At 36.8% G+C, this 288,358-nt stretch overlaps 1 protein-coding gene and 1 pseudogene across 4 annotated transcripts; one reads left to right on the forward strand and one right to left on the reverse strand.

Annotated features, from left to right (window-relative positions):
- Positions 1-60,050: 60,050 nt before the first annotated feature.
- Positions 60,051-184,969, forward strand: IL1RAP (interleukin 1 receptor accessory protein). Of its 4 annotated transcripts, XM_067738409.1 has the most exons (12): positions 60,051-60,257; positions 61,003-61,140; positions 104,401-104,465; positions 137,387-137,672; positions 141,469-141,655; positions 152,869-153,034; positions 155,395-155,466; positions 157,443-157,569; positions 159,962-160,110; positions 172,227-172,370; positions 173,691-173,834; positions 183,664-184,969. In XM_067738409.1, exons 3-12 carry the CDS (start codon positions 104,402-104,404, stop codon positions 184,380-184,382), a joined length of 2,058 nt encoding a protein of 685 aa, XP_067594510.1. In that variant the 5' UTR covers positions 60,051-60,257; positions 61,003-61,140; position 104,401; the 3' UTR covers positions 184,383-184,969. The 4 variants fall into 4 exon arrangements, with proteins under 4 accessions (XP_067594510.1, XP_067594509.1, XP_067594511.1 ...); XM_067738408.1 differs by lacking the exon at positions 61,003-61,140 and having other exon boundaries at positions 60,052-60,257; XM_067738410.1 differs by lacking the exons at positions 61,003-61,140; positions 183,664-184,969 and adding an exon at positions 176,363-179,648 and having other exon boundaries at positions 60,059-60,257.
- Positions 184,970-283,440: 98,471 nt separating this feature from the next.
- On the reverse strand, positions 283,441-285,321 carry LOC137224475 (probable E3 ubiquitin-protein ligase HECTD2 pseudogene; annotated as a pseudogene).
- Positions 285,322-288,358: the final 3,037 nt, after the last annotated feature.

A 288,358-nucleotide genomic window follows, 5' to 3' on the forward strand; every position in this document is an offset into this window, starting at 1 on the left:
AAATAAACTTGCTACAAATCTATCTTCTCATTTCCCCCATCTCCCCTTACCCTTATTCCCACAGATCTTCCCTGGATCAGTGCATTGTAACTCTTTCCTTTTGGTTGTTCAGTCCAAAGAGGCTGGTAAATATTTTTGAGTTCTCTCTTTCATATACAATCTCCAATCAATCAGCAAATATTGCAGTCTCTACTCTCAAGGTACATACAGAACGCAACACTTTTCATTACCTCCACCAGCAACTTTTTTTTTTTTTTTTTCGGTACGCGGGCCTCTCACTGTTGTAGCCTCTCCCTTTGCGGAGCACAGGCTCCGGATGCGCAGGCCCAGCGGCCACGTGGGATCTTCCTGGACCGGGGCACGAACCCGCGTCCCCTGCATCAGCAGGCAGACTCTCAACCATTGAGCCACCAGGGAAGCCCCCACCAGCAACTTTTCATCTGAATTAATTGCCAATCCTCATCATTTGTTGCCTAAATTATTTCAATAGCTTCCCGTCAGTCCTTCTGTTTTTACACTTGCCTGCCCACAGTCAACTCTCAATATAGCAACCACATGATGTTCTTAACTATAAGTTAGATCCTATCACTCCTATTCACAAAACTCTCAAGTGGCTTCTAATTTCCCTCAGAGTGAAGAAAGGAAGTCCTTACAATGGGTTACAAAGCCTCACAAGGTCTGTTCTCTCTTCCCTTTCTGGCCTCATGTTCTACTGGTCTCCTTTGACTCACTCTGTTCCCAGCACTCTGAAGTCCTTGCTTTTCCTTGAACTTCCCAGGCATTCTCCTACCTCTGGGCCTTTGCATTCACTCTTCCCTCAGCCTGCAAGGCACCTCCCTCATTTATCCATGTGACTTACTCCTTCACCTCCTTAAGCTCTTTGCTCAAATGCCACATTCTCAGTGATGCTTTTTCTGATCTCTATATTTGGCATTACAACCTCCTTCCCGGCCAATACTCCCTATTCTCTTTGTGTGATTTATGTTTTCAAAAAAATTTTGTGAAATGCCTATTTGTCATACTACATTTATGACATTTATTTATTATTTTCTCCCTTTTCTGGAATAAAAACGTTATGAGGAAAGGAAGTTTTGTCTATTTGGTTCACTGTGTATCTCCAGTACCTAAAACAGTGCCTTTCACATACTAAGTACTCAATAAAGATTTGTTGACTAGAAGAATTAATTGATGAATTGAGGTATGAGTGAATGAGCTAGCTTAGAGTCTAGCTAAAGAACATCTCAGACAGCTGGCGGACTCTATAGAGAACAAGTTCCTTGTGGGAGCAGGGGTCCAGGCATTCTTCTACAGTGAAGGTATCTTCCAGATTGTATGAGAGGGAAAAAATAAGCACAAATTTAAGGTCACTTTTGCTCGGATTTTACTGACCACGCTACTCTTACATGAGTATAAGAAGGTGTCAACCAGGAAAAACAATGCAGCGGGAGGAAGAGAATCAGAATTGATAAAAAGGCACAGTAGTCAGATGAATCTAAGATCACCTTGGAGAGATAGAGTCTCTACAGCTTTTTGAATGGAAAAACTTGACATTGGTTTGTTCTACACTCATTACTAGATTGTACCAACAACTAAGAGACCATGTCTGAAATGGACCATTAAGTGTAGTCCTTTCCAGATTTAACACAAGTTATATCACTCTGAAGAGTGCTTTGACATAACTTAGAGTTAAACATTTGCTGTAAATGCCACTGTTTATGGTAATAATTGACAAACCTTGCTTAGGTTAGATGTGAGTAAGAGTAAGAGTTGTTTTGTTAACTGGTAACATTACTGAATTCCTGAAAATTGCAAATTCTGTTTGTGTTTTAAAAAACCATTGGATTAACATTGCAGTTGCTAAATAGCTGAGTTTATTGCTCTGAATATAATGTGACAGATATTAAACTCTACCTCTTGGTGCCTTTCACAAATTTCAGTGGAATTTTTTTTGTCAAATATTAAAAATTTAGGATTCTAACTTCCAATTTTGATTTTATAAAACATTCCTCAAACCTTTGTGAATGTGAGGGATAAATATTCTTAACTTTTTTTTCTATCTCACATTCCTTCCCTCCCTACTTTCATTTTGGAGTGCCTGATTTTCTTCCTTTCACATAAAAATAGAGTCAATGTTTCTTTCAAAAGAATAATCAAAAAAGACTTTTGAACTTTCTGTTGTCTTAAACCCAGAACAGGTAGTGGGAGAATTCAGAGTTTACCAATTTTGCTAACTGTGTTGTCATGACAGTAAAAGGCAAATGTGTCTTGCTTGGACCAACTATCTATATGGAAATTGATTCAATTTGGTTTGTAGAAAGAATACATGCTGCAGGAGGTTTAGTTTATTTCCATACTTCGTAGTGACAAAATAGCCATGGCTTTCTGTTCCAGAGGGATTGTACTAATTGTAGCTACTAATTATCAAGTGTCTGTCACTGTGCTAAGCAATTTATAAACATTGATTCACTTAAGACTAGCCATGTTTTATTTTCATGTAAAGTCATTCCATTTACAGTTGGAAAAACTAAAGCTATGGAACTTCCTTTACTTGCCAAAGTTCACACAGCTAGGAAGTAACAGAGGTGGAATTTAAATAGATGACTGTGACTGCCCTATGTATATACAAATGCTCTTCTTCTCCCTTTAACTTCCACTTATTGCCCTGTAGACATGAGTACAGAGTCACCATTCTGTTATTATAAGAATAGCAGTGATGGTCACTCAATGAGCTTTGCTTCCACAGGACTTTCTTGGTACCCAATGTGAGCCAGATACTGGGATAAATAGGTGGAATCTCAAGGATGTTCCTCATGTCTATTAAAGACTGACTGGAATAGGTTTTCTCTGATAACTGTGTAAAGAAAATTCAATTGGAATTTACAGAGAGAGCAATTATTTTTGCATTGGAAAGAGCTGAAAACAATGATGACTATCCAAAATCTACTCTGCCTTCCTTATAATACTGATTTTACTGAACCATTTTTTCTTCTCTCAACCCCATGGATGGCTCAAACATTTGTGTTGTCCATTCATTCACCTTGTTAATAATTAGTGTAGGCATGGTATGTGACCCAGTTATAGACAATGAGATATGAGAGGAAATATGCTGTAAGAGACATGGATTATAGGAAACGTTCCTCCACACTAATGAAATATTAACCAGAGAATGATTAAAAAAACCTTTCTGATTTTGGATCTTTTGTGTTTAAAATATTATGTCTATTTCATAGCAGGTTTCATGGGAGAAGATACTGAAGATAGATCCAAGGTGCATTGTAAAAGATGCATAGAGGTAAACTGAAGTGCGAGGGCATCTCAGGTAGAAATAACAGAGTTAGCTAAGGTACAGAGAGTCAAAATTGTGTAAGCTACAGTTGGGAATGGCAACCAGGGACTCCAATGGAGCTAGGACCCGGAATGTAGGCCCAGATCATGGAGATTTTCAATATCAGAATAAAGAGACCAGAAAAGTCTTTCCCTTCAGGAAATAAAAATGGTTAGAAGATTTTGGGGTAAGATGACACAATAATCAGTATCTAATCTAAAGATGACTCTGGCTGGAGAAAACGGCAGGTGGAGTATTTGCAGTGATTAACATCTAAATTTGTAAAAATGACTACATGTACTTCAGCATATTATTAATAATTAATCATGTGTTTACTTAGTTTTTATTGAGATGTTAGACATACTAATAATTAACCAGATTTCTAACAGAATGATGAAAATAATTGACTATAAATGTACCAAAATGTCAAAGAAGCAAAATATTTATTTTCCTTTCACATAAATTTGCCAGAAATTCTCTTCAATGAGGAATGTGAAAGAAAATAAAAGATTGACTACTGCATGCCCTGGGGAAAAATTTATGCTCCATGGAGTCTGCATTCCACTGTGGCTGAGGAAAGGAGCACTTTGTATTTGTAATTTAGACTATAATTTGGGTTGTGATAGGGTGACACTAAGTGGCTGAAAAGGGAAAGGCTTAGTCAATAGAAATCAAAATAAGAACAAAAAATTGCACTTGTGGTGACATTTATGACTCCCAGGTGACAGCATTAGGAAATTATACTCATAGTAGTTCGGAATCATTAAAAAAAATCAACATTAGCAATTTCTCTCCTTCTGAGTAGCTCAACTCTCATCCATTCTTATAAATGGATGATAAAAGCCAATGGAAATTGAATCATATAAGATCAATCAGTAAAGAAGAGTTTTCCCTTTTAAATTAAAAAGTATATACATTTTTCTATTGTATTTCCTGACTCAAATGTATATTTATTAGATAACATTTTTTCCTTTTGTGGTGTTATTAATACCAATAGTAAAATAATAATAATTTTACTTTACAGCTTATAAAACTTAGTGTTTTTTCAACTCAATATCTCTGAGTAAATTTATTCAAATAAATAAATATATACATAATATTTAGCTGAGATATTGCTTTTGGACCCCTTCAAAAATTTCTACCTGAAGGTGGAAGAAAACATGACATTCTGGCAAAATTTATAATCAATTTGTGTTGTTATTTCCCTTAATGCTTTGAGAACTCTCTTTTTAAAAGCAACTATATTTTTCTTCACTGAAAATCAAAAGAACTTCCTAGTCCAATATTCAATCGTTCATTATTTATTTATTCATTTCTTTTTTCATTCAATAAATATTAGATTGAACCATATAAAATTATTATTTTTTATTGGTTAAAAATAGCTAGGACTTCCCTGGTGGTCCAGTGGTTAAGATCCCACACTTCCACTGAAGGGGACACAGGTTGCATCCCTGGCTGAGGAAGTTCTGCATGCTGCACAGTGTGGCCAAAAAAAAAAAAAAAGGCTAAATATTGGCAATTACATATTATTCAACCTGCTATTTATTAAGTTCTTTTGATGATGGTGGTAGATATATGGTATCTCTAATCATGGATCTCTGACCTCTGATATGCGACCCATCAGTCTAGTAGGAACAACCTCCACTGGGACAGCCCATTTTATCTTTTAGATAATTCTCATAAAATGTAGAAATTTTCTTCCTTCAGTTGAGCTAAAATCTTGCTTTCTGCACCTTCTAATATTGGTTCTAGTTCTGGCTTTTGAAACCACAGAAAAGAAATCTACTCCATTTAATACATGATTAGTCTCTGAATATCAGAAAATCAACTGCACTTATTTCTGCTTCTGTTTTGTGGTTTTACCTCTCTTGATTAAACATTTTAGTTGCCTCATCTGAAACGTGGTAATCCCAAATGGGTATTTGAAAATGTTGGCCACTGCATCTTCCCGATATTTTACCTCTCTGAGCTTCTGTTACATCTCTTTTCTGGCTTTCTTCCTGCCTCTCAGATTTTCCTTCATTTTCTCTGGATTATTTTTCTTTTACTCACTCCTTCAATATTATTGTTCCCATGCTTAGCCCTTTACCTTGTTCAGTAAAGGGACCCCAGATGACTTCATCCTGTCCCTTGGCTTCAACTGTCATCCACTTGCTAAATGTTTCCAGCTCTAGCTGAAAACTCTCTTAACCACAGACCTGTATATTCAACTGCCCCATAGATATCTCTACTTGGAAGTTTCATCTGTACTAAACATATCCACTACTCATGTATCCACAATACATCATCTTATATTCATCAGTTAATCTGTATTCTCTGTGTGTTATTTTTCCATTCACCCTGTCACTCAAGGCAGAAGCATAGATGTTGTCTGATACCATCAATCTTATCCCCTGCTCACCCCTCACTCCACATATATAAAAAGTAATTAATCAGTAATAAGCACAAATTCTATTTCCTTAATTGCTCTCACAACCATCTCTTCCTATTTTCACTGGTTCAGGAATGAATCTCTGTAATATGTTTGGTTTTGTATTGTTGTGCTGTCTTTAATATTTTTATCTCTGTCTTACCTCTCTCACCCTCTCCCAATATAATTTCTCAGGTAGACTGATTTTTCAAAGCTGTAAAGTTGATCAAGTAATTCTGTTTCTTAAAAAAATATACACTGGTTTCTAACAGCTTTTAGGATAAAATTCAAACTCCCTAATTTAGTACAAAAAAGGAGAGAAATAAGGGAAGGAGATGAAGCATTTCAATGTCTTAATGGATCAGTTTAATTATTCTTCAATGAAGATGAGAAGAGAATGTGTTAGGAAAAGAGGAAGACAGGGAGAGAGGAAAAGAGGGAAAAAGAGAAGGAAAGAAGAAGGAGGAAGAGGGAGGGAGAGGGATGGGGGAGGGAGAAGGGGAGAGAAGAAAAGATGGGCCAAAGTTAGGAAGATAACCAAGTGAACTTATTTCCTGAGCTGCCTGAAAGTGGGAGGTAAAAGAGAGAGTTCAATACAACTAGGTTTATACAGAAGTGGCAGCCTGAGTCAACTCACCTGTCTAAATACTTAGAAAAAAATTATAGTAACAGGGGTAAATGGATATTTTTACCCTTAACCTGTCCAGTGATCTCCTTCCCATAGAACCATTATTGCCTTGAAATCTGACCAATCTGAATAAATTTCCATTTTGCCTGGGTAAGGGTAAAGGGACAAAGTATTTGCTAGATGGAGGGAGTATGCTTTTTCCTCCTATTAATTCTTTCACTTTCCAATTCATCATAATCTTATAAAATTAAGCAAGTGATATATTACACACCCTCTATTTAATGAATCCACTAACTATATGTTTTATATTTTCCTATCTTATCTAAAAGATTATGAGAAATTTGTGTCAAAATTCACTAAGACTGTAGTATTGCCAGATCTAACAGTCATACAAAGTTGTCTGAAAAATTAAATGAGATAATTTGGAAAGAACTTGTTCTTTAATGAACAATTTACCTCATTTCACTTTTTAGTTTTTGTTTTATTTTACAGAATTGTTGCAGTATAATAAATGTGACATAAACTACAAATTATTTAAAGTCTATACTTCAGTGAATTTGACATATGTATACACCCATGAACCTGTTACCGTAATCAAGATGTTGAACAATTCCACCAACCCCAAAATTTCCTCAAGCCTCTTTGTGTTCTATCCCTTCCTCCAACCAGTCCCCAAGCAATCACTATCTGATTTCTGATTCTACAGATTACTAGCAGGCTTTAGAATTTTATATAAATAGAATCATACAGTATGAGCTCTTCTATGTCTGGCTTCTTCCACTCAAATTCAACCGTGTTGCTGCACGTTCATTTATTTGTATTGCTGCATAATATCCCATTTGTCACAATTTATTTAATTAACCTATTGATGAATATTTGATTGTTTGCAGGTTTTATCAATTACAAATAAAGCTTCTATGAGCATTCATGTACAAGTTTTTATTGGGGCACAGGTTTTCCTTCCTCTTGGAAGTGTCTAGGAATGGAATGGCTACGTCACCTGGAAGATGTATGTTTAACTATTTAGGAAAATTTCAAACTGTTTTCCAATGCAGTTGTAACATGTTACTTTCCCATCAGCAGTGTATGATAGTTACAGTTGCTCCACATTTTTTGTCAACATCTGGTACAGTCATTTTAAGGTATGTAGTGATATATCATGGTGTTTTTTAGTTGAATCCTCTGATGACCAAAGATGTTTAAGCATATTTTCATATATTATTGGACATTTGTACACCTTTTATGAAATGTGTGTTCAAATCTTGCCAATGTTTTTAACTGAGTTGTATTGTGATTGAGTTGTAAGAGTTTTTTTTTTTAATGGTTCAAGTTTTTTTCTTTTTTTAAAAAAATATTTTTAAATTTTATTTAGTTTTTTTATACAGCAGGCTCTTATTAGTTATCTATTTTATACATATTAGTGTATATACATCAATCCCAATCTCTCAGTTCATCCCACCACCATCCCCCGCCCCCATTTTCCCCCCTTGGTGTTCATACGTTTAAGAGTTTTTAATATATTCTGGATACAAGTCCCTTTGTCTCATATATGTGTTGCAAATATTTCCTCTCAATCAGTCATTTGTATATTTATTTCATTACAAGTAAAAGTTTTTATTTTGATGAAGTCCAACATATAAATTTAAAAAATTTTATATCTCACATTATGCAAGATAAATAATGTGGAGATCTACCATAAAGTGTCTACAGCTAACAATGCTGTATGATATCCTTAAAATTTGCTAAGAGGGTAGATCTTATGTTAAGTGTTCTTACCACACTTAAGTAATAATAATAATAATAATAATAATAATAATGGAGGTGGAGGGAAACCTTACGAGGCAATGGATGTGTCTATGGCTTTGATGGTGGTAGTGGTTTCATGGGTGTATATGTATCCTCAAACTCATTGAGTTGTATCCATTAAATATGTACAGCTTTTTACATGTCAATCTTGCCTCAATAAAGTGGTTTAAAAAACAAACATAATTTACTCTATAACAGAATAAAGGAGAAAAACCGTATGAGCATTTCAGTAGTTAGATGTAGAAAAAGCTTTGACAAAATTTAACATTGATCTTCAACAAAAGTACTAACGGTACAACTAAAAGTACAACTCAATGGGGAAAGGAAAATCTTTTCAACAAATTGTGCTGAAAAACCAAATATCTCCATAGAAGAAAACAAACATCAATTTCTACTTTGCCACGTACCCAGAAATTATTCAAAGTGGATTATGGACCTAAATAAAAGAACCCAAAGTACAAATTACCTAGAATAAAAAATAAGAATATGGGCTTCCCTGGTGGCGCAGTGGTTGAGAGTCCACCTGCCGATGCAGGGGACACAGGTTCGTGCCCCGGTCTGGGAAGATCCCACATGCCGTGGAGCGGCTGGGCCCGTGAGCCATGGCCGCTGAGCCTGCGCGTCCAGAGCCTGTGCTACGCAATGGGAGAGGCCACAGCAGTGAGAGGCCCACGTACCGCAAAAAAATTAATTAATTAATTAATTAAAAATTAAAATATAAGAATATGTCTTTGTGAAATTGAGGCAAAGATTTATTACAAACACATAAAACATCTGTGTGTGCCATCTGTCGGGGCTCATGTATTTTGTCTGTGGGGTGTGTTGCAGCACCAGCTAAAAGGGAGAAGCCAAAAGCAGATTGTTGGGAGCATGTGTCAGCTAGCTGTGTGGGTCTGCAGATGGGCTGTTCCTCAGGGTTGGTGGTCTGGGCTCTTGGTAGAGTCCACGAGCAGTCGATAGGATCTGTGGCCAGTTGTTGAGATCAGCATGCTATTTGCTGTGAGTCCCTGCCCCTTTTTTTTCTGCTCTTACCTATCCCCAGACTACAGCCATGCCAGTGCTCTCAGCATTCGGGTGGGGTGAGCCAGACGTGGGCCTCCTGGGCAGTGTCCTGCAAAGCTGGGGAAGCATAGTGTAACAGCTTCTTTAAAGTACTATCTGATCATTTAAACAACTATATCATCTTGGTTTGGCATCTTCTGACTGTCTTTACTCTTAGAATGGATTACCTTTCCTAATTCCTTGTATGTCAATTAATTTTGGACCATGTCAGTGAAATTGTGAATTCTTTTTTTGTTTATACTGTGTATATATTATTCTGCTATAATTCTATGGAAAACATTCTTATTTTTCTTTCAGCAGTCAATCAGTTTGGTTCTATTTAGAGTGTAAGTTCCAGCTCACTTTCTGAGGATGGTGTCTCAAGTCTCAGTTTCGTTTCTTAAAACTTCACGCCATTGTTTGAGTCAGTCCTGTCCATGCAGTTAGGCTAAGACTTGTGTGAGATTCATTCCCAGAATTAAGGCTTCTTTCCCTAGCTCTTTTCCATCTTCCCACACCTCCCAGTCCACTTATGATCCTTTCCTTTTTTCCTATGGCCAGAAAAAATGTTGAGTTGTTGGTATTTCAGTTGCCTACACTGCATCACTCTGCAGCTGAGGTTCACTTTCAAATATTGCCAAAGGGGGGAAAAATCCTGAAAATCCACTCCCATACTTTTCCATATTTTGACTCCTCTTCATAGCTACTTACATTTGTTAACTCTCCTTAGAAAACAAAATGTAGTTGTCTTTTTTGTATTTTGTAGAGTTTGTAGCTCTTGTCAGCAGGAGGGTTGGGTTATTGGGGCTTCACACAACCAAACAAGAACTGGAACTCACACTGTTTCCTTTGTAAAGTGTTCTCTTCCATTATTTTGTCATATATTCCAGAGGGAATTATACTTTAGATTATAGGGGAGGAGAAGGGGTTTGACAAAAGGAGCCGTATTCAATTACTTATCCTACACCTTCAGTGTATGATGTAGCTCATGCTATAGAGGAAAGAAAACCTGTGTTTTTTTCCTATTTGAAATTAATTGGCTGTTCCTGCTTGAGAAAGTAGCTTTGCTTCTTAGAGCCTCAATTTACTTAGGAATATATTACCAGACCTTGGTGTAGAAATTCTTTAAAAACTCCATATTTCTACAGAAAATAGGAGTTGTTATAACCAAAATTCTGACACAGCTATTTTAGTAGATAACTTTGTTTATTATTTTTGGTTATTAAGAAGCATTTTAGCATTAATGCACCTATTTTGTCGAAGTAAAAGCGATATCTAAGAAGCCTGCAGAAATTGGGTTTTGATCTGTGACTTAATCTACATTGTTGCTGCCCTTGTTAGTTGAGGCTGAAATAATCGTAATCTGCTGATCCTAAGCATATTTTTCTTTGCCTAGTTTTCAGGCAGTCTTGGAATTAGGGACCTAAATTAGAAATTATCCTATCTGCTTACTAACACATATTGGTTTCATTTTTTAGAGAAAGCAATTAAGAATATGATGAGGGCTTCCCTGGTGGCGCAGTGGTTGAGAGTCCGCCTGCCGATGCAGGGGACACGGGTTCGTGCCCCGGTCTGGGAAGATCCCACATGCCGCGGAGCAGCTGGGCCCGTGAGCCATGGCCGCTGAGCCTGCGCGTCTGGAGCCTGTGCTCCGCAACGGGAGAGGCCACAACAGTGAGAGGCCCGTGTACCAAAAAAAAAAAAAAAAAAAAAAAGAATATGATGAGCCCACAGTAAGAGAGGCTGTCTGAAAACTCTGTACAGTCCTCATCACTTAGAAGAATAGCTATGCAATAAAATACATCTGAAATTTATGGATTTAAGACTTAAACCACTGTGACTATAATTTTTTACTTTAATAAGCTTTTTACTCTTCAGTAAATGAATGAGGAGTAATTTTTTAATTACATTTGGTCCTTCATGCGGTTACTTTTATTTCTGCCTCCTCACAACATACCCATTTGTTCATTAGAATTTGTATCCAGATATTACTTATAACTGACACATAGGTAAAAAGCTATGACAAAAATAATTTCTTTGTGATTTCAAGTCTTAAATTTTACTTAATCCTGGGAAGGAAAGGACAGAATGGAAATAATGACTTTTTAAAATATAAAAGTTATATTTTTTATTCCACTTTTGAAATACTGACACTATTTGAGGCTGGACTTTGAAATTACATGATAGTAGCTGACACTTTTCATGAAGCATTATCAAGTCAGTTTCCTTGGCAAAATCATTTAGCCATGAATACTGAAATATATTCTGCTTTAAGGCATTTTATCAGCTAATTCATGCATACCATATTTGAAATTTCATATTTGGGTGGCATATATGAATGCAGCATGAGAAATACCAAAAATGATTGCTGAGAACCTTTGAATTCCAATGGCTGTGAATAATTTATTTTATTATTTATTTCAGATTTTCAAAGAACTTGTTCAAAATTCTCACTTTAATATAATTCCACCACTTTGTTTTTCACTCATAATTCTTGTATTAGTAACATCTCTAGATCTACAATGCATGATTTTTGTATTATTATGACCTCGATAGTCATTTCTGCTCTTTGAAATTGTGTGACATATAAGAAGATCCTATAAGTGAAATCGGAAGAAGTTTCTGGGTGGTTCTAAATTTTGCTAAATGATTTTTGATAAACCAAGTAACCTTCTGGCTTCCTACCACTTGTAAATGGAGAAATCCTGTTACCATCACCATAACAGAGGTTTGAATTAAAAGCTCTTTGTAAAGTGTTGTTTTATTCTCCTAAGATGTCCTGTGCATGGGAAATTTTCAATACATAAAGTATTGAAATTGACAGACAGTGCTAACCCATCTGATTCTGGTAAAATGGTATATTAAAATGGTATAAAATTCCTCCCATTATGAACAACTGGAGATGCTAGATATAATCAAACAATATATAAAATGTGTAGTTGAATTAACAAAATGAAATGAGAATCCCCAGGTGATAGAAATTAAAACTGAAAAGTTCATGTGATAGAAACCATAGGGCACAGTAGATAGAAACATTGAGTATAAGACTTAGTATGTCTAGTGCTTGGATTTTTTTTTCTTCCATTTTTAAAGTCTTTATTGAATTTGTTACAATATTGCTTCTGTTTCATGTTTTGGTTTTTTTGGCCATGAGGCATGTGGTATCTTAGCTCCCCAACCAGGGATTGAACTGGCACCCCCTGCATTTGTCTTAACCACTGGACCACCAGGCAAATCTCCTAGTGCTTGGATTTTAGTAACCTTACTTTGGTAAGAAGTTGGAAAGAGACTGATGCATGTAGCTGGGGCCCTAAAAGAATTGAAACCTCAGTCAAAGGGTAAACTAGAATAAAATCTATTTGCTGACATAGGAAGCAGATAGACAACAATGAATCTTCTCATCTTCTCTCTGCCTGGCGTTTGAATGGAAAAAAAAAAAGGCAGGGGGGATCTGGTAAACTTGGACCCAAGTCTTTGAAAATTGGAATCTAAATTACCAATGACTGCAAGATGTAGGAACCTCCATTTCAATAATTAAGATAAATGTTAGTCTCAAACCAGTGTGTTCCTAACAAAGGCAAATATAAAACCAACCTAAAGAGATAGTCCACAGTCCCAGTCACAAGAAAATCTCACAGAAGAAGGCCTCTTGAAATGATATCACAATAAAAGTAGTTTACAGGAAGTTATAAGAACTGAAAAGTGAATTAGAGAGCTGAAAGATAAATTGGAGAATATCATCTGTAATGCAGCACAAAGACAATGAGATAGAAACACGGAAGACATGTTTAGAGACAAGGAAAATAGAATAAGAATGTCCAATTATGTTTGATAGGTGTTCCAGAAAAAGAAAATACAGAAAAGAAGGACATCTATATTTGAAGAAAGCACGGTTGAAAATTTTTTGAATTAAAATTCTTCATTTTCAAGAAGCATAAGTTCTATAAAAAATAAATAATTCCACAGTTAGACATATTTTAGTGAAACTTCAGAACATGAAATCAAAGAGAATATGCAAAATCCAACTAAATAGAAAAGACAAATTACACACAAAAGAACTATAATTAGAATGACTATAGATAGCTCAACAAAAACAATAGCAATCACGATTATGGTGTAACGTCTTCATAACATGGAACAAAAATAACTGTCAACCTATAATCCTCTGCCCAGATAATCTATCAAGAATGAGTGTTATATGAATCAAATTTCAAATAAAAAAAGACTGAGAGCCCCTGACAGACTCCTCCTTCAGGAAGAAGAATTTTAAATCCTGGAAGAATTGGGATACAAGAACAATGGTGAGCAAAATTTTGGGAAACATGTTAAAGTATTCTTATAGACTTTGCATTGTTTGTGTGGAAGGTAAAGCTTTTAATTAAACATTAAGTCAAATCTGAAGTTAAAAGTAACCACAAAAAGAATACAAATGAAAATGTAAAACCTTGAAGCTAGTAGTGACCAAAAAAGGGAAATAAATTATATAACACTAAGATTAATCCAGTGGAAGAATAGAAAAGAGAAAAAAAGCAAAGAAGAAAGCATGATATGGAAAGCCTAAATTGTATACACAAATAAAATTTTGAGTGCATATGGTAAAATTAGGTAGCATTATAAGTGTGTCAGATGTGTTTTCTCATTTAATCCTTACACTGATGTCAGGCAATAAGTATACTAAGCATGTCATTTTAAAGATTATGAAGTTGGCATGCACATGATTTAAATAGTTTTTTCAAACTTGCATAGCTAATAAATAGTAGAACTTAGAGAGTCTGGCTCTGGAGTCCATTCTCTCACCACTATAATTTTTTTATATACAAAACTTAAGATGGTGAAATACTTCTAAATTTATCAGTAATGATAGTAAATGTAAAAGATCTATACTTTCCAGTTAAATATAAATGGTATAATATTGCCTATTAAAAGACTCTCAGAATGGATTAAAAGAACAGTGACAACAAAGAGCTTGACATAATAAATAATAAAATAATTAATAATGAAAGTATCAGGGTGAGAAAAATACCAAAAAATGTCTGATGAAAGGATTATTTAGTTTATCTATATTAATGACAGAAAAAATAGACACTAATGCAAAAATGTCTTATTAGGAATTAAGAGGCTCATTATATGAGGAAACAGGAATAATTCAACAAGAAAATAGACAATACAATTAAATTGCATTTTCAAGATGAAAGCAAAAAAATGTGCAATTCTAAAGATTTTTTGGAAAATATACAAAAAATCAGCTAAAGAATAGTAATCTCTCCTTGATATTTACATATTAGAAAATATTCACAGTATAATTTTTCTCTAGTTTTACAAATGCCCTTTACTGACACTCAACAAATCAAACTTGTTGAGAGCTCAAGAGATGAATATTTTAGCCAAAATTTCAAACATGTTTGGACATAGTGTTAATAATTGCTCATCTTAAATTTCCCATGAAAACTTTCCTGATTTTCCCCACTAGGTATTTCTCTCCCTATTTTGAATCTCCAAAGCACTGTGTTTATATTGCTTTATGGTACCTGTCTTACTTTAACTCGGTGGTCCTCACCAGGGGCAACTTTGCCCACCGGGGACATTTGGCAGTGTCTGGAGACATTTTTGGTTGTCACAACTCAGAGAGTATTATTGTGGGTAAAGGCCAGAAATGAAGCTAAACATCCTACAGTGCACAGAACAGTTCCCCACGATAGGAATTATTTGGCCCAAACGATCAACAGTGCTGAGGTTGACAATAAGAAACCTGGTTTTAATTTGTAGTATATTCATTTGATTTTCCACCTTCTCTGCTTTCAGTTTACATTATAAGCATGGTGGGTGGTGTATTACTCACTTGGATTCCACATAACACGTAGTTTTTGTGTCTGTTACATGGTAAGTGGACATTTGTTAAATGGAATTTTTATTCAACAACAATCCCTAGTGTCCCTTATGTCTCAGGTGCTCTCCTCAGAGTTTGTGTGAAAGAGTCTAAGTAGGTAGTCTTTATCATCTAGGAATTCTGAACTTAATACTGAAAGAGAAATAGAAATCGATAATTTATAATACAATACACTATGTACTTCAACAAAGATATGAGGGAAAATATGCAGTGGGAAACGAAAATAAGCTGAGGCTAACTCTGCTTAGAGGAGAAAGCTTTAGCTATAAAACCGCAGTGAGTTGGAGTTTGATTAAGTAAAAGAATTTGAAAAAAATAGAGAAGTGAATGAGACAACTTGTGATGGGTAGATGAGCAAATGATCCTATTCTAGCACTTCTATAACCAATCTACTGAGAAAAACAATGGATGAATTGGGAGATTGGGATTGACATATACACACTACTATACATAAAATAGATAACTAATAAGGACCTACTCTATAGCACTGGGAACTCTACTCAGTATTCTGTAAGGACCTATATGGGGAAAGAAGCTAAAAAAAGAGTTGACATATGTATATCTATAATTGACTCATTTTTCTGTGCAGCAGAAACTAATACAACATTCTAAATCAAGTATACACCAATAAAAATTAAAATAAAAAAACAATGGATGGAGTAATTGTTTAAAAAAGTCATAGAATTGCAAAGCTGGAAATGATCGTAGAGTTCATCTACTCAAACCCCCAATTTTATAGATATTGGAAACCGAATTCTAGATAGGTGAAGTGATTAATAGTGTCTCAGAGAGTTTCTAGCAGAGACTGACCCAGGCCTCAGGTCTCCTGATTTCTATCTGTTCATTCTTTCTATTATAACCCATTGCTATCCTTCACCTAATGTCCAAGGAACAGCATATTTTCACCAAATTATGGAGATGTGAGATGGCTATTTTGCCATGGTAATTTAGCCAGTGTATTAGTCAGGGTTCTACAGAGAAACAGAAATAGAACAAATAAGGTTCTGTTATACACACACACACACACACCGTAAAGTATTTGACTCACACAATTATGGAGGTTAGACAAGGTCTGAGCTCTGTAGTTGGCAGGCTGGAGATCCAGGAGAGCTGATGGTGTATCTTTCGTCCTAAAGATGGCAGGCTCGAGATCCAGAAAGAGCAGATGTGTTATTTCTGAGTCTGAAGGAAGGAAAAGAACCAAAAAACTGATGCCCCAGCTAAGCAGTCAGGTAGAGGAAGTCCTTCTTATTCAGAATTTTGTTCTATTCAGGTTCAATTGACTGGAGGGCCATTTTCATTAAGGAGGGCAATTTGCTTTACTCAGTCTCTGAATTCAAATGTTAATTTCATCCAGAAACATCCGCACAGAGACACCCAGAATAATGTTTAATCCAATGTCTGGATACCATGTGGCCCAGTCAGGTTATCATATAAAATTAAATATCACAGTGAGTAACAAAACCAAATAACTGATGCCCTCTGTTTACATACTGCAAAGTGCTTTAGAGGACTACTTTTATTTGGCTTGGAAGAACTAAGGAGATTTCATATAGTAAATCAAAACAAACTAGAGCCTATTTGGTCTATAACAATACTAGACAGTTGTGTGGACTATTTTGGTTAGGTAAACTAGAATTAGAAAACAAAAGGCAAGATTTAAACATGTAACATTGGGGCTTCCCTGGTGGCGCAGTGGTTGGGAGTCCGCCTGCCGATGCAGCGAACGCAGGTTCGTGCCCCGGGCCGGGAGGATCCCACGTGCCATGGAGCGACTGGGCCCGTGGGCCCGTGGGCCCGTGGGCCGTGGCCGCTGAACCTGCGCGTCCGGAGCCTGTACTACGCGGCGGGAGAGGCCACAGCAGTGAGAGGCCCCTTACCGCAAAAAAAAAAAAAAAAAAAAAAAGTAACATTAACAAGATTCTTTTCTACCAAAATAGAGAATTTTATTAGGTTTGCACAAAAGTGAGAGATTTCCTTGAACTCATCTTTCAGCATTTCTCTTGAATTGTTTACCTAAGTAATTATTCTAAATTCCAAGAACTGTTCCTTGTATTCACTTTTACCTTTTCCATGACATTCTATTTTTGCTTTATTTATGAAATATTTTCTATAATCTCTGAAGCCTGATTGGAGTGTTGTTTTTGTTGGAAGATGGAGGGAATGAAAGTTGCCCACCAAACACATAAGACATCTTTTTTTAAAAAAAATAGATTTATTTATTTTGGCTGCGTTGGGTCTTTGTTGCTGTGCGCGGGCTTTTCTCTAGTCGTGGAGAGTGGGGGCTCCTCTTTGTTGCGGCGCGCGGACTTCTCATTGAGGTGGCTTCCCTTGTTGCGGAGCACGGGCTCTAGGCGCGCGGGCTTCAGTGGTTGCAGCACGTGGGCTCAGTAGTTTTGGCTCACGGGCTCTAGAGCACAGGTTCAGTAGTTGTGGCACACGGGCTTAGTTGCTCCGTGGCATGTGGGATCTTCCTGGACCAGGGCCTGAACCCGTGTCCCCTGTGTTGGCAGGCGGATTCTTAACCACTGTGCCACCAGGAAGCCCCAGAGAAGACATCTTGAGACCGAAAAACGAGGCGGACAGCCCCATATAATCAATGGATCAGTTTATAATTAATGGATCAGTTTATTACTGGGTAACTTACTCAAAGGGTGAGATCATGATTGGGCAGACAACAATCTGGAAGCATTTGCAGCCACACTTCTCGCCACCAAGGGGTCACTGGGACAGTTTTACAGTTAACCTAGGGTCTGAGGGTAGAGGCTTGGAAATGGAACCTGCATTCCTAAGTCAAAATTCATTAATGGGTCAATGGTCTCCTGGGCACCTGGAATAAGTCAGGGAAGGTTTTCATCATTGTTTGGGGACTAACAGAGCATAGACTCCACCTGATCCTAATGATTATTAAACAATATCTATTAACTACAAAGCCCTTGATGACAAAGAAGTGATTCGCTGCACAGTACAGTCCTGGGTAGGGTCAGCAAAAGGACAGCAGAACCTGTAAAGGTCCAAAATGGAGTCAATTATGCTAACAGTTATACATTTTTATATGCAGCTTAATTTTTCTGAATTATCTGTATTAGCCCCAGTGGTATGTTTTCTCTGCTTATTTATTTTGTTCTACTCTTTCATTTTGAAAGATTTATTTTAGGTCTGATCACTATTTGTGTATTCATATTAAGATTGTGACACTAGAATTCTGTAAGATTCCTTTGTATAAAATTATATATAAAAATAAATATTTCCTATATTCAAACAAGTTCCATGTGAATACAAGTTTAAAACTATCCAACAACTCAAATAAGACGTGAAAGAGTGACAAGGAATGTCAGTTTTTCAAGGGAACTATTATAAAAAATGTATCTATATAAATTACAATAATATAGAAATTAATAATATGAATGGAATTTTGGTTTTATAATTATATTAACTGTTTCTAATATTCACATGGAAAACTAGACAAGCAAAATACCCAGGATAATTTTTTTTTTTTTTTTTTGTGGTACGCAGGCCTCTCACTGTTGTGGCCTCTCCCATTGTGGAGCATAGGCTCCGGACGCACAGGCTCAGCGGCCATGGCTCACGGGCCTAGCCGCTCTGCGGCATGTGGGATCTTCCCAGACCGGGGCACGAACCCGTGTCCCCTGCATCGGCAGGCGGACACCCAACCACTGCACCACCAGGGAAGCCCCCCAGGATATTTTTGAAAGAGTAGAGGAATGAGAGGTAACACTACCATACATGAAGTGTATTATGACAATATAATCATTCAAAATGTATATTAAAATGTAAAAATAAAGGTGACATCCTACCTCACCTTCTACACTAAAATAAATGACATAAATGTAATTCATGGGGTAAAATGTGAAAATTAAGCCATAAAAGAACCAAGAAGAGATTCTGAGAGTTAAACACACATGTACAAAAACACACCCATAAATGACATGAAGCTGGCCTTTCTTAGTATGAAAGAAAATTCAAAAGCCATGAAAAAAATAAAAGATTATTGAATTAATTTTAAAGTAGGTTTTAATCTGCATGGCAAAGTAGTATAAACATAGTGAAAAGAAGAGGGAAGTTATTTGGAACATACATGACGGATAATTGATCCAATTTCCTTAATACAGGGCTCCCATAAATCAGTAAGCAAAAATCGAACAGTGTAACTGAAAAGGGGCAACAATTATAAAGAGAAGTGCAAGTACATATGCATTAGTCAAGGTTCTCCAGAGAAACAGAATCAGTTGGAGATAGATGATAGATAGACGATAGATAGATAGATAGATAGATAGGTGATAGAGATTAGAGGAGACTTATAGGAAATGGCTCACATAGTTTTGGGGGCCAAAAAGGCCCACGGTTGGCTGTCTGCAAACAGGGGACCAAGAAAGCTGATGGTGTAATTCAGTCTGAGTGCGAAGCCCTGAGAATCATTGGGCCAGTGGTGTAAGTTCTGGCCTGAATTTGAAAGCCTGAGAATCAGGAACACTGTTATCTGAGGGCAGAAGATGAATGTGTCAGCTTAAGCAGAGAGCGAATTCACCCTTCCTCCTCCTTTTGTCCTATTCAGGCCCTCTGTGGATTGGATGGTGATCTCTGCTGACTCAAATGGTAATCACTTCAAGAGATACTCTCACAGACACACCCAAGAATAATGTTTTACCAACTATCTGGGCATCCCTCAGCCCAGTCAATTCGGCACATAAAGTTAACTATCACTACATACGACTCAAACACCTGAAAATATGCTTAACTACCATCAGAAGAGGAGCAATAGAAATACGTTGAAATACAATTTTCACCTATCAGAATGGCAATTATTTCCTTGAAAAAGATTGATAGTATTCAGCATGGGTAAGAATATAGGGGAATAGATAATCTGATGCATTTTCGGTTAGAGAATATTGGTTTAACTGTATAGATAGGTATTTGGCAATATCTCTCAACATAACAATTCACATACATTTTACTCGCAATTATAATTCTAGGAATTTATCCTTTAGTAATCTTCCACATCTCTCAAAGAGAGATGTTATAATGCAATGATTAAGAGCACAGATGCTGGAGCCACACTGTTTGGGTTTGAATCCTGATTTTGCATTTACTAATTGTGTGGCCTTGGGCAAATTATTTAATACCTCTTATGTCAGAGTTTTCTGATTTGTAGAATGGGGATAATAATAGCAAGTACCTCATAGTGTTGCCGTGATTGTTAAACATGATAATATATGTAAAATGCTCAGCACATAACAGGTGCAGTATAAGTGGAGCGATCATGCACCTCAGTTTGCCTGGCATATAGTCCTGGTTTACACCTGTCCTGTCCTAGTATACACAGAAATACCCCTGCCCTTTTAGTCTCAAAGATGTCCTGATTTGGATGATATATAGGCACCTTATAGTTAAGTGTGAAAGTAATTATACATAAGGATATTAACTGTGGGTCTGTTTATAATAACAAAGATTGGAAATAATGTCCATCAATTGATTACTTGTGAAATATGTATGTATACATAATATTATATATTAAATATCTAGTCCGTCTTTTCAGAGGAATACTCTGCATCTATAAAAAAGAAAATTAAACCCAGTAATTATTAAGAACAGTGGTTTTCAGACTTTATGGTCTCAGGGTTCTGTAAACAATTAAGATTCATTGAAGATCTCAACCTTTATTTTTTATTTTTCTGGGTTATATCTAGTGATATTTACCATATTAGAATTTAGAATGGGAAAAATTTTAAATATGCATTTAAGGCTCATTTAAAAATAACAATGATAAACATATTCCATGTTATTCCATTTTTCATAAAAAAACTACACTAAAGTTAACATGAAAGTACATTGCTTTACATTTTAGCTAATGTAAAACACTCCTATTTGCTTCAGCATCCAATGTGCTGTACTATCACATTACGGCTTCTGGAAACATCACTGCACACTCGAAAGAATACGAGAGAAAAAAAGCAAGTAAACTTTTAGTTTTATTATGAAAATAGTTTTGACCTCATGGCCTCCCTGAAAGGATCTCTAGTATTCCCAGAGGTTTATACTTTGAGAACCACTGGTTTAGAACTTGGACCAAAAATAATTTTTTCAAGGAGGATTATTTTATTATTGACATTCCTTAGAAGTGCCTGCATATGATGATAACAAAAATAAGACTGACTTTTTGTCGGTTTTATTATGGTTTATAAATTCTCTATCAACAATGCACCCTCTTATTGCCTATGCCTGGGGTAGACCCCTCTCACCACCCCATCATTTGTATACCACCGTGTGACTGAGACCAAATTAGACCCAAATCCATCTGATGGACAAAAGCTGACATGTCACAGCATGTTAAAGAATTATGTTGGTACTAAGGTCTAAAACTTGATATACTCACTCATGGTTATTTAAATTGGAGAAAAACCAAAAAACAAAAAACTTGTTACACAAAGGAAATTCCCATCATAGACGATGAGACCAAGTGGGGAATGAGGTCAAAAATCCTAGGAAAAAAAGTAAACAACGGTTTTCAATCATTCTATGGAATCTAAACAGAAGATCCAAACACACTCATACTAAAACAGACACAGTTACAGCAAAGTAGAAGGCATTTAAATCTCCGAAAACTTGAAGATAGTTAATTATCATTCTGAGACAACTACTGCTGTAAATTCAGTCATTCAGCCTCTGTTTTTACAACCTGGCATTTTCCACCAAGAATAATCTGCCCTCCTCAAGAATTTTATTTCCTGGATCTTTCAAGGGTTCTGCCTGCTCAGCCCTGACTCACCAGCTGAGGCTCCCTAAGGAGGGGCAGGAGGGGAGAGAATTCCCAGCGCATGTGCTCCAACAAACTTCCTGGAAGTCCCTGCACATTTTGTTGTGACAGTTAGTCTGTGTACCCACACAAAATAGTCTCATTATCTTAATTAAGTTAGTTTGAAGGAAACTAAACTAAAAAGGATCTGAGGTATGGAGCATTTCTTCCAATGTAGCTTGAAATGAGAGAAGAGGGTCCATGTGAAAGACTCGTTATAAACCTAAGGAAGGTGGAGAGCAAGTAGCATTTGACTAATGAAAATGCAATGAATTTGGAAGCATAAATTATATCTTTAGTGATGAGGAAGAAGAAATGGCGCAAAAAAAAAATAATAAACCCACAATTTAATGGCTGAAGAAATAAAAGGAATGATGGGGAATGTGAGTGGTATTGACACACGAAGTGCCTTAGATTATTGGATGTCAGAACTGGAAGGTATTTTACAGACCATCCAGACCACTCAAACCAATGACTTTATTTTTTATATGGAGGAAATAATGCCCAGAGTAGATAAAATAAAAGGACTTGATGTTTATAATGTTATTAATTTATTTATCATCAAACTAGAAGATACATAATACCTCTCAGAATCTCCACTTTTTTTAAAGGAGGACATATTATAGTTATTGTTTTGTTATACTTTCTTTTTCACATAACAATGTTTAAATATTTTAACATTTTATAAACGGATAGAACAATAGTAAGTGAATGCACCACCACCCTAAGTCAAAACCAAAGCCTAACATAATGATTCGAACTTATAATTTTGCATTAGCCACATAATTAAATAAAATTCAAAAACACTGTTTTGACGTTTAATGCTTACAGGTACTTTTCTTCACTCTGCAGAGAAACCATAAATTAATTCAACAAGGTTCCTGATCTCCAGTGGTTTACAGTTATCCAAATGAGATTAATTATAGGCAAAAATTACAAAATTTATAGGCCAAAAAAATTTTTTAAAGGAGTTTTGAGAGAATAGGTCATGGAGAGTTTAATTCTATTTAGAATTTGGGAAGCCTTTGTGAAATTAAATTGAGAACAAACCTTGAAGGAATAATAAGACTTCAGTGGACATAGATTGAGAAAGGAGGTCATTTCAGATCAAAAGGAATATACCCACAAAAGCAGAGAGGTAAGAATGTCTACTGTGCTTTCTAGCAAAGACAAGTATACTGGCTGTGTGTATTTAGGGTAGGGGAAAGAGAGTACAGTTGGCTTACTGACTGCAATGCTTGCCCATACACAGCCTGTTCTTTGAGGCCACCCGTGTATCCAAACATCACTCAGGACTTTCTCTTAGGTGGCCATGAACTTTACCATGTGACCTTGTCTCCAAATGCCCCTCATTGGATTAGAGGTAAGCTACTCCATCCACAGGCTCATCAAAAATATATATGTTGACCTGACCAAAAGGATGAATGAGGCCAAGCATGTGCCATATTTGATTATTTGAATTTAAAAGCACAAAGTTTCAATGGAAGATAAAGATATAGAAGATATTCTGGATATCTTCTGGAAGAAAAGATACAGAGAGAAAAACTGTAAGATACAATCAGGGCTATGACGAATTGTAATTGTGAGGGGTTAGAAGCTCCGTGAAGAGAACCCATGGGGTTCTTGAGAGTCACAAAGCAGTTTGTCCCCAGAGTTCCCTCTTTTTGATAAGTTCTTCTTATAAACCCAAACTGGAAGGAGTCTGTTTCTCAAACCAAAAGAACCTGGCTAATCCAGAGACAAAGAAAACCAGTGAGGAATTGGGCCACATTTTAGAGTACTTCTTATGGCAAGCTGAGTATTTTAGACTGTACTTTGTATATTAAAAGCTGTTGGTTGAAGAATTACCAAAAAGTTTCATTAGAAAGGTACACAAGTTCTGACTCACTAGATTGAGGATGATACTAGGAATCTACCTTTTTTCCTAAATTCCCCTAGGGATTCTGAATCAGTGTTTATGGACCATACCTTGAAAAACTCTGATGTAGATTTTTTTTTTAAAGTAGGAAACTCCCATAATAATTTATATTTTATTTTGTGGGACACAGGCCAAGGAGTGAGACCAGGAAGTAAGCTACTGAATATTCTAGATGGGAGATGAGCAGTTGTGGAAAAAAGTGGCTGTTGATACAATAAATAATCTTTCATAAGTTTTCTCTATACTATCTCAGTCTCTCATATGCTCCTTTTATCTCATTCCATTATTTTCTATCTGTGACTTATCTATTCCAGGGATATTGAGCATAATCCTATAGATGGATGTGAGGATTAGTACATCTGATTCCCAGGATCTAGTGATATAACCAAAACTAGCTCAGCCTCATAGTATAAAAGGCTAAATCTTAATGCTGAGAAAACATTTATACAATTAAGGGATTCAAGTCTTTTAAGGTAGGGAATGGAAAAAAAGAGGTGAAAATCTATGTGGTAAAAAAATATTTTTTAAAGTAGGAAACATAAAATCTAGGCACAGGTAATTGCATAGTACAGATTTACTTAGAGTAGAGAGAGATCCTTTCAGTTTTATGTAACAGTAAACTAAAGCATGATTTTGGTGATTGACCGATAAGAGGGAGTTGAAAATGGTCATCCACAAAATGCAAAGCTCAGACTCCAGTATTTATGCTATATCCCTACTTATTAAATGGACTTTCAAATTGGGGTCTTTAATACAAGAAATTGATTTTACTGATGAGTCACTGACAGAAAGTGATCTTTGAATTATCATTATGATTTACTTTGGGGATTTAATTTTTAAGAACTTGAGTAGTTCTTCTGTATCTCTGAATGTGCCCAAAGTCACGTAAACTACCAGGTTGTGAATAATTTCTAATCCAAAAGGGCAGAAAGGGAACTAGAGAAGTAGGAAGACCTGATAAATTTGAAAAGACTTTTAGTTCTGCAATTAGGACTTTAATGATAAAATAGTTGACAATGATAAAGTAGAAGACACAGAGGAATCCCCCAAAGCATTTTTGGCTCAAATTAGCAATATAATTTCCTGAGTTCCCCACTCTTCTTTACATCCTTCTACATTATCTGTGTTGCATATAAGAAGCTGAGTAACTAGGCTCAGATGTGCTTTTGAAAGTTCCATGTAATAGCCAATCTACACAGACTTCTAATTGCCTTAACTTAAAAAGGAAGTATACTTTTTTTTAAACATCTTTATTGGAGTGTAATTGCTTTACAATGGTGTGTGAGTTTCTGCTGTATAACAAAGTGAATCAGCTCTATGTATACATATATCTCCATATCTCCTCCCTCTTGTGTCTCCCTCCCACCCTCCCTATCCCACCCCTCTAGGTGGTCACAAAGCACTGAGCTGATCTCCCTGTGCTATGTTGCTGCTTCTCACTAGCTAGCTATTTTATATTCGGTAGTGTATATATGTCCATGCCACTCTTTCATTTTGTCCCAGTTTACCCTTCCCCCTCCCTGTGTCCTCAAGTCCATTCTCTACGTCTGCATCTTTATTCCCGTCTTGCCCCTAGGTTCATCAGAACAATTTTTTTTTTTTTAGATTTCATATATATGTGTTAGCATACGGTATTTTTTTTTCTCTTTTAAAAAGACAGTATACATTTTTAAAGAACATAACTCCCTGCAAAACCAAATTGACAGCAATGCAGAATAATTACAGCTTCTTCTGGTTGCTATAACACCTCTTATACCTACGTCATCCTTTATCACAAGTGTTTTTGAGTGTTAGTAGAATAGAGGATAGTGACATAAGATTAAAGGAATAAGAGAAAAAAGATCTACTCACTAAAGGTGACATTAAGAAATAATTTAATGTCAGTATTCTATCTAATGGAAACCTAATTATCTTCATAGCAAATAATAGCACATATGTCTTATGATGCGATGACTTTAAGAGCTGGTACTTGAGGGACTGATCATGAAAGAGTTTAAAAGTTTCTCACAAATGTAAAAAGTAAAATACAATAAATCTATCTATAATAAAACTGGGGAATGTTTGAGCTTTTCTTTATCCCCTAAGTGGTCTGGAACAACCTAATGATCATATAAAACAGCCGTGTTTTAGGAGAAAGACTCAATAGCAGAGTTCTTAGCAATGAAGATTTTTATCCTCTGGCAACCACCTTTGGGTGGTTGTGTGGCTTCACCCATTTGGTGGGAAAAGGCAGGATGACTCTTGCGTAGAGAAAGAGAAAGGAAGAGATCCGGAAGAGGAAGACAGTAGACTGAATGAATGGTAATGAGATCAGAGGAGCCCCTTAATCGTTTTTCTACCATGGGCTTCTATCTGGATAGGATCAAAAGGGCTTCATTTAATGAGAAGATTTATCTTTGGTGTCTATGAAGCGAGAGTTGATCTGACATTGTTTAAACAGACAACATCAGAATGGAAGGGTTTAAAGCTAGTGTATTACTAAAATGTTCAAATAATCTCATAACAAATACATTCAAAATACACAATCTAAATCCTTTTCAAAGGGCAACTCACATTAATCCCTCAGCTGGGGTTCCTCATTTTTATAGCATCATTTATCACTTTAATGTAACATTAGTTTAGTGACTAAAAGCCATGGCAGAAAACCTGCACTGAATGTTGGAACATTAATGACTTAAGCAAAAAGGAAACACTTGAAAGACCAGCCAGTGCTCTAGTTCTTTCCCCTAAGGTTATAATCACAGATGCAGGAAGCAATTGCTGCTATATAAATAATACTGCAGTGTGGTTCATGTTGGCAAGACCAGACTTATTTGTGACGCTGAAGGGTAAATAACAAAAGGCTTGACAAACTGACTCAAGGGAGAAATGTGTGTTTATGTGTGTAGGGGAGGAGTGGTAAGGGGGAGAGGAATTCTGGTACAGATTTTCCTAAAGAAGAAATATAGGGTGGAGATGAGACATAGGGGCGTGGCGTGGAAATACCAGGGCATCCTAGCAGCGCAGATGGCATGGGGAATCACTGTCTCCTGCTACTCCTGAGGCTACGGATGCTGCAGAAAAGCAGGTATGGATGTGGCTGGGGAGAGGGTTGGGAAGGCATTGCAAACTCCATTTAGGAGGGAAAATCCCACTCTTTGTGAAATTAAATTCCCCTCATTGCTTCAGCAACTTCCTTTCTTGCTTTCCCAAAACATGTATCTGACATATATCTGATTCTTTCCCTAACTTTTCCTAACATGATCTTAAGAAAGACAGTTACCTTTTCTTGAATTATTTTGTGCACATGTATGAAATGGATCTGAGATGGGGATGGTAAAGATGGGGCTGTCTAGATGAACTCTTTAAGCCCTTCTTGAACTTATCTTTTATAGATTTCCTTGGTTATTCAACACTATTAACATAGCTGGTAATTTTTTAAATGATTGCCTCAGTGCTGTGATTGCATCATATCAAAAGCCTGAATCCATGGGCATAGTTTTCAGCCTCCAGAATTTCCTAAAAGTGAAGCAACCTGGGAAATTCCAAGCACCTTCAATGTCACACTTCGTCACTGAGTGACAAAGACTTTCTTCTCTGTGCTTCTTCTGGACTAGACCTTACCCTTGGCCTATAAAGACCTGAACAGAACACTAACTTTATTTCTAACAGCTTAAGGCTGCATCCCTAGGATGACTCTGAAAACACCTGCCTGAGAAAACTCAGGGCCGCCAAAAGAATTTTTTGTTTGTTCCAGTCCACACCTAAGGATAGGGCCCCTGTCTCCCAGCCTCTGTGGGAGACCAGGAGCCGTACTTTGATAAGTCCCAGTTAACAAACACAGATGGGACTCCCCTTTCCTGCTTTTTGTAATTTTTCACTTCCCTGACTCTACTGAGCCCTCGTTCTCTCCCTTCCTTATTTCCCCATTCTCCCTTTAAATGCCCAGTCACCTCTGTACAAATCTAAATTGAATTCAGTTCACGCTGGACTCTTTTCCCTATTGCGATAATATACTACTGATTAAAATCTGTCCTGACCACTTTAACTAGTGTCCAGTTTTATCTTTGACATTAGACAGCTGCCCTCCATACTTCCCTAACATCCTTTAGGTTCAAAAGAGTAAAATACAAGAAAGTTTCTCATCCTGTGTTTTATATAGCCCGTGGTGGGCATTTTCCAACTGCCCCACCTCTTCTGCTGTCTTTGGGGCCCATCTGGCTTTTGTTTTAATCTCAAACACAGCAGATGACATTCTCTGCCAATGAGTCCTATTTTCAGCTCCCTTGAGCAAGCTACGGAAGCTGAGCCATGCTCCCAATTTACTGACAGTTTTAAAACAATAAAAATCTAGTACTGGGCTTCCCTGGTGGCGCAGTGGTTGAGAGTCCGCCTGGCGATGCAGGGGATGCGGGTTCGTGCCCCGGTCCGGGAAGATCCCACATGCCGCAGAGCGGCTGGGCCCGTGAGCCATGGCCGCTGAGCCTGCGCGTCCGGAGCCTGTGCTCCGCAACGGGAGAGGCCACAACGGTGAGAGGCCCGCGTACCACAAACAAACAAACAAAATCTAGTACTTATTATTTCCCACTGACTGAAGGCAGGGTCTAAAAGCACTGACTCTGATTCTTCTGCAAAGATTTGAAAGCCCATTTTTAAAAAGTATTTATATATCATTTGATTACTTCACATGGCCCTCTATGGCTTGTGGGTCTTGGAGGAGTTCTTACTTGCTGAATTGAGAGTCTTCTCCATCCCACCTGTCATCAGCCAGTGCCTGGGGAGGTAGGTCAAGCTTAGCTTGTACTGAGCTCTTTCGAGCTCTTTCACCTTCTCATTCTACACTGTAAATGTTGAGTGGTCCCCACCTGCTAGTTCAGACTTGTTGTCTTCAGGATGGCTCCTTACCTAAGGTAGCTCTGTGGCCCCTGGCAGCTAATTTGTCCTGACTCATTGCTTTGCTGTAGAGCTTTGCTACTCAGGAGAGGACCACCAGCATCCACACACCTGAGAGCTTGTTAGAGATATAGAATCTAAGGTCCTACCCCAGACCTACTCAATCAGAATCTGCATTTTTGAGAAGACCCCCAGGTGATTCAAATGCACCTGAAAGTTTGAGAAGCATTGCCATTTATAATGCTCTGACTCTGGCTTTCTCCTGGAAGCCTCATTATAATTCCAGAATCCTGTCTTCCTAACAGGCCTAGGAGGCTGTGGCTGTAGACTTTTCCTTATCCTTTGCACACTCTTCCTACATAGACTGTAGTTCCGCTCCTTAACCTGGAACCCACCACAGAGTTACCTCTCTGCCTGCCTGCTGGCACTCAAGCATCTCATGTATGTTCCATTTTCCCCTCCTAAAATACAGGGTTTACACCTGCAGGCTGGTCACTCCTTAGCTTTGCTACCCTGCTCACCACCTGCTTCATCTTGGTTAACATACCTGGCTCTAGGTCAGCCTGTTCTCATCAGCCCCATACTGTAAAGTATACCCTTTTGTGCCCATAGGGTCCAGAGCACCAAGACCAAGGGAACTGCAGTGATAGTTGGGGGATATTGTACATAGCAGCGACCTGAGGGCACAAAACATGGATTTAGCTTCATGTAGTAGAAAATATAATTTCATCTATCTCAGAGATTGTTGTAAGGTTTGAATAATGGTATGTACAGAAGCACTTGGTAAAGTCAAGCACTAAAATGCTATTTGACTGAGCAGTAATTATGGGACCAAATTACTTATCCACGCTGCATCCCTCTTACAGATATATTTTAGAAAATATTCAGGGACTATGATAAATGATGGATAAGAATTTCAGGGGAAAATGGGGGAAAAGAAGCCATTCTCATTGAATGGCATTATGATTGAATATTTTTTCTCCAAAAAAAGAATAAGGAGGGGAAAAAAGCTTAACGGATACCCCTTAGTATGGCATTCATTCAAAAACTTCTATGATGGGACACAACATACCCACCTTTCCACATCTCTCACTTTATTCCTCCCTTCACCATCACCTTAACCCACCCCACATAATTATTCCTTCTCCTATTTATTTCCCCTGAACACACTTGAGTTGCCTTTTCTCTCAACTTAGATGCTCCCTTCTAATTACACCTATCCTTGTGAAAAGATAAATTTTTGTTCATATGCCAAAAACCTCCCATTTATTTATTATCCTAAATCAAATATATCTGGATTTGCCTCTACACAGAAGGATTGGCAGGAAATTTATCACAGTCATTATTTTTCGAAGGGTGGAAGGGTTTCTTCCCTCCCTCAGAATCATGTACGAATCCGGAAGACTTATGGAGTCCAGAAAACGTGGAAAATAGTTTTGGGACCTTAGGCATTCATGGCTGTTTCTACCAGGGATAAATATACAGAAAATCCCATTTTTATGCGAATTTTCTTGATTTTTAAAAGTTGACAGATAATTTTACATGTCTAAAAATCCCTTATGGACCAGTCAAAATGTATCTGCGACCAAATTCAGCCCGCAGGCTACAAGTTGGTGACCTTTGTCTTAGACTGTAGAATACAAATTCTTAGCCATCTACTTAGAACAGTGAAAACAGAGGAATTTTAAATTGGGTTTTCATCTTTATACATTTCTTACAACTCTGAGGGTAACACAGAATTTGAAGTTGAATAGATTACTTTGTTACACATACTGAAACCCCATGAAGTCTTCTAAACTTAGGTCAGATACCTTCCATGACTTTCCTGAAGACAGCACGGACTACTTTATGCAATGAAATTGATTGGTATCTCCTCTATACCCTACAGAGTTTTGCATCCTCCATCCCTCCCATCTCCTCCCTTCCCTGCCTTCTCCTTTCTTCCTTCCTGCTTTCCTCTGACTAGTTTGATATCTATGATTCAAACTCAGAGGGCAGTATAATCCAATGACTGAGCTTTTAAACACTATGCCACGGAACTTACAATAAATTATGCAAGCCAATACTGTTCAAAAAAAAAAAAACTGCTATGAACTTAAACAGGGCTGCTTTTTATTAGATTATAGACACATACTTTACTATACTATAATTCTTTTGAATGGAAGATCTATATCTGATTGATTTATTGCTCTCCTATAGCACCTGGCACACTGACTGTCCCATAGTGAGCATCAAAAAATATGTATTGAACTGACTATTTATATCTGAACATTACCACTCCATACAGTCTGATTTAAATGCATTCAACTATTGCCTCACCCTCTCCCCACCCCGCCTTCACCATACTCTACCCTCTTTACAAAGACACTCAGAAACACACTCTACATCACCAGAGAGAATCTAATATCCTTTACAAACTTTGTGTGATGGAAAACATAACAGACAAGGAAGCAGGAGGCAAAGGTTTGAGTTCTGATTCTGTGAGTCCATACTGTGTACATTTTTCAGGCCTCTTTCTCTTATAAAACAGAGTGTGCACTAAATGATCTCCAGGCTCCTTTCATCTCTGGCAGTGCAAAAAACTGGCTTTGGAGTCATCACAGCAGGATTCAAATCTGACATCTCTAATTTTCCAGCATGAATTTATCAAGTTACTTAATATCTAACACAAATAAAGTGCTTACCACGGTACCCGGAAGATAGGATGCTCTCAATAATTATTAGATATTTTTATTATTATAGTATTGTTGGTTATTATAAATCCTTTAGGATGACTTTATCTCAGACATATATATATATATATATATATATATATGGCAGCTCATTTTTGGTTATGGGCTGATATTGTCTGCTTATAGCTACCATAAATCCACCTCACATTATCAGTGGTTATGTATACTGCATAAGATCCTCATAGGGACGTGGAAACTGAAAAACTGAGTCAAGTAAGGAGCTGTTTTGCAGCTGACATCTCCTTGATTTATTTCTCACTCATTTGCCTCTCTTTTCTCTTCAACCTGAATTGACCAGATTTATGGTTTTGTGTAGGCGTAGCCTGTGTCTTACCCTTAGCCACTGTTAAGAAAAAACAAGATCAAATAAGTGACTTCTTTATATTTATGAATCTTTCTGAAAATTCATCAGGGCTTCCACTTTTACCAAGAGAAATCAGCAGAGACAGGCAATGCACATAATTTCTGATTGAGGAAATAGTAAACTTTCTCTCCTTTGGGGAGAGCTGTAAAATTTTAGGAACTGCCTTAAAATATAAATCTACTGAAGACTCAGCTTTGTTAAATTATAGAGTGTTTAGCCTCAACTCTCTATGGATCTTTGTGGTTCTTTATCCTATACCTATATATTTGTTATTCCTCCTAGCATCTGTTATTTGAAAGTTTAATGAATCTCCCTACTTTGTTTATATCCAGTAGCAGAAGCATTGGAAGCAGAAGCATTAGACACAAGATGGATTCCTGTGTCACTCCATTAGAATGTTTCCTCCAAGTTGGGACGGATACCCTACAAGCTCCTAAAGGATAGAACTGTCCAGACAAAAACCTCCTACGTATTGTGAGAGGTCAATTTCACTCCCAATTATACTGCTGTTTCCTGCTGTTCAAAATGGTTTCACAATATTAAGAATAGGGGAGGAAAGGATAGATATTTGGAACCAAAATTGAATATGTAGTTTTTTCAATGACCCAAATTTCTCCTCAGTCCTCCCTTAGGGTTGGTTATTAGACCTCTCTTTGACAATCCTTCCTCCCTCCTTGCTCCATTAAGTCAATCAGGATGAACCTGAGATCAATGTCTATTGAAAGTTATTTCTCCAAAATACAATATCCTCTAAAATGTTATTCTTTTTAATGATTGAGAGCTTCACCTTCCCTCTAATAAATATAATACTCTGTTGAAATATGTCACAAATTTAACTCTATTGATGTATCAGTCTGGGCCCAGTTAAAAGATAAATAGAAAACACTTAGATTAAACTGGGGAAGTTAAATATAAAGAACTATTAGTCATGATGAAAGAATAACTGTGAGATATAAGGAAACTCTATATGGTACCCTAGAGCTGATGGAGTGACCAAGAAAGCACAAACTTGGAAGTGGTTCAGACGTCACTGGAGAAGGTGTGGTTCAGCCACACTATAGCAGAGATGGCTGGAGCTGGTCTGGAGTTGCAGGACAAACAGTAGGTAGCCCTCTGATTGCAGATGAGCTGCAGGGGGTCAGCAAACTGTGGTGTAGGAGTGCAGTGGGAGACCTGGCATTGACAAGGCAGAAGGGTTTCTGCCCTTCTGGGGGTTGGGGGTGGAAGATGGGTGTTGGAGAGTCTTGCATATGAAGCCAACTGCAGATGTATGAGCCTTTGAGCCACAGGGGGTTTGGGCTCACCCAAAAAGTCTAGGTGACTGCGGGAAGATTATCACCTGACAAGAGGCTGAAAGATCCTAGAGAGACTGCGTTCTGAGCCCATGGCTGAGGCAGGCTCCACCAGATGTTCTCACACCCACATTGTTGACATCTAGTCTTCAGAGGAAGCCTCTTCCTTCTGCAATGTCCCTCTAGTGCCCTCTCATGAGAAAGCTTGGTGCTTACTTTTAAGGAAAAATGATTGTAGGAATTCCATTGTTGATCACCGAGTATGTATTGAAGGATGCATTTGGAGCAGAAAGACAATATGTTGTTAATTTACTTGTGTAATTTTACCATAGCTTGGCTCTGATATATTGGGAAATTCTCTATACTTAAGAATCAGACAATCAGGATTAAAATATTAATGTTATTTACTAATATTACTTAGTTGCCTGTATGTGATTTGGGGCTATATATTTTGCTTTCCTGAGCTTTAGTTTTCTTGTCCGTAAAATATTCATATGACCTTCCTCAGAAGATTTTTGGGAGAATTAAATGAGATATATAAATGAGAATTCTTGGTACTGAAAATCTAAGTGTATTTTATTTAGTCTATGTCTCTTGAAATCATTACATTGTTTATAAATTGCATGCTAACAGTTGCATCTGGAAGCTAGATTGTTGACAAAAATAAGACAATCCCATCACTTACTTTTAGGTCTAAAAGAGGCTTTGGAGGTCACTGAATCACCTTCTTTGACAGTTGAGAAAATTGAGACTTGTATATACTAGCTGACAGCTTGGAGTTAAAAATCAAAACCAAAACTCCAAACTAACAAACAAAACCCAGTTTTTAATTTGGTTTTCACTTTATTTCCATGGTCAGTGAGTGTGGTAATAAGAGCAAAGAATCCAGCTAAACAGGAGGGGTAGGGAAGATTTGTGGAGTCTATTGTGTGAGTCTATTCTGGTGTACGTGAAGAACCTTCTGTAATCTGACCAGAGAGTTCTCCCTAATTTAGGAGATGTGAAGGTTTCCTATGAAAAGGGGTCCTTTCATCATTAGCATGTCACATTCATGTTCTTTCTGGAGCAATTGTTTGGAGCCTTTTCTCAAAAGCATTTCTCACTGATTATTTAATATACTTACCAGTTCCTAATCCCCTCACTGTGTTAGCCCTAGCATCACTCTGCCTTCCTTGGAGGAGAGAGCTCAATACAAATCGTTGGTTGCTAAGCAGTGCCTATTTTTACTCCACTTGAACAGAATAGAGGCCCACTCAATGAGATCCTATCACTGAGACTAGCTACCAAGCTGCTTTTGTAGGTTAAGCATTTAGTGCTATTTTTCTATGAAACTATGAACTCCATAATTTGGCATCCAGGATAAGAGTGTAAAACTGAGGCCAAGGACCTGCTCCAGGATTGTATTAATAAAATAATTGGAAACCCCTCAAAATATCTCAATACTTCAAGAATTTATGGAGCTCCTAATACAGTTTATGGTTCTGGGGAAAAATTATGGAATTAAATAGATTTGGCCCCTGATTAGAGTTTATAGATTAAATGGAAAGAGAGGTAGACAAACAAAAGCACCAAATGACAAATTGTGATAAGAAATAAACATGCTGCTGAGACAGAATAACAAGGAGAAGGGGAGTTTGTTTAAACAGAGAACAAAGAAGAGGGCTTTCTGAGGCTGTGATGCAAAGATCAAGAAGGCACCAGTCATGTGAAATGTATTCCAGGCAGAAGGAACAGCTTGTGCAAATGTCCTGGGAGAGGCAGTGTCAGGGTGGGAGGTGGGATAAGAAGTGGAGAGTGGGGTAGGCAAGGAAAGAGCTAGCCATGAGGAACTGAGAAAAGACCAGGGCAACTAGACGTTAGTAAGTAAGGAGATGAGGTTGATATTACAGACAGGGATTTGGATTTTAGCTTCACCAAGTGAATGGAAATCATTGGGAGAACTTTATGCAGTGAATGCTTTGATCCATTTACATTTTTACAGGATTATATTTATTTTCTGGAGAGGAACTGGTAGTAGGAGGAAGGGAATGAAACAATCCATTTAGGAGGCTATGGCAGAGGTCCAGGAGAAAGAATGATAGATGATTAGTGAGAGGCAGTGGAGATAGCAAAAAGGCAAATCTGAAATACATTTGGGAAGTAGAAGAAAAGAAACTTAGTGATAAGCTTCTGGACTTCTACCATAAACCTGCTCCATTTACAATCTTCCCAAATTTAGTTGATGGCCACTCCATCCTTTTTGCTGCTCTTTGAAATTTATTCCTCACATCCTTCATGCAAATACTAAGCAATCTGTTGGCTCTACATTAAAAATGTATCCAGAATCAACTACCCGCACCAATTCTACCTCTAAATGTCTATCCAAAGCGACCATCATCTCTCACTTAGATTATTGCAATAACCTTGCCTGCTTTTCTGCCTTTCCTCCTGCAGTCTATGGTCCTACAACATTCAGAAATTCCATTAAAAATTAGATCAGATCATGTTAATCCTCTGCTCAAAATCTACCACAGCTTCACATCTCACTTTGAATAAGAGATAAATACCTTGAAACAGTTAAAAGGTCCTACATGATCTGGCCAAACATTATATCTCTTAATTTACCTTTCACTCCATTACAGCCACACTGGTATCTTTGCTATTCCTCAAACATGTCAAGTTTGCTCCCACCTCAGGGCCTTTGCACTTGCTATTCCATCTTCTTGGAATCTCTTTCTCCAGTTAGCTATGTGATTCACTATCTTACCTTTTAAGTCTTTGTTCAAATGCCACCTTCTCAAGTAAACCTTCTCTAACCACTCCAGATAAAATTATATTATAAACAACATTCTCTTTTTTTGTTTTATTGTTTTTCATAGGATTTATTTCATCTGACATACTATGCATTTTACAATTTATTTTACATAAATGATTAAGCTCCATTAAGTGGTGAAATTTTTAAAATAGACTTTAATTTTTAGAACAGCTTTATATTTTTAGAAAAAATTAAGAAGATAGTAGAGAGAGTTCCTGTATACCTGGTACCCAGTTTCTCTTGTTATCAACATCTTACTTTAGTATGGTACATTTGTCACAATTAATGAACTGATATTGAAACATTATTAACTAAAGTCCATAGTTTATTCAGATTTTCTTAGTTTTTCTTTAATGTCCTTTTTCTAATCCAGAATCCCATCCTGTATACTGTATTACAGTATTAAGTTGTCAAGTCTCCTTAGCCTCTTCTTGGCTAGGACAGTTATTCAGACTTTCCTTGTTTTTGATGTTTTTGACAGTTTTGAAGAGTAATGGTCTGATATACTGTAGGATGTCTCTATAGTGGAAAATTTCTGATGTTTTTCTCATGATTAGACTGAGGTTATGGGTTTTGGAAAGGAAGATCATAGAGGTAAACTGCCATTTTCATCACATCATATCAAGAGTACATAATATCAACATGACTTATGACTGATGGCGTTGACCTTGATCACCTGGCTGACGTAGAGTTTGTCAGGTTTCTCTACCATACTGTGACTCTCCTTCACCCAATTTCCATATTGTAATCTTTGGAAGGAAGTCACTGTGCACAGTCCACACTTAGTGAGTCCACACAGTCCAACTCCTTGAGGGCAGAGCATCTATGTAAATTATTGGAATTTTTCTGCGTGGGAGATTTGTGTCTTCTCATCCATTTATTTATTTATTTATATTTATTTTTCTTGCGGTACACGGGCCCCTCACTGTTGTGGGCTCTCCCGTTGTGGAGCACAGGCTCCGGACGCGCAGGCTCAGCGGCCATTGCTCACGGGCCCAGCCGCTCCGCGGCATGTGGGATCTTCCCGGACTGGGGCACGAACCCATATCCCCTGCATCGGCAGGCGGACTCTCAACCACTGTGCCACCAGGGAAGCCCTCACCCATTTATTAATTTATTCCATCGTTTAGCTTTATTGGTGTAAACGTACACTGATTTTATTTTATGTTTTGCTTTACAGTCCAATACTACTTTATTTTGTTGCTCAAGTTGTTCCATCTCTGTCCATTCGGAGTGCTTTCTGTTGCTCCTGTACCCATTTGACATATTGCCATCAATCGTTTTTAGCACTTTCTTCATTTCTGGCATTACAAGATGGTCCAGGATTACCCCGTGTATTTTCTGTTCCTGTCTTAGAATTAGCCATTCTTCCAAGGAACCAAGGTGAATCTTTGTCAGCTCAGTTATTTCTATATCCCCAGCACCCAGAACAGTACCTAGCACAGGGGAGTTGCTCCATATTTGTTGAGTGAATGAATGAATGAATTGAAAGCAGGATTAAGGGATAGGGCAGTTATGGTCAGAATCCCCTCCTCACATCAGACTCTTATCTCATCAAGGCCAGTGGGATCCAGCATTTTGGCATAAAACCTTCTACTGGCAGAATTGCAGAATCTAGATTTGCTCTCTTCTCAAACGTTATTATTTTTTAAGGAAACGGTCATCCTAAGAAAAGTGTCTGGAAATGTACAATTCATTTACTTTAAATTACTAAGCATTGCTTCCTTCAGTCAGAATTAAGTACTCTCCCCTCAGTACTCCCCACCTTCTCATGCCCTGATTAGAGAACTGATTTTATTCTTCCTCAGTTGTTTTGTCTCTCTTGCAGTCCCTCACTAGGCTGTGAACAGCTCGACGAAGGGGGCTGTGTCTTATTCTGTGCAGTGTACATAGAACCAAGGCAGCTGACACGCAGGAACCTCTCAGCAAGTGGTTAGAATGGATGGGCTACACAAAGAGAGAATATGAGAATAAGATTAACTGTCATTGCTGGCGTCAATAATAATTCAAATTACAAAGCAAGCATAATCAAAGCTCTAAGTTTTTAGCTGTGGGACAATTATCTGAAAAAGGATGCACTTCAGTTTTGAACACTTACGGGACAGAGGAAGTTCAAAAAAATGTAGCCATTCTTCAGTAGGCTAAATAACTGTCTTTTTCCCCTTCTGCCTGTCATTTCCCATAAATTCCAATAAGCTAGAGTCTTTTTGCACATGCAGAATCTCAAAATTCTTAGTATAACCCTCAGATATGGTATAACTTCCTCATTTTAAAGCTGGAGAAACTAAGGTCCAGAGAACGGAGAAATGATTTTTCCATGGTCACATAGGCTTGAGGTATGGATCTCGGTCTCCAAAATGCCATGCCAGCCTTATGACTGCTCTACCAGGAGGTCTCCACCAAAACTGACATCATTGCGATATAAGCATATATTTTAGATACTTATTACACTGGAAAACACACATTTGCTGAGTAAAACAGTGGATAGTGTAACTGAACTAATTCAAAGGTCTAATATTTTTAAGCATTTAATAATCTTGAAAGAGGGAGAGAGAGTGCACATTTAAAATCCACAGAAGACAAAGTTATTATTTCCAAATATTAAACAGCTAAAATTTGGTCAGAATAGAAAAGGGGAAAGAAAGCAACATATACTGAGTACTTACCATGTACTAGTTGCCTGTACAGATTATGTGGCTTGATGTTTCAAACAACAAGGTAAGTACTGTTATGAGATGTTAAACAAATCACCCCCAGTCACACAGCTATTAATAACAGAGCTGAAATTCACACCTGGGTTCTGTGACTTCTACATCTGGATGTGCCCTTTGTCTATATCATAGTACTTAAAACGCCAGGACTTGAACTATTCTGATTATAGATTTAAACCAAGTCTCATTATGCCTATGTTATACATCATATCAAAGTTGTATTGATTTAGTTGATTATTTATAATATTCACCATTCAATCCAATTTAGTTCAAACAATATTTACTAAGTGCCTCCTGTGTTTTGGGCACTCTATACCATGTTCAGGGCAAATAAATAAAAGTACATGCTCACACTTAACTGGAATTGAAGGGAATATATGGAAACTTCTTAAACAGATGGACAAAGTGCTAAATAAAGTGTTGCACATGTGTGTTTTTGTGTACACGTACATATATAGCAAGGGTACTTCCTGCTGTGTGTGGGATGTGTGTGTGTGTGCACTCGCGTATATATGCATATGAAAAATCAATTCCGTAAATTTATACTTGCCCTATATACATATTGTATATGTGTAAGTAGATGCATATGAATGCTACTGTTTTGTTTCAGTAGGTTTTTTATTTTACCCCCCGGGGCTTAAAGCTTAAAGTGCAGCTTAAGGTGTTTATTTGCTAGTTTATACATAACACAGAAAAAATTTACACCCGCCTTTTATGAGTTTTTTTTCATGGTGATGATCTGATCGTGGCTCAAGATTTTGGAAACACGATAAAAGCAGGAATAATAACATAAAAGAAAAAAAATAGAAAAAAGCCTGACTGGCACAAAGTGTTAAGAAAAAGAACTTCTTCACAAGGACTTGGGATTTTCTAATAAGTTCATTTTTTTTATTTCAGACTTGACACATTGTATAAGCATGCCTTATTTGTCAAATTCCAAATTTATAACTCTCCTTTTCTATTCTCCAGTCTCAAATTAATTTTCTGTCATAACTCAAAGAAATTCAGAAAAAAAATGTTCTTGTGATGCTCCATTTGTCCTGACATACATAAATGGTGAGTTTATAATAGTCATTTTATCCAGCTAATCTCTTCAGAACATTTGTTCTTTAGTCATTGTGAAATTCACATATAAGAGCAGGTCACTTGCAGTCTGACCTTTAAAACTCTCAGTAATGGGCTGCACGTTTTGCTTGTCAGATGTTGTCTCTTCTCCATTGTCATTTTCAAGAGATAGTCCTAAGTAAGAAGTCATGAGCTGGAATCCAGACAATTGGGCAAATCCCTTTTTCCTCTCCTTTGAAATTTTAACTCTATGAATGCCAAGACTTCCGTTAGCAGAAAATAAAACATAATATTTAAAACCAATTAATGAGCAGAACTAACCTTAAAGCCAGGAGTGGGAATAGGATAGGCAAAAAGAGATCTTTAAATTTTTAATGGTGGTTAATTCAGGAAGAACCAACATAGGATATAAAGTAAGAGTGTGAGATGTTAGGTTGTAACAGAATTGTTTAAAACAAAGGAATATACACAAAGGAGACAATTTGCCAGATGGAAACAATTGGAGGGATTTATCTTTAATTTCTCTGAACTCCTTTGTACTTTATAACTGTCTATAGCTCTCATCTCATCTTCCTGGTGTGATATCTATTTGTGTATCCTTACCTCCTCTGAGATGCCAAGGTTTTGTTGAGTGGAGAGAATGGATGTGATTCAGAACATCCTTCTCCAAAATGCCTTGCACAGTATTTTGTACATAGTAGGTGCACGGTAAACAATGATTGATCGGCTGCAGGCATGAGAAGGAATGCAAGGATGATATTAAGGGCATGTGGATTACAGTGTGTGGTTTCTGTATCCCTGCATTGTGTCATCAATCAGTTCTACAGAATCATTTTTGCTCCCTATACCTTAGAGTAAAAGATGTCAGTGGGATGAGAAAGACAGCCACGTGATTTAACATTGGCTAATACATCAGGGCTTCTTAGATGGCAAGACATTGTCTTGTTATATCAGCCAGGCTGACTTGATGAAGCCAAACCACATGGCATTTGTGTTCATGGCAGGCAGCTGCCGTCAAACGCCTGGGAAAGATGCTGGCGATCTCCCTCTTGAGATGCCTATTTCATTTAAATAGTTTGCAGACTGTGCAATTTCACCCGGTCGTTTTACACTGAGGTTCTTTTCAAAACCTCAGCTCTGAGTTATGGGTTTTCAAAGGTAAAGAACTCCAAAGAGTGATGATTATTGTATGCGAATGGAGTAGGAAAAGCATTGAGTAGTCCATATGAAATAATAATGATGGTTACAATAATTTTAATAAAATTGTCTTCTTGTGTCTTTCTCATGGGGAAGTCAACTGTCTCATGAAACCACAATGCAATACTAGGTGGAGCCTCAGAATTCTAGTGATGAAGAGACTGACTCGCCCTGTGTTCCGTGGGCATAGGCAACTAATAAAGCCAGGACTGCAGGCTGAGTGGGGGCTTGTGACTGAACAAGACTACACCAAACAGCGTCATAAAGAGAACACGGTGGCAGACCTGGATTCAGGACCCTTTGCTGATATTTACTACGTATTTATATTCACATCAACCAATTTGAGCCTCATGTTAAAATGGGAGTAACAATTCCTGCTTCTTAGTTTTCTTACATAATTGTTTTGTGGATCAAGTTATAGATGATAATGACTTGTAAGGTACATAAAGTACATAAACATAAAGAATTATAATTATTACAACAATTCCAGGGAAGGACCTCTCCCTCTTCTTAAATTATGTAAGAGCTGACTCTCCAGCTACTCCCCATTTGGTACCTCTGCTTCTCACAACAAATCAGGAAAGAATTTTAAAAACATAAAACATCCTTGCTGCAGTGTCAATCGAGAAAAAGTGTTTATTGAATGCTTCTATTAATCAATAAATGTGTATCAAATATCTATCACCCGTAAGGAATTGTGTTAGACTTTGGGGAGAATAAGAATTAGTATCAGCTATGGTTCCCTTAGGGTACCTGTGGTTTCTAGGTAACAGGAGACAAATTATTAATTCATTTTAAGTCAAGCCCTGGGGCAGGAACTTCCATTTTCTGTACACACATAATGCACTAGCCACTATGGTAGGCACTTTAAAAGCATTACCCCATTTAATCCTTGTAGTAATTTACCTTTGGAGACAGAGGGATCTTTAATCCTCATTTTTCGTGTGTAAACACTGAGGCTTTCTGACTTTATGTCAGACAACTTATTCAAGAATATGCCACCAATCAGTTAGAAAGTTGGAAATTCAATCCAAACTGGGACCTTGGCAAATAATAGGAAATCCTGGCCAAGTATGGTGGGGCCTGATGGGAGTGTCCTTACCTCTCTTGTTTTCTATCTCTCTCTTTCTCTCCAGGATTCGGCTTCACAATGAACTCTTCATTTAAGTGTTAATTGTTTCATATATGATGGTATCATATGATTTCATTTATCTCCACAAAATGCTTGATTATCACAAAGGAGATGAGGGCTTTACCTCATTTTTACAGGTAGAAATTGTGACATGTTAAATAACATCTGACATGTTTTGTGAATATATGATTTAAATATCAGTTATCACAAATTATTTAGTGAAGAAAAACAAATGTGCATTTATTGAATGAATAGACACATAAAGCTAGCATTGTTACCTCTAAAAATTATTTATTACAAAGAATATGTATCAAATCATACTTTTCTGTTGATGTCCATTATAAAATTGGAGACATATTCCAATAGAGAATTGGTTTTTGCAGCATTAGGTATGAACAAATACAAAAGAATATTACTAAACTCTTAAAACCATATATCTAAAACAAAACTTTTCAGTAAAACAACAATAAGAATATTAAAAATGAATCACAAATTAGATATGCTAAAACATAAAATATTAAATAATACTCTCAGTTTATTTGTATCTTTGGAATTTTCTATAGTTCATGATTTAAATTTCAGGTTTCTTTCCTTGTTTTTGTTTTTTTGGTTTTTTTGTTTCTTTTTAAATGTTTTTTAATTTTTGGCTGCGTTGGGTCTTCTTTGCTGGGTGTGGGCTGTTTCTAGTTGTGGCAAGCGGGGGCTACTCTTTGTTGCGGTGCGCAGGCTTCTCACTGCGGTGGCTTCTCTTGTAGTGTAGCATGGGCTCTAGGGGCATGGGCTTCAGTAGTTGCAGCACGTGGGCTCAGTAGTTGTGGCATGCGGGCTCTAGGACACACGGACTTCAGTAGTTGTGGTGCAGGGGCTCAGTAGTTGTGGCTCATGGGCTCTAGAGGGCAGGCTCAGTAGTTGTGGCACACGGACTTAGTTGCTCAGCAGCATGTGGTTTCTTCAGGGATCGAACCCATATCCCCTACATTGGCAGGCAGATTCTTAACCACTGCACCACCAAGAAAGTTCCCCCACATTTTTTTTTTTTTTTTGCTTTTATCCCAAACTAAATATTTTGCTTTGATTTTTCTTTCAAAAGGGGTCTCTCTGTGTCCAAATTACTTATTTGTTCACTTCTCCATGGGGAGAAAGAACATTTATTTTTAGTTATTTGCCATAGAGGAAAATATATTGACACCCCCTTTTAGAGGAGTAGTACCAATTTTATTTCTTTCACAAATAACACTGTTGTAGAATAATTTAAATAAACCATCATGAAGTTTAAATACAGTCCTATCATCTTAACACTTCAATTGTTTTCATTTTCATATTAGGCTGCAAGCTTATAAATATGTTTTGAATTCTGTGTTTTAAAATTTAAATATCATAAAAAATTTATACTGTGTATAATTATAATGACTAATAGCTATATAATACTCTATCACATGACATTTCAAAATTGACAAAATCATTTTCCAATTTTTTTAACAAAACTAGGTTATCATTTTTTAAATTGTGGTAAAAATACATATAGCATAAAATTTATCATCTTAAGCATTTTTAACTTTACAGTTTGGAAATGTTAATTATACTTGTATTTTTTTTTTTTTTTTTTTTTTTTTGCGGTATGCGGGCCTCTCACTGTTGTGGCCTCTCCCGTTGAGCAGCACAGGCTCCGGACGCGCAGGCTCAGCGGCCATGGCTCACGGGCCTAACTGCTCCGCGACATGTGGGATCCTCCTGGATCGGGGCACGAACCCATGTCCCCTGCATCGGCAGGCAGACTCTCAACCACTGCACCACCAGGGAAGCCCTATATTTGTATTCTTATGCAACCAATATCCAGAACTGTTTTATCTCTTGCAAAACTGAAATCCTGTACCCACTAAACAACAACTACTCTTTCCCACATGCCCCCAGCCCCTGGTAACCACCTTTCTACTTTCTGCCTCTATGAATTTGACTACCTTAAGTATGACACGTAAATGGAATTACAGTATTTAGCTTTTTGTGACTAGCTTATTTCACTTAGCATTCTATCTGGAAGGTTCATCCACATTGTAGCATGTTCCATAATGTTCTTAATGTTTAAGGCTGGAAACATTCCACTGTATGTCTATACCACATTTTGTTTATCCATTCGTCAGTCAATGAACACTTGGGTTGCCTCTACCTTTTGACTGCTGTGAATAATGCTGCTATGAATATGGTGTACAAATATCCGTTCAAGATCCTGCTTTCAATTCTTTTGGGTATATACCCCAAAGTGGAATTGATGCATCATATGGAATTCTATTTTCAATTTTTTTGAGGAATCATCATACCACTTTCCACGGAGGCTGCACCATTTTACATTCTACCAGCAGTGCACAAGCATTCCAAATTCTCCATATCCTCGCCAACACCTGTTAATTTCTGGGGCTTGGGGGAGCTTTTTGTTTTGTTTGTTTTTAGAGTAGCCATCCTAATGGATATGGGTGGTATATCATAGCGGGGTTGTTTTTTTTTTTTTTTTAAGATAGGAAACATATTTATTGGAATAGAAGTTGGTACAGCTATATTTTTTTAATCTGTTGATCCTCAAACATTTAAATTATACTTTTAGCCCTCCTTTGAAGAATTCTCAATGAACTGTTAGTACTCAGCCCTTTACCCACAGCATCCCAGGACTTGAATATATTTTGAGTCTTATCCAATAAAACCCTTCAATTATGCTATTTAAAAGGGAGGGTTAACATCAACTGTTTTGCAAAACACTAGACCTAATAATTGTCAGATTAGCCAGAGCATTTCACATTGTTTTATTTAAAATCTCCTGGTAAAAGCAAAATGTCTGTATTGTATCTGCTCCATCATCTTTTATTTATTTATTTATTTATTTATTAACATCTTTATTGGAGTATAATTGCTTTACAATGGTGTGTTAGTTTCTACTTTATAACAAAGTGAATCAGCTATACATATACATATATCCCCATATCTCCTCCCTCTTGTATCTCCCTCCCACCCTCCCTATCCCACCCCTCTAGGTGGTCACAAAGCACCGAGCTGATCTTCCTGTGCTATCCGGCTGCTTCCCTATCATAGTGGTTTTGATTGGCATTTCTCTGATGATTAGTGATGCTTACCATCTTTTCACGTGCTTATTGGCCATTTGTATACCCTCTTTGGACAAATGACTATTCAAGGTTTTTGCCTGTTTCCTAGTTGGGATATTTGCTTTTGTTCCTGAGTCATAGGAGTTCTTTATATATTTCTGGATATTAACCTCAGGTTACCATTCAATCTTGCAACGAATACTTATGTGGATATATTTTTCTCTTTGCTTGAATTATTTCTTTAGGTAAATTTTCAGGATTGAAATTTTGTCTTGAAGCATATAACATTTTTAAGGTCTTGACTTTTATTGCCAAATTGCTTCTTGTAAGAGTTGTGCTTATTAAGCTTAGAATCATGGAAATTCAGCACTGTACAAGTAATGCCAAAATTTCACTAGCAAAATTAGGTTTAAGTTTTTTTCCAATAGTAAGCATAAAAATGTTCCTCATTTTCTACATCTGCATTTCTTTGATTACTAGTAAAGTTGAATACTGTTCCATATTTTACCATTCCCTTTTTTATTAATAGTTAGATCACGTATTTGCTTATTTGACTATTGTAATTTAGGTGTTTGTCTCATGACTTTTCAAATATTTTGCAATATTGTCCCTATACATATTTTTTATTTTAGTCATGCTTTAGTTTTCATTGTAAAAATGTTATGTGCGTGTATGCATAATAGTTAACTAAATCTTTCTGACCTTTGAAATGTGATACTAGATTCTACTTCCTGCTATGTTTTTTATTGTATATTTTCTCTGATTCTTTCTTTAAAGCAAGGTCAACCTGTAAAAATTTTTTCAAGGTACCTCACAGCTGATTTGCCGGAGCTGTGGAATTTACACAATCTGCTGGCTTTCCTGAGTGGTGACCAAAATGTCAGCCTATGCTATTATGTGGACAGCTGAACATATTTGTGGAACGAAACGCATCTTTTGGAAACATAGCACCAATAAATAAAAGGGCCTTCAGGGCCAAAGAAAGTGTCTTGGTGTCAGTAGCAGCAATCAAAACCATATTGGAAGCACTGTGGCCAAGAAAAGAAAGTGAAGAGTCCTGGTTTTGGGGGGAAAAGGCTGAGACATGCTGTCCCATGAATTTTACAGGAACAATAAAATTTAGGTCTCTGACCACAGAGGGTCTTTACAAGGATGTAGGATAAGTAGTGATATTAAATCTTGAGACCTTGGCTGAATTCCAACTTGGATAATTGCATTCAGTCAATTTTAAGTTCCCTCCACAGTTTCTAATGCAATGCCCTTCTGTGCTTCCTGATGCCAACCCACTGCACGTTGCTGCTCTGCATCAATAAGTAACTGGTGACCTCTACCCTGGAGAAGGCCTTGAAGCCACCAGGCGAACAGTCATTATACATGTCATTGTGGTCTTTCACTTCTGAATGATCTCACTTCCAAACGTTTAGGCTGTTATAGAAAATTCTGGAGGTCTTGAAGTGTAGTGTATTTGGCATGGTTATTTTCCCATGACCCTACTGACCCCATTTCAGTAGATTGGGGTCAGTCAAAAAGATCTTTAGACTTCAGATCTGGTAGTCTGAATTCCAGTCTAAGGGCTCTGACTCTTATTACATGTGTGACCTTAGGCAACTCACTCCCTTACCCTTCAACTTTCCCAAGGTTGCAGAAAACAATGCCTTAATGTGGCCAGCCCTCCCATGACTAGTCTCTCTAACTAACCTTTCCTACCTTATTCCTACATCCTCCTAAGGATAGAGATTATAGACAGGAAAACTGGACCATTTCTTTTCTTCTTGCTGTGCACGTTCAGACCACTATGCCTCTGTCCCTGCTGTTACCTAAATTTCTCTTGCCTGAATGCCTCCTGCCTCCCGCTCTTTTTGACAAATCCTATCCATCTTTCAAGATGAATCTCAAATACCATCTCCATAAAACCTTGCCTGATTTCTCAGCCAGAAGTCATCTTGTTTTTCCATAGTATGAATGTGAGTGTACATAGCTGTCATAGCTTTCATACTAGAAATTTATCTTCTTAAGTTTATTGTGTACTTCCTGTGGAACATAATACTGGATTTTACATTTACTAATTGTTTAAAATCTGTTTTAATCTTCATTTTCATGTGATAACTTTCTAAATAACAAAGCAGATCTCAAATAAGCAAATTATATTATAGTTCATTGGAGGTTAATAAGTATACACAACCAAATAATCTCTTCCTTCTTGTGAACTTTATGTGATTTCAATCACTAGCAATGTGTAAATTTTACCAAATGTATTTTAGATGTAATTACCTCATGATAAAAACTGTGCGGTCATACTCTCAGATGAATACAGTTTAAATATATAGTTTTTTAATGCAGTTTCTTTTGGAGTCTGGTTAAGTGACCATTTAGGAACTTTTCCAAATTTATATTGGAACTAATATATAATCTTAGAAATTTAGCCCTGGAAGATAACCGAGAAATCAGCAAATCCAGTTGTTGTCTATATCAAATTTCAGTTTTTAGAATCACTTCTGGAGTGAGGTGATTCATCTCACACAAAGCCCATACCCCACAGGTTAGTAAAAGAACTGGGCATCTCTAATTATTTGCAAAATCATTCAGAAAATAATAAAACAAAATTTAAAAGCCATGGGTGATTTACCTGCTTAGTTATAAGGGCTAATGATGACTGTTCCAGTATAATATTGCCAAGTCCATAACCATCTTAAAGGAAAGGAGACAGAAGCTCAGAAAACAGAAGTGACTGTGTCCAGATCACACAGAAAAGGAGAAGCCAAACCTAGACTGGAGCTCAGGTCACCTGGCATCTGTCAAGTGCATTATTTTGCCTCTTTACTCTCCATCATCTTCACTCTTCCTTATCTTTTGCAAGATTTTTCTGTATCCAGGATAACTCTCTGACAATGTTAAATTTTACAGGTTACAACTGTAGAAATACAACATACCAGCATGTTAATCATTGATCATTTTCAAAATTAGATGCAGAAGTCTCACCATCTCTTCTCTTTCTGCTGCTTGGGATTCAGAGCCATCCAGGTCTATCCCAGGTGCGATAATGGCTCTGGTGCTATTGTTTAATGGAGATAACTTCTGATGTAACGGAACAAACATGCTCTCTAAAGGGACCTATCATGTACTAACTAATTCTTTCTTCAGGTAGGTTATAACTCTGTAGTGCTTCAGTTCTCATGAAGAGTGTGTGTGTGAATACACACTACTACAAAGGGAGTATTTTACCCCAACAGAAATGAAGATATTGACACCATAGTAAGTCAAACTCTGTCACCTGTGATAATGTGTTTTCCTTGGTTGTGTTTACTTTGTGAAAATTGATCATGCTCTACACATATGATTAGTGCAATTTTATGCATTCATGTTATGCTTCCATAAAATGTTTATTGTAAATAATAACAATACTAACAAAACAACACTGCCCTAGCCTTGCATTTAGAGCAAGGCAGAGAATGAGAAAAAACTACAAGTTCTAGAGTAAAACTTTAAAACGTAGCTTTATATCTTCCTAGCTCTGTGATGTTGGGCAACTCTTTACCTCCCTGAGCCTCGGAATTTTTCATATCTCTTAAATAAGAAAAATAAATACGTACCGACAATCCTGCAGCCTATGGAATGAAAACCACATTCACAGAAAGATAGAAAAAATGAAAAGGCAGAGGACTATGTACCAGATGAAGCAACAAGATAAAACCCCAGAAAAACAACTAAATGGGTGGAGATAGGCAACCTTCCAGAAAAAAAAATTCAGAATAATGATAGTGAAGATAATCCAGGACCTCAGAAAAAGAATGGAGGGAAAAATCAAGAAGATGTAAGAAATGTTTAACAAAGACCTAGAAGAATTAAAGAACAAACAAACAGATGAACAATACAATAACTGAAATGAAAACTACACTAGAAGGAATCAATAGCAGAATAACTGAGGCAGAAGAACGGATAAGTGACCTGGAAGACAGAATGGTGGAATTCACTGCTGTGAAACAGAATGAAAAGAAATTAAAACAGCATAAGAGACCTCTGGGGCAACATGAAACACAACAACATTCACATTATAGGGGTCCCAGAAGGAGAAGAGAGAAAGAGAGAACCCTAGAAAATATTTGAAGAGATTATAGTTGAAAACTTCCCTAACATGGGAAAGGAAATAGCCACCCAAGGCCAGGAAGCACAGAGAGTCCCATATAGGATAAACCCAAGGAGAAACATGCCAAGACACATAGTAATCAAATTGGCAAAAAATAAAGGCAAAGAAGAATTATTGAAAGCAGCAAGGGAAAAATGACAAATAACATACAAGGGAACTCCCATAAGGTCAACAGCTGATTTCTCAGCAGAAACTCTACAAGCCAGAAGGGAGTGGCATGACATATTTAAAGTGATGAAAGGGAAGAACCTACAACCAAGATTTCTCTACCTGGCAAGGATCGCATTCAGATTCAATGGAGAAATCAAAAGCTTTACAGACAAGCAAAAGCTAAGAGAATTCAGCAGCACCAAACCAGCTCTACCACAAATGCTAAAGGAATGTCTCTAAGTGGGAGACACAAAAGAAGAAAAGGACCTACAAAAACAAACCAAAAACAATTAAGAAAGTGGTAAAAGGACATACGTATCGATAATTACCTTAAACATGAATGGATTAAATGCTCCAACAAAAAGACACAGGCCCACTGAATGGATATAAAAACAAGACCTATATATATGCTGTCTACAAGAGACCCACTTCAGACCTAGGGACACATACAGACTGAAAGTGAGGGGATGGAAAAAGATATTCCATGCTAATGGAAATCAAAAGAAAGCTGGAGTAGCAATACTCATATCAGATAAAGTAGACTTTAAAAGAATGTTACAAGAGACAGTGAAGGACACTACATAATGATCAAGGGATCAATCCAAGAAGAAGATATAACAATTATAAACATATATGCACCCAACATAGGAGTACCTCAATAAATAAGGCAACTGCTAGCAGCTATAAAAGAGGAAATCAACAGGAACACAATAGTGGGGGACTTTAATACCTCATTTACACCAATGGATAGATCATCCAGACAGAAAATTAATAAGGAAACACAAGCTTTAAATGACACAATAGACCAGATAGATTTAATTGATATTTATAGGACATTCCATCCAAAAACAGCAGATTACACTTTCTTGTTAAGTGCACATGGAACATTCTCCAGGATAGATCACATCTTGGGTCACAAATCACAAATCAAGCCTTGGTAAATTTAAGAAAATTGTAATCATATCAAGCATCTTTTCTGACCACAATGCTATGAAATTAGAAATCAATGACAGGGGAAAAATGTAAAAACCACAAACACATGGAGGCTAAACAATACACTACTAAAGAACCAAGAGATCACTGAAGAAATCAAAAAGGAAATAAAAAAATACCTAGAGACAAATTACAATGAAAACATGATGATCCAAAACCTATGGAATGCAGTAAAAGCAGGTTTTTTTTGTGGTGTTTTTTGTAATTTTTTTTCTGTTTCCCTATTTTTATTTTTTTTCACACACACACACACACTGTATTTTATTTTTATAAGAGATAAATAAACTGACACCAAGCATTGTAAATGGATGACCACAAGAAAAGTAACAATGATTGCAATTATCATACATGAAACACACTCATACGATGTCATAATATTGACATTCAGTCCAGTAATCCTCCACTGTAACAACTCCTTTACTTTGCAGTGAAAATTATTTTGTATATTTTTGCCTCTGAGTCCTTGTGGACAGTTTTACTTCTTCTTTTCCAATTTGTATTCCTTTTATTTCTTTTTCTTCTCTGATTGCCGTGGCTAGAATTTGCAAAACTATGTTGAATAATAGTGGTGAGAGTGGACATCCTTGTCTCGTTCCTGATCTTAGAGGAAATGATTTCAGTTTTTCACCATTGAGAATGATGTTTGCTGTGGGTTTGTCATATATGGCCTTTATTATGTTGAGGTAGGTTCCCTTTATGCCCACTTTCTGGAGAGTTTTTATCATAAATGGGTGTTGAATTTTGTCAAAAGCTTTTCCCCCATATATTGAGATGATCATATGGTTTTTATTCTTCAATTTGTTAATATGATGTATCATATTGATTGATTTACATATATTGAAGAATCATTGCATCCCTGAGATAAATCCCACTTGATCATGGTGTATGATACTTTTAATGTGTTGTTGGATTCTGTTTGCTAGTATTTTGTTGAGGATTTTTGCATCTATATTCATCAGAGATATTGGTCTGTACTTTTCTTTTTTTGTAGTATCTTTGCCTGGTTTTGGTATTAGGGTGATGGTGGTCTCATAGAATGAGTTTGGGAGTGTTCCTTCCTCTGCAATTTTTTGGAAGAGTTTGAGAAGGATGGGTGTTAGGTCTTCTCTAAATGTTTGATAGAATTCACCTGTGAAGCCATCTGGTCCTGGACTTTTGTTTGTTGGAAGATTTTTAATCACAGTTTCACTTTCATTACTTGTGATTGGTCTGTTCATATTTTCTGTTTCTTCCTGGTTCAATCTTGGAAGGTTATACCTTTCTAAGAATTTGTCCATTTCTTCCGGGTTGTCCATTTTATTGGCATAGATTTGCTTGCAGTAGTCTCTTAGGATGCTTTGTATTTCTGCGGTGTCTGTTGTAACTTCTCCTTTTTCATTTCTAATTTTATTGATTTGAGTCCTCCCTCTCATTTTCTTGATGAGTCTGGCTAATGGTTTATCAATTTTGTTTATCTTCTCAAAGAACCACGTTTTAGTTTTATTGATCTTTGCTATTGTTTTCTTTGTTTCTATTTCATTTATTTCTGCTCTGATTTTTATGATTTCTTTCCTTCTGCTAACTTTGAGTTTTGTTCATTCTTCTTTCTCTAGTTCCTTTAAGTGTAAGGTTAGATTGTTTACTTGAGATTTTTCTTGTTTCTTAAGGTAGGCTTGTATAGCTATAAACTTCCCTCTTAGAACTGCTTTTGCTGCATCCAATAGGTTTTGGATCATCGTGTTAATAAAAGCAGTTTTAAGAGGGAAGTTTATAGCAATACAATCCTACCTGACGAAACAAGAAACATCTCAAACAGACAATCTAAACTTACACCTAAAGGAACCAGAGGAAGAATAACAAACAAAACCCAAAGCTAATAGAATGAAAGAAATCATAAAGATCAGAGCATAAATAAATGAAATACAAACAAAGAAAACAATAGCAAAGATCAATAAAACTAACAGCTCGTTCTTTGAGAAGAAAAACAAAATTGATAAACCTTTAGCCATACTCATCAAGAAAGAGAGAGAGAGGACTCAAATGAATAAAATTAGAAATGAAAAAGGAGACATTACAAGGGACACTGCAGAAATACAAAGCATTCTAAGAGACTACTACAAGCAACTCTATGCCAATAATATGGACAACCTGGAAGAAATGGAAAAATTCTTAGAAAGGTATAACCTTCCAAGATTGAACCAAGAAGAAATAGAGAATATGAACAGACCAGTCACAAGCACTGAAATTGAAACTGTGATTAAAAATCTTCCAAAAAACAAAAGTCCAGGACCAGATGACTTCACAGGTGAATCCCATCAAACATTTAGAGAAAAGCCAACACCCATCTTTCTCAAACTCTTCCAAAAAATTTCAGAGGAAGGAACACTCCCAAATTCATTCTACGAGGGCACCATCACCCCGATACCAAAACCAGACAGAGACACTACAAAAAAAGAAAATTACGGACCAATAACACTGATGAATATAGATGCAAAAATCCTCAACAAAATACTAGCAAACAGAATCCGACAGCACATTAAAATGATCATACACCATGATCAAGTGGGATTTATCCCAGTGATCCAAAGATTCTTCAATATATGCAAATCAATCAATATGATACACCATATTAACAAATTGAAGAATAAAAACCACATGATCATCTCAATATATGGGGGAAAAGCTTTTGACAAAATTCAACACCCACTTATGATAAAAAAACTCTCCAGAAAGTGGGCATAGAGGGAGCCTACTTCAACATAATAAAGGCCATATATGACAAACCCACAGCAAGCATCATTCTTAATGGCGAAAAACTGAAAACATTTCCTCTAAGGTCAGGAACGAGACAAGGATGTCCACTCTTGCCACTATTATTCAACATAGTTTTGGAAGTCCTAGTCATGGCAATTAGAGATGAAAAATAAATAAAAGGAATACAGATGGGAAAAGAAAAATTAAAATTGTCACTGTTTGAAGATGAGATGATATTGTACATAGATAATCCTAGGATGCCACCAGAAAACTACTAGAACTAATCAATGAATTTGGTAAAGTTGCAGGAGACAAAATTAATGCACAGAAATCTCTTGCATTCTTTTACACTAACAATGAAAAGTCAGAAAGAGAAATTAAGGAAACTATCCCATTCACCATTGCAACAAAAAGAATAAAATACCTAGGAAAAACCTACTTTAGGAGGTAAAAGACCTGTACTTAGAAAACTATAAGACACTGATGAAGGAAATCAAAGATGACACAAACAGATGGAGAGATATACCATGTTCTTGGATTGGAAGAATCAATATTGTGAAAATGAGTATACTACCAAAGCAATCTACAGATTCAATGCAATCCCTATCAAATGACCAATGACATTTTTTACAGAACTAGAACAAAAATTAAAATTTGTATGGAGACAGAAAAGGCGTCAAATAGCCAAAGCAATCTTGAGGGGAAAAAACGGAGCTGGAGGAATCAGACTCACTGACTTCAGACTATATTACAAAGCTACAGTAATCAAGACAATATGGTACTGGCACAGAAACAGAGGTATAGATCAACGGAACAAGATAGAAAGCCCAAAGATAAACCCAAGCCCGTATGGTCAACTAATCTATGACATAGGAGGCAAGGATATACAATGAAGAAAAGACAGTCTCTTCAATAAGTGGTGCTGGAAAACTAGACAGCTACATATAAAATAATGACATTAGAGCACTCCATAACACCATACACAAAAATAAGCTCAAAATGGATTAAAGACCTAAATGTAAGACCAGACACTATAAAACTCTTAGAGGAAAACATAGGAAGAACACTCTTTGACATAAATCACAGCAAGATCTTTTTTGATCCACCTCTGAGAGTAATGGAAATAAAAAACAAAAATAAACAAATGGGACCTAATGAAAGTTCAAAGCTTTTGCACAGCAAAGGAAACTATAAACAAGATGAAAAGACAACCTTCAGAATGGGAGAAAATATTTGCAAATGAATCAATGGAAAAAAAGATTAATTTCCAAAATATATAAACAGCCCATGTTGCTCAATATTAAAAAAATGAACACCCAATCTAAAAAATGGGCAGACTTAAATAGACATTTCTCCAAAGAAGACATACAGATGGCCAAAAGGCAAACGAAAAGCTGGTCAACATCGTTAATTATTAGAGAAATGCAAATAAAAACTACAATGAGGCATCTCACATTGGTTAGAATAGGCATCATCAGAAAGTCTACAAACAACAAATGCTGGAGAGGGTGTGGAGAAAAGGGAACCCTCTTGCACTGTTGGTGGGAATGTAAATTGATACAGCCACTATGGAGAACAGTATGGAGGGTCCTTAAAAATCTAAAAATAGTATTACCATATGACTCAGCAATCTCACTACTGGGCATATATACCCTATGAAAACCATAATTCAAAAAGACACATGCACCTCAATGTTCATTGTAGCACTATTTACAATAGCCAGGTCATGGAAGCAACCTAAATGCCCATTGACAGACGAATGGATAAAGAAGATGTGGTACATATATACAGTGGAATATTACTCAGCCATAAAATGAACGAAATTGGGTGATTTGTAGAGACGTGGATGGACTTAGAGACTGTCATACAGAGTGAAGTAATTCAGAAAGAGAAAAACAAATATCGTATATTAACGCATATATGTGGAATCTAGAAAAATGGTACAGGTGAACTGGATTGCAAGGCAGAAATAGAGACACAGACATAGAGAACAAGCACATGGACACCATGGCGGGAAAGATGGTGGGATGAATTGGGAGACTAGGATTGACATGTATACACTAATATGTATAAAATAGATAACTAATAAGAACCTGCTGTATAAATAAATAAAATTAAATTAAAAAAATAAATACCTACCTCATGGAGATGCTGTGATGATAATATAATATTTGTAAGAAGCACCAGGCTTAGAGAGCACCTGGCCCTCAACAGATGTCAGTAACTGATTCATTTGTTCACTTTTTGTGTCAAGCACCATTCTGTGATATAAAAGCCAATAAGTCACAGTTCTTGCTCTGTAATGAGCAATTTCAATAATATTTTCCCCATTTTTATTCCAATATCCAATTAAAGTACATTTTTTCCACTTTTTTTTTTCCCATTACCTCCCGTGTGTTTTCTAGCTAGCGTCAGGGGAGTCTGACTCTTCCTCTTTCCCACCTCTTGGGACCACGTGCAAACACCTTCCTCTGGGTTCATACGGAGGACTGCACTCTGTTTCCAAAAGCACTTACCACGTCACGTTGAAGTTATTTTATTTATACGTCAAGCAATAGTTGGGTGGACGAATGAATGCTTTTCCTTTGTCCTGTAGTGTCTTACTGCTTCCTCCTTTGTCACCATACATCTTTATTTCACCTCTCCTTCCAGTCCCTGCTATGACACCTTCTCTGTTTCTTTCCTTGATTCCCTCCAAACAGAAGAAATTTTTGTTCCTCAATACTCCAAGAATACTTTATTTGAACTTTTTGGGGGACCTCAGGGTAGTATGGGAAAATGCGACCTTGAGAATTTGTTAAACCTGGGGTTTGCTATTGGGTTCAACCTTAACTAGCTGTGTGTTCTTAGGTAAGTAAGCTTCTCTCACTCTCTTATCTCACCAGTAAAAGAAGGGAAAACTATGTCTATTTCTGAAGGCTATTGTAAAGTTTAGAAATAATGCATGTTCAAAGGACATGCCACATAATAGTTGTTCTTTGGAGGGGAGATATTATTTCAACCTTGTTTTGTATGATCTATGTAGACATTGTGTCTTTTTCTATTATGAAAGATCCACGACGACCCTATTTCAGCATTGCTCACAGTGCTCATGTAGAGCAAATATTCAACACATATTTGAATAAATGAATGAAAAAAAGGTAAAACAAATTACCCAATGCTGGTGGCAGAGAAAGAATCCTATACACAGTCTCTGAATCTCAGATGACTAGTTGAAAATCCCTCTCTGGAGATGAGTAATGTAACAAGTGCCTGCCTGTTAGGGGATCCTTCAAGCTTCCTATTGCTGCACAGAAAAAAAAATAGGGCTGAATGGCACAGCCCTCTCATATTGCTGTAAAACAAGCAAATGTTAGCATGATTTTAACTGAAATGGACTGGTTGTTATTCACGAGATGGTGACCACTTTAGATTGAGTCTGCCCAAAAGAATATTGCAGGGGATTGGCTTATGGGATAATTCACGTTATGGTACCTATGTGAAGAGTACGCCTTCCATTTTGATTAGAGTTTTGGAGGCTGGAAGCTGGTAAATGTGTTGTTAACTACTTACAAGGCTAAGTTAGAAACATAAAGATAAGTTTCTCCTGTTTACGTGCAAAGTTCTTGTCTTGAAATTTCCTGCTGTAGTGAAGTGTCAACATTGCATAATAACCATCCTCCAAGACTTTATTAAAATCCTGACCTTTGCTTCAAAGCTTCTGTTTGGAAGGAGAAAAGTAAGGAGAGAAAATTAGGTCTTTTCTAACAGTCTCCAGGAGCTTTGGGCCATAGGCCAAGAAGACTCAGGCTGTCGTTTGGAAAACATGTCTTTGTCCCTCACCCTGTCATTCATCTAGATCCGGTCCCCTGGAGGTGCTGGAGGAGCATCATTGTGAAGACAAGCATTCTAAGGCAGGGGAAGCCAGTCTTAAAGGAGAAGCAACTGGGAGGTTGGGGTGCTTTATGTAAACATAAAGAGTTTGTTTTGAACAAGTGAAATTTGAAGTGTGTATGAAACATCTAAGAAGAGATAGTAAGGAGACAATAGTAGTGGTTTCCTACTGTAGATTTAAGTTTGCAAGTTTTTATCACATAGATGTTTGAGATGACATCCCCTAGGGAGGGACTAAGTACACCAAGGATTGAGCTCTGGGACATTCTAACTCTCAGAGGTCACCAAGAGGTAAAGGATCCAATGAAAGAGGAGCAGCAGAAAAAATTGATAGAAAACAAGGAGTCAAATAAAAAGGAGTTTGAAGGAGAAACTGAATAACTGTGTCTGGTGCTGTTAAATAGGTCAAGTAAGGTGAAGACCACAAATTGACCACTGAATTTGGCAAAGTGAAAGTCATTAGATACCTTAACTATGGAGTATTAGGGACAAAAGTCTGACTGGACTGGGTTCAAGGGAAAAGCAAAATTCTGAGGCCCCCTTACAACTACTGCAAAATGATTAGAGATAACCTGAAAAAAGAAGTAGAGGTTAGTAGCCGAGGCAAGAAGAGAGTAATGATGCTTTTCCAAATACTCAGTCAATTTCAAAATATTTTTCTAAGCATTTCTTACGCACCCAATACTGTTAGGCACTGACACCAATGAGCTTGCAGCCTCATTCATTCATTCACTTAGGCCACAATTGTTCATTGAATGCCTAGTATGTGAGTTTTCAAACATTTATTAACTGTTACAATAAAATTTTGCCGTTAAGCAAATTTAAAAAAGAAAAATACTCCCATAATTCTGACACATTAACACTTTCCACATTTCTTTCAATTACTGTCCATGTTTTCATACCTTTTATACAACCTGACTAACTATATTGTAAGCCTTTTCCTTTGTAGACACAGTTTCATAATCTGTTAATTATGACAGCAAATACTTTATTGTGTGAATATACAGCATTGGTTATCTAACCAGTTTCATTCCCAGTCACTTATGTTGTCTTAAAATTACAATATTTAATACTGTGATGATTTGTCTATATGACGTCATCCTCATTAAACTATGAGTAACTCCTCAAAGTGAAGGGCTATATCTGGTTCAATTCTGAATCACCAACGTGTGCCTGGCACAGAGTAAGGACTTCTAGAAAGCACATGAGACTGTCTAGTTGGGTAGTTAAGAGCAAGGAGACTGCCTCAGTTCTCATTTTGCATTCTCTTCTTGTAGGCTTGTGCCCTTGGACAAGATACAACTTCTCTATATCTCATCTATAAATTGGAGATAATAACAGTACCTTATAAATTATCGTGAGAATTAGCTGATACATGCAAAGTGCCTGCTACTTTGTAAGCACATGTTATAAGAGTGTTCAATGAGTGTATTATATAAGAAAAAAAATTGGATGCCCTGAAATATATTTAATGAGTGAATAATACATCAAAGAGCAGTTTTTTTTTTTTTTTTTTTTTGCGTTATGCAGGCCTCTCATTGTTGTGGCCTCTCCCATTACGGAGCACAGGCTCCGGACGCGCAGGCTCAGCGGCCATGGCTCACAGGCCCAGCCGCTCCGCGGCATGTGAGATCTTCCTGGACCGGGGCACGAACCCGTGTCCCCTGCATCGGCAGGTGGACTCTCAACCACTGCGCCACCAGGGAAGCCCTAAAGAGCACTTTTACTTCTGCTTCATACAATAAACTTTTAAAATTTTATATTGTTTCCTTTTTGGCTTAATAACAATGTTGTGAGCATGTACTGTGTGCCAGGTAACCAGAGACAAATAATTTCTCAGGATTAATTTCCATAAGCGATATCAATAAATGAAACAACATGAACATTGCTACAGCTTCAATTATACTGCGATTTTCCCTTGGGGAGTTAAACCCTTTGAGGGCAGGGGCAGTGTGTGAGTTTTGCACTGCTGTCCATCTTTAGCTGGTACCTAGAGACTGGTACCTCCTACTTCCACCTACTAGTTCATGAGGACCTTTTCTTCTTTCCTGTCTTCCCCCCCCCCCCGTCTCTTTAATTGCTTTCTTTGGATCTCAATTTCTTGGATAAATAAATAAATACGATTCAATTAGGTAACTCTAAGAGCAGAAGAAAAGTCATGGAGGTGGTGGAGTAAAGCATGTGTGAAGAGACAAGTCAACTTGGTAGATAGCTTTTGTTAGGGAGTCCCAGAAATGGGGAAAAGTGATGAAGGGCCTTGCCAGTCAGGAAGAAATCGTGATGGACTAGCGATAGAGAACAAGAGAAGATTCTTGAGCAAAGGAGTTGACAGTCATTGTAAAGCTTCTCAGGATGAGTATACAGACTACCATCTAGAGTGTTAGAGGGTGGCTGAGGGCTCTCTCAGAAATCTGGAGAAACGGGAGTGCATGAAAGGGAGTAATTCTTTTGAGATTGTTTGCTTCTATAATGATTATTTCATTCATTCACTCATTCAGTGCACATGTACTGAGTGCCTACTTTGTGCCAGGCACCTTCCTAGGCACATTGGGTATACACCAGTGGAAAATACAGGTTCCGTTTGGCTGTCCTGAGCAGTAGTTTGTTCCCATGACTGTCATTTTTGTAGCGGAGCGGAGCGCCAGACCACCGAGATTGAGTCTGTTTCTTCCCGTCGCGCTCTGGGCTTGGCACACGATGGGGGCTCAAATCCTGCGGCCTGAATTGATTTATGGCCTTGGTGCAGCACGAGAGCTAAATACACAGAGCAGGAAAGAAAAGGCGATCTCGATTGTGAGAGCAGGATGTTGCAATGAGCGCAAGTGTGAGTCTATGTGTATAGCCGGGGACGCATCTCCCCAGAGCGCCTGGTATGGTGCCAAGCTGCAGGACCCACGCTGTCCCTTCCTGCGCGCTCCAGCCGGCGGCCGAAGGGCCTAGCGCAGCCTCTTGCCGACCGCGGGCCTGGCGCCGCTCCTCCTCGCCGCGGGCGGGGCCGCTCTCGGTGCCGCCCCGCGGCCTCCGCTCTGGGAAGCGCTGGTGGCTGGCGAGGCGCCGGGTGGAGCGGGAGCCGCGCAGCGCCGGCCAATCGCGCAGCGGCAGGGGAGGAGCCCCAAAGGGGGAAAAAAGAAAGTGCGGCGGAAAGTAAGAGGCTCGTTGCTGGAAGACTGGCCGGATCCGGGTCCCCGGGACTCTGCTTTGGCCAAGCGCACCGAAAGACGCGGTGCTGGGCGATCCTGCACCCATCCCCGCCGCCTTCGCTGCTCCCGCTCTGCCTCCCAGGAAAGGTGAGTCTCGCGCGGTGATGAGAGCTCGGGGGATCACCGATCTAGAGAATCTCAAGGTGGAAGGATTCTTACGCATCGTCTCCTTCAACCCTATTTTACAGAAGGGCAAACTGAGGCACAGAGCAAGGCAGCGGCTGGGATAGATCACAGCTAAGTTATTGCCGTGGGCAGGACTCGAACCCACTGTCCAAAGTCCCGTCTTCGCTTTGTAGGCATTTAAGTAACGCAGTTGTGTGAGTGCTGCGCGTCACTGCAGCCCTCTCCCAGCTCTTTAAGGGATGTACCCCGGTATACCCCCGGCCTTGGTCTCTCTGGAGTGCTGCTGTGAACGGTGAGGATAGAAGGGGGCAGTGTGTCCCAGCGTTGCCACTGGGTATCACGTCGTTTCCAGCTTGGACCTGTGACAGCCTGGGTAAAGGCTGCTTGCAGCCTCTCTTTCTCTTCCGCTGACCTGTTTTCTCAGAAAGATGCCCCGCCGAGGGTGTCCGTCAGACTCCTGGTAGAGTCCGTGGAGAGGTGAGGGACGTCCGGGCGTCAGTCACCTCGTTTGGTACAGTGCTCTCTCCAGCCCCAGGGGAAGCGGGGCCGGTCGTCCTGTGGGAAATAGGATGCTTCTCTTACAGGAATAGCTGACCTCACGGAGCCATAGCCCCCTGTCACTTCTAAGTCCTGGGAGGGAACAAGGAAGCTGAGTTAAAGAGAAAAATCACAAACACAAAAGCAAACTTCTGCCGTTTCCTTTAAGAACCAGTTCCCAGTCTGTCTTGCCTCCGCCCGCTGGTTGTGAAATTGTGAAACACCGCTAAGGTTAGCTACCAGCTGAGAAGAAGGATTTACCTGGCCTTCACTCCATCTCTGCCACCTATTAGCCGTGTGAACTTGGGCAAGTTATCCAATCTTTCTGATACTCAGTTTTGTTTTGGTTTTTGTTTTTTTTCCAGCCATAAAATGGAGATTTTCACGGTCACAATGAGCCCTTAGGGCACTTGGGAGGATGAAACGGGATAATTCAAATAACATGGTTAGCACAGTGCCTGGCTTGGCACCTGTTCAGTTTGACATTGATGGCAACAATTATAAATGTTACTGCATAGTAACCTTGGAGACAGTGGGTTTTTAGGAAGCTGAATTTTCAGATAGAGTGACTTTTTTTTTTTTTTAATCTAGATGTTGTGTTTTTTTCTTCTTTGGAGTTTGAACAGCTCTTTTATAGTGTTTTCTGAACGCCCTCTACATGTGACTTTGATCGTAGATGCTTGACTTGGTGTATAAAAGGTTTCCCAGTGATGCCAATGCCCTGCTAGTTTTTAGGCCAAGCCTCAGGTCTGTGAAACTTTGATCTGAGGCATCCTTTACCGGCAAAGAGGGTCTTGAATTGGATGAGAGGTAGAAAGACAAGAGGAGAAGTTGCAAGTTTCATCTATGTCACAGACTGTTCTAAGCCTTTTATTCCCCCTGTGTCAGGTCAGACAAGCAGCTTTATATTTCTCAGCTAATATAGGCAAACAACAAGATCCCCGTGTGTTTCTTTTGGATTATACAGTGATGCTGCTAAATTCAGTCCCTTTTGGACACAAACTTACCTCATATAAACACAAATATCCACATGTGCCCTCACCAGGCTTCCTTTATTATTGGCATTATTGGTATTTTAAAGTGAAATAGTGTCCTTTACATACCCCCCACCTGGCTCATAACAATTGATTTTATTCTGATTGACTTCATACAGTTTTTACTATCATCTCCTGGCTATGCCATAAGTCCCTGAACTGAGCATGCAGTATTTATAGTTGGCTACCTGCTCCACAGTCCATCACATATGCCTGTGTTACTGATGTATGCAGAGCAGGGATGTGATACACCTTGAGGAAAGGAAAGAGTTTGGTGGTACCCTCTTAGGTAGCTCCCGCACCAGACATTTGCCGAGGATTGGATCGCTTGCTTCCGTCAGCCTGTTCCGTGTGCATGCATTTGATGAGCTGGCCAGGATACATCTGAACGCGTGCCTGAGAGACTGGGGACTTGTAGGGAAAAGGAGAATGTTCAAAATAAGGTCAGAACAAGGGGATGGGAGATTGAAAGCTAATTCCTTTTAGTTCTGGTTTTTTAAAGAAAGGATACTCAGTTATACCCTTTCTCCTTATAGAGATTATTTGTTACCAAATATATATATATATATAAAACTTTAAAATTTCCACAGTGTATTCCATATATATTATCTTCCTTGTTACTTGCAGTAGCCTTGAGAGAAGGACATGGCAGACATATTAATAGTGGAAGGATAATATAATGATATGATAAAGTATGAAAAAAGCTGGTTTTGTCATCAAATTCAGATTTCAGCTCTAATTCCTATGTAGCTGGGTAATACTAAGCAATTTATTTCACCATTTAGAGTTTCTGTTTTATCCAATTCTAAAGTAAAAAAAAAATGCTTACCCCAAGGATGCGTGTGAGGATTAAATTAAGTAGAATAATGTAAAGTACATGTAGTGAGTAAGTGCTCATTAAATGATATTGCTTCTTAGTTGATCTCAGTTTATTGAGAAAACAATTGAATAAGAGTCAGAGAAATGAGAAGTTGCCCAGGGTCACATGGTTCATAAGTTTCAGCCTTGGGAATACAGATCACAGCTTTTGACTTCTAGTTAAGGGCTTTTCCATCACACCCTGTCGTCTCTCCAATGAGATCTTTAACAATTTACTTCAGTTGTTGGGTTGACCTTATTTGTTTGGTGATTTCAGGGTATCCTTTTTGTCCCAAAGAGGATATTTCCTTGCTAAGAGAACTATAGCGGGACCAGCTCTCAGGAGAGGAAGTTTCAGGGTGATGCTCTCTAAGGCAGCCTGCCTACTCACATGTGTTTGAAGTAATGTACCTTCAATTCCTAGGAGTAAGCGTACTATGAAGACATAAAGCTTAGAATTGTGTCATGTTTTTCTTCCTGTTCTGAGTGGTTTCTTGTTTCTGCCATCCTCGTGCTAATACACAGGCTGTTAAGATTGAGGAACGAATACCATGAGTGACCATACCATTTTTCTCTTCTTTTGCCAATTCCGAAGTCGGAAAGGATGGAATATAGTGAACAGTGTACAGAGGCAGCATTCGCAGGAAAGGCCACTGCTGGCTGGTGATGCTGATCATTGGTCTGGAGTTTCAATCCTCCCTGTGGAAACTGACGGCTGCAGGCTTATGTAGGAAAATGAACAGATCTGTTTCCGGCCCAGGCAATGGGGCCATTTATCAGTTGAGACTTCCCACAGGCCTTTAGGTTTCTTTGCTTTGCAGCAAGCAGACAGGCTTGCAAAGGCAGTTTGGGGAGAAACGCTGTGCTCCTTGAGTTTGGCCTTTGGAAGCATATGTTTGCTTTTGCCAAAAGGTAGGCAGTCAGCGGCATCTTACCTGGCACAGTTAGAAAAGCAGAATGTAGCTGGAGAAAATCAGAGGAAGAAGCAGAAGAAAAAAGTAAAGGTTATCTCCAATATACACACAGTTTCATTTGTTGCTCAACTTGGTCAGGCTTTTGCTGGTGACACAGATGTAGGATCTGTTGAGTCACTATTGTCTTGGCCGTGAAATATTAAAGAGAGCCACCTACTGTGCTCTTTGCTCATTTTGGAAATTGATCTGTGGGAGAAATAAAAACCCCAAAGAACAGGAAGGTTACAGAACATTTGGTATCTTATATTTCGGGGGATTAAACCAGGTTAGCTACTGATTTGCTCTTTTTTTTTTTTTCCTCCTTTTTGAAAGTGAGAATGCATGGTTTGCACTGACGAGGTTGTTAGGAGACCTCCTTCTAGCCTGACCATGTTCTAGCCTAGCTCTAGCAGCTGTGGCAGTGTGGAGTCTTAGCGTCTGGAGGGTACCTCAGGCAAGTTATTATGTTGAGATGTGCCTCGGTCTCCTCAGCTGGGAAACAGGAACACTGATGCCTACCTAGAAGCTTGAGTCTCTTTCTCAGTGCCTTTTCCATAGGAGGCGTTTAATGAACATGAATTCTTTCTTCTGCCATGAGTTCTTTCAGTTTATTAGTCTGTTCAGTTGTGAAAATCAAAATTTAATAGCTGCCCTTTAGTGAACTCCATCATGGCTTGTACTGAGTGTTTTACGTCTTGTCATCTCATTCGGTCCTGGCAGTAATCCTGTGTATTCTTTGAGGCACCTGAGACTCAGAGAGGTTAAGTAGCAGGACCTTATCGCATAGCACAAAGCAAGCTCCAATGCTGAGACTCATCTCTGCATTTCATTTCAGAGCTAGGAAAGACCTGAAATTGTGCAGCCCCTGGACTAGAACTGAGGACCTGGATTAGGACCCATGACCCACCCATCCCCATCCTGTCTTTCTGATCCTGGTATTATCTTGCCTGTGCCTGGGAAGTCGCTTTACCTTTGGGCCTAAAGTATGAGACAGCTGGTCTAGTTCATCTCTAAGGCTCTTCGGCTGCAATACGTTGTTATATTTTTTTTAAGATTCCTTTCAACTCTGAAATTCTATTGCCACATCTCTTTGTAAAAGTCAAGGCTAAAGATTGAAAGGGGAATAAAGAGAAAATACCCTGCTTGTATTATGCCAAGAAATCTATTTTCTGGTTAAACAGAGGAGGGCGAGGGAAATCAGTATTCATTGGTGCATGTATTTCTGTCATTTCATTTAAGCATAAAAATAACTCTCAGGTCCATATTATTGTCTACCTTTTACAGATGAAAGAACTGAGGTTCTGAGAGACTTAGAGAATTGCCCACAGTTATCCAATTAGTGAGAATTAGAATGTGCGTGCCTGAGCACAAAGCTCTTCGGTCTACTATCCCATGTTTACTAGACAGCGCAGCATAAGAGCTCAGGACTCGTATAACTAGATCCATAAATGTCCCCTCCCTGTGTCCTCACGCCGCCTCAGGTGCCATCTCCTTTCCCCTGCTTTCCTTCCCAAACCTACTACTCCAATCCCTTCTTGATTCTTCCCAGTTTTGGAGAACCCTTTATATGCTTGTAACATATTCTTTCTCTCTCTATTATAGTTAAAAAAAAATTTTTTTACGTTTCTTTTTTAACTGTGGGCCAGTAATTTGTCCCTTTGTCTTCTTGTCCAAGTCCCTGATTAGCACCCAAGCAGCTGAGGGCATGGTTTATCCTGCCCCATGCCTAGCACAGTGCCCTGTACCCAAAAGGTTGAGTTAAATAGATGATGGATTCATGCTGTGTCAGGTACGCCCAGCATTGGCTTTCTAGTTTTCTCATACTTTATCATATCATTAATTATTTCAAAGGCCATCTCTACAGACTAATAAGGTAACTTTATTTTATTTTTTTTTAATTTTGTGGTCACAAAATCAGACAAATAATAAGGAGTCACAGACTCTAATAAGATTGAACATCACTGGCTCAATCATGGAAAAAGACATTTTTATCCCAATAATACAGAACATTTTGCAGCAAGCACAATGAAGGATGACACTGAAGTTCATGCTTGCATATACTGACAGCAAGGCCAGTGTCAAGTGTCCTAAATAAATTACCTGAAAGAAAGTAGGAAGTTTCCAGGGAAGTGGGCAGCTGCAGTGAGCTTTGATCTCACTTTCTAAAAGCAGTGAAGAATTCATACCAGTCCAGCTATTATTTGATATAATTGGACATGAGGGCAGGTGACCTTTTATGTCTAGTTTATATGTAGGAGATGCCTGTAGTTTCTTCCTGTCTGACACATAAGTCCTTATGATGACACTGGCTTCCTCTTTTCCCAATCAGTGCTAAAGGCAACAGAAAAGAGAACCCGTCATTTCTGAAAATGTTCTTTTCATAGATAACATAGTTCCTTACGCCAGTTATGGTTAGATGCTATGGTGACCTAAAATTGTGGTTGTGTAACATCATGGGCTTTAGCATCAGACCACCTTCCCTGGATTTGACCTTAGACAAGTTATTTCGTCTATCCCTACTTTATTCTTATCATCTGTAAAAAGGGGATAATAGAACCCATTTCATCCAGCTTTTGGTAGGTGTCAGTCAGGTGCCAAAACATTTGGTAAGAGCCTGGTACATGGGGATTTTAACCTTCATTATGATTAACAACTACAGAGATATTCAACTGCATGCCCAAATCAATATTGGATTAGAAAGTAGAAGACCTAGATTCAAATTAACAGTTTTTTTTAATAGAATCTTAAGCCCTGAAAATGCTTGTTATTATATACGCACATGCACGCAAGTATTTTTTTCTTACAATAATCTGAGGTAATCAAAGTAATTGTTCTCAACACCATTCTACATCCCGAGTCTGAGAGGCTAAATATTTTCTAAGGTCACACAGCCAGCAAATAGTGGAGTTGGGACTTCTAGATTAGATTTCTAGACTAGATTTCTAGACTAGATTTCTAGACTAGATTTCTAGACTAGATTTCTAGACTAGACTAGATTTCTAACTCCAAGGTTATGCTTTTTCCCCCTCAATCATTCAGTGCAACAGCCCTGATACTGGTTAGTGGCTTTTCCTTCTCTAAGAGTCCTTTTTCTAACCTCCAGAGTGAGGAACTTGGACAAGGTCCTCTCTAAGGCATGTTGTTCTATGAATCTGTGCCTGGAAGGTAATGACTTAGGAGACACCATGAAAAGCTAAGAGTAGATCCATACTCTTAGTTCCACAGAGGCATCCGCATGTCAGGCATGTGGAGCATCATCAGATCCAGATACCCGGCAGCCTCCTTGGCCTCAATGAGAATCACAAGTGACCACTGCGTTAAGAGTCACATCCATAAAGACACTTTCTATGTCCTTAAGGATGTGATTCTGATACATTCCCACAACCTGCAAACTGTTTTCTCCCTCTGGATCCAGGTTTGGGGGTGGGAGGAGTACACAGACACCTGGGTTAGGCACAGTGACATTTTTTGTTTGGGAAATAAAAAGAGAGCTTTTTTAAAAAAAATATAAAGCAAGCTCTCTATCACCATTAATTACCATAATCTTCTGCAAAGCAGTAAAGGGATAAAATATTTAGCTTTAATTTGGACTGTAACATTATGAGTGCACATTTTCTACTTTCTTCTTTTGAGCTAATTTAGTGCACATGGAAGAAGCTAGACTCTCATTGAAATAGATATAGGTGGTTTTTCCACTTAAAGAAATGATGGACACTTGAGAACGATAATACACACTCAATAGCTCTTTTCTGGAAGATTAAACTTCAGTTTTCCAATTACATTGTGAGACAGTAGCAGGGTTTGGGGGTTGAATGGATAAAGTGGGTGGTGAAAAGTTGGCTGGCTTTGAAGTCAGAGTTGGGTTTGAATCCTAGGTACTGCTTGCTTAGCCTGTCCAGACTTAGTTTCCTTTTCTGTAAAATGGTAATAAGCCTGCTCTTGCTATCTCCTGGTTAGCTAGACCTCAATATCTATATCTATTCCCATCTCCACTCCTGCCATTCCTGATCTCACTTACCCTGCTCAACTTTTTCTCTTGTCCATAGCGGTTGTCACCTTATCAGCTTCCACATACTACTTAATTAATTTGTTTAGCCTGTCAACTGTTTAGTTTAGCCCCACTAGAGTGTCAAATCTACAAGGGCAGGGACCTTTGTTTTCCTCACTGCTGTATCCTGGGTGCCTAAAATAGTGTCTTAGCAAATAGTATCTGCCTAAATGATGCAAATAGCATCATGAGTAAATGATGAATAAATAAAAGTATAGATGTTAGTATTATTTATCCTCAATGAGTAGAAAAAAATAGATAAGGAAATGAATTATATAGATATATAATAATGAAATAAAAAATTTGTTATATATACACACACATATATATATATATATACACTTATACACATATACATATATATATGTGGGCATATATATTTAGAATATTGACCATATATTTAGAATATTGAAGTATAAATTTATGTGTATGCATATGTATGTGTGTAGATGTAAGTGTGTACATACATTTAGAAGTTATCCAAAATTGCCTCGGGAGGCAGAGGTGTTAAGGTAATTCCTTGCTGTTAGCATTACTAAGAATAGTTTGGGAGAGATATCCAAAAAAAAAAAAAAATATATATATATATATATATATGTGTGTGTGTGAACGGACAACAAACAAATAAACAGAAGACATACAAGTGATTTCAGGGTAAGAAATAAGGGGCTGAGATTAAAACAGTGACAACAGCAACAGTGTTGGAGGGCTGTGGAGGAGAGGCAATTTTAAATAGGGTAGTCAGGGATGACACCTCTGAGAAGGTGATGTCTGAGCTAAGAAAAAAAAAAGCCTGAGAAGGAGCCAGGGTCGATCTGTTCACGGTTGAGGTGGCAGGGCCTGGTAAGAGGGAGAGAAGGGCTGGAACTGAGGTTCTAAGATAAGCAGGGGCTAGATCAGGCTGACCTTACAAGCCAAGGTAAGGAGTTTGGATTTTATGCAAAATGTAGCAGGAAGTCACTGAAAGGACTAAAGTAGAATGATGACCAGGTCTGACATATTTGGAACCTCAAACAGAGAGTGAAGGAGAATGGAAGAATTCATTTCTAAGATGAAGAGGTAAACTGTGCTGACCTCATGTAGGTTCCTAAGGACAAATGAGAAGACAGTTCAGTCTCATTGATCTGTCATTCATGGCCTTTCTTTCCCATTAGAATGTCCAACAAAACAACAGATAAAAGCAGGCTAAATAGGCAAAATCAGATTCCTTTTCCTTTTCTCAAGTGGTATCATGATTTTTTCCGAATGCACTAAGTAATAGATGGATATGTTAAGTGCTGTTGATCAATTCAATTCAGCTGGAAATTTTACAGTTCTTGTGTAGGTGTTTTATGTAATCAGTCCCTCAAAACACTGGACCTAGAGCTATTTCTTTATGAGATTTTAGGTACCAGTTTCTGAAATCTGCCGTCCTGAAGAGTGAGTGTGTGAAAGGCAAATTTAATTCCATATTAGATCAATTTCTTCTTTCTGGCTCTAAAAGTCTAAAAGGCGCCTAACTCTTCTCTCAAGAGGTAGAACTCCTCCATGAAGTCTTTACTGACACACATGCATATGCAGGCTCGTACATGGCTCGTAATAATATAAGCTTTACAAATATTAGCTTATCAAAATCTCAGAATAAATTTAAGAGAGGCAGGTACTATTATAATCACCATTTTACAGAAGAGAAAACTGAGCCCAAGCTCACAGACTTAGTTGACAGTAGAGTCAGTATTTGAACTTGGGCAAGCTTAACCACTATACCATACTGCCCTGTGATTGTAAGAAGTGACCCTGAATATTTTATTTATCTCTACTAGTCCCACTTCACGGTGCCTCCTGTGAAGGAATAGCTCAATAAATGTATTGAATCAGTGAATGAATGCGTGACCTTTTAAATTGCATTATTTCATTAGCATATAGTAGTAAACGTGTGGGTTTTAGACTGAGATAACCTGGGCAGGGTAATGCTACTTACTACCCCTGGGCTATAGTAAAATTACTTCACATCTCTAAACCTGTTTCCTCGTTTGTGTTATTGGCATAAGGATATAGAACTGTTTTAGGATTAAATATGTTTATAGAGTACTTAGCAGAGTGCCTGCAATTTAATTAGTGCTCAGTCCACTTAAGCTATTTTTATTTTTTGAACTAAAACAACCTCCCCAAACATGCTTACACTTACATACTCCTTAGTTTTTCAGTTGTGCTAGTTTTATTCACTTCCTTTAAAAATCAAAGCCAAAAATCCAATCATATAATCAGTGATGTTAATTTTGTTCCAGGATCCATCCTGGTACCTTGCCCTCAGCATGGCACTCCTGGGGAACTGCATGGGGGCAAAGGTGCTGTAGGACCGCCCTGTTTCTCTACTCCAAACATCCCTGCAGGCAGCACTGCCCATCCTTCTCCCCAGCCAAAGCTGGCTTGCTGAAAAATTATTTTATATTCTGGTGGTGGCCCCAGAGCATTCTGGGTGACAAAGAAAAAACAGCCGAAGACTCAAATTTTGTCCCAGATAACACTTAAGGCTAATTTACACAGCTTGCCGCACGTTTAGGACCCCTTCTAATCATAATCACTGATATTGATCCAGTGATTCTTGTGTGCTAGGACCTGTGCTGAGTGCTTTATTTTCATTCAATCCTATTTCTAACCTATGTGAATTAAACCAGGGGGAAAATTTAGAAAGTGCCACAGTTGCCTCCTTGTGTGTATTGGGGGCTGTGATGATGAAAACAAGTATTTCTTATGTGTGTTTTTCTCCAGATTTTTCTTCCAAAGCAAACTGTACAGGGTTGTAACACCTGTAGAGTCTCCAGGGACCTTCCCTGCCGGGAAGAGATGCTTGGCAGAGAAATGAGGCAAAGGCTGTGTGGGGAAGGCAAGCAGCTTCATTCTAGTTGACAGTTTATTTTGCCCTGCAAGAAGCTGGCAACTATGAACTCAGTCCTATTTTGTTGGCTGCATTTACTTGCTTTTTTGTAAGAAACCAATGTGGTGCTGATTTACAATGACTGCTATTTATTTATTTAGTTTTTTGCTTTATGAGATATTCAAAAGGTGTAATTTTTATTGTCCCACTTCTCCCAAGTTTGATGATTTCCTTGGAGGAAAAGTACACACACACACACACACACACACACACACAGACACACACACACATGAGAACAGTGCCTTAATCATAGTTGACTCTCACTACTTATTTGTTGAATAAATGCATAATAAAAAATAAAAATCCTCTTTTTTTCTGAGAATGGGAGCTACTATGGGATTCTTTAATGGTGACATTTCAATATGTAACTTTCTTTTAAATGTTTTGTTTAAAAAATTAGTTTCAGAGGGAGATTATTCTAAAATATGTAGCATTACTAAATGTTGGTGACTCAGGACAGTTTATTGGAATGGGCTGTAATTCCTTTAGAATTTATTAAGATGAGATCATTTACCTATATACTAAATGGCCCCAAACTGGTATACTTTAAATTTGTGTAATCGGATTTTCATAAATGTTCTGTCTGCTTTCTCTTTCATTGTCTGCTATTACGTCTTGCTTTCAGCATGTCTTGCTCTAGCAGTTATCTATTCTCCATACAATTAGCTGTTTTTGCTCTATTGTGGACTATGGAGCCGGCTAACGAGTTTTATTAGAACCATGTATAAGATAATAAAAAGCATTGGATTCGGATTGGAGAGGCTCTTCTCCAAGGGAAGAGAATGGAAAACTAAAGTGGCTCTAGAAATAGTCTCCGTATAAGTGAGGCTACACCATACACAGTAGCATTGGGTTTTCCTTACCTGTGTTATTAAAAAGGGAGCAGTTGCATGGATAATTCATTTACTCTTTTGGACACTAAACATTTTTTGAGATCCTTCTGTAGTTAAGACACTGGTGAGATTTGGAGATTAAAATGCAATCACGCTAACACAACTCCAGAAGAATAAGAATTTATAGATCATTGTGAAAAATAAGATGCACCAGAGGTTGTAATACAACTTATATAATATTTGGATTAGTCTAAGAGTATATGACAGAACTTTTAAAAGATATGTGGTAAAATATTTTGACGTTTCAAAGGAAGAGGCAACTGTGTCACTCAGGAAGGGGTTTATGAGGAAGTGGTATTTGAAGTAAATCTTGAAATGATGGACAGGCAGGTTTTGGACATAGATTGGTGGGGAGGAGTGACGTATGAGCTAGGGTCCGACCAGGGAAGCAGAAATGATATGGATGAATGAAATGGAATGTGGAATTTATCATAGGGATTAGTCTTACAATTGTGGGAGAAGGTGGGCAAAGAAAACCCCAAAAGGGGCAGTTGGGAGTCACTAAGTACCCTGAGAAGGAGCCAGTGAGGAAGTCTGTTGCCCCTGCCTGTGTTAGGCGGGCAGTCAGGAAGAAATGCTGGAAGTGGTGGGGCTTCCCTGGTGGCGCAGTGGCTGAGAGTCCTCCTGTCGATGCAGGGGACACGGGTTCGTGCCCCGGTCTGGGAAGATCCCACATGCCGCGGAGCGGCTGGGCCCGTGAGCCATGGCCGCTGGGCCTGCGTGTCCAGAGCCTGTGCTCCGCAACGGGAGAGGCCGCAACAGTGAGAGGCCCACATACCGAAAAAAAAAAAAAAAAAAAAAAGAAATGCTGGAAGTGAAATGCAAGAGGTCAACCTGGGGCCAAACTGCAGCCCTTAACTATCTCTGTCTGGATCTAACCATACTGTATGGGTGGCCTGAAGAAGGAGCTGGTGCTCTTAGCCATGGAGCTTCATACTTACCTGGCTTTGGGCATGAAGATGTTGAAGGAGGGGATCTAGCAGGAGCTGAAGGAGCCGTGGGCCTGGCTGCTGCCCCCACCTAGGAGGTGAGCCATCAGATCAGCAATAAGGTGCATGAGCTGCAACAGCACCCAGGTGCCTAGACAGACCCTCCCAAAGCAGTTCTACTGCTTCACTTCTTCCCTCCAGATCTCATGCACATTTCCCTGTGGTCAACCCTAACTTAGAACAATGCAGAGAAGGGGACTCTGGAAAACATAATTCCAGTTGAACTAAATTGACACAGTTAAAAACCACAAGTGATACGACAGATAAAGGGAATGGGGTGAAAACATAAAGGGAAGGAGGGAATCGGGTGTCTTGCTGGGGCAGAGCCCAGTTTGACCAGGAGATGGTATATGAGCACTGGGGTCATTGAAGATCAGACTTTAAAAAGGTGAGCAGAGGCTGTATTTTAAGGACTTTACATACTCTGTTGAGCAATTTGTGTTTAGTCCTGTAAGACAGGGAGAAGCACTGAATATTCTTGAGCAAGGGAAGGGTGTAATCAGACCTGTGTTTTAGACAGGTCTGGCAATGCAAAGCATTGGAGCTTCGAAAGGGAATAGGTGGGGCAATTAATGAGCATTATAATAATCCAAGGAAGAAAATTTGCATTCCCAGAGCTCTTTTCTATTCTCACGAGGGAGGTGACTCAGAGTCATCATAAGAGGTTGTTCAGGACCATCCTGGGAATAAAAAATATTTGTGTACATTGCAAGCCAAGCTGATTTGATCTAGGGCTAATATTGTCAGCTATAATATCCTCATGGCATACCTAGATCACTGTTCTTTAAAATCCCCTGATGCTTCTGCCTGTGGTATGTGAAGAGGAAGAGAAAGTGTATATGTAATTGGAACACTGACTGAAATGAAATTGGCTTATGAACCACGCCAGTATCATTTTGAGAGGAAAATCCTATAAAATAAATATTACCTAGTAAATTTCACTTAGTAATAAATAAATTTCACTTAGTAAAATAATGCTTTTTGGTTTTACTGAGTGGTAATAGGAGTGTCCCCATATGTCGGTCCAGTGCCTAACAATCTGCAAATTACTCGCATGTCCATTATCGCATTTGATTTGACAACAACTCTGCAAGGTCAGTTTGGTCTGAATTAGTATAAGTGAGAAAACTGAAGTTCAGATGTGATAGCCATCAAGCGACCACTTAGCCCCTGATGACTCAAGAGCGCTTACTGCAGTTCCATAGATTCATTCAGTGGACACCTTTCTATCACTCATCCCTTCATTTCACTCAATACACCACTGCCTGATAATTTTCTTGGGACACATCTCTGGTTCTGCTGTGTCCTATTCTAAATCTGTCCTTAGTTTTTGGACTTCATTACCTTTAAGGTCTGTTCCCACCCAGAGAGCAGGCCCCTTGTAACCCAGGTGTTACAGTTCCAGCTGTCTGATTCCTCACCCTCCTGCAGGATTTTTCCTGCCTTCCCTCAAAGTGCAGAACACCAAACACAGGGCAAAGAGGAAAGCCTTCTTTACAGGAGCATACCTGAGCAGGTACATTAGCATCCCCGGGAGATCCACACGATCTTTGAATTAGACCATTCCATAAGTCTTCCCTGACAGTGCTTCCAAGCACATACTCCTGAATGTTGGAAAATCATACCTCCTGGCTTTCTACTTGTCAAAAGGCAAGTAGCTCAAAAAGCAAGCAGCTCACTCACTTGTCTTACCTATTCAAAACACCCTTATACCCAGTGCTGTATCGCTGAGATTTCAACAGTGAACAGCAAGTGAATAAGAAAGCTATAACCTCCAGTCAATGCACCCCTGAAGTGTTTTGTCCACTTAGGGGGTCCCTATGGCATAGCAAGTTAGGGTGACAACTTCAGGTGCTATACTTTGGGACGTCTAGAACTGTTGCTGTTATTAATGTAGAGACGCGGCTCAGGAGAGCAGGAAGGGGCATACAGGAATCAAGCTTTCTAGCTGCCATTAAAAGGAGTACCTTTTTTTTTCTTTTAACATCTTTAATGGAGTATAATTGCTTTACAGTGGTGTGTTGGTTTCTGCTGTATAACAAAGTGAATCAGCTACACATATACATATATCCCCATATCTCCTCCCTCTTGTGTCTCCCTCCCACCCTCCCTATCCCACCCCTCTAGGTGGTCACAAAGCACCGAGCTGATCTTCCTGTGCTATGCGGCTGCTTCCCACTAGCTATCTATTTTACATTTGGTAGTGTATATATGTCCATGCCACTCCTCTCTCACTTCGTCCCAACTTACCCTTCCCCCTCCCCATATCCTCAAGTCCATTCTCTAGTAGGTCTGTATTCATTGCAGCTCTATTTACAATAGAACTGCTCAAATACAGCTCTATTTACAATAGCCAGGAGATGGAAGCAACCTAAGTGTCCATCATCGGATGAGTGGATAAAGAAGATGTGGCACATATATACAATGGAATATTACTCAGCCATAAAAAGAAACGAAATTGAGTTATTTGTAGTGAGGTGGATGGACCTAGAGTCTGTCCTACAGAGTGAAGTAAGTCAGAAAGAGAAAAACAAATATCGTATGCTAACACATATATATGGAAACTAAGGTAAAAAAAAAAAAAAGGTCATAAAGAACCTAGGGGTAAGACGGAAAAAAGGAGTACTTTTAATGGTTCTCTGAGAATACTGAATCGTAGGGTTGAAAAGATTAAATTGCTGGCTTTGCAAATAGGCTAGAAGAGGATGTCCCTGGTTTAGTCAGTCAAACCTGTCTATACCTGGCCTTCCAAGTTCTAGTACAGTGTACTTTCTACTATAATATGCTGCTTCTCCTGCTTTGGTTCTCCCCCGTGAGAACTGCCCTCATTTCTCTCTACCAAACAGGTGGGTTTTCTGTTTCCTGAATTTGCTACAGTGTGTAGGGGAAAGTTAAGGAGAATTGAAGCCTAGACTTCTAGTAATAAAAAACAATAATATCCAAGAAACTGGAGTGCTTTCTATGTGCCAGGTGCCTTATAAAATTATCTCACATGATCCTCATACCTCTGATTCCGTAAGATGTCTTACTGACCCCATCCATGAATAAGGAAACTCAGCATGGTAAAGAAGCTTGCACAGCTATAGAGGATTTGAGGCTAGGTCTGTGTGACTCCGAAGCGTATGCTGAAGCCATGTGTTTTGATTCACTGTGTTGCGGTGTCCCCTCTATGTCAGGGACCCATCCCATAGCTTACATGCACATGAGAATCTTGTAAACAATCTTTAGTTACTCCACTGATCTGTCCGACAGTTCCCCAGAAACCCAGCTTGGGTGAGCTAGCCCATGGTCATTGGAGTTTCTGGCCTCTTATTGCTTTCCATTCTCCTTTTTCAATTTCCTCTTAAGCCTAGCTAGCATAGGAGCTGCAGTAACCAACAGATGCCAATTCTTCCCATTTTAATGGCATTTTCATTTTCTTAGTATGCTTTTCTCACTATGAGGTTTGGAGAGACAAGTAGAGAGCTCTATGGAGACATGGAAATGATGTCTCAAATATCGGAACCACTGGGTTCAATGTCCAAAGGTGTCCATAGAAGAGAGAGGCACGTTCCTGACATGGTTCCAGAGACCTCAACCAGGACAAGTAGGTAGAAATTCCAGGGGGTCAGAGTCCTGCTCAACATAACGAGATACTTACACAGTTCGGGTCATATAAAAGTAAACTAGTAATGATTTCACCATCGCTAGAGATATTTAAAGAGGCCCCGTACATCCACTTGGCAAGGATCTTACAGGGAGAATTGAATATCGCAAAAAGAAGTTTGAATCAAAGTGACACTTGAGGGCCTTTCCGGCCTTGAGATTCTGTCTTGAATTCACTTAGAAACTTTATCTTGGGAATAAAGGTTTGCCCTTGTTACAATTAACACCAACTAGTGATATCGCCTCCTCCCTCCCCACTGTGCTTCCCCCGTCTGAACAACCACTCGATTTAGGACGGGGACTCAGGATGAGGAAGGATGTGGCTTCTTCCCGCTTGGCAGCAACTCCGTGTCAGAATGGAAGACTTGTGTCTGCGCCTGGCACGGATCCGTCGGGCCCTCTTACCAGCCCAGTCGTGTCTGTGACCAGAGCACGTGGGAGGTGCACATCCGTGTAGAAAAATCTCCCACTGGCTGCCAGCTCTGGATTTTTGTTTTGTAATTACTAATGAATGCAGTCTTGCCCAGGGCAGACCTCTTGGAGGAATGAAGACACACCCTGAAACAAGTCCGAGTCTGACCAGTTAAGCATCCCCTGCAAAATAATCCCTCTGCAGTTGGCAGCCTATGAGAAAGTGCCTTTGAGACCAGTTTCTTCTTGCCATTTCAAAGGAGAGCCGCTTATGGGCCAGGATGTCAGCAGTGCAAAGCTCCTGTTTTTTTTTTTTTTTCCTATTTTCTTTTTTTTTTTTTAATTTTGAATTGGCTTACTACTAATCTGAAAGCTGTGCTGTTCAAAAATGATAATCCTTTGACTTAATGTCAGAAGTGAGACAATACTTCTGCTCTTGAAGGAAGGCGTGTTAGAATGATAGAAAGTGTCCTGGAGTTGATTAACATCCTGGATTTGAAAGAATAAAAAGTTACCCAAACTGGCAGTGGGTCATTCAGACCAGTACTGCGTGTCAGAATGGACAGTGCTTTTCAATTAAACGTGGTTCTCTTTCCCTTCAGGACTTACAAAGACTTTACCAATCTCCAAGCCAGTTCAACTTTCTTTTTTTTTTTTTAAATGAAATGCTATAGCTAAGTATACTTTGCTCAAATCTGTCACGTTTGGATATCTCAAACTGTGAAGTCCCTTACAGGGATGCTTCAGGAACTCACAGCTATCTGGTCAGGTCAACCCCACTGTCCTTAGGAAATAAACACGTGAGAAACTTCATAGGTGCAGGAGTTTCTTTAGGGATCTGGTTCCACACTGCCTGAAGGTAGTTTGACCAAGATTTCATGCGTACACCATACATCTTCACAATATCTTGGGAAGAGAACAACAGCTTCAGCTCCTCTGGCAGCTGGCTCATTGTTCCTGGGCCCAAGTAGCCGTCCTCCTGTGACACAGGACCATTGCCTGTTTAGACATGACTCTTTCCTGGGATATAAATGGTGTGTTATTTTTATGGGACAGTTATATTTCTTAGTAGTTTTTCAGAGTTGGGAGGCAGCATGGCTTCACGAGAGAAAAGCTTGAATTGGGAATCAAAAGCCATCTTTTCACATTTCACAAGCAAGCTATTGACCTCGTGAAAGTCACCTCTCCTTCCTGGGCTTCTGCTTCCTGAATAGTGTCCCAAATAACATTGTTTGACTTCTGAGGCCCTTTCTGATTTTCTAGAGGTCATCTTGATAAGAAGATAGATAAAGGGGGCGGGGAGACAATTAAAAAAACAACTAATTGTAGGATAAGGCTTAGGAAAATATGTTCTCTATTTTAAATAGAGGAAGCCTTTGTTGCAGCAAGCTTATATTGCAAATATATGAAACTTCATCTGTATTGTATAATACAGGGTGTTTGGATTTCCCCTGTCATTTCTATTTGCTAAGACCTGACTAGAGATATGAATCATAGCCATGAGGAAGCTTAGAAATCATCATGTTTAATTCACTCATTTTACACATAAATAAACCCAAGGCCCTTACCCAGAGTTACACAGAGCCTTGAACTCATCGCCTGCCTTCTTGGGCAGTTCTCTTTCTAATGCATCGCCTGTTCAGTTTATTTAACAGTAATGAGCCTTTAGAGAAAGAATCAGGCCAGATTCTCAAAGTTGATGGCTTCTAAACCATATTTTAGTGACTATAAGAACATGCTAGCAAGAAGGTTTGATTTATGTATGTGACTTATTTTCCCCATGGTAAATGTTTTGGACATAAGTTCCCTTTTGTGCAGCTCTCTTTCTGGCCAACATATAACACCTTTCTTTCTCTTAGGTTTAGGAGGTCTCTTCTCCATGGAAAACTTATAACTCATTCTCAGTTCCCTACCAATTGTCACTCTGACAATTCTGATTACAGTATTTCTTACGGTAAAACCTCAGCTCTCTGAAATGACTCAGTTCTTTCTGGGATATAGAGCATTATGAAAAGTTAAGATTTCAGTTCCTAATTACCAATTTTGTAGTCATGGGGTAGCCACAAACACGGGATAAGATTCAACCTATCCTGGATTATAGGTCTGATTATTTCTAACAACCAGCTGACCTTGGATCAGTCATGTCATCTTTGTACTTTTGTTTTTCTCTCTGTTAAGTGAGGTAGTTGACCCAAGGCCTTCCAGAGGTCTTCTAGGATCAAGGATCTTGTTGTAACTGTTTTAATAGTATGTCTTTCTAAAGTGTATTCCATACCACACAGCTGTCTTATAGTGAGTATCCTGAGAAATTATACCTTTAATTAATAATTCAAGGCCATTAGTTTGAGCATCAGTTACTTTTTACTGTGCATAATGATGTCCCCAGGACCTACTGAAATATGTAAGACTCCAACACTATGGGGCCCCAGACCTCCATATCGCTGTTTTTTTATTTTTCTTCTTGCTTTTTAGTTTTCTTGTTTGGCTTTTTTTTTTTTTTTTTAAATCCTTTGGTAATTTAATGGTAACACTTTGAGGGGAAACTTTTTTATTGATCGATTTTTTTGGCCACGCCATGTGGATTGCAGGATCTTAGTAACCTGATCAGGGATTGAACCCACATGCCTTTAGCAGTGAAAGCACCGAGTCTTAACCACTGGACTGCCAGGGAATTCCTCTTGTTTGCTTTTAATAGCTCAACTTTCCCACTGCCATCAACATGCCTACTTATAAAAGATTTGCCTTCCGTCCAAATTTGCTACTCTTCTGTGCTTTGGCATAAAAACTCAGAAAACCAAGTTGCTAGAATGGACGTATGAGGAATGCAGTGTAAGCAAAGTTGATTAATGTTTTTAGGTTGATGTAGAACTCATTCTGGCTGCTGTTAAGAGCACTGTTATTGGCTACTGAGTATTGATTTGGTGATTGACACTATCTAGTAATTGAGTTACCAACTGTTGAGGTATAACCATATGCCTTTGATTCTGTGTGTTTTGCTTTCCTCCTCTTTTATTGATAGATGTTATGCTTCTTAGCCACTAGGATCACTTCAGGGTTTTACTGTGGTTTTCTGGGTAGATGCTAGGGACCTTACGGACTTTTTAATTAATACTAAATTCATAATTTCCTCCTCAACATTGTTTTATGAAACTGTAAAGGCATACAGTACCGTTGGAAATGTGTTACAGTAAACACCCATATAACCACCATTCTACCATTAATATCATATGATACCTGCTTTATTACTTATGTATCCATTTATGTATTTATGGGTGATATTGATGTTTTTCAGTATTTTCAGACTTATTTAAGGAATTGACCTGGAGCCACTTGCTAAATGAGATTCATAGCCTATCCCAAAGAACCATAATGCCATATTCACAGATTTCACTGATTTGGACAGACCCAGAAACAAATACTGACAGAGGCTTTTTAGACATCCTTACCTTAGATACCTTTTATCTTCTTTTTCACTAGTAACAATGTTGGCAGAGGAGTCAAGGAACTTGTCCATTAGGGCTGGCGACTTGCTTGAATTTCCTAGGCATCCTGTGAGTTCCCTTGACCTCTGCTATCATGCATTGACTCTGTGCCGTGCCTTTTCTTGCAGGCAGCTGTGCAAACCCTACAAGCCTCATTAGCTTCCTTTTCCAGTATATTATATTATGAAATGTTTCTGGAAATTATCAGTTTTGGAGAAACAAATACAAATTATTAGTGATTCCACTGAACCGCTGCTTGATTTTAGGGTTCTGAATGCCTGAACTGTAAGAAGCCTGGGACAGACCATATTTTGTTTCGGTCCTACGCAAACTCATTTGAAGAAAGGGTATTCAGCTGAGGATGGGCTATGATTTGCAGAAGGCTGTTACATTAAAGAACAATAATGATTTAGGTACTTAGTTATAAATATAAAATTGGGGAATATGGGGCTTCCCTGGTGGCGCAGTGGTTGGAAGTCCGCCTGCTGATGCAGGGGACGCGGGTTCGTGCCCCGGTACGGGAGGATCCCACATGCTGTGGAGCCGCTGGGCCCGTGAGCCATGGCCGCTGAGCCTGCGCGTCCGGAGCCTGTGCTCCGCAACGGGAGAGGCCACAGCAGTGAGAGGCCCGCGTACCGCAAAAAAAAAAAAAAAAAAAAAAATTGTGGAATATGAATAACTTTAGATCAGACCTAATTTCTAGAATGTATCATTCTGCATAATTTATTTTAACAGGTAGAATTTGCCTATATTGTTGGGGATCAAATGTACACCCCAAACCCCCCCCCAAAAAGGGGTCAAATCCATATATCTCCATCATTTTTCCCTGGCTTGTCGTTCTAGGCCCATTTCCCATAATCCCTTGCCTGCTCCTTGCAGACTACATTCTAGTCTTACCAGATATCTTGCATTGGTCTAAATAGCTCATGCACTTTTTTGCTTTCAGAACTTGGCTCAACTTATTTTCCCCTTTTGCAGTTCCTCCTCCTCGTTCCTTCTCCCCCTTCCTTTTCACTCCCCCATTCTCCTCTGTGCGATCTCTCTGAAACCCACCACCTACACAGACATACACATCTATTACCTCTGCATCTCCACCTGTTTCAGTACAGGGTCTTCTCTAGGAAACCTCTCTAAACCTATGGGCTAGAAGCAATCACATCTAACTTTACATTCCCATAGTCCTTTATTTACAAATACACTTTATCCCTTAGGCTGTTGCTTGTCAATCTATGGTCTGTGAAACAGAAGCAAAAGCAGCCTCTGGGGGTGGACTAGAAAGATAGAATCTTGAGTCCTAACCTAAACTTGCTGACTAAGAATCTCCATTTTACCAAAATCTTTACATCGTCTTTATACACATTTGCGAAATAGCATCTTAGAACAGATATCCAGCTTTGCCTTTCACTTGATTGCTTTCGTGTAATGGATTCTGATAGACCGTGTCTTGTGATCAGGGACTGTGTCTTCTTCCTCTTTTACCTGCAGGGCCCCGAGAATGGCTTTGCATGCAGTACTGCCCCTTTAGTGTGTGTTGCTGAATGAAAGCCTGTGCTTTCAATGAGGAGGGTTTGTGAGGGAAATATATACGTGAATGCAGGGTATTTTCATGATTCTTTCAGTGAGATATCTTTTAAACTGCCTCATTCTTGTCATTGCCATGGTTGGGTTTTACAGCTCCTGGTCAAAGGGGCTTACCCCATTATCCAATCTGTTTCCTCCACTCACTTCTTTGAGAAGTGCTACAATTGACATGGGGTATTGGAGCTTTCAGAAGCTCATCTGAATTCACTGTTCAAGGAATTACATTTAAGGCACAGAGAAACACTTTGTATCTGTATTTTATTAATAGAGTTGTATCTGTACAACTGACATAATTGTGTATTTGTTTCAAAAATTCGAAGCCTGATCACAAGTCAGAGTACGGTTCAGAATCAGATTTTGGTGCGTCTGATCTCAGGAAAATAATGTTAGCTGGTTAGATTTGCTTTTTGAAAATTCAAAAAGGGAGAAGCTTCATAACTTCAAAAGGGCTTTTTTCTATCTCCTGTTATAGATTATCTTCAGATTCTTTCTCCCATCATCTCCATCCTTCCCACTTTGCCTGGAGTTATTATTTTTCTTGTCTGTCCCTTCTGTCTTCTCTTCTAGTCACAATGTATTTGTTGTGTAGTTTTCTTATTCATTCTACTCATTAGTCCCATACTCAGAACTTCTGAATTGTATAACTCTGATGATGTCTCTGATCCTTCACAAAAATGCTGAGTGTAAAATTACAATAAATATAAATAAATAAAATAAACATATACAACAAAATAAGTAAGTCAAATAAAAACAATAAATCTCTAATAGCGGGGCTTCCCTGGTGGCTCAGTGGTTGAGAATCCACCTGCTAATGCAGGGGACACGGATTCGAGCCCTGGTCTGGGAAGATCCCACATGCCGCGGAGCAACCAGGCCCGTGAGCCACAACTACTGAGCCTGTGCGTCTGGAGCTTGTGCTCTGCAACAAGAGAGGCCGCGATAGTGAGAGGCCCGCGCACCGCAATGAGGAGTGGCCCCCGCTTGCCACAACTAGAGAAAGCCCTCGCACAGAAACAAAGACCCAACACAGCCCAAAATAAATAAATTAAATAAATAAATTTAAAAATAAATAAATAAATACTCCTGTTCTCTGTTTAAAAAATATATGTAATAGCAATAAGTAAAATAAGTATAATAAAATAGATACAAATAATGTAGTTATAAATAAAATAAATATAAATAATATGACTGTAAATTAAATAAAATAAAGTAAAAATAAAATAAAAAACCAAACAGTAGACTTTTTGACTTAAGTAAGTACAAGCCCAGTGGAGACTTGCTTTTTTTTCCTGTTATTAAAAACTCATCTTGACTATGTCATGCCTGTTAAATCCATTTCTTTTAGATTATTAAGGTGAAATTGTTTGAATACTTCTTTCTACTTATAGTCATTAATTTATTTAGGGGATATTTTCTAGGTCTGTGCTCTCCATGTGGCATTGTAATGAATGAAAAAATGAATTATAAAAGACAAAACAAAATTTGCTTTTCCTTCAAGTCTTTAAAGTGCTCACGATAAATAGAAGAGATGAGAAATGTTGAGGAATAACCATAATACAATGTACAATAGGATAGATACTAACAAATGTTTAACAAAATTGTCATAGAAGTTTTATTTAGAGAAATACAGGAGGTATTCAGTTTGCAGAAATGACAGGAAATTTTTTAGACTAATGAGGGACTAGTTTCTATGAATTATGATTACTGTTATTCACAGTAACATTCTCATTCTCCTTCTCTCTCTCTCTCTCTTTCTCTCTCTCTCTCTTTCTCTCTTTTCTATCTCCCTTTCTCCTTCCAACACTCCATTTCTTCCTCCTTCTCAAGGTCTCTTTTTACCTTTCTTCCTTTCTGTCCTTACAATTTTTTGTCTTTGGTGGACCAGTGTTTGCATGATGTCTGAAAGCCTCCAAAGTCACAGAATTCTCTTTTTAGAAGTCATTCTACAGCCCCTTTTCATGAGCCTGTCCTCAGGCTGTCTTGGCTGTACAATTAACCATTGATTTGTTTTCATAGATACCAATACTCGCTTGTCATTTTAAAATTTGTTTTGCCTTTTCTTCCAGAAGTTAATTTGGCCCTTTCTTCTGGTTTTCCTGCCAGTTTGTAATAATAAAAATTAGCCTTTCTCTTGTGCATCTGTGTTTTAGGGGTTTTTCCTTCTTATTTTGGTGAAAATTGTATGTTACTGGTTTAGGAGATGTTGGGGAAATATAATTAAAAACAAAACCTCTCAACTCAGAAATCCTCTTCACAAAGGTAAGAGAGAAATAAAACACTTCTATTATTGAATAAGCATTAAAATAGAATGTGATGCCAATCACAGGCTGTCCACTAAGAGACTGTAAAAACAGAAAGAAATCTCAAACCTTTATATAACCAAGCGGCCCACTGCATACATGTTTTCAAGATAAACAATAACTTGTTCTCAAGTAAGAGGACTTCATAGTATCATTTGTCATACATAGTTTATCCTGACATTATTTGGTAATGGAGGTGACCATCTGTGTTAGTTAATTGGCTTTATCCAAAGGAAAAACTTCTCATATCTTTAATTTTTTTAATTATAATTTATTGTGGTAAGAAGACTTAAAACAAGATCTACACTCTCAGCAAAATTTTAAGTCTACAGTACACTGTCCGTTCACTATAAGTACAATATTGTACGGCAGACCTCTAGAGCTGATGCATCTCTCTTAACTAAAAGTCTAGGCCATTGATTACAAACTCCCATTTTCCCATCCCCCAAGGCCATGGCAACCACCATTCCACATTCCACATAAGTGCAATCATGCAGTATTTGTCACTTGGCATAATGTCCTCAAAGTTCATCCAAGTTGTCGCCTTGCAGAATTCTCTTCTTTTTTAAGAAAGAATAGGATTACATTGTTTATGTTTATACAACAATTTTCTTTATCCATTCATCTGTAGATGGACATTTAGTTTTTTTCCACATCTTGGCTATTGTGAATAGTGCTGCAGTGAATATGGGAGTGAAGATATCCTGATTTCAATTTTTTTGGTTCAAAACCCAGAAGTGGAATTGCTGGGTCTGACAGGGAGTGGTTTTGCAACCACAGTGCAAGCGACAAAGGATTAATCTCTAAAATCTACGAACAGCTCACGCAGCTCAATATCAGAAAAACAAATAACCCAATCAAAAAATGGGCAGAAGACCTAAATAGACATTTCTCCAAAGAAGACATACAGATGGCCAAGAGGCACATGAAAAATGCTCAACATCGCTAATTATTAGAGAAATGCAAATCAAAACTACGAGATATTATCTTACGGGAGTCAGAATGGCCATCATCAAAAACTCTACATGCAATAAATGCTGGAGAGGGTGTGGAGAAAAGGGAACCCTCCTACATTGTCGGTGGGAATGTAAATTGATACAGCCACTATGGAGAACAGTATGGAGGTTCCTTAAAAAACAATAAGTAGAGCTACCATATGATCCAACAATCCCACTACTGGGCATATATCCTGAGAAAACCATGGTTTGAAAAGTCACATGCACCTTAATGTTCATTATGGCACTGTTTACAATAGCCAAGACATGGAAGCAACCTAAATGTCCATCAACATATAAATGGATAAAGAAGACGTGGGAGTTTGGGGGAGGAGAATGGGTACATGTATATGTATGGCTGAGTCTCTTTGCTGTGCACCTGAAATTATCACAACATTGTTAATCAACTATACCCCAATAGAAAATAAAAATTAAAAAAAGAAAGGAAGGAAATCTCTTCCCTTATTTTCAACAAGGAGAATAAAGCCTCTTATTTTTAACTTATATTTGGTCTTACAGAGGCTAGGACATATTTTAATATGTTTAGCTAATTCAGTTTAGAATTAAAGTCTTATTTTTTTCGGAGTTTGTGATCAACTAGAGATTCAGCTGAAGTTTGTCTTTAACCTTGTGTAACAAATTATATCCCTTCCTAATGGAATTTGATTTGAAAATTCATTCGCATTTTTAAAATTTTTATATTGTGGTAAAATATACATAAAATTTACCATTTTAACCATTTTGAAAGTGTACAGTTCTGTAGTATTAAGTACATTCATATTGTTGTGCAGCTGTCACCATTATTCATCTCCAGAACTTTTTCATCTTCCTCAACAGAGGTCGTACCCTTTAAACACTGACCCCCCTATTCCCTCCTCCTCCAGCCCCTGGCAACCATCATCATTAGCATTTTAACCTACCTATTAAAAACTACCCATGAAATTTCAATATCCTGCCTATGGGCAATAAGTGGAGCTCTGTTTGCCCAGGATTTGAAACACAAAGGTGTTTCCTTGGGAAACTGACTGGGAGAAACAAGTTTAAAACCTTTGAATGTGATGCCCTCATTTATACAAGAGATGCTACACTAATTACAAATAATCTGAGTCTGTGCAGTTCCCAGAAACGTCTCATTTGTGCCACTCCGTTACTTTCAAAGTAATAAAAATCATTTTCCCAGTGAGAATATTTTTTGCTTATAATTCAAGGATTTTACTAATGTAGATTGGCATTTCTCACAACCTTTGCTTCAGTGAATCTTTATCTTTTTAAATTGATCTTTTGGGTTATTTTGTGAAGCACACCAAACTAAATATTGAACAGTTCCTTCATATGTTTTGTTTATAGCCTGCCATGGGCATTGGGTGGAGGATAATGTAAAAGAATCGGGAGAGACACTCTGCTGTAATCAGAGGATCTTATTTAAAACCAAACTCTGCTCTTTGATTGCTGTGGTATCTTGAGTAAGACACTTCACTTTTTTTTTTTTCTTTTTTTTTTGGTGGTACACAGGCCTCTCACTGTTGTGGCCTCTCCGGTTGCGGAGCACAGGCTCCGGACGCGCAGGCTCAGTGGCCATGGCTCACGGGCCCAGCCGCTCTGCGGCATGTGGGATCTTCCCGGACCGGGGCACGAACCCGTGTCCCCTGCGTCGGCAGAAGGACTCTCAACCACTACGCCACCAGGGGAGCCCGACACTTCACTTTTTTGCACCTAATTTGTTCATCTGTAAAACAGAAAAATTATATTCCTTTCTCAATAGAGCTTGTGAATGTCAAATAAAGTAAGACATGGAAAGAAGCACTGTGTATACTGTCAAAGCATGAATTATTTCAGTGGAATAAGGTACCTACATACAGAGGGATTTGGAAAATATTTCTTGAATGAATGAAAAGTTACTGTTCTCAAAGTTAAATTTCCTAGGGCTCCCTTATCTCCACATGTACTCCTGGCTTGGCTTATAACCTCTCTACTCCCTGCTTTCCTCTGGTTTCTGATCACACCCCTCTCTCCTGACCAAAATCATGCTTCAGGTTTAAAAATTCCAGAGTGCAGGATTTGGGGAGCGATAGGAAGAGGTCAAGGAAAGTCTGTTACATCCTCGCATCAGCTCTTCCTTTCTAAGTCTAGATGCTGCCTCAAAGCTTTTGAGGTGTTAGAAATGGCAGGTAGAAACACGGTCATCTGCTGGAACATACAGTTAGGAAGAAGGGGATTTTCTTCTTGCTCAACACCAGCACGATCAGGGGATTTCACCCAGGCCAAAAAATAATAAGCTGCAGTCATGTTGAATCAGACACTGTGAATCTAAATTAAACAATATTCCAAGGTTAGTCCCAGGAGTTCCCTCTGTGGACAGGTGGGCAGGAGCTCACTCTGGGTCTCTCTTTCTCAGTGTAATCATGCCCAGAATAAATGCAAATATATGTATTAAAAGGCATAACCAGGTCTTATACTGATGAGACAGATGACAGTCCCAGGGTATTCTTGTAAACTGTCTGACAGATTTCAGTGAGGAAACATCTCCCTAAAGATGATCTGGAGAAAGAAATGACTGTTGAGAGGCCAGAGGTGTGGAAAACAAATGAAAGAGTTACAGCAGATTCCTGGACTGAGAAACAGCTTGTAGAATCACTGTGTGTAGAAGACCATAACAGTTCAGTCCACAGTGTGGGGCACTTTCATGTGCCAGGCTTCCTGCGAGGCCCCGCAAGACAGATATTCATCAGAGGTAGACCCTGTTCTCAAGGGTCTCAAGAGAGAAGACATACACACCTGACTGTAGTACAAGGCAAAGGATTTCATTACTGCAACTAGACGGGAAAGTTGTAGGGGAGAAGGAATAAATTACATCTGGCTAAAGGAAGCAGGGGGGTTTCATGAGGAAATGTTTCTGGAAATAGATCTTGAAGGATGGGCAGTGTTTGTACATGTGAAGAGGGGAATGCAGGACATTCCAGGCAGAAGGAATGATTAAAAGGGAAGGGAGGAGCGGGGGTGACTTATAACCCCATCTGTGTGTGTACCTGTGGCCAAAGGCTGGGGTATATGAAGAGTGATGTGGAAAAACATTGTCTAGAGGAGTTTGCCGCCAGATCTTGGAGGAACCAGAATGTCCTATGAAGGACATCAGGGAAACAGAATTAAGATGTGCTGTGTGGGAAGATTGGTTTGGTCCTCGTCATTAGTCAGCCTTTACAGGTGTCCTCATGGCACCCAAAACTTAACTAAGGCTTTTACAGCCTTCTTGTTTGTGATGTGGTAAACATCTCTTCTTTTGGCTTTGGAGAACAAGATTTCAGTCTGTTTTCCAAGCATCAGTGGATAAAAAGAATATTTACATGCAAAAAGCCACTGGTTTTTAGGTCAGCCTAATGAATACACATTTTCACATCTTTCTCTTTTTCAGAGTAAGGCAGACCAATTAAAAATAATAGCACTTTTAATGTATCTAGCATGTATTCAGGTCACAGAGGTTATTTTCCGGGTCTCCTCATGTATGCTGACTCCTTTTATAATTGGAGAAATAAGAGCTCTCCTCTGTTTTCTGACTCTTTCTCTATGGTGTCTTATGTTCTGATTTGTCAACAGCCTCAAAAATGCTAGAAGAAGTGAGATCATAATCAATGCCAATTAGCAGTACTGGTCGAGCATAGCACTATCATGCTTCCCTCCCCCCCCCCCGCCCCGGCATGTCCTATGTCTCACGTTAGCTATAGTCACTATGCTTCTGTTTCTCCATCAGCTTTTGCCACAGGGATGGCTTCACAGATTAGAAAATTGATTTGAATTTCCAACTTTTTTTTCCAGTTAAGAATTCATGACCCTTACCTCACTTAAGAGTTTTCTCTAACACACCTCCTGAGAGAATTGCCAGGAATTTCTCAAAGCTTAGTCTATTGCTGGGATGCCTTATACAGATGAAACCCCCTTTTTTTTTTTCCTGAAATAACTTCAGTCAGCATTTCTAAACTGTGCCGAGAATCCTAATGTTTAGAGATATTTTAAACAAGGATTCCTAAAGTCAATTGAGTTGGAGGGGCACTGTTAATGATTCCTAAGTAATTTAGTTTCACAGTATGCATTCTAAAGACCCTGAGAAGTCATGTAGAAAAAGATAACTTTTTAACCTGATACTTCACCTAATACTAACAACTTAACGTTTCTCCAAAATGAGGGCACGGTACCCTCAAGAAAGTGTAATTTCTTGAAATCACTTTGTAGAAGCCTAAACTGGACAATGTGGATCAATATGTGGTCTTTAGAGGGTCTAAGTTAATCCAAGAATAAAAGGTATCAAGAACCTTGAGTTTAGTAGGACTATGTGTCGAATTCATCCTGTCTACCTACCAGGATTTATGTGAGGGGTTTTCTTTTTATAACTTGGTGATCCTTTAAAACCCTGTCTGTGTCAACAGAGCTGCTGCATCTAATATTATTTTCCTGAATCCAAGGAAACACCAAAGGGGACTAAAATAATAAGGCATTAATTTCGGCTGCAGAATGCCAGTGTTGCTGACCCTGCAGGGTTATTGCAGGGCAAGATTAATTATGCAGATGTACCATCCTAGGCTTTGGAGTTGAAGTACCCTGTTGTAATTCACTGCAGGATCAGTCATGTAGCCAGCATATTGATATGATTATTATTCCACCAAGGTTTTATCCACTCCTAGACAATTACAGAACCACTTACCCGCATCTCTCATTGACTTCTTATTTAAAATTCCCAGGGCCACAGCAGGTATTCAGGTCCTTTTGTCGGAGACAGCTACAGATCGATGGCATGAGCAACATGGGATTTTCTTTAGGACACGATGAATGCTGTGATAGTTTGCTAAGCAGAAGGTAGACATTCAGACTCCAATAAAAAATCGTGTTTCTGTGGCCCCATGTCTCTAACACAAACTTTTAAAGTAATGACAAGAGCAGAGAGGAAGCATGTAGTGGAAAGACCATGAGATTTGGTGTCATGGTATCTCAGTTTAAATACTGGCTTCACCATTTATTATCTGTGGAACTTTGGAGAAATCACTACTCCTTCTGTAAAATGGGATTGATATTAAATACCAAACTCTAGGTAGTCTTCAGAGGTTTAAATGAATATATATATGTGTGAACAAAACTTTGTGAATGGAAAAGTGTTTTAAAAATATTTTCTGTGCTGATGAGAAAGACTTCCATTCTTGAACTGGCAGTGTCGGTGTAATCGGACATGCTTTTTGTGGCCCCAGTGCTTGGGTAATGTCCAACTAACTCCTATAATCATTAGTATTGCTACCTAGGGCAGAATGTAACCACGTGTTGATATGATTAGTGGCTCCAAGGAGTGTATGCTGTTGAAATGATGTGCAGAACAAAATTCTTATTCTGAATCACTGTTCCTAGTACGTGGTTTCAGGGACTTCATAACTGCAAGATAATATTCATCTAATTAGAATCTTTCAACAAGTTTTCCTTCCTGTTCTATGCTCAGTGGTAAAATGTAAGGCTTGTTTTATTTTAATTTTGCCCTAAATGCCTTTCTCTGTATGCATGGCTGTATTTCAGAGTGTTACCTGTCTTCAGAATCCAGCTGTAAGACCATCCAGTCCAGCCGCCGACCCCCCTGCCTCCACTCAACCCATCCCCCCACCCCCATTAAAGCACAAGTAATTCCTTCCATAGAGCATGTTCCTTGGACTTACATGATTCATAATAGTATGAGTATACACAGCTAAACTTCTGTATAGTTAAAGAAATAATTGATACTGTTATTCTCCCCATTTTACCGTTGAGAAAACTAAGTCACAGATAGATTAAATAACTTGACCAATATTCCACAGGTACTAAGTCGCAGAGCCAAGGAGTGGAACATTTAACTAAAATAATAGGCTTTTAACTACAAGGTTACATTAGCAAAGTGCATGCTGGAGGTCCCTGCTTGGTTGTGAGGTCCTAGATGCCTGCGGCATGTTAAAATCTGTTTCATCCTTTAGCATTTAGCGCAGAGGGTCCACATAGTGGGTACTCAGTTACTATTTATTAGCTTTGTATTGGAAAAGAATGCCCCTAAAAAGTGTAAGGTGCGGCCACAAAATGCCCCCCCTTGTACTCTGTCCATATTGTTTTTAGTATATGTCCTGCCGTCCTGCTCCATTTTCTTGTCAAAGCATTTTAAAGCCTCATATTAAGCACTGCTTGAGCACCTCTCTGTGAGGGCACAGGCTTTTTGTTTTTTTTTCCTAAGTTGCTGTATAGTGAAGATAAGGCATACTTGTTGAAATTAGGGTCATTGAGTCTTTAGTGGCTTATGGGTCAGTAGATAACAGCACTATAAAATTCCAGCTCATTCTCATTCTGATTAAAGGGGGATTTCGTGGTCTTACTTCACTTGCCACAAAGTCACCGAATGTCAGATGCGTATATAAAGAATTGCTGCCAGAACCCCCACCTCTTCCCTCCATCCAGAGTGATCTGGTTGACTGAGGTCACATCCCAGACTATGGGACTGGTGGGTACACATTGCCATCTGTCAGGATGATCCCGGTGCCCAAAAATCAGTGAAAGAGGCCATAGAATTTTCTCAACAGGGACACAGACTCACACAGACCTCCTCAGTGTTAGTTCATAAGGGGATTTTCTTTAACACTTTAGAGACAGAGAGATAATATTTTCCTTAACGCTCTCTAGTTTTGGCTTACGTGGGTTCCCAGGAAGACTTGGGATGTTATCTTTGTGTTTCAGGGACAAGGTTGGGGATGGGAAGGAAGTCCGACGGGCTGTGTTCTCCAGTAGACTGAATGCCTCAAGGTAGAGGCTGTCCTGAAGCCCCTGTGCTTTCTCACGATCGGCACAGTGTCGGTCTGGTACATGGGAAGTCTTTTGTGGAAGTTCTGCTTTAACTTGTGATTTGAACTCTTCTTAAAAAAGCCAGTTGTGGGAACTGTGGCACCAGGACAGTAAAGTGCATAGGCAAAGTCACACAACTAATTCATGCAAGAAGCAGGACTAGGACCTGGGACTCATCCCTCCTGTTTCTCTGTGTAAGTGAGAATGAGGAGCCCCTGAGTGCTGCAGGGTCTGTTTTTTTTTTTTTTTTGGTTTTTTTTGGTTTTTTTTTTTTTTTTTGCGGTACGCGGGCCTCTCACTGTTGTGGCCTCTCCCGTTGCAGAGCACAGGCTCCCGGACGCGCAGGCTCAGCGGCCATGGCTCACGGGCCCAGCTGCTCCGCGGCATGTGGGATCCTCCCGGACCGGGGCACGAACCCGTGTCCCCTGCATTGGCAGGCGGACTCTCAATCACTGCGCCACCAGGGAAGCCCCTGCAGGGTCTGTTTGAATAGCTGAAGCTACTGAAACTTCCAGGTCCCTAAATAGGGGAGCAGGTGAAGTTCCATTCTGATAGATGATCTCTAGCAAACCAATCTCTTTCTCTCTGATGGAAGCAGGGGGATGGCACAGGGAAATGCTCTTGTGAAAGGACAACTGACTTGGTGTTGTGAGACCGACCGAGGATGACTTAGACCCATTCAAGTCTAATTTCTGAAAACAGGTCCACTTTTTAGGCAGTGGATTTTGATGGGAGGCATAGAACTCACAGTGACATCTGTTTAGACCCACTCCTGGAGGAGACTGCATCCTCTGCATGGCCTTCAGCTTTGCTAAAGAATCTAGGGTTCATGTGAATACGTGTGCAAAATAAAAACATCAGTGCTTCATATTTGCATCATACTTCACCATTTATAAAGTTTTTTCATAAATATCATCTAATTGGATCCTTATAACAGCCTATGAAGTAAGTATTTGTTAGTCTATTTTATTGATGAGGATACCAGGCTCCACGGAATTCAGTAAATTATCCAAGGGAGCAAAGTTACAAAGTGACCAACACCAAATTAGAACAGAGGTTGACTGTATCCTGGGGAGATGTTCTTTCTACCACCCAGTAGTTGCCCTATAATTATATATGTTTATTATGTAACGGCATTGGACTATATAACGTGGGCACAAACTTGGAGTCCTAGCCCAAAAAGGGAGGTAAAAAGAGAAAAACCTAAATAAAACAGATTAGGACAAAAATTTCTCAGGGCTCTAAGGGAGTTACAGATAACTGAACTGAGTTTTCAGAGAAAGCATAGTATATTTCCAGCCAGTGGCCAGACAACAGAGAACCAGGAAAGGCTGCAGAGGGGAGGTGAAGCTGTGGGAAAGCTAGGACTCATTTCTTTCCCTGGTTTAGTCTCAAGTGGAGTTGGATGATTTTGAAAAGCATCAGCATCTTATGGACTGAAGATTGATCTGGGAATTAGGGCTGGGGCTCTTTCTTCCCTAATTAGGGCTTTCACTGTTTACTTCAGTATTTCCAATGGAACCCTAAGAGCCTTAATGCATCAAAAAGGGATTCATGGCCAGATAACTTGGTTTAATGCTGGGTTAAAACAAGTCAACCACAATATTTGCTCGGTAGATGACCTGAGCCTTTAAAATACTAATGTACATTGTGAATCTCCAAGAAAGAGCTATGTGACATATTACTTTTCAGAATCATTTGGTCACATGGTCCTTTGGCAGAATGCTCACCATGGGATGTGATAGTTTTCATCATGCATTTTGGTGTGATTGTATTGTCCTCGACCATTTACTTGTTCTTTTCTCTCTACTTTCTTTCTGTCTGTTTATTTTGTGTTTATGTCTGACTTTGCTCCCAAACTATGAGATCCATGATTATAAGAGCTGTGTGTTTATTTCTGTATACCGCACAGTTTCTATTAAAGTGTATGAAATAGGAATTCAATAAATACTTCTTGATTTGAACAAAACTCGATTCTGTATACTCAAAAGCTAGAGCATACAGTCTTTATGGAGAAATCTATGAAAACTTGGCTGCAGTTTTGTTCCTGTGGCCTCTCTAACTGTGTAGATGGTGTCTCTCTCTAGACAGCCTCCCAGACAGGATCGTGATCTTCAGACTATCCATTTGAATTAAAGAGGTTATTGGTGGCAATGTCGTTGTATTAAATTTAAGGGGAGAAAACCTCAGATGGTTAGGAGGCTTTCCTATGCTGAGAAAAGTAATGAATTTCCTAACCTGGAGGTGACTAGATCTTAGTCTTTCAGGTGATAGGACTGTTTTGTGTCCGTGGTGGTTTACATTTCTCCTAATTCTCTACTTTAACTTCAAATAACATCACATTTCCCCAGCGAGCCACTCCCTCCTCTATACTCACATGCTGTGAAATGCTTCTGCTGCAGCCCCGTTCTTTAGACTCTAGACGTTTATATGCCTCAGGACTGCAAGCTCTCCATGAGAACGGGGGAAGTTTCCACCTTTCTTCCTCCTTCAGACTGCGTCCACAGCTTAATAAATATTTGCTGAATGAATTAGAAGGAATGTGAGGTTCATCCTAAAAATTCCCCCCACAGCTTTGAAGAGCTCTGAGATATCTCTCTCACTCTGTGTTGGATTTTAAGCTGCTTTCTTGATTTAAAAAACTATACTGTTATCCTATACCTTTCTCTAACCTCTCCTTGTTGTTTTAAACCACGTTTTAACTTCAATCAAGCAAAAGTTTTTCCATATTTTTTACAGAAGCGTAGAATAGTAACACTAAAGTACATAAATATTGCATGTACAAATTGCTGAATTTTTACAAATGCATCATCATGTAACCATCACCTGACTAAGGAATAGAACATTACCAGACCTTAGAAGCCTCATTCTTGCTTCTCCCTGGCAATGTCACCAAAGGTAATCCATGTTGTGATCTGAGTTAAGCAATTTGTAACATTATTTTCTTTTTGACTTTAAGATCTCCACTTCTTCAAATTCTTTAAAATCTAAACAAAACAAAACAGCCCATCTCATTTCGTAATAAAAACCAGTGTCATGACACTTTATGTCAGTGTAACACTTTATAATTAAATTCTTCCATGTGTCACGTCATTTGATCCTCTACAGCTGCCCTATGCGATATCAGGGCAGAGGTTTTCACTTCATTTTGTAAATGAGGGATTTGAGGACTAGAGAAGTGAGACCATCTGGACCATGATTTTTCCAAGTTCAAGTTTTTTGTAGAGTGTATCATAACCATCTTGGCTTTTCTGTAAGGTACAGAGGCCCGACTTAAAACCACGACTGTCTTTTCTGAAATATTTTGGGAACAGAGTACTGAACTTGGACCTAGTACCTGCAAAGTGTAGGACATGGCACATTTTGCCCAATGGTCAATGGTCAATGGTCAACTTGAACCAAGTAACTTAGTCTATTCTTTGTACATGATATTAATGGTAGCTCACATCTGCCTACAGCTCCACAGTTTCTGAAGTGTTTCTCATATATGACCTCATTTAATAAGAGTTAATTATAACCAGAATTTGCTGAGAGCTATTTATGTTCCTGGACAGTGCTAAGTACTCTACAGGAATTATCAAGTACACTCCTCCTAACAAACTGATAAGGTAGGTATTAGTTTCTTTCACCCCATGCAAACTCCAGCCTCAGTATCCATAAGTACAGAGCACTTAGTCATCAAATTGTCCACCTACTAGGGAGAAGGTACATTGGAACACTCTTCCTGCTCTAACTAAGAAGTGTCCACAAATGCTTAGCACATCAGTTTTAAATTAGTCATCAAGACAGTAACCAGATTATAACTGTAAGTGGTTGCTGTGAATAGTTCTCTCCTCTTCTGCCAGGCTGTCCAAGATCATACAGTGAAACTTAGAACTCCAAGTTCATTGCACTTTCCACTGAAAACCTAGTTCTAGTTCCCTCTTGTGAAGGGTGAGACTTAATGATGACATTTCTTCCCTCACCCCACTGAGCATGTTGCTATTCAAAATATTAAAGGACAAAAGGAAATCAACCTGCTCACATTCTATTCCAAGCTTCTAAAGGTGGCAGGTGGTATATTATGTTACATATGTCCTCTCAGAGTTCCAAACACTTTGAAGCTATTTAATAAGAAGGGGGAAGGCAGTATCTAAGAGGAGTGTGCTCATGTTTTCTAAACTTTGAGTCCTCTGTTGTATCGAGGTTAGCAACACTGGCTTGATGTGCTGAAAGTTAGAACAGTTTCATTGATCTCTCCATGTTCCTCTACTGCTAGACTTTTTTGGAACATTTCGTACTTAACAATAGGACTGTGTTATTTTCAAAGTGACCTTTGAAAATAGAAGCCAAATTTGGGTTAAAACAGCTTTCATTTATTTAAACTGTCTAAAGGGGTTCACAAATCATTTGTGGAGTTTTTAAAAAGAAAAATCATGACAATTAAACATATATTTTTTTAATTAACATGAAATAAAATTGACTTTTCTGGAAGTACAATTCTATGAATTTTAACTTATGGATAGACTCATTTATTTAATCACTGCCCCAATCAGGACAGAGAACTGTTCTGTCTCCCAAACGATGCCCTTGTGCTGTCCCTTTGCAGTCACCCTTGTACTACCTCTAGCCCCTGATCTGTTCTTTGTCACTTTAGCTTTGTCTTTTTGGAAATGTCATTTAAATGGACCTGGATGGTGGTAACCTACTGAAACTGACTTTTTTTTTCACTCAGCATAGTATCTTTGAGGTTCATCCCAGTTGGTATCAACAGCTCATCACTATGTACTGCTGGCAAGCATCTATTTTTTGGATGTACCAGGGTTTGTTTATCTGTTTCCCTCTTGAAGGCCATTTGAGTTGTTTCTAGTTTTTGACAATTAATAATGGAGCTACTATAAACATTCATGTACAGGTTTTTATGTGAACATAAGTTTCCCTTTCTCTTGAGTAAATAGCTAGGAATGGGATTGCTAGATCCTATGGTATGTGTGTGCTTAACTTAATAAGAAACTGACAAATTGTTTTCCAGAGAGGCTGTACCATTTTGTAGTCTCAGCAGTAGGAGAGTTCCAGTTGTTCTGTATTCCCTTCAGCACTTGGTATTGTCAATATTTCTTACTTTAGTTATGCTGAAAGGCGTTTAGCGGTATCTCATTTTGTGGCTTTAATTTTCACTGCCCTATGGTTAATAATGTTGAACATCCTTTCTTGTATTAATTTGCCTTCTAAATATCCTTTTTTGGTAAAATGTCTCTTTAAGACTTGTGACATTTTAAAATTGGGTTGTTTGTAGTATGATTCCTACAACTTTATTCTTCTTTGTCAATATGGTTTTCAATATTTAAGGCATTTCTCTTTCCATACAAATTTTAGAATCAACTTGTCTGTATCTATAAACAGATCTTGCTAGGATTTTTGACTGGAATTTCATTAAGTCTGTCAAGTAATTTGGGGGAGAGTTGACATGTTTTCTATGTGGAGTCTTACAATCCATGAGGCTGGTATGTCTCTTTTATTATTTTCTATTACCAATGTAATAAATACCAGACACTTAGTGGCTTAAAGCAACATCCATTTATTACATCAGAGTTTCTGTGAATCACATGTCCAGGTACAGTGTAGTTTAGCTGGTTCTCTGCTTAGGGCCTTACAAGGCTAAAGTCAAAGTGATCAAATTGTCAGCAAGGTTGTGTTCCTTTCTGGAGGCACTGGGGAAGAACACACTTCCAAAGCTGTTGACAGAATTTATGCCCTGTGGCTATAGGCCTGAGGTTCCTGTTTCCTTACTGGTTGTTCGTTGGGGAATTCTCTCAGTTCTCTAAGGCCACCGGCATTCCATGATATGTTGTACATTTATCTTTTAACATCAAAAGCCTATAGCTTCCCATTTCTTTGGCTCATCCTTCTGCTGCATCTCTCTGACTTTAGCCAGAAAAAGTTCTCTGCTTTTAAAGGCTCATAGTGGTTAAATTAAGCCCATGTGAATAATCCAGTATAATCTCCCTATTTTAAGGTCCATAACCTTAATTAAAGTTATTTTGCCAAGTAAGGTAACATAACAGGTTCCAGGGATTAGGACATGGTTAGCATTGGGAGCCATCCTGCCAACCACATATTTCCATTTATTTAGGTTCTTTCATTTCTTTATCAACGTTTTGTAAATTTCAACCGATTTTGCACATGTTTGGTTAGGCTTTTTAGCTAAGCATTTTATATTTTCTTTGAGTTATTGTAACCAGTATTTTTTTTTTTTTTTTTTTTTTTTTTTTTTTTTTTTGCTGTACGCGGGCCTCTCACTGCTGCAGCCTCTCCCATTGCGGAGCACAGGCTCCGGACGTGCAGGCTCAGCGGCCATGGCTCACGGGCGCAGCCGCTCCGCGGCATGTGGGATCCTCCCGGACCGGGGCACGAACCCGTGTCCCCTGCATCGGCAGGCGGACTCTCAACCACTGCACCATCAGGGAAGCCCTGTAACCAGTATTTTTAAAAGAAGATTCTTTCCAATTGCTCATTGCTAGTCTATAGTAATATGTTTAATTTTTGTGTGTTGACTACACATGATGTGACTTTGCTAAACATACTTATTTAGTTCCATTTTTAAATAGATTTCTTAGGATTTTCTATGTTGAAAATCATGTCATCTGTGAATAGCCTTATTGCACTGGGTAAGACTTCTAGAATCATGTTGAATAGTCCTGAGAATGGACTTCCTTGCCTTGCTCCTCATGTTAGTGGAAAAACATTCAGTCTTTCAATATTAGATGTAATGTTAGCTGTAGGTTTTTGTTTTTGTTTTTGTTTTGCGGTACTCGGGTCTCTCACTGTTGTGGCCTCTCCCGTTGCGGAGCACAGGCTCCGGACGCACAGCCTCAGCGGCCATGGCTCACAGGCCCAGCCGCTCTGCGGCATGTGGGATCTTCCCGGATCGGGGCACGAACCCACGTCCCCTGCATTGGCAGGCGGACTCTCAACCACTGCGCCACCAGGGAAGCCCAGCTGTAGGTTTTTTGTAGATGTTTTTGTATCTATTTGGGGAAGTTCCCTTCTATTCTTAGTTTGCTGAGAGTTTTTATCATGAATGGATATTGAATTTTGTCAGATATTGTTCCTGCATCAATTGATACGATCATGTGGTTTTTCTTCTGTAGACTTTAAAAATACTGAAACCAACCTTGAATTCTTGGGAGAAACTCTGCTTGGTTGTGGGATATCTGTCAATTTGTTTTCTTGTGCTGTCTGTGGTAGGTTTTGTAATCAGAGCAATATTGATCTCATTACGTAAATTGAGAACCATTATGTCCTCTCTTATTTTCTGGAAGAAATTATGTAGAAGTGACATTATTAATCCTTAAAATGTTTGGTAGAATTCACCAGTGAAACCATCTGGAGCTTAGATATTTACATTTTGGAAGGTTTCTACCTGCAAATACAATTCTTCTAATAATATAGGGCCATTTAGATTGTCCATTTAATTTTGGGTGAATTTTGGTAATTTGTGGTTTTTAAGATGTTGGTCCATTTCATCTAAATTGTGGAATTTATGTGCCTAGAATTTTTAGTATTGCCTTATGACAGTTATAATACCTGTGTAGTGAGGTACCCTCTTTTATTACTGATATTAGTGATATGTGTTATTCTTTCCTTGTTCGTTCTCCTGGTTAAAGGTTTAGCAATTTTATTGTTCTTTTCAAAGAACCAACTTTTGGTTTTATTATTTTTTTCTATGCTTATATTATTTCTGATTTTAAAATCTTTGATCTCTACTCTTCATTATTTCCCTCATTTTGCTTGCTTGATTTAATTTTCTCTTCTTTTTGTAGGTTCTTAAGGTGAAAGCTTAGATGATTTTCTTGAGATCTTTCTTCTTTTTATATTGTGAGCTTTTAATACAGCAAATTTTTCTCTAAGCACTGCTTTAATTGCATCCCATGCATTTTGGTATGTTGGATTTTCAATTTTGTTCAATACAAAATGTTATCTAATCTCCCTTGAGATTATGTCTTTGTCTCATGGATTATTTAGAAGTATATCCCTTAATTTCTAAGTGTTTGGAGAATTTTCCTGTTATTTATGTATATTTATAGTTTAATTCTATGTTCAGAGAATGTACTTTGAATTCTTTAACATTTGTTAAGATTTTATTTATGGTGCATAATATTGTGGTGAATGCTTATGTATACTTGAAAAGAATGTGCTAATTTTTCCTTTTTAGAATCCTCAAAAAGTTGCTCCATGCACTCTGCCCAGGTTTATAGTTACATTCATTAAGAAAGACAACGTGCCGTACGCTTACTTCATCTTACCCAGATTCAGAGCATTCTGTGTCACTTTGCTGAAACTTTGGTTTATTAATAAATATTAGATTCAGAAATATTCTGCACAAGAATTCTTTTATGGTTCAAAAGCTATAAATTAGTTAAAAGATTGATGAAGAAAATAACTCTGATTTATTCTCTTTTTCTGTAAAATGGAGTAATTAATAACTTCTCCTGTGTCCTTCAAAAGCTTGTTTGTCATATCTTAGGTCGACATAGAAGCAAGACCCACTCAAACTTTATCAGAAAGTTAGAGAAAGGTAAAGGAAAGACCTAGATGGAATTAGGACGCAAGGAAGTGATTTGGCTGCAGGGCCAATTTGGGGATGACCATTTAGGGTTTGTGCCTTGGTGTTTATGTCCAAGTATTCAGTGAGCAGGTAAAAGCAAAGGGTATCTGTCAACCAGGAATGAAGCAGATAAAGCTTCATGGTTGTAGGAGGTTAATCCAGCTTGGAGTAGGACCTTATAGGGAAAACAATGCAGGCTCTTGGAACAGAGTGCTGAAAAGCACCAGGTTGAAGGGCCAAGCTCCAACCAGGTTGCTGGGATTCAAAGAGTGCCTATGATCTGATTGTGGAGCTGCATGTGGAATTAGGAAGCTGATGGATGACTCCAGTCTTGTGGCCTTGTGAATGCTGTTGTACAGAAGGAAGGCTGAGCAAATGGTGATTCAGAGGTAATACTAGCCTTGGGGTAGCAAACCTAGTTTCAGCCTGTTATCTCCTGGCTCAGTGAGAAAATCTAGTGGTCAGGGCTGACCCAGGGGTAAGGAAATCTTGAAGCTTAATAACCCTAGAGAATGCAGACACTAGAAATACTGATTTGCTAGGATAGATGTTAAAGTATATGATAACAATCATTATTAACATCATGGTTTTTTTTTTAAAGGTTTTTTTCATGTGGACCATTTTTAAAGTCTTTATTGAATTTATTAAATTATTGCTTCTCTTTTATGTTTTTTGGCTGCAAGGCATGTGGGATCTTAGATCCCTGACCAGGAATCGAACCCGCACCCCCTGCATTGGAAGGCAAAGTCTTAACCACTGGACCGCCTGGGAAGTCCCAACATTATGTTGATTGCATAGAACTAATTATGTATTTGAAACTTCTTGCTAGATGGTACAGACATTATACTAGGAAACCATGGCATTAAATATGAGAGAAGTACTAATATCTAAGGGGAAGTGCAAAAATGATCATATCGTAAATAAAATGGATAATGCAGGGAAGGCTGACTTGGGAATTTATTATATGTAGGTTCCAATCATCTGAAGCAAGGGCAGGGGCTGTTAAACCCCATCACAATAATCTAAAACTAGGTAGTACTTCAGAACATGAGAAACCATGCATTATTAGACAGATTCCCTTGCTTTTCTGACAGTTTCTTCATGTCTGAAAATACCCAGCGCCCCCTCCCCACAAGAAATAAGAATCAAAAGTGTATTACTGGACTTCCCTGGTGGTCCAGTGGTTAAGATTCCGTGCTTCCACTGCAGGGGGTACGATGGGTTCTATCCCTGGTCGGGGAAGTTCTGTGTGCTTTGCCGTGCAGCCAAAAAAGAAAAAAAAAGGTTAAATGAATCAGTCTTCCCAGAGAGGTTTCAGACCAGACACTAACATTGATACCTTCAGTCTGTCAAAACCAGCCTGCACAATCACATTTTCTTTTCAGTCTGCTTTATTCTAATTCATCACCGGGCAGGACTGACGCTGGATTTGTGTTTGCACACAAGTTAGATCAGCTTTATCTTGGTGACCTGACTCCTTGCTCCCTCAAATATAATCCAGTTACTCATGGAATTATCAATTAAGACTCTCAATCACATTAATTAGAATGTCTTCTAAGTGTTGCCGTAGGAACTCAGAAGCTTATAAACAGGCAAATGCGGAAAATCTAGAGGTGTGAGTCTTTTTTTTTTAATAGCCAAAAGCAATTTGGAAGGCTGGAGTGCCTCAGCATAGCTGAGTACTGGAACTGAGATTACCCTGCCCTGAATCGGCAGTTAAATGTCCGGTCGGTCTCTGTTGACAAGGATTATACAAAATGATTAATTACTTTTATTAATGACTTGGATGAGGACATAGGTGGAATGTCGATCAAGTTCTTAGATGACACAAAACTATGAGGATAACAATTATTGTGATGACTCAGGAGCCACAGTGATTATAAGACAGAATTCAGTGGCGATCCATCCAATATGTGCCTGGAAGAATGCTCTCCGTATGGCATAATTTGATGATCATATCATTCCTCTAATCAGAAACTTTCAGTGATTCCCTATTTTCTGTTTAAATGAAATCGTAAGTTCTTAGCCTACTGTTCAAGACCTTGCAATATTCTGATCCTAAAACCCCCTGCTTTCCAACAAAATCTTCTATAGTTCTTTTTCTAATACCCTGTGCTTGAGTCAAGCTGAATTATTTATAGACTATTTCCTATTTATGTTCCATGCTTTCCTCTTTGAGCATTGTTCTCCACTGAGTTTCTTTTCCCCACATTTTTCTTCTGCCTCAATTCTAAATTTCCCAACCAGTTCTTGCTCAGTTCAAAGCTACCTCTTGGGTTTAGTCTTCTTTGACTGCCTTAGCTGGAGTAATCTCTTTCTTTGGCTAATCTTCAATAGCGCTTATTGGCCCCTCTCTGACTATTTTTACCACATTACTTTGTGTTGCAGTTATTTCTTGTACACATTTTAAGTCCCTGCTAGAGTCTGCTTAGCGCTAGAACTTCCGATAAATCTTTGAATATCCTAGAGTGCCTCTGCATGTGTATTATTCAAAGTTGCTGTTGCTGCAGTGGTTTGCATGTGGTTTATCTCCTCTACTGGGGGTAACAGCCTTGCATCTTGCTTGCCAGTGACCCCTGTGATTATATCATAGTGACTTGTGAACAGAAAGTGTTCAATACATGTTTTATTGAATTAATGAATGACTAATGGAGAGGACTCCCTAAGTTAATGGTATAAGAACTGGAAGGGAATGGTAGCGTTAAGAAAGAGACATTTAATTTCCGAGATAAAATAGTTGTTTAAGATATAATATACTCTCCTGTGATTTGTGTGCAATCATGCTAAAGAAGAAGAACAGTAGAGATTTTTGGTGATGTGTGGTCAAGAGAGGTGACCGATGTTGGAAACTTGCATTGTCCTTTAAAGTGACCACACACTCTGGGTTGCTTGGACAGTACCATTTTGGACTGTACCTTTCGATACTGTCCAAAAGGTACCTTTTGTTTCAGTGTAGTGCTCTTCAAAATGTCCCATTTCAAATGCTGTTAATATTACCCTGCTTATTAAATATCCCTTTGACCTTTTTAGACTACTGGGTTCCTGTGGTTTGAAACTTGTGACATAGGCTAATGTTTAGGATAACAGACTTGTAGTTTTCCAGGTGTGGATATAAATCTCATCTCTGTCACCTACTAGAAATATGGTCTGGACAAGTTACCAAGACCAATGTAAGCACCCAGTATGGCTGTTGTGTTCAAAACAGAGAGTGGAAGTCTTAAGTATGGAATTTATCAGTAATATTCAGGTTTCAGTATTTATAACCCCACAGCAGTTTTATCGGGGGCCAGATATGTCTAGAGTAGTAGGGAAAGAAATATTTCACAGAGTTGTTAAATCTCCAGCCCTTCTGCATTAAAGATCACACAACCAAATATAAGGGCATCGTTCTTTCTAGTTGGCTGTTTCAGCTGGTTATCAACAGAAAGGCTAAAGATCACAGAAACTGGAATTCAGCCTCATCATTCGTCTCTTCGAATGAGAAGATAAGAGCAGGCACAGCAGGGCATGAGGATTATACATTTCCCCTTACTATAAATTCAGAGTATGGTGGACTGCAAACCAAGTCTGAATCCAGTATTTGTACACTTTCTATTCATCACTAAGAAGGAAAACTGTCTGGATTATAAAATATTTCCAATTGGGAATAAACAAGAGAATATGATGAAGGGTAATAAGAACAAACTCATCTACCAGAAATTCAACTCTGATGAAAAAAATCCAAAAAAATATTTTTTTAGTAGGCAGTTAGAGTTCAGTGATTAAGAGGCTGTTCTAGAGCCAGGCTACTGGAATTTGATCATTACTCTACCACTTTCTAGCCACAGGTTCTTGGGTATGTTATTTACACGTGTCTCAGTTTTCTTATCTGCAATATGGGGATGAAAAAAGCCTATCTTACTGGTTGGTTCTGACAATTAAGTGTGTTAATATTGTAAAATTCTTAGAACAGTTCCTAGTCAATAGTCAGCATGCATATGTATGAATATTATTTAAGCACTTGAGAGTAATAAGTACTCTCCTTACCTCTGTATTTATATTGACAGGATGGGACTTCTGTGGTGTGTAATGAGTCTCTACTTTTATGGGATCCTGCAAAGTGATGCCTCAGGTAAGTGAATGTCTTTTGACAATCTATTAAAATGCAACTCACACATAGGGTAATGTCTCAAGTCTTTCTGAAAATGAGTTAAGAGAACATAACGTTGTTTATTTCCACTGACTTCTTTGGTAACATGGAATCTTATATTTGACAGAATTATAGAATTTTGGTGCCGGGAGGAACTACTGATATCTTTCGTCTTCATGGAACAAAGTGCACTGGGGGGAGTGCACTTTCTAATTATAGGAATTTTCCATCACCTTCACATCCAAGCCAACTAGAATCCTATTTCTTCCCCTTACCTCAGGTCCTATGGGAAAAGAAATGACAGTGATGGTAGTATGACTCTGTTTTCCAAACTTGAGCCAGTGGTGGAGAAAGCCTCAGTTGTACCAGTCCACTGATACCTTATAGAAACAAGTAGATAAAGATGGGGTTTTGTCTACTGCTTCCATATAGGAAAGAAAGAACCGGTCATTAGGCTCATTCTTTCTTTGGATGTTGCTTCATAAGCATAAGAAGAGTCAGCCAAAATCTTTACTGAGTTTAAATAACCAAACTCAGTTATCATGGACTTGGATCATATGACCTCAGAGTTACAGGGGACTTGAAAGTCTGTCCTTGCAGGTCTCGTCTCATCTTCAGAGGTACTGCTCAGAACCATTCTATGGTACCTCTAACTAGTGATCATCGAATTTTAGCCCATTATGTCTTTGGACTGATCAAATTCTTAGAAATTTTTTAGTACATATAACTGAAATTTGTCTCATCATATCCATATATTTCTTTGTTTCAACTACTGGATTTAAATAGAAAATACCTAATCCCATGATTCTCTAATTTTAATTCAGGGAACTAAGGTATCTTCATTTAAAAAAAAGCTTGCCATGTATAATTTCCCTGAAGACCATGGACCATACTTTGAATATCATTGCTTTATTTCCTCTTCTATGTGACAGGCTGTCAGAGATGTTAAAACAGTGGTCATAAAACCATGACCATGTTGTCCAATACATGCCTTCAACTGTTATTCACATGGCATGGATTTGAGCCCTCCTACCATCCTGAAGATCTTTTCTGGGTGTGTTTCAGTTTTGCTACACCACTTAAGGCATTTTATTGGAAACCAATGATAGCACTAAAGGAGGGGTATAATTAGGACACAGTACAGCTCAAAGCCAAGAGAAGGAGCGATAACTTCTAACCTTGTTGGCCCTTGGAGGCTTCACAGAGGAAAAGATATATTATAAGCAGAGCTGATATTCAGCTGGGATGCACTAGTGTACAACTCTACTGGCTGTTTAGACCAGCATCTGTCCTGCTTGAGTGAGTGTCCCATTTGACTGGCCGGTGTCCTGATGTCCTGGTTTTTAAATATGCTGAATATAACGCCTGATTGTTGTTTGTTCTTATTTGATTTAGTTCTATCCTTGACTGATATCTTCTTACAGAGGCCTTCCTTAACCATCTTAACTAAAATAGCCCTGTCAATCACTCTCTATTCCTCTATCCTGCTTTAGTTTTCTTCATAACACTCATTATTTCTTGACACTATATTAACTCTTTCTTTTTTCTCCTCCTCCTTTTCTTCTCCTTCCCTTCCACCTTCTTCCTTTTCTTTTTCCTCCCCAACCCCCATCCTCCTCTCCTTTCTTTCCTTCTCTTTCCCTCCTTTTCATCCATCCCTCCCTATTTCTCTGTTTTTAAGCTCCCTAAGGACAGGGACTTGTCCATTTTGTTTGTTACCCAAACACTTGGAGTAAAGATTGACATATAGACAGAGTAGGAACTCAACTTTTATATTTATACATATATATGCATATATCTACAAATACATATATGTAAAATGGATGAAAAAGTGTTTTTTGCCCAGATTGGTTAATTTTATAATGGAACTTGTTTGGATTCATGCCGGCAATTCATCAATGTGGTTTTATGTTCCCACCTTGAAGGAAAAGGGGGAGATGACCTTGTTCCTCTTGTTAGAGATCAATGAAGTTTCAGAAGTTAGTGGTTGGTTAGTGCTGGTGCCTCCCTACTGGTCCTGGCCGCGTTGTTTTCTGAATGACTTTTACTGTAATCCATCCAATGGGCCCCCACCCCACCCCCTCAAATGTTGTTGGAAAATGAGCTTTCTACCCAGGAACTGACTCATAATTCTGCTAGGGAAGCTGATTTCTTGAATAAGATAAGTTCTCATACCAGCCCCATTGAGTCACCATGGGAGCAGGAAACATGTTGTAATGCCCTCAGCCCATCTGGCCCATGTTTATTTGCCTTCCTTATGAAAAGGTATATTGTGTCTGTGTCAGTGATGTACTTCCTAGTTGGAGGGAGAGGAACAAAAAGGAAGTGTTGTTGACAAAAATAAAAGGGGCAACTGGCTCTGGGCTATGAGAGGAAAAAGGGATCAATGCACATACTGGGGGATCAACCAACCTCTCGTGCATATGCCTCTTACAACGAGGTAGATGACAGTAGACTGGTTGGTCTTTCATGAGGCTCTTTTTGTGCTTTAGGTACCCATGTTAATGGAACCACAAGATTGATGTGAGGAACAAAGGAGAAATAGCTTTAAAACCTTAAAGCTCTGTACACACATATGATATTAGTAAGAGTTTTGTCTTGTTGCTCTGGACCCCTCCATGTGGACCCTTCTCTTAAGGAAAGCCCACAATTTTAAAAAAGAATCATAACAACATAAGAGCTTTATTTCTATGTGGTGTATTCAAGTGCAGTGAACTGGGCTTCAAGGCACACAATTCTGACTAGAGAACATAGTCTTTCTATAGCAGTACAGTGATTTCCATCTTCACTCAGGAACGTGGCAGCAACATTTCATCTCCAGTGGTGATAAAAGCAAATACTCAAAAACCAACATTTACTTTCTTTTAAGGAATTAAAGCTTGGATAATTATAATAGTGATAATATAATTATAATGTGGTATAGTGGTGATAATAAAGCTTCCTTTGCTGAAATAAAATTCTCTTTGAATTTTACATGTTCTGTGTCATTTAGTTCTCACACCCAAAACAGAGCAGTCAGGGTATTTCTTATTTGGATGAGAAAATTAGGATCAAAGTGGCTAAGTGAGCTACCCAAAGTTAAACAGCTAATACTTAACACATCTGTGACTTCAACTAGTTCCTCAGTTCCCAAGATGCATGTTACTTTTACTAAATGCATTCCCCTTGTACTCTACTGGCAGATAAATAATTCAGAAAAAAATATTAAGATCCAAGGGGTCACGGGTTTTGCTAACTGTTAAAGAACCACTCAGTAATATATTTCTGTGTTTTCTAGATAAGAAGTATCTTTACTCGCCCTGCCCCCTCACTTAAGGTGCACCACCCCACCACCACCATTGCAGTGATTTTCCCCCAGGAAGCAAATCACTGTAGTGTAAGCTCAAAAGTCAATATTCCTGTTTTTGCTTATTATAGAATTAAACATTTCTAATACTAAACTCAAAGAGGTGCTCCTTTGCAAGAATCCCAAAAGCAAACTTTGACTTGTCACACATTTCTCTTTTGGTGTGTTTCATTGGCAACATGTTAAAAAGTTGAATTGTTTAAGCTGCCTTTAGAGTAGAAATAAACATTTGGAACTTGTGATTCCAAGTTGGGGAGGTAGTTAGAATGGCACCATGTATAATATGGTGAATTTAAAAACGACTGCCATACCAAAATTATTTGCTACACAGTCCACATAAAAAATGATAGCAATGAATTTTCTTTCCCAAAGGCATGTGCGCGCGCGCACGCACACACACACACACACACACACACGCACACACAGAGAGATCTTTGAATACAGCTTTTTATTTCAAAGTCAACAAACAGTTGACTGTGTGCCAGGTGCAGGGCTAGATTTCACTCACATCATCATTAACTTCACAGAAAACACTGTGATGCGGATGGGGTGTAGGTATTCTGTCTTATAGTTTAGGAAATGTAAAGCCAGGGAGTGGTCTCAGTTAACAGTACTCATGATAAGGTTTCGAAGGCTGCCTTCACTCCAAAAGCAGAGCTCTTTCTTTTATACAGCATTACCTACCCTTAGGGCTTTCTTCTACTAACGGAGGTAAGATCCCCTTATTTCTTTATCATTATTTTTAAGAAATTTGCAGAGGGTGGAAATAATCGTGTGGCTTATTGAGAGTGAATTACGCTATGTGAAATAAATAAAAACATTGTGGCTTACCAGGAATCAAGAGACACTGGTTCAAGTTCTGACTGTTTCACTTCGTGAGCTGGTTAATGACATTAAAGTCATTTAATCATTCTGTTTCACTGTGTCCCTGCATATAAACCAAAACAACCAACCAACTAACAACAGCAAAATAACCATCCAACCAGCTAAGCCAACAACAGCAAAACCTCAACCAATTCTTCCTTCTTGCTTTTTTATTAAAGAGCATTATGGGTTGTCTTATACACCGTGGACATACTCAGGGTACACTCTTCCTATTATTTAATTATTTCTAATGACAAGTGTTTATCTTACAATGATTTCACTTTATTCTAAAGGTCATGTGTTTGACCATTTCATACTGTAGAAACCAGGGTGAATAAAGGAAGATTTTTATTGTAAGTATCTTACAGTAAAATTTGAAAGAAAGAAGAGAAAATAAATACCAAACAAAATTGCATAAGACGGCAGAGAAAGTTATTAGTCCTGTAGGGTGGTACTGAGGACAACTTCTTAATCAAACAACGACTGCTCTTTTCTAGGAGAAAATACATCTCTTATTTGGGAACAGAATAGTTCAGTTCAGCTGAATTCAGGGTTAGTGTGAAGGTGTTTAGAAGCCAAGCTGGAAAGGTAAGTTAGGAACAGATTTTGGAGGACAGGAATCCTTGCAGGTGAAGGGAATATTTGTGTTTAATGTGTTTTAGACATAGTTGGCTAGCTCTTTTTTTTTTTTTTTTTTGGTCTTTCTTCTACAAGGATCTATAATATTTTAATGCTGTGAAATGGTTCTTTCAGCTTTTGGTAAAGATTCAATTTGTTGCCAGCACCAGTGGCCTCATGTTATTTGAATATGCTCTTTGAAAAACTCCATACTTGGATCTACTTGTGACATTCAGCCCTGTCTCTGTTGCTCATGGCTGGTCATCCTGAACACACTTCCTTTCTATGCAGTTTAGTCCAAACATTTGAAGAATGTGTGAAGAATATAGTTTCATTTTATTCTTAGACCTAAAGGTCATTGGAATTATAACATTCACCCTGATGTCCTATAAATGTTTCTATGTTTCTTCTTCGGAGCAGGTATCTTCACTTTTTTTTTTTTTTTTTGAGCTGCATTGAAAGACACTGATGTTTATTTTTAAGTTACTTGTACTTCCCAAGGGTGGGTATTGAAAAGAGATTTGAGTACCACAATTTATTGGCCTGATGCTAGCTTTGCAGTTATAAATTCTCTAGAAAGGCTTCTTGTATCACAGCGATAATTCTATGTTTAGAAAAATGACCTGATTCTTCCATAACATGTGTGAGTTAAGAGAAGCCGCTATCTTTGCAGGGAATACATGGGTGTATATGGTTATAAGTGACAATATCTGGCTTATAAGACAGTCTTCTGCACTTTGAATCGCCTTTGTTTCTGCGTTCCCCCCTCCCCAATATTTGTTTCTGCCATATTGAGATGAGCTTTATAGAACCAGATGACCATCTGATTATCAGTGACTCACTCCTGGGATAGTTCTCACTCCTTTTATTTCACTACTTTAAAAATTCCTTTTCTATTTAGTTGATGAACTTCTTTAAAAAATAAAATATATATCTACCCTTGAGATAACAACACAATAATGACTTTATTCTAAAATCCACTAGGTGCTGCAATCACTCATTTATTTTTGAGGGACAGAGAGAAAATGGATACATTTTATAAATAATATGAGAACCTCAGTCAATAACTTCAAGTACCTGCCATCCAAACCTATAAAAGCAATATACAGAATTGCCTTCTTTTGTCTTTCTCAGTTTTAGAGGCAGTAGGAATAATGAAAATACAAGGTGGCTGAGAAAATAAGAGAAAAGAGACAAAGTAATCACACACTTGGTAATCTAGACTTGGCTGAGTTCTGTTGTTTTCATGAATTTCATTTCTCCTTCTGCCACCAGAATCAAAACTCTTGGTAAAGCTGTACATTATTGGGAAATAAATACCACTTTCCTACGGTGTTTGTCAGTAGTGTCTGGAATAATAGTTTAAGGCTCTTTGACCATCATCTCATTGTTTTGTTTTGTTTACTTCCGAGATACTTTCACATTTTTTGAAGTACTCCTTGAGGTATGCAGAAGTGTCCATTTTGATATATAAACCAAGGTACTGATGTTTGCATTTTTCCCATAACTTATATAACAGAACATTGTGGTCCTTTTAAAGTCTGGGCTTTCCATGCCAGCGAGAAGGACCAACCGAAGAGTATTTGCCAACTATGCTTCCTCCGTGGAACCTGTGTAGATATTCAAGGGGAAGGAAACAGAGAGGCCATCCATCAGTTACTCGTAGCTTTTCTATATAAACGTAACTCTTTATTAATATAATACCGTGGATTTTATTTGATTCTTAATTGCTTGCATACAACTATAGTTGAAATATAGGACTCTATTATTGTTAAAGCAAACACAGATATACAAATTGTTTTTCCCAAGCAGATCTCAACCATTATCAACCATTATTTAGCATAGCTTTGTTTGCTCTTTTTTACTTTGGGAAGAAACCTTTAATCCTTCACCATGGACTTGTTTGCTGTTTAAACACATTACACCTAATAGCTTAAATTGATGCACCTGAGTTAATTCTGTCCTTCCCTAGATCCTCTGGGACTTCAGACTGCCCCAAAGGTCTCTTAATGAACTAATTTTTGCTTTTCAGATAGAAAGCATTACTTTTATCTTCATAGTTTTCTAATTTGCTTTGGATTCTTTGATCTATTTGGTCCCCTGAGGAGAACAGAATTTCTCTTATACAAGACTTTTTCACATCCATGGCTTGCTTCTAAATGTCTTTTCAGCACTTTTAAATTGTCCACTCAAGGTAAAGGAAAATAAAGAGAAGGAGTGGGGGTGAGGAGAGAAGAAGAAAGAAAAAGGAGAGAGGAAGAAAGAAAAGAGATAGTGATAGAGATAGAGACAGGGTGAGAGAGAGGGAGATACAAAGAGAAAGATAGAGGAGATACAGAGAGAGTCTTTCCACAGAGGGACTTTGCTGCATTTGATGCAAACCCAGGAATATACTTTTTCAGATCATTAAAAAAAAAACTTTTTTAAGTACCACAGTTAAATACTCTCTTTTTTTAACTGAACTTTGCATTGGATGGTATCCTTTTAGAACAGTTCGGTTTTGTTTTGTTTACCTTCCAACTCTTTCCTTTCTTCCTAGTATGTTAAAATGATGAGCTGAAATAGAAGCCTTAAGTATTATAGAAGTTTCCTTGTATCTAGTGTACCTCTAGCCAAGAGAGCCGTCAGCATCTTCAGGACACTTGTATTATGAAGGAAGTATACAGCAGAGATGGTGGAGGCGTAGAGCTGTGCATGGCCTTCATGATACTGAAGGGAGAGGAGATGGCAGGCAAGAGTGCGCCCTTATGCACTCTGCATACGTAAGGTCTAGGGCAGAAGCAATCTGCTGGTTGCAACTGACACTGAGCTGTAAACTGTCTTTCCTTTTAGCAATGTATTGCTGGAGGCTCAGTAGAAACCCAGCTTGTATTTAGGTCTAAGAGGAGGGTGTAGCTTTGTTTGGAGGATAATTGAAATAATGGAAAGTGTGAATATAGCAATTAATAAATGGAAGTGTTGGAGGAGTCCCTCCCACTACATACAATATTCTTCATGAGATGCTAAGCAGGATTTCAGGAAGAAAGTGAAGACAGGGTCTTTGTTCCTGGTTGCTTTATTAAAGCAAGCTCTTAATTATCTCACCTTTATTACTCTAAATATCCTGTTATTAAAAAATGTTCTTCCTCTTATCTACAATGCAGTGATAGTTGATGACTGCAAAATAGCCATGAAGCATTATACAATACTGAATTTTTTTAATGACTAAAGGAAGATCATGTTAAGCTAAGCATGACTTTAAATATCTTTTATTCTAATTCTCTTTAAATTGGTAATAACTATATAGTGGAATGTGCGTGTGTGTGTGTGTATAATAAAAAAAGAAGGAGGTGAATGAAATAACATTAATTGAATCAGGGAGTAGTGTTTGTGTGCGTGTGTGTGTCTGTGTGTGTGTATTAATATAAAATATTGCATAAATTTCTGAAGAGCCTCATAAGATAGAAATAGATGTTTTCATCTGTCTTTACCAGTGAGGAACTCCACATTCAGAAAGGTGAATTAAAAAGCTAAATTAACAGCTTACTATAGCTATTATAAGTAGTAAAACTTGTCTACCTGATTGACTTTAAAATGCATGCTATTCGCTCAATACCACGCTGCCACTGAATTCTTTATGATTAAAACTCTTCTCTTTCTAAATATACCAACCAAAGCTATCAATAATTGATGATACGGAGCACACACATTTGAAAGGAAACATTCAACCAATTGAAAAAACAGAGAACATAGGATGTAATTTTTCATGCTGCGAATACTATTTCAAATTGATTTGTTCCAAGCTTCCTGAAACATATACAGTGTACTACAATTGTGTACATTAGATAACATACATTTTTCCAAGGTTATAAAAAATTTCTTAAGGGAAAGCAGTTCTTAACAAGATTGCAGATGGATGAAGGAACAGTGGTTCAGTGCAGATGCAGCGGGTTTGAGTGGAATGGGAAGCTGTTGACTTCAGTATGTGGCAAGGTTGCTTTGGCGTTATTCATTTGGCTTCCCCTGTGGCTAACTCAGAGATATTGACTGTAACTCCCTGTCTTCTCCTTCTTCTCCAACTACAGAGGTTCCGTCCCTCTTGCTAGGTGTCTAGGGACTTTGTAAATGATGTTTACCTGTGGCTCAGAATTTTTTTGGTTCCCAACAGTGTATAGCTTTAGAAAATAATTTTCAGTCAAAAAATGCCAGGTTTTTGGGTTTTTTTGCTAGCCTTTGGCGGTGACTGGGTGTGAATTTTGAAATTTGATGGTGGATTTACTGCACGTTCCATTTTATTTCTGGTGGGGCTGGAATGTTTCATCTTTTTCAGAAACTATCGTGTGTGCGTGTGTGTGTGTGTGTGTGTGTGTGTGTGTGTGTGTGTTGGAGGACAGAGGGAACAAACATACCCACTGAACTGAGAAGGCATCTTGAGGCTGAAAAATGGGGCAGGCAGCTCCATATAATCAATGGATCCGTTTCTTATAAGTAACTTACAAGGTGGGATCAGGTTTGGGTGGACAAGTATTCAGAAGCATTCACAGCTGCTCTCTGCACCACCGAGGGGTTATAGTTAACCTAGGGTATGGAGTTAGGTCATTGGAAACAGGACATGCATTCCTAAGTCAAAATTCATGAATGGGTAACTAGTCTTGTGGATTCCATGAATACGTCAGCAAAGGTTTTCATCATTGTGTGGGGACTAACAGAGCATAGAGGCCACCTGGTCCTAATAATTATGAAGCAATATCTATTAACTACAAAGCCTTTGACTACAGAGAAGTGACTCACTGTACAGTACAGTCCTGGGTAGGGTCAGCGAAGGACAGGAGAACCTGTAAGGGCCAGAATGGCGTCAGTTATGCCAACAGCCAAACACTGTGGCAATAAAACTGCTAGAATAACTGTTATCTGGATTCAGCAAGTGCGCAAAAGTTTGGACAGGGGGCATTATCCCCGATCCATACCCAGTGCAAACTCTCCAGAATCACAAACCTGAAAAAGTGTTCAGGTTTAATGCACAAGTCCTCTTTAATCCCAGGGAAATCTGTGTTTTCGTAGGCTAGTTATCCATTTTAAAGCATGCAATACTTTTATCACAGAAGGATAAGTATTTCCCTCCTGTTTTGAAAATGTACCTTTGTGACGTAATAGAAACAGGTCAAACATCTACATGACGTCCATATCTAGGGCAGGTGGTCCTTCATGACTAGATGTGGAACCCAGCTCAGCAGATGTTTACTGGGCATCTGTACCACAGGGGATGTAAAGAAGATTAAGACACTTTGCATTCATTCATAGTCTATCAGTATGTGATATACACTGTGCTTGCCTGTATTTATTGGTAAACAAGACAGAAGTAGTATCTGCCATCATGGAGCTTAGTCTTGGGGAGGCTGTAGGACAGAAGAAAATAAATAAATAGACACATTTTTAAAAAGTGAAGATTATCTATAGGGCATTATACTGATGGAAAATAATAGGACAATACTCCCATTGTTGGGTGGTTGAGAAAATCTATTTGAGAAGATGACATATTCTATTGAGAAGTGAAGGAAAGAAGGACCACCATGCAAAGCAGAGAGAAGGCAGTGGATGGCATGTGTGAAGGTCCTGAGCCATAAGGATCATGACACCAGTATCGCTGGAGCTTCAAGAACTGGGGGAAGCTTTCAAATATACAATTCAGTGTTGTTAATTATAGTCCCCATGCTATACATTATATCCCCATGACTTACTTATTTTGTAACTGGAAGTTTGTACCTTTTGACTCCCTTCCCCATTTCACCCACCCCTCCATCTCCCACCTCTGGCAACCACCAATCTGTTCTCTGTATCTATAGACTCAGGTTTTTGTTTATTTTATTTTTCCACATATAAGTGAGATCGTGTGATGTTTTTCTTTGTCTGACTTATTTCACTTAGCATAATGCCCTCAAGGTCCATCCATGTTGTCACAAATGGCAAGACTTCATTCTTTTTTCATGGGTGAATAATGCAATAATAATATTATATCTTTTTTATTCATTCATCCATTGAAATTGCTAAGTGAGTAAATCTTTTTTTTTTTAACATCTTTATTGGAGTATAATTGCTTTACAATGATGTGTTAGTTTCTGCTTTATTTTTATCTTTTATTATTTTTTTAACATCTTTATTGGAGTATAATTGCTTTACAATGGTGTGTTAGTTTCTGCTGTATAACAAAGTGAATCAGCTATACATATACATATATCCCCATATCCCCTCCCTCTTGCGTCTCCCTCCCATCCTCCCTATCCCACCCCTCTAGGTGGTCACAAAGCACCGAGCTGATCTCCCTGTGCTATGCGGCTGCTTCCCACTAGCTATCTGTTTTACATTTGGTAGTGCATATATGTCCATGTATAAATCTTAAAAGCCCTCATCATAAGAAAAAAAATTGTAACTATGTATGGTGACAGATGTTAACTAGACTTACAGTGGCAATCATTTCACAGTATACACAAATATCAAATCATTATGCTGTATGCCTGAAACTAACATAATGTTATATGTCAATTATACCTTGATAAAAATATTTTTAAAATTCGCACACACACCAAAAAAAAAGAAAAAAGAAAACTCTGGGGGAAGGGGCCTGAGATGAGGAGGAAGAGGTAGTCAGAGTCCAGGGCCTATTATGGTTGTTATTTCATTTACCTTCATGCCACAAAAGGTCACTGAAAGGACTTGAGCAGGTCCCTGACACTATCTAGTTATTGAATGTTCATGCTACCCACCATGTCGGAAATAGCTTGGAGAAGATTTCAGTTTCTCTCAGTATGGTGGACAAGGTCCCCTAAACAACCCTTTTCCTGTAAAGCAGCTAGAAATGCTACATTTAAAAATAAATGTCTTGCTGAGTTGGTAACAAATTCTCGGAGGACAAAATTGAAGTGAAAACAGGAATCCAGAAAGAAAGGAAGCCAGCTCTGCAGCTGGCGGTTACCCAAGGTAGCATCCAGAGTCAGTGGAAAAAGATGTATTTAAATGCTAGGACATTTGCGTAATTTCTATAAAAATAAAGTTAAATTCTTACCTTATTCCTTACCCCCAAACAAATCTCACTTGAATTAAATATTTAAATGTAAAAAAATAAATTAAAGCCTAAAAGTACTTGAAGAAAATATATGCAAGTGTTTTTATAATGTGGAGGTAGAGAAAGCCTTTCTAGATATATCATCAAGGGTAGGGGCCATTAGAGAAAATTAGATATATTTGACTACATAAAGATTGACAAAATTAGTAGAGCATCAAAATATTATAATTTAAAGGATGAATGAAAACTTGGGAAGATACAGGTATATGGCAAATGGTTAAGTCAGTACAACACAAGGAGCTCTTGCACACAAAAGAAATCCTTCCAATGTAAAGTATACTCTTTGAAAAAATGAGAAAAGATTTTTAACTAGAAGTTCAGGCAGTTCAAGAAGAGAAAAACAAATGGATCATACTAAAAAGAAGTCAAGTTCATGAGTAAGAAGATAGATGCAAATTAAACCAACAATGAGATGTCATTTTTCACCCATTATATTAGCAACAATTAAGGAGAACAGTCCTACCTAGCATTAGATAGGATGTGGTGATCTAATGACCAAGTGTGGTGTTCTCATACCATGTGGGTAAGAGTGTCCCTTGAATAGGCTTTGTGAAGGGCACTTTGACTGTTCGTTTCAAAGACACCAAAGTGCCTCCCATTGACCTTGTAATGAACGTTGCACACATATATCCTAAAGAAATAATCAGAGAAGTGCTTCAAGCTGTATTCACAACTTTATTTGTCATACAGTTGTTCAAATAGGTAACATTGGACAAAGCAACGTAAATATCCATTGATAGAGGATACCAGAAAAAAAGGAGAATATTATTGAGTCGTAAAAAATATATATTTATATTTGTTGATAAAGAAATGAGTTTATGATAGATATTTCTGTTTAAAAACAGGTACCATACAGCAGTTTTTTAAAGTCTGAAACCTTTAAAAACAGTGACAGTTGTTTGCTGAAGCTAGATTGCAGTGGTTTATGAGAGCCATTTGTTCAATTTTCAGGAATTATGTGAACCAGCTATTAAATCATTGCTAGTTTGAAACTGGCCTTGGTGAGAGTATTTACCCTATGGAAATTAATAAACAGATGCTGCAAATCAACCCCCGCCCTGCCCCAACCCTGGTTTACCACACACCACTGTGTGCATGTGTGTGTAATTACATACGTGCGCACATATAGAAAACCTTCCGTAGAATACACCCAAATCTTAACAGTGATTATCTTTAGAAAGTGGAATTATGTTTGAGTTTATTTCCGCCATTTAAAAATAATTTTTTATCATCTGAATATATTACGATCTAATTATATGTATAACTAGAAATACAGAGTAACAATTTTTGGAAGTAAGAAGGAATGAAGACCTGAACCTTTGGAGTGCTTGGGATGGTAAGCAAGGGGCAATTGTGAGATATTCTTGTTTAAACATTGGTTCTTTGTTTCTATATTTAAAATGATATGTTAATAACTTGCATAGAACAGAGATAACTTCAATATTCAGGAAATGCCCTTGGTAAACTATCAAGTTAGGTGATCTGTGAGGGAAAAGTGATATTACTCTTGAATTTCCTGCATTATAAGTGTGGCTACTATTTGTGTATTAGTTAGATATGTAATGTCAAGAAGATGAAAACTAGCCACCCCAATTTTTGGAAGTTGAAATCAATGAGTTCTCGCTTCTCCACTTCAAAGTTTTCCGATACTGGATACTCAGCCCAAAAAGTAGTTATGTACCCTAATTCTTGCCTGTTGTATCTGCTCATTTAAACATTTCAATTGATTATAGGCAGTTTTCTTTTCCTTTTTTTTTGTTTTAAAGACAATCAGTGCTACAAAGTATATTCAGCCAATTGCCAATATTTCAGTGTCTGTAGACATGGTTATACATATGTTAAACAAATGAGTACTTCTTCCTTCACCTGTCAACATTCCTTCATTTCTCTAGGCAATAAACACACATACTATTGGGCTTATAGTATGTGCCAAACATAGTTCATATTATCATTATATCAACTAATCATTATAGTGATGAACAACATCATATAGTGTTTTATAGTTTAAAAATGCTTGCATTCTATGATCATCGGAAAAACGATAAATCATATCATTATTCTTGTTTTGCAGATAAGGAAACAGAGACTTGGAGAGACTAGGCGACTTAGCCATAGCCATAAAACAGTAAACAGAAGAACCAGAGAACCAGGACACAAACCCTTGTCTTGCACTCCCAACCTATTATTCTTTTTCCTGGTATACCCAGGGGATTCCAACCCTTTCACTACTAAGGACATTATTTATTTTATATTTTTTCTAAAGACTCCATGTGTTGAAAACAGTAGCAACCAGTCATGTTAGCAGTCATCACTACATCTGTGTTAAGAACATATTCATCACTCAAAATAGAAACTTTGTATCCATTTGCTGCCATTCCACATGACTTCTTTCCCCCTTCCCTCAATCCTAAACAACCACTAATCTACTTTCTTTCTCCATAGATTTGTCTATTCTGGACATTTCCTAGAAATGGAATCATATGTAGCTTTTTGTGACTGGCTTAGAATAATGTTTTCACTTAATGTTTTAAAGGCGCCTCCGTGTGTAGCATGTATCAGTACTTCATTGTCTTCTAAGTGATGAATAATTCTGTTGTTTATCCATTCATCACTGATGGGCATTTGGATTGTTTTTACTTTTTATCTATTATGAATAATGCTACTGTGAACATTTGTGTACAAGTTTTGTGTGGACATGTGTTTTCATTTCTCTTGGGTATATACCTAGAAGTGGAATTGCTGGGTCACATGGGAACTCTTTGTGTAACATTTTGAAGGACTACCAAAGTATTTTCCAAAGTGACTGTGCCATTGTAAATGTCTTTTGAAGTATGAAATAGCAGATGAGTCTCAGGCTGTGTATGATAGATACCACAGCCGCATTCCAGGATGGTTCCTTAAGGTTAACTACATTGCATCAAAAAAGAAGAGATCATGGTGAATTCAGAGGTCTTCCCAGGACTCACCCCCCTAATCTGGGATCTAGGAGGGGAACATTTGAGCAGTTCGTTTATTGTTAGTGTAGCAAATTTAAATCTCAGTGCTATGGGAGCTCAGAAAATGCCCTGGATAATTCACAATATGTAATGTAGAGAAAAAGAAATCCTGGACTAGAGTCAAATTTGGCTCCATGTGACTCTCTGTCTTTATAAAATGAAGATGATACTATAGGCCGTACCTACCTCGCAGAGTTGTTCTGGAGAATCAGTGAGATGTACACTTCAAAGTTTCCCTGTAACCAGCAAAAGCAAGTAGGTAATCAGGTACTCAGGTGAATAAACTTGAAAACTGACACCATGTACTGGCACATGGGTAAGCACCAACTGGTTTCCTTTATTATGAGATAAGGATTGAGATTTTTGTACTTGAAGGTGGGTGTTTGCCCATAAGAATCTACATTTCCAAACACAATTAACCTCTTGTCAAAGTCCCTAGCCAATCACTGATCTGTTTTCTGTTTCTATAATTCTGCCTTTTCCAGAATTTTATACAGACGGAATCATATGAGACTGGGCTTCTTTCACTTAGTATGATGCATTTGAGATATATCCACATTGTTGAGCGTATCAGAAATTCATTCTTTATTGCTGGGTAGTATTCCATTGTAAAGATAATACCACAGTTTGTTTATTCATCAGCAAGTTGAAGTTCATTTGGGTGCTTCAAGGTTCTGGTGATAATGATTAAGTCTGCTATAAACATCTGTGTATAGGCTTTTGTTTGAACATGAGTTTTCATTTATCTTTGGTAAATACCTATAACTAATATTGCTAGGTTGCATTGTAAGTATATATTTAGCTTAATAGGAAAATATCAAACTGTTTTCTAAAGCGACTGTACTTCATTTTGCATTTCCATCAGCAACAAATGAGAGTTCCAGCTGTTGCATATCCTTGTGAACACTTGGTATTTTCCACTTTAAAAATTTTAGCCATTCTAGTGGGTGTGTAGTAGTATCCTCTGTGATTTTTAATTGGCATTTATCTAATGACTAATGATTTGGGGCATCTTTTCATATGCTTATTCACTCTTTGTATATCTTCTTTAATAAAATGTCTGTTGAAATCTTTTATCCCTTTTTAAATTATTTGTTTTCATATTGAATTTTGAGAGTTCTTTATATATCCTGGATATGTCCTTTATCAGATGTGTAATTTTTTTTAAAGAGGCAGCTTTATTTTATTTTATTTATTATTTTTATTAGCTTCTTTTTCTTTCTTTCTTTCTTTTTTTGGCCATATTGGGTCTTCGTTGCTGCACTCGGGCTTTCTCTAATTGCGGCGAGTGGGGGCTACTCTTCGCTGCGGGGCACAGGCTTCTCACTGCAGTGGCTTCTCTTGTTGCAGAGCATGGGCTCTAGGCATGCGGGCTTCAGTAGTTGCAGCATGTGGGCTCTAAAGTACTAGGACTTCAGTAGTTCAGTACTAGAGCTTCAGTAATTAGTTGCTCTGTTGCATGTGGGATCTTCCCAGACCAGGGGTGGAACCCATGTCCCCTGCATTGGCAGGCAGATTCTCAACCACTGCGCCACCAGGGAAGTCCCATCAGATATGTAAATTTTTAATTTTTTTCCTCATCTGTGGCTTGTATTTTGCTAAACTTTAATTTTTCCAGTTATTTTCAAGTCCTATTCTTCGGCCTGTCACTGGATCTACCACTATTCTCTTTTTCACTCTGCATGTTTACAGAGATTCTTGGCTTTTTCAGGCACGGCGGGGGTGGGGGTGGGGGGGGTGGGATATGAAGATGAAAAGGACAATTGTCCTATTAACAAGGAAACTTTAGGTAGTTGGAAAGAGAGTCCAGATATCTAATCGTCTATAACTCAGGGGCTGATGTTCTGAGTACCATAAGGGATGTATAGACAGTGTGCTATAGTACAGAGCATTGCCATTCATTGAGGTTTCTGGTTATTAAAATATTTTGAGCACAGACTCCACAAGAGAGAAGCAATGAAAGTTCTGGATAATTAAATTCCAGAAACTGACATAAAGTGGCTGCCCCCCCTACAACCCCATGTATGATCAGTGACGATGGGGGGCTGGGGGATGGAAAAGGAACAGGTGCTAGGCAATGTCTTTCTCATCGTGGTAAATCACAGTCATCTAATCCAACAGTTGTGGAGCTAGAGGACCACCTCAGGAGTGATTAGCTTCACTGCCTCCACAATCCTGGAGCCCAGGTTACTGTAATCGTCTCTTTTGTCATCATTTGTGGTTTGTATAAGTAAAAGCAGAGAGAACAAGTGGATAAAGAAATTTCATTCTTGACACTTGTGGAGGTGCATGTGTGTGTGAACCATCAGACAGCCTCAGGGAGCACAAACGTATTTCCCAATCCAGTCTTCATCTGTGCCATAATTATCATTAATATGTGTCACTCATAAGTCAGAGTGTCTTACCTTGTATAATCCTAGTCTCCCACTCTCATGCTTAACTAAACCATCCCACACTCTGTACACCCAGGTGATTTACAGACCAGTTATGGCTCCCTTGCCCTCCCTGCCTTTACTTACAATGTTCCATCAGCCTGGATTCCTCCCTCTGTATCTGTCAGCACACATTTTATTCATTTTTCAGGCTTAAATCAGATGCTATCTCTTCTGTGAAGGCTTCATTGAAATCCCCACCCTCCCCTGCAGTCAGAATTAAGAGCTCCTCTGCCTTCTTATGTCACATTGTATCTTTTTCTTTTTCGCATTTACTTTATTTTGCTTTGCATTGAGATGAATTATTTGGCTGTCTACCCTCTCTAGATAGTGAGACCTTTGAGGGCAGAAACCGTGTCTTCCCTGTGTCTTTAGCCCCCCATTGGAGCTGATTATAAACTGTTGCATGTAGTAGGTTCTCACTGAGGGTTTATTGGTTGAGAGACGTGGCATAACCCACAGTTCCCCTTTGCTTTGTGAACCAGACAGAAGAGGTGTCTGAGTGGCTGATAGCTGTAACTGGAGGTGACAGGGTGATCTGATGTGTCCTAAGCAAGTGCAGTCTTGTTTCCCTCGTGGCTGTGATTATGCTCTCCTGTCTAGAATAAGAAAAGGGTGATTTGATTTTGAGTAATACGCAACCCAGTTCTAACTGTGTACCGTAAGTGCCTTCCATTGTTCTGCTTAAGGTGATTTTCTACCAGCATGAAATGTTCTCCTTCCCAGACAGTTGATAGACGAGCTGAGTCATGCCTGACCACATTTAATAAGACAGAGGCAGCTAATACCTGAGGGAGCTGCCTTTGAGGACAAGCTGACTTTTCTGACTCCTCTGCTTTTTAAAAGTGGGTGTTGTGAGAGAAACTTGAGCATGAAGATAGCTTCAGAGTCTCCACTGGAAACAAGACTACATGATGACACACTTTAATTCAGACAGATGTGATCTGCCCCACTGCCTCTTGGCTATGATATGTGTCTTCTGATGCTGGAAACTGCTAATCATGGATTTTATGCTCCTTATTAAAGAGACTCACTCAGTTTGTTCCACTTTCTATTAACAAGTGCCCACCCACTCCCACTCTTGTGCTTGAAAAACTGGCTTGATTTTATATTTTTAAGTTTCAGGCTAGAAAACCCTGTTGAAGTTAGCACTGATTATAAACCCATCATATTATAGAGATGGAAAGGGTTAGAGATCATCTGGTTTTACGTCCTTGTATTATACATGAAAAAATAAAATCCAAGAAAAGGGAAGTTACTTGGCCACATTCATGGTTAAATTTTAGATCCTGGAATGAGGCTGATCTGTGTTAGAATCCTTCTCTCTCACTTACTTGCTGTTGTTAAACGATAAACTGGGGCATATTAAAATTTTTAAATTTTAAGAGGGTATTTGAGCAAAAATCGATGCAAATTGGGCAGCATCAAACTGGACATAGTTAGGAGCACTCCACAGAGGGGAGCCAGGGCCAAGACTTCTATGGAAAAGAGGTGGAAGCAAGACAAGGAAAGTATTTGATTGGCTACAGCTTAAGTGGTTGCATTAGTTGAGAAAGTCCAGTTGGCTGCTTGTGAGTGATTGTCCTTAGGTTTCAATTTTCTTGACCTTGAAGCATTCCAGCTTAGATTTTGGCTTACTTAAGTAGGCTTCCAGGACATTACAGCCACCTCAGTCTAATGGCCTCTTTGTTTAGTTAATTTAACACTGTGTAATCCTGCAGATACTCTTTCACTTATCTAAGGCCCCTGTTCCTCATTTGTTAAATGCGGACTATAATAAAACCATCTGAAAGAGTTGTTATGAGAATTAAAAGAGACAATAAATGTAAAGCACTTAATACCTGGCATATGGAAAGCATTCAGTATTAGGTGGTAATTATTATAATAATGGTGGTCTCACTGGCAGAGTTAGTGCAAGACATCAGGTCTCCTGATCCTATGTTGTTATTCTCCATAAAGAATACTACTAGATGTACCTCAGGAACTCTGTTTAATGGCAAGGAAGTTTAAAGATATCTGTCTGACGATGAATTTTATGGTCAAAGAAAAGTCTCAGCAGTTAGCTGTAAGACAGAAAGAACATGGCTTAAGAGGCTCAAGAATCAATGTGGGGCTTCCCTGGTGGCGCAGTGGTTGAGAGTCCGCCTGCCGGTGCAGGGGACACCGGTTCGTGCCCCGGTCCGGGAAGATCCTACATGCCGCGGAGCAGCTGGGCCTGTGAGCCATGGCCGCTGAGCCTGCGCGTCCGGAGCCTGTGCTCCGCAACGGGAGAGGCTGCAGCGGTGAGAGGCCCACGTACCACAAAAAAAAAAAAAAAAAAAATCAATGTGAATGGAGTATTTGAGGGAAGATTGTATATAGTCTCCAAACAAGAAGCCAAAGGACTGAGTATGATACCAGAGTCTTAGAGGATCAGTACAGAGAGGACTGGTTCTGGAATCAGAAACTTCTACTGCCCAATAGCACTGTGGGCTTCCCATGTCATTCTCTGAGCCTCTCCAAACCCCCAAACGAGGCAACAACCCCTACCTCCGTGATCGAAGAACACAGTGTGTCTGAAACTGCAGTGTCAAGTATAAATTTTTGTGTGCTCTGTTAACAATTACAGATTTATAAACTTTGGCGGGATGTGGTGAGGGCGGGGAAGTAGGCACTGATTCCTGAGTAATAAGTTTGGGACATTTTACTGACTTAAAGAGTATGAAAATAAAAAGCCATTTCTAATCAACCACCTCCATTATCACTTTCCCCACGAGGCAGGGAGCCACAGCATTGGGAGGCTAAAAGTACCCAGAGAAGAGTGTCCTGACTTGACAGTTTTGCCTTGGGATGTATACCTTGGGTAGACACATACACACACAAAACAGAGATATATACACGGACAGTTAAAGTTGTATGTTGAAGCTCCTAAAAGCCTTCTCGGTATGACTGCAGACCCTTTTCCTGATCTAGCACCTATTTCTCTTATTTTCATTTTTTCTACTTTATGGTAATTATTTGCTTTTTTTCAGCGTCAGAACACTGGCATGTATCCCCTCGTGAGTGTCAGTGGAGAATGTGTGTATCACATGAAAGAGGGCTGATAATAGTAGGGTTATTAGCTAAAATCTTCTACGTCTGGTTTCTTTGGAGTGTTTGCTTTTGCTTCCTATATTGAAAATTTATTCTCCATTTTGCTTCCTATGTTTCAAGAGCTCTGGAGTTCAGGAAAGTTGGTTTGTGTTTTCTGCTTTCTCTTCAGCAATAAATATGTAAGAGGCAAATGTTCTCAATCCTATAGTGACTCAAGAAGCTGACCATAAATATAAGCATAAAAATTCAACCTTTGATATGCCAGGAGAAAAGAAAAACAGAAACTGATGTAAGTGTGGTATAAACTCTCTTCTGTAATTGGTTTTATAGGCAGAAGTCATGTGTGATATAGGAAAAGTAACCAGGAATCTGGAAGGTTTCATCCTGCCTCTGGTACTAACCCAGCGTTTCACTCAGGCATTCCTTCACCCCTCTGGTCTCAAAGCCTAATCAGTATAATGTGTCCTGGAACTGGATGATTTGTAAGGCCCCCTTCCAGCTCCAACCCATAATGGTTTTTTTCAGATGCATAGTGGATTACAGGTGGCTTAAACATTCAGAAACTTGGACCATGATTTAATCTTGGCATTTATCTTCCCAAGACCTTGCTTCTCCCCTTGGGAGCTGACGCTGTTCTCTTCCTGCGGGACCACTGAAAGCCCAGCCACTTGGAACCCCTACCTCGTGAATTCTTCCTACTGCCCCACTGTCATTCACAGCCAGATGTTTCCCAGACCCCATTTCGAACGCTCAGCTTTTGTGGCTTGCTTCACCTGATTTTCTCTCAGAATCTTTTGTTTTCTGCTTGTCACTACCAGCCTTCAAGAAAAATCTACATGCTTGACACATTATTAAAATTGAATGAGACTGCACTGGCATTTCACAGGTGATGCCCCTCTTAAATGCACTGGCAAGATTGTAGCCCCTGTCTCTTCCCCTGGCAGGTGATGAAGATCTCAAACGCCCTTTTACTCCAAGCAATTTCCTGAGAATTTCTGAGGAGGTTGCTGGCAAGGCTCACAAAATGCTCTTTTTTTTTGACTTTGTAGTTGCTTATAGAATATGATTGCAAATCTTGAGGCATGGGAATCATATAGCTTTTAATTGAAAGTTGAAGGCCCCTGATGTACTTTCACTGAACAAGCCCCCTTCACCCTCCATCTGGGACGTGAGATGTGGGGATGGAGGGTTATAGAGACATTTTGAGTATGTGGAGGGCTTTAAATTTTCATCATGGAGAAAAGTGATTGCTTGGCTGTCTTTACTAATTAAGAAGTTGGTTTATGCTTAGCCTGCTTTCTACATTTTAGGACTCAAATTTAATTTTGGATTTTCTGTCCTGGATCTGGTAAAGTGTAATAAAAACTCAAAAACAAATGCACATAAGAATTTTTCCTGCTATCTTTCCAGGTCTTAATTCCCTCATCTGTGAAAATCAAAATAATAATTGTAGCTAAAATTTATTACGTTCTTACTATGCACCCAAGCATATAATACCACATATACGATCTTCTTTACCCCTATCAACAGGTCTGCTAGGTAGGTACTTACATTAGCTTCATATTTTGCTTCATGTATTATTACACGTGAGGAAGCTGGGGTATGGGATCCTTCTTTCCAAGTGCCATACTTATGGGCAGCATTGCCACCTACTTTGCTTGAGTATCAGCCTCAAGGATAAGACCCATATCCCATATATCAGCTTCTTCACCTGTAAAAAGAAAAGGAGGAGAATTGGGTGGCTTGATTATGTAGAACGCATGTAGAGTTACCTCCTATGCTCCAGTATTACTGTTACCGGTTTCAATCTTCCTGGATTTGCTTTTTTTTTGCCTATTTCAACCTCTATTTTGAAGGAGAATATACTATTATGCTATTTACATTCCCGATACCAACTGGGAATGTTTGTGTAGATATGCATTTTGCTGGAATGTTAGAGTAGACAGAACGTGACATTTGGACCGAAAAGAAGTGATTCTATGCTTGCCATTCATGAGCTCTATGCCATTCATCAAGTTAGCTCTCTGAGCTTAGTTACCCCATTTGTAAAATGAGAAGCTTGTTCTAAATATTTTAAAAACTCCCCTCTAGTCTAACACCCTCAAACACTGTGTTAGAGGTGAGTCCTCATAGGTTAAATGATAACATTTGTTGGGCCACATTTAGTTTGAAATTGTCCATTCTCAGTTTGGAATCAAGAAAGAGAAGAATATAATATTAAGAATAGTGAGGACTACTGAATAGCTCTCTGTTAAACACATTAAAGAACATTGTCTCTTAAGTCTTCAAACCAGCTTTCTTTGACAGAGGAATATTTACTATACTTGCCCATACTCACATGGTTAGCAAGTAGCAGAATGATTTGAACTGGGGTTGTCAGACTCCAGAGACTCCATAGAGAAAGTAGTTTCAGGATATGAGTTTCAGGTTTGGTCACTCCCCACCTCTATCATATATTGTTAGCCCATCTCTCAGACCTGTCTTTTATCCTCTCTTGGCTTCATTCACCTCATCTCTAAAATGGGGGTATTACCAGCTATCGTACTGGAACAGAAGGCTACCACCAGATCTAAGACCTTGTGTTCTGGGATTCTATGATGCTGCCCAAAATACCTTTACTTCCAATGCTGAGGATCTGTTTCTTGCGTGGAAATTTGAAGGCAGAGACCTTGTTTTTTGCTCCATTTTGTTTATAGCCCTAGCGCTCATAGGACCCTGAGTAAATATTGTGTAATAATGAAAATGAAGAGAGTGAAAGTTGCTTGATTATTATATGAGAATAGTAACTGGATATTTACATCTTAATCATGGATTAGAAAAAAATTGCTTGGGGAAAATAACATAAAAACCAGCTAATGACTGCTTAGAGTTTCCCTAGCGCACAGTGCCACACTTGACATAAGCCCGTTTACTTACTGTCACAACAGCCCTGCAAAGAAAATCATTCCCTTCAGCCATATGAGGATGCTCATTACAGTGATTTTTTTAAGGAAAAGAGGCAGCCTACCCATAATCCATTCTTTAGCCTGCTAACCCCTACTGCCACTTTGGTGAGAGAAGCGAAGCCTTTTCTAGGTAGCTATCAGATGATTCTTTTCCATGTTCCTCCTTATTATGCACAGCAACAGGAAGGGTGGTTGTTGGACCTTAACTCATGATGATGAAGGGTCTCTTTGTTGGTGCTGCAAGAACCAGTTGGGAAATGACTTGATGGAGACGAAGAGTGAGCCTGAAAACCTTCAGCAGCTCCTGTAGACCTGAGAACTGTGAACATTTCTAGAGCACACATGGTTTTTTCTCAAGTCCTCTGCCACAGGGAAAACTTTGTAGAAAGTGACACTCATGTTCACAGACTAAGAAAGGAACAGCTACATGGCAGGACTGAATGAAAACCAAACTGTTCATAGACCCTAGAGCGCTGGTCCTATAACAATAATTAGACTTTGAAAGATCTCAACTCTACATCATCCTTCAGATGATTTGATTTTGTAACTTTAAATATCACCTACTTTGGTATATGTTTTGGATTTAAACTTCATAAGTTTGGTTGTTTTCATCTATGAGGTTTCATTGTCCCTTTTCACCTCGTCTTTATTTTCATGTTTGCCTGGGAATGACTTTCTCTACTTTTTTTTTTTTTTTTCCATTGTGGGGACTACCACTTCTAATTGATATAAAATAATGGTCTTTAGGTCAGTGTAAAGATAAGTGCCCAGTGTCACAGGGGGGCATTGCACACGATCTGGAGTAAAGCTTGTTGTAGCAACAAGACCCTAACAACCTCTGCAAAGCTGAAGCTGTAACTTGTGGAGCTTCACCCTCCCCCAACTCACTTTCTGAGTTTGGCATTCTTTCCTTATCTGGCAAATCTTATCATCTGCTCAGAGCTAGTTCTTATTTTTTTTCAAATTACCCAATCAAGAAAACTCTCTTCTTTGGTGGGAGTAAGGTATGTCTAATTATCTGCTCCAGGAAAGCCATCTGCCAGTTAGCTCAGTATTGTTGAACAGTACAAGCAGCCTGAGGACGTCTGATGGGTGCTCATAGCCACTCCAGCTTTCCTCCCCCACCAGGAACTTCTCTCTCTCCTCTTGATGGCTTAGTTGACAACTATTAAATTTCAGCAACATTTTCTAGACCTTTGAGTAGCTCTCCTCTGAATAAAAAAATATCTAAGTTTTAGTCATCTTTTTTTCCACGGAAATCATACTCTAGGAAATGTAGTTCGTAGATTTTTTCTTTTGTTTTTAAAAACTGGTGATTAGGGCTTCCCTGGTGGCGCAGCGGTTGAGAATCTGCCTGCTAATGCAGGGGACACGGGTTCGAGCCCTGGTCTGGGAGGATCCCACGTGCCACGGAGCCACAACTACTGAGCCTGTGCGTCTGGAGCCTGTGCTCCGCAACAAGAGAGGCCGCGATAGTGAGAGGCCCGCGCACCGCGATGAAGAGTGGCCCCCACTTGCCACAGCTAGAGGAAGCCCTTGCACAGAAACGAAGACCCAACACAGCAAAAATAAATAAAATTAATTAATATATATGTTTTAAAAAAAACAAAAAAAAATGGTGATTAATTAATAGGACACTACTAGAAAAATATCTGGATAGTTTTAGTATTTTTTCCACTGAGGAACAAAAAGGAATATATTTTTCAATGTAAACATTAATCAAAAACCTAGAATCATGGGGTGGATAAAACCTCACAAATAGTTCAACAACCCACTTGTTATAAGAGATGAAATAAGACATTTTTATCAATTAGAATGATGATCAGCTTTGAATAAGGAGAAAACAATACATTAATACTTCCCCAATGTTGATGTGCATAGGAATCACCTGGGGATCTTGTTAAACTGTAGATTCTGATTTGGTAGGTCTGGGTGGGGCCTGGAAGTCTGCAGTTCTGACAAGCTCCCAAGGGATGCTGCTGATGGTACGTTCAGTAGCCGGGATATTAAAAAAAATACATATTTCCTATGTAAAATTTAGAGGTAGAAAATTCAGGGCTGATAAGCCAGCTCCATACTTATTCAAGGTCCCATCTCCATTCACTTTCACATTCCTCCATCTTTAGGGTGTGGCCTTCATTCTTATAGTCCATAAGGTAGCTCCAGCTGTCACATCCATGTTCCCAGCAGCAAGATGGAAGAAGTGGGATGGTAGCAAGAGCACAGGAGACATAGGATATGTCAGTGTTTCTCAAGGAAAGTTTCTGGAATCTACCACATGACAATTTCAAACATATCCCATTGCCCAGAACTGTCACCTGACTATATCCAGGTGAGAGGAAAGCTGCAGAATATAGCCTTTATTCTGAATGGCTGTGTGCCCAACTGAAAATTCCCACACACTAGAAAAAGAAGGGTTTGGGGACATGGTATATGGGACGTGTTTAACAGTCTTTGCCATAGACCTGGAGAGACGAAATCACCCTCAGGCTTAGTCTCTGCCCTTCCATTAGACTTAGTCTCTGCCCCCAGCCTTAGATAGAATGTGCTGATGGGTGTTAAGGTGACGTCATCCACATGGGGTTCTAAGATGGGATATTAAAAGGGCCTGGTTCTCATCTCAACCCAATCTCAGGACTACCCTCTCCACCCACACCTGTATATACTATACTATACTATACTATACTATACTATACTATACTATACTATACTATCTATACTACACTAATGTAATGACTATAATCCTGCCTAGAATCCTGTTTTAACACTTGATTCATTCATTCTACCAGCTATTTTCATTTAGTTAATTTTGCATCTATGTCTTTGTTTTTCCAAGATTGTTAACCTCTTGATGGACAGGGACCCATGCAGATCCAGCTAATACGTACTGAGCTCCTTTCATACGTCTGGCCCTTTGCTTTCGAAACATACAGCCCTGTAAGATAGGCATATGACACATGGAGAATCTGAGTCTGAGAAGGGAAGCATTTTCTCCAAAGTCATAGGGCAAGTAAGTGGCACAGGGAAAATAATAACATACAGAAATTATTTCCACCTAGGTCTTCCAATATTTAAAAATTTCCTCTTCTTTTTTTTTTTCCTATGCCTGAGCTTCTTGAGTTCTTATATCTGCGTGTCTCTACCATAGCATACAACACAGCAGGTTTTCAGTAGATATTTAATAAATACAAAAATATGAGTAGCTTTCCTGTGGGAAATATCTTGCTTTGAATGTGTGAACATAGATTTGGGACAAGCCTCCCAGATCTATGTTCAGGCAGCTTTTATTTGTGCTACCACTCAGGCAAAAGTAAGTCAATTAATCTCTCTGTCTTCATTTCCTGGCATGTAATGTGGGAATGGGCATGAAAGCCCAAGAGGGTGCTGTGAGATTAATTAGTTAAAATGTATACCCTGCTATATAAATGCTAATTGCTGTCAGGAGCGTGGGTTGGATTTTCCAGTGACTTGGCTTTGCGACGGCTTTGCACATTTCCATTAGTCCTCTGTGGCACCAAGCCCTGGCCTTAAGAAATCCTTTGGCTGAGGGAAATGATGACTTTGTAGTTCTCCCGTGATGAGGGGCCAATTTAGAGAGGAGTTCCACTATGGAGTAAACTGGTTAAGAAGGGACATTTTAAACAAAAAAGTAATTCATTGTGCCAGTAATTCACTAAATTCCCTTTGCTGTTATTAGAGACAAATCTATTTGCATAACAGCCTTTTCCCCAGTCTTTTCTTCGACTAGTGCCTGCAGTGAATCATATAATTAATTTGGTATTACGTGACACTCCAACCCGTTACCATAGATTTTATTTTTATTTGTTCATTGAATAATTTAGAAAGCTCTGACAAAATGCCCTCAGGTGGCTGGCTAGAGAAAGTTAAAAAACCCACAGAACTAATTTCAAATGGGCAAAGAAAAAACTCAATAAAAATCATATCGTTTTTGTTAATGTTCATGAATACTAATATGTGTGGTTTTGGTCCCTATTATAGAGGAGTCTGATTCACTTTATAGATACATGCATTTGGCCCATGAAACATTCTGTAAGGGAGATACGTAGAGGGTATAATGATGTATTTTCCCTTGACCCTGTATTGCATTTAATTTGGTTGAAAAAATATTAAGTCTATGGAGTTAGCCAAAAATATTGATTGACCTGTATTTAAATTTTAGTGTGTAAGGGCCTTTAACATATGCTATGTTAAAAATAACTCTTGTCTGCTCTTGATTTATTGTTATGCTATGAAAGGAAAATTCTGGCTTCCTTTATTAGTCGATACTAGTCGCTATAACAGATTATATCCACCAAATCTCAATGGCTTAAACGATAGAGACTTGACTTAACACAGTCACAGCTCTTTGAAAGTGAGATGGCTTTCCTGAGAAGCTCTGCTTTGACTGATGGCAGGAATCCGGGCTCCTTCCATCTTGTGATGCTGCACATTTCAAACATTTCTGGTCTTCAAGGACTCCGTGGAAGGGAAAGAGAAAGCACCAAAGATCATGCTGGGAGTTTCAAGTTGTACAGCATCTCTGGCCATAGTCATGGGCCAGAACCAAATCACATGGCCCCAACCCAACTGCTAAGGATATGTAGGTTTCATATGGGCCGAGGAAAAGAAAACAGGACTAATGAACATTTGGCCAGTCTCTGCCACAGTCTACCCCAGTGATCACCAAAATTCCATTTCATACTTCTTCCTAAATGGGTCTGCTTGAGTACATGCTTGTGGTTGTTATGTTACACTAGCTCTCTTTTTCCATCTCCCTTTTCACAATTAGCATTCTCCTACTTTATAAAAGAAAAATACAACTGTCACTTATCATCTGTCTTGGTGTTAATTATTGTTCAGGGCCATAAAGACTTCCCAGGGCCAAAGTAACAATTTATATCATTGGTATCCGAAAGTCTCCTTTAATCAAGGTAACATTAACCCCCAGAATGGCTTCCTCCTTCTCTCCAGTTTACCAGTGTTCCTGTTAGAAGCGAGCCATGATATCAGAACTGTGTTCTACTGACCCAAGTTGGGGTGATCTGAATTGAGATATGTTGTTGAGTGGGGTTGCAAGGAGAATGATACTTTTCATTTTATAGCCTTACCTCTAAAATCATTCAAATTTGAGCAAATAGTTTAAAGTTCTTGACGGAGAGGCCTTTAGGAACAGCATAAAGAATATTTTTATGAAATACAGAAGGCAGTAGCATCTTACTTCATCCAGACAACAAACTTAATACAGTGCAGTTCCAGACTCCGTCAGCTGCCAACTGTCTCTCTCTGTCTCTTTCAACTATATCTTATAATTTAAAAGTGAATGAATGTCCTGCCAATGCATATTAATACAAATTTTGGAATTAAAAAACGAAATCAATACTTCTTTCTCACAGAAAGTAGGTGTGATTAGGATGGTTTGACACTGAGAGGGACTTTGCCAATTGTATTGCACAGTGGATACTTCCTTCCTTCCTTCCTTTGTTTTTCTCTAATTAATATTTTAATTATTTTCAAAGCAAGTCATGCATGGAGGTATTTTAAGGCCAGTATATTAACGGGGATACCAAAATAATTATATTCTTTCTGTCATAATTTTCCTCTGCTCCTACTAGTTCTCTTCTTCAGAGACAATGACTTTTGAGGATTTTATTTATTTTTTCTGGCATTTCCTATCTACAGTTTGCTAACCAATTTGTGTATATTGTTATTTTTCATTTGGTCAACCCTATGTGTTATCTCTTCACTTTTTAAAATTATAGTAAATAAGGACTCTCTAAAGTGCTATCCCCTTTGCTTTCCTTACTCATACCTCTCTGTATAATATTATTGCAATATTTGGTTGAATCAATAATCATTCAATTAATATATCTTCAAATATTAACGAACTATGATTATGTTACCTTTCTTATTTTTCGAAGTTATGAATTGCCTTGCTTTCATATGCTTACTCTAATTAGTATCCTTTGGTAACCATTTTCATACTTTTCAATTACCCTTCAGCATCATTTTCCACAGTGCAAATCTAATCAGATAATCCATCAGTTACAATTAATTTTTCTTTATTGGGGGTTTCCATTTTTTTTTTTCTATCTACACTGATTTACCACCAAGCCCTACTGCATAGCTGCTTTCCTGGGATATCCTGCATTGTTATTCTGGGAATCCCTTCCCCTCTCTCTTTAATAGCGTCCCCTATTCCTTGATCTCCTGTTTTCCTTCGTCTTGTTTTTTCTCTCGTTTTGTTGGCACAGATCTCCCAGAACCTTCTTGAAAAAATAACACATAGGATATAAAATAACTGAGTCTTTATGTGTCTGAAAATGTCACTCACACATGATTATTTTGGTGGGTTTAAGGTTCAAGATTGCAAATAAATTTCCTTTAGATGCATTGCTTCATTATCTTCTAGTTTCCAGTCTTGTTTTTGAGAGTTGCAAAGCCATTCTGATTCCTAGTCTTTTGTACGTGACTGTTCTTTTCCTCTTTCTTACTCGCTGGTAGTTTATATGATCTTTTCTTTTTCCACAGTTTTAAAAAATATTTTTGTGGTGTAAGTCTGTTTTCATCCACTGTGTTGGGGCAATTGACAGATCTTTTTAATTTAGAAGGTTATGACTTCAGTTCTGAGATTTGTTTTTGCTTTGAATTATTTAATGGAGAGTTTTCTTTTTATTTTCTTTCTTTTGGGGATCCTACTATTGAGATGTTGAGACTCGTGGACTGGTCTAACTTTCTTCTCTATTTTCCTTTCTACTCTACTTTTTAGAAAATTCTCAAATTTAACTTCCAAATAAACCATTTATTAAATTTTACCTTTCTTCAATCATGTTTTTAATTTTGATAAGCTTTTTTTCTCTGAATATTCCTATATCATTCTGTTCTTGCTTCATGAATATAAAAGTTTCCTTATCTCTCTGAGTATGTTAATGATAGTTTTTTTTGTTTTTCTTTTAAAAGACTTATTTTTCTTGAATAATCTTGCTTTTATCAAATTTTCTTTTACAATGTTTCTTTGGATGTTACCTTCTATAGTAGAGATTTTTCTCAGATGTCTCCTGGGGCTGTTTGTTCATCTTTAAGAAGAAGTGATTAAGAAGCTGATTAAAAATTCTAAATGTGAATGTGGGACTTGTTAACCTTGAGCTTTTCTATTGGATGATATGATGATATGGCTGTACAAGTTGTTTAAAAAAAAAAAAAACTCTGATACTAAGATTGTTAGATCTTTCTTCTGAGAGTAGTCAGATTTTCTGGAGAAGATTCATTCATTCTCCTGCCTGGACAGTAAAGATCTGGCTGCTCCTATCCTTGGAGCGCAGTGGGAAAGGTTCCTGAGTGCTAGGAGGGTGGGGTTGGAACCAAAGATGTCACTTTTTGACATAGCGTTCATCCAGGTCTCCTTATTTTACTGTCCCACCTATGTGCTTATTTTTAAGGTATCTGGTTGCATTTGCCAGGATAGGATAGATTATTCATATTGGTAGTAAGCAAATCCCAATTCTCTATGACTTAAAATAGCAAAGCTTTGCTGTGTGTCATCCATACCAAGGGAACCAAGCTAAAGGAGTCTCGACGTCTGTGCTTTCATATTTGCTAAGGCAGAAGAAAAGGAAGCATGGTGAAATATACTCTGGCCCTTAAAACACTCAACACAGGTGACGCTCAGTACATCATTTTGGCCAAAGTGAGTCACATGACATCCCCTTATTTCAGAGGGGCATAAAAGTACAATCTTACAATATGCCTAGTAAGAGAACTCAGAAATATGGAGTGTATGGTACTAGTAATTACTTATCTTGATACTGACAGTTTCTCCTCCTGGGTTTTCTCTGCATTCTGCATTGCAGATTGGTTTGTTCTCCAGCTCTCCCCTCTTCATTTAGGATTTTTCGTTTTAAATGTGCTAAGCTGGTCACCACTTGTCCATTTGATGTTGCTATTATCTTTCCTCTTGTTATTGCTGTTACTTGGGTTTACGTCTTGAAAATTATTTTAGTTTTAGTGGAGTTTCATAAAGGAGTGAAACTGGATGCATTAGCAAGGAGCTAATTCTGCAACTATGCAGTTTTAATGAAAATATATTTAAAGAACGTTATGATAGATGTTTAATAAAAATATTTTATTATCAATTTGTATTAATGTGAACAACACTTTGATCTTTCCAGTTCTTCCTTGTGTATTGGATTTTAAAACATGTTTCTGAATGAAGCACAGAAATTGTAAACAATGGAAATTTGTTGATTCTTGGAAAAGTCAGTTTGTTAGCTTTCCCGGAGGTCTATTATTTACTTAGAAATGTATTACTTACTTACAAAACATTTTGTAAGTCATAAAGCTTAAAATGCTTTGCTTTTATCAAAATTAGTCACTAATTTAGTTGTTCTGTTAGCTGTCTGCTTATGCCCAAAATGTTGCCTAGCAAACGATCATAAACTTCATTTAATTTATTACACATGTATTATTGCTCATGAGTCTATAGGTTTTCTGGGTGGTTCTGGTGATATAGGCTGAGCTTGCTCTTACGTCTTTGGTCAGCTGTAGAGAGGTCTGACAGCTGTGCTTCTGGAGGGTGCAGCTGTCAGCAAGGGTGCCTCAGCTCTACTACATGTGGTCTCTTATTTACTAGGAAGCTTTCTTGTGTATTGTAGTCAGTTTGTCTGTCTAATCTAATACCAGTAGACACACATGACTAATCCAAATTGATATGTGCAGTAAGTGTAAAATACACTGAATTTTGAAGAGTTATTACAAAAAAAGAATATAGGGGCTTCCCTGGTGGCGCAGTGGTTGAGAGTCCGCCTGCCGATGCAGAGGACGCGGGTTCGTGCCCCGGTCCGGGAAGATCCCACATGCCGCGGGGCGGCTGGGCCCGTGAGCCATGGCCGCTGAGCCTGCATGTCCGGATCCTGTGCTCTGCAAAGGGAGAGGCCACAACAGTGAGAGGCCCGCGTACGGCAAAAAAAAAAAAAAAAAGAAAAAAAAAAGAATATAAGTATAAAATAGCTTATCAATATTTGGGATGTTTGGGATATATCGAGTTTAACAAAATACATTATAAAAATTAATTTTACCTGCTTTTTATTTCTTTAATGTGGCAACTAGGACACCTAAAATTAACTATGTGGCTTGCATTCTATTGCTATTGGACAGTGAAGACCAGGGGAGAACTGGGAATCTTAGAGGGTTGCCATTTCAGTTACAATCTTCTCCTTAGAACCTCTTTTGTCCCCAGAAGAGTGAAAGAGTACATGATTTCTTTTCCAGATTAGATTCTCCCCCATACCTTGTAGGGTTCAACAGGATCAAGCTATCAGACCACACTGTTATCCAATGGATAGTCAAAAGATAATAAATGAATGAGGGGAATTCTCCTCACACCACAGCTGTCTATTACATGCATTTATTAGAAAGAGGCTAATGAATACGACCCGAGAGGAGGGTCCGGAAAATACTGCGGTATCCTAAAGAGAAGGTGTGTTCTCTGGAGATGAGATGACTCCTCTGCCTTTTCTTTCTTTTTGACTGTTCCAGAACGCTGTGATGACTGGGGACTAGATACCATGAGGCAGATCCAAGTGTACGAAGATGAGCCAGCTCGTATCAAGTGCCCACTCTTTGAACACTTCTTGAAATATAACTACAGTACAGCCCATTCAGCAGGCCTTACTCTGATCTGGTATTGGACAAGGCAGGACCGGGACCTTGAGGAGCCGATTAACTTCCGCCTCCCTGAGAACCGCATTAGTAAGGAGAAAGATGTGCTCTGGTTCCGGCCCACACTCCTCAATGACACAGGCAACTATACCTGCATGTTAAGGTAGCCTGACCCTTATGGTGACTTTCTCTTTTCCCTTTCGTTCCTGAACTGTTTTCCAAACGATGCATGGGCTGTGAAGGCGGGAAGGGGAAGAAGGAAGCATGTAGAGAGATTTACACTTCACCTCATTGGCTTAGCTGAGGTTAGCTGAAAGAGATGTGCAGAGAAAATGGTTGAGCTTCTGAGAACATTCTCAATAGGTGGTTCCTTTTCAAACCTGACATACATCGGGGTTGTCTAGAGGTGGAGGCTTGTTCATTTGTTCCCTTTCCCTGACATGAATCTGCCTCCACGTCTGCCTCACCTGAAGGTATATCCGTTTCCCTGGACAATGAACAGGGTAGGCAGTAGAGCCCATTCATATCTGTTAATCTTGGCAACTTTTTAAGCACCTAGCACAAATAAAGCCTCAGGATGCCATATAAAGGAAAGAATATCTGAGAGGCATTAAATATACTTAGAACAGTGCTTTTCAAACTTTTCCACCAAAATTTCCCTAAAAAGCAAATGAATACCAGATCTCTGGGAATCTAAGAGTATAATCAAAAGCACCCTACCATTACTGCAAAAATTCTTTCAAATCCACTTTTTCTCTGAAAGTTCATGTACATTTTGCATTTTACTTCACAATATACCAATTTTCCTTTTACAACAGATTAATTTTGTTTTTCCTCTGGGGGGAAAAAAAAAAACCTTGAAAAAATTAAGGGTCCTTCTGAAAAATAACCATTTTAAGGCTTAGTACTTTGGCTACTTTTTTTCCTGAGGTCCCTTTTTAGCTTCCAGGCTTTATTTTAGTTTTTAAACTCCCATCTGAGTTGTGAATTTTCTTTTTAAATATAGTTTCCTACTATTTAATAGTACATTAGCTTTCCTAGGTCTTCCATAACAAAATACCACAGACTGGGTGGCTTAAACAATGGAAATATGTTTTCTCATAATTCTGGAGGCTAGAATTCCAAGATTAAGGTGTCAACAGGGTTGGTTTCATTCCTCTCTCCTTGGCTTCTAGATAGACATCTTCTCTCCATATCTTCACATCATTTCACCTCTGTGTCTTCTGTGTCCTAATCTCCTCTTCCTATAAGAGCATCAGTTATATTGGATTAAGGCCCACCCATATTACCTCATTTTACCTTAATTACCTCTTTCAAGACCTATCTCCAAATACAGTCGCATTCTAAGGTATTCAACTTCAACATATGAATTTGGGATGGGGGACACAATTCAGCCCATAGTGATAGAGCTGGATGACATAACAATAACAGAAGAGCATAACAGAATAATAATGTAAGCCCAGACCTTCTTCTGAATGCTCCTTGTCTCTCATGGATGTTATAACTGTTCTCTGATGGAGAACTATGACTATGTTTTGATAAATTTAAACAATGTTCTGATTTAGTGAGAAAGGACTTCTCTATCACAGAAAAAAGCATATTGATCACTGTGGCTTTGGGAGTCCCTTGTAACCTTTTAAGTCCCTTCTGAGGCTTTTACCCCTTCTATTTAATTTTGTTGGAGTGAACTCTAGACTGGGATGTGAGCTTCCAAGGAGCCTGCAATACGCATGTGTCCATTGTTTATGCCCTAATACAGCTTTGGTATCTATACCCACACAATGAGAAAGCTGGCCTAAATGTTCTTTGAGCTCCTTTTCATCTTTGGCAATTGTTAATCTAGTAACATTTCACACATACACCTTGGCAGATACCTGGGGAAGGATCATCAGTAGCTTTCTGGTTGACCTTGGTCTCTACTATGCATTCTAGTACTTCAGTATCTCTCTTTTTTATTTTCCTTAGCAACCCACTACTTCTTTAGAACTCTCCTCCAAACTTTTCCAGCCTTCTTTTATATTATAGGAACAGGGCTCATGACTATCTAGGCCTGAGTATACCTTTAGTGTTATTTATCAATTTCCAGATTGCCATCTCTTCAGTTTACCTGTCTGCCTATCTTCTAAAGAAAATTTTAATTAAACTTATCTGGTGGGGGTACCAGAAGCTTCCCATTGTCCTGTGGTGATTCCTAAACTGAGAATGACCTTAAACTGAACCATGTGAAATCATAGGCCTGATGTCATTAACAAAATAAAGTTAAGATTCATCCTCTAGGATTTTACTGCTTGTATTCTTGCTTCAGTACCTCTATTAAGATAACATCCAGATTTGACTTACGGAGCTGGAAAAGTCAGTCCATTCATTGTTCATCACTTGATTTTATAGTCAGGAAATGTATCTTATTAAGCTGAAATTTACCTTCTATAACTTCCACCTGTAGGATACTTCTACTTGGAAGACTTTTTGTTATCTCTAGGTAAAGATTGTGCCTGCCACTCTCCCTTTCCACCTTATTACCATTGTCATAAGTCATCCTTAAACACTCTCTCCTCCCATCCTGGGGAGGGTAATGAATTCTCCCACACTTTCCATTGGATTTAGTCTTAATTCATGAGTTATTGAGTATATAATATGTCTTAAATAGAAATCACAAAAAGGGGTGGACAATGAATGACGCATTTACATATCACCCTAAAAAATCAGTTATTTTATTATCTATACTCCCTTTATTGTTTTCATATATGTAATACAGTTTTATGTATATTCCATGTATCCAACAAATATTTATTCAGGGCCTACTGAAAGTTTAGGCACTGCACTAGATGAAAGAAATAAAAGAAAACACATATGGTCGTGACTTTGTGTGAACCATGATAAATTCAATCAAGGAATTGTCCAAGGTGCTGAGAGGATGAGAGTCCTAATTTAGATATGGGGTGTGTAGAGAATGACATAGACCTCAGTGTGAAAGGTAGGATGATGGGAAAAGAAGAAGCCCCCAGGCAAATGAAATGACTTACACAAACATTAAAGGTATAAATACAGTTCCCCGCCATCTTTTTTTTTCTTTTTTTAAAGATTTTTTTTTTTGATGTGGACCATTTTTAAAGTCTTTATTGACTATGTCTTCTGTTTTATATTTTGGTTTTTTGGCCACAAGACACGTGGGATCTTAGCTCCCCGATCAGGGATCAAATCCACAACCCCTGCACTGGAAGACAAAGTCTTAACCACTGGACCGCCAGGGAAGTCCCTCCCCAGCCATCTTAACATGTTTTATGTGTTTGTTAGTTTTTTCCTTCATGCTTGATTTTTTTATATATGTGTACAATAACTTTGGATGGTTGTACCATGATTTTTTTTTTTTTTACAGTCTTCCTTTTCATACGTTTTTCTACTGATTCCAATATCTTCCTTGCTGATATAGCACAGGATGGGCAGTTTTGATCATGTGCTCTCTCTATTCTCACTTTTCCTATGTCTATCATGTGAAAAAATCTCCAGAAATAAGCTTACAAGGGAAAAGGCTCAGGCTTTTAAAAATGTTTTTGGAAACATATTTAATTTTCCAGAACTCGTTTATACCATTATCAACCATGAGTTAATATGCTGTTCTTACCTGTGCCTTACCAGTACTGAGTGTTATTAAGAATGTTTTAAGGGTAAAATTAAACATTATATACATGAATATATACACACACATACATATGTATGTTTAGGAACATATCTAAAAATCTAAATAGTTTATCAATAGTAGCTAATTGTGTCTGTTTTTATTCTGTTGTGTCAGTTGTTATAGAAAATACCTCCATAACACATTTAATTGTTACATGAACTTAATATATACATAAAGTCTCAATACACAGCAGTACTTCACTTAGCTCATTTTAATGTGTTTGCTGCATCAAAACAAATGCAAATGAGACTGCCCATTCATTGCATATTTTTCTTTTCAGGAACACTACATATTGCAGCAAAGTTGCATTTCCTCTGGAAGTGGTTCAAAAAGATAGCTGCTTCAATTCTCCCATGAAACTTCCTGTGCATAGATTATATTTAGAATATGGTGTTCAGAAGATCACTTGTCCAAACATCGATGGATTTTTTCCTTCTAGTGTCAAGCCAACCATCACTTGGTATATGGTAAGCAAACTAGAGGGCATTTACCCTCTCTAAAATGACAATGATTATTTGTTGAGTTAATATAGAAACTGAGATTTTTCTCATCATCATTTCCTCCTTAATAACTTTATACAAATCTTTTACGGCTTCCTCACTTTGTACCATTTTAAAGGAAGTGGTGGAGATGCTTTGCCTCAACCCACCATGTCTTAAATTACATTCACTGGACTACCAGAACTACCTTATTTCTATTAACTTCCTGTGAAATACAATTTGAGAAATATTGCCCACTTCTACTCACTGCTGAGTGAAGTCAGAAGCTGCTAATTCATCTGGTGAATTTCAGCTCTTTGGTTAATAAGTACTGTATTTGATTATTTGTATGTGTTTTCACGTTTGCCTTCCTTTGTGGGCACGGTCGATCTGTGGTCTATTACACATCTGAGAGCTTTGGAAAGTATTTAATCAAAATATGAAAGTGTTGGAAGATGACACTTGGGGCAGCAACATAGTTTTCTAATCTCTTCAAATATCCACCTAAGCCAAAGCCAAAAACTCCTGAAAAACATTTAAAACAAAACTCAGTGACAAGTTATCCATAAGAATCACTTTCAGTAAAATAAGTGAGATAAATCACCAGTACAACCCATATAGAATCAGAGTCTATAGAGAAGGAAGCTGATGGAAATAATATGGCATCTGGCAGACTCAGGAAGAGGAGAAACCCCAAAAAGCCAGTGGGTGAAGCAATTTGAGAAGAGCAGCCGAAATTTTGCTCTCTAATAGAGAGTGAGTCCAAGCAGCCTATAGCAAGATATTTTGAAGGAATTGGAATAGTTCTAGTGCCTCGGAACTCTGAAAAACAACCACCCACACTGAGGAAAAACTGCTAGGAGTGGAATCAAAATAAACAGGATCAGGGTCATGTAGACGAAGGAAGGAGAACCTGCTGAGAATGGAGGAGCCGAACAGAATCAGGAAATCTCAAGACTGTAGTTTTGAAGAAGGATCTCTGTGAAATTGGAAAATCCTGCCAAATCATAAAGGTCAGGAAAACTAGTTTTACATAATAATGAGCAACAAAAAGAATCAAGGTAAAATCCCATTCGAAGCTATAAGAAAAAAAGGAGATTGAGAGTCCGCCTGCCGATGCAGCGGACACGGGTTCCTGCCCCAGTCCGGGAAGATCCCACATGCCGCGGAGTGGCTGGGCCCGTGAGCCATGGCCGCTGAGCCTGCGCGTCCGGACCCTGTGCTCCGCAACGGGAGAGGCCCCAACAGTGAGAGACCCGCGTACTGCAAAAAAAAAAAAAAAAAAAAAAAAAAGGAGAATAAGAAGCAGAATAACATTTCTATAGAAAAAAAATAAAAGCATTCCAGAACGACCTATTGCAACCTACTGTTTCAAAAATTGGCACAAAGACATTAAGAAGTGATGCAAGATGAGAGAGGATAACAAATAAAAATTAGAAAATTCCAGAAATTATACAACTCAGTAAAAACTTAGAAGAAAATTATTTCAGAAATAAATCTAAACTAAGAGGAGCAAATAGAAAATAAACACAACAAATAATACCTTAAGATTAAAAGAAAGTGGAATGGAGAAAAAATGTTGATCAAAAATAAATGATGAATAAAAATAAAAAGGTTAGAATGGATATACCAATATCATATAAAGTAGACTGTAAGATGATTAATATTATCAGAGATAGAAAGGACTTTTCAGAATAATAAAAGGGTCAACTCATCAGGAAGGCATGAAAATAATAAAAAAGTATATATGCTTAATAACAGTGCTTCAAAATACATGAAGGAAAAGTTGACAAAATTAAAAGAAGAAATAGACAATTCTATAATCCTAGCTGAAAACTTTAGTATCTGTCTCTGTTTAAGCCATTAATGAAGTGACTTAGGGAGCCAAATTTAAGAGTTTTTCATTGGCCAAAGATGGAACAATTTAAACTTTAGTAAGGATATTAATTGCAATAGGTCGAATCTCATGAATTAAATTTAAATCCATAAGTTCATAATGATATTTCAAAATATGGCCACATTTGGATGAGAATAGGAAATAAAAACGTTACCTTGAAAACCGGTAAATAAAGGCGAAAAAAAGCCAAGATTTTATTTTGCCTTTTCTATAAGAAATGTATTGATATATTGAGTAATGACATACTGCAGGGAAGTGTATTTTTATAAAAGTATATAATCACTTTGCAAACCCCAATGAATTACTAAATCTAAGCATTATGCATCATTGACTGTTAATATCATAAGGAGAGAAACAGCCACTTTTCTTCTGATGAAAGAACACAATATTACCTATAATTGTGCCAAATGGATTCAATCTGAGTCTGATAAAACCTTTGGATCCTGCTGCCATTTTGCAGGAAATATAGAGAACAGAGGAATGTATTGATCTGCACCATGAGTTTGCAATCAGCAAAATCTAAATTGTGAGACACACTACAGGCCAAATGTCTTGTGTTAGTCAACAGATAAATTGCAAAAAAAGAAAGGCATAGAGTGGGAATGTATAGATTAAAAGAAACGTAAAACAGTTAAAACACTAGAGTGGATGAGAATATAGTATCTAAGGACATATATGAGTGATAAAATCGTACATGAAAACAAGGAAGTGACTTCTCTATGAAGGTATAGATAGTTGCTACTTTGGGGGATAGTAAAGAAGGTGTGATTGACATGGGGCATGTGGAAGGCTTTCAAGGGTGACTGGTAATGTTCTATTCCTGGACCTGAGTGGTGGTTTTAAAAGTATTTGCTTTATACTAATTCATTAACTCACACATATGTTTTGAGTGTTTTTCATATATGCTTCATTCTATAGTAAAATGATTAAGAGGAAGGGGGATGATAGGAAAGGAAGGGGAGGTAGAGGAGACTGATTTAAGATATATAACAACCAACTGCAATGCATGGACCTTAAGTGGATCATGTTTTATTCAAACAAACTATAAAACATGTTATGAGAAAGTCAGGGAAATATGAACACAGACAGAATATTGATGATATCAATAAGTTATTATTACTTTTCAAATTATGATAATGGTAATGTAGTTATGTTTTCAGGAGGGGTCTTGTCATTTAGAAGTACACACAGAAATATTTACAAATTAAATTGTATAATGTCTGTGATTTGCTTTGAAATAATACTGGGATGCAGTGAGTGGGTATAGATGAAATAAGACATAGCCTGAATTGGTACTTTTGACTAGAGATATGGGTACAGGGATCACTATTCTATGATTGTACTTTTCCATAGTGAAAAGGATTAAAAGAATTATATTAACAATTTGACATCAATAAGTGTAATATGTCTTCCGGTTAAAAAATTATGTTCATCTATTTATCTGCAACAAGGTCTCTCGTTTCTAATGAGATCCTATTCACTTTTTCTATATTTTGAATACTTTATGGTCTGAAAAAAGAATTTTACTTTTATACATATTCTATTATTTTCTCCTCTTTTTCCTCATGTATTCCCTCTGCCTGGAACATCCTCTTTTTCTCCTTTAGAACAAATCAAATTCTACACCTTTGTAAAATGTTCCCTGTACTCTCCAGCTGAAATAAATTTTCCCTCATATACCCTCAATTAGCTATTTATTTGTAACTGTTTCAATGTCACTTTTCACTTCCTTTATTGTTTTATAACCATTTATTCATGCATATATTCAATACATACTTGTTGAAGATCAACTGTGTTCAATGCAATATATCTGGGGTCTGGTGGGTACACGGTAATGAATGTGATATGTGCCCTCCCCAACATAGTCCCAAAGGATCTCAGTTTAATTCAAACAAATTTATAAATAAGAATTCCTGTTCTTATCAAAAAGTAGAATTCTAAGTTCTACAAGAGTGTCAAAGAGAATTTATTTTTGGTTTTAAGAGGAGGGACAGATTTACATGCAGGTATTCTATGAGATTGACTGTATCTTGAGGGCAAAGTTATGCCATATCCATCTCTGTATCTCCAATGATTCCCAGACTTCTGGTTTTCCTGATTGGACCGATGTCAGTGCTATTAACCAAGGTATGAAATAGCAGAGGAGGAAGAGGTTTGGGGATCAAGTAATGAATTTAGATCATGTCATATTGAGTTAGATTTATCTGTGTGACATCTAGGTGGCAGTGGCCAATAATAGGTAGTGGCTACATGTGTATGGGTCTGGAGCTTATAAAAAAAAAAAATCAAAGCTGGAGACAGAGAATTGGATACATCTATGTGATGGTTGAAGCCCTTAAGAAGACAAACTAAAGTGAGAAGAGAAAAGGGCTAAGATAAAAATCTGGAGAGAATGTTTATGGGGTGAATGAAAGCACAAAGCCTGGAAAGAAGACCAAGAAAAAGAAGTCATGGTGGTAAAACCATCACCATGGCAGATAACCAACAGTGTGCAGATGACTAAAGAGGATAACCAGTAACCAGCCAGCCTTTCTATTCTCTGATTATGAAAAGGTTGCTATGGATGTGTGTTATACTGCTTTTCATTTCTTTACGTTTTGGTAATTGACACCTTTACTCCTAAGAGTGCTTCCATGTTGGGAACAAAATAAGGGTTCTTGGTAGCTGCATTTTCCTATCACTGTGTAGCAATGATGCTATTGTTTTTTGCTTTCCACCTTCTACAGTCACTCCCTGCATCCACCAAGGTATTTGACCCTCCTACAGTAGTCCTCTTTCAGTTGGTAACAGCTGAATTCCCTACTTTGACATTGTAGAAATGGTCTCTTTTAGTAATACAAATAACTCTATGAGAGTTAAAAGACACATTAATCAGTTCCAGAAAAATTTGCTTCCCTGTTAGCAGAAGGATGAAAACTGATGAATTTAAAGAAGGAAAAGGAAACTAACATTTCTTGCATTTTACTAGTGCAATACATTGTGCTACGTACTTTATATGTTATCGTATGTAATACTCATCACATTCCTTCAAGGTAGATATCATCCTTGTATAGATTAGGAAACAGATGTTTGGAGACATAAACAATAATAGTTAACATTTATTGAGCACAGTAATTCTTCTAAATGCTTTAATAATTTCACTCATTATCGATATCTCAACATGAGGTGGACTCTCTTGTTTTCTCCCTTTTGTAGTCAAGGAAACTGCAGTGTAGCGTGGTTGAGTGATTTGTTCAAGATTCAGCACTATGCAATCTGTATCAAGAGCCCAGACTTTTACATTATCTTATATAATTTGCTCAAAATAATCCAGCTGATTATAGGAGAATCTGGAATTTCAGGCCAGTTCTGTGTGGTTCCAAGACCTATGCTCTCCAGAAATGGCACAGAGAGGGTGGTCTAGTCTTTACTTCTGGGGGGTAGGGCACTTTGAAGGGCAGAGCAATCTTTGAACACAGATTGGGTTGTAGGCTGGACTGTGGAACATAAGAAAACCTGTGAAAAGAGAGCCCTGGAAAATCATAAGGCGTGCAGAAAAGCTGAGATTGGAGGGAACAGAAAATCTAAAGTTTGTATTTTAGAATCTTAGGTAATGGGGCAGGATTGAACTTTTCTTCCTCTGCGTGTCTTCTCTTCTCTCATCCTGTCTTCTGCATGGCATGGTTTTCTTCATTCAGCGCCCAGAATTCACAGTTCTCTAGTTCAACAATCCTGTGAGTCAAATTGATGTTCAGTAAATGTTTGTTGAGTAAGCCAGGGTTTGTAACCAGCCTGGAAAGCAAAACGTGGTTAGTAAGTGATTTACTGAATTTCAAATAGCCAGCTTCTAAAAGAACTTCTGGAACACAGCATGTATGTAAATTGGAGGCTGCCTGTTTATTCACAGGGTCTTCCAAATATATAGTAGTAAGGACACAGGTAAGCGTGATCTTGTTGTTGTTTTTACTATTATTATGAAATGTATTCAAAGAACTGAGCTTTAAAATATGGCGAGCCATCTTAACATTCATATTACTGGATCATTTCTCTTTCTCATTGTTATAATTAGGTATTGGAATTATTTTTCCTAAAGACACTTATAAAAACAAAGTCAGTTTTCCCCTTCTTACTAAGGATCAGAGGGACCACTTTATTGGGTGCTTTGGATGTTACGTTTATAGCAGCTGCTGAAATGCTCTCAATTGCTATTTAGCAGAGTAGATATCATTCTGGATATCAATTTTCAAAAAGCTGGTTGTCCTTGTCCTCAGTGTGATCATTAAAATTGGTATTTTACATCCGCCTTTACTTTTCAGTGTGAAATTAAGCAGAATTGTTCAGGTATTGTTTATAAATCTCTCTCAGAAAATAGGAAAATCTTTGCTTTTTCTGACAAACTGCCATTAGGAAAGCACATTTCTGACACAGTGCCAGGCTTGGCCTTCTTGTTGGCATAGCACATATGGTTGGAAAGTTAGTCCAAGGTCTGTCTAATAGACTTTATTTTTAAAGTGCTTGTTTCAATTTGATCTGACAGCTTAGTTTGGTTCTTTATCTCCTCCCTTTTCCTAAAGTCCCTATGTAGTGATTTTTAACCTTTGGTATGAAGGAAGTGAGTATCATATTTTCTTTCCAAGCTATACATATTTAATTTAATATACATATTTAATTCCATATTTTCTTTCCAAACTATACATATTTAATTATGTATATATGCATATATACACATAGCATTCTACATGTAATTTCAGGGCTTCTGAGGACCTAAGACTCATCTTTTAAACTGAAACTCAGTTCAGATATCTTTGAAACCTTGAGGTTCAGTTAGGCTGAATGAATCACCCACTCTACATTTTGACAGCACTTAATTTATATCTCATTTTTGTTACTATAATGATTGCATAGCATCTTTGTTACTATAATGATTGCATTTCTCTCTTCTGTACTAAGTAGTGACTTCTCTCCTTTGCTTTCCCTTGACTATCAAGTGCATATCACAAAACTGAGCCAATATACTTTATATTTAGGAATTGATTAAATAATTGAATGAATTACACTGGACTAGAAAATTCCATGGAAATAAGGGCCATTTCTGTTTTTACTGGCTACTTACCGTATGCCCAGCTTCTAACACAGTGCCTGGCACATAGGGGAGATTTCGTAAGTATCTATCGCATAGATACAGTTCAGCTGTGTCTATGCATGACATAGTTCTGCTCATTGAAAGTGACTGATGTATAAAACTCTTATGAGTCTTTGTGAACAAGTGTGGTGTATTTTATAACAACTTAATCTTGGAAGCAAAAATGTCAATAGATATTTCTAACTATTTTAACCTCATATCTCAGTTTAACTCTTTGTATCCTTACTTCCACTTTCCCCACCCATCCTACAACTCACCCATCCCATGTCTTATAAGTCTATATACTCACCTTTTTATTAGCATTTGCATACCACATGAGCTTGCAGCTCCATGTCTATGTCTTTGCTTCTCTGGTTCAGTTCATATTTTTAATCATGCAACACCGAAGTATTGAGCATTTACCATGTGTCCAGTATTGGGCAAGTAGCTGGCTATGCAGATACAGTACTCATCCACCTGCCCGACCACTTTACCCCATAGAAGTAAATGTTCTGGAGAAAGAGATAAGTGAAAAGAGGTCATTATAATAAAGTTAGTTAAGTACTAACATGGAGGGCAAAATGCTACAAGAGTGAAGGGAAGTTGTTTACACTTTTTCCTGTCCCTGGAGCGTCCTTCTCCGTGTCTGCCCTCCTCCTGAATAACTGTTAATAATCTACACATCCTTTAAGATCCAGTTCAGATCTTCTTTCTCCATGAAGAGTTTCTAAATGTTTTCTGTTTGGTCTTCTTCCTCCACTTCCCCACCCCAATATGCCTTTTACAGCATTTGTTGCAATCCTCTACTAGACTGCTTACTTACAGGTTAAGAACTGTGTCTTTTCCATCCTTGTGCCTTAACATAGTTCTTTAAAAGTTGTAGGTTTACTGAATGGGCATATTTGTTCTTATTTAGTCATGCCATCCCCTCACCCACACCCCGTACCTCACCACATGATTTATTTCCCCTCAAGGATCTCAAAATCATTTCTTATGCTGTGCTTTACCTATATACTGCGGTAGGTTGCCATGGCTACCATTATGTGGTTGAAAAGTTGCTCTCCTATTTAACTTCTCTCTTTTAAATTCAGAATGAGGAACTGATGGCTCAACTAAATGAATGACTTGTCTTCTGGTCAGACAAGTGTTTGCTTCATAGTGGAATCCACTTACTGTTAACCCATTTCTTATATTTGGAAACATGTTTTTATTATTCTTTGGGTATTGAGATCTTTGTTCATATCTTTTTTTTTTCCTGGATTCCAAATAAATGATTTTCAAATCATCAAAAAGTTTGCAGGATTTATTTTCAGGAATAGTTTATTATGTTTAAAAATGCCCTTTGTGTCTTAGGCCCATGAAGGGCCTAGAGAAGCAGCTGCTTATAAGAAGTAGAGAGAGCTCATCAGATACTACAGACTAAGGTTAATGGGTATTTATAGTTCAACAATGCCCTGAAGCTACCCTTACCACATACATAAACACTTATAATGTAAAATATTTTCTTCGTTTCCTTTTCTAACATAAGTCTAATAGCTTTTAATTATTTTTCTTTTTTTATTTCTTTTTTTTTTTTAGTTAATTTAATTTTTCATGGTCAGATTTTTCTGAATAGTAGATTAGACCCCAAAGTTTTCCATTACTTTTTATGGAATATTCCTCAATTTGAAATAATTTTCTAGACAAATCAGCTCCAAGAAAAACCTGTCCTTGGCCTACATTTTTATCTTACCTTATGGAAAGAAGAGAAAATCCCAGAGAACCTGACTTACAGCACGGATGCATAGGCCCAACAATAGTCTTAGGCACATCCAGCCCAAATTTCAAGTTCATCCTCAAGAGTCTGGAATAAGGTGAAGAGAAAGGGGGGGCTGGCAAGAGATCAACACACACCTGTTTTATAACATTTTCCTTGCTATTTACATGTGTCAGATTCCATTTTTCTGTTAATGATAAGCCCATGAGGGTGGATTCTTTGTTCTATTCAGTGCTGTACTCTCAGAACCTCAAAAAGTGCCTGGCATGTGGTTTATTGATTAATACTCAAGGGTGAATGAATGAATGAATGAATGAGAAGACTTTGAGTCAGAAACATTTCTTTATATTTGTAGCACATACTATGACTCCTAAAATGATGTGTTTGAAATAGTTTTTACATAAATGGTATTTGGTGAGTAAAAAAAAAAAGTTTTTTTTAACATTTTATTAAGAAGTACTGTTGACAAGTTTAGTATTAATAGCTAACTTCTCATACTGAAAAGTATGCTTTTCCAGTGTACCACTAATTGTAAGAATCAGCCTCATATAAGAGTCACATCACACTATTAACACGGGGGCTGGCCCCAGATAGGTCAGGACCACAGTGTAGTGTGAGACAGTGTCAGCTGGGATTAAGAGCAAGGGCTACAAAACACATAGATCTAGGTTTAAATTCCAGCTCTGACACTGCTTGGCTCTATGATAACGGCAATCGCTTAACCTTTATCGTCCTTTGTATTTTCATCTATAAAATGGGCATAAGAGCATTCCAAATTTGCTAAGTTTGGAATAAGGGTTGGATGTAATAATGGAGTATACCTAAGCACAGGTCTCAGTATAATTTTTTCAGCCTCAAGTAATGGATGAAAACTGGTGTTCATTCTTGGTTAAGAAGCTAGTGAAAGACCTTTACTCAGCTGTGTAAAAAACTGAGTTTTAGCTCTGCACTGTGTTACCTAGAATATCTCTTTATCTGTCTCATTTTTTTCCACCTGAAAACTAGGGCATATTTAGTCTGATCTGTCTACTTCACAAGGACTTAAGAACAGCTAAGCTAACACATGAAAGAGGCAAATAGCTTTGAACTGTTTAAATGAAAGGTGCCAGAAAAATCAAATAGAGTTCTATAGATAGTCTAAACTCAAGTTAAACCAAATCTGGCGTAAATTTATTATAGGAGTACAGGGCTTTATGGCCTTATACTTTGTAATAACCTTAGAGTATTAAAATATTGTGCTGATGTGACAATTTTCTAGAGTCACTGCTTATCAAAACAGGATAAATTGTATTCAGAAAAATAACTGAGTATATGTCATTGTCCTCTTGATGATCATCTCCATGAATCAAAAGTTGAGCACTGTTCCTAAAAGGTGTTATTTCCTGTGACAAGGAATTACAAAATGTGCCATTTAGTGTAACTGTCATATTTCAAAACACATGCTCCAGGAATTGAAGTAAGAGAACCTTGAGGATACAAGAATTAAAGTTAAATATGTGAACACAGGAAATTGAAAGTACAACCTGGTAGTAGAGTCCCAGAATATTAAAGATCAAGAGGACCCAATTCTTTTTGTCATAGATGAAGTATTGATTTTTAAAAGACAAACACAAGTTTTTCTAAAAGTAAATGTTCAATCCACATTTTTGTCAAATATGATGTATTGATTTTTTTCTTGAAAAGAAAAAAGTAAAATGATATAGCTAATTAGTGGGGCTGAGAGATTCAAAACAGGATTCTAGTTATGTTGAATGAGATATTTTAACCTCAAAATTTTAAAAAAACAACATAGTTATATGAAAATATGAGTTGGAGCACAAATAAACTCTTAACTCTTGGTAAGACTCATAAAATATATTTTATTTTTAAATTCTGGAGTCTGTACTATTCAACTAAAAAAATGGGATAAGTAGAAGAAAAACAAAGAAATTTGGAAATAACTGATACAGTGATTCACAGAATGATCAAGAATGCCAAAAACAGACATCTAAAACAGTGCCTAGTTTGTCAGAGTGACTGTATTTCTGAATTAACATAATCAGTGAAAAAACATAGAAAAATGAAAAAGAAACATTTTTTAAGTAGCAGGGTATACATTTACTTAAGTTGCCTTAATCACTTTTTGAAACTTTAATCTTGCTTTACTGTTAACTTGGAATTCCCAGAATTTGAATACTAGATCTTGAGACAGGAAGCTTGTGCTTTTGAATTCATATTTCAGTTAAGAATGTTAATTTCCCTCTTGCAGAAATGATAATAAAAATTACTGCATTCATTCTTTGCAGAAACATCATCAAATAAATGACCAAAATAGTTTTGTAAAAAGTATAGCCAGCATAGATATTTCTACATTCTGTGCAAAGTTAGATGTGTATGCATATATTTGTTTGTATACTTTCTATGCATGTACCTAAATAGTAAACATCTTTTCCTTTACTTCTTCTTAGGGCTGTTATAAAGTACACAACTTTAATAATGTAATACCCGAAGGCATGAACTTGAGTTTTATCATAGCCATGGTTTCAAATAATGGAGATTACACATGTGTTGTTACATATCCAGAAAATGGACGTACCTTCCATCTCACCAGGACTCAGACTGTAAAGGTGGTAGGTAAGCATGATTTGTATTAAGTGCGCACAACAAAATGCAATACTTTTGTTTAGGCTCTTAAGAGTTTATTACAAACAAGTGTGTAAATTCTGAAAGAAAAGAGGGTTATCTTTTACCCTCACCGCACTATTCCCAAGGCCTCAGCAATTCCACCTAGATACTAGGCATTTAACAACTATTGTTCTACTGAATGAATATGTGGATGAATGAAGTAAAGGCAGCTTGGAGGGTGAAAAGAGTGCGGACATATCTCTGTTCAAATTATACCATTGCCATTTATTAGCACTATGACTTGCCTGTACTCTAGGACTACAACAACCTAACATTTAGTATAGTTCAGAATATTAGAAATAATATACGTATTATGCTAATGCAGTTCCAGGCAAGCAGTAGAAACTCAATGAATATTAGTTAATACTGTTGTCAAAAAAATGTATTTTACTTGAATTAGGTAAAATATGTCTTTTATGTACTGGAACTTCTGTAGCGATTGCTGGTAGTGCTCAACCATTGCTTTCTTTGGGGGTGAGAAACTAGAGAAGTGGAAAGGACAGTGTCTAGGCAGAGTCAACAGACTCCCGTCAGACCTAGAAATCAAGAGAACCAGTGTCAGGATAGGTGGCATTTAGAGGAGAGCCCTAAATACTACTGCACCCACTGTATTAAAAATGACAGGGCTTCCCTGGTGGCGCAGTGGTTGAGAGCCCGCCTGCCAATGCAGGGGACGTGGGTTTGAGCCCTGGTCCGGGAACATCCCACATGCCACGGAGCAGCTGGGCCCATGCGCCACAGCTGCTGAGCCTGCACTGTGGAGCCCGCAAGCCACAACTACTGAGCCCGCGTGCCTAAAGCCCGTGCTCCGCAGCAAGAGAAGCCACCGCAATGAGAAGCCCGCGCACCGCAACGAAAAGTAGCCCCCGCTCGCTGCAACTAGAGGAAGCCCGCAAACAGCAATGAGGACCCAGTGCAGCCAAAAGTAAATAAATAAAAATAAATAAATTTATAAAAAAGAAAAAAAAATGACAGCATATCAGAGTGAGATTTTTTCATACCCCATCTTTTAATAGATGGAAACATTGAGTCCCAACAACAGAAACTAACCTGCTTAGAGAAGCTCCCTGAGTTAGTGGAAAAAGTAATTCTAAATCCCAGGCTTCTGACTCTGTGTTTAGGGCTTTTTCTACTAGTCTGACACCAAGTTCAGCACAATTTTTTTAAAGGGCTTTAACATAGTGCAAATAAAATTCGCATCAAACAATTTTGTAATCACTTCTCTTTCTCTGCTTACCTTTGGAATCATGCTGAATTGGGGACGGATTCAGAAGAAAAATCAGACTAAATTTAGAACCTAACATGAATGGACATTGAAAGTCACATGAATAATCTAACCATATATCCATCTTGGTAATTGTTTCCAATGTATATATACTTCAATGTATTCATTTTTGGAGAGTTGGGAACAGGCATGCATGTTCACTTTGACTTATAGAAATAGAAGTTGACAGACACATATGTGAGGGGTGTGTTTCTAATCCAACTCCCAAGTTTGTTTTTTAAAACTGAAGTATTGAGTACTTATTATACACCAGTAGGATGCTTTAATATGCATTACTTAATTTAATCCACATAATAAACCTGTGAGGTAAGTTTAATTACTCTCATCTTAGAGTTGATTAAATTAGATTTTCAAAGTTTAAGTAAAAAAAAAAAATTGTATGCTTTGTATATGGTCAGGTCAAGGTTAGAACCATGGTCATTAAATCTTTGAAACTTCTACACTTAAATACTACATTATTAAACCCTTTCAGGGCATCTTTCTTTCAGTTTAGGAATATATAATGTTATAAGAAGCAGCAATCCTATGAATGAACATTCAACTGATAACTAGATAACAGGTAGACTTACGTACTGATCTCACACTGTGATTTTGAATTTTCCATTTGCTTGTTCATTAATTAATACTTATTTAATCATTTCCCAAACTAGACACTCTGGGCATGTTGAAGAGAAATATGTAGAAAAGAAACAATTGAGAAAGACTTGAAATCGATTAATTATTAAGTAGTATGAGAAAGAAGTTTATCTCATATAGGCTTTGGGAAGCAAAAACACTGGATAAACATTCTATCCGAAGCATGAAGGATCCTCAGTATATTTTTTTTCCCTTTTTTGCTTCTTTTAAATGAAAGAAGTGTTGTAATTGACTATCCATTGAACTGTGGGCCCTCTCAAGAATTGACAAACTATGCCAGGAAGTTGGGCAATGCTTTACTGAAGAGCAGAATTTTGAAATGGGTTATGCGGAATAAAGGCTACATGATTTGACGTCATATCCCTTTGTCCCTTCCTCTCTATCACAGGCTCTCCAAACGATGCATTGCCTCCCCAGTTCTATTCACCCACTGATCTTGTGGTCTATGAGAAAGAACCAGGTAATTATAGCTGTGCCTCGGAATATCAGTTAGATTCTCTTAATTACGAGGAATAAAATGTCACTTAAGTTAACGCAAGAGAATAGAGGGCTATTGTAAAGAAACACATGAATTGAAACTGAAGTGCTCTCAGAAACCTAGTCATCTTTGGGTCTTATCTGCTTCATTGATCTCGTGGGCAGCTCAGGGATTCTCTGCTTCTCTCACAGCAGATGCTCCCTTCTCCCTCTGTGAGCAGTTTTCTTCTGATTAGCGATTTCTGTTTGATGCAAACTTTAGCCTGTGCAGGGCTTTGGTTTACCGAGACTTCAACATGAGCACCAGATGTCCTTTAAACTTCTACCCCACTACAAAGGAGCAGGGAGTAGACCTGGAGTCAGAACTGTGAATTCAACAGGTAACAACTAATAGGACTAGTACACCTTGATTCAGAACACCCTCGAATGCGTACGCTGGCTACCTGGGTTTCCTTTTAGTTTTCATAATTTTTCATTCTAGACAAAAATCATTTGGAACTGACCAAATAAGGCATAACCTGTTATTCTTCTGACTCAAAGCCTTTCACAGTTAACTTGAAAAACCATAGAAAATTTTAACATTCTCTATATTTCATCCTTACCAATAAATTCACTTCAAACCCAATGAAAAGTATAAAAGAAAATTTGTTTAAAATGTACTAAAGATAATAGAAGCAGTGTCCAACATAGGTGGAGAACAATGATACGCCCCCCCCCAAATTAAGAAAAGGTTTCAAATAGGGATCTGCCTTGTGAAAAAATAATACCAAGGGGAGTCTGCCAACCCCAAATGGACCAGATTTCCTAGAATCAGTAGTGGTTTTATGTATTAATATGAACATTCTTCCTGCTATCAGGGTAAACCCTTATTAATCTTCTAAATATCTTTCCTCTATCTATCATATTATGGTTATAAAAACATGCCTGAATCCATATTCACTTTATAACTGGAGAGGAAGGCATAAAAACCATGCATTGGAAAAGAGGATAGAGTATGACCACTCAGTGAGACAAACCTGAGTTCAAATTGGGATGACAATATAATTTATCATCTCAACCTGGACACCTTTTGAGAGTGAAAGCAGTCGATATTAATAAGTAACTAGGAAAGCAAGCGTAAAACAGAACTGTTCTGGGCAAACTGAAATGTAAAGTCAGTCTAGGTCAAATCCTGGTCTGCCACTATTAACAATTTGACCTTGGAATGACATGTAACATCTTTAAGCTTTAGTTTTTATATCTATAAAACATGAATTTAAAAACTATTTCATAATATTTTGTTAAAATTAAATAAGCTTAATAATAAGTAGCCAAATATAATAAATATTTAGCACAGTGAATTATTCAAAGTTCTCAGTGAGTGTGCTGCTGTTGTTGTTGTTATGATTATTATTACCAGTTTTGCCTAGAGATCCCCCCATCCTCATGTTCCCTCTCAGAAGGATAGCATAGCATTTCTATTTAAAAGTTGTCTTTAAACTCATTGACTGCATCCTGATAGCTTGAGCATTTCCAGATGCATCCTGCCTGGCCAGTCCTCTCAGTGATGGCGTTGCCCCATCTTTTCTGGGCCAAGGTCCAAAGATCTGGAGAACCTTACCTCAATCACCCATTGTTTGTGAGGGAAATAACAAAGGAGAAGAGTAGTCCATGGAGGTTTAGGGCTAAAAAAAGGAATGTTGTCAGAGACTTTTTGAATAAATAACTGTCATTTTAGAACATATATAGGTTGTATTAAAAGATGGGCATTCTAATAGTTTTATATAAAGCTGCTGTCCTTTTCTTGGTTTGTTTCTTATGCAGTGAAGGAAAGAGGTTACCTTATGGTAGCCCACTTGAAAATCAGTCAGAAGTAGGGTTGAAGGCACACATAAATTTTATGGCTTTTGATTAATCACAGAATAGAACCAGTATAACCATGTAAAGGTTACAAACTGATGAGTTAACTTGTTTTTTTAGGAGAGGAGCTACTCATCCCCTGTAAAGTCTTTTTTACTTTCCTGAAGGACTCTCGCAATGAGGTTTGGTGGACCATTGATGGAAAAAAGCCAGAGGACACCACTATTGACGTAGCTGTTAATGAAAGGTATCATTGACACAGGCAAGGGGGTGACTAACCCTTGTCCCTCAACCTAATGCCTTCCAGTGTATGCTGATCAATGAAAATTAAAATTCTAATTTTTGCCTATCATTAACAAAAATCAGCAAGATTTTCAAGTCTTTAGTGGCTACACCCCAAAGCAGGATTATTGGACTTGTAATCCAAGCCCCAGATGCCAACTGTTGATTACATCTTTATGATACCCACTTGAAGGTAGATGGAATGCATATCCTATATGAATGAAAAGGCCAGGATATAGGGTTGTGGATGGATGAAAGCCTGTCAGTGTGGCCCTATTCTCTTTCTCAAGTCTGGAGTCTGGGCCTATGTTTTTGTGCCTCAGATAACTGTGTTAGTTTCTTGTCTTATAGTCAACATATATTTCCTATTTTCCTCCTCTTTCTTAATTTTCATAGCATACAAGTCACATTTTTAATTAATAATAATTTTTACTATTAACTAAATACATTAATGTTCTTTAAATTTTATTTTTTAAATGGATGGTGTGGAAATATAGCTCATTCTTCAAGTAACAAGCTGGGTCATTTTATTCATAAATAAACATGACTTTTTTTGAAGTGGCTTGAGTTGGCAAGGAGAACTGCAACAATTAATTAAAATGAGCAGCTGACTAATTACATGACAAAGTAGTTCTGAAAACTTATGCCTTATCTATCATCTGTGTGTGGATATATCTTAGGCTATTTGAACTTCTGGAATTTAGAAGATATTTATCCCCTACTAGGAAACCTAGACTTTATGCAGAAATTATGAAATGTCATCAGGTACTATGCAAGATACTTAGTCCCTAACTGAGTAGATTTTATAGGAGTAACAATGATAGAACATAAATGCCAGTATAATGTGATAAATGCAGTGAATGGGAAGTATGGAATGTTAAAGAAAGATTTAGTTGGGGATTCCAGTCAGCTTTAGGGGATTCGGTAATGCTTCTCAAATGATACAGAGACTAAATAAAGATTTGAAAGATGAGTAGAAATAAACTAGATAAAGAAAACAAAAGTATGTTCCTGGTAAAAAGAACATCATGTGCGAAGGTGTGGAGGTTTCGAGAAGCAGAACATATTTAAAGATACAGAAGGGGGCTTCCCTGGTGGCGCGGTGGTTGAGAGTCCGCCTGCCGATGCAGGGGACACGGGTACGTGCCCTGGTCCGGGAAGATCCCACATGCCACAGAGCGGCTGGGCCCGTGAGCCATGGCCGCTGAGCCTGCGTGTCCGGAGCCTGTGCTCCGCAACGGGAGAGGCCACAACAGTGAGAGGCCGCACACCGCAAAAAAAAAAAAAGATACAGAAGGAGTTTCCTGAAATTGGAGCAGTTTTTGCTGAAGGAATTGATCGAAGATGTGGCTGGAGGCACAGAAGGAGAGTTATTATTTCAGGAATTCTGAACATTGTGCTTCCAATCCTCACAATAATAATGAATGAATAGTAATGAAAGTCATGTTGTTCTTCCTTGTTGCTCTTGAAACACAAGTCATTGTTCATTGTTCAGCAGTGCAGTTAAGCTTAGGTTAAATCCATCACAGTCCTTAACCAAATTCTCATGACCTACAGTAAACTGCATCAGAAGAACCCAGATGTCAGTCAACTGTAGGAGAGAGAATTTTTTTTCCTCCTTTTGAGCAAAGTAGTTCAAAGGGATCTTAAATCTTGATCTTAGACCCAAAGCACTTGATCTCTAACTTGCTGAGAATTGGATATATTTATTTTCACGAAGTTTACTTGCTCTGAGAAGTTTATTCTTTTTAGGATATAACCATGAGGTTTGACCAAAATGTTCTATCTGTGTTCAAAATCCAAGTTTTGGGAATCTCTGAAATGTATCAACTATCACTGTGGGATAATAATAATAATAGCCTAATTAAACATTGTTCTAACACTTATGCCTTAACATACTCAATCCTCAGAATTCTAGAGTAAGTTAATACATGCAGTGCAATATGTAGACATTGCCACTTTCCTCCTTTTCAAAGGAGGAACTAAGATGTGGAAAGATTAGTTACCATGCCCAAAGTATATAAGCAATAAGTGGCAAAGCCTGGATCAAACTCCAAAGGGGTCGGGCCTCAGAAGCTTCTCTCTAAACTGATGCTGCATCCTACCTCAGATGTTTGAGGATAGGAGACGTTTCCCTTTGAAGACAGATCTGTAGTATGATGCTAACTCTGGGAGTTGATCTACATATTGGGATTGTGTATAGTATAGATGGTAAAGAATGGTATTGGAATCTAGAAGCTAGTCTCCTTTTGTAACTCCTTTTGGATCACAGGCAACTCAGCTTATCGACATCCTCACCTAGGAGCTCTGGCCCCTGAGTCTCGCTAATGGTTTGATTTTCTTTCCCCTACTTCTAGTGTAACTCTGAGTATAACAGAAGACGAGACGAGGACTCAGCTTCTGAGCATCAAGAAAGTTACTGCTGAGGATCTCAAGCGCAACTATGTCTGTCATGCCAGAAATGCCAAAGGGGAGGTTGACAAACCAGCCAAGGTGAAACAGAAAGGTAATGGATGCACTCAGCAGATGAATCTGTGAACTCCAAATGCAACACTGAGGTGAATAAGAAAAAAGGAGAAACTGAGAACGAGAGAGCTCCAGCACTTAGCATATCTGACACATAGTAATGAATTAAAGTTGAATGAAAAAATCTTGAGAGAAAGTTTCCATTTATATAAAGATACTCAAAATATTATAATATTTCTTATAGTTTTAGTATCTTAATGCCCAAATGTGACTTAAAAATTCCATAGGATTATGATAATGAAGCATAGTTTTATATCTGTACAGTAATGAAAAATAAAGAAAATATTTAAAGCTACCAAAGATTTAATAAAACTGGTAGAGTCACTTATTGTTGGTGGATTGTAAAGACCCTTTTAGAAATCATTGATGGCAGAGATTAGGCGTTACAAAAAATAGTCGTACCATATGACTTAATACTTTTGGAATTTTTCCTGGACAACTAACTTAACAGAAAGAGAATTATGTCCCCATCTATATTCTTAGAAGCATTATCTATAATAATGAAACATTATAAATAGCAACCATCTAATTGTATTCAAGTAGTTAAGATATAAAATATTCTCAAAAAATATAATTTTAAAATGATAATTTTAAACACTATGTGCCAATATTCAAGCAGGTTTATAATATACCACTAGCCACAATTGCTAAAATGAAAATTAATTAAACTATGACTTAAAAGGCTGTAAAATGATTTCTATGTCGATATTACTATATTTTCCTACAATAAATAAAAATGATAAAACTTTCTTGTGTGAGCTGTTGCTCCTGAAACATTTTGTGTCTAAGATTCTCTATGGGTCTCTCACCTAACAAAGAACCCCAGATAATTAATTCTCTCATGAATGTTCTTCAGTGATCTGGATAATAATGATGATGATTCATCACACATGAAGTTAAGCCATTCAGGATTATTCTGGATCCCAGTGTCAGAGCCTATAATGTTTATATAAAAAGTAAAAAATGTTCATTTATAACTGCTGCATTTTTCAGTGGGAGTTAAACCTTTTTTAAAGCTGATGAGAAAACAGACTTCACTTTAACATTTGATTACAATTTAGAAAGTTTAAGAGCAAAGGACTGAAGTGTATATGCCTTTTAAGAAGACTTAGTGGATTTGTTCTGAATAGTTCATTGCTTCTGCTCCTCAGAAGCTAGTGTAAAGAGAAAAGACTGAACCCCTTGACGTAAGGCAGTGTTTCCCAAAGTTAGTTCCTAAGAACACTACTAAGACTCTTTATAGTACTGCAATTCATTATTTTTACTCCAGGCACAGATAGCCTATGTTGGAATACTAGTTTCTGTGTAATCTAATTCTGTGACCTTGGAAAAGTCACTTTAACCTCTCTGAGCTTCAATTTCTTTCTATTTAAAGTAGGCAAAAGAATACCACTCCCTCATAAGGTTGTTTTAAAGTACTCAGCACAGTTACTGGCATATATATGTATAAACATATTAAATGCTCAATGCATGTTAGCTCATTATTATTACTTCCACACGATTTTCACAGGTATTATTTGACAAAGTCTTTTATACTCAAGTATCATTGAAGTCTGGGGTAAGCAAAATCAATCAAGTTAGTTTAGTTCAGGGGCCCTTAGATTCTTTAATATATTAGTATTTGATGTGAATATCTGCAAGGGGTTGGAATATAGTAGGCAGGATTTTTTCAAATATATTTGATTCCAGATTCTTTAAGTATGGAGCATTTTGTGGGATTCATCTTCTGAGGCATGTGTTTTGGGAAACATTATGGAGGAAAACATAATAACATTGTCAGATGGATAGAATCAAAACAATCAATTAAAATAATGTTTAATCTAGGAGTGATGTGGAAGTCTGTCCACCAGAGTTGCTTGAGTAACTCTCCTTTCACAGAAGGCTGTGTTCTCAGTGGTTTAATATGAATGGTATCAGGAATATGGAGTGACAAATGCAGCTACTGGACCAGATGATCTGTGCTGAAATTGCATTAATATTACATATAACCCAGTTGGATCTGTGTACATCCAGTGGTAACAGAGGTGTTGTTTACTTGGATTCTATTCTGGTCCAGCTAATGCTGAAATTCATAGGTGATATCTATGTTCACATTCATACACTATATGTAGGGGTCTTTCTCTGAATTCTGAATTCATTGACAAAGCATTCTATGTACGTTGCCAAGATGACAGGAAGAGGCTAGAGCCTAGAATGAGAAGAGTTAACAGGGGTAGGTCTTTTGACAGCTGCACAAATTCATCTAGTCAGTTAAAGCAAAGTATTAAAGGAAAGGCAGCTAATGTCAAAACGATAAACATAAGTTTTATAATAGCAGAGTTGTAGGGACTCAGGCACGGTGTAAGCTGAACTTTATGAGAACCTGCCAAACCTGTTGCCAAAGAGGTTGTACCATTTTACATTTCCGTTAGCAGTGTATATAAATTCCAGGTGCTCTACTTCCTCACCTACTTTTGGAGTTGTCAAACTTCTAAATTTGGGCCATACTAGTAGATAGGTACAGGTATCACATTGTTTTTAATTTTCATTTCTCAGATACTAATGATATATGTATTACATTACCATGAACACTTTTTCATGGACTTATTTACCATTATATAATAGTTCTTCTTTTTGTGAGGTGTCCATTTGTTATTGGGTTGTTAGTGATTATATCTATATCTATATATCTTTTCTATATATAGATATATGTAATTTATATAATAAATATTTAAATATTTAATATGTAAATATTTTTATGCAGTTTGTGAATTTTTTCTTTTGATAAGCAGAATTTTTTAAAATTTCATGAAGTCCATTTAATAAATTTCTTCTATTATAGTTAGTACTTTCTAAATCCCATATTAGCAATGTTTGATTTATAAAGGCTTTTCTTCTATATTTAGGCTTATGATCAATTTCTTTTTTTTTTTTTTTTCCCCACACAGAAACCAGTTGTTCTAGCCTCATATTGAAAGATCCCTTCTTTTTGTATTGAATTGTTTTGACAACTTGGCCAAAAATAAATAAATAAATAAATGGCTCTATGAGTGTAGGTCTATTCCTGCATTCCCTATTGTGTCCTATTAATCTGTTTGTGTATCTTTAGTCCAATACTACTTTGTCTTGATTAACAGCTTTAAAGTAAGTCAAGAAATCATTTACTTTATGTCCTTCCCTCCATTTTTTTCTTTTCCAAGATTGATTTGACTATTTTAGGGACCAAATATTTTTTCATATGGATTTTAATATCAGCTTGTCAATTTCTACATAAAGCTTCCTGCAATTTGATTGGGATTGCATTAACTTATAAATTGATTTGGGGAGAACTGAAATTTTACCAATATTGAGTTTTTTAACCCATTAACATGATATAGCTCTCAATTTATTTAGGACTAATTGAATATTCTCAGCAATGCTTTTTTTTTTTTTAGTTTTGAGTGTACAGGTCTTGTACACATATGGTTAAATTTATCACTAACTATTTTGTTGTTGATGCTATTATAATGATATTTAAAATTTTTCATTTTCAAATTGCTCATTGATAAAAAATAAACATGAAATTAATTTTTTTATGGCCCTTTGACTTTTCTAAATTCACCAAAAAATAGGGTTTCTGTTTGTTTTGTTTTTTTGGCATCTTAGCATTTTCTACACACTTGATCATGTCACCCACAAATAAACAGACTTTTACTCCTTCTTTTCTACACTTCATACTTCTGATTTCTTTTTCCTGACTATTTCACTCTTTTGGACCTCCAGTAGCATAATCAGCAGAAATTGAGAACAGCCATCTTTGCATTGTTCCCTATCTTAGAAGGCAAATATTCAGTTTTCATGATACGTATGATGTCATTTGTAGGTTTTTGTAGATAACCTTTATGTACATGAGGGATTAATCTTCTGTCTTTGGTTTCCTGAGAGTTTTGTTTCATTTTGTATTGTTTTTATAATGAATGTCTATTGAAATTTGTCAAATTCTTTTCTTAAACATTGAGAAGGTCATATAATCTTTCTCTTTAATTCCGCTAATGTTATACTTTACATTGATTGATTTCAAAATGTTGATCCAACCTTTCATTTATGAGATAAACCCCAACATCATCATGATTTATTATCCTTTTTTATATATACCTGTATTTATTTGCTAATATTTTTAGAAGATTTTTGTTTATGTTAGGGATTTTGCTTATATATTTGTTCATGAGGGATATTGGTCTGTGATTTTCTTTTCTTGTAATGCCATTGACTAGTAAAAATGTCATGTTGGCCTCATGATATGTGTCGGTTGATGACCCCTCCTTTGCTATTATCTGAAAACTTACGTGTAAAATTGTTATTACTTCTTACTCGAATATTTGAAGGGCATACCCATGAAACTATCTGGGCCTGTGTTTTCTTTATGGGAAAGCTATAAATTATGAATTCAGTTTCTTTAATAATTATCTGGATATTGTTTCTTCATCTGACAATTTGGGGAATTTGTCTTTCAGAGAAATTTTTCTGTTTCATCTAAGTTGTCACATTTTTGGCATAATTTTTTTACGTTATTTTTTATCTTTTTAATGTCTGCAGGATTTGTAGTGATTGTCCCTCTGTCATTCCTGATATTAACAATTTATGTTTTCTCTCAATTTGCTCATGACTCAAGAAAGAGGTTTTCCAATTTTACTGATTTTTTTCAATGAACAAAGGTGTTTTCATTTATTTTTCTCTATTTTGTATTTTATTCATTTTACTCTGATTTTCCTTTTTGCTTACTTTGCATTTAATATGCCCTTCTTTTCTCTCAACTGAAGATGAAAGCACATCATTCATTTTAAATAATCCTTTTTTCCAATATAAACATTCAGAGCTATAAATTTCCCTCATAAGACCACTTTAGCTGAAACAAACAAATGATGAAATCTTGAAGTTTCCTTATCATTCAGTTCAAAATATTTTAATTATCCTTTTACTTATTTTTGACCCATGGTTTATTTAGAAATGTGTTACTTAATTTACATATTTGGGAAGTTTCCAGATAACATTTTTTATTACATTATGTATTAAAATGTATTTGAATTTTAGAACTATTTTCTCTCAGTCTTGATAATTTTTGATATTTCATATTGTCATTTAAGTCTAGGTAATTTTAAAAAAATCAGCAATGGATATTAAAAGGCAGGGAAAGGGTACCTCTGATTTAGAACTACCTGGGAAGACTGTACAGTGAAGTGGAAGGAACATGGGATTTGGTGCTAGACAGACCTCAGTTCAAGTTCAGGCTCTGGTGCAGACTGTGTATATGAACTGGTTCAAGGCTTCCATTTTTCTTTCTTTTGATCCCAACTCTCAGTGTGTCTGTGAGACTGGAGGGAGCAAGTAACACGTACTTAGCACAGTGTGGCATATTTGATTCTAATTTCTAACTTAATTCCTTCATAGCCAAAAAAATATAGTCTGCATCATTTCATTTCTTTTAAGTTTATAGGTGCTTCTTTTATTTTTTTAATTCCCAGCAGATTGTCTATTTTGGTGAATGTTTCACATGCACTTAAAAAGGATGTATATTCTGCAGCTTTGGTGATCTATAAATGTCAATTAAGTCAATTGGTGATCAGTGATGTTCAAGTCTTATATATGTTTATTGATTTTTTAAAATCTGCTAATATTTCATCTTTTGAGAGAAAGCGGTGTTTAAATTTTTACATAGAATTATGGTTTTTTCTAATTCTCCGTTCAGTTCTGCCATTTGCTTCACATTATTTTGGAATTGTGTTTTTAGATACATACACATTCAGGATTGTTATGTCTTTTCGATGAATGGACTCTTTTAAATTATGACACGTCTTTTTTGGTTAATATTCTTTGTCTGATATTAATTTAGCCACTCTAGATTTCTTATAGTTAGTATTTGTATTGTATATCTTTTTTCATTCTTTTGTTTTATCTATCAATGTCTTCATAGTTAATGTACATTTCTTATAGACAGCATATCATTGGGTTTTGATTTTAATACTATATGATAATTTCTGCCTTTTAATTTATATGTTTAATCCATTTGTCTTTAATGTAATTATTAGTATTATTGGCTTCAAGTCTACCATCTTACTATTTGTTGTCTACATTTACATCTATTGTTTGCTTTTTTCTCCTTCCCTGCCTTGTGGATTAATTGATAATTTCTTAGTATTCTATTTTATCACCTCTTTGACCTACTGGCTTTACCTCCATGTTTTTTTGTTTTGTTTTGTTTTTTCTATAGTGTTTACAATATTTATCTTGAACTTATCACAATCTGCCTTGAATTAATCACTTTACATATTTTATAAGAACCTTAAAGTGGCATACTTCCATTACTTCTCTCCTGTCTTTTGTTTTATTGTTATAATACATTTCAGTTCTGCATTTATTATAAATGCCACAATACATTGCTATTATTTTTTGCTTTAAATAAGTATCCTTTAAATACATTAAGAACTGAGAAAAAAGATTTTTATATTTATTTACATATTTTCCATTTCTGGCACTATTCATTCTTGGTAACATTTTAGTCTGAAAAACTGTTTAGTATTTCTGGTGGTGCACATCTGCTGGTGACAAATTCTCTCAGCTTTGTTTTAATCTGAAAGTATCTTATTTCATCTTAATTTTTATATTTCAACACTTTATTAAGGAAGTTTTCAAATACATGGAAGATTTGAAAGAATTATACAATGAACAATCATATATCCTACCTAGATTCTATCATTTTGCTGTCTTTGCTTTATCACATATCTATCCATCTATCCATTCCTGTATGCATACAGTAATGTATCTTATTTTTGATGCCTTTAAAGTAGTTACAGACATGAGTAAAAGTTATCACCTAAACCTTTAAGCATCTTATATTATCCAAATTTTAATATTTATTTACATTTCTTTTGATTTTTTTTGAGGTGAAGCTTGTATAGAGTGACAGATTGCAAAACACAAATGAATAATTTGACGATTTTTAAGAAATGCGTGTATATGTATGTGTGTAACCTAAAATCAAGATATAGAATGTTATCACCATAGATAATAACCTTTCATTCCTTCTCCTTATCAGTCAATCCCTGCTACTCCTACCTCCCCCACCACTGGCAAGGCAATGTTCTGATTTTCCTTATCAGAATAGATTATTTTTTCCTCTTCTAGAACTTAGTGTACCTAGACCTATACAGAATGCACTCTTGTATAAAGCTTCTTTCATTCAGAAAATATTCTTAATATTCATGCCGTTGTATCAGTCATTAGCTCCTTCTATTTGCCAAGGAGTGTTTTTTTTAAAAGAATATATCACAGCTTATTTATTCATTCTCTGGGTGGAGGACATTTGGGTTGTTCACAATTTTGAATAGAGCTTCTGTTAATATTCTTATCCAAGTCTCTTTATGGACTTTTATTTTTACTTCTCTGATCTGAATATCTACTGTGGAATTACTGGCTTAGTTTTATCAGAAACTGTCAGACGTTTCTTCCCAAGTGGTAGTATCATTCTGCACTCTCACCAACAGTGTATTCACATCTTTGCCATTTGGTGTTGTTAATCTTAGTTTTAGCCATCTTGGTGAGTTCGTGGTGGTAGCTCACTGTAGTTTGTATTTTTCATGTCACTGATGACTAAGATACTGCGTACATTTTCATGTGCTTATTAGTCATTGGTATCTTCTTTTGTGATATGACTATTCAAATATTTTGTTCATTTTATAAGTGAGTTGTTTGTGTTTTCATTATTGATCTTAGCAGTTCTTTTTTCTGTCCTGGATACCAGTTCTTTGTCAGATAGATGCTTTGCAAATACCTTCTCCCAGTCTGTGTCTTGCCAATTCCTTTCTTCATTGGTATATTTTAGTGAACAAAGGTTATTACTCTTGATGAGGTGTAATTTATTAATGTTTTCTTTAATGGTATTGTGTTCTGTGTTCTAAGAAATACCCCCAAGTCATCAAGCTTCATCTTTTTTTTGGGGGGGGGTCTATGATCCATCTCCAATTATTATTATTTTTAATGTATTTTGTGAGGTAGGAATTGAAGTTTAATCTTGTGTTATATGGATATCCAGTTCCAGCACAACTTGTTGGAAAGATTTTTATTTCCTCATTATGTTGCTCTGGTGCCTTTCACTGCATACGTAACTTTAGGTTGGAAGTGTTCTTTTTCTTTTTATTCTTTCAGCCCTTTGAAAGTGCAATTCCATTGTCTTATGGCTAATATTATTTCTAATATGAATCAGGCAGGGTTTTCTTGTTATTTTTTAATCATGTTTCCCTTTGTGTACACCCCCTCTCTTTTTCTTTGGCAGGTTTTAAGATTTTCTCTTCTTCATTGTTTTTCAAAACTTACATCATGATACACTTTGCTGTAGTTTTATTTGTATATATCTTTTTTAAGGTTCTTTATACTTCTTAGTTCTGTGAGTATATTTTTTATTTAATTTGAAAAAACCAGCCATTATTTCTTCAAGTATGTTTTGCTCATTTTTTCATTTATTCATCCTTTCCTTTTCTTCTAGTACTTGTTATATTTAGGATAGACCCCTCAGCGTCGTCCCACACGTCACTGAGGTTCTCGTTATTTTTTTTTTCATCCTTTTTTCACTCTGTATTTCACTTAGGATGGTTTCTGCTGACTATTTCTTTCTTGATATCTAATCTGCAGTGTTTTTAATTTCAGGATTTTCTTTTTCAGTTTTTGAATTTATATTTCTCCATCAAAATGTCTGTACTGATATTTCCTATTTGCTCTTATAATGTTCACGGTCTTTTTTTAAATTCAACAGATATATTTATAATACTCATTTTAAAGTATTTATCTCCTAATTCCACATGATAGCCATTTTTATTGGCTATCTTTCTTCTGATTATGGGTCCTTTTTTTTGGCTTTCTTTCTGTCTAGTTGTGTTTTTTTATTTAATCCTATACTGGACATTATAGATGGTACACTATTGACTGTCTGAATTTTATAAATGCCTGTTAATTTTTGTTCTAGCAGGTAGTTAATTTACTTGCATAACATCTTGCTTATTTGAAGCATCTTGCTTATCTTTCTAGAGTAGGTCCAAACTAGGCTTCTCTCTAAGGCTAGATTGGACCTATTTCTAAGGCATATACTATCTGGGGTCTCTACTTAATACTTGGGGAGCTAAATAAAGTTTCTTCAGTCTGGGTGGTCTTAACTCAAATGTCTCTCAGCCCTGTATGTGCTCCTAAGTTGTTCAGTTCCCAACTCTTTAGCAGTCATTTCTTCCCTGGTGGTTTTTCTTTCACTGGTAGCTCTTCCTTGCCTGACTCTGAGAAGTGTTACCCTTTGTATTTTTCCAAAGACTTGTGGATTTCTAGAGCTCTTTGTCTACATAGTTTTCTTCTCTCCAGTACCCAGGTCTACAAATGCAGTAGTCATGAACTCTACTTTTGGTTTCCTCGCTCAGTGTAAATACTGTGTGTCTGTGTCACAGTCCCCAAGGTGCCATTAGGCAAAAAGCCAGGGAGATCATGAGCTTACCTTTTTGTATCCTATCTCTCACAGATCACACTCGTACACAACCAGTTGTCCAAATTTGAAAAGTTGTTATTTTAGATATTATGGAGAGAAGGCTACCCCAATCACTTCTCTAAGATCAGAAGCTGAAGTCGAAAATGCACAAATTTTAACACACTATGATAGCCAAACAAATCAGATGGTTAGCTGGAAATCTGGGCTCTGGAGCCTGCCATTACTATAGAATTGCAAAAGGGATGGAGGGAATTCTGATTCAGAGAGTAACAGCAGAGCAAATCGCTAAATTTTACTCCCTCCTGAATCAGATTATCAGTGAGATCAAAGATAGAAGCAGTTTAGGAGTCCAATTTGGTCAAATTACATCACCCCTTTTGATTGGAAACCCTTTGGTCTGGGATTGCTCAGAGGATCAATGTGGGGCAGACAGAAAATGTGGGCTAAGGGTCATACTTTCCCTACAAGCCGGCAAAGCTGTATATGAAAGCTTTTTAGAGCACTTCCTGAATGTGATTCAAACCATTTAGGAATTCAGACTTGTGAATTATTTATCTTAAGAGTTCCATTAGTTAAATAACATTAGGAACTTCTTGATATCATCAAGATGGTCCAACAAAATACAATCTGTAAATATGACACATATAATTGTATGACACAAAATTAAAAAGCTCTACTAGAAATAAAATAGGCAGTAGTAAAATGAATGTGGCAGAGGGAAAGCCATGAGTATAATTTATCTCTTGACCACTAAGCAAGGTAACTATTGATATTTAAAACAAAATCCATTTCAGGTTAGTGAATCCACTGACCTCTTTTATTTTTCCTTATTGTGAAATGTCCACCCAGAGGGAGCCAAAATAACTGAGCAAATAATGAAGATGACAGTGGGAATTAACCCAGTATGTTGTTAACATGTACTCAGAAATACCAAGGACACAGCAATTTTCATGCCAGCTACTCAGATTGATCTTAGTAAATTCTCATCCACTGCACTGACACAGCTTCTGGCATTTTATCATGGGAATTTTCTTATTTTAAAGCACCATTGTTCATGGGATGAGTACAAGAGTACCTAATAATTCTGCACTGCTGAGTCCTAGGCTGTATCTGCATCAGAATTAGTAGCCAGAATGTAGGATAATGAACTCGAAACTTAATGATTATTCCCTTTAATAAGAGAACTTCAGACTCCACTCCAGGCTGCTCAACATTTTCCCCTTAGAATAGCTACCTGTTTTAAAAGGGATTTTTCCACTAGTGTATGATCAATAATTGAACTTCATTGTAGTGTTGTGTAAAGATCTCTGAACTTTGGAGTCAGGAAGGCTTGATAACAATCCCAGCTTTGAAGAAAATTTTTCTATGCCTAGTCCTGGCAAACACTTAACACCTATGATGTTCACGTGCTCAAAGGGGCCTTTTCTCACCACCATACCAGATATACCTCTCCTGCCCCAACCCCTCCCCTAGGTCACTCCATCACATTATCCTGGTTTATTTCCTTTATAACACTGATCACTGTCTAAAAGTAACTATCTTATTTATTTATTTCCACATTTACTTCCCTGCATTAGACTATTAGCCCTAAGAGGGCAGAGACCCTTCCTGTCTTATCTACCATTATAACCTCGACAGCTTCTAGCAAATAGTAGATATCAGTAAGTAATTGTCAAATCAACTAATACATAATTTACGCCATTTCTGCTTCAGATCCAGTAAATATTTTATTCCATCTCAAACTCTTTAGTTTCATTTTCACAAGCTAATAAAACAGCCAAATGAAGTTACTAATACATAGTATATATAGTACTAGATTTATTTTAAATATCCCCAAAGTGTGTAGTGTTATATCAAGAGATGCTTATTCAGATCCTAGAAATTCTCGGGATAAGATGGATGAAGAAGACATAGTCTCTACCTAGAGGACTGTAAATGTATAGTTTAATGGGGAGTGAGAAACGATGGAGAAGCAGGCTTGTGGAATGTGTATCCTAGTAATGTAGATACTTTCAGGGCCAAGCATACTCAGCATTTGGTGGATACCCTCATTTTCTGCTCAATGATAATAAGATTTTTGAGGCCTATTGTCAAATATAAAGAAAAAGGAATTAAATTTCTTCCATATGGCACTGGACAAGAGGAGGAAATTAAGACTGTTATAAACACATTAAAATGTTTTCTCAATTCAACTGCTCCAGCATTAAAATTCTACCAATATCATGGGCTGATCCAGGTAAGAGATGCACAAACAGAGGGTGGAGTTACTTTTCAAAAATGTTTTTGAGGAGATTCAGTTTGTGAGTTTAATTGGATGACCTTTTAAATTCTTCTCAATAATAAGATGCTGTTTTAATTTGTATATCATCAAATTCTATTCAAATCATCTAATAGTTAAAAAACACCTTCTATGCCAGTTTCTGGAAACAAAAAGATAAATATGCCACAGTCTAGTATTAAAACATAGTGCTTAACCTCTACCATGTTATCTTGTTCGCACATGTAAGTCAGGTTCATGGCTCAGCTGCTTGGCGTAAACAGCTATTTACAGGATGATGGGTCACCGCAATCACCACGTACAAATCAGTTTGTTTCTTTGTTGTTCATTCCAATGCTAGCTCCAAGATACACAGTGGAACTGGCGTGTGGTTTTGGAGCCACAGTCCTACTGGTGGTGATTCTCATTGTTGTTTACCATGTTTACTGGCTAGAGATGGTCCTATTTTACCGGGCTCATTTTGGAACGGATGAAACCATTTTAGGTGAGTAATGAAAGATTGTTGTAAATCTCCCTACTGTCATCTTTAGAAAACATGTTGGCTTGATAAAACCTAGGTTAATTGGAAGATGTAATTAGACTACCTTTTGTTTCAGCCCTTGCTATTGAAAATCTTCCTAATGCATATTATTCTGCTTTCTTGGGTCAATATGTGATTTAGTTTAGATCAGCACTATTCAAATAGAAATATAATGCAAGCCACATACGTAATTTAATATTTTTCTAGTGGTCACATAAGGAAAAGTAAAAGAAAAAGTGAAAATAATTTTAATAATATATCTTATCTAATTTAATATATTCCAAATACTATCATTTTAGCTTGTAATTAATATTAAGTTAATAGAGATATTTTAGTCTTATTTTTGGTACTAAAAATCTTCAAAATTCAGTATGTATTGTATTTTACACATATAGCATATCTCAATTCAGACCAACTGCATTTCAAGGGCTCAATAACCACTTGTGGCTTGTGGCTACTGTACTGGACCCTGCATGTCCACACGCTTTGTAACCACAGGTGATCCATGTACCAGAAGCATCACATGGGAGCTTACTAAAAGGAGAATCTAAAGCCTACTCTGAATCAGAAGCTATATTTCAACAGTATCCCGAAATGATTCATATATACACATTAAAGTTTAAGGAGCACTGTTCTAGTGCATATGTGCCTGGTGACAAGAATGAAACATTTAACCTATAGATTCTTAGACCCATCCCATAAAGATTCTCATTGAGTGGGTTTGTGGAAGAGACACAGAACCTGTATTTTTAATGAGAGGTGATTTTTATAATTAGGCAATTTTGAGACAGATTGATTCATTGAATCTAGGTATATTTTTAATTGTAGATATTTTCAGGTGTACATAATTTAGACAGTTTCTCAAGGTTTTGCTCAATTTATAATTCTAACATATTAGTGAGTGACATACTAGGACAGGAACTAGAAATTTTCTGCATGCTATTATTGCCAGCACATATGACTGAGTATTTGCTTCCTGATTCTGTTAATTCATAGTTGAATGAGCCAAACCTCACTCATTCTCCACTACAAAATCTGAACTCAGTGATATGAGAGGAGAAGACACATCAGATGAAATTTTCAATTACACCTTAAAATAGTCATTTTGCCCGGAGACCTGTCACAGGTGGGATATCATACTGAAATCTGTCAGCTAATTTATATAAGTAAAAAATGAAAATGTCAAATATTCAAAAGTTCGATTTCAGAAAAAAATGCAATACTATTGAGGAACATTCCTAATTTATATTGGATCTGTGTTTTCTGTTTTTTAATTTTTGCTAGATGGGAAGGAATATGATATTTATGTATCCTATGCAAGGAATGCTGAAGAAGAAGAATTTGTATTACTGACCCTCCGTGGAGTCTTGGAGAATGAATTTGGATACAAGCTGTGCATCTTTGACCGAGACAGTCTGCCTGGGGGAAGTAGGTATTTCAGATGAATATAGGTGATGCTACACTTAAAGGCAGAGAAGATCCTTAGCTTTGGGTCATGTACAAGAGTCATGGTACAGCTGTATGTTGGCATCTTTGGACATTTAAATGTCCAATGCTTTGATGTAATAGACAGACTCTAGGAATAAATCTACATTGTAAGATGTAGACTATAAGTACAGTTTATGGTATTAAAATATTTTCCCAGGTAAGCTTTAAAAACTTAGTGTCAAAAAAGTGTAGATGCATGGTGGATTAGCGCTCTAAGTACCACAGCTTTAAACATTTTGTTTAGTCACATTTAGATTTTTAGAAGGTTTAGCTAATATGCATTAATCTGCCTCTAATTTTTTCGTAAAGACTGAGTTTAAACAAAACACTTTTATAAAGACTGAGGTTTACTCAATTTTACTAAAAATGAGGTGCAGAAGAGAGTGCATGGAATCCTTCTTTATATTACTTACTGATAGTAAGTAGAATGTTTCCCTGTGGCATTTGCTAATATCCTTTTCTTCACCCTTGTTTTCTGGCAAACCAGTGCTACTCAAATCCCCCCTTTCCTTGTGTCTGTTTCTTCCTTTCTATCAGATTACACATTTGAGATAAGCTTAACATTTTACAAAGGCCAGTATATTCTAATAGGTTTTTAAAAAGTTAGAAATGCTGAATGATTTTAAATAAAAGTATACCTCTATAATTTTCAGATCCAAACAGTAACACATAAAGTGATTGATAGTACATTTGAGTCTGTTTTATAAATGCACTCCTAAGTAATACTGCTAAACCCATTGTTAAACTCCATACTGGTAAAAATGCATGTAATGTCTCTAATCTTTACAACAAACTAATTTATTTTCTCCCCCTAAAATCCTGTTTAATCACTTAACATGTTTTTTAAGGTTACATTGGTAATTAAGATAAAGAATAGACATTAATGTTTATTCTTATTTTGAATTAGCTGGATCACTTACTGTATCTCCCCATTCATCACCCAAAAGTCCATCAATGCTTCTGTTCTACAGCAGATGTCTCTTTCAGTATAATTTTGCCAGGAAATGGTGACTTGACTATATAGTTAAAGGATAAATTCCACTCATTTTAAGGCATAAAATCCTAAATAATTTATTTATCTATTTATTCATTCATACAGCCATTCAACAGATATTTACTACTGTGTGAAAAGTTATATAAAGATACATAGTAGAACAACAATGTAAGACCCTCCAGTAGGGATTGATAGTTCTTTGAAGAATTCAGGTTCTACATAATTACTCTGGCATCTTGCTTTTGACGGTTGATCCTTGTGGTCTTTTGCATTCTCCCTGCTGTTCTCACTCAGTCCCCTTTGCCTCTGGGTCTCTCTCCCTGCTTACACACAGTCAGCCTCCAGGAATACTGCTTGGAGTAGGCAATTACTTATTCCTGGATTCTCCTCTAGGCTGCACATGCTATTTTAATTGCAAATCTTTCCCCACTGCCTCTGTACCTGCGAAGATTAAGGTGCAAAATGACGGCTTAGGGGAGTATTGTAAGCCATGAAATAGCTTTCCATAACACTGGTGCATTCCCTGGAGTCGGCTTCTATCTGAACCCCAGGTAAAGGATTATTCAGTCCTTGATAAGCAACCTCAAGGAGATAGATTATTCCCAAGAATTTAGTGATAGGAACTAATCAGAGCCCTTGACAACAGAATAAAATTACACTGCACTTCCATTTTCCCTGCGTTTTCTTCTTCTTTTTGGACATGAAGAAAGCATTTGCCTGTTAGCGAAGGCACACACATCAGCTGGCAGCTGCCGAAACACATGGCTTCACAGTAACGATAGGAGTTTAAAGAGAAAGATTCAGGGACAAATTTAGACTCCAGAACAGAGCAGAATAGAAAGCTGAGCTGAGAATGTGTTACCAGCCAAAATGCCATTCAGTTGACTAGATTTTCTTAATTTCCTATTCCAATGACATAGTGATACTAGTCTGAGTCGGGGAGGTGTCTGGCAATAGAGAGAGAGTTTCAAAAAATGAAGAGTTCTACTCTTGCTGTCCTGTGTTAGTGAAAAATGAACTTCTATGACTTTGACTCTATAATGTATATTTTTTGAATGCTTACTGGCACTAGAGAGTTAATACATGGGTGTCTTTGGGGAAAAAGGGCTCAGGAGCTGATTTTGCTGGGCCACGACATGTAACACGGTTTGAAGAAATTGATTTCAGTACAACCCACTCATCTTTCACGTCCCGAATAATGCTTTTGAAGACCAAGGTCATAGAAATACATTTTGGCTTTAGGCTTGTTTAGAACTCTTTTGGGGTTGGAATATGTACATATAGATTCTGTTCCCTGGAGGAGAGTGACATTTTGTGAACAGAGTGATTGGGACTAAGGACTAAGTGTTCTTCGTAAAAAGTTTCACCTCAGTTCTCAGTCTGTTACCCTAATTTCTTTTCACTTGCTCCTCAAGCCCTGTACCTTGGGGGAGTTCTTGGCCAACACTAATCCCCATGGTGTTTTCTTTCCCAGTTGTCACAGACGAGACCTTGAGCTTCATTCAGAAAAGCAGACGCCTCCTGGTTGTCCTAAGCCCCAACTACGTGCTCCAGGGAACCCAAGCCCTCCTGGAGCTCAAGGCTGGCCTAGAAAACATGGCCTCTCGGGGCAACATCAACGTCATTTTAGTACAGTACAAAGCTGTGAAGGAAACGAAGGTGAAAGAGCTGAAGAGGGCTAAGACGGTGCTCACGGTCATTAAATGGAAAGGGGAGAAATCCAAATATCCGCAGGGCAGATTTTGGAAGCAGCTGCAGGTGGCCATGCCAGTGAAGAAAATTTCCAGGTGGTCTAGAAGTGGCGAGCAGGGTCTCTCCTATTCATCCTTGAAAAATGTATGAAAGGGCCAGTGAAAGGGGTAAAAATATCCAAGGGTACTCCAGGAAGGAAGAATTCCCCCTTCTTTATTCCCAATTGATTGCTTCATGGACAGAAAAAAATTCTATGGAAGCCTCCCCATAGAGATAAATTCAGGGTGACTGTAGGAAGAGCTGTTCTGCTTCCTCAGGCAATAGTAAGGCTTAGAATGCTAGTGCCACCTCCTGTCACCAGCGTCTGATGTCACTATGTTCTTTGCAAAGACCTGGTTGATGCGAATTTCCCCTTCTGCATCCTGCATTCCTACCCCTACTCATCTCTATCCTCTCTCTCTCTCTTTTGAAATAATCTTAACATTATGGGGCAGCCTTTGCTGTGGATTTAAAGACCCCTTAAAGATGAGTCATCTGTTAACAGGGTCATTATGAGTTTCCAAGTATAGTTTTCTTTTTCTTTTATTTTTACTCATCCATTAAAAAGGTAATCAGGGCCTAAATTTATTTTAGCTATGGATAAAAACTCTTTTGCTCATTCAGCTGTATCAGACACCCTCATAGCAAGACTGACACCACTTAGGATGATACAAAGCAGAGTAACTGAAAATGTTCCTTAGACAGCAATTGGTTTAAAGGGCTTGCCTGAATTGTCTCCTACTATGCAACCCATGTCCTCTATCTCAGGTAATTGATATCATATTTGTCAACTTGAAAAATGTATAGTAATTTTTATTAAACTCCCGATTATCTGTAGGTTGACCCATACTTATCATTCCATCGCCCTACCTACTGCATCTTGTGTCAGTCATTGGGAGTTTGCAGGTGGTTCCTCACTTGGTTCAGTCAGATAGGAAGCTTCTCTTAATGGTGCTAATACCAAGTAAAATAACAGCAAAAAGCTTTTAGGGCCTTTTCTGTCTTATGAGAAAAGCACAGAACAGGGTGTTTGTCAATTTGTCTTTTAATCTCAACCTTGCTAATGTGAATATTAGGAAAGTCATTTCTCATTTGTTTCTGTCTCCCCATTGTAAAGTGTGAAAGTTAGACTTAGTGACCTTGAGAGTGCTTTTAGCATGAATATTCTAAGAGCATTAACTGGACCCCAAGCATTTTTCACATTTTATTCACTGGTACAGTTAATACACTCACTCCAAACAAGTCAGTCTGAATAGTCACTGTTAATGAAACATGTTTTAGTTTGTTTTAAGTAAAGTTTTACTGTTCTTAAGACTTGGAAAAGTGAAAACTAAGTCCAGAGTTTACAGAGTGGTGAATATCTATGTTACATATAGAGTTTTAAAAACATATGTATGTATATACACACAAGAATTATATATGTATATATATTGCATATATATATACACATGAATTACATATATATACATATATACATACATGAATTGTATATATTATATATATAAATATATATATATATACATACTCACACTATATATACACATACAGACATATGACTTTAAATAGTCATTGGCACAATATTAAGAATTACTGGAACTCTTATCCAGTTTTTAAATTACCTTCTTTACTGTAATATTTTTGTGTCAGTGTTTTCTGTACATTAATATTTGTGAATTTACAGCTCACAGAGTGGTAGTGGTTGTTAGCTTTTGCTCTCCCTAAATTAGTATAAATAACTTACTACTGCCACAGTTGATCTGGGTGCAACGGAATCTCTTGTGCACAGAGCTTCCACGGTCACTGCTAAGCAGTAGTCAGCCCTCTGGCATTAACTGATCATTTACTATGTTCTGAGCACACACACTTAGAAGGTAAGCTATATTAATCTTAGTGCTCAACTACTGGAGAGATAAATCTCTATTTGGACTGTTAAGTAATACAGGAAAAGAAAATAAAAATACCTATAAATAAGACTGGGTATCCTATGAAAAATGAGAATTCATAATTTAAGGAGATCCTTATCTTAGTAGTATGAATGTTGATAAGCAATTCTAAAACTATCTACTACATTTGTGTCCTCCTGAGGTATTAAAGTCTATTTAATAAATCATTTTTCTACAGAGGAGTTAACGATTATTTTAAATTAAAAAAAACCTTCATGAATCATTGACCATAAGCCTATGGTATGGGGTCACTCTTGGATCTAACTTTTTTAGCCTTATTAATGCTTTACTTTATTAGAAACCACAATTACTCCTCTTATTAACCCTTCACTCACAAGACCAGAGGAGAGCTGACTTCAGATAAGATTTGAATATCAATTCTAGGATGAATTTTAGGTAAATGAAGGACAGCCCCATTACCAAGGGGCTGTTCTCTTTGCCAATGCTGCATTCTTTTTGCACTTTTGGATTTCATATTTACCCCAAATGCTGTTTGGTACCCCTAGAAACTTCTTGTCCTATTTATATTCCTGTATTTGGTACTGAAATTTTCCAAATGCTAAAATCTAAAGCAACTCAAATCTAAATGATATGTCTCATATTAAGATAATTTTGTTTCAAGATTTTTTTGTTTTATGTCCCAGAAGATGCCCAATACAGATTATCTGAGTGAGATGGAGAAACATAGTTTAGAGAACAAGAAGAAATCGCTCTCTAATGTTAAAAATAAAAGTATCTAATGTTAAAAAGAAAAACCTTAACGGTTTTAGATATATGATATAAAGACCTTCTGCACCCGTTAACAAAAAACCATGATATATAGAGTGTCTAATTACACAGTCATATAAAATTATTTAATATTTTTCTGCGTTGTAATTTAGATGATTCCCTAGGAGTCTAATAAACTAGGACTTCATTGTATTGGGGAACAAGAGCATTACTCCACTTGTTAATTATCTATTTTCTTTCCATAGGTTTTCATATATTATCTTTTTTATTTTATTCATAAACTTTTGTATTTTCCATTTTCCAATGATTTGTAAATTTGTTTATTTTAAAAATAAACCATTTATTTTAAGCTTTGAATTTTATTTTGTGCATGTGTTTTATGTCTTTATTTTCATGTTTGGGCATAAGAAATGAGAATACAAAAATTAATTATACACTTAGAAAAAGAAATGTTATGAGACATTAATTTTCTCTTTCTGAGAAAAATCTGAGAAAACCGGGAACTTCAACTCAAGAACATTTTTTTTTTACATGTGAGTAAATGAGTTACTAATTAAAATGGGTTGATCTAGTATACCAGACATGTGTGTGTATGTGTGTGTGTGTGTATGTGTGTATGTATCTGTGTGTGTGTGTGTGGATTGAGAAAGAGAGAGAGAATCAGAGGGAGAGAGAGAGAGAGAGAAGGAGAGAGAGAGAGATGGGGAATAGAGACAGAGAATAACAGAGAGGCAGAGAGAGAGAGGAGAGAGTTTTAAAATAAAGACACAAGCCTATTCCTTTTTTGTTCAACTTGAAACTTGGGCAGTTTACAGTAATCTCTTACCTTTTATAGGTTTTAATACAACCCTAAGGCAGTTGCTTTGAAAGGAGATCAATTAACTAATGCTTTGCCGTTAGTTAATAGGTGATAATTGGAATCAAATATGCATTTCTATCACAAATTTCAAACAAATCAGTGATAAATATTTGGAAAGGCATTTTCTTTTGAGTTAATATTGTCTGTAGTGACAGGAAAGATTTCTTGCTCTTTTAAAAAATATCTTATTCATTTATTCCAAGATTATTTATTGGATCTCTATAACTGAGCTGGTTAGCTTAGTAAAAATTTTCCTACTGAAGAATTTCCCAGCTTCAAACCAGTCTCCAAAGAGTAGACTTAAGATCAATGGATTCAAGTTACAAGAAAACAATTTCTACTCATTTAAGAAGCAACTGTAAAGCAAAGCTAAACAATAATGTATTTCACAGTCTTTGGAGATATTAGCCCCACCGCCATTACTAGAGATGTACAAGCAGAGATTTGATGGATATTATTGAGATTTTGTAAAGGGTTTTTTTGCACTGTATAAGTAATGATGATCCTGAAGTTGCTTCCAACTTTGAAAATGACTTACTGGAACACAGTGGTGACTATTTTCAGTATCAGCAGTTTCAATATCAATAGTTTGGATATGATGGCTACCTGGCTATTACTGACCCTATTAAAACTTTTAAGATGTATTTTTCAGTCACTCACTGAAGTTACTAAGTCTTTGACACAACTAAACTTGCAGTATAACAGAAGAGACATGTTCAGCAACTTGTCTATTTCTCTGTTTCTACTCAAGGGATATGAGGTATTTTTAGCATGGGCTAACAGATTAAGTATTCCAGTAGTATTTTTTAAACTGAATAGACAGAATTTTAAAAATTAAAATACACATTTTAAGATGGTTCTGTAAAGTTACCATTAGAATCAATCATTAGTCTATACATTATTTTTATATGTTCTTTATGTATTATTTTTATTGTTATAAACAATATATAATATTGTTATTAACTATAATAATGTTGTTATTCAATTTTGTATTATTATTATTGAATAATAATTGAATCAAGGTGATTAATTCAAAAGTGCACCATGCACTAGATATTTACCTATAGGTATCAATGAATTGTCTAACAGTCCTACAATTCTGCTCTCATTATGTGCATTTTATAGATGGATGAACTCAAACTTTTATAGATATTACAATAAATGATTATACTATTAAGATAAAATATTAAGATAAATGGAGAAACCAATATTTGAATTCAGATTCATCTTCCAAATTAGGTGCCCCCATTATTTTTATCTGTACTTCAAGTTTTAAGAGAGAGAGAAAGAGGTTTGCTACTCTTTCATACACCAGTAAACTAGACAAAGAACAAATTTACAGCCCTAGTTTTCTTTTTGTTTTCTTTCTACTTTCAAGTTAATACCAAGGAGATTACAACTTTTACACGCCAGAGTGTTCTGGAACAGTGAAGAGCTCTAGATCAGAAACTGTGACTTCAAAACCAATTTAGTTACGACACCAGAAAACTGATCTTATCCATCTACAGCCACACCTCAGTTTTGTTTTGTTTTTTGAGCCAAACAGAATAAACGACCTAATTTAAGATGCCCTCGCCAAATAATACTCAGCATTAAAAAATAGTAATAATTAACATCTTCAAATATGAAGTTTGACAATATGGAAGATAATAAAATAGGCCATAAAGGAGGCAGTTTCCTTCAAAGTACTATGTGAATACCCCTAGGTATAGCCCAACCCTTATCTGAGAAGCATATCCTATATCCATTCCTCAATGTCTGGAATTCCACAATTCATATTTGGGTTTTTTTTTTTGGTTTTTTTTTAGCATTACCCTCTCTCAAATGCAAATCCTCCATTTTCAGGGTGAGGTACCAAAATTAAAAACAAACAAAAAAAGCCATAGGCTTTAAAGACAATTTTCTTGAGAGGATCTAAGACAATGTTTTATTTTCAACAGTGGTACCATCATTGGACAGAGCAAACATTTTTCTAAAGTGACTATTTTGAAGTGAAACACCCACACCCACACTCACTCACACTCCCCCCACACACAATTTGAGTGCACATGTTCCTTTTGTTGAAAAACTATCCATGTTATCTAAGGGTTATATCATATTTATCATGATACAGGAGAAACAGTAGAGTTCCTACCCTTACATTCTCAGATTTGTGAAAGGCAGCAACATAAAACTCTGAGTAGCACCAGAGAGGACAAAGGAGTTACCAAGACACACACACACACACACACACACACACGCGGGCTTTGAAGATAAGTGAAAATTTAGATTTATCTTTTAAGAGTGCAACAAAAATTGTCTAAAACACTTAATGCTCTTGATAAAACCAGTCAAAAGTTCTTAAACATTGAGCATGTTTCATTTGATTTTCCTTCAAATTCATGTTAAGTTCATCAACTGGAAATAAATAATCTTGTAAAGAGCACAGTTCCTTCATTCCCTGTCAAATTCATGATCCAATTCACTGAAAACTTCCAGCTTGTCTTCACAGGCTGAAAAGTTTCTCTGTCAGTGTTTTACCCCTGGCCTCAAAAGCATAGGTACTCAACCTCATGGTCTGTCCACAGTACCTGTTTTCAGAGTTGTCAATGGCTGCCATTTATAAATTTGGAATGCCTTTCCTTTAGAAAATCACATTGTTTAAGCTCCTACGTCTCACAGTGAGTTAAGCACTCCATTTATCTCAAGAACTTTCCAGTGAGTTCTGTCCAAATTCACCTCAATAACTATTAGAATTGAATGTTTCATGCGAGGTCTCAACTTATTGCCTGATTTTTAACAGTCATTTTTGTCATCACTGTTGACCCTTTAATTGATTTCCAGGCCAATCCTTCACACATACACACAAGAAAAAAAGAAAGAGTATTTTGGTTGACAACATGGTCGATACTATGAACTGTCTGCTATATCCAAACATTTTAAGTAGCAAGAACTATAACTCTGTGGATCTTAGGAGGTAATAATGCCCTATTGACCTTTGCTGATAAGACTGTGTCTGGAGCATTATGTTCAGTCCTGTTCAGGGTACTATTTTTAGGAGACACTTATATATACTGAATATTATTAAGAGAAAAGTTATAAAAGTGGGGAAGAGACTTGATACTGCATCATATGGAGAATAACATAAAATTCATGAAGTCATTTAATCTAGAGAAGAGAAGAAAATACAATGAGATCACAAGAATTATGAAATATTTCAGATATTTTAAAATGTCAGATCCAAGACCACTGGACAAAAGTGGAAGGAATTTCAAAACAAGAAATTATTTACCAACGGAGCTGAAATTAGCTGCTTTTAGAGGTGGTTAATTCCTCATCCTTAAAGGTAGCAGATACTTTGCAACCATTGATAACAGTAGTGTAGATGAGATTCCTTACCTGGGTAGATTATTTAACACTTAGATCTTATATTCTCAAGTGTTCATTGCCTGTCCTTTGCAGGATTGTCAACAATGAACTGAAACCTATATAAGTTTTCACTAGGCATTGTCCTATCTTTCCATTTTCCTATAGATACAGTGGAAGCAGTTTTTGACTTCATTCAAAGGAGCCGGAGGATGATTGTTGTCCTGAGCCCAGATTATGTGACAGAAAAGAGCATCAGCATGCTGGAGTTCAAACTGGGTGTCATGTGTCAGAACTCCATTGCCACCAAGCTCATTGTGGTTGAGTATCGTCCCCTTGAGCATCCACACCCAAGCATCCTGCAGCTGAAAGAGTCTGTGTCTTTTGTGAGCTGGAAGGGAGAAAAGTCTAAACATTCTGGTTCTAAATTCTGGAAGGCCTTGCGATTGGCTCTTCCCCTGAGAAGTCTGAGTGCCAGCTCTGGCTGGAATGAGAGCTGCTCTTCCCAGTCTGACATCAGTCTGGACCACGTTCAAAGGAGGAGAAGTCGTTTGAAAGAGCCCCCAGAACTCCAGAGCTCAGGGAGGGCTGCAGATGTCTCTCCAGCTCCAGACACGATGTCCAAGCACAGAGGGAAGCCCTCTGCAGCCTGTCGCTGCTGTGTCACCTACTGTGAAGGAGAGAGTCAGCTTAGGAGCAAAAGCCGGGCAGAGATTCATACCCAGCCCCAGTGGGAGACACACCTCTGTAAGCCTGTTCCCCAAGAGTCAGAAACTCAATGGATACAAAATGACACCAGATTGGAACCCCCTGCTCCCCAGATCTCTGCCCTTGCTCTTCACCATTTCACGGATTTATCCAACAACAATGACTTTTATATCCTATAATTACTGTGTGGTGGGGGGTGGCTGCTATTTCTACCAGCCCATTTTGTTTCATGAACCTATGGGAATAATTGACATTTTTATCATCTAATGGACTATCAGATTGTGTCCCCTTTATTGATTTTTAAAAACAATTTATTTCTAGGAGACAAAAGATCCGAAGGACCCGAATCCAGACTTATTGCCTCTAACGGCCTCAGAAGAGCACACTCTTCTTGGGCCCTAGAAGGTCAGTATGTGCAAGTTGCCTAAAGTCTGATCCTCTCTCTTGCCCAATGGTTTTCAATGGAGCAAAGAATTTTATTGTGTTTCCTCTGAGTTTGTTGACCAACCTCATGTTATAAGTCAGTCAGGTGTACTTGGGCTATGACACTTACAGGGTATGTGTATCTTGAGCGAGCATTATGGAAAGAAATTGGTTTTGATGGAAGCTGTAGGACTAAGCTCAACAGAAAACCTACAGCACATTTTCCCAGGAAGAACCAAATACTCCCACGCAGGGATACATGGTGTCCTCTGTCTCACTGTAAACTAGTGTTCTCTAAACTGCCTAAAGTTGTTAGCATCAATAAAGTTATATTTTTATGTGATTTCATTTGTACTAACAAATTTTTACCTCTCTCTCTCCCTTTTACCTTTTATGGCTTTTAAATTCATATCTGAAGAGAATTCCCTTTAAGGAAATTGAAATTTGGTTTGGGTACTAGGAAAACTGAGATGTCTCTTTAGTTTCTTTCTAATATGTATAAAAGTGATCCGAGAAAGACCAAAAGAGAGTAAGAAAATGTCTCAAAGGAAAAGGAGGTTTATACAAAAATATCACTATATTTTTAGAAATGACACCTGAAAAATTCAGTACCGTTAAGGGTTTAGGGTAGACTTTGGTATACCAATCCCTTCTTCTCATTCAGAATTCTGAGAATAGTCAATTCAAGTGCCTACAAGGATCAAAAGTAAGAAAAAAGAGAAAAGGGGGCCAGATATAAGTATAATACAATGCTCTCCATCTAGTACTCATGTGTATAGGGAAATAGGTATAGATAAGTATTTCTTTAAACATTTTAACACAATCATAAAAGGCACATGGCATTTGATTTCCAAGTCAGGGAGATAATAGAGATGATTAAGCCTGGAGGCAATTGAAGAATATATATTTCTTTAAAAGGGAGCATCCTCTACTCAGCTCCACTAGATTGCTGTCACTGATTTAGCCCCAGTATTGGAAGATTGTCCAGTTTTTCAAAAGAATCTAAAAATCAAGATTTTTATGTAATCTGTCAATTATGGAATGACCTTTACTTAAAAAAAAAAGAAAAGAAAAGAAAAAAGTAAAGAACCAACCAAAACACATGAACGTACATTTACCCAGAGAGCCACTAGTTTGTAATTTCAAAACGAAGGTATTCACCCAAAAAACATATGTCAAATGAAGATCCAAATAACCCTGGTGATTCTGAGACTGGAGAACACAGACTGGCCCTAAGGAAATAATGGAAGACATTTATTTCCTCCCCAAATTGAAGACATCTGGACACTCAGAATAGGGCTGATCTGATCCAACACTCCATTAAGGAGAAAAAGCTGGAAAATAGTGTGCCTTCCATCTACTCTGTAAAGGGCCTCTGCCTGGTGGGTTTACTGTAAAAAAAATTAGAAGCTCAATCTGCTGCTCCTGACCAGGAGCAGAGTAAAAGGAGCCAAAGGTCATACAAGACATGAGCGCTCACCTTCAGTATATGAGCCCTGGCTGCTAGTGAGCTATGGCCCAATGGGTGTCATCCATTCTCAGTTATTAATAGTGAATGAGAGGTGGAGAAAGAAGCCAGAGTTTTCATCCCACTACTCCTCTTGGAGAGAAATACAGAATTCAAAAATGAAAACAGAAACAATTAGATCCTTCTCCTGCTGAAATAAGATGAGGAAGTAGGGCCCTCCAGAGTAAATGGGACTCAACATGGAACTTGCAATTAGGAAATGACAGGCCTGAATATCTACCTGAATATCCAGCAGAAAATGATTGAGCACAACCCGTGTTCTACACTGCATTCCTTCTTGAAGGGATTAATCCATTCTTGATTTATGTTCAAGAATCTTCACTTGGAAGACAGAGAGTAGTTTCTCTCTAAATCTGTTAAATAGTGGGTAATGTAAGTTGCTCCAAATCCCAAAAAGGGATAGAATGCAGTTACCTATAATCAGTCTTATTCCTTATTAGCACAGTATCTCAAACCATAAAATATCTTTGGGGAAATTAAGACATTACTTTTATGATTTATAAATTATTTTCTAAGTGAAGAAAATAAGTGAAAGGACTAGTGGCAGAGGCATGGAAAATTACACCTGAGCTCTTATTATGAATGAATAGCTGGATAATCATGGTGTTCTCAAAAGCTAAATGTTGGTCAGTATCAATTTCCATTGACAATATAAGTACAGTGTAAGCAATATAAAGTCATAATTTTTGGCATTAGCTATACAAGGGTCAGAAAGATGATAGACCATACTTGTACTGTATGGAGAAAAGCGATGAGGTTATGTCATTATTCCCTGACCCAACATGCTACAATTGAATGCAGTATTCAGTACCATATATTTCAGTGGGTGAATAAGAAGAATGAAATTTCCTCTTGGGTCATGCATATTCATAACTGAATTAATATGATTGTAAGTTAAATGGACATCATTTACATAGGAAAATTGCCTATTTAGGAGTAAGTTTCAAGTCAAGTAGAGATGAATGTGAGTCCTGCTTCTCTCCTAACTGTCTGTTTGACTATGGGCTCTCTGGGCCTCCATCTCCTGCTAGCTAAAATGGAGATAATATTATTAACCTCATTGGACTTTGCGAGCATTAAATGATATAATGCATGTAAGTTCATAGCACAGTGTCTGGCACACTGTAAGTGCTCAATATTTGTTGACAAATTTTATACACATAGTGAAATCACTCTTGTGGTTGCATAAATTTCCATTTGCATAATTACTTATGGCTTACAAATCAATTTTATTACATCATTTTTTTTAGCACAAAAGCAGTTCAGAGCAGGAACATATTATCCAGATTAAGTGACTTTCCTAATGACCCTCAGCCAATTAGTGATAGGGTTGGGCCTCTAATCTAAGCTTCGGACACCTGATCCAGTGTCAACTGTAGAACTACTCTTGTAAGATTCAGTTGGAAGTACGTCTATTACAAAGCCACCTAACTGGAACTATTTAATTTGAACCATTATACATTCAAATCAAAAAGGCAGTTAATGTAAACCCACACACAGTTAATTAAATGTCATATCAACTGTCTGATGTGTCATCTGGCCTTGTCATCTTATGATTTTATATAATTTCATTTAAAAATATTATAACATCTAAGCATTTAAAAAGTAGAATCTTTTTCTTTCTTCTAGGTCCTATGATCATATTATAATTTCCCCTCGAATAAATAATTTGTATTTTTATTAATGCAAAATAAAAATATGTTCACCATTTATCTTAAAAATTAAATATAATCTTTCAGGAGCTATGATTTATACTGTGGGTTCCAATTACTTACTCTTATAACTAGTAAAAACTCTAGTAATAATATATTCACTTACAGTGTGAAGATTTGAGGTGGTCGGTAAAACTAATGTTACTGAACTAATGTTCATGAAGAAGTCATGAATAATAAATTGAACTAATCATAAAAATGTGTGCAGAAGGACAAACAATCCCTATGGCACTGGTTTCAAACTTTTTGTGTCTAAAAATTGTTTGGGGGGCATCTTACAAGTGAGGATCTCAGGTGAAGCTCCTAATCCAGAGGGACTGATTTATTAGGTAGTGGACATCGTCCAGGAGTCTGCATTTTAACATTGTACCCTTGATAATTCAGATAAGGTATTCCATGGGTCAAACAAACAACTACCTATGAGAATTCTTTCAAACTAGTCTTACATTTTTATACTATTCAAGCTATAAGAAGAGAGAGCCTTTATTAGAATCCAGACTAAGCCTTCTCAAAGCGTATTCTTGATGCACCCACATCAGAACCAGTTTGGTTTCACATTAAAATACATATTTCTTGACCCCATGCAATATTAACTAAATGAAGGTCTACAAATCTGCCCCACTCAAGAGAGTGGGGCAGATTTGCACTTGGAATAAACTTCCCAGGTGATTCTGATGTACAAAATGTTTAAGAACCATTAATTTTTATCTTTCTTTAACTACTCTTTTACCCTTGTAGGCTCTGATTTTCTCCAGCTAAGGAGGACTACGAATCATCCTTTTAACAAGGTGTTTACAGGAAGTACATGAAAATGTAGGACAAGTTTAACCCTTGGAGTTGCCTCAGGACGAGGAGATATTTGCATAGATGAGCAGTTAATAGAATATATTTTTAATATTTGAAACATCAAACACTGACATTTGGAATCTGAAGGGATTGCTGTAGTTTATCATATACGTTAATCAAAATCTCATAAGCTATGCTGTGCTAACACATGACTCCAACATTTCAGTGGCTTCATACAACAAGACTTATTTCTTGTATATGCTACATGTCCAGTATAGGGGCTTACTTTTTTGTAGCATTCCCATCTGAAATGTGTAGCTTCCTGCTGTTCTATACTCCAGACTAATTATGACATTTAATACTCTTACTCTTGGCCAGAACTAGCTACAAGTACTGATCTGTTCATAGAGAAGGCTGGAAAGTGTAGTTTTCCCGTGTGCCTTGGAGAGGAGAATGAAATAGAACTGGAAGAACACATAGCATTGTCTGTGTCTAAGAATGAGATATTGAGATTGCCTAAAGAGTCAAGGGACCTTCAAATTGAGATATGTCACATATTTTGATAATGAAGGAAAGAAGGACTTTGCTACCAAAACCCCACCTCAGGTTGCCAAAGTGTCAAATCAGACAGTTGTGAAAAAAAGCAGTGTACAGAAAAGTGTAGACCTTGTATTTAAATGTTCCCCAATGAAAAATTGTTGAAGGAATGCATAATACATATAGCTTCTGGTTAAGAGGAAGCATTCTTAAAAATTGGAAAGTTTCTGTATTTGGTTAATTTCCATTCAGTGGCTTTAGTTAGCTCTCTAAGAATGTGATGCTCAAACTATCTGCCAATGAGCCATTTCATTTTTGAATATTCAGGGAGCCTCAGAAGAATTGAAGACATTTAGAACACAGCAGAGCATGTAACATGGTCATTAGAAAGCATCACTTATCCATTTATCTGAAGAGCTAAATAGGGAATTCAAACTGAAAACGTTAAAGCTTAGATGAAGGAAGAGACAAATGCTAGAGTGGGCATTACGAAGTCTGCTGCTATCTGTGCATCTGCTCTATGGTTTGGATTCTCTGTATTAAAATCTGAATTATTGTATGACTCCTTTAATACTGTGAAATAACATTTGATCATGAGGAAAAGCTCTCTTTGGGGTGGTGAAGATCAGTGCTCAAGGAGCTTTTTTTTTTATTGAAGTATAGTTGATTTCTAATGTTGTGTTAATTTTTGCTGTATAGCAAAGTGATTCAGTTATACATATACGTATATAATTGTTTTTAATATTATTTGGTTATAAGTTATAATGTTGAACAAAGAAGAGGTTTTATGTTCTAGTGTAGTGAGGAGATTGTTGACACACTCCAAATTCTTCAGAGAATAATTTACAAAGTTTTCATTTTGGACAATTCAAAACACTTAAAAATATTTAAAAGGGAAGAATTCTCTTTGAAATGAGCTCATGGAAAGAAAGCAGGAAGATTCAAAATATACTCTGAATTCAGATCATGAGCTATTTTTATCCTGCTCCAGGTGATGCGACCATTAATACTCTATTGCCATATTGAAAAAAACTTAACATACAATCTGATATGCATTTATTTATTTTTCACTTAAGACACAAAGGCATACATAACAACTTATTACTTTTCCATTGTCAAAAACTGTGTCATATGCTTGCAATTAATTTGTAATTTAAAAACTGAGGTTACTCCAGACTGCTAAATCTACCAAAATGATTTATATGCATAATCTTGTAAAGGAGAATTGCCTCAAGTTATCCTTATAATACCTGCAAATGTTTCAGTGAAAAATCAATGGTGATATATTACAAATTTGGAGTAAAGAGGTTAAAAAATCCTAATATTCTAGATAATATCTTTTCCTTAAAGTGCAAAACTTACAACTGATTCCCAAATCCTGAAATTTGAGTCTTTTATTTTCATATCTTATTATGAAATTACATAAAATATGAGAAAACCAAATACAGATGATAAAATTATAGAAATCACCAATGAAATTACTTAACTGAATAGCCAAAGAGAGCCAGAAGACATGTAATCAGTCACCTAGAATAGGAGAGTGTTTAAAGTATAATACCTGGCTATAGGCAAAACAATTAGATGACTTTTAAGAAGTACCAGGAGAAAAAAAGGGAGAATAAATGAACCCGCTCAGTTATTCAGAAACCTCAGCAATAAAAAAGAGAAGGGTTATATGTAAAAATTCCCAAATATCAGACTTGAAAGCTAAAATGTGGAGTGGATGTCAGGTATGAGGAAATAAAGTTGAATGATCACTTCTATTATAAGGGCTCTTGATACAGTGCAAAAAATATTAGATTGGAGTCAGAAGACCTGAATTGGAGTAACAATTCTTCTATAAACTATGTGACTTTCAACCAGTTACTTTTGCTCTCAAGTACTCAATTTCCTCATGTATAAAATGGGAAAAAAATATAATATCTACCTCATTGTATTGTTGTAAAAGGTAAAATTATATAATAAATGTGAACGTGTAAAATGTGTAAACTACATGCTTGGTAGTGGGACGATGACGATGATGATGATGATATTATTAAAGAAAGCTAGGGGAAAAGAAGAGGTCCAAAAAAAGCTCCTTAACCTGCTGAATCCTAAGGGTACTTCCCACAGTACATGGTCTAACTGTAATCATTCATACCTAAAAATTAGGGAATAGATAATACAATTTCATATGACTCTAAACACTGAAGACTACAAAAAAAAATCGTAGTCTCTGAAAAAATAAGAAGTTGAAAAATGACGGTATTTGTTTTGCATTGCCATACAACAAATTACCCCATAGCAGCTTAAAACAACAAATATTGACGGCATCACATTTTCTGTGGGTCAGGGATTTGGGAGAGGCTTAACTGGGTGGTCCTTGCTCAGAGTTACACATGAAGTTACTGTCAGAGTGTTGGCCAGGGCTGCAGCTATCTGAAGGCTTGACTGGGGATAGAGGATCCACTTCCAAGTGTAGGCACATGAGTGTTGGTAGGAAGCCTCAGTCCCTTGCCATATGGACCTCCCTGTAGGGTCATAGTGTTCCTTGAGTATCATCATGATGCATCAGCTCGTTTACCCCAGAGGAAGAGATGAGAGAGAGAGAGAAAGCCTCAGTGTCATCTATGATCCAGTTTCCAAAGTGTTATATCATTACTTCTGCAATAGTCTATTGGTTAGAAATGAGTCCCTAAGTCCACCCCAAACTCAAGAAGAGAGGAATTCAGCTCTTGAAGGGAGGACTATCAAAGAATCTGTGAACATATTTTAAAGCCAGTACTGTAACATAGAAAGCCCTTTATTTTTCAGTTAAATTGAAGTCCAGAAAAGGAAAGTGACTGGTTCTTGGCCTTCCTAGGGAGGTTAGCCTCCCTAACCTGGTAAGCTAACTAGCTGTAGTGATGCCACAACTCAAATGAGAGCTAACTGTCTTGTTCTGGCTAGGGCATTTCTTCTGTCTGGTGAGAGATTATAGAATGGGGAAGAATTATATCATCTGCAGTCCTGGTATCTCTGTCTCTGTCTCTCTTTCTGTCTCTTGTCTATCTCTCTCTTCTTTCTCTCTTTCTTTTCCTCCCCTCCACTCTTTCTGTTCTACTCGACAAAGAGACAGGCAGGCTCTGAAAACTGCAGATGGATGAGATAAACGGAGCTGGTTAGCCATATTCTTGGTCCAGGGTTGAGTCCTGAAATAGAACTTTTATTCTGGGCTTGCCTCTAAAGAGATTGGCAGTGACTGTTTATTCCAAAAAGCAGCTGCTGCAGGAGGAAGGATGAGCAGGTAATTGCTCTCTTTGAAGTAACCCAGGTTCTTGTCTTAGCTCTGAAGTGAAATGATTATATATTAATAATCAAGTCATTTCTCCCTTGTATCTCAGACTTCTAAGACCCCTACCCCAAATGGTTGGAGTTAGACTAGACACTCTGTAGGATGTTATAATTTTGTGTTTCTTTGGTTTACTTAGTAATGCATAAATAACCCCCTCCCCTATCATATACATACACACCAGTATCCAAGGTCTAGTGATAGTTGGAAAAATATTTAAGAGATGCAAGTCTTCTTCTCAATAAGACTTAATAATAATAAATAGTAAACAGTACTTCTGTCTGTTTAGACCTAGTTCCTGTAACATGCATTTCTCACATGTAAAGCTAAACAGCTTACTTCTGTTCTCCTCCGTTATCTGTTTTCTGTCACTGCTTGGTGCCAGTAGCTTTGAGAAGACACATTGTTTACATGGAGCCTCTTCACAGGTCAACTCTGTTACCTCCAATTTCTCCAAACCAATTTTAACCTCAAGTTCTAAGGTCACTACTTTGTAAATTAGACTGAAGAAAATGTTACCTTCTGACTTCTTAACAGCTTTATGCCCTAATCTTTTACCCAAACAAAAATCCAAGGACCTTTCTATTGTGATATATGTCCATATATTTCACCATGCCAAAAAATAAATGGAAACTACTCTTGAAATTATATAGTGTATAAACATCAACATCTATGGAGTTAGGAGATCTGAGATCTAATTCAAACTATAATTCTTTTACTGTGAGATGCTGAGCAAATCACTAACTGTGCCATAGTTCCCCCATCAATACAATTCAAGAATCACTATGTGCCTTTCTATCTCTGATATTCTAGGAGTTGATATAATAATAATGAAGCAAGACTTTCCTGTGTGTTTCAAGGTACAATCTATGATTCCTTCCAAGTAATCCAAAGTCAGATGTCTAAGGAATTGATTCTTCATAAGTATATAAAATGCTAGTTGAGTTGCCCAAAGTGAATAAAGATCTCAGAGTTCTCTCCTCCCCATTCATCCTGAGTCATTTGTTCATCAACTCTTGTTCATCTATTTCCCAAAATTCTTTCAAAATTTTTCTCCTCTCCCCAGGAATTCTAAGAATATGAGCTGCATACATGCTAGCACTCTATTTTCTGAACATGACATGCACTTTTATGCTCTATTTGCCTTTGCTAATGTTACTTCTGCTTGGAAGGCCCACTCTTTTCCTCCTTCATGTTAGAGCTCTGCCAATGCCTCAAGTTCAGTTCAAATGTTTTCAGACCTATAAAATTTCCCTGGTAGAGTTGGATACTCCTTCCTCTGTAGTTGTATTGTTCATAAGACTTCTGTTATTGAATTATGCATTTCTGCATTTCTCTTTCACCTACTGTCCTGTAAGTGTCTCTGGACAGATACTATATACTGAATCTCTAATTTAAGCACTTAGCAAGAAGACGAGAACATAACATTTTTCCACCGATGTTTTGTTAAATAAATAAATTAATTATGACCAATATCATTGGAAAGAAAGTAATAGAGCCTTGCCTCTTTCTTTCTTCCATCTCCACTCCATTATAGATGCAGTGTTCTATAAAAGGTACCATTTTAGGATTTTGTTCATCACTGTGTAAAATGAATTTCGATATTGGAATCCTGGGACTCCCAGCACCACATCCAACACCACTAAATTTTACCCTTGGCATTGCTTGGGGACAGATGATCCATGATCAAGTAGGGGTAGAAAGAGTCCCAGCTGTACCACGCCTGTCCTGGTTGTCACCTCCAAATAAAGGACACTCATCCCTGCTCCACACTATTTGCAATTACAGCTGATGCTGGAATCAGCGTCATGCTCATTGGCAGATGTTCTATCTGTGATCTTGTTATTAAATAGGCTCAAAATGACAGGACATTAAGCTGTGATAAACACCTTCTACCTACAGTGTACCATAGAGTATTTCTCGCTAATGTATTTAAGAAGAAGAAAATTAAACCTGTTTATTATTTTAAAATTCAGATGATACGGGAAAAATGAATAAAGTACTGTGTTGATGCAGGGTTAATTGGTAATTAAGAGATCAGTTCTTCCAAACACCCTGCATAATATATTGGTTTACTCTAAGGGTCAAGAAACTCTTACAAGACAATATATCTTACAGCCCTCCTTTCCATGTTCATCACCACTACTGTGGTTCAGGACTCATCACCTCTTGTAGTAGCTTTTCTAGTTTCTCTCAATGACTCTACTCTCCCTTCTCTAAACTCTTGTGTATACCACCAACAAATTAGTCTCTCTAGGATACATCTTGGACCATGACACTTCGCTAAGTCCCAAAGAGTCTGCACCTCTTTTCCCACAAAATAAAACTTGTTTTGGTTTGCTTTACCCTGTACTTGGGATACTCTGTTCTCTAGCCTGAGCCTGTCTTCAACAACTTACTTCTTTCCTGCTTCTGCAGTCAACACTCCAATCCAACTGAAAGACAATGTTTCTTGAGTACTTTTCCATCAATGTGAATTTGTTCCAATTGTTACTTCCTGGGAAAACCCTTCTACTCATCAGCCACGTCCACTCTCAAAGTGCAGTTCAAATATCATTTTTCTGATACTATTAGCTGAAAATATTTTCTTTCCTATTAAATCTCTCATTGCATTTTTCCTGTTTTTTCATTCATTCACTCATTCAACAATATTAACTGAGCATCTACTCTGTGCCCAGCACTTTTGTAAAAACTCAAAACACATCAGTAAACAAAACAGATCAAATTTCTTTCTCTCCTTAGGCTTACATTCTAGTGGAAACAGAGAAAAAGTAAAGTAAGTAAGATAGAGAGTATGTTATATAGTGATAAGTTCAAAAGATTTAGATAAAAAAGAGACATGGGATAAGGAGTATTGCGAGGGGACTTTCCATTTTAAATAGTGTTCATAGAAAGCCACAAGGAGAAGGTGGCTTTTTTTTTTTTTTTGCGGTACGCGGGCCTCTCACTGTTGTGACCTCTCCCATTGCAGAGCATCCGGACGCGCAGGTCCAGCGGCCGTGGCTCATGGGCCCGGCCGCTCCGCGGCATGGGGGATCTTCCCGGACCATGGCACGAACCCATGTCCCCTGCATCAGCAGGCGGACTCTCAACCACTGCGCCACCAGGGAAGCCCCTCTCCTGACCCATATTAATGGAAGTGTGAGGGATAAGGGTTAGGCTGTTTTCTTCCTGTCCCGTATATAATGATTTGTTTACATGTTTTATAGGGCCCTAATAAGAGTTTCTTGAAAGCATGATTATTGTCGTTTGCATAGTTTCTCCATGCTCCCTAAGGTCTCAGCCATGGTAGACGCTTTATAAGCCATTGTCCAGCAATGATCAAGCCATCCTCGGTTACTACTGAACGTTAACTTTTGTATTTCAACCTAACTTTGCTGTTGTTTTTTTAAAATTTTTATTGGAGTATAGTTGATTTACAATGTTGTGTTACTTTCTGCTGTACAGCAAAGTGAATCAGTATACATATACATATATCCACTCTATTTTAGATTCTTTTCCCATATAGGCCATTACACAGTATTGAGTAGAGTTCCCTGTGGCATACAGTAGATCCTTATTAGTTATCTATTTTCTAAACAGTAGTGTTTGTATTTCAAACCCAATCTCCCAATTTATCCCTCCCCCTCTCCCCCCAGTAACCATAAGATTATTTTCTACATGTGTGACTCTAATTCTGTTTTGTAAATAAGATCATTCATACCATTATTTAAGATTCCACATATAAGCGATATCATATGATATTTGTCTTTCTCTGTCTGACTTCATTCAGTATGACATCACTAGGTCCACCCATGTTGCTGCAAATGGCATTATTTCATTCTTTTTTGATGGCTGAGCTATATTCCATTGTACATATCAACCTAAATTTGTACAGTTTAATTTTTAAATTTTTTGTCCTTAGAATGCCTAGCATCTCAAGTGCCCTGTCCCTGTCAGAAGTGAAACTGCACGGAGGTGTTTACTTTGAGATTTAGCCATAACAGCAACCTACTCTCGTTTCTCCAAACTATCACACTCTTTAACCATCCCTATGTCTTCCTGTCCCCTTTGCCTCAAATGCCCACTACTCTATCTCCTACAGCTACTTGTTCACCTTATGGAACTTTTGTTCATTCATTATTTCTGGCTCAACACATATATCACATTCTTGACAAATGCACGATGACGGACTTTTTTTCTTTTTTACATCTTGGTATCCATTCCCCCATTTCACAGTAATAAAATTCTCATTTTTTAAGGGTATCCAACTCTTTCCTTCTTTCAATCCTTGTTTTACAGCTAGGATTAGATTCAGAAGAGGGTATATGATTTAAGCACACCCAATCAGTAGTATTTCCCTGACTTCTATAATTAGTTTATAAAAGTCACATGGCCCAAATCCATCCAAAGAAATTGTAATGGGATTACTATTAGAATTTTCAGAAAGAAATATAGTATTTTGATGGGGTTACTGAGAGAATAGGAGCTGCTACGACCTTCCTTGCTTTGTGGGAAGAGACTACCTGAATAAAACCAACAGAGGAGCCAAGAGATGAAGAGAGAATGACTCCTGAAGTACCATGAGTCCCTGGATCCAGCAATATCTAAAGTATTTTCTATCCCTGGACTTTTCAATCATGTAAAGTAATAAATTTCCCTTTTTCCCCCTTAAGACAGTTGGAGTGCGTGTCTTCCATTTATAAATAAAAGAACCATGACTAATACAACTACTTTATATGATGGAGAGTCAGAAGTCCTGTGTCCCGTAATCAAAGCCCAAGCTCCTGTGAATTATTGGGTCTTCTAGGACCCAGAACAGAAACAGTGAGTCTCTTAGGTAGTGGGAAGAAAAGACCTCATGTAGGGCTGTTTTCCTCAGCTCTAAATCTTTTACTTATGATTCCCACAGAGTGAATAATAGCAGTCAGGCCATTAATGCAGAGATAATTAGCAAAAGATATTTAATTAAGGGGAAATTCTTCTTCCTTGTGAAAGCCACCCAAAGTCTACAATTAAAGGTTCATTCAATTATGACAGTGCTCATATTCAACACAAGTCACATAGTCTGAAGACAAAACCTGCCCTTGAGGGAAACAAAGAAAAGTTTAAAACCAAAATATTTCAAAGGAGTCTGCTTCCTATTACATTTTATCAACCTGCTTACCCTTAGGAAGAGTTTTCAACGTATTTTATTCAGGAGTCTCAAATTTTTATTCAGAGCTATAAATAAATTAGCTAATCAATTATTGTTAATTTGCAACAACCCAGAACAGAACAGAGTAAGGTTACACATAAAGGGTACAGAGAGAACTTCTCCAAATACATTTTGGAGAATACAAAATTTCTTTCCAATTTTAAAGAGCAGATCAAAGACATATAGTGTAAGTTATTTTTGTGAAACACATTATCTTTTGAAAAGTTAAAAGAGAGAACATAAAGGCAACATTTTCCTCTGGAGTGTAACAGAATCATAGTCAACATCATGTCCATAACACACTACAGTGTTTTGTTACACACACCCTCATTTGGAAAATCCTAGGCTGTATATCTGCATTCAAAATTATTCAGGGAATTACATTAACTGCATGAAACAGTCCATAGTAACTGGCCATAAAGCTCAGTTAACCACAGATAGTGACCATCTCTTGAAGCACATTTGTGATGGCTTACATTGATAAAACTGTACTAAATAAAGCCACAGCTGTACACTTTATAAATAGTTATGCTTATGGACAGTGTTTTCCTTTAGAAGAGTAAAATGTCTTCTTCCAACTATGTAGATGTTTTCAATCTCTCTGACTAAAATTTGCTGTACAGGATTGCATTGGGAAGCAGCAGCATACTTGCTGGAGAGAAGGAGACGAAGGACAGTAGGGTCTACCTACCCTCACTGACGGACATCGTGCCATTCCTACGACAATCAGAGGCTGGTATAATTATCCCTGTTTCAAAAGTTATATAACCAAAATTCAGAGAAACTAACTTGTTCAAGATCCAACAACTATCAAATGGAAGAACTTGTATTTGAAAACCAAAGAAATCTAGTTCCAAAGACTAAGTTTTCTTCACAAATCAGGCTGTCTCCTAACATTTCAATCAGCACAATTTTTAAATGGTTGTTTACATTTTTGGCACCAATAACGTATTATGATAATGAAATACGATCAAGAATGGCTTAATGATTAATCAGCTTTATTATTTTATCATTACAGATCACAGATTATAATAAGACTACATAGACAGTCTTGTGAATCCAAATGTAACTTTCTGTTATGTTATGACAACAGCAATAGCAATAAATCACATTTATATAGCATTTTACAGTTTCAAAATATTTCCACATACTCTGCCTCCTTGTGATTCTCTTCTTGTAACAACCTGTGAAGTAGGCAGAACCAATTTTATTCTCACTATTTTAAAGTTGAGGAAATTGAGGAACAGAGAAGTTTTTGCTCAAATCAAATGACTGCAGAGCCTATATGAAAACATAGACCATTCATTCATTGATGTACTCACTCTTTCAAAAAATAATTTAGCATATCTATTATGTGACACTATTATTTCTTAAGCAATATCCAATCTATTACTCATTTCATAAGTTAGAACTTTACATTACAGACTATACAAAATATGTTAATAATAATGCCTACCAGGCCTAATATCTTTCCAAGTCCCAACCTATCACCTCTACTAAAAGAAGCTGACTAGGGTTGTTCTTTGAGTCAGCTCAGTAACATAGACTGGCCCAAAAGCAGCAAATCCATAAACTGGCTGCTAACATATGATGTGGTCTAGCATAAAATATCTGTTCACAGGGGCAAAGGCTATTAAATAGGTAGAAACTCAAAAAGAAGCAGACTGAGGGAACAGAAGAGTCAGACTTCTGGTCTAAAGGACAGACTTAATAGAGCAGAAGTTCTTGCTCTTTCTTTGAACACATACTAATGCTGGCTAATGTATTTTAAATAAATTTAAAACAGTTAGATAGCCTATAAAGCAATAAAGGGAAATATCCAGATGCCAGAAATAAAAAAAATAATCCCAGAGCCATAGCTATGAGCAAGAGTTGCAACATGTTGCCTCTGTGAGAATAAGGTTATATGCTTTAGTGACTTGAATTTTTAATGCTACATGCAAAAATTGGTCAAGACTTTAATCCCCACATACAGTTAGGACTGTATCTGAGCTCTTAGTATAAACCAGAAGCCAAATAAGTGCTGCTCTGTATATGTGTAACGTCTTAAAATCTCTGAAATCTCTTCTCACTGAGCAATGGCTTCTGAAGTCATAGGCATGAACCAAGTGACCTGTAAGAGACTGAGATCTTAGTCCTATACCTGTGTGCAACCCAAATTTATACCACCTGAGCTATTTGGAAGAACCTCAAGTAGGAAACCTGATTAAAAAATAGTTGGAACCAGTCTACCCATAGGACCTAAGCAGAGGCAACCAGAAAACTGTCCCATAGAGGAACTTCCAGTACTCAGAATTTGCACAAGATTGCCCAGGAAACTGACCACTGAAAATGTTCTTATCAGCAAAAATTGAGGCTGGGTGACTTTTGGAATAATATTATCAAAGTGCTGAGGGAAAAATAAAACTGTCAACCCTCAAATTATATACCCAGCTAAACTATAATTCAAATCTGGGGATGAAATAAAAACACTACCAAAAAAATGCTAACTGAAAGCATTGTCCATGGAATTTATGAATAAGAAATATACTTAAGCAGGAAAAAAAATAAACCCAGAAGGAAGCAGTAATATGTAATAAGCAAATATGAGCAAAATTTAAATAAATAAATAAGCACAAGTATTAAATGTAAATTTTAAAATAACATTTTTTTGCATGTGTAAAAAAATGAGGTGGAATTAAAATACTAAATAGTAATGTTGAAGATTGGAGAGGAGTAATTAAAATGGTTGTTAACATACAGGAAATATATATGGATTGTGAATATATATTTATATATATGTAAGTAAAAATAAAGAAAATGGTATACTCTAAATTCATATTAGTGGCTGCCTCTGGAGAAGAGGAAGAAAAATGGGCCTGAGACTGCTTGAAAATGTGTTCAACCTTGTAGTGTTTTGTTTCTTTTAGGAAAAAAAGAGACTTGAAGCAAATATGACAATGTTATCAGTTGTCAAGTCTGAGTGGTGAGTACATACATGAGTATTTTTAACCATGTTAGTGCTTTAATTTTTTTAGTGTCTCCATTTTAAATTCATATTAATGACTAAAGTGAAGGTCGTGAACTCCTGCTTCTGCTAGATGTCAGTAAATAACTCCAACCTAGAGTTTCCAAAAAACTGAGCAACAAATAGTCCAGGTTCATCTGAGCTCTTTCATCATTTACTGACACATAGGTCCTTAAAATAAACTCACTTGACTTAAAGTAGCTAAAGAGAGTGTCTATTTCTTTTAATTTGAAAAACTTAACTTTATGCATACACATATAGGTCCAAGATACACTAACAGATTTGAAAAAAGATCAACGTTGTCACAAATATATAAATTTTATTGGATTAGATTTCATCGGATTTGATTCAATTTATTTCAACATTCACTCAGATAAGCACTAAACCAGACATGAATATGAAGACATGTAAAGCATGAAACTTATTTTCAAGAAGCATATCCATTGGTTGAGTTGATAAATGAAGAACCAAAAAAAAAAAAGAATTAAATACAGAGTAACGGATACAAGGAAGGATAGAAGAAGAGACGCAGGTGCCTGAAGAAAGAGTTTTTCCCGACTGGACATGGTGAGGGAGGTTTACTCAGAGGCAAGGATATCAGAGTGGTCATTTAAAGAATAAACTGGGGTTTAATAAAGTATCTCTGTTTGACTCAAGATACATCTGAGACTGGCTTATCTACAATTAAAATATTCCAAAGGAAAAATCTAAAATATCATCTTTGAAGATCATAAAATTGACATTCTTCCCAGTGGATTTACATGACCCTGAGCGTTCTAGAAAAATCTTTAATGCTTCCTCAATATTAGCCTTTTAATTAGTAGGTGATTCAGACACTCCTAGATTCCTCGGAATCTGCTCATGAGAACTAAGTTTCTAATTTATTTGCAGGATTATTTTTATCTTACTTATTTAATTTAGCAATTATATGTTTATTTTTCACTGTGTTGAGTAGGATGCTTTGGACTACAAATATTAATTTACTTAAAACTGGAAGTTTAGAAGTAAGACAGGACCCAGGGAGGTAAGACAAATGGTTGAACAGTATAAGCAAGTGGGTAGATGCATAGATTCCTACTATACCTTCACTCTGCTACCCTAAGTCTTTGCTCTTCTGCCTGAGACAAGAGTTCTACATCACTGACATGTAGCTACAGAATTTCCAGCATTTGCTTCCAGTCACATTAACATCCAGATAAAGTGAAGGGTTCTGTCTCTTTCTTATTAGGTGAATATGTGTTTGGGATTAGTCTTCCTGATGGATGTTTTACACTGTAAAATGTCCCTTTTTATCTCCAATAATACTTTATATTTTAAAGTCTACTTTGTCTGATATTAATATAGCTACACCAGCTTTCTTATGTTTAAGGCTGCATGATGTATCTTTTTTTACCCTATTATTTCCAACCGTCTGTGCTCTACATTTAAAGTGTGTTTCTTGTGAACAGCCTACGGTTTGGTCTTTTTTAAATTCAGTTTTTTATTCTTCGCCTTTTAATTGATGTGGTTAGTTCATTTTCATTTCATGTAATTATAGATATGATTTACGTTTTCCATTTAGCTTATTTATTCTTTGTTCCTCTAGTCTTTCTTTCCTATCTTTTTGGGGGGGTGGGCGTGGGGAGTGAAACAGTATTTTCAGTGTTCATTTTCATTCTCTGGATTGTTTTTTTAGCTATATTATTTTGTGTTTTTTTTTAGCTAGTGCTGTAGAGATTACAATAAATATCTTTAAGTATTTACAGTTTATCTTCAAATAATATAGGATATTACTTTATGAAATCTTAATTAATTACATTTTGCCTTTTCCCACCCTTTATACTCCAATTGTTATACATTTTACTTCCACATACAGTATACATCATAATATATTGTTATTATTTTAAGTAGTTAATAGTACAGTTGACCCTTGAACAACACAGTTTGAAATGTGTATATACATTTATATACAGGTCTGCTTAGAGGCAGATTTTCTTCAATAAATATTACAATACTACATGATCTCCAGCTTGTTGAATCCACAGATGTGGAGCATCATGTATAGGGAGGAGGGCAGACTATGGGATTTGAGCATCCTGGATTTGGGAAACTGAGGCGGGTCCTGGAACCAATCCCCCACTGGTGATGAGGGACAACTGTATTTTAAATTTAAAACTACATATAAAAATAAGACACTTTTTGGAAAGTATTTTTATATTTACCCACATATGTATCTATTCTGATGTTCTTTATTTCTTCCTGCTCATCCAGAGTTCCATCTGGTATCTTTTTTTTTCAGTCTGAATAAATTCAGTTAGCATTTTGAAAAGTTTTTAATAGTGTAGGTCAGCTGGAAACAAATTCTCTGATTTTTGTTTCTCTGAAAAAGTATCTTGAGGGATATTTTTACTGAAGATGGAATTCAAGATAGTTTTGTTTTGTCATCTTTAACACCATAAAGACTTCTGGTGAGAAGTCAACAGTCATTTGTATTGCTGTTATTCTCTATGAAATATGTATTGTATGTATAAAATTTTATTTTAAAATATTGTATGTATGTATTAAAAACAAATTTATTTTGATATAATTTGCATAAATTAAAATGTACACACATGTATGTATTAATAACATTTTACATATGTGGGTATATATATATATATATATATGTATCTCCATATAATCACCATCCTAATCAAGATATAGAATATCTCCATCATTCCAGAAAGTTCCCTCGTGCCCCTTTTCAGTCAATTCTCATTTCCTTCTCTGCCTCCTCTGCCAGAGGTAACTTTTTTTTTTTGCGGTACGCGGGCCTCTCACTGTTGTGGCCCCTCCCGTTGCGGAGCGCAGGCTCCGGACACGCAGGCCCAGCGGCCGTGGCTCACGGGCCCAGCCGCTCCGCGGCACGTGGGATCTTCTCAGACCGGGGCATGAACCCGTGTCCCCTGCATCAGCAGGCGGACTCTCAACCACTGCGCCACCAGGGAAGCCCGAGGTAACCTTTTTTTAAATTATTATTATAAGACAAGTTTTCCCTTCTCTAAAAGTTCATATAAATAATCATAAAGTATATGATTTTGTATCTATGTTCTTTCACTCAGTATAATATCTGTGAGATTTATCCATACTGTGGCATAATCCGTGGTTTGTTCCTTTTTAGTTATTGAATAATATTCTATTGTGATAATAAATATACCATAATTAAAAAAAAATCATGTACTCTTCATGAACTTTTGAATTGTTTCCAGTTTGGAGTTTTTAAGAGTAAATCTTCTATGAATATTCTGTACAAGCCTCTCTGAGAAAATATGTCCTCATTTCTATTGCATAAATACCTAAGAGTGTAATTACTTGGTTATAGGGTAGGTGTATGTTTGAAATTATATAAGAAACTGCTAAACCTTTTCCAAAAGTGATTGTGGTATTTTGTATTCCCACAAGCAATGTATGAAAGTTCTTATTGCTTCACATACAATATTCGGTGTTGTCAGGCTTGTTAATTTTAGCCATTCAAGCAGGTGAGCAGTGGTATTACATTATGAATTTAATTTGTGTTTCCTTGATGGGTAATGATAATAAAAACTCTTTTGTATGCTTATCGACTTTGGCGTTTACATATGTCTGTTCAAGATTTTTGCCTCCCTTTTTCCACTGTATTCTGTTAAATCTTTTTATTATTGAGTTATAGGAGTTCTTGATATAGTCTGGACACAAATTCTTCATCTCATATATATATATATATATATACACAACACATATATGCGTATATACATTTATATACAACATATACATACATACACATGCATATAGATTTCCTGCCAGTATGAGTATTGCCTATTAATTTTTAATGTAATCTTCTTATAAGCAGAAATTTTAATTTAAATGAAGTCTAATTTATATTTTTTTCTTTTATGCCTACAAATTTCTGTGTTTTACCTATGAAAATTTGCCTGTCCCCAGGTCAGAAAATTATTATCCTGTCTTATTATAGAAGCATGTATTTTTAGCTTGCTTTTAGGTTTAGTTTTATTGTTCATTTGAAACAATGTTTGCATATCACTTTAGGCAGAGGTTGAGGTTCATTTCTCTTTGAATATCTAGTAGTTCCAACATCATTTGTTGTAAAGATTACTGTCTCACAATTGAATTATTTTGGTGCTTTTTAAAATTGAATTTCTTTTTTTTTAAGTTAATTAATTAATTAATTAATTTTATTTTTGTCTGTGTTGGGTCTTCATTGCTGCTCTCAGGCTTTCTCTAGTTGTGGCAAGCCAGGGCTACTCTTCATTGAGGTGCATGGGTTTCTCATTGCGGTGGCTTCTTTTTTTTGTTGGGCACGAGCTCTAGGCATGCAGGCTTCAGTAGTTGCAGCATGCGGGCTCAGTAGTTGTGGCTTGCAGGCTTTAGAGTGCAGGCTCAGTAGTTGTGACTCATGGGCTTAGTTCCATGGCATGTGAGGTCTTCCCAGACCAGGGCTCCAACCCGTATCCCCTGCACTGGCAGGCGGATTCTTAACCACTGCGCCACCAGGGAAATCTTAATTGAATTTCAATTGTATAATTGTGGATCTATTTCTATGTTTAGCATTCTGTTCCATTGACCTATTTGTCTATTTTTGTGTTAATGCCACACTGTCTCAATTACTGTAGGCTCACAATAAATCTTGATATCAGGTTGTGTAAATTCTTCAATTTTTTTTTAAAGAGTTAGATTTGCTATTCTAAGCCCTTTATATTTTCATATAAGTTAATTAATTAATTAATTATAAATTTTAGAATCACCTAGTCAATGTCAATTTAAAAAGTCTGTTGCTATGATAACTGAGACTGTATGTATATGAGAATTAACATCTGAACAAAATCCTGTCTTCCCATCCATGATTGTAGTATATCTTTTATTTAGATATTTTAAAATCTGCTCAGTTTTGCATCTCTTATGTTAAATTTATTGCTAATTATTTTTGTTATTTGATGTTATTTTATATGGAACTGCTTTTTAAAACTATGTGTTTACCAATTTTTGTTACTATTATATAGAAATATAGTTGTTTATGGTAAGTTGATTTTGTATCTGTCAACATTGTTAAACTTTTTAATCTATATTAATAGTTGCTTTGTACAATCTTTGTCATTCATCTTTTTATATAGCAACCATGCTACCTATGAATACAGTTTTACTTCTTCCTTTCCCATCTTTCTGCCTTTTATTTATTTTTCTTGTCTTATTACACTGGCTAGGACCTTCAGTACAATAATGAATCAAATTGGTGAGGGTAGACATCTTTGCTTTGTTTTTGATCTTGGAGGGGAGAGGATTATCTTTTGATATTTTGCCAATAAATATGATGTGTTTGATAGATGGCGATATACACACAAATCATAATGTATGATTCTTCCTCTGTATTATTGGGCTTAATTTAACAATATTAAGAATTTTTGCTTTTATGTTAATGGGAGGATATTTGTCTGTAATATCTTATTTCAATGCATATCTTTATCAGGTTTTGTTATCAGGATGTTGCTTGCTTCATAAAGTGATTTGGAAATGGTCTCCCATTTTTTTTATTACTTGAAAGAGTTTATGTAATCCTGATGTTATTTCTTCCATAAATATTTATTAGAATAAACCCTTAGAAACCATATGGCTTAAATTTTCTTTGTGTAAATGCTTTTGGTAATGAATTCGACATATTCAATAAATTTTATGCTTTGCAGGTTTTCTATTTTATTTTGTTCCACTTCTGGTGAATTAGGTTCACCAGGGAATTTGTCCATTTAATCTGTTATTAAATTTGTTGGTATAAAGTTATTTATAATATTCCATTTTTAGTTTATAGTGTCTTAGGATTGGTGTTGATGTCTCTTTTTTATTTCTGATGTTGGCAATTTGTGTGCTTTCTGTTTTATTGTTTATTTCTTTTAGGAGTTTATTATATTATTCTTTGCAAACAACCAAATATTCCTATGTTAATTGCTTGTAGTGCTTTTTTCCTACATGATTATTGCTGTTCTCATCTTTATTACTTCTTTTTACATTCTCTAGATTTATTTATTTTTACTATCTTCAAAAGATGAAAGCTTAAGCCATTAATTTGTTACCTTTATTTTTTTCTAATATAAGCATTTAAAATTAAAAATGACCCTATATATATTGTAGAGCTTCTCACAAATTATAATGTGCTGTATTTAATTATAAGTCAGTTCGAAACATTTTATAATTTCCCATATGATTTATTCTTTGATGTTTGGGTCATTTAGAAGTGAGTTGTCAAGTTTTCCAATACTTGGAGATTTTCTAGATAACTTGTTATTGCTTTCTAATATTGTAGTCAAAGAACATGCTCTAAAATATTTCAATTTTTAATTATATTGAGTACACTGTTTTATGATCCATGATGTGGTGTTTATTCTGTACTCATTGGGTGAATTGTTCCATAAATGTCATTTGAGCCAATATAGTTGATAAAGTTGTTTTAAAACTTCTATGTATTTACTGATTTTTTTGTTTAAGTTTTCTATCAGTTACTGAAAAGGTGTTCTTAAACTCTCCAGCAATGGTTACAGACCTCTCCATATTTCCTTAGTTCTGTCAGGTTTTTAATCCCTGTATTTTGAAGCTCTATTATTAGATGCTTAGTCATTCAGGATTATTATATCTTCCTGATAAATTGACCTTTTTTATAATGAGGAAATGTCCCTCTTTATCTGTGGAAATACTTCCTTTTTTTTTTGAAATTGATTTTGTCTGATATTAAAACAGCCATTCCAGGGTTTTAATGATTACTATTTGAATGTTATATATTCTTTGCTATCCTTTTACTTTTAACTAAATGTGTCTTTATATTTAAATATATCTCTTATAGACAACTAGTAGCTTGGTCTTGCCTTTATATCTTGCCTGACTTTTAAATGGAGTGGTTTATCCATTTATTTTTAATGTAATTATTTTTGTGGTTGGACTTAGATCTAACAATTTTCTATTTGTTTGTTACCTATGTCATCTTTTCTTTCATGTTTCATTTGTTTTGAGTTAGATAAATTTTATCATCCTATTTTAATCCTCCTTTTTTTCATTTGGAGGGCCTTTTTTGCATTTTTTTTATTGGTTACTCTGAGAAATACAATATATATTTCTAAATTATCACCATGTACTTAGAGCTAATATCATATACTTTAAATTCATGATAACAACTTTGAAATGGTATAGTTCTATTACCATTTTCCATTCTTTGAGCTATTTGCCTTACTTAATACAACTACCTACTGTATAAACCCCAGGATAGTGTTATAATATTTTGCTTTATGCAGTCATGTCTTTTTAAAGAAATTATATAAGAAAAATATAGTCTTTTATATTTATTCACATATTTACCATTTATATGCTCTCCATTCCTTGCTTTAAATCCACATTTCAATTTCATGTCTGTTATCCGTAGCCAGAAAAAAAACAATCCTTCTACATTTATTGTAGTGTGTGTTTAATACAAGCAGATTCTCTTAGTCTTGTTTATCGAAAACTTGTTTTTTTACTTTTTTTTTTTGTGGTACACGGGCCTCTCACTGTTGTGGCCTCTCCCACTGTGGAGAACAGGCTCCAGATGCACAGGCTCAGTGGCCATGGCTCATGGGCCCAGCCGCTCCGTGGCATGTGGGATCCTCCCGGACCGGGGCACGAACCCGTGTCCCATGCATTGGCAGGCAGACTCTCAACCACTGCACCACCAGGGAAGCCCTTACTTTATTTTTGAAATATATTTTTCTACATAAAACTTTTTGGATATAAAATTTTGTTAATAGATTTTTTAGAGATGCTATTTCCATCATTTTCCACTGTTCCATGTTTCTGACGAGAATTAATAAGAGAGAAGGTTGAAACCACTGAATATAACATGAAGCTCCCATAAGGAAAATGCTATGAATTTCAAAACACATTTTCAGTTTTAATTCTTATAGCCAGAGTCTTGCTCCTCCTTTGGGCACCTGGAACAGTGCAGTGGCACTTTGGGGAAAACTGACTAGTTAGAACACTAACAGGGCTGTGTTAATAGTAGGTCAGGTCTAGAAGGAATGCTCCCAAGGGGTTTTAAATATTGTAAGTGTAGACTACCCTTATATTTAAGTAAATATTTCCTCACTGTAAATGAATATTACACCTTGATGAACTAAAAAATACGACACACAAAAAGTCCTCAACATGTGATGTGTATTGTAATGAAAATACTTTTTTCTTTACACAGTCTCACACCAGTATTGTGAAGCCATAATTATTTTAGTGATATTAGCCAAAGAGTGGCAATATTTATATTGTTCTGCTGTATGTAGTGGGTTGTTTTTCTCTGCCAACATTTGGGGTTGTGTCTTTATCTTCGGTACACAGTTGTTTGACTATGAGGTATCAATGATATTTTCCTTGTCATCTATCATTACTGAGGTTTGTGAACGTCTTTTGAGTTTTTTTTTTTTTTATCTTGGACTTATAAGTTATATCTTTTAGCAAATTTATGAAAATTTCAGCCATCATCATTTAAAAATAGTTTTGTATCCAATTCTCCTTTACCTTTTTTTAGGAGATTTCAATTACTTTTATGTTAGAATTGTTGATGTTTTTATACAGATAGCTGAGATTCTGTTCCTTCTTTTCTATCATTTTTTCTCACACTTCTTCAGACTTGGAATTTCCTATTGATCTATCTTCAAGTTCACTTACACATTATTTTGCCACCTCTAATTTGCTGTTAAGTTCATATAGCAACTATTTCATTTCAGATGTTGTAAATGTTAGGTGTAGAATTTCCATTTGGTTCTTTCTTTTAAGTTTCCATACCTCTGTCAATATTCATCATCCCTCCATTGTTTATAACTGTGTTTTCCTTTAAGTATTTGAACATATTTATAATATGATACTTTCTCTAAAGTTCCCATCTGTTAGTCTCAACTTCTGGATCATCTTAGAATTTATTTACATTGATATTTTTAAATATTAATTATATTTTCTTATTTTTAAATGTGTTTCATCATTTTTATATTATGTTAGACATTTTCCTAATATATCATGGAGACACTGAATGTTCTTACCTTTCAATGAAACGTGATGAATTTTGTTCTAGCAGTTAACTAACTTGACTGGAGTCAAAGTTCAAACTCTTTTCCCCTGTGTTTGACAGCAGGTGAAATCTATGCTTAGTTCTTTCATCCTTTCATCTATTGCTTTCTTTCTTTTTGGGGGGCGGTGGGAATTTTTTTTTTTTATTCAAACAGAAAGTCACAAAAATTATAATCATCCTCATCATATTGCTTTCTTTGAGCTATCTGGATTATATCCTGCATATATGTAGTTCAGAGTTCAGTCAAGGACTTGGGTGGTGTAATTTGTAGATTTTTGTAATTCTCCTGCTCTGGATCCCTCTATCTCAGGATTTCCCACTTAATTTTCAGCCACTACAGTAGCCTCAAACTCTGTTCTTTTCTCTTCAAATAGTATCTTTGTGCCTGACTTCTAACCACACTATGGTGAGCAAACTGGGGCATTCCCTCAGGCAGAAAGCTGCATTAATGCAAAGTTCACCCAGCATATTTTCCTTCTTTTAAGGATAGATTCACCTCCATTTTGCTATGTTTTGTGACTCTTCAATGTTTCCTATTGTTTCTTCTTAATTTTGTCCAATGTTTATAACTGTCAACTATGTGAGAATTGGATTAATATAATCTATTTTATCATTACTGAAAGCAGATTTCCCTTCATCCTTATTTTGATTTGTTATGATATAATATGATTATAATTGTCTCAAGTACTCATAAGAGGAAGTGCATAGTCCTATATAAAATTAAGTATCACTAGTGTAGGAACTCATTTCTGAGTTCCACTTCTCTAACTGTGCAATAATTAACTTCAATTATGAATTATGATAAGTTACCTTGTCAAAGATGGGTAGGAATGGAGTTGACCTGCATTTCCAACACGAGGAAGAGCATGTCTGAAAGCTTTGGTGGGAGAGATTTTTGTGTTCTCAAGGACACATGAAAAAAGGTCAGTGGGCAAGAGTGGAAAGAGTTAAGAAAAGCAAAATAAGAAACTTAGGCTGGAGATATTAATAGTGGCCAAATTATGTGGAACCTTACAGGCTGTGTGAAATATTTTGGTCTTAAGCTTGAGAGTAATGGAGAACTATTGAATAATTTTTGAACAAGAAGAGGACATGATGAGATTAGTATTTTGTAAAGATCGTTCTGGCCACAGGAAATAGAATAGGTATTGAAAGGGACAAGAATAGAGAAGAAAGACCAGTCAGAAGGCTAATTTAGTAATGGTACAAATGAGAATTAATGGTAGTTAGACTAGCTCATGCTCATGTTGAAACAAAGTGCACAAAGTTAAGAGACTGTTAGGTGGCAAAAATTTAGAATTTGATAGATAGGGGTGTAGATGAGATTAAATTGTTTCCTCAGGTGGGCAGGAATCTGTATCTGTTTTATTTAATGATATTATTCTAAACATACAAAATAATGTCTGGCACACAATAAATCAAATTAATGAATGAAAAGATAAATCCTATTTAGGAGGGACAATTGAATGAGTGATGTTACCTTTTGTCAAGATAAGGAACACTGTTAAACTGATAAAACAGGGTTTGGGGCTTCTGGGTTTTCTTTGAGTCATCGTAGTTTTGTTTTAATTTGGTTGGAGGGGTCATCAGTTCAGTGTTATGCATGTTGGGCTTGGAATAGCTTTGACATATTCAAGTAGAAATGTCAAGATGACAGCTACTTTTAAGATTCTAGAATACAGGCAAAATCTCTGGGTTAAGGTAATGTGAATCATTTTACTTGGTGGTACCTGAATCCATGGATAAAATGGATTCACTTAAAAAGAAATTTTAGAGTTGGAAGATAAGAAAGAGTACTTCAAACTAAGGCATAAATTAATCTACCTTTTACATGTTGAACAAAGAAAGAAAGAATCAGGAAGATTAAGAAGAAAGCAGAACAGAAGCAGGAAAACAAATGACAGAATGTGGTATTCCAAAGGCCAAAGAAAGATATTTCTTCAGGAAGGATTGCTGCTTAAAGACAAGTAGATTAAAGACTGAAAAACATCTACTGAGTTTAGTTGTATGAACTTACTGTCAATATAACTAACACCTATGTGCACCTCTTTCTCCAGTTCTTATGTACCTCAGAGTATTTTATTTTCCAAAAAGGAAATGTGGTTAAAAATAAAATAAACATGTATAATAACTTTTTGAAAACTTTATTTTATAAGCAGTCTTACATTTACTATGAAATTGAGAAAATGTACAGAGATTTCCCTTAAACAACCTGCCCCCACACATGCATAGCCTCTCCCATTACCAACAACACTCAACAGATGGGTACTTTTTTTTTTTTAATCAAGGATGAACCTACATTGACACATCATAATCACCCAAAGTCCATAGTTTATCTTAGGATTCTCTCTTGAATTTTTACATTCTAAGTATTTGGGCAAATGAGTAATGACAGGTATCTATCATTATAATAACATACAGAGTATTTTAGTGCCTTAAAAATCTTCCGTGCTCTGCCTACTCATCTCTTCACACCCATAATCCCAGTAACCATTGATCATTTTATTGTCTTCCAGTTTTGCCTTTTCCAGAATATCATATAGGTGATCTTTTCAGATTGCCTTCTGTCACTTAGTAATATGCACTTAAGTTTCCTCCAAATCTTTTCATTCTTTGATAGCGCATTTCATTTTAGACTGAATAATATTCCATTGTCTGGATGTACTACAGTTTATGTATCCATTCACCCACTAAAGGACATTTTTATTGCTTCTAAGTTTTGGCAGTTATGAACAAATCTGCTATAAACATTAGTGTGAAGGTTTTTGTGTAGACAATGTTTTTAACTCTTCTGGAAAGATACCAAGTAGTACAATTGCTGTATTATATGGTAAGAGTGTATTTCATTTTGTAAGAAACTGCCAAACTGTCTCTCAAATTAATTGTACAATTTTGCATTCCCATAAGCAATAAATGAAAGTTTCTTGCTCCACATCCTCCTCAGCACTTTGGTGTTGTCAATGTTTGAGATTTTGACCATTTTAACAGGTATATCTCATTGTTTTAATTTGCATGTCTCTAATGACATGACATGGATCACACTTTTGTATACTAATTTGCCATTTCTGTATCTCTTTTGATGAGGTTAAAGTCTTTGGTCCTCTTTTTAATCAGGTTGTTTGCTCTATTATTGTTGAATTTTAAGAGTTCTTTGTATATTTTGGATAACCCTCCTTTATTAGATATGTCTTTTGCAAATACTTTTTCCCAGTCTGTGGCTTGTCTTCTCATTTTCTTGATATTGTCTTTCACAGAGCAGAAGTTTTAATTTTAATGAAATCCAGCTTCTCAATTATTTATTTCATGGATCATGCCTTTGGTGTTGTATCTAAAAGATCATTGCCATCCCCAGAGTCATCTAGATTTTCTTGTATGTTATCTTCTACTTTTGTGTTTTACGTTTAGGTCTGTGATCCATTTGGAGTTAATTTTTGTGAAAGGTGTAAGGTCTTTTTCTAAATTCAGGCTCTTTCTTTCTTTCTTTTCTTCTGCATGTGGATATCCAGTTATTCTAGCACCATTTGTTGAAGAGACTATCTTTGCTCCACTGTATTGCCTTTGCTCCTTTGTCAAAGATCAGTTGACTATATTTATGTGGGTCTATTTCTGGGCTGTTTATTCTGCTCCATTGATTTATTTGTCTAATCTTTCACTGATACCACACTCTTTTAATTTCTATCTGTAGTAAATAATATATTTGGGTAACATCTTTTATCCAACTTTGTTCCTCTCCTTCAATATCCTGTTGCCTATTCTGTGTCTTTTTCCTCTCCATATAAACTTTAGAATCAGTTTGTCAAAAATCCATAAGAAAAACTTGCTTGTATTTTTGTTGGGATTGCACTGAATCTATAAATCAAATTGGGAAGAACTGATATCTTGATAATATAGAGTCATCCTATTTATGTACTGGGAATATCTCTCCATTTATTTAGTCATTTTTCATTTTATTTATCAGGGTTTTGTAACTTTTCTCAAATATATTTAGTATATATTTTGTTAGATTTATATCTAAGTATTTCATTTTTTTAGTGCTAATGTAAATAGTATTGAGTTTTTAATTTTAACTTCCGCTTGTTTATTGCTGGTATATGGTAAACAATTGATTTTGTGCATTAACCTCATATTCTGTGAACTTGTTATAAGTCGTTTATTAATTTCAGGAGTTTTTTTGTCAATTCCCTCAGATTTTCTACATAGACAATAATGTCATCTGCAAACAAAGAAAGTTTTATGTTTTTCTTCTCAATGTGTATACCTGTTATTTCCTTTTCTTGCCTTTTTGCTAGGCTTATTCTAGGTGGCTGATTTTGTCCTTTTGACACATTAAATATTTCACTTCACTCACTTCTTGCTTACATGATTTCTGAGGAGAAGTCAAAGTAATTCTTATTTTGTTTCTCTATAGGCTCTCTGGCTCTTTTCAGGTTTTTTCTTTAGTTTTGATTTTTGATCATTTGAATATGCTGATATGTGATATTTTGACATTTAACATGCTTAGTATTCTGTAATCTTCTTGGTTTCATGATTGTTTGACATTAATGGGGAAATTCTCAGTCATTATTGTTTCAAATATTTCTCTGTTTCTTTCTTCCTTCTCCTTATATTCCTGTTATGCACATGTTACACTTTTTATATTTTTCCCACAGTCCTTGAACGCTCTGGTCTGTTTCCTTCAATCTCTCTAACTCAGAGATTCTTTCCTCAGCTGTGTCCAATATACTAATAGGCTCATCAAAGGCATTCTTCATTTTTTGTTACAGTGTTTTGGGTTTTTTTTTTAGACTATAGCATTATTTTTGGTTATTCCTCTGGATTTCCATCTCTCTGCTTACATTTTTAGATGTGCTCTTACATGCTGTCTATTTTGTTCATAGAGATCTTAGCATATTAATCATACTTTTTTAAATTTCCAGTCGATAATTCTAACACCCCTGCCATGCCTGGTTCTGATTCTGGTTTGTATCTTCAAATTGTGTCTTTTTGCCTTTTGGTAATTTTTCTTAATGGTTTGACATGATGTACCGTGTAAAGACAGGAATAAAGACGCAGACACAGAGAATGGACTTGAGGACACGGGGCAGGGGAAGGGTAAGCTGGGACGAAGTGAGAGAGTGGCATGGACATATATACACTACCAAATGTAAAATAGCTAGTGGAAAGCAGCCGCATAGCACAGGGAGATCAGCTCAGTGCTTTGTGACCACCTAGAGGGATGGGATAGGGAGGGTGGGAGGGAGATGCAAAAGGGAGGAGATATGGGGATATATGTATATGTATTGCTGATTCACTTTGTTATACAGCAGCCACTAACAAAACAACGTAAAGCAATTATACTCCAATAAAGATGTTTAAAAAAAAAAGAAAAATGCAAAAAAAAAGAACTGCTGTAAATAGGCTTTTAGTAATGTGGTGTTGAGGTTGTGTTGCTGGGGGTGGAGGAAATGTGTGGGAGTGTTGTATAATTTTAAGATTAACTTTCAGTCTTTTAGTTAGCCTATGCTTCTGGATTTTGAACTTCACAAGTGTTTATCAGTTTTTGCCTCCCTCTTAAGTGGGACAGTATGGCTAGAGTGGGCTCAGTTAGGTATTTTCCTTGCCCAGATCAGTTAGACTCGATAATATCCCATCAGGTTACTCTAGTTTACTAATTCTCCCTGAGAGCAGACCTTGTTGAGAACAGACTGCACTGGCATATTTCAAAATGGTTTCTTTCTCCTCCCTTGCCAAAAGCCCCAAGGGATTTTTCTCCTGTATTTACTATGAGAACCTGGTTGAGATCCTGGAGATAAATCTCACAATGTTATGCTGTCCCTCTCACCTCCACCACCAGGACTGTGTCCTCTGGGAGTTTTTGACTCCCAGAGCTCCCTGCACTGAAACAACTCAGAGGTGTCAGAGTTCCAACAATTCATTAATTACAGCCACATTTTCCCACGCTGAAATTTGTTCTTAGCGTGGTTTCCATTGTTGAGTCTCTGCTCTGGTAAGCCACAACTCCCTGTGTACACCTATTGATCTCTACAGTCTTTGGGGGCAGGGTTTGCCTGGTGTCTTCTCTTCTCTTATGGATCTAAGAAGACTTCTTGATTTTTCAGTCTGTTCAGATTTTCATTTGTTGTTAGGATGGAGTGGTGACTTCCAAGCTCCTTACAGGTAGAACTGGAAACTGGAAGTTGTATGTTGTTTCTGTGAAGATATTTAAGTACACATTTTAGATAAATTTATATTTTGTTTTAAATTCCTTTGGAAGGGTAAATACTTTGGTTTTACAAAAAAATTTACTTTCTGAGGTGTTTAGGGAAAATGTCACTGGGAGGTTCACTGTTTCCACTCCATTTTTTAAATCGCCAGTCTTTCTTCTCTCCTCTCAGCCTCTACAGATAAGTCTCTTCACCCATATTTTTAAGCTAATCAAGACTGAAACACAGAGAGGCTAAAATTATTTGCTCAAAAGTTAATTTTACATTTTTCTCAGCTCAAAATCAGCTATACTCCATCTCTGAATTAAAGGACATTTAAATTATTATTAAATAATTTAGTACTTGAAGAAATAGCTTATAACTATCTGTGTGTGTCTGTTCTCAATGGACTAGAGATGTCCCACAAGTTTTGGTGATCTTAAGTTCCCATGGTGGTAATGTAGAGAGATTTCTCAGTCTGATAACCGGAAGAAGATGAACTTTCCACTTCAACTTAATATTGATAATTCAAGGGGGCAATTATATATTTGTAATTTGCTTAGCCAAGTATAATGTGGAATAATCATCTCTTCAACCAGGAAAATGTCTTAATAGGATGATGGGGGAGAATATTAATAGTAACTAATATTTATCTTGCTCTTGATAGTTAATAAAGTGCTCTCACAAATATTATCTTACTGATTTTCACAACATCTCTATCAGGAGTATGTACTGTAGTCTTTATTATTATTCTCATTCTACTCATGAAGAATCTGAGGCTCTGAGCAATGTAGGGACCTGGATATAGACCAAGCAGGAAGTGATGGAGACAGGACATGACACGAGTCTTCTCAAAATTCACACCTCCCCTATAATCACATATTGCCTCTCTGGAGATCCCACAGAGAGAGGCCAAGAATCTCTAGGCTGAGAATAGTTATAATAGCAGTAACTTAATCTGCACAGAGATTTACATTTCATGAAGTCCTTCTTACCAAATACCTTTTGTTACCTACATAAACCTAATGAGGTTTTATCATTGTGATGATGATGGTGATGGTCTAGTCTGAGACATGACTAAATTAGTTTGGTTACTCACCTAACCAGGTAACTCAGACAGGAAGGGATGACCCTGCTTCATACACCTATTCCTGTACAGTTTCTTTGGACTATTCAGTTAACAATGGCCTCCTTGTCATCTTTCTCCTTCTTCTGAATCTGCCTCTGTTCTTCTGTCTTATTTTCTCTTTAATATAAGGGTAGGAGCAGCCTTAAAACTAAAATAAATGACAGAACCAGGTTAGGAACTTGTTTTGGGGTGCTGTATCAGATGTAATTTCAGTGCAGATTTTCGTAAAATGACTTGAAGAAAAACAAAATTTTATTGGTTAATGTCATGAAGGACTTCAATTTACCAAAAGTGAAAAACTTTAAAATAAGGGCTGACTTTTGAAGGACTCCAAGATTCTCCATCTCCAGGTGAGACGGAATCATCTTCCAACTACTTTTTGTGGAAATTGACGAACAGCACTGTCCGGGTGTCTTAGCCTGGGCTCCTCAGGAAAGTGAGACAGATATAAAAAGGCTTGTACACTATTCCTTTATTAGGGAGAACGATCTTATGGAATAAGAATGAGGGACAAGGGGAGAGTAAAAAGGAAAGAGGGAGAACTGATACAAGGATATATTATTGAGGGGTTTACCACTAAGTGTGACTAATGGGTTGATCCCTAGGTACTATCCTCTGAGAAGCCATATAAAATACACATCAGAACAGCCTCTGCATGGAGAAAATGAGGGAATCATTTATACTCCAACTCTCTTTTCCTATTTGGCAAATATTTGCCCCATAAGTTGTCAAATTCCCCACACCACTGGTGTGCACATATGTGGGCTTAAGTGGAGTCCCACAGCTTCTCATTTCCAAATGATAGAAAAGTTCCAAGGTGGGAGGCAAGAAGTATACAGTGTGGTTATGAGACAAGGTACTGTTGAATTTCAGATGTGTGAAGTTATAAAGCTATGCAGCTATGACCATAGCAAGAGAGAAGTGAGGTTGAGAGGATCCATAAATGAAATCTGATAGAGACCACCCTCTATATCACTCAGGTCTCACACCCCAATATGGAGTCCCCCTTTTTGTGAGAACAGGTTGCCTTCACTTTTTTCCAATCTGTCACCAAGTCTCATTCTAGATGTTGGCCACATAATGCCACTTAGATATTAAGATTTAAGGCAAGTTAGTTATTGAAATATACTTCAGTCCTTGCTACAGTAGTGAGGCTGTGATTGATGTTTGTCATCATTTTCTTTCTCTCCAACTGTTCATTGTAGTGTTTCCTCATCTTGGGCCAGAATGTTGGCTGGTCTGAGTTGCTAGCTCCACCAAGTCTAGTCCCTTAGTTGCCTTCCTAGGCTGTGGTTGCTGCTATTGTCCAATAATTGTTATTACTGGATATGAAAGCAACAAGGCAGTTCCAAACATACTCCTCCCTGCCAACATTAGCTAACAGAAAACATCACTTCTGATAATCTGGGCTGATTGCACCCTTATTACATCAATTAGTTACTTTGCCTATTGATCTACTGACATGAGGAGCCAGAAGAAAGCAGGTGGTAGGTTCAGTTTCAAGTTCATGAGAAACCTTACTGTGGCTCCTGGAAAATTGTTTACCTTTTGGGGAACCAGGAACTCTAATTTGGTGATGCTTAAGAGTGCAGTGACAAGCAAGACCAATTATGCAATTGGGACATAGGGAGGAATGGTGAGAGTTGAGAATCTTATTTCCTTCCCTTGGTTCCTAGATACATATATATCTTGATTCCCAGATGGAGCACTTTCAAATATTCCTTTGAAAGAGAAAAAAAAGACAACATTGTTTTAATTTCCAATTGTATGTACTTTTGTGGTTTCTTACCTATTTTTTTGCATTGGAAATCCAAATAAACCCAGCTTGTTTTTTTACAACAGGGAAAGGAGCATGATATAATACAGGTATAGGGTGTGTGTATGTGTGTGTGTGTGCACTTACCTATCATTCTATTTATCTAAGTGTTTTGTCAAGAGAAGTATGATATTCTCTAAATGTTGGGTATCCAGTTCTTCCTACAGTCATATTCCAACCTAAAATGTCCTGCACTTATGTTTTAGTTTTCTTTCCATATCCACACCCCCATAGCACACAGTTGAGATATCACAGTCTAAACTTACAACCCACCCATGCTATTTAAGGAATTCCCCCACACACATCTGTGCATTTAGCTTAAGACTGGCTGCAGGGTTTTTTGTTGGTGTGTGCTGTGTGGGTTTCCCAACTGGAATCCTATTTGTAACACCTACAGCTTGCTCAGCTCATTCTAATGTTAGGGTGGTTTCCTTCTGTGAATAAATGTCAGTGAGGTGCTCTAGGCAAAGCTATTGCCCTCATGGAGCCAGCTTTAGGAGATTAAAAGAAATGACTCTTACTGCTGAAGGCAGAAGGACATGCATTTTTGTACACTATAATACTTCATCCAAACCAATTATATACAAACATTTTTTCAGTGCCTATGCCAGGCACTGGATATTTCATATTCTATAAATATTCATGAGATTTACCATGAGCCAAGAACTGTGTTAAGAATAAGCAGAAAATACACAAATAAAAGCAATAAACTAGTAAGGATGATAAAACAAGTCCAATAATCACAATAACTAAAGACAGAGTAAGGAGTGGTGATTTTAGCAAATGGTGGAGTGGATGATACCAACCTTCATTTCTTCACACACCAAAACAAAACAAAACGAAAAAAACAGATAGCTATTCACATGAAAATAGCTTTGGGAAGATTCAAGAGTCTAAATAAGAACATACAACAACACAGTACAGCAAAAAATAGAATAATCACACAGAAAAGATCACTGGGGAGATCAGCTAAGCTAGCCATCTGAATATGACTAGGAACAAAGAAGAGTGGAAGCTATCAGTATCAGCTCTACAGAGGGTGCCACTGTGGTCCCCTGCTCTATAGAGGACCCCAGCAGTCTTTGCCATAGAGGACCTCAACAGCCCTTATGATAGTCAAGCACCCCTTGCAGCCTTCTCAATGGAGGACTCCGTAGAGTTTGTCTGCATAGACCCCAGTGACCTCCTCCACTGAGGAAGACTGGCAGCTTTCACCACTGAAAGAACCAACAGCTGTCACTGCTAGAGACCTCCCTGAGAAAGGGACATTACTGAAACCCCCAAGAAAGAGCCACTGTTGCCCACCATGGTAATGAGTTGCCCTCAACCCCAAACCCAACACATCCTGGACTCCATGCACACTCACATTCTAGATCCTGGCTCCAGAAACATGTTCACTCTCACACACACACTTGTGCTCCAGACCTTGATTTCATAGCTTCTCCACAAGTGTCCACACCAAGGACACTGGAGCCACCACCACAGCAGTAGTTCCCATGTCTCAACCCCTGGAACTGTGGTAGCTCCATGCATACCCACTCTCCATGCCCTGGCTCCAAAAGTGCCTGCACCTAGGGACTGGAGCCATTGCTGAAGAAGGTGTGCCTGTACCCCAGAACCTAGAGCTGCTGTAGATCTGTGCACACTCATGCTCCATACCTCAGCTTCATGTGGTCACTCCATAAGTGCCTGCACCACTCACACCATTACCAATGCTAAGGTGAGGGCACCTTGCCTGGGCACTAGTGCCTCTAAACCCTAAAGGCACAGTCTCTCCATGCATACCCATACTACAGACTCCAATTCCATGACCATTTCACAGATACCTACACATCAGACACTGGTGCCATTGCAAATGTGAGAGCACCCACAAACCAGCCCAGTGCCAAGAGGAATCCACGCAGCCATGACTTTCCCTGTGTGAATAAAAGAGATCAGGAAGACCCCAGGAGCCTTCATTACCAAAGACCCTAACAGCCCTCACCATGACTACAGACACTCACAGCCTTGGCTACTGAGGACCCCCTCAATCTTTGGTGATGCTGAACTCAGCTGGTGGAGCTACATGGAGGATACACAACTGCACCCTCCCCAAAGCCATAATTACCACACTCTACCCTGCCAGCACACTCGTACCCACCTATAGGTAAAGATCTTTCTCCAAAACCAGTTCATTAAATTTGGAAGAGGTGGCTGGTTCATAAAATGTGCAGATATCCATACAAGACTATAAGAAACACACAAAAATGAAGGAAACATGATTCACCAATGGGACACAATGATTTCCCAGTAACTGACTTCAAAGAAATGGAGATATACAAATAATTCAAAATAATTGCTTTAAGGAATCTTAGTGAGCTACAAGAAAACAAATAGATGACTCAATAAGATCAGAAAAACAACAAATGAACAAAATAGGAAGTTCAGTAAGAGAGAAATCATAAAAAAAAAAGAATCAAACACAAACACTGGAGCTGAAGACTGCAATGCATGAATTGAAAAATGCAATAGAGAGTATCAATGTCAAACTTGATCAAGTAGAAGAAGAATCTACAAACTTGAATATAAGTCATTTGATATTACCCAATTACAGGAATGAAAAAATAATAAAGAGTAAAGAAAGGCTATAAAATGTATGGGACTCCATCAAGAAGTGAATATACACACCATGGGAATACCAGGAGAAGAGGGGCAGAAAACTTATTTAAAGAAATAATGGTGAAAAACTTTCTAAATCTAAGGAGAGATATGTATATCCAATACAAGAAGTTCAAAGGTCCACAATTAGATTCAACCCAATGAAGACATCACCAAGTCACATTATAATCAAGCTGTCAAAAATCAAAGGCAAACAGAAATTTTTGAAAGAAGTAAAAGAAAAGAAAATCATCATATACAAGGGACCCCCTACAGAGCTATCAGCGAATTTACCAGCAACAATCATGTAGACTAAGAAAAAGTGGATAATACATTCAAAGTGCTAAAACAAAATAAAACATTATCTTATAAGAAATGTTGAAGGGAGTTCCTCACGCTGAAAAAAAAGACATTAATTATGAAAGTAGAAAACTCACTGGTAAAAGTTTATATATAATGAAATTCAGAATACTCTAATACTACTCTAATGGTGGTGTGTAATTCTGGTATAAAGCATAGAAGACAAAGTATTAAAAATAATATAGCTACAATAATTTGTTAATGGTTACATAATATAAAAAGATGTAAATTGTGACACCAAAAAACAGAAAATGGGATGGAGTAAAAGAGATGACTTTTTGCATGCATTCAACGTTAAGCTGTTATCACCTTAAAATAGAAAGTTAAAAGATATTTTATGTATGCCTAATGGTAACCACAAAGCAAAAACTTATAGTAGATGCATAAAGATAAAGGAAATAAAATATACCACTAAAGAAATAAATTATAAAAAGACAGCAAGAGAGGAGGAAAGCATCAAAAGAACCACAAAACATCCAGAAAATAATGAATAAAATAGCAATAGGTAAGTCCTTACCTATCAATAATTTTTTCAAATGTAAATGGATTAAATTCTCCAGTTGAAAGGTGGAGAGTGGATGAATGGATACCTCATGAAACTAGAAAAAGAGGACCAAAGTAAGGCTAAAGTTAGCAAAAGGAAGAAAATAACAAAGATCAGATCCAAAATAAATGAAATATATATTAGAATAACAATAGAAAAGATTAATGAAACTAAGAGTTGGTTTTTTGAAATGAACAAAATTGGCAAACCATTAACTAGACTAACCAAGAAAAATGAGAGAATAATCAAATAAATTAAATAAGAAATAAAAGGCAAGACATGACAACTGATACCACAGAAATACAAAGGATCATAAGAGACTACTATGAACAGTTATATACCAACAAATTGGAAAACCTAGAAGAAATGGATAAATTCCTAAGGACATACACCTACCGAGCCTGAATCATGAAAAAATAGAAAGTATAAACAGACCAATTACAAGTAAAAAGATTGAATCAGTAATCAAAAAAACCTCCCAACAGAGGAAAGACCAATTCATTGGTGAATTAACAAACATTTAAAGAAGAATTAATACCAATCCTTCTCAACTCTTCAAAAAAATAAAGAGTACAGAACACTTCCAAACACATTTTGTGAGGCCTCCATTACCCTAATACCAAAGCCAGACAAGGATACTACAAGAAAGGAAAATTACAGACCAATATTTATGGTTAACATAGGTGAAAAAATTCTCAACAAAATGCTAGCAAACTGAACTCAACAGTACATTGAAAGGGTCATAAACTATGACTAATTGGAATTTATCCCTGGGATGCAAGGATGGTTCACCATCTGCAAATCAATAAATGTGACATACTACATTAAAAAAATGAAGGATAAAAATAATTTTATTATTTCAAAAGAGACAGAAAAAGCATTTGACAAAATCCAATATCCTTTCATGGTAAAAACTCTCAACAAATCAGGTATAGAAGGAATGTACTCAACATAATAAAGGTTGCATATGACAAGCACATAGCTAACATTATACTCAAGAGTGAAAAGCTTAAAACTTTTTCTTTAAGCTCAGGAATAAGACCAGGGTCCCACTTGCACAACTTCTATTCAATATAACATTGAGATTTCTAGCCAAAACAATGAAGCAAAAAAAAAGAAATGAAAGGTTTTCAAGTCAGAAATGGAGACCTAAAATTGTCTGTTTACAGATGACATGACATTAGGTGTAGAAAATTTTAAAGACACAATCAATAAACTGTTAAAATTAATAAATAAATTCAGTAAAATTGTAAGATATAAAATGAACATACAAAAATCACTTGCATTTCTATATAGTAACAATAAACTATCCAAAAAGGAAATTCTAAAAATCCCATTTAAAATAGCATCAAAAAGAGGAAAATACTTAGGAATAAATTTAACCAAAGAGATGAAAAATCTGTACATTGAAATCTATAAGAAAGATATTGATGAAAGGAATGGAAGAAAAGACAAATAAATGGAAATATATTTCCTGTACATGGATCGGAAGAGTTAATATTGTTAAAATGTCCATACTACCCAAAGCAACTTAAGATTCAGTGAAATCCCTATCAGAATTCCAAAGCCATTTTTCAACAGAAATAAATTTTAAAAATCTAAAAAAACTGTATGGAACCACAAAAGAGTTCTAATAAGGAAAGCAGTCTTCAACAAGAAAAATAAAGCTGGAGACATCACACTTTCTGATTTCAAATTATATACAAAGCTATAGTAATCAAAATAATATGGTACTGGCATAAAAAAACAGACCAGTGGAAGAGAATAGAGAGCCTAAAAATAAATCCATGCATATATGATCAATTAATATTTGACAAGGGAGGCAATAATATGCAATGGGAAAAAGGTGGTCTTTTTAATACATGATTTTGTGAAAACTGGATATCCACATGGAAAAGAATGAAATTGGACCCTTATCTGGCACCATATGCCAACTTGATTCAAAATGGATTAAACACTTATTAAATGTAAAACCTGAAACCATAAAACTACTGGTATAAAACATATGGAGAAATTTTGATATTGATCTTGGCAATGATTTCTTATTTCCTTTTTTTTGGATATGCCACTAAAAGCACAAGGAAATCTTTCATGAAAACATAGTAAATTAAACAAACAGAAGAAAATTCACCTTAATTGAATTAGAGAAATTTACCAAAGCCCCAGTCACTCAACCCTCTCTCCACTATCCTCACTTCTCTGTGTCGACTAAAAAAATATTCACAACCTAAAAGTTGAGAGTTATGTTTTACTTACTGAAATTTTTTAGGACTTCAAGCCTGGGAGGCAGCATCTCAAGTTACCCTGAGAGAACTGCTTAGAGGAGGTGAGGGTGGAGGCAGGATATATAGGAGTTTTGCAACAAAAGGCAGATAGTCTGAAAGTCAAAAGATTATTGTTAATTACAGAAAACCAGAAAACTCAAGCTAAGGAATTCAGTGCTGTTCTGTGTATAAGAAGATGCAAGAGTCTGGGCTCACTGAAATCATTCCTTTGATATGCACCTCAGCCATCTGGGGCCAATATCCTGTGTTTTCTTATCCTGGGTTTCCTCAGGGCTCACCATGGGGAGTGGCTGCAGTCTGATGGCTGCTAGATGGCAGGTATTCTTTTCTTTCCTGAGTTCCCTCGGGGCTCACCATGGGCGGTGGCTGAAAATTGTTGATGACTGTGACATCCTTTCTTTACTGATATGGCTGGCAATATTCAATTGCTCATCTGAGTAAGCTCTTTGAAGTCATAACCTTATAATCTGTTTTGAAATCACTACATAATATGATTTCTAAATCACTTCAATTTTTGGTACTCGTGAGTCTAAGATTAACGTCTATCTGGTCAGGCTTATAGTGTATATTAACCTATCTAGTGCCCAATTTCCCAGTCTCCTGGGATCCTCTTTGTGTAATGGCCTACCTATTCTACCTATTCTTGTTTCCCCTACTGAAGTCCTGCACATGGTCTGCTTCAGTTTCCTTAAGTAGAAATTATAGGAGGAATAATGAATTTCAAGTCCTAGATTTCTCCCAGGACTTGGGCTTAGACTTTTCCTCTGGTCCTGGATACCAGGCTGGGCTAAAAAAACAAAACAAAACAAACAAACAAAAAACCTGTTGGCTTTTTCCCTGGGGACCCAGTCTCAACCACTAACTAGAATGACCAGTTAATGGGCTGGGCTGGCCCTAGCTCTCTGACAGAGAAAATTTAGACTAAAATATTTGACAAAGAAGTTACCTCTCTTAAGCATGTTTTCTGTCTGTTTGTTTGTTTTATCATAACAAGGAAGAAAGCCTTAGCTTAATTTCTGAAATACACAGTATGTATGTGTATGTCAAATTGTAGCATTCCTGTGTTGTAGGAGGATTTGGGGGAAATTGAGAAAATTGAGGAATCCCCTAAATCTGGCAGTCTGCCACATTTACTGAGATGAATCTACTAAAATTATCAAAAAACAGCCAAAATGAAGAATTCAGAGGAGGAAAATCACATCATATGTGTTACCCTGTTTCTTTTTGATAAATGTTGTGTGGAAACAGCTTGGAAAAAGTTTTATCTAGCGCCACCTGGTGGTGGATCCTGAAACGTAAGACCACCAAGTAGTTCTTAAGCAACTTTTCACAATGCTGTGAACCTCCTTGCCCCTCCTAAACAAAAACCAACTTTGACATTGAATCGCAATTCTTTTGCGACAGGATACTCCTAGCAAAGTATCAGACATTGCAGGTGCTCAGTGTAACAGCAAAATATATTACAACAAACATTTTCAAGAATAATTTTCAGGACATTCTTGCTGTAAAAACCAAAAACAATTTTGATGCATGAAAAGCAGTCGCCACTACAGAAATAATTTGAAACAATAAATCTTATTCATTAATTAGTATTCTTTTTGCATGAGACAAATTTTGAAATACCTTATATGGATTTTTTTTTTCTGTAAGCAAAGATAATAAGGTAAAAATCTTGAAAAGGGAATGACTTGATAATATTTGTTTATAATTGGTCAATCTGGCTGCAGTGTGGACCATGACATGGGATGGGAAGTAAGGAGGTGTAGGGGATTGGATGACAGAAGGAATCTGTGACCAACATCTTATAGGTAAAAGATTAAAAGAAAAGAACTTGAACTAGGGCTGTAGCAGTAAAGGTGGTGAGAACAAAAGATTCTAGTGACATTATTGAAATATAATTGACAGGGTTTGATCATTGAATTAACATAACTGCCAAAGAGTAGGAAAAGTTGAGGATGCAAGATTTCAGGTCCTTGGACCCATGGAATTTTCCACTAAATTTCAAACCAACCACTACCTTCCTGCAGTTGTACATTTCTTCCTTGAAATCATCATGAAATTCATGTCTTATCTGTCTCAGAAGGAAAGAAGGTGAGGTTTATGGATGAGTCTGCCTGATCATTTAACCTGAGAAACCAGGATATTTAGAGTGACTTAAACTAAAATTTTGGACAGGCTATAAAACCAGGTCTGGTACCTAGTGTGAGAAAAGATGAGTGGCCAAGTCTACTCTACTTCACTTACTTAATATAGCATCTTTATCTATTCCTAGCATTATAGTTTATATAGCATCTTCTGTACCAGACACTATGAGACACACTTAAGATTTAAGTAAAAATAAGAGGAAAGTTTTGCTGTCAATAATTTTACTATTTGGTGTTGAAACAGGCAAATTATCCCTCCAACCTCAGCAATTTGTCCCTTATAGAAGAGGATATTTTGTGACAACAGATTTATGTTATCCTTCAGCCATACATAAGGCCTCTCTATGCATGTGGTCTTACAGAAGTCATTACAGGTCCAGCCAGAAAAGAGAATCAGAGGATGGGATTTTGGTTTTGAGGTATGACTAATCCACAACTTTCTCAATTCCAACTGATATTTTTTCTGTAAATTAGTTTTAAATATTTTTCCAAACCAGGGATTACCTCTCAAAATGTAGCCTTCTACCTTAAGCTTGCCTGGGAAGTTTCTGCAGAAACTTCTATCAGACCTAAATGAAGAGAAGGATTATAGAATCATCTCTGGGTTGGGGTTCAAGCAACAGAGAAAGTGTGGAATAGATCACCAGCATCACAAGAAATAATGATCCTATACAATGGGATTGGGAGGCTGAGATTATTTATATCATTCTAGGAAATGATATTCCTAGAATATCATTCTAGGAAAAGATCATCTAGGAAAATAATGTATCTATAGCTCCTATCTCTTTTGAGATACTTTCCCTGAGGAATGAGAAGCATGAAAAAGTTGCAGAGATCCACTTCTTAGGCCAAGAAAAGGTTTGCTAACCATGATGGACATTTAGCAGGAATAACATCAAGTGGTGTGAGTCTGTAAGTATGTGTACAGGGGAGATAGGTACTTGAAATAGACCTTCCTGACCATGCTAAGAAGTCTAAAGTAGGCTAACACATTCAGAATTTATTCAGATGGCACTGAGGAAACATCACAGTGTTTTAAGTGGAGAAATATCATGCTTATATTTATATTGTATCAGTCAAGCTTCCATGTGTAGAATAATCTGGAAAAAGCATACTGAAGGGAGGAAGATCTATTAGAAATGTGTGCAACCATTGAGGCAAGAGATGGTGATTGATCTAGCCTGGTAGTGCTGTGGATGTTGAGATGTGGCTGGATTCAAGAGATTTTAGGGACGTAGAAAAAACAAAACTTGGAAATAGATCAGAGATATCTGTGGTGATGAACCGCAGTTTACAGAAGATTATCTTACCTTAAAACTTATTGGGAATTATGGTTTTCTCAGGGTATATGCCCAGTGGTGGGATTGCTGGGTCATATGGTAGTTCTATTTTTAGTCTTTTAAAGAATCTCCATACTGTTCTCCATAGTGGCTGTATCAATTTACATTCTCATCAACAGTGCAAGAGGGTTCCCTTTTCTCCACACCCTCTCCAGCATTTATTGTTTGTAGATTAATTCAAAAAGAGTCATGTACCACAATGTTCATTGCAGCTCTATTTACAATAGCCAGGACATGGAAGTGACCTAAGTGTCCATAGACAGATGAATGGATAAAGAAGATGTGGCACATATATACAATGGAATATTACTCAGCCATAAAAAGAAACGAAACTGAGGTATTTGTAGTGAGGTGGATGGACCTAGAGTCTGTCATACAGAGTGAAGTAAGTCAGAAAGAGAAAAACAAATACCGTATGCTAACACATATATATGGAATTTAAGAAAAAAAAAAAAAGGTCATGAAGAACCTAGGGGTAAGATGGGAATAAAGATACAGACCTACTAGAGAATGGACTTGAGGATATGGGGAGGGGGAAGGGTAAGCTGTGACAAAGTGAGAGAGTGGCATGGACATATATACACTACCAAACGTAAAATAGATAGCTAGTGGGAAGCAGCCGCATAGCACAGGGAGATCAGCTTGGTGCTTTGTGACCATCTAGAGCAGTGGGATAGGGAGGGTGGGAGGGAGGGAGACGCAAGAGGGAAGAGATATGGGAACATATGTATATGTATAACTGATTCACTTTGTTATAAAGCAGAAACTAACACACCATTGTAAAGCAATTATACTCCAATAAAGATGTTAAAAAAAAAGAAGGGAAATTTAAAATATGGTGCAAATGAACCTATCTACAAAACAGAAACTCACAGACATAGAGATCAGACTTGTAGTTGCCAAGGGGGAGGGAGGGAGGGAGAGGGATGGACTGGGAATTTGGGGTTGGTAGCTGCAAACTATTACATTTAGAATGGATAAACAAGGTCCTACTGTACAGCACAGGGAACTATATCCAATATCCTGGCATAAACCATAATGGAAAAGAATATTAAAGAAAGAATGTATAAATGTATAAAACTGAGTCATTTTGCTGTTCAGCAGCGATTGGCACAGCATTGTAAATCAACTATACGTCAATAAAAAAATGTAAAAAGAAGGGAAATTAAAAAAAAAAAAAAAACTTATTGGGAACAAATGCTACTGCTGGCTTGAGGATTTTTTTTTCCTGACTGTGGGAACATACTGGCTCTACACTCAAGAGGAACCTGGATGTGTTACAGTTATTGCCCCAGAAATAATGAGAATTGCCCCCAACCCATGATATATAGGGAGCTGACATATCAATACTCCAGCTTCCTCTCCCTCAGAAATATACCCATGAACTCTGTTGTACTAGAGTTCTAGAGTTTCTGGGTGGGTTTAGCTCCAGTTAACCGTAATGGTAAGTGGCTTTATAATGCACCTTTCTTTGGCATTCTTCCATTTCAGGTTTTACTTCCCCACATCTCTGTGTTTCCTAGGATCAGTTGAATGTTTGCCTCCCTCTGTGTTTTTGGGGAAACACAAAGGACACCTTTACTGGAAAGTGATTTATGTTGGAATGGAAATGAAGAGTTCAATTTTTGGGAAAGATGAGTCTAAGATACTCTACTCAAATTATATTCTACTTTAATCCAGCTCTGAGGGCCTTCCTGGGGTCATGCCACATGGCTCTATATAGAATCTCAGTTTCTGAGGCTTTGATTTAAGACCTGATCATCTTTTCTTCACTAATTCCTCCTTTTAGAAATCTAATCTGTTCTCTCATTGAATGCTAAACTAGCTCTGGATTATGCCACCTATGCTGTATGAAATTTAATTGTACTGTACAAACCGAATTGAAGAATATTTTCTTTAGTGAATGGAAGTTAACTAGATGTATTGTGGTGATCATTTTGTAACATATACATATGTCAAATCGTTATGTTGTACACCTGAAAGTAATATAATGTTATGTGTCAATTATGTCTCAATAAAAAGCAACTGGAACATATATAGGATTATTTTGTTACTGTTTTAATATAAAAATATGATCATGTTATATACACATCTCTTTTTCTTGCTTATTTAACTTAAATTTTTACATCAACTAGCTCTAATTCACACTTTTTAATGGTTGCATAATATTCTACATCATGGATGTAACCATGATTTATTCACCTATTGCCCTATTAAAGAACATTCTCTTTGTTTTTCAGTTTTGTCTTGTTTTGTTTAACCACTATGGCTTATGCTACAATAAATATTCTTGTACATATCCCCTGAACTTTTTGATATCTCTTTTAGGTTTTTGTTTTATTTATATAGGATAAAATATGTTGCAGTGGACTGAATTGTGTCCTCCATAATTCATATATTGAAACCTTAACCTCCAATGTGGCTGTATTTGGAGAAGACACTTTTAGGGAGGTACCTAAAGCTAAATGAGGTCAGAGGGTGGGACTCTAATCCCAGAAGACCTGTGCTCTTACAAGAAGAGGAAGAGTCTAACTGTATATTTCTGTCTTTCTCTCTACGTGCTCATAGAAGAAAGGCCACGTGAGCACACAGTGAGAAAGTGGAGTCTACGAGCCAGGAAGAGAGCTCTCACGGGAAACCGAATCAGTTGGCACCTTGATTTGATACTTCTAGCCTCCAAAACTGTGAGAAAATATGTTTCTGTTGTTTAAGCCACCCAGGCTATGGTATTTCATTGTGGCAGCCTGAGCTAATATATGTAGGTGCATTAAACTTCTTAAAATGTCCTTACTGTTTTATTTCCAAACTTCTATATTCTCTTTCCTATTTTTTAAAAAATATTTTTTCATAATGTTCTTTCTTAAGGAAATGGATTCTGAACCCAGACTATCTTCTACTTTGGTTAAATTCCTTAACTTTCTTTGATTCAATTTTCTCAAATATAAAAGGAGAATGATATTAATACACGTTTCCTCATATGACTGTTGTAGAGATTAAACATGTAAATATATATAAAGCCCGGCAATGTACATGCATTCTTTACTTATTGTTATACATTTTCTATCTTATTCCTTCTTATCTTTTAGATAAAAATTAATCATTTTTTCAACAAATTAAATTGGACCTTTTTTTTTTGCTCTCATTTCTTTCTATTCTTTCCTGTCCTTAGTTCTACTCCCCCTCTCTAATTCCTTCTTGCCACAGATTCCTTTCCCCTGGGTAGATAGAGCTTCACAATCTCATCCTTATTCTTCCTCATAAAGGGTAGTCAAACAGACCATCCATTGAGATTCCCACCAGATCAATTGACAATTGATTCAATTTGGTCACTAGGCAACATATTTTAGGAAAAGAATGCAGTGAATACTGTGTTTGCATTTATTCTCCAGGAATAAAAATTTCTTCAAATAATCTTCCTCTTTGTTCTAGGATCCATCCAAGCTTAAAATAGCATTTGCACCATCTGCCTTTGCTTGCCTGATACCCATAAATTCTTTCTAAGCATATAAATCTGTATCAAGATCACATTGATATTAGATACAGATTTATATGTTTAGAAATAATGTCAAGAAAGAAAGAATGTTTGGAAAGAGTATCAGGAAAAATAGCTTGCCAGAAGAACCAAATAAAGAAGAATGAAAGAAAAAATAACTGGTGCAAGCTAAAATACTCTAGCAATAGTTTCTCAGTATCAATTAGCTCTTATTCTCACAGTCCATTGGCAAGTTGGGACATTATTTTCAGGGCTCTTTTTCCACAATGACCACTGGAGGGCATTGCCAGTCAGCAGTGAGGGAGGTAATCAGCACCCCTTACCTTGGGGGAAAGTTAAGGAACAAAGGTGAGATGTGGCAATAGGGTCAGACAGCACCAGGGCAAACTAAGCTATAACTAAGTATCTCAAGGCAAGATTTTGCTGGAACTGAGACTGAAGTTTAAAAAAAGAGCTGTCAACATGGGGTGGGTGCTTCCCCAAATTTTATTCTCAGCCCACACACTGTTAACATAGATGTTGTAATTGACTATGGCATTATGACTGTATGTGATACATGTCATGTCATCGGTATGTTACCTAAAAATTTAATATAAATTGAGTTTATGAAAATCAAAACCTGTTTTCATGATGATAGGTGATTTCACCATTAAAAGATGGCATAAGCAGGTCTTTCCAAAATCGGAAGTGTTCCTTTAGGAAAGTAAAATATCATTTTAATACTTGAACACACCTTCGAATTCCTTATTACATTGATTTAAAGAGTAACACATTGCTAAGTTACTTGAGACTTGATTCAGTAGAATAGCATACTACCCAATTAGACCAGAGACAAAGCACAAATTAGATTTCCAAATCCCCAAGCAGTCATTTAGCATATCCACAGATTCTGCTCGTGGGCCACTGATGCTTCCTTGAGCACCTTGAAGCTGTGTCCCTGTGAAAGCCTGTGCCCTGTTAATCTTCAATTCTGCCTGCTCATTATATGCACTGAAGGGCATCAAGAAGATATTCTAACCTCATGTTTCTGGAAAACTTTTCACTTGGCTTTCAGCACTGTGCTCTCCTGGACTGTCTGTAACATCAAAGACTGCTCTTCCTCAGTGCCATTTACTTTCCTCTCCTCTCTGATCTCAGAACAGCAGAATGCCCAGGGGATAGACATTGGACCGATTTTCTTCTGTGTCTGCCTCATTTCCTTGGTGATCTCCTCTAGCTTCATGACTTTTAAAACCACCTGTAGGCTAACAATTAATTGCTAAATTTAGAGCTCCAGGTTGTGTCTCTCCCATACACTCCAAATTCCTATATCCAAATGCCTTCTTGACATATCTACTTGAGTGTCTAATAGATACCTCAGACTTAACATGTTCAAAACTAAATTCCCGATCTTTCCTCCAAAATGTAGTTTTCCTGTCTCAGTTTAAAGCAATTTCCACTTCCTCAGGTGAAAAAGACAAGAGTCACCCCACCCCCTCACTCATACCTTATATCAAATCCATAATTTATATTTATAAAGAGATTTGTAGCTTATAAAATATCTGCAAGGATGATTATTTCCTTTGGTTCTCAACCTTCTTCACCTGGATAGATAAAAAGAAGATAAAGAAACTGGATCTCTAGAAGATTAAGTGATTTATTCTAACCCTGAAACTCACATCTTCAGATTTTAAGTCCCAGGAATTTTTTAATACTCTTAGAACTAGTGCTGAACACTAATAAGTTTTCCACTGGCCCACTGGAAAATGAGAAAAATAAGAACAATGGAGTAAAATTTTCACAAACCTGAAAGTTTTTCATTTAAAGAAGTGTTCTTTATTCTTAGATATATTCTTTGCAATATTTGATGTTATAGTGTCCTTTATTTTATAACAATGATGATAGTATTCATAAATGCCTGAAGTGGGTAAAATAAAAAGTTAACTTCTATTTGAAAAATACTATGATCTACAATATGAAAAATCTGGGAATCACTGATCTATTACATCTCAGGTAAGAAAACTTGGGGTTGAGTTCTCACTAGTATATTTTTCTTCTAGTCTATACTTAGACTTTAGAGACTGCTTCTTTTATATTTATTTAAATCAAATTAACAAGTCTAAGGTAGGAAGAACTAAATGGGCACCTTCTGTATGTGTCTCATGTTTGGTGCTCCTTTCTGGTTCTCTGTTTATCTTCAGGCATTGAAATTATAGTAATTCGGGAAGTGTAAGAAAATTCATATTACTTTGCTAAAATCAACTTGGTGTTCACATCACCAAAATGTTCAAGGGCAATGATGATTTCATTCAGAAAATTTATCTCTGATTCCTATAAAAATGCTACTGAATATATGATTTTATTTATGTTTCCTTCCCAAATCCTACTGAAATGATGTAACAGATATGAAAATAGATCCATAGCAGTATGAGTAATTGGAGAAAAGTACCACCAGCTGATCAGAGAAGTGAAGAATTTCTGGAAGGCAAAGAGTAGATTCATTCACTTTTTCAACAAGTATTTGTTGAGGACTTATTATTATATGCCAGACACTCTTCTAGGTGATGGGAATACTGCAAGGAACAAGATGTTAAATGTCTTTGTTCTCATGGAGCTTATATTATTGAAAGGGATATCAGGCATTTAATATATATAAAAATACATATATATCAGATTGTGATAAATGCAATGCATATAATTAAAAGAAGTAATGTGATAGAAAAATTATTGACTGGTCGCTTTAATTTGGATAGTTATGGAAGAGCTCTTTAAGAAGCTGATGTTTTGTTGAGAGCTGACTGAGAAGGAACCAACTGCTTAAAGATCTGGGGAAAAATTCCTGGGAAAGAGAAGAGCTAGTGCAAAGCCCCTAAGGTATGAATGATCTTAGAATGTTTGAGGACCTGAAAGAAGGCAAGTGGGGTGATGGTAAAAAAGTAGGTCACAGAGGGAAGCAGAGGTCAGATCATGTAAGAGAGGAGTTTGTATTTTATTTTAAATAGGACAAAAAGCTAACTGGAGAATTGTAGGTAGACAAGTAGCATAATGTATTGTATGCTGTTAAGACTGCTCTGATTAATTTTTGGGAAATGGATTGTAGGAAGTGATATTTTGATTTGTATGGTTGTGGCTCTAATTATAGAAAACCTAACTCATAGTGGATATAAAAGTTAAAAAATATATTAACTCAAAATAAAAATATCCATAGATAGGACATTTCCAGGATTGTTTATTCAGTTACAGCAATAACATTAAGGGCAAGAGCCTTTTAAACTTTTCACTCAGGCATCATTGGCTCATTAGCTTTGTCTCCATGGCTTCTCCCACCATGGTCGCAAGGTAGTTGCAGTGGTCCCAGGCTTTAAGTGAAGATGTGTCTGTGCTCAGAGGAATAAGCCTCCCAGTAAACCTTCTCTCAGATCTGCCTTTACATTCATGGCAATAAAGATTTCTGGTGGAGTGAAAAAATCTTCATCTCCTCCCAATGGCTGTTAATCAGGATTTCAAATATGCATATCAAAAAATCAAATAACTAAACTCTAAGGTCTTAATTTAGGAACCAGAAGAAAGCTAGGTATAATGAATGTCCTTAAAGAAAATTTTGAGGATTCTCATTCATGGAAATGTACAGGCTGTTTTGAAAAGAAAAATCAGACTTCAAAAATAAAAACTGGATTACAGAAACAAAAAATAGGTAGGCGAAAATAGAACAAATACAGCTGAAGACTGTATATCTAAGCTAGAAGCTAGAGTCAATGAAAAGAGCTCATATTTATAAGATTTATAAGAGTATTTATAAGAGTATTTAAGAGTATTTATAAGATTTCAATAATTCAAAAAATTGAAAAATGATGTAGATCAGATTTGTTGACCACAATTTAATAATAGTAAAAATTAAACATAAAAAAAGACAACCAGAAAACAAAAGTTTGGTTAAACAAGAATTGAAAACTAAAATTACAAGTAACTAATTGTATAACAGCTATGCAGGTCATCTCTCCGAGACCTGCTGCCTACTTACTGAATGTATGATAGCACTGTATGGAAATACGCAGGATGAGGTCAAAATAGTATTTAGAGGAAATTATTTTTGCTATAAATACATTAATTAGAAAATAAAAATGATTAAAAGCAAATTAACTATGCTTTCAACTTAAGAAGAGAAAAAAATCACACTTAAAGAGAGTCAAAGACATTGATTTCATTTAGAACTTGATTTTGGGGAAATATCAAAAGTTGACTAAATAGGACACAGATTTTTATGCAACAATACTTAATTATCAATTTAACTAAAGTGACAATAAAATATTTTAAAGACAAATACAGAAGCTTACATAGTTGTGAACAAAACAGCTCTTTTTTTTTTTTTTTTGCGGTACGCGGGCCTCTCACTGTTGAGGCCTCTCCCGTTGTGGAGCACAGGCTCCAGACGCGCAGGCTCAGCGGCCATGGCTCACGGGCCTAGCCCCTACGCGGCATGTGGGATCTTCCAAGACCGGGGCACGAACCCGTGACCCCTGCATCGACAGGCGGACTCTCAACCACTGAGCCACCAGGGAAGCCCCAGAACAGCTCTTTTAATGTCGAGATGATTCAGTTTTCTAAAGTAATCAAAGACAACATGAAGCACAGGAAATTATTTTGATTAAATAAAAAATCTTTGCTTTCTAGGAAGATTAATTAAAAGGTAAAGAAAATCCTTTTGTAATCTCTTATCAGGAGCTGACCGATAGTTCAAGAAAGCTTGCTTTTCAGCAGATGAAGGAAAATTAAGTTTTAGTATTACATACATACACAATTGATATTAAAACTTATTTAAAATAACTATAACAAATTCATTCAGTTTTAGTCAGCTAAAATTACACAAGGTTAAATTATACAAGGTAAGATTCTCTATCTCTCTTCCCAGCTCTCTATAACCATTTACATCTTTTTAATTTGCTTGTTCTTAACAATTTTGTTTAGATTACTCATGAAAATTTCATGAGACTTTAAATAGCTAGCCATCATATTAAATTGTTTTTCTTGCCAACAAATTTTGTAATAGAGACAATATGAATTTATTTGACTAGTAAACCCAGGTAGAATAAAAGTTGTATGCTTGAATTAAATTTAATGCTGCTAACTCTGAAGACATATTTATTTTAATTAAGCCAACAAACTTAAACTAGCTTTTATTTACTGAAGATTAACCCAGATCACATGAACTTGAAAAGTATTTGTGTTAATTTCTATCTTTCTGAGAGTTTTAGGAATACTTAATTTACACATGCACTTATTTTCAGTCAATTAAATGAGCTCTTTTATAAATTAATTTTGGCTATACCATCTAACGGTATAAACATATCACATATACGTAGCATACATCCATAGACATACAGAAACATACAAACAGGCATAGAGACCCTATAGTTTTCATTCCAAAATTTTAGCCATTAATCATGTACAACAATACAAAACTCACTAGTTATAAACAATAGTTGAATACAAATTGTGTCAAGTTAAGTTTAGCTACTCACATGGCTAAAGTTTTTCACTAATTTTTGTGGAGAAGACTTTTAAGATGTGTATTTGCTCTTGATGGATAATCTTATGGAGGCTGTGAGATAGAGTTTGGGCAAGGGAGCTTCTATAGAATAGTGTATATTTTAAAAATTGCCCCCCCCCTTTTTTCAGTGACATGATAAAATTTAAACCTTCAAGGAACAGAGAAAGAATGCAAGTTTTTCTTTTAGGGTTTTTATAGTATATTTCTTTATTATCAGAAGTCTAGGGTAAGTACTATTTAAAACTTCCCTCTGAATTAGGTTTTGGACAGCATGAGATGCTCTGTCCTCTTCACTGTTAATCACCACAATATCTTCGTCTTTGCTCTCATCACTTTTCCAGAGTTCCACTTCGTAGTATCTCAATCAGGCTTTGTCACAAGCACTTAGACTCTAAATCTGCAGCAGTTTGCACCCTCCTAGCTTTGCAAAATGACACACTATGTGCTGCATCTCATTATCCTGAACTCCCACCTTGTCTGCTCACCAAGAAGCTAGTAGAGTAGTGGACAGCTACACATCCTTCTCTAACCTAAGCACTTCTTCCAACTTTCTAACTCAGGTTCAGCTTCTAGTTGGGCATTGGTGGTCAGCTGAATTGCCATAGTAGAGGCCAGCCCACCAAGCCAACCATTTATTTCCATTATTTGCTACAGTGTGTTATGTACAGTTTCTCAAAAAAAAAAAAACAAAACCATCACACCAGCTGGCACTTTTGGGGCATCCTGACACTCACAAAGCAATCCATAGGATCTAATCTATAGGGCACCCCTCCACATATAGAAGTCAATGGTCAACCCAGGATTTTCCCAACAAGTGCCTCTTTCCCAAGACCCATTTCTTCAGTCTCCTGGTTGGCTCTCCAGTTGTTTGCTTTCAATCTTAGAAGTTCCCCAGGTGAAATTTGAAACTGGCCCCCATACATGGAGGTGAAGGAGAGACCGAAGAAAGAAGCAGACCACTCCAGATTGGTAGGTGGCAGTTTTAATTAGCAAGGGGACTTACATATGAGGTTTGTCTTGGTCTGTCACAAGACAAGTAAATCTTCACACCCACCTACCAGAATTCTTGAAAGTCTTAACAGGGTTGAGTCACATATACCATCCTGATAGTCTCAAGACACATAACTCTCCCAAGGTTGTATCCTTGAAATAGCTCTGGCTATGGGAACAGTGAGCAGAGAGAACATTGCAAGGGCAAGAGAGTGGGTGAGGAGCCTTCAATTGCCCAGGTCCAGCTTGCTGGTCAACCAGTGGTCATGTCCTCTAGATGATCTCCTCCAATAGTAATGAAAGTGTAGGTCAGAATAGGGTAAAATAGAAACAAATATGTCATCAGCAAATGAATTTGAGCAGAAGGAAATAAATGTCTACATAAGGTAAACTGGATTCATTTATGAAAAGTGTAAATTGGGCACATGGCGTAGGCATGGGTTATATCTAGTGTGAAAAGTAAAAGATAATGACTAGAAGCTTCAGATGTCTACTTTCAGGACCATAATGGTCAGGACCATCTCAAGATACTCAAATATTGATTATTTTATAATGGTTACTGATAGCAACAACTTAAGTTTTATAGTACCTTTACACAGTTCTTATTATTTATAAAATGTTATTATTCTCTTTGGACCAGGAATTAGTTCTTGTTAATGGAAGTTGCTATGAAAAAAATTTGCATTCAAAGTAAAAAAAAAACCTTTCTGAAAATCTATTACTGTCAGGTAAGAGAACTTTATTAGGAGGTGAGAATTTTTTAGTGACTGAAAGATTGCTTATAAGTGATGCTGAAGAGGAAAGTTAATTATTGAATGGTATGGGGATTGATGTGACCAGATGTGCTGTAAATTCCCTTCCCACCTTAACATTCTAAGATTTGTGCTTCTCTAGTACAGCATTTACTATAGATATATTGAATCAAATGATTCTTCTATTAATTACGCTTCTAAATAAACTTAAGTATCAAAAACAGTCCATCTTGAACATTTTCTAGTCATTACTAACCCTTTCAAGGATCCTACAGTTTTACTGAAAAGGGATAAAATAAGTAATGCACATCTTTGTTTAAATATGGTTGTTCCATGAGCTCTGAACTTTCTAGCAATGGATGGTTTTGTTCATTTTGAATCTGGAGCTTCTCCTTAGAAGCTCTGCTCAGGCTTTGGTGATGAAGTCAGCATCACATGACCTCATCACTTCATGCCTAATGCTCTTAAGGATACCAGTCCTTTTGCTATTGATGACAAGTTCAGTATAATATCAGGTATGATAGATCTCATTAACATAATGACCCTGTTTGATTCTTTACATAAAATTTGCTAATATTATATAATGCTTCTTTTATACCAGGACTATTCTCAGAGCTTTACAATATACTGACTCATACAATCTTCAAAATTGCCCTATGATGTTGATGATAATTGTATCCTGATTTTAAGGATAGTGAAATTGAGGCACAGAAAAATTAATTAATGTACTCAGTCACTAAGCTAGTGAGGAAGATAGCTCAGATTTAAACTCAGAATGTTTGGATTCTAATCTCCTGCTCTTAATCCTTCATCTCTAAGATACGTTGATTCTTTGGAAATTTCTACACAAAATGATGTGGTTCATACTAAAAACTAGTTTTTGTTTTTAAACAAAATTAATGAATGAGAGGCAGTAAGATGGGGTTGAAAGAATATTGTACTCAGAGTCAAGACATTGGATTTCTGGTCCTGATACGCCTCTATCTAATTTTGGGTGAATCATTTAATGGCTGTTCCTCATCTGTATCGCAAATCGATTTTAACGCCCTTTATTTGTCTCATTCCAGGCCTTTCACAAATCACCTTCACATACATGATCTCATCTAAATTTTACAGAAATTCTATTAGAATCCTGAGGCTCAGAATAGCGGTGATCCCCTACCTCAGCCCCACTCACTCTGTTGCACAGGTGGTAAGGATCTTTGGATTGCAAAGCCAGTATCTTTTTCTACTATACCTTGCTGATCTATTTCATGTACATAAAAGCATTTTTCTAAGCTATAAAATAATATGCCAATGTTAACTTTTATAACTAATGTGGCAGGCAAAGATGAATCGGTAATGCTTTCAGCCAAAGAAGGTAGCAAGAAAGGGATAATTTTGGAATCGGTTTGAAGAAGCCAAACTAGTTTATGTGAAAACCACGTGCATTCTTAATTTACTTTGTTTAATCCCGAAACAAACGCTAAACTGATGGAAGAATATGCTGCTTCTCTGTGCTTCGGTGAATTCCTTATTTTGTAACATGAAAAGATAAATGTTTGAACAGCTGCAATTATAAAGTTAAGCAACCATACAACACACACACACACACACACACACACACACACAGACACACATTTTTTCTCCAGGGCTGTTGATTGAAACTGTGCCACAGAAAAGTAATCCATGAGTGATATGAATATATTTTCATTCATTTTGTTGAATCCTTTTCATGGTATAACTTTCTCTGTGGGAGGTTTACCTCAAGAATGGAAAGAAAAGAAAAAAATGTGAACAAACCAGCTTTCTTGATTTATTGTCTTGGAATAGTTTCTGAGATATTGTTCTCCTTTAGGTACAAGTGAAATACTTTTGCAACAATTGAGGACTAATGGGAAGGAGTTGGGGGTGAGGGCTCAGCTGTGGCCTTGGCCACTGAACAAATCTTCAGATTCCATTTTATCTTTGTATACTTAAGAAGCATGAATAGAAGTATTTGTTATTTCTTATTTAATTTCTTATTTAAGCACTTGTGCTCTAAATATATACTATTATGCAGGTGAGCCTGTGTGTCTACTTAATCCATATGCAGTCACTGTAAATCCTTTTATTGGTTATATATCTGAAATTGGAGAACTCAGTACTCTGTTGGTGTTCTGGGAAGTCACATGAAAACTCACAATGTGGCCTAACTTCCCTGTTGTCTGCTAGAAATAGATGAATGGACTTGAACCTGCTCCTGCTCTTTGCTGAGATATGCAAGATCATACAATATCATACAGAATGGACTCTGAAAATCCTAGCATATTGGATTTGGACGGGGCTTTAGAGCTCATCATCACATGTTGTAAGTAAGAGAAAGAGAGCCACTATAGGTATTACGTGAATAAAGGATTTATTATAGGAATTAGAACTTACCCAAATATGGGAGGAACTGAAGAAGTGACAGTCTAGAGGGGAGTTGGAAGATCTGAGAAAATGTCACTGACCAGTCCACCTGAATCACTAATGAGTGAACAAACAGAAGCTTTCATGGGAATCCAGGATAATGACATTTTCAGTCTGTGAATGAGGACCACAGAGTGGGAAGCTGGAGGGGAGCTGAATGGAAATCGCCACCTCTCAGAAAGCTATGCTTCTGTGTAGCTGTTATCTTTGCAATTCTGCAGCCAAGTCCCTGCTGGTGGGCCTGGCAGTGGGAAAGGTAAGCTATAAGCAAAGTAGAAGAAAATGAACATAAGCTGAGGTCTACTAGACACCCTGCATCTGCTCAACATCAGACCAGACTGAGACAGTCTCCCAAAAGTAATGGTACCTGCTTTACCTTCCAAATCTCAGGCAAGTTCCTCTTTTGGCAACTCTAGCCTAAAACCATATAGAGAAATGGATTCTGGGAAATTTAGTCCCCAGATTTAGTCAGGATGACAAGGCACAATCCAGCACAATGTCCAGTGTTCTAATTTTGCAAACAAGAAATCTACTGCCTTGCGGGAAGTGACCCTACCAAACTAGATTTCAAGTTCTCTTGATTGTTGAGGTAGTTTTCTTTTTTTTTCCCTACTACATTTTTTCTAGTTTATATCTGCATATGTGCTACATGAACAAAATTATTTGAATGTGAACTAAAATCTTTATATAGGTCATTCATCAAATATTTTTTATTAAAATTAATATATAACTTATTTATGGATAATAATATAATTGAGGGTTTTTATTGTTGTTAACATTTCAAGGACGTTTGAATTTGTATTTATCAGTGTTAGGGAAAGGGCATTTGGGGCACATGTATCATATGACTATTTGAAAGATTTTTTCACCCAAACTGTGTTTCAGAAAAATAATTAATACCAAGGAATGGAAGGACTACATAAAATTATAACAACTGTATTTGTGATTTATTGAGAGTTTTCTATAACACCATATATATTCACGATGCTAAACACTTCATATATTTTTCTAAATGATTTTTCCTTATTTTAAAATTATTTTTGAATAAATATGAAGACATACATATAGAAATTGATTAGGAAGCATGAACAACTCTGTAAGAAAAGCCATATTGTCATAAGAACAAGAATCATAGCAGAAGACAACTTAGTTGGAATTTGGATCATCATTTGGTTTTCAGATTCCTTTTGAGGTTATTATAAAAATTTGTTTTGGGGAATTTGGTGGTAAAGGCAGTGAATGAGCCTTGGGAAATATAAAAAGTTTCACAGTTTGGCATTTGTCAGATCTGTAAAATGGGCTGGATACTGGATATGGTTGGGGGGAATGGGATAGTTTGAATTTTTTTCCTGGAATCCTGAGCTCACCATAGCCAACTCCAGTTCTCGGGAAATTTCAGTACAATGGGGTGAACGTCCTTAGTTGACAATAGTGACTGGAAGTGAGAGTGGGAACTTCATCAGCACATGAGCCTGAACCAGGCTCACCAGAGCAGAAGGTATTTTAGTGATGATAGCCATTAGCGTGTCTGTTTCATTGGCTTAAATCTGGGCTGGTTGCTCTTTATGTCTCTTGTACATTTGTTATCCTGGGATTGCCCTTACTGGTCTCCTGTGTTGGATCACCTGAACAGTGTATTAAAGTGAAAGAAAAAATCAGAAGCTTTATGAGAATGGCTCATGAAAATGTTTTGTGAATTAAAATATTTTTATCTTATTTTCAGATTTAATTTTCAATTTGGTTGGATTAAAATTTTAGTTTTTTTATTACATAACTAAGAATTTGGAAGGCATTGTTCAGTTTTCTTCTTGCTGCAAGTGTTGTTTGTTGAGAAGTCCCATCATTCTGAATCCCAGTCATATGTACAATATCTAGCTGTGTGTTTCTCCTCTCTAGAAGCTTGTAAGATGTTCTTTTTGTATCCTGAGTTCTCATATTTTTTTCAGTTTGGATTTATTTTCTTCCACCACTGGCAGTTATCTGTTCATGTTTAAAAGTGGGGACACTAGAGTAGATTGGATTCTCTGAGTACTTGGGTAGAGCTTGTTACTTGTAAGGTGAGTCTGCCTGGACTCTCAGCATGGTTTTAGTCTTTCTCCCTAGGCCAGCCAGATTGGAAGAAAAGACACTTTCAATATTGTTATTCTGTGTTTAATGCCTTAAAACATATTTTTGGTGTATTTTTTGTTTTTTTTTTAAACTGGGATGCCTCCATTACCTTACTAAATCTTAGAGCAAACTAAGATGGAGTTAGGTGAGTGTAGAGTGTTAATCTTATCCTCGTGGACGTGAGGTTTAAGGGGTTTTATGAGTTGTCCATGTTCTCATAACTGTTGAGTGGATAAGTCAGGATTTGAACACAGAGGAGGCTTATTTCATAGACACGGTACTAAAGACTTGTGGCTCAGAAAACAGTTTCTCTGGTACTTTATGAGAATCTGACAGTTCCTATATATATGGATGAAGAAAGAATCAATATAAAAAGCATTTCAGTGTTAGAAACAATATTACTTGAATACATAATTAATTGGACATTTCCAATCCTTTCAACAAGAGAAGTATATTCTAAATCTATTCTTCCTCCAAACTAAGATTCAAGTTTGTGTCCTCTTATGCCCTCCAGACACTCATGTTCTCCTAGGTTAGCACAGTTGCTTTCTACCTGATGACTTCCCATCCTTCTTGTCCACTTTTTAAATATAATGCATATAGAAACTAGAAGAATATTTTCAAATGTATCATGTCCTTTCCTGCTTAAATGTTGTAAAGGTTTTTCATAATAACAAAAAAGTTAGAATATGAATCCTTAACATGGTCCACTAGGCCTGCATAGGATGATTTCCACCTGTTTTTCCAAACCTTGCTTTTATTTTACTCATTATGCTCCAGCCATAATGGTTTTATTTCAAATCCTTGAAAGTCCCAAGATATTTCCTACTTTAGGTATTTTATTTATGTTACTCTGTATACCTAGAATGCTCTTCCCATTACCAATTATGGCTACCTCAGAATCATCCCTCAGACCTCATCTTAAATCACTTCCTCAAGAGGTCTGGTAAAATCTATACTCCCCATGTCAATTAATTTCTTTATGCTTCTTGTAATGTTTCAGATTTTCTACATGTAATATTTAGGTAATTAGGAAAATAATCTAGAGAATCTGAAAATTCATACCTTTCATTGTGTGCATTTGCATCTAATTCTAACCACAAAATTTAGAAGCATATTATCAGATGACAATGTGCTGTTATGAATTCACAAAATGAGGTTTTCAGAACTCCGTTGATATGAGACAGTAAAGTGAATTGAGACAGTATCAGGATGCCTGGGCTCTGCTACCAAGTTGATGAGTCACCTTAGTCATATCAAATAGAAAAAGAATGGACTTTAGCTATTTCTGAGGTACACAGACTGGACTGGAACAATTTCTATGGGTTCTTCTGGCTTAATATTTTATGGCCCTCCATTCTAAAATGTGGGTTTCAAATGATTTTCAAACATTGCCAAAAGCTCTGCACATTTTTTCAAAAATTTAGAGTAAGCCTTAAACCATGTATTTTTAAATTTTTATTTATTTTTTAATAAATTTATTTATTTATTTTTGGCTGTGTTGGGTCTTCGTTGCTGTGTGTGGGCTTCCTCTAGTTGCGGTGAGTGGGGGCTACTCTTTGTTGCGGTGGGCGGACTTCTCACTGCAGTGGCTTCTCTTGCTGCTGAGCACGGGCTCTAGGCACTCGGGCTTCAGTAGTTGTGACATGCAGGCTTCAGTAGTTGTGGCTCGCAGGCTCAGTAGTTGTGGTGCATGGGCTTAGTTGCTCCGCTGCATGTGGGATCTGCCCAGACCAGGGCTCGAACCCGTGTACCCTGCATTGGCAGGCGGATTCTTAACCACTGAGCCACCAGGGAAGTGTTAACTTTTATTTTTGATAAGATGAACTTCCTTGAGTAGGCTCAGATTTTCTTTCATAAGATTTTGTTTTGTTTTGATTTCAATCCAACATTGAAATTAAAAACTATGTTTCCTGAGTAAATATCAGTTGCTGTGAGAGAAGCAGTGGTCCGAAAGTACCATAGGAAGCAAAGAACAGAAAATTAAAATATGGTGATTAAATGTCCATTGTATAACCTGTTTAGTAGTTATCATGAAAGGACTTGAAAATGAAACATTCCTAAAACTGAGAAGAATATGTGCTTTCTAAACATGCAATTGCCAGTAACTGTGTGTAGGGGAAGATGCCAAGATGGCTACAAACTAATATTAAATTAATGACTGGAAAGGAAACTACTGATTAACCTATTGCCTTACCTGTAATACGGACACTTAAATCTGAAGGAAGACACTAGTGAAGAAAGTTTAGGGGTTTTTTTTTTCTTTTTTTTTTTCTTTTTTTTGCGGTATGTGAGCCTCTCGCTGTTGTGGCCTCTCCCATTGCGGATCACAGGCTCCGGACGCGCAGGCTCAGCAGCCATGGCTCACGGGCCCAGCTGCTATGCGGCATGTGGGATCTTCCCAGACCGGGGCACGAACCTGCACCCCCTGCATCGGCAGGCGGACGCTCAACCACTGCGTCACCAGGGAAGCCCTAAAGTTTAGGTTTTAATTTACAGTGATTGACAGTACTATGGGTAGTCAGATGACAGTGTTTGCTCATTATAATCTGTTAAATACTTCTTTCTTCTCCCCGTACCACCATAGGAAGCTGTCTTCAAAGGAAATTATGAGTGGATCCAGATCCATCACATTTGAACTATGACTCCAGAGAGCTCTTTGGGAAACTATAAAAAACAATAATACTGATTTTAGTATTTCACAAAACCAAAAATGCCTAGATGTTGACTACTAATGATAGTTACTAACTATAGCTTTTGTAGAAATCTCACTATTGAAACTAGGACTAAGCAAATTTATAAGAACTTAAGAAAGCCATGTCACATTGATATCAATAAGCAATGGGTCTTGTTCTGCAGACTTTTTTTTTTTACAAAGGCTGTCTAAAGGACAAGTATGTAGAAAACATAAGGAGTTGTTATGACATTAACCTCAGAAGTTAATGTATGTAGTAAAAGTATTCCTTATACACCTTTATTTATGATAATTCCTTACACATGATAATACCTTACAAGCATCTTAGCATTTTCAAAAGGCTTTTACATCCATTGTTAACTATATTATGAGAGATTAAATAATGTACAAAATGTCTCAATCATATTTTTTTCATAGCATAATGCTTGACATATGTAAATATGCTGTAAAGGCATTTTGGATAAATTAAACAATTTGATTCACACAAAAAAACTATGTGAGGCACATAGGGAAGTATTATTATACAATTTAAAATATGTAGAAACAGTTGCAGTGAGTTGTCAGGGTGCCTTACCTAGTTGATGCAAGGAAAAAGAAAAGATCTAAATTCTTTTATGTTTTGGCCTTTAGTGAACTATAGATGAACTCCTGAGGAGGAGAAAGGAAGAGAAATAATCAATAAAAGTCTGTAGAAATGGAACTTTTCAAAGAACTCATACCTTTATTTGAGCACAATTATGATACATGTGAGAATGGATAGATGACACATATTTTTCACATGGATAGAGAACAGCCTCAAAAACCTCAGATTAGAACTTATTTGTTCATTTCTTAGCTCTTCCTGTCTGTACACCATGATATAACTTAGTTGTTTTTTTTTTCCTTTTGTTTTGTTTTATATTTTGTCTACAGCAACTACCTCCACTGACTTTACAGCATCAACCTCATGGTTTTATCTTTGTTTTTTAATGCTTAAGAAAGAGGTATTATATTTGCATCTTTCCTCAGTCTTTTTAGTCTTAAATGAAGGGAAACTTGAATTGTATTAAAAGATAAGTGAGTGTGTATGCTAGTTGTAGAACTGGATGAAAAATATTTCAAATTGAGAAACCATGAGATCAAAGTCCTGAGGTAAGAATCTGCTGAAGATATATTGGGGGAATGGGTTTTGGTGAGACATAAAAGGCATGGAATGGAAAGGTTCTGGGTTGAGGCACGATTATGAGGCACCTTAAAGGCTAACAGAGCACTTTCTTTCATGAGCAATAGGAAGCTATTGAAGGTTATTCAGCAAGGGAGTGACAGTAGGTCACTAAACAGGTTTTGTTTTGTTTCTTAACACTAATAAGGGCATAGCTAAATCTTTGCTTTAGTATGAAAGTTCTGGTGATAATGAAAGAAGAGTGGTATTTGTGTTGGAAGAGAGAACTAGAGCAAGAATTGGAGAGGATCGCCATCCAAGAGAGACTGTTTCAATAGCTCAGTTACAATGGAAAGCATATCGCCACTGACTAAATATATAATATAGGACAAATTACTTCTCCTTTCTAAGCCTTGCTTTCTTTACCTGTATCCTATAAGATTATTACTAGGATTAAGAGGGAGACTGTATATACAATTAAAAGCACCATGCCAAGTACATAATAGGTAAGTAAGGATTTATTATATATTAGGCCAATTAAGGTACATCATTATACATATACATATGTATTAAGGTACATCATTAAGGTACATCATTTTCATGAATACGTCTCAGTGAAATATTTTAATCTTTTCTCAATGAAACTCTTTTTATAACTGAGACATCCTATTGGACTAAAGTAAAAATGCTCACCAACAAGGTCTTTCCCAAGACTGTCCTCTTGACCTCCCTCAGCAAAAAGAGCTTTGCTAGAGGGGCCTAAAGCAAGGAGGTCATGTTGTCACCTGAAGTTTCTGCTCTTTTACACTATACAACCAGAAAGACAACAAACCCATGAAAGAACACCCCATCATGCTTGAGAAGCCAAGCATGAGCTCTGGTATTTGCTCTCCTCCCAGAGTGAGTCAAGCGTGCTATTTCACTTATCTTAGGGTGTTTGTAGACACTTGGTCCTCATTTATTGTCTTGCATTTCTTTAACCCAACCTGTGTATAAGATGGAATGGTAGAACTACTCTCCATTATTTACTGCTTTTTCCCCACTTAAATGGCTGAGGCTTTCTTCTGATGGAGTTCTCTCATATTTCAACGACTGGAAAGGGTAAGACTGGAACAGCTATGGTATCAGGAACAAAACATGCAGCAGGCTTTGACAATCAAGGAGGTTCTATCCTATCTTTGGGATTGGTTTTATCTTACTCGTACCCAAGGATGATCATAATGCTTGGGGGAGAATGTGCAATAGATGCACATGGAATTGAAAGGCAGTAGTTATTTATGTTGTCATCATTTGTTCACTAAAAAATAACCCTAAGCAATTAAGCACCTATTATAGTCAGATACTGTATTAAAGAATAGAACACAGAGATAAATGACATTATTTAATCCAAGGCATTTACTCAACATTAACCATGTACCAGGTCTGTTGTGAGAATTCATACACGACGATGTAATCATTCCTTCCCTCAAAATGTTCCTTATAGAAAGATCCCATAAGGAAAAGGCTCACTAAATAGCAATAACTAAATAATCCTTTAGATCTTTATGATATTTTATAGTTAAAACAAATTTCATATCTACTTCTTTCCATTTTATCTAAGAAGGTTCAATCATCTGAAATTTGCCTTTTCATGTTTTTGGGTTTTTTCTCTTTTGCCATGCTCTTATCTCATACTTCTGGAAAAACAGAACATCTGAGTTTTCCTCTCTGAATATATTCAATATGGTAGTTTCTCCTCAGCCCTACACAGATGGATACTGTGACTGTGGTCTTTATCAGTGTGGCATTGTTGATCCCTGAGATTCCTGAAATGGGGAAAATAAGGAGGCAAGAGAACATTCACACTAAAGAATCTCAGCATGCTATAGATTTATGACTTCTTGACTGAATATTAAGGAATTACAAAAATAATTTCTTTGATCTCAGGTTTATTTATCTCCCTGTCATGAGATACAACTCTGACTATGTTTGCATACATCTTTGTGGTTGGATGAATGTTATTTGGGAAAGCTAATGCATTTCTTTTAATAGTGTTTGGTCATCTGAGTCCCTTTGTTATGAGATACAGTAAGCATTCCTGTGTTATTTATGTCAAATTTTCATCACGGATGTGAAAAGTTATAGGTTAAGAGGGAGGGAGAAAAACTGACATCTTTATAGTCAATTTGCAAGATTATGTTGAAATAATCATTTGAACCATTTAGTACTAGCCATGTTACCAAGAGATGCCAATAAAGTGCAAACAGTTCCTCTTTTAATCTGACATCTTGGGATACATGGAGGACCTCTGACTGTGGTTAGTAATTGCAGTTTGAAATTAGTGTTTTGGTGCCTTGTTACCTCAGGAAAAGAAGGTAAGTTTCCATTCTGCTTGTGATATTTATTACAATTCTGGTGTTGAATCACCTCAGTTCTTCCACCTGAGGGTTTGATGTTGGAATGTGTTCAACTTCCTAAAAAAGCCTTCTAAATATTTCTGCAGGGATATCACAGTTTGATTCCTTCATTTAAGAAACCTGTCTCCTGACTTCTCCCATGAAGTGGAAGGGAAATTGGATCTACGTATGCTTTAGTCACTAACTGAATTCATAGTCCCTGTTAAATTAATCCAAAATAATATTTGTTTCTTTTCAACCCAACAGAGTATGTTAAATGAAACTCAACATTTTGGCCAAACTCAATCTGTTTTTAACATTATGTAAACAAATTTTCCATCTGTTAAGCTACTACTAGTCAGTGAACTGGTATAAATTTATTACCTGGAAAAACCACATTTGATATTTGCACGCGTATAAGCTTCTAGTTAACTAAGGCCCAGATGGTTCACTGCAAATGTCATCATATTTTTATTAAGTTGGAGAAAACAGGTATTCTCTAGATCAAGAGTCCACTTGTTAATTGTCAATGGAACTCATATGAGGAGGAGTTTCTATAAAAAGTCAGTGTCTAATCTATATTCCTAATAGGATATTTTACTGACTTTTTCAGTCAGTAAATCACAGTAGAGTAATTAATCCATTTACATGACTTAAAAAGTAGAGGATCTCTGATTATTTATTATTGTTTTAAGAATCTCTGAATGAATTAGACACACATTTAACCATATAAAAAGAAAATCCATTAGGACATTTTAAATACATGGCTTATGTTTCTTTGTCTGACCTCATCTGTCAGAAAGCCATGGTGACTATCTGGCTTCAAGTGTATCCACTCCAGTGAAGTGGCAAAAATCCTTTCAGAACAAATACATTTCTTCCTTCTTGTTCTGCTACTTGTATGCACAAGGGTCATCTCTTTAGATGTGATGACCAAATTTGTAATACCTGGTTCTTTCTTTCTATTAAGCTAAATTTTAGTGTTTTTGATCTAAGGCAGGCGGTACCTAGAATAGCCTTCAGCCTTCACACCAGAAAGTAGCCCCTGAGACTGTACTTTGTCTTTGCCTCCTGTCCCATTTTGTTTCTATACATATCAAGTCTACTGCTAAAGGCTGATGAGGAAAAATTAAGTCATCAAATGACTACTCCTAGGGAATGTATTTACTAGTGTCAAAAGATCCTTTGAAGGGGAAATTGAGTATTTGCTGTGGATTTATCCAAACAGCATTTCCTATGAAACATGTTGTTACATTTTTCTCCCTGCTGGATTACTTCCTTACCTATTTCCACTAAAAAGTAAAGGTTTCAATGAACTTTCCTCGATGAATTTGTCACCCAGGAGAGTCATTTTTTTTTTTTCAAAAATGAGGCAACATGTGTGAAGACAATCTTTTGAGACTAAAGTAAACTTATTTTTTCTTGCCCAGGTGTACCATTAAAGAACACTTCATCACCTAAATGACACTCCAGGCTCCTTTGCTACTCAGAAGAGAGAATTACCAGAAGGAATTCTGATGACCACAAATCAGATTTACTTATAGAAAGAGGCTGATGGCCTTTAGAGAACTATGAGGTTATTGGCATGCATGTTATTTAATGGGACACTCAAATATATCAGGCAACTAGTCACATTTTAAATTGTCATATTTTGATAAAATCAATGTTCCATATAACAATAATAATAATAATAGATAAAATATGTGAACCCACTATGTGCTGTCACTGTATTATGTGCTCTACCTACATGATTTCCTTTAATTACAAATCAATATTATGAGGTAAATGTATTATCTATCTTTCCCTTTTACAGATGAGGAAGGTGGGAGTCAAATAAATTGGTAAAGATAATAATAAATGCTTATCCAATGCTTATTATTTGCCAAACCCTGGTTTTAAGAACACGATCATATTAATTCATTTAATCTACAATAAAATCCACTCAGTAGATATTATTGTTAGTCTCAGTTTTTAGACGAGGAAATAGAGACATGGAGAGGTTAAGATACTCCTCAGTCTCCGTTAATAAGAGGTGGATTATTAACGAAATAATACTGGGACTGAAATACTGTTGTCGTCTTCCCCCAGCCATGCTCTTACCACTGCTTTGCACTGACTCTGCTTCTCTGCACAATTACTCAGTGATTTATAGCAGCGATGGGCCTTGATTTCTGTGCTCTTAATCACTATATTTTGCTCTACTGCCTTTCATTCACTAAGTAGGCAATCAGTGTGCTATGCACAAAACCTTGTGGCTTGTGTGGTACATGCAGGTGTTAGCAGAGTGTATGGAGATAATCTCTGCCCTTAAAATTTTACCTTTTGGTAGTAAAGCTGCTTACTCTCTAATTGAGGGGCCTACCAACACCATTAACACCATAATAACCTCTCCAAGGGTCGTTCTGGAATCATTAGCGATCTCTTCATGACTCCTTTAACTTCAACTACTGAGTGAACCAAGGGGTCTCCCATTCAATACGTTCCTGGAGTTTCTTTCCTAAAAGAACTACTCTAATTAGTAAGAGGTAAGCTGTTGCTAAAGGTGTTCCTCCCTCACTAAGAAGAGGCAAATGGCCAAACTGATGGCTGCACAATGAAAAGAACAAACCTCCTCTGGGAAGTAATACCGGCTTTAAAGTGCTCAGCTTCTTGCTTTTCTAGGTGAGAAAATGATGATGTGACATGAGGGTATGAATGACAATGAGTCCAAACTTTAATTCAAATATTTTATTATCTCCAAATATTCTCTGTAAAACAGATGTAGTATACTGAAGGAAACATAATTTCTTTCTGGAAACACAAAATAATATTGAGAAAAAAGCAGAGAGGAAAATAGATTTTTGAGAGAATAAGATCTTAAAGGTTTTGCTAAATTTATGACTAATAAGACCTTAAGTGTCATGGGAAATGTGACTAAATTAGGAGTAAGATGCCCGAGTTCAAATCCACACTTAAATTCTAATATTCTTTCTTACAGATAAAATATTGCTATAAGTAATGGACTTTATTTTTACTAAAGAAAGTGACATGTTCTCATAGTCTTTCTCCCCTTAGTTAACAGCAATCTCTTCCCTTTCTGAGCTCCTACAGTTTATACCATTCACCTGGACCATCATATTTTATTATATCTTATATTATTATATACCGGGCTCTATATTATTATGTCACTTTATTCAACTTTAAGCTGTTTTAGGGTGAGGTCTATGAATTCTCCCTCTTTACCATCCCTTTTTCTTGCCAAAAGTGGGTGTTCAGTAATTGTTGTTGGATTGAGATTAGGGCTGCATTTGAAAGGTATTCTTTTAAAATTAATGCTTTCCAAACACATCAGTAGAATTCAAGCTTATTATTTACTAACTGATAATAATGACTGCATTAAACTAGAGACCTAAATCGTTGCAACCAATTATAGAAATGTAAATATAATGATGGATACAATTACTGGAACTATAGCCAGCTAGCACAAGCTTATTATTTGCAAAATCACAAGTAGTCCTTTCTCTTAAAGACCGTGTTTTGAGCTTTGGCATTTTCAGTAAGTGATGTATTTGTACTAGTGTCATATGGTGAATAACTGGTATTTTTTGGATGCCTTCTCACAAAAGTGAAGGTGGAAACTAACTTCATATGGCCAAAAAGAATTGCAATCCCAATACTGTTTCTGCTGGTAGGGTTCACTTTCTCATTTCAGCTTGAAGTTAACAGGAGTGTTTTCAGTCGAACTCTTCGAGTTCAGGGGGCTATGGACCAGTATAATATGGAGATCTCAGTTGTATACTAGGGCAGTGGGAAAGAGGACAATGCTGTAGAGCAGGACGGTAGAAAAAGCACTATACTGCATCTGGAGAGCTGAATTTGATTAGAAGTCCTGACACTGTTGACAGTTTTCTGTGTAACCCTGAGTAAATAATAGCTGTATATGGTCTCTTCCGACCATAGCATATTGTGATTCTTCAAGAAACAAGTTTTGCATTCCTATTTCTACCTTCAGTCCTAAGTCTGTGATTTCTCTTTCATCCTGGGACATTACATTGCTATCTAAGAGTTCCTCGCCCTGGAATGAAAATATCCAGTTCATAAAAAAGACAGTCTAAGGTTGAAATAGCCTTTTGTGTTGTAAAGAGCTGTGGAGTCTCAGGAGACATATAGTGACCGTACGATAAATGGTCTTGAAGCTTGGGTGTCAGACAGTTAACTAGGTCAAAGTGGGTGATTTTATTTGATGCTATTTACCTATCTTCCCATTGTACAATTTTATTTGCTTTGGATAAGTTCTTCTTAATAAATGCACTCAAGTCAGAAATCTAATGTCTTAGTTCTGCCTCCACTGCTTAACACTCTGTTGTATGGGGCAAATCACATGTCATCTTTGGCCTTCGTTCCCCATGTGTAAAATAAGAATAGTAATATCTACCTAACAGAGTTTTCATGAATGTTAAATGAACATTGATCTAAAATATACATTACTAAAATTTTCATATTCAAGGAATGATGATGATAATGACACTTTTCAGGGAATAAACTAATGATTTGTGGGAGATACAGTAACTCCTTCAGGTGTTTGTTCTTAAAAAGATGATGGTACAGTGTTCTAAGTAAAACAGCAGCAGTTCTGAAATAAAGTATCTTCAAAATTTTATGGACTTTCTTTTAAACTTGAACCTTCAACCCAGTTTTCCCTTACCAAGAAGGAATCATTCACCTGAATGCAAGCTATTCACCTCGAGAAAAAATTAATAATACTATTACAACTGCTACCATGGGCATTACAATAATAGTAATTTTGATAATGTTGTTATGATATTTCAAGAATGGTCACCCTGCAAAATTTTTTAAACCTTATAAAATCATTTTTTTTCTGACTATTGCTTATTACCTAGTAAGAAATATTTTTTACCTACATATTTTCTTGGGGATGTTATAAAGTAGGATGGAGCAGTTATTCTTTATATGAAAAAGAAATCAAGAATGACTCAGAACGAATGTATACCTATTGGGTTGGAAGAAGTCAGGATGAAATGTATGTATATTCAGGGAGAGAGTTTCCTTTCTTATTTGAACGGAAACTGCTTTAGATTCAAAAGGAGACTCTAGCCCAGTGAAAACATGGCCCCTAACAGAAACTTACCTCAGAAATCTAAAGTGTTTTACCTATGTATTACCACCTGCTCAGAAATCCCGTTATTTCAAGAATTACAGTTGAGCCTTAGAACTCTAGGGCTAGTATTTTTACAGCGCTACTTGTTCAAAACTGAATGCTTCTGAATTGTGTGCAGACAAAGGGAGCGTGAGTCAGTTGCTTGACTGGACAACCCAACAATCACATCTTCACAATTCAGGGATTAGCAGCCTGGCTTCATGAGCAACAATCACAACTGAAATGCGTGACTTCATTTAAGACTCTTGAGGAGTACATAATGTGAAAATGACTAGAGATATTGAAGATATTAATTAAGGAAAGAATTCCAACTTTCTTCTGAAGGATAGCCTGGGAGGCAGCAGGTGATATTTGGGTGCTCCAGGGTTTGTGGTTAGAGAAGTGCTTTAACAGGATTAAGCATTGCTGACAGTCACACACACTGGGGTCCATGCTGTGTGTTTAGGATCTACAATTCAGCTCAAAAATATGGGGGCAGAGAAAACTTTACAGACAGCTTAAAGATATAGATGAAGAAAAGTCCAGCTAATAACTGGTAGGCAAAAGTATCAGAGGGTATCTCACTTTGAAAAATGAATTGCTCTGGTTTCATCAAGTTCTTTGGAGTATTTTTCCTGTGAGCTAATTCAATCTTATAAAAATTGCAGGTGTCATGATGAGGTAGGGAGTTTACCTTTACAAGAAAAACTCTAAGTATATGTTTGCTTATTTAAAGTTAATGAGAGACAGAATCATCAAAACTTGAGACATACCCTAGGGAAGAGATGGCCAGGTAGCTAGACAGTGAATCTTATCATTGTGTTTTGTTTGTTTGTATAAATGAGAATGTGATTCTGTCTTACCCACCAACGTATTACATTGGACCCTTGTTTTCAACTAGGTAAGGTATATGAGGATTACCTGTGAAACAAAATAATAAAGGGTGGGAGGCAAGTCCCTGCCGCTAAAAACTCTGACTGAAAAGTTTGAGGTAAGGTCCCAGAGACGTGCCCAGTTAAACCAGCTCTTCATTTCACAGAAGATTTATCCATACAAAAATACATATCTTCTGAATTAGTTTTGTCCAGCTTCTTTCAAAACTGAATTTGTTTTCACTTAACTTTTTCTCTATTGGACTATAAGAAACTGAGAGATTAACAAGTACTCTTTACTGAAGTTTTGTGTACAAAAAACTTCTCTGTTAATATATTTACAACCAATTCCAATCAATAAACATTTTCTGGATGTCAACTAGGGGTCAAGACACTGTGCTAGGTTCACAAATCCAAAGATGAATAATACCCAGCTCCTGACCTCAAGGAGCTTGCAATTTAACTGCAGAGACACAGACCCAGTGCATGAACAGTCAGAATCAGTGTCTTTCTCCTTTGGCACCTAGTACTGTGATCTCATAATTCTTATCGCATTCTTTCTTATGTCACTGGATCCATGTCCAACTCCCTAAGTAGACTGAAAGTTTCAAAGGGTAGAGAAATATCTGCAGCCATACAGGTACCTGTTGGCATAAAACAGGGATAAACAAAACCAATAAAAGTAAACAGATAATGTAACTGTGCAAATTTGATTGTTCAGAATCATAAGTCAAGTTGTCTCAATCTTGAATAATGGTGTCTAATCCACTTGTTTTCCAAACTAGAAAATTCAAGGTCATTTGCTTGCTCTTCTCAGGCTCTATATCTAAATCCAAAGAGATTTGTTGCAAAGGGCACAGAATCAGACTTATTATATTTTTAGGAATTCTGTTCTCTATTCTTACTTTCATTGATTCACTTGAAAAAAATCATTTCTCACCTGTACTTCTGCCAAAGAATATTATATTGAATTTCAGATACTTTTTTTCCTTACTATCTGTTTTTTCTCCAGAACTACCTTCCTAAAAAGCAGATTTGATGTCTATTTACCATGCTTAAAAACCTCTTTTGACATTCTGTTTCTTACAAGATAAAATCCAAACACCTCAGCAAATGAACCTCTTTCTTCATTTTGCCTCAACTTACATCTCCAGGTCCATCTGCAACCACTCTCCCCACTCTTTTTTCAAATACATCAGGCTCTTTAAACAAGTTGTATCTTCCTACATGCTACTCTTTTCTCTGGGGAGGTCCTTCTTCATTTTTATGCCTAGTCAAGTCATAATCAGAATGCAAACCAATTCTCAGTATCATGTCTGTGAAACTTCCCTGAATTATCCCTCTAAAATTTCAGAGTGTGACTCAAAGTCCAGTTCTTGCCACTGAGCCCAATATTTCTGTAACATATTTTGAAGACATTTCCAATATTTCTGAATCTATCAGTCCTTTAAAGTAAGGTCATTACAACTGCAGGAATTTCCTTCTAAAACACAGATAACTTTAGAAGAGCCAATATATTAACAACATCCCTGGAATTTACCTAACACTTCACAGTTTACAATAAATTTACATTTGCTCAATTTAAAACCAAGAAGACAAATATTTCTACTCAATAATATTCAAATCAGAGAGCTAGTCTCTGATATTTTCTGCTGTTAAATGTTTTTCTAGACCTTTTAAATTTGTCAGATCTACATATCTGAGTACAAGGTGTCTCTCTCTCTTCCCCCCTCCCCTCTCTCTATATATGTATATATAACCAACCCAAACTTGGGTCTGCTTGTCCTTGAGCAGTAAAGCCAATCTACTGACACCAGGTTGTGATGAAGGAAAGTATAGCATTTACTGCAGGGTGTCCAACATAGGGCCAAGCAAGGAGAATGGGCAGCTCATGATCAAAAGACCCAAATGCCCTAAAGGCTTTCAGGGAAGGGTTTTTAAAGGCAAGGTGACGGAGAGGGTCAAAGGGTGTGTGATCAGCTCATGGGCATCTCTCTAATTGGTTGGTAGTAAGGTAACAGGGTGATGTTTCAGGAGTTAAAATCAGCTTTGAAAGAAGCTGGGCAAAACTAATTCAGAAGATATGTATTTTTGTATGGATAAATCTTCTGTGAAATGAAGAGCTGGTTTAACTGGGCACGTCTCTGGGACCTTACCTCAAACTTTTCAATCTTCTCGTTCCAACCAGTCTGGAGTGTGGAGTCTACCTGCTGGTAGTCAGAATACAGTTAACTTTTTCCACTGGTGGGGTGTGGGTTTTAGTAGCTGCAAAACAACTCAAGGATATGGCTCAGAATATTATCTATAGCCCTTGAGGAGGAACTAAATGTCCTTGACTTTGTTTTATGGCTAAACATTTATTATTTTGTCTTGCTTGAATTTTTCCTTTGTTTCCACACTTTCTCACTTCTCTGATTAAATCTGCTCTTTGGAACTTGGGGAAGACCTAGGAGGCTAAAGGTTTTCTACAAACAAGAAGCAGGGGACATTTGGAGGGTGGAGCTCTCCCCAGGAAGTCCCCACAGGGTCTTGCATGGATATATATATGTAAAATATTTAATATATATGTATATACATTAGTCAATTGTGCTTTATTTTCCATTTTTTCTTTGCTCTCTTTCTCTTAGACAAATCTCTCTGATGCCTCAGTTTCTCCATCTATAAAATGAGTGTGTCAGCCTGAAAAGCCTTATCCAATCCTGAGATTTCCAGTTTCCGAACTGGTTTTCTAGGCTGCCATTTAAATATAATCAACCTATTTTTTTATCATTAGAATCAGAAAATTAGTCACTCAATTTTTTTTGGCTGTGTGGTGCGACTTGTGGGATCTTAGTTCCCCGACCAGGGATCAAACCCGGGCCCTCGGCAGTGAAAGCACAGTGTCTTAACCACTGAACTGACAGGGTTCACTCTATCCTTTTGTTCAATTAATTTCCTAGTAGTCACTGGTGGGCCTAAGATTTTGCAAACACTTGCTATTTTAAGACTTTCAAACTGAGCCTCAAATGTAATGCAAAACCTCAAACTATTACTTATTAATATATTCTGTTTCTTTTAACACCAGATTCTTAGACACTGGTTTATGGCTAAGTGATGTATTCCTAAACTTCTCAGCTTCATTTCTAATGTAAGTCTAGGTGTGATTTGACTTTGTACAATTCACTACTAGAATAGTTTCCAAATTTTCAAGCCTGTAAACTCAAACCAGGCCTCCATCTTAATTCTCACTCTTAAAAGTATGAAAGGATCAAACACATGATAAGATAAGATAACACTGTCAGAACTAGAAATGACCTTAAAGTTGATCTTCTCCAACTCTTTCATCAGACAGGTACAGGAGGAAGTTGGAGCCCCAGGAGGAGAAGTATATGATTAGAGTTGCACAAGAAATTTGTATCAAAATCAGAACTGATTCCAGGTCTCCCAATTCCTACCCCAGTCCTCTTTCAACAATATCACGCTGCCTTTCTGATGTCAGTTTATAAAAGCATCTCTTCTGATAAGTACTCAGAAATTTTCCTTATTTAACATTAAAGTAAATGGTGTTTGGCAATCATGTTTCTACTTTCCATCCTCCTGACCTTTAGTTTTATGCTAAGTGATTTCCTGGAAGTGAATCCTACCACATCAAATACATTTTTTTTTTCAAAAGTCATTAACTTGTTCCAACTTCTGAATTCATCATAACTCACAGGTGTAATAGCCCCTTGAGAGACTGCTAAACGTCTCAGACATTTCAGAGATGTTCTGGGTCAAATTACTGTTTAGAAAGAGGACACTTAAATTAGAGGTGAATAAAAGAGTTGAAAATCAACTGATTTACTCCCTGAAGGAAGCAGGAATGTCTCAATTACATGCAGTATCAGGTCAGGCTTCTCTGGAGGTTTTATAGTGATGTATGCTTCCAATGTCCCTGAAAAATCAAGCCTTTCTGGATGTCCTAATTTGGTTATAAAAATAATTGCCATAAAGGGCAATATTCACCTTACCGTAGACTAAAGCATATGCCTTTTAAAATACTTTAGTGAATTATTTGGTTCACTTAGAAAGCAGATTACTTACCTATTATTGGGCCTCAATTCCTCTTCTTTTTTGTTTTCCTTGTTCAAATTCTGTTCACCTTTGAGCTCACAAAATCTTTCCCAATGGAAGGTGCTTATTCTTGTGCAGGAAACCTTATGGCACTTAATCCCTTTCTCGTGCCTCTTAGGTTTTGTTTTGAGTGATAATGAATTATGCTTCTTTCTTTCCTCCCCTATTACTTCATAAGCAACTCTATGCAAGAAACTGGGTTCATTCTCTTTCCTTAGAAGCCCCCATAGGTCCTAGAGTACAGTAGGATTCAACAGATGCCTCAATCTCACTGAACAAAGCTGATAGGTACTTTGTTTCGCTCACTGTGCCACTCAGAAATGCTTGAAAATGTATAGGTTAATGGTAATAAAAATAAATGTTTTCTTAAAATCTATTCCCAGAGATTCAAAACTGTTCTATTTGTGTTCAAAGGAGCAGAAGTTGTCAGTTTCGAGTTGGGGGCTAAGAAAATCAGCTGATTTGGTATGTGAGGAACACAAAATTCACAAACCATTTAAGCCACCCAACCGAAACACAAACAGGGGTGGGCTGTTAGGTATTTACACTAGACTTAACAATCTTGTGTTTTTTTTTTTTTTAAATGAAGAATTATTGTTAGCTCAGTTTCCAAAAGTGATAATTTACCAGTAAACGGTCATGTTTGCCCACATGGCAACAGGCTTGGCAATACTTAGAAGGGGGACCAAACAAAGAGAATTGTACAAATTACCCAAGTGTCAAACCCAACCTATTTATTTGATTTAATCAATCTCATGGCACTTTTGACTTCCTTAACAAATAAAGGCACAAAAGCTGAGTTAGGTCAATCATCCTTCTTGGTTTTTGTCTTAGAGGTTTATTCTACTCACAAGCAAAAGAATGTAAAGTTGGCTTTTCCAACTTGTATTAAAGCATTTAACAATGTGAATCAAATCCAACACATCAGCTGAAACCACTAACTTTAAAATGAACCATGAAGGAATTTAAATAAGAGCTATGTCCTTAAACGATATCCTACATTACAGGTGCCATTTTACATCTGCCAAAAAATGCCTACTGAACTAAGAACTGAAACAATAGTCATGGGAATGATGATCTACCATATTTTTTTAAGATCATAAATTTTGTGCGTGGGATTAGAAGACCATCGGAATGAAGAATAAACTATACCGTAAGTTCCATGCTATCAAAGACTTACCATTTGAAACAAATTCAAAATATCACTGTTTAATATCTTATCTGTTTCACAGGTACCCTTCCAAGTGGTATCAGCTTTTGCAAGGGCAGGGAACTACCTCATTCCCATCTAGGGTAGACTAAGTTATCTATAACTGAATTTATTAAAATACTTTGTCAAAATCTGTTGCCTTGAGATTTCTATCCATGGTATAATTATATTTCTTTTAACTACAAATGTATCTATTCTGTCCACGTGAAAAACTTTCCAATAGAATTAACTTATAACTTCTCATCTATATAGGTTAAATACTGTTACTTTTCAGTTAATTCTCCATGTGATGCCACGGACTCTTCACTATTATTGTTTCCTTTTCCACACACCAAAGTATATCTACATTTATAAGGCTTAGATTTACACAGAAACTAAACACATTTTTTTCAGGGTTTATTTCCTGGTTTGCTTTATTCATTGATATTTCTTAATAAAATATTTATTAATGTAGATTGTGTTTACAAAGGGAATAATACAAAATTTCCTTTTAGTGACTAACCCAATGAAAATATGCATATTTTATATAAAACAGTAACAATGTATTGAATATATAAGTGCAGAAACTTTTATTATGGATAAGAAGTCTAATAATTGTAAAGATTTCAATTTTCCCAAATTAATTAGTAGAGTTAACATAATTTCACTACTAAACCTATCAAGTTTTTTCTTGGACCTCTATAATGAGACAATAGACATTATCTGGAAGCATAAACAGGTAAGAATATCAAAGAATATTTTAAAGGTAAAAATGGACATAGTTTAAGTATTTCTATAAATTAAAAAATATTGTACTTGATAAAATAGGTGTGCAAAATAGAAAATAGGCAATAGAATAGACTGCCAATGAACGTAACATATTTTGAAGACATTTGCAAATCAATAATGAGCTTGGGTCTTATTTAATAAGAAAAATAAATGTTTATAAAATTAGAAAAAAAAATTAACTTCTCAAGATAGACCAAAGTTATATAAGGTTAGATTAAAGAGTTAGATACATTAAAAAAATGCAATTAGTTTTCTGAAGCCATAATATTTTATAATTTTTGAAGTCATAGAAAAATTACACAAAGTACTTGAAATTTCCTCCTTACCAAGTCCAATTAGCATGGTGGAGCAATGTAGTGGACTAGTATGATATTATGTAGAATTTTAAGATAATCAGAGTACCTGCCAACTATTGTGATAAAGATCAAGAGAATTAACATAGCTCAGGGTCAAAACGGTAAATGCGTACTGCTGTCTATCTCATATAAAACAAACTCATTTTTCCTTTACTGATGAGAATTGATAAAAATACATTCTCCAGCTCAATAGCTGCATACCAAGGGTCAGAGACTGTCTTGACCTATTCCAATAAGGATCCACAGCTGGTAGAGCTGCAATGAATACTGTCATTTGGTGAGGGTTACCGTATTTCTGTTAGTTGTCATTATCCATCAGAGTTTTCAGGCATGGTATTGCTGAATTGAATGAGGGGCCACCACCCCAGCATATTTTATATTTTTGATGATTACATTTACCTCTGCAATTCCTTCTGCTATGTGGTAATGCAGATGACTTACTATTCTGGCAGTGTGAGGGGAAGTTTCAGTTTTCACTTGGAATTTCTTACCATAATATCGATTCACTCTGCAGTCAGGATGAAGGTTCTACTATCATCTGAATATATGCATTTCAATTATGTACTGGGGATCAGGGAATGACCTGAGGATGTGTCCAAGGACCTGTTTCACATATAGTAAGATATATTTGAACCATAATTCCATTTATCACCTGGTTTCCATAAGTCCTCATCCTATTAAGGGGTATACAATGCATTTGTGAACCCATGTTTTAGATCCAATGTCAGTTCAGATTCCATAATTGCCCTACAAACATAAGCTGATTCTCACATGGTTATGTAACTCAGGGTTATGTACCTAATTGATCCAACAAAACTTAAGCTCAGAATTTTATTTAAAAAGATCCCAAGTTGATAGCATACCCAGTCATGTAGTAGAAGAAAACACAAATTCTCTTCGGAAGAATACAACATCAATGTAGGCCTCAAAATTTTCCATGGATATTTCTCAGAACAAGAGTTTACAATCCTAAGGTGTTCCTTCCTCTCTAATTTTTTGGAAGAGTTTGAGAAAGATTGGTGTTAATTCTTTTTAAAATGTTTAGTAAAATTCACAAGTAGGATGTTTATGATGAACAAGTGGGAGGTTTATGATTATTGCTTCAACATCATTACTTGCTATTAGTCTGTTCAGATTGTCTGTTTCTTTATGATTCAGTCTTGGTAAGTTTATGTTTCTAAGAATTCATCCATTTCGTCTATGTTATCCAAATTTTTTGGTGTATAATTTTTCATATTAGTATGATTCTTTGAATTCCTATAGTATCAGTTGTAATGCCTCCTCTTTCATTCACAATCTTGTTTATTTAAGTCTTTTCTCTCTTTTTTTGGGCTAAGCTAGCTAAAGGGTTGTCAATGCACTTCATCTTTTCAAAAAACCAACGTTTAGTTTTGTTCATATTTTCTATTGTTTTTCTAGTCTCTATTTTACCTTGAAATACTAAAATTCCATTTTTAAAAGCAAAAACAATATATGTTGAAGACTTAAGCTAAAGTCGAGCATCAACCACCCAAAAAGTTACAACCAGTTTGAACTCTGCAGACCCAGTTAGATTTCACATGGGAACAATCCTGTTCCACATTAAAACTAATATATAGACAATCATTCAAGTATCGTCGTCAACACAAGGAGTCTGAACATTCTCCTTGTGTTCAGGCTGAAGTCATCAGTAGGGTAAATCCAGAGTAAACAAAAACAGTTTTCTAGGTGTGATGCATATAATGTTAGACTGAAACAGGATGCCTGGATGCTAATTCCAGCTCATCTTTGGACAAGTTACCTCCCCTGTCTAGGCCACAATTTATTTTGATGTAAAGTAAGTGGGTTAAAATAAAATTTAGTTATTGAAAGTATGACCTGTAGGACAAATATAGTTTGCCTATCCCAGAGTAGAGAATCACCTGATATTTTTAGCACAACTTAGAAGTCTTAATTTACTGTTATAGCTCACCAAATATGGGAGCTTGAACTGATTAAGCAGTTAAGCCCTAAACTGCTGCTTCTGGAAAGTGAGAGAAAGGAGAAAGAACTGTTAAGACTTTCCCTAGGAATTATTATCTCTGCAATGAGAGACATGTTTTCATCTCTGCATGCCAAGCCTTATGAGACTTATCTCACAAAAAGAGGTTTTAAATGTCTCTTTTGTTTCACAATATAAGTAGAATGCCAATTTTGCAGTGAAGAGGCAGACAAGCAGTGGTTAGATTAGAGAAATAAAGAATCACTCATCCTAAATATTTCCAATACAATGACATTACATATTAGTTGAAGCATTTTACCATTTGTAAGTTAGACATTAAATTATAGAAGTGCATGAAAATATTTCATCATATGGAATAATAAAACAATCTCAGACCGATTTTTTAAAATTATTTTCCCTATCATATAATATAAACTCAAAAAAATGCAAGATACTTTTCTAATAGTTTTTAGCTAAAGTTAGGAAGGTATTCATTTTGGACATTTACATTGCATCTTACATTTTAAGGTCTTAGGAAATTCAATTTCATGGATATTATTTTGTCCCTTAAAATTCAGGTATTTCTTAGGGTCAAAGAAATCAAATATTTAAGGAACAACTCGCTCCTTGAGCTTACTTTTTGATCTTCCTTGTTTGGAATGCAAGCAAGGACTCGGATTACTTTTGAACCAACGCATACCAATTTCACAATCTCCTGCTCTGGCATGTCTAAGGAAAGTGGTTTTATTAGATATAAAAAGCTACTCATCCAATTAATCATGTAAGACTTATTCCTGAAATGTGTTTGGGGATATTACGTGTGAATTTTAAAAGATTTTAGCCCCCTTTAATATCTTAAAGTCAAAGAATATTTGTCTAACTTTTGCTCTCCTTAGAGTTGTGGCATTTAGGAATCTCTTGAGGAAAAACCTTATTTTTTCTCATTTCTTTAAAGCGCAGTTTGGAAGATACACACTTTTAAAACTTTTATTTGGAAATAATTTCAACTTACAAAGAGTTGCAAAAATAAAAGGAGAACAAAGAACATCCATAAAAATTTAACCCCAATTCATCTATTGTTAGCATTTTATCCCATTTGCTTGGTGATCCTCCCTCTCCCTCTCTCTCTCCGTCTACTTCCTCCTGAAATAAGGGCTTTATTTTCCTGTTCAAACCAACTGTATTTATTATTGTGGAGACAATAAAGGGAAGCAAGGGTATTTTTGATGAAATCAAATATGATGTTGCAAAGCAAAAATATCAGATGTCTTTACAGAAACTCCAGGGAACGAGAGGCATCTTTTTTGTTACAAGGGAAAGGAAACTGCCTCTGCTGGGTCAGACTACTCAGGAGAATCCAGAAGTTAGAAGTTCTAAGCTCGTTCAATCAAATGGTCCAACTACAGGCCTCGAGTCTCATTGTTTTTCTATTAGCACCTGTCTTTGACATAAGAGACCTATTAAGGTTATAGAATTAGTTGTAACAGTGCTATCTTTATAATTAAAAATTGTGCCTCTGCCTTAGCTGCAGGAGATGAGGGTCTTTATACACGTTGCCATGGAGGCTTTCTTTTTATTTTCAAAGTATAACTACCTGAGTCTACCACTTTATATTTTAAAGGTTTTGAAGCTGTAAATAAAAGCCAGCCAAATGACAATCTTTAGAATTACTATTGCCCCTATGTGATATTTAAATATCAACCCTTTAAAACTGCCTCAGAAGCTGAAGTTTATTCTTCTGTCTATACCTTTGTGTGTGTGTGTGTGGTACGCGGGCCTCTCACTGCTGCGGCCTCTCCCGCCGCGGAGCACAGGCTCCGGAGGCGCAGGCTCAGCGGCCATGGCTCACGGGCCCAGCCGCTCCACAGCATGTGGGATCTTCCCGGACCGGGGCACGAACCCGCGTCCCCCGCATCGGCAGGCAGACCCCCAACCACTGCGCCACCAGGGAAGCCCTGTCTATACCTTACTTTAATCTATCATTGGTAAGATTCTTAGTAAATATAAGGCTATGGCATGCAAGAGTTATCATCATCCCACTTACCACCAGCAATGTAGTCATCACTGCTATCTGACTGGTGAGTGTTCTAATTTAAAATCCTAATCTGATGGTGTGCTTTCCAGTGTCTTTTCTGTTACCAACCAACTTAGACTGGTTTCTCCAAAAGGCAGGCATGAAATATGGGCCTCCATGCAAATAGTTTATTTTTGAACGTGATCCCAAGAAGTAGGAGTGGTAGTGGGAAGGAAGTAAATTTTCATGTTAATCACCACGGTGAGTAGCTAGAGATGGAGAGATCTGGTTCTCTGGAGGAACCAGGTGGAGAGTACTTATTTATTTCCGCTGAATTGCAGAAGAAGGAAGTTATTTTTCCGTTGGTTTCCATCCCTCATTGGTTAAAAGCAGCTATGCAAGGTTTAACTCCCTCAAAATTTGAGACTTTTTCCATGTCAGAATGGCCGATGATTTGCTGGCCATTATACCTCAGGCAGTGGAAGAAAAGCTCAGGAAAATAAATGGAGTTATTCCATACAGCTGAGGTGAAGTGACTTACACTTGGATTACACTTGCACACAGTAGGTTGACACAACAAAAACTGAAATAAAAAGGGAAGCTGAAATAACATAAAGGGAGACACATGTTGAGTCAGTTATACTTGTCATTTAGATAAGAGGAGAAGTATTGTTATCTAAAAGAACATACATTAGAACAGGAATAATTTACTAATTAAGTGAGGATAAGGTCCTGCCTTAGTTTCCTAGGGCTGCTGTAAAAATTACCACAAACTTGGTGGCTTATAATAACACAAGTGTATTCTTTCACAATTCTGGTAACCAGAAGTCCAAAGTTAGATTCACTGGGCTAAATTCAATGTGTCAGCACAGCTGGTTCCTTCTGGAGGCTCCAGAGGAGAATATGTTTCCTTGTTTTTGCCAGCTTCTAGAGGCCACCTGTGATTTTTTAATATATGTCCCTGTATTAGAGTTTTCCAGAGAAAGAGATCCAGTAGGCTCAAGAGAGAGGGAGGGAGGAAGAAAGAAAGGTGGTGGGGGAGAGGGAGAGAGAGATTTATTTTAAATAATTTACCTGATACTTCACAGTTTACAAAAAATTTGCATTTGTTCAATCTGAAACCAAATTTTTACCCTGCAAAACTATACTTTAGAAGTGAAGGAGAAATAAAGATTTTCTCAGACAAATAAAAATTGAGGGAATTTCTTGCTTTGCAAGAAATGTTAAAAGAAGTTCTTTAGAGATAAGGAAAATAATATAGGTCACAAACTCGGATCTACATAAAGAAAAGAGTGAAAGTAATATAGAAACTTTTATTTGTCTTATTTTTAATTGATCAAAGAAAAGAGTCTGTTGAAAATAATAAAAGCAACAATGTATTCAATGATTATAGCTTGTGTGTAACCGAAATGAATGACAGCAATGTTACAGGGGATGGCAGGGAGGAATTAGAATTATTTGTTATAATAATGTACTTGCACTACATATGAAGTGATATAATATTATTTGAAAGTGGACTTAGATTTGCTGTAAATGTATATTGCAAACTCAAGGGCAGTCACTAAAGAAAGTAAACAAAGTATTGATATAACTGATATGTTAAGAAAGGAAAGAAAGTGGAATCCTATTAAATGCTCAGTCAATAGAATCAATGAAATCAAAAGCTGATTCTTTGAAAAGATCGATAAAATGAATAAGCCTATAGCTAAGCTAAGAAAAAAAGGAGATAGATACAGTTACTAATGTTAGGAAGAAAAGAGGAACATCACTACAGATTCCATGGAAATTAAAAAGGAATAAAGGAATTCTATGTTTTTGAAGATTCTGTTGTTACATTCTCTAGCTCAGAGATTCCTTCCTCAGCCATGTCCAGTCTACTGTCATGTCCAGAGCCCATCAAATACCTTCTTTATTTCTAAATAAAGAACATTTTTGATCTCTGAAATTTCTTTTTGATGCTTTCTTGAAAATTCTCTCTGGTTACATTATCCATGTGCTCTTACATGTTGTCTACTGTTTCCATTAGAGCCCTTAGATAGAAATTAAATTAGAAGGCTGACCTAAAGGCATTTGGAGATAGCTACAGCAAGTCCTCTTGAGCCTGTTGAGAACTCTTTCTTCATTTGCTGTAATCTTGTGGATCTTGTGGACTCAAACCCCATTGGTGTTTTGGGGTTCTATCTTTCAGGTGGAATTCTTAAAACTTGGGGCACTTGATGTTGGGTCCAAACCAATTGCCCCTCAGAGAGAAACTGTGAGTTGTGAATTCCCTCCCAATTACATGTTGCTGTGGTAAGACTGAGGTTGATGGCCAGAATGTGTCTCAGCCTTTCCTTCCATTTCATTTTGAGTATTTTCTTGCTGCTTGATGTATAGAAGTCACTCAGCTAGCTTCTGGATTTTTTTCAGAGGGAACTGCCCCTTGTGTAGCTGTAGATTTGGTGTGTCCATGGGAGTAGGTGAGCTCAGAAGCCTCCTATGTTGAAATTTTGGACTAGAATCATCAATAACGTTTAATACAAGTAATCAATTGTCTGCTCATTTTCCATTTTGTAATGTTTTACCTAGGTTTTGCTGTTCATTTTTTTGCATTGAATCCTTTTAAAAAAATTATACACTTTTTTTTCTGTTATAGTTTTTTTTTATTTTTTTTTTATTCAGTCACAAAAATTATAATCTTCCTCATCAGTTCACTCAAAAATTACACATTTTAAAAACAGAATCCTTATTTATAGAAGCCCACATCATGATTATATATGAATAAATTTAAAATAAAAAATATGACACATTTACTTTTAATTAATCTTTTATTTTTCAAAGTAAATATACAGCATTCTTTTCAAAATTATGAAAAGATTAAATACATTTTGTATTTTAACAATATATAATAATTGAATTAAAAACTGACAGAGAAATATAGAGAGAGTCTTGTTTCAGTCTGAGTTCCACAGAAAGAAGAACCTGAGCTAAAGGGCTTATCTGAAACAATGTTACTGGGAAGTATAATACCAGGTGGCAGGAGTGAGGGAAAAGGTGAGTGAAGCAGACAAAAAACAAAAAGTCAATTACTATGACATGCTATTGATTTGGCTGCTACAAAATGCAACTGATTGCTGATATCCCAGCCACCAGTAAGATGCATAAACTTCATCCCAGGAGAGCCAATCTTGGGGGTGGTGGGGAAGGAGAATTACTCACTAGTTTCTGTTTCCCATTTATCAATGTTTCACCCAAGGATGGACAATTCTCAGTTGTGCTTCATGGGTGCTTAGCTACTCAAGCCTTCCAATTAACAGAGGAGTCTTGGGAGCAGAAAACGAGATATGTGACATAGGTGCCAGGGACAGCGCTATCATAACCCATGCAAAGCTGGTACTCATAGCAGAGAGTAAAACAGGAAACAAATGAGGCCAAGAAGCTTTGAAGTAGCATATTAAGAGGTATCTTCTATAGGTCTCAAAAGTACAGATATTGATTGTGGGGTTTGTTTCTAATTATACAATAAAAATGTATAAAAAATATTTTGGTGAAATTTCACATGCAGCACACTCAAAATACGTCTACTTAAATATTTACATCTCTTCACTATTGCCAAAAAGAAAAAAAAAAAATCAAGGAGACATTTAGTTTGTCCAAAAAAAAATCATTAATCTTTTTACTACCACTTTTCAGCTGAAAAGAGATAATTAATGTTCATGATGAATTATACAAAAGTACTAGCTGAGGGATTCCTGGAATTCATATCTTTTCCATTTAGATGTCTAGTACCAAACTGTCTTGACAGCTGCAAGATGTCAAGATTTGAGGAAAAGTGGTCTGAAAATTTGCTTAACTGGAAATATGATGGGATTTAATCCCAGTAGTTGAGTGGGTGGGAGGTTCTGCAAATGCTTTGCCATGCAGCAAAGATATCCATACATCCACCTGAAAAAGCTGTTGAATTTAAATTAATGTCCATATTCTTTTCAATCTTTCCCTTACAAGACATCACATACATTTTGCTGAATATTCAAAACTGAAAATACCTCATCTTTGGAAACAAGATTTCTACTTAAAGCCTTTACTTTGTAAATCTTTCAAAGAAGCTTGTTTTCAAAAATATTTAAACAGATCTGCAGATGGCAGAGATTTAACATTTTCATAGATGACACATGGTATTTTCAGTAGGAAATTCTTATGATGATATAGCTCATTTTACATGTAGCATTATGCACTTATTCTATAAAACCTGTGTGTGAGAAACACCACATTTGCATTTTTTCCCAGATTGACTTAAACGTAGCTCTGAGACCCTATCACCCATGCTAGCAGAGTATCTTGTGTTACTCATGATGGTGTTCATCAAGCTTACTTGGTGTCAGGATAGTGGGAACATGCAGGGTCCTTTTGCTACTGTGGTCACATGGTTAGCTCTGCTCCCTCTGCTATAAGATGTAGCTTTTGAATGTTAGCCTTTTGCCCTTTTTTGCTCAAAGACTATGCCCAGTGGCACAACTACTATTACTCACAAGGAGTGGTACTGAAAAGCCATCCTGCACATACATTGGCCTGACCCTCTCACAGGTATCCAGCCCATTCTCTATGTGGGGTAGACTGCAAGTTGCCATCACCGCTGAGTCCTCTGACACTTCCACACTCTACCCATAGAGAATCCAACTTTTCCTTCCAGGTCTAGCTGTATCTCTCTCACTGACCAAATAATTGTCTCTTCCCTTTCTTCCCCTTTTGTGAAACTTTGGCATAATTTCTTCCTCAGAGACCCCGATAGGGTTGCTCTTCAACAATTAAAATCCAGAGAAGTTATTAATTTTCCCTAAATGGTAGAAGAATCAGACATTATAATTTCAATGGAAGACTTGACACAAAAGTTTCTATATCTTCCCCATAAAATGTTTGTGAGCTATACTTAATGTTCAGTTACAGTAACTATTGTTAATTTAGTCTTTCTATAACTTTATCTTTTCCCCTAGCCCAAGTCCCTTCCCCCAAATTATTTTAATATATAGCCTTACAGCATAATGTGGCTTTTATTGTAAGATGCTTCTAATCTTTTCTGTAAAAGTATGGAGTGCAGGGGAGGAAAGATTGCTTAAATAGGTTTTAAAAACAGTAGTACGCCTTTTACATATTTTGAAAAATGTCTCTTAAAGGTAGCCTTTGGTGACTTCTCTTAAAATATGACTAATAAACTCTTCCATTTTATACTTGGTAATTTTTGTTTTCCACACTCAGTAGTCATTCACACATGATCTCTAACATAAAGTAATTACATGGAACTGCATTAAAACTAGAAGACATCCTGCATTTTGGGGTGGAGCCCCATGAGATAGAGGGGGGATTTTAAATTCATTTTATGTTATATATTCAAATTTCTGTTCAACAGAGGTGCATTTTTCATTTGATAAAATTTAAACTGCAAAGTGAGACATTTTTGAGCTAAGGGAGATCATTCAATATCAAAAAAAGTGGGCAATCACCAAAGAGAATATAGACCATAGACACAGACACAGAAAACTCATGGTAGAAAATGAAGACCTTCATATAGTCATTGCAGACACAACACATCACATACACACAGCCATTAATGTCAGGGCTTATAGAAGAAAAACAAAACCTCCCACAGAAATTATATTTCTACTGCAGAATAAAATCTGAGATATTGCCTTTATAATTTATAAGCTGACTTCTATCCACCAAACCATCTTCACCTTTAGTTCCCTTACTCACTGATATTGAAATTCAGAGAGATTACATAAATTGTCCAAGCTTACACAGCTTGATGACTGATGGAATAAAGATCTAGCCTAGGGCTTCCCTGGTGGTGCAGTGGTTGAGAGTCCGCCTGCCGATGCAGGGGACACGGGTTCGTGCCCCGGTCCGGGAGGAGCCCACATGCCGCGGAGCGGCTGGGCCCGTGAGCCATGGCCGCTGAGCCTGCGCGTCCGGAGCCTGTGCTCCGCAACGGGAGAGGCCACAACGGTGAGAGGCCCGCGTACCGCAAAAAAAAAAAAAAAAAAAAAAGATTTAGCCTAGAACATATTTATGGTAAAAAGTATGTCCTTTGAATTTATGGAAGAGGGAACATTTTCTAAGTGCTGATATTAATACCTTATCCTAGAAATGTTTGAGCAGCAGAGCAGGATGAGGGAGAATCTAATCTTTACAACTAAGGTTAAACTATAAATAAGAAATAATCTTATTTCCAATGGCATCTGGGTTTACCCCATTATTATTATTATTATTTTGGCTTTCCCCTGCAGCTTGTGGGATCTTAGTTCCCTGACCAGGGATCAAACCTGGGTCCCTGGCAGTGAAAACGCCGAGTTCTAACTACTGGACCACCAGAAAATTCCCTACCCCACTATTGAGAGGGAAGAAACCTTTTGCCTTCTTATGAGATGATGAGTACCTGATCTATCAAATATGGTTAAGTGAAAGCAGGATAAAAAACATGAGAAAAACACAAAGACCTAAGGGAAAAACCATGAAAGTTGCTTATGAAAAGGGTAAAATGTATTGAAGAAAGGCATTATCTTTCCAATTCCTCACTATGATTAAGAGGGCTACATTTTATAGTCAAAAGACAACATTAAAAAAATTCTAATTAAACAGTTATCCATCCCATGATTTTAACTTTAAAAAAATTTAACTTAAAATAAAAGACCTTGAGTTGAATCAATCCTGCATATTTGAGCTGTACAGTTTGGTTTTGTTCACTTGCAGTTTCCATCTGGTTGTCAAAGTAAGCTTAGGAAAGTGGCTTATATGGCTTTCCCATCTGGGATCTCTGATACCAGGCCAGCAATCTCCTGGGAGACCTTGCATTGGGTCACAGCCAGATTTAAGGCTGTTATTTTGAGTGCTTAATGTTAAGCTTGAAACCAATAGGAAATTAAGTGAGGTGTGGAACATCCACAGAACAGGGCCTTCTCCAGTGGGTGAGCAATAGTGCTTAAGAACCCAGCTTTCAGAATCAAGCTTTTGATGCTGGATTTAGCTAGTTATCATGTGTTTGTCCATTGGCAAATCACTTAATTCCTCTAAACCTCAAGCTCATCACATGCAGTTATTGTAAGAATTAGAGGAAGAAATATAAGTGAAACATTTATCACAATACCTATTACCTAGTAGAGCTCAATAAATATTTACCAATTAACTCTGATTTTTAATGCCAATGGATTGAATATTCAAGTTCATCATTTATCATCTCTAAATGTATTGTCTAAACAATATTGTAGAAATAACACAAATAAAAGGTAAAAAAAAACACCCAAAATTTTATTCATCATCTTAAAAGTCAGGCACAAACTCTTATTTTTTAAATTATTAGTATATATATGCTAAGAATATTTATATGGGGAAGACACACTATACATACAGTTTCATAAGCCAATAAAATTTCAGTTCCATAAGGACAAGGAACATGTTCACTGCTATATACTCATTGTGTAATACATATTTATTGAGTTGAATTGAACATGAATTTTAAGCATAGTCTCCATAACAATTATTTTAAATGAGTGGACTGTAATTTACTTAACTAAATTCATTATTGATGTAACCATAGTTTCCAGTCTTCAAAAGGTAGTCCTAATTTATGACTGTTATAGATCAATGACTGCCTGTTCATTTTTAGTGCTATCTTTCTCTCTAAACAGTGGTCCAATTTGAATAAATTATATAATTTTGGTTAACTTTATTATTTTATAAATAATACTGTGATGGCCATCTTTTCACATACAGCTTTTACTTCTCTGGCATTATTCCTGTAGGAAGAATTGACAAGATTAGGATTTAGTCAAGTAGGGATACTTCAAAATAAATTGTAAATTCTTCCATTTTTGTGTGATTCTTCTAAGAAAGAAAAATGATAGTCTATTCATTTTCTTATAATTTCTTATTTAATTATGTAATTTCATAAAAGTTTAGGTGGAATTAACCATATTGTCACTATTATTTCTCTACCAATGGATTTTATGATCTATCAAAATCAAGCAAAGCAAAAATATTGTCTATTCTCAATAAACCTTTATTTTACAAGTGGCTTCCAAACTGTGGTTTGATTGATCAATTCACTCAAGAACTCTAATAGGTATTAATTGTTCCACAACATTTCCTTATTTTTATAAATTAAATTAAAATTTCCTATATACTCCCAGCTCGGTAGGATTGTCAAGAAGTTGATTATCAATGTTTAAAGGACAGCTTTCCTTCTTTGGCACTTACATGGTCCTAACAAATAGGTACATTTAGAGAAGTCTTAAGAGTCTGGTTATTTTCATCAGTATCATTGTTTCCTTTGGTTTTTCAGGCAGTGTGTTGTGAACTACGAGTTTCATGGTTTTAGTGTTCCTGGAACACAGAGATCCTCAACATTCCCCTAGAGCTGAAATTGTTTGAGCATAGCTTCTAAAGGAACCTGAATGGCTGTTTTCTATCCAGTTTTTAGGGAGGTCACGCCTAGCCAGTTTCCAGGGTTACTCTCTGTTTTAGTCAGCTCTGGCAGCTATAACATATTACAACAAACTTGGTAGTTTAAACAACAAACACTTATTTCTTATGGTTCTGGAGCCTGGGAAGTCCAAGATCAAGGTGCTGGCAGATACAATGTCTGGTAAAATCCTGCTTTCTCATTTGCAGATGGCTGTATCCTCATATGGTAGAAAGCAGAGAGAGAGGGAGCAAAATCTTCTATCTCTTCTTATAAGAGCACTAATCCCATTCATGTGGTCTCCATCCTAATGACCAATTACATCCCAAAGACACCACCTCTTAATACCATCACAATGAAGGTTAGGATTTCAACAGATGAATTTTGGTGGGATCACAAACCTTCAATCCATAGCACTCTCCTCTTGTCTAGTCCATAGGGCTTCCTTGTGAATAATTCGACCCAATTCCCTCAAGGGCCTTAAGCCTTCCAGAACCTGTGCATGTTGCGAATGTCTTCAGAGCAGCTCCAATTCCAGTTGGAGTACATAAAACACAAAATACTATTAATTACTCCTAGTGGGGAAGATAGCCTAGAACTAAGTAACTCCAGAGCCTACTTAGTCTCTATTCTTGGAGGGTAAAGGGTAGAATAAATGAGAGATGCTTTAATTTTTCTTTGTTGAGATAATAATAGTTTAATAATAATAATAGTGATAATAACGTCTTTAATTGATACCAGTTGAATCATTTTTTTCTTTTTCCTTTCCATAGCATAATTATTTGCCAGCTATAAGAAGCTCTGTTAGGTGCTGTGGGGAATTGGATATTTATGTGGGATGGGGGATGGGATCAAGGTAGAACTTGATGAAGTGGTGTTAAGAGAATCATATGCTCTCAAGTAGCTCAGAATCTAGTAGCAAGACAGGTAGCTCAACACGAGTCTAGCGGTTGAGAGCAGGCACTCTGGGTTCAAATCTCAGCTCTGTCACTTACTATCTCTGCTCAAATTAGTTGATGGCTCTATACCTTAATTCTCTCATCTGTAAAATGGTTAATAATGCTCTTCTAGGATTGTTGTGAAGATTGTGTGTTAATATATAATATTATTACTATAATAATAAAAGAACTTAGAAGAATATATGATGCATAATAAGGTTTTAATAAATTTTAGCTATAATTATTAAGAAAAAGCAGACTATAATATGGTATGAAGATCACAAACAATATATTAAAGGAAGATGAAAGAGAGAATTTAGATTCTCATGGGATGAACAGTGATGTTCTCACACAAGAGATGACTTTAAGTTGACCTTTGAAGAACAGGTAGAAATAAAACAGGTAGAGATGAGAAGATCATTCCATATGAGAAAAGTGTGAGTACTTAGAAATACATGAGGGTTCTTTTTCGGTATCTTTTGAAAAATATTCATTAGCCTCATATGTGAGGCAAATAGAATGCAAGAGAAGATTTTCAAGCGACGTAGCATGATATTATGTTGGAAACATGAGTTGAGGAAATTAAAAAGTCTTATATACCAAGTTAAAATATTATGATTTTATCCTCTTAGGTAACAGAACATGATCAGAGGTTTTCTGAGCTAGTAATATAGACTTGCATTTTTTATGGAAACAATGACAGCAATGCTATGTCTTGTTTAGAAGAGAAGGAGACTGAAGACAGGAAGATTTCTGAAAGGGTTTGTGAGTGATGGTGAAGCAGGGAGAGTTAAAGATAAAGGTGACTTTTTGCCTGAGTGACTGAAAGAATATTTATCCTATTAACTGAGCTAAGAAAAGTGCTGTACGCATTGGGAATAATCAGTAAAGGAAGTCTGGCCTGTATGTTTCTACCACTCTAAATTTGGCATCCAGATGGTACCTATTATTATTATTGTTGCTTAACATTTACTGAGGGTCGACAGCAAGCTAAGCCTGGTGTGGAACATTGAAGAGACATGCATATCTCCACATTTACACTCCCACTTCCATCTGGTCCCTTCACTTTGTTGTTGTCATATTTTCTGGGCACTTGTAAGTTGGTCACTGGTTTGTTATTCACTAATAATTACCAATTACTTGATGGTGAAAAGATTGAAAGATTTTTTTTAACATCTCTATTGGAGTATAATTGCTTTACAATGGTGTGTCAGTTTCTGCTGTATCACAAAGTGAATCAACTATACATATACATATATCCCCATATTCCCTCCCTCTTGCGTCTCCCTACCAGCCTCCCTATCCCACCCCTCTAGGTGGTCACAAAGCACAGAGCTGATCTCCCTGTACTATGCAGTTGCTTTCCACTAGCTATCTATTTTACATTTGGTAGTATATATAAGTACATGCCACTCTCTCACTTCTTCCCAGCTTACCCTTCCCCCTCCCTGTATCCTCAAGTCCATTCTCTACGTCTGGGTCTTTATTCCTATCCTGCCCCTAGGTTCTTCAGAACCAGTTTTTTTTTTTTTTTTTTTTAGATTCCATATATATATGTTAGCATATGGTATCTGTTTTCCTATTTCTGACTTACTTCACTCTACATTACAAACTCTAGGTCCATCCACCTCACTACAGATAACTCAATTTTGTTCCTTTCTATGGCTGAGTAATATTCCATTGTATATATGTGCCACATCTTCTTTATCCATTCATCTGTCGATGGACACTTAGGTTGCTTCCATGTCCTGGCTATTGTAAATAGAACTGCAATGAACATTATGGTACATGACACTTTTTGAATTATGGTTTTCTCAGGGTATATGCCCAGTAGTGGGATTGCTGGGTAGTATTGTAGTTCTATTGTTAGTTTTTTAAGGAATCTCCCTACTGTTCTGCATAGTGGCTGTATCAGTTTACATTCCCACCAACAGTGCAAGAGGGTTCTCTTTTTTCCACACCCTCTCCAGCATTTATTGTTTATAGATTTTTTGATGATGGCCATTCTGACTGGTGTGAGGTGATAACTCATTGCAGTTTTGACTTGCCTTTCTCTAATGATTAGTGATGTTGAGCATCCTTTCATGTGTTTGTTGGCAGTCTGTATATCTTCTTTGGAGAAATGTCTATTTAGATCTTCTGCCCATTTTTTGGAATGGGTTGTTTGTTTTTCTGATATTGAGCAGCATGATCTGCTTATAAATTTTGGAGATTAATCATTTGTCAGTTGCTTCATTTGCAATTTTTTTCTCCCATTCTGAGAGTTGTCTTTTGGTCTTGTTCATGGTTTCCTTTGCTGTGCAAAAGCTTTGAAGTTTCATTCTGTCCCATTTATTTATTTATTTATTTATTTATTTCCATTTCTCTAGGAGGTGGATAAAAAATGATCTTGCTGTGATTTATGCCATAGAGTGTTCAGCCTATGTTTTCCTCTAAGAGTTTTACATTGTCTGGCCTTACAGGTAGGTCTTTATTCCATTTTGAGTTTATTTTTGTGTATGGTGTTAGGGAGTGTTCTAATTTCATTCTTTTATAGGTAGCTGTCCAGTTTTCCCAGCACTAATTATTGAAGAGGTTGTCTTTTCTTCATTGTATATTCTTGCATCATTTATCAAAAGTAAGGTAACCATATGTGCATCGTTAACTCTGGGCTTTCTATCCTGTCCCATTGATCTATATTTCTGTTTTTGTGCCCATACCAGACTGTCTTGATTACTGTAGCTTTGTAATATAGTCTGAAGTCCTGGAGTCTGATTCATCCAGCTCCATTTTTCGTTCTCAAGATTGCTTTGGCTGTTCAGGGTCTTTTGTGTTTCCATACAAATTGTGAAATTTTTTGTTCTAGTTCTGTGAAAAATGCCATTGGTAGTTTGATAGGGATTGCACTGAATCTGTAGATTGCTTTGGGTAGTATAGTAATTTTCACAATGTTGATTCTTCCAATCCAAGAACATGCTATACCCCTCCATCTGTTTGTATCATCTTTAATTTCTTTCATCAGTGTCTTATAATTTTCTGCATACAGGTCTTTTGTCTCCTTAGGTAAGTTTATTCCTAGGTATTTTATTCTTTTTGTTGCAATGGTAAATGGGTGTGTTCCCTTAATTTCTCTTTCAGATTTTTCATCATTAGTGTATAGGAATGCCAGGGATTTCTGTGCATTAATTTTGTATCCTGCTACTTTACCAAATTAATTGATTAGCTCTAGTAGTTTTCTGGAAGCACCTTTATGATTCTCTATGTATGGAATCATGTCATCTGCAAACAGTCACATCTTTACTTCTTCTTTTCTGTTTTACAATACTTTAATTTCTTTATCTTCTCTGATTGTTGTGGCTAAAACTTCCAAAACTATCTTGAATAAAGTCATGAACCATAATGTTTTAAAATAATTGATAAATTGGACTTCCTCAAAATTAAAAATTTTGCATTTCAAAAGGCACTCTTTAGAAAATGACAGGATAACTTAAGACTAGGAGACAATATATACAAAAGAATTCTCTGATGAGGGACTTGTATTCAGAATATATAAAGACCTGTTATAACTTAACAAGAAAATAACTAAATTAAAAATGTGCAGAAGATTTGAGCAGAAACTTCATCAAAGATGATGCATAGGTAGTAAGCAAAAACATGAAAAGATGCTCACTACCATTAGTCATTAAGGAAATGCAAATTAAAATCACAATGAAATATTATTACACATGTATTAGAATGACTAAAATAGAACAGACAGTACCAGGTACTGTCAAGAATGTGGAGCAGCTGGAATATTCATACATTGTTGGTGGGAATGCAAACTAGTATAGACATATTAGAAATCAGTTTTCTCACAAAGTTAGATACTTATCATTTGACTCAGAAATCTCGCTCCTGTGTATTTACTCAAGAGAAAGAAAATACGTGTTCACAAAAAATCCTGTATGGGAAATTTTATTGCATGTTGATAATTGCCAAAAACTAGAAACAACGCAAATGTCAATCAACTGTTAAATGGATAAACAAACTGTGGAACACCATGGAAAGGAATTTTATGCAGCAATAAAATGGAAGGATTTACTGATGTATGTAACACATGGATGACTAACAAATACATGACTCTAAGTGAAAGAAGCCAGATTCAAAAAGCCACAAATTGTATTATTCCATTAACATGATGTTCTGGAAAAGTCAAAACTATAAGTTTTTTTTTTTTAATTGCTAACAGCAAATATTTATTCATGATTGAAGCCAAGAAGAATTTATAAATGCATTTTAATACCTTGCTTATAAAATAACATTTCACTTTTTCAAGCTTGTAAGGAATACAGGAAGGCTTTGATGTGTATATCTATCTATCTAACAAAAAAAGAACAGTGGTAACCATGGGCTGGATGTGGGAAAAGTAGGTTGACAAAGGAACATTTGAGAAATTTGGGGAGGTGATGCAAATGTTCACTATCTTTAGTGTGCTAGTGGTTACACATCTGTGTGCATTGTTAAAAATCATAGAACTGTACTGGGAAAAAAGAAAAATTTATTGCATGTAAATTATAGCCTAATAAACCTGACTTAATTTTTTAAATTTCTTTTTTTATGGAGGTCTCATACATATTTGTGGGGCATTTTTCTTGAATGCTTTATATTTTTGTTAGCATTTTAGATAGTATATTTTTTAATTTCAGTGTTGAACCATTTATTAAAGCATAAAGTTAGGGTTTATTTTTATGATATCTGTTAAGTTCCAACAAACCTGCTGAACTGTTACATTATTTTATTTTTCAAATGCTTTTGAATTTTTCTCTGTGCACAATTATCTCATTAGTGGATTATAAACATTTTGTTTATTCCTCAAAAATTAAAAAAACAAGGAAAGAAAAGCTCACAGACTATTTATCATTTACTTAAGTCCACAGGGCTTGAAAGTGCCAGAACCATAATTCCAACATTGTTCTTTCAAATGTAAATCTCAGAGCATTCTTTAATTCGTGTTTTACTTTTATTATTTAATTGCTTTAATTATTTTATTTCAGGCATTTGTATTGGATGTGTATTGTTTGGATATCTCATTTATGCCAGTTCAGCACCTATTTTCTATTTTCTAATAATAAATGCTCAATTTCCATCAAGAAAACACCCAGTGCTGCACTCCATCTGTGACTTTTGGTGGGGTTGATGCATGCATATCTGATCAAAGCAGCACATGTGCTGTCCACAATAAATGGTTTAGGGATCAACACATGACTTACTCCAGGCTTATCATTCAATCTTCAAAATTTAACTGGACATATAAAAGGGAGGAGCACTATTTCCACTAGGTTTACAGTGCTATAGAATATCAGTGTGAAGCTTTCACACTGTTCTGTGGGGAGAATCTCCCTGAGGATGAAGCCAGACCACAGGAAAGCAGAATCAAGGGGCAGAGACAGAATTATGATGGCATCTTTGATTCAATTTTCCTGAAAGCCAAATTTGTCCCTGGACTTTTCATTATGTGAAATAATAAAATTTTTGCTTGAACTGGTTTGAGTATGAAAGTATCCTCTGATATATTGAAGCATAAAATAAAGCACTGATCTGGAAACTGAGAGGTCTCACATGTAATGCATGGTATCAAGGACCTCACAGACTTATAAAGAAGAGAAAGAATGCACATAAATTTGTAAATTTATTATGATAATAACTCTTTTCCATTGCCTCAATGTCGGATTACCTCACTTTTGAGACCATTTGTAAGAATAAATTGTATTAGATAAATGTAAGTCATTCCCTCATTCAAGCCAAGAAGCAATAATACTTTCAATTCTACCAAATACAGGGAGAAAAAAAAATGAAGTAAATCCTTATCTGAGTAAGGAGATGTCGTCCTAAAAAACTCAGTTTCAGATTTTATTTAATGTCATTGACATATTTTTGGACGTACTTTATTTCAAAATCTAGATTCCCTAATCATTGTGAGTTTTAAAGATCAGAAGAAGACGTGATTCTAAACATTTAAAAATAAACAGCTTTAGGATCTGTGGAATAAAAGCACATGAAGATGACTGCAAGATTTGCTATCTGAAGCTGGGAATAAAACTAAGGACCTTCTCAGTGCTCACAACTCTCTCCCATTTTTGTAAATCATACTATTGTTAAATTAAAAAACTGAAGAAATAAGTGTACAAATCTATGCATTGAAAATATTATATAACAGTTTTTTAAATGCTGTCAATTGGAAATCAGTCAAAATCTATAGGCTTCTTAATACCAAATGACATTTAACACTTTCTACCCAGCAAAAGGTTAATTAAAAGTAATTTTTAGACCATATCAATGTGAAATGGGAGAAGAAATTTAATGATATTAAGAGAGTTAAATTGTGAAAATTTATGCCTGTAAATACTGATAAAATGTCAGTCTCTGTATATATGGACAATGTATAAATTGGCTAAGATCAAGTATGTCTTTGACACATTTTTTTTTTTACAGAATTGTGTTAAACCTATAGAACAATTTAAAGAGAATTGACATCTTTATAATGTCCAGTGTTACAATCCATGAACGTGAATTGTAAATCATGAATCCATTAGGGTCTTCTTTGATTTCTTTCATCAACATTTTGTGATTTTTAGGATAAAAGTCATTTACATGTATTATTACAGTTATACCTGAGTATTTTATTTTGGGGGAACAATTGTAATTTTTTTAAGAAAAATTTGATTTCTACATGTTTCTTTTGATTTTTAATTTTTTTTTAAATAGGGATATAGTTGTTTTACAATGTTGCATTAGTTTCTACTGTACAACGAAGTGGAGCCCCCTGTGCTATACAGTGGATTCTCATTAGTTATCTATTTTATACATATTAGTGTGTATTTGTCATCAATCTTCCAATTCATTCCATACCCCTTTTCCCCCTTGGTGCCCATATGTTTGTTCTCTACGTCTGTGTCTCTATTTCTGCCTTGCAAACAGGTTCATCTGTACCATTTTTCTAGATTCCACATATATGCATTAATATATGATATTTGTTTTTCTCTTTCTGACTTACTTCACTCTGTATGACAGTCTCTATGTCTATCCATGTCTCTATAAATGACTCCATTTCATTCCTTTGTATGGCTGAGTAATATTCCACTGTATATATGTACCACATCTTCTTTATCCATTCATCTGTCGATGGGCATTTAGGTTGCTTCCATGACCTGACTATTGTAAATAGTGCTGCAATGAACATTGGGGTGCATGTATCTTTCTGAGTTATGGTTTTCTCTGGGTATATACCCAGTAGTGGGATTGCTTCTTAGTATATACAAATATAATTGATTTTTATGTGTCACTCATAAATCTTGCAACTGTGTTGAAATCTCTTAATAGTTCTAAGAATTTTTTTGTATATTCCTTGAGATTTTTGATGTAAACAATCATATCATATGGAAATAGAGCCAATTTATTTCTTTAATGTTTTTCTCACCCTATTGCACTGACTAGAACTTCTAGTTTAATAAAAGTAGTGAGTACAGACATCCTCACCTTATCCCAATTTTAGAGGGAAAATATTCAGTTTTTCACTGTTTCTTTTTACACCCTTATACAATCATCTTTATTGATTTGTAAAAGCTGTATACACATCTAAAACCCTGAATTTACTTTGTAAAAATAAATCTTTAGCAATAAATGGCACTATCAAAATCCCATTATTCTCAGGCTATTATGTCGTTATTTACATGCTTTTCAGCAATGGTTGAAAAGAATCTTAGAGAACGAAAGCCAGTATATCAAAAAACCCTGTAAATTGCATTTGCAATTATACTGTTGTTTAACCGCTATATGAAAATATGGCTACATGCCTTACATTAATGAAAATGTAGCTATCTGTGTTGCTACGGTGTGCTAGCAGCACACAAGCTGCCACTGGTCTCCATTTTGTCATCAGTGCATTCTTTACTGCACAATGCTTTCCCAGTGGAACACCTGTGACAAACTACTTATGGAGAATGATAAAGTGTTATAAAAAAGAGGGACTGGACCCACACCTGTCTCTGCCATCTGGTCTTTTTCTCACTCAAGCAGTGTTGTAGTTTTAGAAAACCATGCCTCTACTGAACATACTTCATATTTGATTTTTAAAAAATCAGTATTTTAAAGTTGGTGAGTTTTGTCAAGGTGTTTTGAGACAGAAACATGAAAAGCTTAAAGGCACAATGAGAGGGAAGTGAATGCTACATATAAAATATATTTCAAGTCTTCTAGGTTACTCAAGTCCAAAACCTTCTGAATTTGAAATTCCAATAATCAATTTCTGTTTCAGGTCCTTTTTGTTCTTGTAGGGGGGAAGGCAAAGTTGATTGAAGCAGGTGTGGGCCACAGGCAACCAGTTAGTTGAAGTTTCATTCTTTGAGATTTTAAAGTTCAAGTCAGCCATTCCTTCTACAGGTACTCTGTCACTTCCTGTGGTAAAATGTAGCAACTTCTTTTGAAGGTCAAGAGGAAATCCAAGCACAATATCCCAAAAGTATTGTATAGTCAAGTCGGTTTTTGCATAGCCATCATACTGAATTCTTGTCTGCAGGGCGTGCATATCCAGTTCAGGACTTCCACAGACCAGAATTTCAACCTCTTCTGGATGAAGAAGCATTAGGAAATTTGAAGCACACACACTGTGAAATCCATAATAAAATGCAGCAAACTGCTTATAGATGGATTTGTTGAGAAGAAAGTCAATATAAAGCTGTACATATTCTTTCCTATTTTGATTGGTAACTGGAATTTTATCACCACCTGGCTTTAAATTATAGGACTTAATTATTCTGAATTCTTCTTGAAACACCTGAAATATTGAATAGAAATCTTCTTCAACATTGCCTTCATATGACAGGAGTTCACTTAATCCATGGGCCAACTCAGGCATAATTTGACTCAGGTCATCAGTGGTAACACTGCAGATGCCTACTGGCGTATTTTGGTCATTAGGAATGATGGGAGGGCTCAATAATTTCTTGTAGCAGCAGCGGGGGAAACGAATATCCAAAGCAATGCTGTTATAAACAGCTAGTCCCATAAGAATTCCAACCAATCGGAATCCAGAATAGTTGTCACATTTAAAGCTGCTAAACCAATGGCAGTATGAATCCTTATGATACGTAAACATGCCATAATCTGGATGAAAAATTTGTCGAATTAGAAGAAGGAACCATTCTTTAGTCAAGCCACCTGTACCCAAACCAACTTCCCCTACAAAGGTAACTTTCAACTTCTTTTGCAAGTCTGCTCTTTTCCGGGTTAACTCATCAAGAGAATCGCTGACCAGATATGTCCACCTTACTTTCATATTTAGAAATAACATATTCATATCAGGTCTCTCTCTTCTAGATACTTTATCCACCAGACTTTGCTGTGAGAATTTCCAAAGCTCTGCCAGGTGTGGTATTCTTCCATGAGATCAATATGATCCAATGTAGAATTATAGAAATCAGTATAAGGAATAAGGGGAGGAAGAACCAAATTGTTTGCAGTATTAAGTAAAGCCAACATTTTAGATGATGATGGGATCCACCAGGAACACTTTGATATAGGTGGAAATTCTTCAGGCTTTGCAGGAAACAGGTGTAAAGAAATAAACTGCAGCAATCTCTCTACCAATTGTTTGAACCTCTTCTGGGATAATTTTTTAAACCAGTGAACTAGGAAATGATGGTCAACTTCCACTAACATAGCTATCTGTTGTAGCAAGTGAGCATAGATGACATATGTAGATGTGTTATTAAATTGAGGATTCTGTAAAAGTATAAAATATGCTCTAAGATAATCTTTTGTTCATGGACTTTTCCATTCTTGTAACAGGCTGTTAATGATTCCCTTTAATATTGTCTTCTGAATGTCTTGAGGCTGCTAGTATTGGAGGGTCTCCTGCAGAGGTGGTAGGTGGCTCTGTCTCACCATGAGGACAAGGACACTGGCAGCAGAAGTTCTGGGAAGTACTCCTTAGCGTGAGCCCTCCCAGAGTCAGCCATTAGCCCCACTGAAGAACCCAGGTAGCCCACTCTGTTTTTAATTAATTTATTTCTATTGAAGTATATTTGATTTACAATATTGTGTTACTTTCAGGTGTCCAGCAAAGTGATTCAGTTATATATATATATATATATATATATATAATCCTGGACTTTTGCTTGTTGGGAGTTTTTAAATTACTGATTCAATTTCCGTCCTGGTAATTAGTCTGTTCATACTTTCTATTTCTTTCTGATTCAGTCTTAGGAGATTGTACCTTTCTAAGAATTTGTCCATTTCTTTTAGGTTTCCCGTTCTATCAGTGTATAGTTGATCATAATAGTCTCTTATGATTCTCTGTATTTCTGTGGTGCTGGTTGTAGTAACTATTTTTCAATTCTGATTTTATTGATTTGGGCCCTCTCCCTTTTTTTGATGATTCTGGATAAAGGTTTATCAATTTTATTTATCTTTTCAAACAATCAGTTTTGGGGTTCATTGATTTTTCTTAGTCTGTCTTTCATTTATTTCTGCTCTGATCTTTATGATTTCTTTCCTTCTACTAACGGGGTTTTGTTTGTTCTTCTTTCTCTACTTGCTTTAAGTGTAAGTTTAGGTTGTTCATTTGAGATTTTTCTTGTTCCCAAGGTAAGTTTGTATCACTATAAACTTCCCTCTTAGAACTGCTTTTAGTGTGCCCCATAGGTTTTAGATCATCTTGTTTTCATTTTCACTTGTCTCTAGGTTTTTTTTTTTAACTTCCTCTTTGATTTCTTCAGTGATCCATTGGCTGTTTAGTAACATATTATTCAGCCTCCATGTGGTTGTGTTTTTTCTGTTTTTTTTTTTCTTGTAGTTGATTTTTAATCTCATAGTGTTGTGGTCATAAAAGATGCTTCATATTATTTCAATTTTCTTAAATCTACCAAGGTTTGCTTTGTGGCCCAGCATGTGATTTATGTTGGAGGCAGTCTTTCACTCTTGATGCATGGTGATAGCTGGAAATTTTGGTAGATGCTCTTCATCAGGTTGAGGTAATTCCACTTTATTACTAATATGCTTAGAGTTTTTATCATTAATTAATGTTGGATTTTCTAAAATGCTTTTTCTTTGTCAATTGATATGTCACTTGATTTTTCTTTTTCAGCTTACAGATATGGTGAATTAAATTGATTGATTTTCAAATGTTGAAGCAGTCTTCCATACCCGTTATAGATTTCACTTGGTAATGATGCTTTTTTTATACCTTTCTGGATTCAATTTTCTAATATTTTGTTGACAGTTTTTATGTGTAAGTTCATGGAGATACTGGTCTGTAGATGTTTTTCCTCTTTCTTTCCTTTTTATTTTGTACTGTCCTTGTCTGGTTTTGATATCATGTTGATACTAGCCTTATAGAATGTGTTGGAAAATGTTTTGCATACTTTTATATTCTGGAAGAGATTATATAAAATTGTTGTATTCTTTAACTGTTTGGTAGAAATCTTCAGTGAAACATCTGGGTCTGGTTTCTTTTTGGAGAGCTTTTAAATTACAAATTCAATTTCTTTAAAGGTAATAAGATTATTTCATTTGACTATTTCATCTTTACTGAGCCTTAGTAGTTTGTGGGTTTTGTGGAATTTGTCCATTTCTTCTAAATTGAATTTATGACTGCAGAATTGTTTGTAGTAGTCTCCTCTTATGCTTTTAATGACTACAAGATCTGTAGTGATGTTTCTTGTTTCATTCTTAATAGTAGTAATTTATGTCTTTGCTAGTTGCTTTCTTTGTCAGCCTTAGTAGAGCATTATCAATTTTATATTTTTCCCAAAGAAACAACTTTTTTTTTCATTGATTTTCTCTATTGTTTTCCTGTTTTCAATTGCATTGATTTCTACTTGTGTCTTTATGATTTCTTCCTTATTCTTGCTTTGGGTATATTTTGTTATTCTTTTCCTATTTTTTTGTCATTCTTTAAAAATTTTTTTTTACGTTATTGATTAGAGGCTTTAGGTGAATCTCACATATTTTAATATGTTGTATTTTCATTTTTATTTAGTTCTATGAATTTTTAATTTACTTTGAGATTTCTTCCTTGACCCAAGGATTATTTAGGCTATTTCCAAGTATAGAGACGTTTTTAGAGACTAGACTAATTTCTAGTTTGATTCTATTATTTTCATAGAACATACTATAAAAATTACAAGTATCTTACATTTGTTGAGGTTTGTTTTATGACCCAGGATATGGCTTATCTTAGTGAATATTCCATAGTGCTTTAAAAAAAGTGTATTCTGGGCTTCCCTGGTGGCGAGGTGGTTGAGAGTCTGCCTGCCGATTCAGGGGACGCAGGTTTGTGCCCCAGTCTAGGAAGATCCCACATGCCACGGAGCGGCTGCGCCTGTGAGACGTGGCCACTGAGTTTGCATGTCCGGAGCCTGTGTTCTGCAATGGGAGAGGCCACAACAGTGAGAGGCCCACGTACCACAAAAAAAAGTGTATTCTGCTATTGTTGTATCAACCCATATATTTGAGTAACCACTAAATTTAAATTATATGAGGTAAGTGTATACATAAGGCCTAGTCTCTACCTTTGAGTATCTAATAAAATGGTCCAAGAAAATCTGTTTATAAAAATAATTATACATATATCCCCATTAAAAATAATAATAATTATAAAATGGTGATAATCAGAAATTTCCAAATGATTGAGATGAGAACGTTTTTATAGAAAGAGTGGTATTTTTGTCAGACATTAAAGGATGGGTAAAGCTCCAATATATGAGATTTGAGGGAAATATATTAGTTTTGTTTATGTAGGGCATGGAGGCAGAGAGAGGAAAAGGGAAGGAGGTGACTACCTACTCTTCTAGGATACAAGATTCTACCAATCAAATGTTAAACAGAACCAGATCTAAACACTGGGTGTTG

This window comes from Pseudorca crassidens, chromosome 5, assembly GCF_039906515.1.
Source record: "Pseudorca crassidens isolate mPseCra1 chromosome 5, mPseCra1.hap1, whole genome shotgun sequence".
Lineage (NCBI taxonomy): Eukaryota > Metazoa > Chordata > Mammalia > Artiodactyla > Delphinidae > Pseudorca > Pseudorca crassidens.

Coding starts and splice junctions, on each gene's coding strand:
- IL1RAP (XM_067738409.1), top strand. CDS start 104,402: ATGGGACTTCTGTGGTGTGTAATGAGTCTCTACTTTTATGGGATCCTG. Junction 104,466..137,386: donor CCTGCAAAGTGATGCCTCAG/GTAAGTGAATGT, acceptor TGACTGTTCCAG/AACGCTGTGATGACTGGGGA. Junction 172,371..173,690: donor AACGGATGAAACCATTTTAG/GTGAGTAATGAA, acceptor AATTTTTGCTAG/ATGGGAAGGAATATGATATT.